At 40.9% G+C, this 279,514-nt stretch overlaps 34 protein-coding genes across 54 annotated transcripts in view; 21 read left to right on the top strand and 13 right to left on the bottom strand.

The window, feature by feature from the left end:
* Positions 1-30,854, top strand: part of LOC128253271 (inactive dipeptidyl peptidase 10) — a 39,258-nt gene extending 8,404 nt beyond the window's left edge. Inside the window, exons 2-16 of one of the 7 annotated variants that reach the window (XM_052981545.1) lie at positions 10,676-11,321; positions 17,633-17,728; positions 18,667-18,781; positions 18,878-18,972; positions 20,019-20,146; positions 20,210-20,421; positions 21,869-22,124; positions 22,589-22,702; positions 22,992-23,115; positions 23,185-23,299; positions 23,392-23,506; positions 25,092-26,149; positions 26,866-27,170; positions 27,380-27,486; positions 28,825-30,854. In XM_052981545.1, the coding sequence (XP_052837505.1) occupies positions 11,292-11,321; positions 17,633-17,728; positions 18,667-18,781; positions 18,878-18,972; positions 20,019-20,146; positions 20,210-20,421; positions 21,869-22,124; positions 22,589-22,702; positions 22,992-23,115; positions 23,185-23,299; positions 23,392-23,506; positions 25,092-26,149; positions 26,866-27,170; positions 27,380-27,451 (2,835 nt within the window). In that variant the 5' untranslated portion in view covers positions 10,676-11,291 and the 3' untranslated portion in view covers positions 27,452-27,486; positions 28,825-30,854. The other 6 variants (XM_052981546.1, XM_052981547.1, XM_052981551.1 and 3 more) reach the window with 6 other exon arrangements.
* A 6,019-nt stretch (positions 30,855-36,873) lies between these two features.
* LOC128253288 (uncharacterized) lies at positions 36,874-38,727 on the top strand. Its single transcript, XM_052981574.1, has one exon. It carries the CDS (start codon positions 36,933-36,935, stop codon positions 37,887-37,889), a length of 957 nt encoding a protein of 318 aa, XP_052837534.1. The 5' UTR covers positions 36,874-36,932; the 3' UTR covers positions 37,890-38,727.
* Positions 38,728-39,286: 559 nt separating this feature from the next.
* LOC128253281 (equilibrative nucleoside transporter 1) lies at positions 39,287-41,260 on the bottom strand. Its single transcript, XM_052981566.1, has one exon. It carries the CDS (start codon positions 40,858-40,860, stop codon positions 39,484-39,486), a length of 1,377 nt encoding a protein of 458 aa, XP_052837526.1. The 5' UTR covers positions 40,861-41,260; the 3' UTR covers positions 39,287-39,483.
* A 663-nt stretch (positions 41,261-41,923) lies between these two features.
* LOC128253283 (tRNA (adenine(58)-N(1))-methyltransferase non-catalytic subunit TRM6) lies at positions 41,924-43,999 on the top strand. Its single transcript, XM_052981569.1, has 2 exons — positions 41,924-43,045; positions 43,612-43,999. The coding sequence occupies exons 1-2, from the start codon at positions 42,055-42,057 to the stop codon at positions 43,953-43,955; spliced, it is 1,335 nt and encodes a 444-aa protein (XP_052837529.1). The 5' UTR covers positions 41,924-42,054; the 3' UTR covers positions 43,956-43,999.
* LOC128253292 (cytochrome c oxidase subunit 5B, mitochondrial) lies at positions 43,919-44,747 on the bottom strand. The gene is made up of 2 exons (XM_052981577.1): positions 44,419-44,747; positions 43,919-44,362 (listed from the first exon to the last, which is right to left on the bottom strand). The coding sequence occupies exons 1-2, from the start codon at positions 44,600-44,602 to the stop codon at positions 44,079-44,081; spliced, it is 468 nt and encodes a 155-aa protein (XP_052837537.1). The 5' UTR covers positions 44,603-44,747; the 3' UTR covers positions 43,919-44,078.
* An 84-nt stretch (positions 44,748-44,831) lies between these two features.
* On the bottom strand, positions 44,832-46,506 carry LOC128253293 (cytochrome c oxidase subunit 5B, mitochondrial). The gene is made up of 3 exons (XM_052981579.1): positions 46,314-46,506; positions 45,704-45,877; positions 44,832-45,184 (listed from the first exon to the last, which is right to left on the bottom strand). Exons 1-3 carry the CDS (start codon positions 46,393-46,395, stop codon positions 45,078-45,080), a joined length of 363 nt encoding a protein of 120 aa, XP_052837539.1. The 5' UTR covers positions 46,396-46,506; the 3' UTR covers positions 44,832-45,077.
* A 6-nt stretch (positions 46,507-46,512) lies between these two features.
* LOC128253284 (intraflagellar transport protein 52 homolog) lies at positions 46,513-49,325 on the top strand. Its single transcript, XM_052981570.1, has 3 exons — positions 46,513-46,761; positions 47,053-47,698; positions 48,654-49,325. Exons 1-3 carry the CDS (start codon positions 46,649-46,651, stop codon positions 49,197-49,199), a joined length of 1,305 nt encoding a protein of 434 aa, XP_052837530.1. The 5' UTR covers positions 46,513-46,648; the 3' UTR covers positions 49,200-49,325.
* A 12,201-nt stretch (positions 49,326-61,526) lies between these two features.
* Positions 61,527-85,641, top strand: LOC128253273 (developmental protein eyes absent). Of its 2 annotated transcripts, none has more exons than XM_052981553.1 (5): positions 61,527-62,049; positions 78,663-78,709; positions 82,105-83,838; positions 84,440-84,684; positions 84,753-85,641. In XM_052981553.1, the coding sequence occupies exons 1-5, from the start codon at positions 61,996-61,998 to the stop codon at positions 84,932-84,934; spliced, it is 2,262 nt and encodes a 753-aa protein (XP_052837513.1). In that variant the 5' UTR covers positions 61,527-61,995; the 3' UTR covers positions 84,935-85,641. The 2 variants fall into 2 exon arrangements, with proteins under 2 accessions (XP_052837513.1, XP_052837512.1); XM_052981552.1 differs by lacking the exon at positions 61,527-62,049 and adding an exon at positions 75,111-75,397.
* A 2,403-nt stretch (positions 85,642-88,044) lies between these two features.
* LOC128253275 (carbohydrate sulfotransferase 4) lies at positions 88,045-121,714 on the bottom strand. Of its 2 annotated transcripts, XM_052981558.1 has the most exons (4): positions 120,486-121,704; positions 89,500-89,682; positions 89,238-89,439; positions 88,045-89,170 (listed from the first exon to the last, which is right to left on the bottom strand). In XM_052981558.1, the coding sequence occupies exons 1-4, from the start codon at positions 121,439-121,441 to the stop codon at positions 89,039-89,041; spliced, it is 1,473 nt and encodes a 490-aa protein (XP_052837518.1). In that variant the 5' UTR covers positions 121,442-121,704; the 3' UTR covers positions 88,045-89,038. The 2 variants fall into 2 exon arrangements, with proteins under 2 accessions (XP_052837518.1, XP_052837519.1); XM_052981559.1 differs by lacking the exons at positions 88,045-89,170; positions 89,238-89,439; positions 89,500-89,682 and adding an exon at positions 99,249-99,288 and having other exon boundaries at positions 120,486-121,714.
* Positions 121,715-122,584: 870 nt separating this feature from the next.
* On the bottom strand, positions 122,585-124,674 carry LOC128253286 (carbohydrate sulfotransferase 5). The gene is made up of 3 exons (XM_052981572.1): positions 123,956-124,674; positions 123,415-123,591; positions 122,585-123,050 (listed from the first exon to the last, which is right to left on the bottom strand). The coding sequence occupies exons 1-3, from the start codon at positions 124,543-124,545 to the stop codon at positions 122,720-122,722; spliced, it is 1,098 nt and encodes a 365-aa protein (XP_052837532.1). The 5' UTR covers positions 124,546-124,674; the 3' UTR covers positions 122,585-122,719.
* Positions 124,675-125,303: 629 nt separating this feature from the next.
* LOC128253274 (coiled-coil domain-containing protein 102A) lies at positions 125,304-131,666 on the bottom strand. Of its 5 annotated transcripts, none has more exons than XM_052981554.1 (9): positions 131,367-131,666; positions 131,234-131,304; positions 131,132-131,171; positions 130,537-131,057; positions 130,273-130,476; positions 129,880-130,216; positions 126,665-126,831; positions 125,896-126,520; positions 125,304-125,647 (listed from the first exon to the last, which is right to left on the bottom strand). In XM_052981554.1, the coding sequence occupies exons 1-9, from the start codon at positions 131,481-131,483 to the stop codon at positions 125,639-125,641; spliced, it is 2,091 nt and encodes a 696-aa protein (XP_052837514.1). In that variant the 5' UTR covers positions 131,484-131,666; the 3' UTR covers positions 125,304-125,638. The 5 variants fall into 5 exon arrangements, 3 of the variants coding, with proteins under 3 accessions (XP_052837514.1, XP_052837516.1, XP_052837517.1); XM_052981556.1 differs by having other exon boundaries at positions 131,234-131,298; positions 131,363-131,439; XR_008267422.1 differs by lacking the exon at positions 125,896-126,520 and having other exon boundaries at positions 126,665-126,825; positions 129,876-130,216; positions 131,367-131,665.
* On the top strand, positions 128,129-129,759 carry LOC128253285 (glutaryl-CoA dehydrogenase, mitochondrial). Its single transcript, XM_052981571.1, has 2 exons — positions 128,129-128,694; positions 128,876-129,759. Exons 1-2 carry the CDS (start codon positions 128,229-128,231, stop codon positions 129,667-129,669), a joined length of 1,260 nt encoding a protein of 419 aa, XP_052837531.1. The 5' UTR covers positions 128,129-128,228; the 3' UTR covers positions 129,670-129,759.
* Positions 131,667-131,879: 213 nt separating the features above from the next.
* On the top strand, positions 131,880-132,739 carry LOC128253294 (PHD finger-like domain-containing protein 5A). Its single transcript, XM_052981580.1, has 4 exons — positions 131,880-132,040; positions 132,124-132,314; positions 132,380-132,465; positions 132,654-132,739. The coding sequence occupies exons 1-4, from the start codon at positions 131,989-131,991 to the stop codon at positions 132,658-132,660; spliced, it is 336 nt and encodes a 111-aa protein (XP_052837540.1). The 5' UTR covers positions 131,880-131,988; the 3' UTR covers positions 132,661-132,739.
* LOC128253290 (coatomer subunit epsilon) lies at positions 132,680-133,789 on the bottom strand. The gene has a single exon (XM_052981575.1). It carries the CDS (start codon positions 133,680-133,682, stop codon positions 132,762-132,764), a length of 921 nt encoding a protein of 306 aa, XP_052837535.1. The 5' UTR covers positions 133,683-133,789; the 3' UTR covers positions 132,680-132,761.
* Positions 133,790-134,486: 697 nt separating this feature from the next.
* LOC128253291 (kynurenine formamidase) lies at positions 134,487-135,808 on the top strand. The gene is made up of 2 exons (XM_052981576.1): positions 134,487-134,820; positions 134,872-135,808. The coding sequence occupies exons 1-2, from the start codon at positions 134,694-134,696 to the stop codon at positions 135,645-135,647; spliced, it is 903 nt and encodes a 300-aa protein (XP_052837536.1). The 5' UTR covers positions 134,487-134,693; the 3' UTR covers positions 135,648-135,808.
* Positions 135,809-135,937: 129 nt separating this feature from the next.
* Positions 135,938-142,485, bottom strand: LOC128253270 (daxx-like protein). The gene is made up of 4 exons (XM_052981544.1): positions 142,208-142,485; positions 137,645-141,113; positions 137,397-137,577; positions 135,938-137,033 (listed from the first exon to the last, which is right to left on the bottom strand). Exons 1-4 carry the CDS (start codon positions 142,256-142,258, stop codon positions 136,433-136,435), a joined length of 4,302 nt encoding a protein of 1,433 aa, XP_052837504.1. The 5' UTR covers positions 142,259-142,485; the 3' UTR covers positions 135,938-136,432.
* A 1,130-nt stretch (positions 142,486-143,615) lies between these two features.
* On the top strand, positions 143,616-147,323 carry LOC128253278 (protein transport protein Sec61 subunit alpha). The gene is made up of 4 exons (XM_052981564.1): positions 143,616-143,788; positions 144,013-144,080; positions 145,359-146,450; positions 146,604-147,323. The coding sequence occupies exons 1-4, from the start codon at positions 143,782-143,784 to the stop codon at positions 146,865-146,867; spliced, it is 1,431 nt and encodes a 476-aa protein (XP_052837524.1). The 5' UTR covers positions 143,616-143,781; the 3' UTR covers positions 146,868-147,323.
* Positions 147,324-147,777: 454 nt separating this feature from the next.
* On the top strand, positions 147,778-150,390 carry LOC128253282 (transmembrane protein 115). 2 transcript variants are annotated; one of them, XR_008267424.1, is made up of 4 exons: positions 147,778-148,539; positions 148,959-149,315; positions 149,532-150,112; positions 150,170-150,390. XR_008267424.1 is itself a non-coding variant. In XM_052981567.1 (3 exons), exons 1-3 carry the CDS (start codon positions 148,016-148,018, stop codon positions 150,019-150,021), a joined length of 1,371 nt encoding a protein of 456 aa, XP_052837527.1. In that variant the 5' UTR covers positions 147,778-148,015; the 3' UTR covers positions 150,022-150,390. The 2 variants fall into 2 exon arrangements, 1 of the variants encoding a protein (XP_052837527.1); XM_052981567.1 differs by having other exon boundaries at positions 149,532-150,390.
* Positions 150,391-153,715: 3,325 nt separating this feature from the next.
* LOC128253277 (UDP-N-acetylhexosamine pyrophosphorylase) lies at positions 153,716-160,909 on the top strand. 2 transcript variants are annotated; one of them, XM_052981563.1, is made up of 3 exons: positions 153,716-153,885; positions 156,963-157,349; positions 159,485-160,909. In XM_052981563.1, the coding sequence occupies exons 2-3, from the start codon at positions 157,013-157,015 to the stop codon at positions 160,597-160,599; spliced, it is 1,452 nt and encodes a 483-aa protein (XP_052837523.1). In that variant the 5' UTR covers positions 153,716-153,885; positions 156,963-157,012; the 3' UTR covers positions 160,600-160,909. The 2 variants fall into 2 exon arrangements, with proteins under 2 accessions (XP_052837523.1, XP_052837522.1); XM_052981562.1 differs by lacking the exon at positions 153,716-153,885 and adding an exon at positions 156,585-156,744.
* A 1,608-nt stretch (positions 160,910-162,517) lies between these two features.
* LOC128253287 (MTRF1L release factor glutamine methyltransferase) lies at positions 162,518-163,909 on the top strand. The gene is made up of 3 exons (XM_052981573.1): positions 162,518-162,834; positions 162,894-163,414; positions 163,472-163,909. Exons 1-3 carry the CDS (start codon positions 162,622-162,624, stop codon positions 163,710-163,712), a joined length of 975 nt encoding a protein of 324 aa, XP_052837533.1. The 5' UTR covers positions 162,518-162,621; the 3' UTR covers positions 163,713-163,909.
* A 1,448-nt stretch (positions 163,910-165,357) lies between these two features.
* On the top strand, positions 165,358-175,674 carry LOC128253280 (RING finger and CHY zinc finger domain-containing protein 1). The gene is made up of 6 exons (XM_052981565.1): positions 165,358-165,499; positions 166,931-167,924; positions 171,561-171,722; positions 173,184-173,342; positions 173,736-174,014; positions 175,012-175,674. Exons 2-6 carry the CDS (start codon positions 167,265-167,267, stop codon positions 175,129-175,131), a joined length of 1,380 nt encoding a protein of 459 aa, XP_052837525.1. The 5' UTR covers positions 165,358-165,499; positions 166,931-167,264; the 3' UTR covers positions 175,132-175,674.
* Positions 175,675-175,764: 90 nt separating this feature from the next.
* LOC128253276 (lysophospholipid acyltransferase 7) lies at positions 175,765-178,289 on the bottom strand. Its single transcript, XM_052981561.1, has 6 exons — positions 177,969-178,289; positions 177,786-177,906; positions 177,528-177,720; positions 177,201-177,352; positions 176,768-177,144; positions 175,765-176,485 (listed from the first exon to the last, which is right to left on the bottom strand). Exons 1-6 carry the CDS (start codon positions 178,178-178,180, stop codon positions 176,071-176,073), a joined length of 1,470 nt encoding a protein of 489 aa, XP_052837521.1. The 5' UTR covers positions 178,181-178,289; the 3' UTR covers positions 175,765-176,070.
* A 2,138-nt stretch (positions 178,290-180,427) lies between these two features.
* Positions 180,428-182,645, top strand: LOC128253333 (phospholipase A1). The gene is made up of 2 exons (XM_052981653.1): positions 180,428-180,852; positions 180,915-182,645. The coding sequence occupies exons 1-2, from the start codon at positions 180,807-180,809 to the stop codon at positions 182,051-182,053; spliced, it is 1,185 nt and encodes a 394-aa protein (XP_052837613.1). The 5' UTR covers positions 180,428-180,806; the 3' UTR covers positions 182,054-182,645.
* Positions 182,646-182,959: 314 nt separating this feature from the next.
* Positions 182,960-183,424, top strand: LOC128253367 (dynein light chain roadblock-type 2). The gene has a single exon (XM_052981715.1). The coding sequence runs from the start codon at positions 183,048-183,050 to the stop codon at positions 183,339-183,341; it is 294 nt and encodes a 97-aa protein (XP_052837675.1). The 5' UTR covers positions 182,960-183,047; the 3' UTR covers positions 183,342-183,424.
* Positions 183,425-184,643: 1,219 nt separating this feature from the next.
* Positions 184,644-185,328, top strand: LOC128253368 (shematrin-like protein 2). Its single transcript, XM_052981716.1, has 3 exons — positions 184,644-184,811; positions 184,869-185,050; positions 185,115-185,328. The coding sequence occupies exons 1-3, from the start codon at positions 184,761-184,763 to the stop codon at positions 185,233-185,235; spliced, it is 354 nt and encodes a 117-aa protein (XP_052837676.1). The 5' UTR covers positions 184,644-184,760; the 3' UTR covers positions 185,236-185,328.
* A 522-nt stretch (positions 185,329-185,850) lies between these two features.
* Positions 185,851-186,546, top strand: LOC128253383 (uncharacterized). Of its 4 annotated transcripts, none has more exons than XM_052981731.1 (3): positions 185,851-186,067; positions 186,149-186,364; positions 186,424-186,532. In XM_052981731.1, exons 1-3 carry the CDS (start codon positions 185,962-185,964, stop codon positions 186,480-186,482), a joined length of 381 nt encoding a protein of 126 aa, XP_052837691.1. In that variant the 5' UTR covers positions 185,851-185,961; the 3' UTR covers positions 186,483-186,532. The 4 variants fall into 4 exon arrangements, 3 of the variants coding, with proteins under 3 accessions (XP_052837691.1, XP_052837692.1, XP_052837693.1); XM_052981732.1 differs by having other exon boundaries at positions 185,852-186,067; positions 186,149-186,360; positions 186,424-186,546; XM_052981733.1 differs by having other exon boundaries at positions 185,855-186,039; positions 186,149-186,360; positions 186,424-186,546.
* A 15,696-nt stretch (positions 186,547-202,242) lies between these two features.
* Positions 202,243-203,478, bottom strand: LOC128253336 (mitochondrial import inner membrane translocase subunit TIM50-A). Its single transcript, XM_052981655.1, has one exon. The coding sequence runs from the start codon at positions 203,440-203,442 to the stop codon at positions 202,414-202,416; it is 1,029 nt and encodes a 342-aa protein (XP_052837615.1). The 5' UTR covers positions 203,443-203,478; the 3' UTR covers positions 202,243-202,413.
* Positions 203,479-215,576: 12,098 nt separating this feature from the next.
* On the top strand, positions 215,577-216,362 carry LOC128253366 (uncharacterized). Of its 2 annotated transcripts, none has more exons than XM_052981713.1 (2): positions 215,577-215,679; positions 215,731-216,360. In XM_052981713.1, exon 2 carries the CDS (start codon positions 215,733-215,735, stop codon positions 216,213-216,215), a length of 483 nt encoding a protein of 160 aa, XP_052837673.1. In that variant the 5' UTR covers positions 215,577-215,679; positions 215,731-215,732; the 3' UTR covers positions 216,216-216,360. The 2 variants fall into 2 exon arrangements, with proteins under 2 accessions (XP_052837673.1, XP_052837674.1); XM_052981714.1 differs by having other exon boundaries at positions 215,578-215,679; positions 215,728-216,362.
* Positions 216,363-226,095: 9,733 nt separating this feature from the next.
* Positions 226,096-226,533, top strand: LOC128253385 (uncharacterized). Of its 2 annotated transcripts, none has more exons than XM_052981736.1 (2): positions 226,096-226,223; positions 226,274-226,533. In XM_052981736.1, exon 2 carries the CDS (start codon positions 226,282-226,284, stop codon positions 226,417-226,419), a length of 138 nt encoding a protein of 45 aa, XP_052837696.1. In that variant the 5' UTR covers positions 226,096-226,223; positions 226,274-226,281; the 3' UTR covers positions 226,420-226,533. The 2 variants fall into 2 exon arrangements, with proteins under 2 accessions (XP_052837696.1, XP_052837695.1); XM_052981735.1 differs by having other exon boundaries at positions 226,097-226,229.
* Positions 226,534-231,419: 4,886 nt separating this feature from the next.
* On the top strand, positions 231,420-234,829 carry LOC128253327 (serine-rich adhesin for platelets). Its single transcript, XM_052981642.1, is given in 8 exon segments — positions 231,420-231,545; positions 231,606-231,797; positions 231,866-231,967; positions 232,045-232,090; positions 232,153-232,244; positions 232,298-233,449; positions 233,699-234,642; positions 234,644-234,829. Coding segments are annotated over 7 exon segments (2,598 nt in total). The 5' UTR covers positions 231,420-231,545; positions 231,606-231,643; the 3' UTR covers positions 234,752-234,829.
* Positions 234,830-236,151: 1,322 nt separating this feature from the next.
* On the bottom strand, positions 236,152-237,738 carry LOC128253380 (uncharacterized). Its single transcript, XM_052981725.1, has 3 exons — positions 236,767-237,738; positions 236,547-236,708; positions 236,152-236,496 (listed from the first exon to the last, which is right to left on the bottom strand). Exons 1-3 carry the CDS (start codon positions 237,709-237,711, stop codon positions 236,389-236,391), a joined length of 1,215 nt encoding a protein of 404 aa, XP_052837685.1. The 5' UTR covers positions 237,712-237,738; the 3' UTR covers positions 236,152-236,388.
* A 4,868-nt stretch (positions 237,739-242,606) lies between these two features.
* Positions 242,607-244,652, top strand: LOC128253323 (RNA polymerase-associated protein RTF1 homolog). 2 transcript variants are annotated; one of them, XM_052981633.1, is made up of 4 exons: positions 242,607-242,722; positions 242,800-243,672; positions 243,858-244,443; positions 244,495-244,652. In XM_052981633.1, the coding sequence occupies exons 2-4, from the start codon at positions 242,803-242,805 to the stop codon at positions 244,563-244,565; spliced, it is 1,527 nt and encodes a 508-aa protein (XP_052837593.1). In that variant the 5' UTR covers positions 242,607-242,722; positions 242,800-242,802; the 3' UTR covers positions 244,566-244,652. The 2 variants fall into 2 exon arrangements, with proteins under 2 accessions (XP_052837593.1, XP_052837592.1); XM_052981632.1 differs by having other exon boundaries at positions 242,620-242,722; positions 242,781-243,672.
* Positions 244,653-256,759: 12,107 nt separating this feature from the next.
* On the bottom strand, positions 256,760-264,201 carry LOC128253384 (protein tiptop). The gene is made up of 3 exons (XM_052981734.1): positions 263,249-264,201; positions 259,655-262,170; positions 256,760-259,109 (listed from the first exon to the last, which is right to left on the bottom strand). Exons 1-3 carry the CDS (start codon positions 263,302-263,304, stop codon positions 258,556-258,558), a joined length of 3,126 nt encoding a protein of 1,041 aa, XP_052837694.1. The 5' UTR covers positions 263,305-264,201; the 3' UTR covers positions 256,760-258,555.
* Positions 264,202-266,368: 2,167 nt separating this feature from the next.
* On the bottom strand, positions 266,369-268,918 carry LOC128253413 (P protein). The gene has a single exon (XM_052981781.1). The coding sequence runs from the start codon at positions 268,894-268,896 to the stop codon at positions 266,770-266,772; it is 2,127 nt and encodes a 708-aa protein (XP_052837741.1). The 5' UTR covers positions 268,897-268,918; the 3' UTR covers positions 266,369-266,769.
* Positions 268,919-279,514: the final 10,596 nt, after the last annotated feature.

Genomic DNA, 279,514 nt, shown 5'->3' with positions numbered 1-279,514 from the left:
GGGCTCTCTCCATCCTTTGGTGCAGCACATCCACTTTCATTATTTGCGTTTAGCTCAGGCACACGCACACTTACACCCACACCCACACTCACACCCACCCATACGCACACTTATACACAATAGCACAAAGCACTTTTCATTGTCATTTGCGCCTCAACGTATGCCATGCCTTCTGTCGCTGACTCATGTCCATGCAGTAAAAATTCCATTTCAGCAGCAATTTCATCTCTCCTCATACCCTTTAAATGGCTCATAGAGCATATTTTCTCTTTTTGGCGGGGAAGGGATTTCTTTTGAGCGATGTTTTAGTGTAGATTCAACTACAATTTAGTTTATTTAGGTCTATATCTATTAGTATCTAGTCATGGGATAAATTCAAATTGGTAAAATTAAAATTGGAATAAAATTAAAAATGTAAGAAAACAGAAAACCACTGCCCTTACATAGTAGTAGAAGTAAATTTGATCAAACATTTAAAATCACACGTTAAATGTCAAGATATAAAAGAGACTACTTACACACACATCGAAAACTGATGAAAAACGTATTTTGTTCTACTAAACACTACATACATGCCCATAATTAAAAAAATATCCAAAAACTACCCAATGGCTAAAGAAATATAAATTTAAAAAAACAAAATACAAAATAATTTAACATAAGTGCACATGAGCTTCTACTACTGTGTCCAAGACATTTAGACTATTGTTTCCTCCATCAGCCCAACAGCATTTTGTGCTTACTTTCTGGACAGTTACCCATCCCTCAACCCTCGTCTAGAAACTTATGCAGCAAGTTTTTGCCATTTCATTTTTGTTGAGCTTGTATTTGACACTTGTTTTTGTTTTGTGTTCTAAGGGCGCGGGCGGGCAATGGGCAATGGGCAATGGTCTGAGGGCTGAAGGCATGGGAACATACAGTTTTTGTCATGTTTGTTGATTGTGAAAGTTGGTGAAGCGCTTTTTAACAGTTTTCGTGACACTATTCCGAACTGTGTGCCATGGCCGGCCATGGCATGTATATTTTATGTTTCGTTGCCGCTGGCCAACGGCAGGCAGGACACAGCTGACATGGCCCCGGTGACCTTAATGCACCAATGACATGTTCGAGTGGAAGGTATCCGAGTTGCCTGTCATTTCTACCTTTCCCCGCCGCCGGCATGTCTATAATGCAATTTTCCGGTCATTTTAAGCCAACTCGGAATGAAATCTATGAATAATTCATAAGAAACGAGCAACAGAAATTGGAAAAAAGATTATCAATCAATTGGTATTGCAATTGAAAATTATGGCTGCCGTGCGGGGAATGTGTGGTTGCACTGCGGCTCGGTTACGGTGCCATTTTAAACCAGCTCCTGCTGCTATGCATCGCATGCGGCTGGGACATTGGCAAGAGTTCCATACCTCTCATTCCATTTCCAAAGAGCCTTTCAAATAGCTTTCGTTGCCGATTTTACCTCCGCTTTTTTCCAATTCCATTGAATTGTTGAACGTAATGAGTTTTTGTGGCTGGCTTATTTAGTCGCATTCAGTAGTTCGCTTAAAATGAGAAAATTTCGATAAATATTTATTTGTGGTATCAAGGTATCAACTGCAATCAAAGGGAGGATACAACTTCATATTTAAGACGCAGACGCTTTGAAAGGTCAAAGAATGAAGCGTAAGAATCTGGCATTTAAATAGTCGAATTTGCTTTTGAACATTTGTTTCTTTCAAATTTGATTGAATTAATAGCTTATTCATAATAAAATAATTTTCAATACACTCATAAGAAAAATTTCCTGATTTTAAAAACAAAACAAACCATTAAATAACTAAAAATGCATATGATAAAATATCATATGGCTCCATTGGAAATTTATAAAAAATGTACTCTTTTTTGAATTATTTTAAACATAGTAATGGTTTGATAATTCCCAAGTTCGCTTCTAAGTGTAATAAAATCAGAAAACGATATCATATATCTGCCATAGATTGATCGAATAAAGTTTTTTGTTGTGTTCTCTTTTAAACATTCTTCACTCACTTTGAATTTAGACATTTATTTGCAACCATTACTCACTCGCCTGCATTCTATTTCACTCACCTTCTCCAGATTTTCGATATATATATATATATATAAGATTCTTCCGAGCGGCCAGAACAAATTACGCTCCATAAACATCAATCAGCGAGGCATCTTCGTTCATTTGAAATTGAATTGCTGAATAGCCAACTAATGGCGTATTTTCAATTCAATTCGAAATTATAGTTCCTATGTATATATGTTTATATATGAGTGCAAGGTTAATATATTATCAGCTATATCTGCCAGCAATTGAAAACCATTTATTTCTTTAATACAATTTGTTTATTTTATCGCGATGATAATCAGAAAAATATATAAACAGATCTTAAGTTTTAAATTTGCTTAGAAAACCGGTAATTTTAATTTACGCGTTTTTCAATATAATTATACTTTTGTTAGCTATTCTATAAAAAAGTTCTCTCTGCGATTTAATTAATGGCCTCACAGCCAGAGTTCCCTATGAATAAATAATGTTATTCAATCGACTTTGTTATTGTTGGGCTACGATGGGAAAGTGTAAAATTTGAAATTCATTAACTGCAGACGAGTCTTGTCCATAATACTACCACACAGTCTGGATACTCAATATCGCCTATATCTGTCAATCTGTCAAGGCAAAAGAAACGCCTTTTGGCTGACCTCAGAAATAGATGCTGAAATCATTTCCATCATCGTCTGACACACCAAGAGAGTTAAGCGACAAGGGAATTTTCGCATTTGCCTTCATCTTCAGTCTCACAGTTCTGCGGCTTTGTTTGTTGGCTTAATGTAAAATATTGTGTACACGCCAGGTTGTACAATAAAAGCTTTTTGCCGCAATAATCAAAACATTTCCTTCTTATTTATAGTATATTTTCCTACGTGATGTGTGGTAGGGGTAATGCTTTGCGATTCTTATATATCGCCTGACGTATAGTTATATTAAGGTGAATATGTTTACAAGTGGAATATTTTATCTTCTGAAAGGACAACAAATCAAAACAACCATCGAAAAGTGAAAATATTTAAACTTTTTAAATGTATATAAAAATTGCGGAAATTAAGCTAAATATATCTCCGTATTAATTAATGTTGTTTTTTGTATATTTCCTGTTCACAAACAACTTTTACTGAGTAAAAAGAATTTAAACAGATTCATTCTTGATTAGTTGCAAATCTTTATTTGTAAGAACACAATCAAACTATAGATGTATATGAAAACGAATAGATTTTTTAACAAGTCGACTGAGCGTTTATTAAGTTATAAAAATCTCAATTAAAGATACGAAATTTCGGAACAATAGGAACATAAGCATAGAGTCTATTTCGCGACCTTTCGTTCCTTTATCCCCAATAGGTCATCAGCACTTCGATGGGCAACCGAAGCGTTTCCACTTAAATTGGTTGAGTAAAATGTTTTCGGCTGTTTCGTTATCTGGAATCGAACAAATGCACTTTGTTTATTGATGTTGATGAACTTTTGTTTTCGGGTTCGTCTCATCCTACCTTTGTATATTTGGACTATTCTCCCAATGTCTCTTATTCTCTCAGAGCTGTTTAAACATTTTTGGGACTGTTTATTATTGTAAAATATATTCATGCCGATTTTTACAATTTGGAGGCGGTCGTGTTTGTTTTGAAAATTTTTTGGATGCGCTCGCTGAATATTTGTTATTCTTTTCACAAGTTCTATGTAATTTGGTTTTTTCGCGGTCTCGACTTTTACAAGGTGAAAAATGTTCTTTGGAAATGTGGCCCATAAATTTGCCCAGAAATGGCCTTAAAGAAGAAAAATCCAAATAAAGCGAGAACGGAGCCAAACGGGGAGACAGTGACATGGACATGAACTTGTCTCTTATTCCTTGTCAGTTGTCGACGTCGCCGTCGTCTTTATTTGTTTATTTACTTTGGCTGACTTGCCTTCTAATTTGGCTTTATGGCCCGCTTTACAATTCGGCAATCTTTCGTTGTTGCTACTTCTGTCCAAGTTAACTAGTCTCGTTTTTGGGGGTTGCCTTCAGTCTTCGGCCAAATTTATTCCTGTTCTCGCTCTGTGATTCAGCAACTGCCTGGGCAAACAACATTTTCGAACATTTTGCTCGCTTCAATGAGCCACCGACTAGCTGCCTGTTTATGGGCTGTAAGCCGAAGCGTCCTTTGGTGGTCATAAAGTTTTGGCGCCATTCGGCGGAAATGAACAGAGATGCTATACAAATAAGCTGAAACACTCACATAATTCGATGCTTTTGACGCAGCTATGAAATAATTTTTTTTCGTTAAACAATTTATTTTTAAAAATTCGTTTTTTAAAGAATTTAATTTTGATGATCTGAACTAAAGCAGATATTACGATCATAATGGTTTGAAAGTAGTATAATAGAGGGTTATATGGAAACAGAGATAATTTTGTTGGGAAACAAGTTTTCACACAAGAAATTAAAAAAAAATTTTTTCGGAATTTTTCCTTGGCTTTATCTCAAACGAAACTAAACTGGTCTGATTCTTGGCCGCATCACTGCCAAAAAAACACTTTAATCTCGAGACAAATCAACTGTTGTTAGCTAGAGACAGACATCTAATTTTGGCACTCAGTTTTGTTGCTTTCGATGTGCGGTACAATTTTAAATGGCAGCTGAGCTGGCTGTCGAGATGGAAGTCCCAGTCCCGTCGAGGCCAAAAGGCTCAGGCCGTGCCATGAGAGACAATTTATTTGGTCCCCTTTAAGCCCGAGGACAAACGCATTCATTATTTTTCTTAATTAAATCTTAATTTTTCTTCCGCGTGCGTGTGCGTCGCTTAAAATGAATGAACGACTGATGATTCCGGCGACCGCTGGGCTTAATGCTGATACAGGAGCGGAGTTAAAAGCTCACTGCACATCCTGCAACATCCTGCAGCGGACGACAATAATAAAACTGCATACCGAACGACAGGCAGTTGGGGCCAGACAGGCAGTCAGTCTGCAGTCTACAGTCAGCACGCCACCCCAACCCTTGACCTCTGCCGCTACATTGAAACTCATTTAAGTTGGGCACGGTGGGGGCTGCGAATGCCACTAATTAAGCCTAATGGCGCATGAAACATGCATTAAAACTAATGTGCAAGCCCCGTCGCCATAGTCAACAAAGGGAGGGAAGAGATGGCGATGGCCTTGCCGTTTGTGTCGCACTGGTGGGTGGGCCAGAAGGCAAGAGTTGCTTCCTTTCTCTGCCCCGTTTAATGGTGCCAGCCTAATTTTATGGTACGCAATATTTTGTTGCTGAAGTGCTGCTGAAATGGGAGGTAGTGCAGCTCTGTTAAAGGGTTGGGCGAAAGGGTACTTTTAAGATCAAACATAGGTTAAAGTTTGACGCTGTAAAATATTCTCAACGAGCTTTGGACTAACGATTTTATTTACGGTATTATAAGCTAAGTAGTTTTAAAAACTAAATAGCTCTAATTACGGGACATACCTTTTTATTATTAAAACTTTGTTTCTTAAAGTTAAAATTTCATATTTCACAATTCAAAATCAATGTTCCATTATTTTTATGCCCTTGCAGAGGGTATTATAATTTCAGTCAGAAGTTTGCAACGCAGTAATGGAGACATCTCCGACCCTATAAAGTATATATATTTTTGATCAGCATCACTAGGAGAGTCGACGTCCGTCCGTCTGTCCGTCCGTTTGACTGAAACTTTCCCAAAAGTTGTCTTTCTATTGCAGGTTGTAAATAAGTCGGAACGAGCCGGATCGGCCGACTATAGCATATAGCTTCCATAGGAACAATCGGAAAAATAAAAAAATAAAAATTAGAGCTTTGCTGTTTTTTAATTTTTTTTAGTTCTTCGACATATAGTAATGGTTAAGTATTTCAGAATTACGGTTTACATTTCATCAAAATCAGACCACTATATCATATAGCTCCCATAGCAACAATCGGAAAAATAAAAAAAAAAATGTATAACTATGCTGATTTTAAATTTTTTTTTAGATCTTCGACATATAGAAATGTTTAAATATTTCAGAATTACGGTTTAAATTTCATCAAAATCGGACTATATCATATAGCTATATCATATAGCTCCCATAGAAATAATAAAAATATATAAAATAACTATGTAATAATTGAGCTGCAAATCATCCCAGCTTCAATGCATGTAAACATATACGTAAGTAAATTATAATTTTATTGTTTAAAAGAATTTTTAGTTTTTGCAATAGCTGCAAGGGTTAATGAAGTTCGGCTTGGCGAAGTTTGCTTCCTTTCTTGTCCAAAGTGAATTTAATTAAACACTTGACTTAATGCAGGGGTTTGCGCACTCAGAGTTCAATTGAAGGACCATTCAAAATGCAGTTGCAGCTTTAAGAAGGCACATTATTGGGCCCCTGGAAGTGCCTTCTAGATATTCGCTGTCAAGGAGAACTGGGCCGACCACTAACGAAACATTATGGCTGTCGTAACCCAGCCGCCCAGTCAGACAGCCATGCCGCAAAGCACCTAAAAACGTTTACGGCTTACGTGCAACATGGGCCGGGTTTAGCCGACTTGCCACTTGCACGTAGCAGCGACGGCAAAAGCCACAAGAGTGTCCCTCAAATTGCCCGCCTGCAAAACGTTTCCAGCAGATGCAATTGATTTTCCTCGGCAGCCGTATGTGGGCATCAGTCCTACATTGTGAGCTGGGATTTCTTTGAAAATAATAAACAATTCATATTATTGATTTGTTGATGTAGATTTGGCTGTATGATGTATGTTTTGCCGCTTCATTGAAGCAATAAATTTAAAATTTTTGCAAAGTGCCATGAGGATGATACGAGTGAAATATGTTCAAGTGTGCCGGCACCCCTACGAGTCCATGAGTGTGGGTGTAGCACTTTTTGAAACGGACACTCGGCCTTCAACCGGAAGCGACTTACGCACGGCTGCATCACGCCGGAAGTCGTGCGAAGAACGGGATAGAAACAATGGCAGTAGGATGGAGAGCTGAGTTCCAACACGAATGAGTGTCAACACGTTGATAACAAAATACATGCAACCAAGTTGCAGAGAAAGCTAAAAAAACTTTTAGCAAAATGACAAAATGAAAAACACAAACCGTTAGGAAGAGGAAGGGAATTTTCCACACACAGAACTTGCCACAAAAGTTTGCATAATAAGATAAGTTCTAACATTGAGTCCTATTTTAAAAGTAGGATGAAGATATTTGAAGTTAAATTCTTCTGCTAATATTTTCATATCCCTGCCGAGGGTATTATAATTTCGGTCAAAAGGTTGCTTAGCAATGAAGGGAATATTTCCGACCTGATAATGTATGTATATATATTCAGGCCCAGCATCACCAGACGATTCGATTTAGCCGTGTCTGTCTGTCCGTCCATCTGTCCGATTTTCTGTCCGTCCGTTTCTACGCAACCTAGAAATTGTTTTTCTGTTGCAGGTATTATAAAAGTCGGAACAAGTCAAAACGGACGACTAGATTATATAATAATATAGTTCACTTGTATAAAAACACAGTGATACAGACTTCTTTTTCTAAATTACAATTTGTTTAGATTTCATTTTTAAATTTATAAGAGAAAGTAAATAAGTTAATTTTTGGGAGCTTTTTGTTGATTTTATGCAGTGCGGGAGTTGATTTCAGAGACGAGCAGAACTAATGAAAATGTGGATAAAGGCTTAACTCAGAACACAGATACTTAGGTACCCTAGTGCGGCTAATTTTGCGAATAGTTGTCAAAGTTATTCAATCGATTACAGTCTTAAAATCCGAATAATAGCAGTTTTTTGCGTATTAAGGAATACGGTCACTAGGCATCATCTTAAGCTTCACAGCTTCAAAAAACTTATTTGCCATGCAGTAGAGGTCAGTCGGGTTGGTTTTGGCAAGTATTATAATCTGACTTCGAGATGAAGATATTGCTGACTAAAGATGAGAAGTCTAAAAAGTCCGTACGTTTTCCTTACTGCTCCGCTTTTGTGGACCATCCCGGTTAATGTGTTGTTAAATGTGAACCCAAGGTTAATTGCGTGGTCAACGTAAGATAGTGTCATTTGATCAATTAGAACAGGTTGTACATTTTCAGTACTGGGTTTCTTCTTGTAAGTCACCATACATTTAAGGATTTAAGGATAGACCATTTGCAGATGCAAATTGATTAATATATTGAACAAACACAGACATTAATACGAACTAGAGAACCACTATGGACTTGGCTATTTGACAATACAATGAAAGCAATATTGGCCCCAAAACAGAACCTTGCTAAAGATCCCGCGTAGTCCGAAAATGATTTACTGTATCTAACTCTTTTCTAAAATCAAGAAGTGTTTCCCGTTTTACTTGGCTGTTATCGACTTATATTCCGATATCCTCAGATCTCTTTATTTATTTATTTATTCTATTATTTATTATTTATTTATTACAGATTCTGAAGGGACAAACCCAAGATTGGAAATTAAACATTGAATTGTTTTGTGGGACAAATCATTTCCTCTGGCCGTTATTTGCCTAAGAGCTTTTGAGAGATAGGGAAGCATCGCTATAGGCTTTTTCCCTTGGGTATTGGTGCTATGTTTGTAATGTTTCACCATCCAGGGCAGGTAGGAAAGGTAAGGGCAGAGTTAAGGATATGCGTTGTCCTTTTGGCAGTAGAATTAATCGATTTTTGAAAAGTCCTTAAAAGGAATTTTGAACAAATCAACATTGTTTTCAATCTTATGGTTTGAATTGACGCCTCAATGCTTCATGGGTATAGTATGCAACCAAATGTTCAATTTAGTGAAAAACACCTTCTAGCAAGGTACGATTAATGAAACTTGTTTTTATTTTTCACTCTGCAAGGGAGTTAAAATATGTAGCTGCAGTGGACTACATGGAAAATGGTTAGAAAATGTATTTGCTTGTTCCAACGTATATCTTTTTTTTAATTATACAAATTTATTTTAAAAATGTTGTGTGTTACAGCTTTTTCACCTTAAAAGAGATGTTTTTGGTTTTACTTATTGTTGTTCGTAACAAGACTCCCATAGTCAGCAGTCGGTACTCTTTAGCAGTACAATTGCAAACATGCAATTCGTGTTGTTTTATTTTGCTGTGAGGAATTTTTCATTGCTACATTGTTCGGCATAAAAATGAAAACCATTTTATGAAAACAATAAAATTTGCGTTTGGCTGCGGAAGCAAGCCAGAATAAAAACAGAACAATACAAAACAGAACACAACAAAAAACTCCAAACAATTTGGTTAGGTAAAAATTAATGAAATTTATGTTAGCAGCTATATCAAACATTTCCATGTTCCCACAAGAAACTTTTAAAGCGAGTCCTGTGTTTCTTTTATACATTTTATGTTAATTTATAGTTGCGGCCGTCGGTTTAGGTAAAAGTCGAGCAGAAACCGGACAACGACCAAAAGTTTATGCATTGTAATGTGTTCCAAGGAAGAGTGCACAGTGATTGCTCCCAAAAGATGACTCAGCCGAATGATAAACACTCTTTCCTTTCCCCGCCTTTTCTCACGGAGCTATTGAAGATTATTTGTGTGTCATTGGCTATTTAAGCTAAAGCTCCCCTTGCGGCGAGGAGCAAATTCTATCGTTTTGCGAGGGAAGGCAGCCAGTATTGGGGTGTGGTGTCATTTGTCTTCCTCAGGCCATGGGGCTATAGAGCTGACATTCAGGGTAATTAAAGTTTATGTGTAGAAAACAGCTTTGCTAGGCTTTGGATTATGAGTATAACATCCTTGGGGTTCTACAAGTCATCGAATCATTGGTAGAGGTGAATTAAATTTCAATAATTTTCACTTATATATCTTCTTGAATTGTAAATAGCTGACAAAATATTGCATATTTTTTTGAATTTAATTTTTTTAACGCCACAAATCATCGACCACAATATAACTTCTATCGGACTGTGAATATCTCTCTACATGCCCTTAAGCTATCGTTCGCTGTACGTGCATTTTGCATAATAAGCTGCTTATAAGGCGTACCAAGAAAAAAAAAACTAGAAAAGAAAAAAGAAAACCTTGTCATAACTTATATCGAAAATGTAATGCTATTAACACTCCCCTATACTCAGCCACTGCACCCGCCACCCCATTGAGCAATTTGCATATAACAACCCAGTCATGTTTAAAGAGTTGTATCCGCTCCCCCCTTTACACCGCATGCAACATTTTGCATATTAAATATATTGGTATTTTGGGTTACCTGCATGTTTTCCCCTCACAACTACAAGAATGGAAACTAAGTCGCTGCAATGTTGCCGTACATGTAATTAGAAACTTACATTGCCTGCTTTTGGCAGTGGCCTTTGTTTATGCAAATATTTAAACACTAGACTACTTAACCCACATTCAAATGCCAGAGAGGCCTAGCACATAAGCACACAAGCTGCCCGAAAGTATGCAGCAGCCCCGAACATGTGTCATATTATATAAGCACTAACACACACACTCATGCAAGCGCTTACAAGGCTAAAAGCACAACACACCAAATTGGCACTAACAACAACAACACAACAACACACAAAGAAGATGAACAACACCCACCACAGCAACAACGAAATGTTTTAGCAAGAACTGCATTTTAAAATATTGTGTGTGTTTTTTCTTCCCGTTCCAACCCCACTCTATTCCAATTTAGCGCTTGGCCTAAAAGTATGCTGCATCATTAGTGTCAGAGCGGAGGACTCATCACACCAACACCAACGACTACACCAACGAGACACAGGAAAACTTGGCTGGCTGCAGCTGCAAAAATTGAAAATGTACGCTCATTAGTAACGGCAGACGCGGCAAGCGGGAAAAACTAACAGCAAAAGCGCATTGCAAGGACCAAAACGACAAGTTCCTAAGTCAAACGCCAACCCCAAAAACAACGACCATTCATAATTAGCAGCAACAACAGCAAAAACGACAGAAAAAGGTGGCAGATGGGCAGCAAGAGAGGACAGCTGCCAAAAGTCAAGGACGAGCTTTAAAATAATTCGCGAAAGCATGGCCAACGGAAGTGACTCCAGTTATATCGAGCTCCACAAGATGCCAGCAGCCTCAGCGAGCTGATTTTGAGAACAAGACAAATTAGAATAGCTAGCAAAATATCGCCGGCGGAATTTATTCGATTATCAATATAAAAAGCATACAGCCAGCGAGGAAGCGCCGACAGCGACAACAGCCGGCGGAACTTTAATTTGTCAAGCATCCACCACCCCATCGGACTTCCGCAAAATCCAGCGCCTTAAGCCGACAAACATCAAGTCATGCCTGAGCAGGATAATTACGATGATGAGGTAATTTTTTGTTTGCTCACAAAGCCAACAACCGGCGGAAAACAGAACGCAGGGGCTGAGCAAAAAATGAATATGTTTTGAGCCCAAATATAATTAGGCATAATTAATTTTAAAAACAAATATCCGTGTGTGCGCGTGCCGGGTTACCGAGTTCCGTTTCTTTTTCTTTGAGTAACAGAGATTAGTCGAGCGTATTGAAATTCAGGGAAACCTAAGCTTAGTGCTTGGATTATAATTTCAAATTGCCTAATGACTGAGAAAATTGGAAAGCGGAAGGAGAATACTTTAAGAAATGTTGGTATTCAAAAGTGGGCCAGCTGACGTAAGCAGAATGTAGAGGTTATTGTTCTGCAACGTAATTAACTTTTTAATAAGCTAAATCTTTTCGTAGAAATTCTGTTATTATTATTTCTTTAAAGTAGAGTACTATTACCTGGATACCAATAATCAAAAGTCAGTTATTCCAGCCATAAATGCGTCCGCGTAATTTTAAATGTAGACTTTTTACAATACGAGTAATGAAAATAAAAGTCTTAAGTCTGTGCTTAACTAATATTGTTGAAACGGGTTTCATAAAAATTAAATTTAAATTACCCGAACTTTTAAATTACACATGAGAATGACCGCTAGCTACGCTAGCACGCCCAAGGTTTTAAACTGATGACAGCGATGATCCTTTAGAGCTTCATCAGTATTTGTTTTGTAATAATTGTAACTCACCTTAATTAAAACGATAGGAATTAAAACAAGCGACCACACAATTTTAGGGTTTGGATTACCTTTCTTAATTTATTGAAACTAAGCGCATTGATTTCTAAATGGTTAGTCGAAAGGATCTTTTCACGGCCTTGAATAAATTTCCATTTCATCAATTGAGTTGCAGATAGAATATTAAGAACGAAAGGCTGCTTTCCGGTGGCACTTCGGGAAAGCCCTGATTGCTTTGCCCAGAGATTATCTTCGCGATTGGACTTATTATTAGGTCCACTTGGCCGACAAGCCGACTAAACTCTTACATCGCCACTTCAGTCGCGACTTACTCTGAATCCAACTTGGAGAAGTACTTCGTGGAGGCGGAAAAGTTCAATCCACGACTCGTAGCCGGGGAAGTTGAGCTTCCTCCCAGCACTTTCATCATTCTCTTCCGTTTTTCCGCTGACTTTGATGGTCAGCCATTCCCGCTTCGCTGCATTCCTTGCGGCGCTGCGGAATCAACTGTGCGGCTGCGATGCTAATTGAAATTAATTCCGCATGTTATTCAAATGCAGAGCGCCGACAGTGCTGGCTACAACTGCGAAATTGAATTAGCCATGCACCGCATCTCTGCGACTGTGTGTGCTTTGCATACTAAGTTGTCTGAAAGGAGGCCTTTCATTTTCATCCCGTCGCGATTTTGTGGCGATTTGGAGTGTCAAAAGTCTGCAAAGATAAACAGACAGTCGAAATGACCATCGACCATTTGAGCGGAAGTCAATTAGCCGTTATTTCCACTCCGATTTTTGACCGACTGAAGTGTTTGCCATCCACAATGGGATAGTGCGTTCCATCTATATAAATTGTTTTAACCATGATAATGCTGGCTGACAGGTGTATTTTTGCAAGAGAGTGTGCGTTAAATAGTTAAGAGGGATCTAAAGAGCAATAGGCAATATTTAGAGATAATTTTTTTCGAGTGTTGCAATAGCAGGAAATTAGGTATCACTCAAGTTTACAGGTCCAAATAATTATTAAGGTTTCGGTGTTAAGTATACAAATCAATGAATGTTTAGTGAGATAATAGTAAAATTCTAAAGTTCGTGAAAATTAGTATTGACCACATGTTCTCGCCGGACTGTGGTCTCAATTCACGAAAAATCTTGAAAAACCAAGAAACCAAGAATTAGGAGATAAAAACTAGAAAATTAGTGAAAATTGTTTTGATGGCAAAATTTGCATCAAATGTCCTAAGACTTGCAAATAAAATTGATATGTTTGTTATTCATGTCGCAGGATCGTTATTTCCTCATCTTTCAATTAATATTTCTTTGGTCCAAAATAAATCAAGTTTATCCAACCATAAAATCGTAAAAGTACAACTCCGGGGGGATATGATATGTTTTAAAATAATCACTCTTGCTTGAACTACCGCGACCCCAAGTCAGTGACTGCACATCGCATTCAATTGTGTCGGCGCTGGCATATTACATTTTATTTTGACAAATTCAGGTAACCTAACGACCGCCGACAGGCTCGACACCTGCAGCAGCAGGTTGGAAAAGGAGAAAACAGAAAAATAAGCAATCATGGCCGTGTAATGGAAGCTCAAGTGTGTGTTGACGCAGAGGAGAGCGTTCTCCCACCCAGGTCGCCGAGTACGGGCGACACCCACCCACGTGACAGTTAAAGCAAATGCTACGCCGTAATGGCCTTGAGGTAAACTGCTGTTTACAGCAGCACCCAATGCCGGGGAGAGGTGGGCGGACGCGCAGGTAGACAATGGGGCCGGCATGCCGGAAAGCCAGACCCAGACGGGCACACACACCCACACCCACATTCACTCCAACAAAAACACACCCGCAAGGAGCGTGCAAGGATGCACTGAGCTGCATCCCTTTCACAATTGCCCGCCACAGCCAAAGACTGTTTATGGATTCCACGTTTGGCAGGAAGGCAGCCGGCCGTAAAGATTGCCTACTAATTTCGCCCCCAATGCGAAGGGCAATATGCCTGTGTGGAATGCTACCTTGGGTGCAGGTCCTCCAAGGTTTCCAATACTCACGAGCGAGGAAACAAAAAGAATCAACGAAAATGCAGTAAGTCAGCTTTCGTTGGCTCCGAAGGATTTCATTGCCTTTATTGCCTTTGAGTGCAAAGCAAACATTACTAGACAAACTTCGACAAATTTTATTCGAAAGTTTCAAGCGTGTCAAAGGGCGGAGGTCAACTCAATTTTGAGTACAAGCTATTGCAAATTTGGTGACGGTGGGAGTATCAGCCCAATAAACTGTTTTAACTGAAATTTACTTTTTAATTGGTAAATTCAAATTTATATTACTTATTAAAATCTTTAGAAATCAACTAAGCATTGCTAAAATTTGGCATACGAATTAAAGAGGCACATCAATTAATGCAAACATTAAGTAAGTCCCAAAAAATTGTAAATTTATTATCTTTTATATTTAATATTTGAAATTTAATTTTAAGCCCGAATCAAAAGCCAGTCCAAGTCCAAAATCATCCGTGAATATAGTATAATTTTTTATAAAAGATTAAGAAAGTTACCATCTATTATAATTAATTTTTGAAATTTAATTTCAAGATGGAAGTTTCTAATCCCCATTAACAAAGACCCGTTCATAGCTGACTTCCTTTTTGTGACCCAACAGATGGCTTTTAATGCTGAGCCAACTAGCAAGTTAATTGAAAACGACACTTTCACTTTCTCCGTGTCCAAACTCATTTCCCCTTTCGTTCGACAAATACTATACCTGGCAACCATTTTAATGCGCTTAAAAGTATGCTGCATAGAATTTTAACGCTCAGAGCTTAATAACTATGACAACTTATGCAAATAACTGGAGGCTCTCCACCCTGGCGCTCCACCCGCCACCCGACCGCGGTTCTCCAACCTCCAAACCACCAACAGCTGGCTCTTTCAACTTTCTGCACTCGAGGAGCAAGCAAAGTTTGCCTAGCTCAGCTCGACGAGCTCAACCGCAAAAGGCAGCTAATGCCCTACTTGGGATTGTAGGTGTATGTGGGTGCCATGAGTTTCCCATTCGCATTATCTCTGCCCCCTGGCCAGCTCAGAGAAAGCGAAAGTGAAAGTATTCGGGGGTTAGAGAGAGAGAGAGAGAGAGAGAGAGAGCAGGACATAATTTGGCTATTCTCTGCTTTTAAGCTTGGTCGGGGTAAAGTGTCCAGCACCCCGCATTGGCTTAAATTAAAACTCTGAACGATGAACGATAAAAACGAATACTTTAGCAGTTCGGGTTTGCTGTGGATTAAATCTCAGGTAACCAAGAATCTAATCAAGTCCTACTTCTGTGCCTTTTTCCCATGGGAAAAAATTCTTTCCCCTTTTGCGGACACAAAGAGAATGAAATGATAACAATGTTAATCCGCAATCCCAAGATAATCAAAAGTCAGCAAGAATAAGAACAAACAAAAATTCGAAAAAGTCCATAAAACGAGGACATGGCATCCGCTTTTTTCCTTTCTTGTGCACTTAAATCGCTATCCTTTTTCAATACCATTTCCTTTGGTGCACTTCATTTTCATAAGTCGAGTGACGCATTGTGAGCAATTTTGGTTACCATTGTTTCCGATTCGAGCCACAAGGTTCACGATGCCAGAAAGTTGACGCTTGCTAACAGCGGCCTTCGCTTTTATTTTCTGTTGCTCGGTGAAACCGATATCGCTGGGCATCTAAAAGCTTTTGTTCGGCTAAATTAATTTATTTATGGCCTATTTATAATTGTTGTAACATTGTGATCGATTTATTAACATACAAATGGCAATGTTATTGTAGTCATAGTTACATGTCATAATGTCTTTTGTGACTGATTTATAATCTGCCTCAATAGACCAAGTTGTTTAAAACTTCATGGTGTTTTGAAAGATAAAAGCTTTTGGCTACTATTTCGAACCACATATAAGAGTCAAAAGCATTTTTTTCACAAACAACTTAACTTGCCCAGATAATATTGACTGAAAAATATATATTTGGCCACGACCTGGGCTAATAGCAAGGCATCAACATTAATTAAAATTAATAAGAGAAACTGCTCATGTGCTCCGAATCCTCCATCAACTCAAACGTCAGAAGTAAACTCATTGAATTCTGCGGCAGCGGACGGGCTTTGCTAAAATTGATGACTGTCATCATTTTTAATTCCTCCAGCGTTAACAGCAACTCATCAAGTTGAGTGTTTAAATTTCGTTTATAGCCGTATCTTTGCATATTTACTTGAGCTTGTGTGTAAGTATTTTCCTCCCCGGCAATCAAGCTGAGTGTTTTTTGCTCTCCTGTTCTTATGCTAGAGTCCTGAGGACTTGACCCTCCTGACGAGTATAAATTCAATTCAATTAAGACAAATGAAGTGTACGCCACGCCGCGTGTGCCCCCAAGAAATCATTTTTATTATGATTGTTTCCACGAAAATATTTTCGAGCAGTAGATCGGCAAAATTAAGTTGCCCGAAAGTTACCCAAGCTGGTGGGCTCTATTGTTGTTTGATAGTTTGGTTTACGTTGTTTTCACTTTGTTTGCGGTGCGAGCGCTGTGTTGGTAATAAATACAGGTGCTGGTTGCGCTCTCCGAACTAAAGACACATGTATGTATATATGAAGGGAGTGTTGGGAGCCATTATAAATAGTCATGCAGGTACACGTGTTCCCTCGCAATTTGTCCCGCATTTCTATGTGAGCCGAGTTATTAATTAAGGCTAGCCCTTACCTGCCCGCACTAATGGCCAAAAGGGACGCTTGCGGGTTGGACATGTGTATGCGAATTTAATTGAGCGTTTTCTCTCTTTCTAGCGGCTTCTATGAGTTTAGCGAGTCATGCTTTGTGGCAAAATCGATAGGCAATTTAGTTTAAATAGATCGTTATAAAAGCTTAATCATTTAAATTCAAAATTTGTTCCTATATATAGCTCAAAGGATAATACAAATTTTATTTCCTGTCCCCGAAATTAATTTGATAAGCCTTAGCGTTCTGGCACGCAACTCTTGATTAATACATTGCCATCTTTTCATGATCCAGCAGAGGAGCATAGTTTTATGGGGCCCTAATTAATTATTCGGCTAAGCGGCGTTGTGTGTATGTGTGCACATGACGGACTGACTGGGACGAAATCAGGCAGAGCGCAGACAAAAGCCTGTCCTCCTCGTAAAAATCGGTATCAACTTGTACGGGCTGCGTGAGTTTAGTTCTTGTCGTGTTTAATTTGGGCTTCTGTTCTCCTTTGTTGCTTGACAACATTAAATATGCATTAAGCGTTGATTTGCAAGGGGTTTTGGCAGGGCCTGCCTATTCTATATGCTCACAATATAAGGACTGTGTGTTGGCTTAAGGGTAGACATAATTTCGAAGGCAACCCGCTCATGGGAAGGGGAAAACTGAATCATCAGTGAATCATAATTGCATCTTGGCCAACCAATTATTTGCGGTTTTGGCCGACTTTTTGTGGCATGGCCAGCCTTCATAACTTTGAGGTAATGAGTCGCACGTGCTCTTTATGGACCGCATTAGCATTCTATCGTTTTCCAATTAATTTTCTTAATGTTTAACTGTTCTCACTGACTATTTTTCTTGTGATTTTGCACAGTTGGTCTCCAGCAATCCCAACCAGAGGAATTGGCGCGGCATCCTCATCGCGCTGTTGGTCATCATCATTGTCCTGGCCCTGATTGTAACTTCGGTGGTAAGTCTTAGCCAACACTTGGCGCAAAAGCCAACCCAGAACAGTACAGCATGATGTTTATTGTCCTTTGTGGTACAGTCAGGCAACCAACTGGATTGCCTAATTGTGGAAATCGGTGTCACAAATCAATTTATGGGCAATAAAGAAAGATTAAAGTTCTATGTGTCTCGCCCCATTGACAATCATCAATGATTGGCGACCAGACCCAAAATTTATTCTACAAACGCACTTTGCAATTAGGGAAAACAAACCCGAATCAATAATTACCAAAACACTGTCAATTCAATAGTACAATTGTTTCACGCACACCAAAAGCACCAAAAAACGATACAAATAGAAACTCAAAATAATGTAATCCGAATTAAACGAAAACTACTTTTGCAAAACAGTAAATTGCCATTAGTGTGAAAACAGTTCTGCCTGAAAGTAGGCTGTTACTTTTTCCACTTTAAAATCACCACATACAAAACAAGTGCCCGCGCGTAATTGGGTGGTAAAAGTTTTCTTTTTTAATTGGCGAAACTCTGCCGTTTGTCAAAAAAGTTGCGAGGCCTGCTTTTGGGCTGTTTCTGTAAATATTTTAGCAACAAATGGTAGCAACGAAAAAGAAATCTCGAACACCCATTCATGTTTATGTGTATATTTATATGTATGTACCTATATATATGAAACAATTGTGATAAATTTTGTGTAAATACGTTACGCTCATTTTTGTCTTTTGTCTGTTTGTTTACTTTTTTGCGATTTTGTGGCTGCCTGATAAATTTACCCACCCCACACCACCGACCATTTTTCTATCTATTCGTTGTTGCTGTTGCTGTTGATGTTGATGTTGTGTGTGTGTTGTTCACGTGTGTCTGCCTGCCTGTCTGTCTGTCTGCCTGTCTGTGTGAGTGTGCAGAAGACAACATATAAAATTTCTACATTTATCAAAAAAGGTGCTGCTCACACCCCCCGATGAGGGCCCGCGGGTCAAGGGGCAGCGCATCAAGCTGCAGGACATCGTCGACGGGGTCTTCCTGCCGCAGCACTCGAACGGCAGCTGGATCGATGGTGAGTCCTGAATGGGTGCTGTTCGTTCGGTCGCCATTCTATCTGGCAAATCGCTTTTAATTTCCGCCCTGCCATCGTTTCGTTCGTTTTTTGCAGGCGAGGAGTTTCTGTACCAGGACCATTTGGGTCGCATCTGTCTGCTGAGTGCAGCCAATCGCTCGGAACGTGTCCTCATGTCCAATGTGACATTTGTAAGTACATTTTGCCAATCCCCCTCGCGTCCGCCCACCAGTGCGCTGCTTGTTTGCTTATTGCTTATCTCTCTGAGCAGAATAAATATTTGCCCCATCTTATTTACGAGTCGGGGAGTTGTAGGAGTCCTAGATGCGGTGGGCGGTGGACGGTGGGTGGGCCTGCCGCTAGGCAGATATCTCAAGTGCACACACTCGACTTGGCAATGTTAACTGATATTATGGCGGGCACAACAGCGAGCTGAGCGAAACAAATGGGCCAAGTTATCGTTAACTGAGTGCGGCGATAGCGATAAAAGGCAAAAGATTTCTATGTCAATGACTGGGTAAACACATGTGGTGGAGGGGCACAGGGTGAAAGGCTTTCAAATGAATAATGCGCGAATGGAATTGGAAGAGAATTAAATAAGGGAAACCGAAGGCAAAGAAAACGAATCAACTGCTGCCAGACGAGACAAGACTGAGAGGTAAGGGCGGGACAAAGAAGCGTTTTCTTGCCAACTTGGCAAGCGTGCATTTTGAGTGCCTCGAGGGGCCAAAATATGCAGACAAGGAGTGCAACAAGTGCAGCCAGCAAAAGTCAACAGTTGCCAGTTGAGTGCGAAATAATTAATGTGCAGCCGAATCCAAAGAAACACGAGTGAGCAGTCGAGCTCAGGATCTGGCATGATGTTACTTTGCCTACAAACTCAAACAGTAAATGAGCTATGAATAGCTTAAAGCTTAGCTCCACTCCTCATTTGGTTGGTCTAGGGGGAATCATTTTCAGATTGTTTTTCCAACCAAATTAAGGCAGCAACTCTTTGACAGCACTTCCGTTACTCAGCCCCGTAAACAATGCCGCAAATTTCGAAAATTTCCGACGAGCCACCAACAAAACTTCCGCAATTTTGCGTGCAAATCAGAAAAGACCATTAAAATTTTAATTAAAATTACGTATACGCAACGTGTTGGCATTGTTACTGCCGCATTGGCGGTGGCAGGCTCCCCTCCCCGGTTTTCCGCATAATTTGCAGCAAACATTTAATACCACTCCGCTCCAACAGAAAACCCTGGCACCCTTCACCTTCACCATTTCGGCGGACAAGCGTTATCTGCTCCTGGCCCAGAATGTTGTGAAATTGTTCCGGCACTCGTACTTGGCCCAGTACACCCTCTACGACATCCAGACCAGGTGAGTTTGAGTCCAGAGCCGCGCCCGTCCGCATTCAAGCCCTTTTCCCGTAATCCCCGCCAGCGAGAGCATCAAGCTGCGCCACAGTCCGCACCTGGACGATTGGCCCTACCTGCACTACGCCCGGTTCACCCCCGCCGGGAACGCCCTGGTCTGGGTGCAGAACTACGACATCTACTTCAGGGAGGAGGTGCGCAGCCCGGCCGTGCACCGGATCACTCACGACGCAGTGCCCGGAGTGGTGTACAATGGCATACCGGATTGGCTGTACGAAGGTGAGAGGAATTTCGGTTTCATTATAACTCTAAGATATATAGACAATTCTAAGAAATATTGCCAAAGAATCTAAGTCTATAAAGTAACGTTTGACGATCCGCATTGGCAAATGAAAGGAAAGTCAAACGTGATTTTAGACCCATTATATCAATTGCAGTATTGCTTGAAATTGTCTATATATTTGTTCACCCACACGATTAAGGTTTTTTAAGTATTAATGAAAACGACCAATACCAAAAGTTTCTACGAAATTTTTCACAAAAAACAAAATTTTCCTACCGCAATGAGAAGGTTCAAATGTGATTTTAGACGTAGCTTTTTAGACAATGTGACTTAACGTTGCGCATTTTTTGCATTCATTCAGAAATTTGCAGTCCTCATTATTAAAAAATTACAAATTACTAAATACAAATCAATTAGATCATATGACAAAAGCATTGTTGAGCTCTAATTTCCGTTCTATTTTTTCAAATTAATTTTTATACAACCTTTTTTAAAACGTTAAAAAACCTTATATCTTGAATTTTGCGATATCCACACTTACAACAAAATGGATAAGTAAAAATATATATCTAGATATTAAATCTAAAATTTTGTATTTCACAATTAAATTATTTAAATTAATTAATTAAATTAATTAAAATATTAATTTCAAAAAGAGATCCTGTTTTTTTTCAAATGCATTATATTTAAGATTAATAAGGGTTACATTTAACTGAAGTTTTTAGATATTAAAATCAATTCCAAAAATAGTCAAATGCCATATAAAAAAAAACGTAAATATAAAATATAAAATACCTAAAAACCGTAATGGATGAAAACCAAATCAAACCATATTTAAATTGAGTAGAAATCACTTGGACTTACATCGATTTTTTACCATTATTTAATCTTTTAAAATATAGTCCGAAAATATATTTTTTAATATCTTCAGATAGTTTGTTTTTAATGCTTGTTCATTTACATTGTTAAAGGTTTAAAATCTTAGAAACCCAAGTTCCCTAGAAGTAAATCTAAGATAATCATCTTTAACCCCCTTTTAAATATACACTATGAGTAATTTAAACATTTTTGAAATTCAGACCGCCATAGTGCGTTGTTCGCAAACTGCGCTAGTAGAAATCACTTGGACTTACATCGATTTTTTTACCATTATTTAATCTTTTAAAATATAGTCCGAAAATATATTTTTTAATATCTTCAGATAGTTTGTTTTTAATGCTTGTTCATTTACATTGTTAAAGGTTTAAAATCTTAGAAACCCAAGTTCCCTAGAAGTAAATCTAAGATAATCATCTTTAACCCCCTTTTAAATATACACTATGAGTAATTTAAACATTTTTGAAATTCAGACCGCCATAGTGCGTTGTTCGCAAACTGCGCTTGTTGTCCGATATTATACTCAACTGTTTTTATTTCCATTTTCCATTGCTTCGCATTTCGCAGAGGAGATCCTTCATGCAAATAATGCGATTTGGATGTCGGACAATGGCCAACTGATGCTGTACGCCACCTTCAACGACACGCACGTCCAGGAGCAGCACTTCGCCTGGTACGGAACGACGGGTCCCTCTGGCGGAGCGGCGGCAGCTGCAGCTGCGACAGCCGGCGGAGGCGCCGGATCTGGGGGCGGGGGAGCGGGCGCCTCGTCGAGCGGCAGCCATCCGCATGCCAGCCTGTACCCGGAAATCAGGTCCTTACGGTAAGTCGTGACCCCATTAGGTAGGGAGCTTTGGCTATATCACTTTTCGATTATGTGCTAATGCCTCATCTCTCTCGTGCCGTCGCAACGTCTAATGGCCTACTAGCATCACGCTTAAAATTCATGAAGTGACAGTGGCGAAACCTTTTCACAGGTGGACTCATCCTTATCCGGGGGGCTGTCCTTTTGCCACCTCCCGATTGGGGTGTGCCGACAGTTGGGGCATGGGAATTAGTTTCTGAGCACAAGACAAAACAACACTTTGGGCACCTAAGCAAGTGTGACGTACTTGGGTTGATCCCCTGTCAATTGTGTATGATAAATTGCTGGAACGGACTTCGAAAGGTCATCGTCCCATTTAGGACGGCTTGAGCCATCCGGCAGACTGAAAATAATGAATGGGAATATAGGTTGATTAAGGTTTTTATTCCCTATTCATACTGTTTTTGTTCATTTTTTGATAGCTACCCCAAACCTGGCACTCAGAATCCGACAGTAACTCTTCGGGTGGCCGACTTAAAGGATCCACAGAATGTTCGCACCACCGACCTGCACCCGCCACAAATTTTGGCTCATGAGTAAGTTTTCGTTCCCTTGTCTGTCTAGCTAAAGTCAGTGTAAAGTCGAGAAAAGACAAAAACAAATTGCATTTCGACTAGCGCTGAAAAAGAAAACTCAATGTATTTGTTGTTAACATACACAAAAAAGCTTACCTGTGAGACGGCTCTTACCTTTCCCTACACTGTGTGCAATTACAAAAACAAATGCTTCACGTGCACAGGCGTGAGCACCCCCATCTAATAGTGTTGAAATTAACTAATTACATTACATTTACATTTTTCCGAACCATTTAATTTGTTGCCTCAGGGATCACTACTTCAGCAGCGCCAGTTGGGTGAGTCACTCCAAGATCGCGGTGGTGTGGCTCAATCGTCCGCAGAACATCTCCGTGGTCAGTGTGTGCAAGGCCCCGTCGTTCGAGTGCATTGAGGTGAGTCCAATTGGGCGCTTCCGATCCACCGAGCCACCAATCTCCTAATGAACCCCATCCGCATTGCAGACCCACCGGGTGAGCGGGGACGGACGTGGCTGGGTGGACACTGTCGCAGTGCCGCTGTTTGCCGCCAACGCCAGCATCTACGTGGCCATCTCCCCGCTGCGGGACGGCCTGTTTGGTAAGTCACTGGGATGTCAAATTGGCCTTTGTTTCCCGAGTGACAAAGCCTGCTTTCCCTTCTCTTCTGCAACCAATACCTCTTAATCACAGGCTATTTCCGGCACATCGTGCACGTGGACATCGACAAGAACCGGGTGCTGCCCCTCACCCACGGGCCGTACGAAGTGAATCGATTGCTGCACTGGGACCAGCTGGATAATTGGATGTAAGTGATTGCGCACATGCGAAACCGTTTTGCTTCCGTGCATTAAGTGGATAGTTATGGGCATAATAACATATTCGTTTTTAATATGTGAATGCTGAAAGCGGTTACGTTGCCTCCATACGAGTATATGCAACTAAAATGTTCTCAGCATTTGTGCGTTCAAGAGTGGAATATGCTTCCTTTACTTGGAACCCTTCAGGTGTTGTTCATATCAATCAAATTGAGAGGCTGTAGAAAAAATACCTTAAATTTGCACTTCAGCCGTTACACTTTTCGGAACCTTTGCCAGCTTACTCTAGCCAATGTTGCCTACTGCATACCTGCAGTCTAGTAGATCGGCGTTCAAATGCGAGCTTGCTCTTTATCAACGATGTTATAATTGGTAATATAGATAGTTCATTCATATTAAGCTCAATAAAATTCAATATCCCAGCCATTTTTCGGAAGTGCTGCGAGGACTAACTATGCGCGGAATGAGCCAATCATTAGAATTTTTAGACTTTTTAACTCTTTGCCACTATGATCCAAGAAGGATGTGCTTAGGCAATTGCTTAGGGAATATTTTTTTAATTAATATTAATTAAGTTAAGTTAGCTGATAGCCAGATAAGGATTTATCCATCCATTGGCGAATAAATAAATAAATAAAATATAATTTTACCATATTTATTCAAGTACTAAAATTTTTTAGAACTATAGAGATTGTAGTTTTAAATGCTAAAAAGTAATTTAGAACTGTCCACTTTTTCAAAATACATTAAGTGAGTACTGTGGTCTAGAAGCCTGAATTTTGGGCATCTTTTTCAAGTAAGATATTCCTTTTTGTTTAGGTTTTATTTTTACTTTTTGAGAAAATAGAAAAAAAATTACAAGAAAAAATAACCAAAATTCGCCGCGATACAGGCCGGTGGAGTGGGGACTTCAAAAAAATCGATTAGTCCTGGCTGACATGATTTCAAACCATTGTAGAAATCAAACCAGTTCTTCATTTATAAAGAAGCCGCTATCGGGTTGACCACTTTCAAAAAAATATCAATAACAAAATGGCATCGACTTGTAAACAAAAAAAGTTCTTTACATGATTTTTTTACCTCTTCAAATATTTTAAAAATTCTTATAACAAAAATTGTTTCAATCCCAAGCAGACGCGATAGACAGTTATATAAACTATATATATACCAAATTTCAAAGGAATCGGTTTATTAAAACTTGAAATATCATGTCAACCATCTCAAAAAAGGTAGTTTCAGGAAAAACGCGTTTAAAGTTTAGGAAACATTTATAATGGCTCGGCTGTATCTCCAAAACTAATTTGAATTTTGTAAGATCTTTAAAGGAACATATATTTTAAAGTCTAAGCTTTCATGCAAAAAAAATCGATTTTGTTTAATTTCTAAACCAGAATACCCCTTTAACATACTTTTACAAAAAACATTTTAGATCTTATCTGATGGCAATAACTAGGAGAAAGTCATTTTATCCATACGTTTTGTAAGGTTAATTTTTTAACTTTTATATTTGAAATCTACAGACATTTTTGAAACAAAGGTAGTTTTAAGTATTACAATTTGTATCTTACCTTGCAGCTACTTCCTGGGCACTCCGGAGCGCCTTCCCTCGCAGCAGCATCTGTATCGCGTATCCGCCCAGCCGGCACGCCAAGGTCAGGCCCTGCACTCCCCCGACTGCCTCACGTGTCCGGCGGTGACGCAGTGGGCCGAGGGCTACGACGAGGGCCACACCAAGTCGCCGCCCAAGCTGGTGACCGCCTGGGACGACGACTGGGAGGATTCCGAGGAAGCTGAGGCGCAGCCGCCGCAGCCAGCACTGCCGGTGGAGCAACAGCAACCGGGCAGGGGTCAGAGTGTTCCCCTGCCACCACCTCCCAGTGACTGCCTGTTCCATGAGGCACAGTTCCCGCTCTCCAGGCAGGCAAAGTACGTCCTGGTCGACTGCCTGGGTCCAGTGGTACCCACCTCGATTATCTACGGCCTGAAATCCACCGCCCCAGAAGGGGCCAAGGTAAGGCGGAGGAGTACTCAGCAGGAGCAACCACCCACGGAGGGGGGTGAGGAGAAAGGGCCGGAGGAGCCGAAGTCACAGTTTCTGGAACTGCTGGTCACCGTGCAGAACAACACCCGGCTGAAGGAGAAGATGGCCAAGACAGCCATGCCTCAGATTAAGACTTTCCCCGTAATGATCTCCGGCGGGTACCATGCCCAGGTGCGGCTCTTCCTTCCGCCCGTTCTGCGCGAGGACGAGATTACACGCTATCCCACCATCCTGCACGTGTACTCTGGTCCGGGCAGTCAGCTGGTCACCGACCGCTGGCACGTCGATTGGAACACCTATCTGGCCGGCAGCAAGGACTACATTGTCGTTGAGATCGACGGCCGGGGATCCGCGGGCCAGGGCTACCAGCTGCTCCACGAGGTCTACAAGCGTCTGGGCAGCGTCGAGGTCTCCGACCAACTGGAGGTCAGTGAGTACCTTAGGGACAACCTGCACTTCATCGACTCACGACGGATGGGAGTCTGGGGCTGGAGCTACGGCGGATATACTGCCGCATTAGCACTGGCCGGACAGCAGTCGATTTTCCAATGCGGAATCAGTGTATCGCCGGTCACCAACTGGAAGTTGTACGGTGAGTTTAAATAATATCCTGCCCCGATAAAAAAATGGAACAGTAGAAATAAGTATCTGACGATTGAAATCAAAATTTTATACTTAATATACTTAAATGCGTATTAAATTGCATGATTTAATATTAAAATATTTATATTGTTGAAAATTCTGTTTAAAATACTTCCTATTTGATAAATATGCATTTAATTTAATCTAAAAATGGTAAAATATAAATAGAATTCAAATTTTGAAATATTAAAATCAATTCTAAAAATTGTCAAATGATCATCTTAAAAAAATGTAAACACTCTCATACTTAAAATAACACCCCTTAAAATCTATTGGCGTTTCGAAAATAGTTTTGTAACATATTTATAAGTGATTTCAAAACACAAGTGATTTCTGTGGCACACCCTATAAAATGTCTAGTCTAGGCAGAATTCTCATTTTAAAATTGACAGCTTAAGAAAATTTTTTAATTGTAATTAAACAAATAAATAAATTGCAACAAAATGTTTCAATATTCGGCTATAAAATTCTAAAATAAGACCTATTTTTGTCTTGTATTTAAATAATATTTAATCGGGGATTTTTTTTTTTAAATTAAGCAATAGTCATTCACTGTCTTTTCTTATAACTTGAATTTTCGTATTTCGTTTACCAGTAGTAACTTAGTTGAAGTTTGTACCATTCCACTTTTATTTAACTCATGCAAAACATAATTTTTCCTTTTAGACTCTACGTATGCCGAACGCTATCTTAGTTTTCCAAACGTGACGGATAACTACAAGGGCTACGAGGAAAGTGATCTGTCGAAGTACGTGGACAATCTGCGGGATCGCCAGTTCCTGTTGATCCATGGAACCGCAGACGACAATGTGCACGTGCAGCAATCGATGGTGCTGGCCAGATCGCTTACCAGCAAAGGGGTGCTTTACAAGCAACAGATATATCCGGACGAGGGCCACAGCTTGTCGGGGGTCAAACGGCATTTGTACCGCTCGATGACCGCCTTCTTTGAGGATTGCTTCAAGAAGCTGGTAAGTGGAACCTCCAATCCTACCAAAAATTATGTATTATATTCCACTCTCCTACCACAATTATATATATATATATAACTCTCTCTATTTCTCCTGCTCTCCATATAAATACAAACCCAATAACTCACCTCCAAAATAATACCACAACCCCTGCCATTTCCTTTCTGTTACGTTTTCGGTTTGGTTCTCGACCTCCCCCCACCGCGTAGATTGATCAGCAACAACAAAATCAATCAGATTCCATGGATTTTCTGGACTTCCATAGTTTTTATGGGCGCTAAGTTTGATTCCATATCCCACATCCTTCAGATAATAGGTACAGTCGCCGTTGACAGTTTTCTTTCATCATATTCGTCGTCGGTTTCTCATTGTTTACAATTAATTCTTTATATCCTTATTATTGTCGATGTTGTCATTAGTCGGAGGTTCACTCACTCTGTAACCAAGTATTCGCTGTTTCAATGTCTTATTGGGAATTTCGGTTGGGGCCATAATATAATTACTTGCTTACTTATCTTTAAAGTGTTAAGATACCCGTCAATGTTTGATGTTTAAAGTACTTTTAAGCCTCTTACCCTCATTAGTTTTATTTTTTATTGTTAAACGTTGATGCACTATAAGCAGTACAAATAACTAATATTTTATAATAAAACAGAGACGATTCCGATTTTCGAGACAATTTTATCCAATCGTCTTTGCTTGTAAACAAATTTATTTAAATAAAGTTAAACCAATAATAAAACTATTTTTTAATAATTGCAAAATATTTCATATAAAAATAAGCAAATTCTTGACTTAAACCATAAAGTTTCTGGTTAAAAAGTACCTTCCTACCCAAATGTTTCCTTTTGCATCCTATCTGTATAAGCTTTGTGTTATAAGTGTCTAGTCTTCCCAAAAACTTTCCCATTTCGTTTTGTTTTTTAATTTAATATTAAACGCGTTGAGTCTTAATTACACTTGTTACACTTTAGACTTAAAATGGCTTACCAGCCAAACTTCATTTTCGGTCCCTGTCCCAGTCATAATCGTATGTGTTTGCCGTTGGTTTGTTGCCCGTTTTCTGGGGCCGTTGAGATGGGCGGAATTTTGCGGCTCTCAGTTGAATTAAGTTGTGTTTATATTAGTTTTTGGTTGGTCTTTCATTTGGATTATTTTTGGCTCTTGCCTGCTGCAAGTTTTTCTTATAGGTTGTACTATTCTCCTCCGTTTGCCAGTTTCTTTTCCATTACTATTCCGAAAGTTTCGCCTTGAATTTGTTTTTGCGTTTGCCCTGAGTTCACGTTGATCCTCTGTTTGATTCAAACAAATTGTTTTGGATGTCCCACATATGTATGTATCCTTTGGCGTTCGTTTGCGAGTGGGCTTGCGTGCATTTCGTTGGGACTTGTTGTTGCTCGATGTGTTTTCCTTTACGCAGGCTATATACACACCCCAGACACGTTATACACACACCTAAACTTGCTAATTTACCTAAATGTTTGCTTATGCCTTGATTGTGCTTAACTATTCCACCTAAACCTAGACCCACTGTCCGTCTAACAAATTCCTATTCCACTTTCATTCTATCTATGCTGTCTGTCGATTAATGTAGACAAAATAACCCTATTCAATGTGGTGGACTAACGGAACACTCTCTACTTTCCAACAACAGGTGCCGCCGGAATCGAAGGCTGGTCTGGGCAATGGCGGCGATATGCAACAGTAATAAACATGAATTATGGAATCAGCAACACCCAGAATAAAATATAAGCAACGTAATTCTGATAACAAAAGTATGGAACATAACAAACTTCAACCGGAACGTGCGAACGAAATGCTTTTGCAAATTGCATTAAATGTGATTTATCATAAACACACCCACAGAACACAGACACACACTCACACACACATAGCTGTTAAATGGCAACTCAAATTGCCGACCAGCACCAACACCAGCAAGGACAACTAAGTTAAATGGCATTTTGTGTAAAATTAATAAGGAAAACAGCAGCAGCGAAAGCGAAATGCCGAGTAAGTGTGCACAAAAAGAAGCACAAACAACAAACAAACCAATGTATGTATATGCATGCAGACAAAGCGAACAAAATCAACACGGTTGTGAAAACATAACTCACACAGGCACAGACTCCGACACACATACACAGAAAGAGAAAGCGAATCACATACACGGAAACACAAGCACAATCGCAGAGAGAGCACGCACAAAAGTAGGCAATGAAAATTTACACATGCCGCTTTTCTCCGGTGACAGGTGTGACATTTCAATGCCCTGACAGCACCCAAACATTCAGTACTTTAGCGTTTTCTTATTTTATCAATATTTTTTATTTTTTAATATTAATTATAAATGAATTTCATTTATAGTTAGAATGAGCAAAAAGTATTTTACTACAATTTCCTTTTCTTTTTATGAACTTAAGACTTAAATTAAGAGAATAACAGAAAAATCAAAACGGTTTTGAAACGGTTTGCAATGAAAAATAGGTAATAGATCTATCGGATTTCCTGATTAAAAATTTGTAATGTATTGCTCTCACTCCGATCCTTTTGTTTTTATTTTTTAAGTACTGGAATAATTTATTATTATAACTGCGCACGACTATTTGGATAGTCGTCTTGTAAAGGATACACTTACTTTTTGGTTATTCATTATTTGCATAAATTTTCAATGAAGCAAACCGAAATAAAATTGAAAAACTAATTTATTGAAAACGCTACACGTGAAACAGCTGAGGTTCAAACTGCTCTGCTTGAACGGAAACAACCAGCATAAATCAAAGCTGACAGCGTTCTACATGACATTTTCTGATAGTCAAACGGTTTTATCATTTGCCAAGGGAAAGTTTTCCAAAATTTATATTGGCTTACAGGGGGGCGGAAACTGGCCCATAAATTGCGACTAAATTTATGGACTTCGCTCATAATTGAGTCTGGATTTGCAAACTGTTGAAAGACCGGATGATTGAATTGAACATTTGTGTACTAAACTCATTCCAAAATTAAATATGCATTCAATTTAAATAAATTGAAGTCCCTGTTTGAATAGATTAAATTACGATTTAAATTTGATTTTCGTTACTCGTAAATTTCATCACAAAAGTTACTGCCCGAAAAGAACAGAATAAAACTCAACACTGTCTGAAAGAAGGGCCAAGCCTCAAAGGAAGTAAAAGAATTCGTTTGCAGTAATGTTTAATTAAATCAAACGATATAAAAACCATGCAATGAAAACAACATAAATATTTGAAGTGCATTTCAGACAGCCTTCGACACAAACAGTTGTTTCAAAATACTTTCAAGTATATGTATACTAATATACATAGTTTCTTTTTCAGAAAAAAAAAAAATATTATGAAATGGCCAAAGTAAAGTTAAAGGGAGGATTATATGTGAAAATGAAAACTCCACAAAAATTTTAAATCAAACAACCAATTAAATAGTATTAATGCATGTAAGTAGCGCAATAATATTTAATAGAGTTATTTTCGAATTTTTGTTCGTTTTGTTTGCCATTAATTTGCATAAAGAAAAACCAAAGAGTAGTGGCAATATAGTAGCGTTAGTGGAAATTTAAACTAAAACCGAACATAAATAGTTGATAAAGCGAATGTGAATTAAAATAACAAACAAAAATGAGAAAAAGGTCAAAAATAGCTGCGATACACACTAAACATAAAATGGGATAAAAGCAATGCTCAAAGAGGTATAAAACATAAAAGAGGGAGCTGAGGAAAAGCAGATAACACCGCATCGCACATTTCGAGAAAATCTCATTTTGAACCCCTTTCCTTTCGTTCATGTCAATCCCAGAAAATGGCAGTGCAAGGATTTACTTTAATTAGATATTTGGCACACTTTTTGAAAACCGTCGCCAAAGTCAGGCTCAGTTGCGACTCATAATTATGTTGGCTGAGCAAGATATTTTTCCAAGAGATGTGGACTTGCATCATGTTGTACTATGTTTTAAATGAACCTGGCTCTGGCAATTATATATGTGTTTTATTGATGGGTGCAATAAATCAATACAAACGTATGTCACATTGGCTTGGCCGATTAGAGCGAGTAGAAGAATACTCGAGTACTTAACTAGAATTTGAACAACAACGGTCTAACGGTGCACACTTATGTTTAAAATTCTCATTTGAAGATTTAACTTTCAGTATACAAGCTCCTTCAGAACTGTTTTTTATATGACAGCTAATTGGCACACAAGCGTATTACTTTATTTTGCCATATAAGCCATACAATCTGTTCAAGATCCCAATGCACATCACTGCTTTATTTCCCACTAAATTTCTATAAATATGTGTATATCCGTTTACGTTTTCTGCTGCGCGGTATAGCAATCCCAGCGGTCTAGAGTTTCCCCCAACTTTCAGGGCAATTTTAATAATAAAGCCGCGTTGGCCCTAGTGTGGCTCCACAAAATATTAACTCGTCCTTACACCGGAACCCCTTTCCATTCCACAGCCTCAGGTAGGCAGTGATGTGTGCTGGTGTCGGGAAATTGCAAGCCAACATAAATTTATGTCTGCCTGACACTTTTATGTGCTGCGCTGGCGGTTTCAGCTTTTTACGTCGCGTTTTTAGACGCTACCAGAACGCCTGCCAATGTTTGGCTAAGCCGCAGGTTTTCCTGTCCACAATTAACTCGCACAGGTGCCACCATATCCACACCTGCCCAGTGGGTGTGGATGTGGGTGTGTTGGGGGCGTGCGACTGTGCGAACGCGCCTATTTTTAGCCGAAAAGGTCGTCTGTAAGAGGGGCTGTAAAAGGCCAGCTGCTGTTCCTGGTCCCGCCCTGTTGAAACACAAATAAAAAAGTATAAAGGTGTTTGCTTTAAATGGGCCTAGCCCCATTTAACCCCACTCTCAGAGATGAAGCTGTAAGTGCGATGCTGTGTCGAAGCTAGGCAAATTGAAACGGCTCGAAAGCAAAGGAAATACTGAAAACAAAAACATTTAAATGCTTTCAATGTAGTGTACTAAGGACCAATTACCAATGAGACGTGCGGGAATAATTTAATAAACATATATACAAAATACGAAATGTAGCAACGCGCTGTAGAGGATTAACGAAATTTGCAATATATAAATAAACACACATACGACATAGTGAATATTGACTCAAATACCATATAGTAATTATACAAGCTAATATATACCTAATTATATACACAACAACTTAAATAAATATGTATACACATGCGGATATGGTAGTTTAGTTCGTTTAGAGGATCGAGCGTTTGCATTATTCGAGTTAAAACCTATAAAACCATGTAAAAGCAAAAAAAACCAAAAAAACAACACTCTGTATTGTTTAAATACTGTAAGCTCAAATAAAGCTCGACTCCTGAGCGAGCGACTCTGTAAAAATGGTAAACTGTAATATACGCCTATGCATAACTAAATAACTATACTTTGATATATGATAAATATATTTTATAAACAACTTTTACTCTTAAACAACAAACAATTTTAATACTCTATCTTCAGCCTTACCGTAAACTAAATGAAAGAATATTAAAACTAATCTAGAAACTCCTTATGAAGAGCTCCGAAGGCTAATGTGCAAAGATGGAAATCTAGCCTAACCTAAGCCTAAAACCAACGAAATCGATTAAAAGTTGTTAGTTTTGTTGTTTGATGTAAATAAGCTTTAAAAAGGTTAGCTCAATACGAATACTTTGTTTGCTCCTTTCGTTAAAGAGCGTTTGAAAAAAATCTTAAGCCAATAGCGAAAACAAACCTTTGTGATCCAAAAAGTTTCTTCTCTTCCATGAAGCAAAAACCAAACTATCCAATATAATAATATGAATTTAAAATTAATATGTAATAACATTGACTTAATTAGCTGAGACGTTCAATAATTTCGAAAAGCATTTAGTAAAGGAAATTGTGAAAACGAAAACAACCAAAATAAATGAAGTCATAAAAAGCCAAAAAAAGGAAACTAACACAACATTGTGTTTTTTCCCATTTATTATAATATTTTGATTACTTTTATAATGTTTTTGTTCAAAGAAAGCACGTCACAATGAGGTAAGAAAGTTCTTCATATTACACCTTTAACAATAATGAATGATTATACTTTTATCGGCCTGAAGCAAAATGTTTTTTTGCTCTTACCTATTTTAAGCATGTTTTAAATTTATTTATTGAATAGTAATTTTAATTTCACTTTAAATGATTTCATTATAAATTGTAAGTACTTTACCTACTTTTCTTAAGTTGTGTGTGTCTATCCTAAAGTTGTTGCGCAAGCTTGCGTCTCATTTTTAAAGTTATCTGAATACAGATTTCAAAATTAAACTCGAACTGGATATATTTTGAATATAACATTGAATATATACCGATTGTCGAAGAAAGAGAATGGAAATAGATAGAGCTTTCCATGACCGTGATTTTTTTGCCTAAATAATAATAAATAATGATTTTTTTCGGTCCCTGATAAAAATCAAACGACTATATCACACAAACACAGTGGCCATAGTTTAAAGGAAAAACCAAATGATTTAAACTTTATCCAAAGGCCCTAAATTTTAAAAATAAGGACCTAAAAAGGGTAATACTTTGCCCAAATGTGCCTAGATAGGTATTTGCCTTAAGATAATCCGGCTAGCATAAATCAAACCTTTCTAGTAATCCCACATTATACAATTCCATACTTCCCCACATCCAACACTGTTTAAAATTTCGATCAATTTCCTCCTGTCTATTGGGCAACTAAATCAAATCCTCACCTCTAGAGTCCAAACAAACACTGAAAAAATGCACTCAGGTCCCCAAAGAAAATAGTCGGAAAATGTGTAAGTGTGCGCCGTAGAAAAGTCCGGCTTGGCCACCTGCATAAGCCCAGCCACGACTTGCAGCAACCCGCCCCCAAACCTTCTTCCCACGCCCCTTTGTTGGATACGGGCCACGGGCTAATAGGCGGCACGCAAATGGCCGGAATATGTACGCTTGGCATGCAATGGCCATCAGTTGGGGCCAATGGACGAGGGCCAAAAGGGGGCTGGAGAAGAGGGGTTCTGGGCTGATGCCTTCCCACTTAGGGCAGGCAAACTTTCGACTTAATTGGCCAATTGTTTGCCAAGGCGCTGAACAAGAAAAAGTGTTGCATATTTGATGCCGCTTTACACATTTATTTTTCTTTCTGCTTGCCTTTGCCGTCCAATGATCCGAAGCCAAAAAGGTGGCAAGTTTTAAAGACCTCGTTTTGGCAGCTAATAATTTATCGGAGCGATTTCAGCAACCACCTAATTACCTGGCCCTCGGTTACCGGGAGTAAATATGAAAATATGGTGTGTATTGCAAGGATGGCATGGCCGCCATCTCTAATCACCCTTATAATTGAGCCGGAACAATGGAAATGTCCGGCACAAAGTGCCACCCACTTAAATCGGGAAACCCAAAACGGTCGAGAAGGACATCGGTGGGGGTATGGGACCACCCACTCCGAGTTCGGAATCACGTGTGTCAGGACACGTCATTATATAATTTATGCAGTGATTTCTGATACTGAATAGTTAAAATATGAATTGTGCCTTGTGAAAACACCCCAATTTTATACATTTTAATTTTAATTTTGTTGTAAAATGTAAGAACAATCTCGTATGTAATCAAAAAAGGTGTCGGCTGACAGCTTACATACATGATGTAGGTTCAATGACCTAATTTCTGCATCGTTTCCAATTTACGGCATATACCATAGCTGGAATGTAAGTTTTAAGTGTTTGCTTTAGTTTTTTGTGCCGATTCGTTATTCTGGGCACACCATCTATTCCGCTACTGCCTCCCGCCCGTCTGCCGCTAATGCCAATCATTTGCTGTCCCATTTCCTGACATGGGTCTCTCCAACAGTTTGCTATTTTTGCGCTGTTGTGGACCGAAACGTAGAAATCGACTCCGACTCTGCCTGCCGCCTATCCAAGAATAACAGACCTCGATACTGGTTCAGGATAATGCCTTCTATTCGGACGTACGGTACATAAATAATTTACATTTCGCATGGTCACGCGCAAATCATGTGAGCCCCATACTAAGGCAAACGGAAACAGTCAGGCGGAGAAATTGGAATTGGGTTTGGGAGCTTTCGATTTAGTGAGGGCAGTTCTGGGGGCTGGAGATGCCGCATGAAGCGCATAAAAGTGACAGCTCAACATGGAAACCCACTCAAAATGTTAATTGATACGTATGCAAGGCGGTTTGGGCCACAGGCCATATGGAAAGTTTTCCGTTTGCTGCCAGAGCGAAAGCAGAAACTTTCAACAGAATTGTTTTCAGAGGAGATAAATGCGGATCTGTAGTACAAAAATAAAATCAAACCATTTAAGGTATTATATTTCAATTTATTTATACAAATGACATACATAGAGAGGTTGGGGCTTACGTTAAAGAAAGGTGCAGGGTCAACACTAAGAACGAGCAGCGCCCCGTACTTTCAATTGCCCAAATAACTTATCACTAAGGACGACAGTTTATGATATGCAAAGACGATGGGCACCAAGATAATGTGCATTGGAGACTACTATTATACCCGTAGAATTGAAAATCTGCTGTGATGGTCCGATCGTAACGATAATACACCAATCGAAAGGTATCGCTAAATGATTAAGGATTGCATACCAGGACTTAAGGAAAATTAATTTGTTCAAGAGAAAGGGTGGTAAAAGGGACATAACAATTTTTAAGTGGTGTACTTGAGCTTGGGTTGGTAAAATATTATTCTTTTTAACAGTTTAAATTTTTTTCAAAATACGCGTCGAATGAAAACAAATTGGATCCGATGCTCCGTTCAAAAGCTATTCATTAACATTTTTTTTCGTATATTTAATAAACACAAAATTTGTCCGTGTCGTTTGTCAGTTTCAAAAAATGTTAAGGACTTGTTTCAGATCAAAACAAAAAATAAAGCTATAGTCGACTGTAGTCCCTGACTCTAAGATACCCGGTACTCAGCTAACAAAATTTCAAACTACTATTGTACACAATTCTCCAAGTACTTTGCTATGGTATAGCTATAGCTATGTAACTAACTAGGTAAACTAAAAAGAAATACAAAATGGTATACGTAGTACTAAGGTACGTAGCTAAGTAGAATCCAAAGTGTCTAGAAACTGTACAACAGTGCTGCCCAATAGTGTTGGGTAAACTCGCTCACTTTGGTGAACAAGTTGCTGCTCACTTTTTATTGAGTGAACAAACTCACTCACTTTGTTCACTTGTTCAGTTGTTCAGTTCCTCAATGCTCATTTGCTCAGTTATATAGTTGTTCAGTTGACCAAGTTTGCTCACATGTTTCACTTGCTGACAATTTTGTTTGTTTTTATACTGTCTTAATTGAAATCATATACATATTTATTTAAAAAATATAAGGAAAGAACAAGTCAGCAAATACGACAATTGAGCGAATAACTTTCTTTAAGCAAATGCTTAACTCGGTAACTGAGCAACTGAAAAAGTGAGCAAAAAGATTAATTAAGTGAACAACTCTTTATTGTTCACTCACACCCAACTCTACTACCGAATATATCAGATGTTAAGTTGAACACTACAATTAAAGTTTAATTGTTAGGAATTTGTTGGTTCAAGATTGTATTTTCAAATAGATTTTAATTGGCGCCAAATTTAATGTTTATTTTGATTTTTCCAGTATATTTTTTTTAGCCGGTATTTTCAGGTACTAGACGGCTGGTCACATTGTTCTTCAGTAAAATATTTACATCTTTTTACTACAATATTTTAGCAAAGTATTTATGATGGAGAGGCTTAACGATGACTGCGTGTGCAACATATTAGAGTTCCTGCCCCTAGTGGAGCAGATAAAGATGGCACGACTGGCACCGCGATTCCAGGAGCTCCTCTGCCTGATTGTGTGGCGCAAGCCGCGCTACCGGAAGGTTTCCGTATCCGATTCCATGCTGGAGCCGCTCTGCAAGGAGGACTATGTATACTTCTTCGAGCTTACAAGCCCGGCGATGGAGGAGCTGTACATATGGAACGTGCACAAGAAGGCCTTCGACTCGTACTTGGGTCGCCACCTGATGAGACCTGAACTGGCGTTCTACCTGCGCAGGGACTACAGCAATCTCCGCGAGCTCTGCATCGCGGACGAGAGCATGAACAACAGCATGATCAACACGATCGCCAAAAGCTGTCGCCGGCTGCGCAGCCTGAGCGTTTCCAGCGCCTACGTCACGGGGAAGCATATCGCTGGTCTGGCGAACCTGGAATCCCTGGTGGCGCCCGAGTGCTCCGTGGAACGCGTATACCTGGCTGAGCTGCTGGAACAGCTGCCTCTGAAGCACTTGGACCTCACCTCGAACCGACATCCGGTGGAGGCGACTATTCTGCAGGCCGAGGGCAGCAAACGACTGCAGCGCCTCGGCCTGTCGGATGCCCAGGACTATGGGTTCCCCCTGGCCGACAGCCTGCCTCAACTGACCCAGCTTGTGGTCAGCTACCACAAAATCAGCCCCCAGAATCAGCTGGCCATGCTGGACACGACGCGAAAGCGTGTGGCGGAATCCGTGGGTAAGTTTCCCAAGCGCCTGCAATCTATATTGTGCAACGTGGTGGATGTGGAGGTGGCCCTCGAGCAGATTGCAGGCCTTGAGAAGCGCCACCCAAGGGACACACCAAAGTTCAACGAGCTGCTAAAGATCATGTACTTCTTGTCGAATCCGCAGGGCGGAGATAAGAAATCACCTTGAGATTGCAGGGGATCTTCGTCAAATCTTGACCCCCATGTTTGCCCCTGTATATAATTAAATAGGTACTAGACGTCATCCAAGTGACAAATGGAACTGATATGTTTATCTGTTACCAGCTGCTCCTTGGGGTAATTATGTGTCTTCGCAGATAAGGCTTGTTATTTTTGTTTACCAATAAGTTTTCGGCGCCACGTTCAAACAATCAGATCAGTTTTTGAAAGCTACACCAAATAATTGTTTACTTTACTCTTGCAAAGAGTATTAAACTTTTCCGCAGATACCATACCAAGTATTTCAAATATAAAATATTATAGTCGTTTTGTGTTATTCGTTTTTAATGTGTCCGTAATTTTTTTAAGTTTTTCCGGTAGCCCTTAATAAAACGATAACGGAAACATACTTTGGAAAGCCGAAGCTTAGTACCCTTTCGTACCGAAAATCGACTAGGGAGTTTGGCTAATATAGGATTTTCAATCTGCGATCACGAAATAGCCGGTATACGTTATAACATCATGTAAGGCAGAAAACATAGAGATATGCATAATTTTATTCGAATGCAAAATTTATCTAATTTTCCATAACCGTTCTTGCTGCTTTATGATAAAGTAGCCCGATCGGCAAGATTTTGTAGCTTAATGGTTTTTTGTTGATAGCTTTTACAGTTCGCGATTAATCTGTATATGACTGTGTTAAATAAAATTATTGTTTGATAAAAATAAACATGTTTTAAAAAATGTATCCTATCTTTCCTTTGTCACTTTTTTACTTCCACATATAAAAAGACTGCTCCAAAAGTTCATAAGTTTTGAAAAACCAGTTCTAAAATCACAAGTATATTAAGTAAAATTTAATTTATTTATTTTAGTTTGCTAAGTCGTAAATGTCTGTATGTGTAAATGTTTGTTTTAATGGATCTCTGCTATAACAGTTTTTTTTTTTATTACATAAAGTTATAGCTGTCAATTTGTAGAGTATATATATATAAGGAATGGCAGTGGTAATTATTTTTTTTTTATTATTGATATTATTTTTAGCAACTTTCCTTTCTTAAGGGTATTAAGGATTTCTGTTTGCCCTACTATTATTTTTCGATGCGTTCGGTGTGCTCTTTAAAGACTGCACTAAATAAATGTTTATTATGATTGGGTGTACACTGTACATATATTTGTGTCAGTACGAAATAAAGTTTATTATTTCAGTCAGCCGGATGAAGCTGTGATAAAAACGAACCAAATATTCCATTGACTTGTTAGACCCCTGTCTAATTGATACATATACATCAATTAGGACCCAATTGTCAGACTCTTTGAGTTCTTTTCTGTTGTCGGCACAATTTTCCCATGGGCAAAAGGTAATTTGTTGATTAAATTTGTACCATTATATTTGTAAAAATCATATTTAAAATAGAAATTGAAAAACTTTATTAAATAAAAAGTGTATAAATGATTGGTTAAAACGAAACCAACTGGCCAGGTCCCAGAACTGGTCTTGAGCGCAAAACTAAATTCAATATAATGGGTCAAATACGTGTTAATCAATGAACAATGAAGTGAATTGTTAGTAAGTGTCATACGAACAAAGTCTGTATGTAAGACTAAATGACAAAATATGGGCCCAGATACGAGAACAGCACTCCGGAAAAGATGCCCGTGATCAGCATGGCAGCTGCGTACATTCCGGCCGTAGTCTGGTACTTGGCGTGCACCGTCTGCGGGGCGTACATCATGCCCAGCGAGCTGAGATACCCGGAACTGTAGGCCATTACGATCGCGATGCCCCAGTAGACCCAATCGTTGTCGATGAAGACGGTCAGGGCACGCACTTTGTCCGGCGGGGCATAGTTGCACATGACAAACAGGGGTATGAACACCAGGCGCAACACGACCGGCACCCACAGGAACCTTGGACCCGGCCACTGGGCCCAGGACGTCGTCAAACTTCCCAGCATTGCGAACACGTTGAAGGTCATAAAGCAGGTGAAGAGGGTAAAGTAATTTGGGCCCACAATGAAGTCCGGGTCCGAGCGGTGGATGTTTGACTGGATTGCCGGGAACACGGAGAGCGTCACAAAGAACGTAAGGAAGATGTTGAGGAGCTGCGGCGAGGCCTTCTTGAAGATCTGCCAGTAGGGCACGTTCAGCTGTTGCTTGGAGTCCGACTTCTTCTCGCTGCTCCGGCTGATGGTCTCGTAGTGCCGGAAGAACTTGTTCAGGGGCAGGGCAAAGTAGGTGTCGAAGCAGAGCAATAGCACCAGAATGGCCGTGACGAAGTAGTAGATGGCCGAGGTCCTCTTCGAGTCGAAAATCTCGCCGCAAAGCAGGGCCATGGCCGTGGTGAAGCAGCCGCTGATGTTGGAGCCCAGCACCACGGCACCCGTATACTTGATGGGCAGCGAGGCCACAATCCCGTAGATGGTGTTCTGGTAGATGCCGTTGCACACGTTCAGGAGCACAATGCACACCATAGTGGTCCAGAAGAAGGCGCCCGGCCACTGGGACGAGTCCAGCATGGCCAACACAATGGTCACTAGCAGGATGACCATCTCGAAGATGATGCTGTACACGATCCGACTGGTCAGGTCGCCGCCGAAGTTGACGAAGATGTTCAGCCAGTTGAAGACCAGGTTGGGAATCTGCGAGGCGAAGCCCATGTTCTGCATGAAGTGCGTTCGGTAGCTCACGTCGGTGGCCACCGTGTTGTTGGGCCCAAACTTGAAGTCCTCGAAGTAGGACTTGGCGGTGATGAACATGTTCCACGGCATCAGCGTTCCCACGCCGTGTAGCAGGAATATGAAGAACACGATGAGGTACTTGTCCTTGGGCGCCGGGAGGCCCAGCTTCCCCAGCACCGACTGGGATCCCTGGCCGTTGGAGTCGTGAGGCGGCAGCTTGGATTCCCAGGAAGGATTCAGCGTCACCGCCGCCTGCTGCCGGCCAATAAAAGGCGACTTCTCCGATTTACCCTCCGCCATGTCTGCGCGACCACTGTTCTGATCTGGTTCGGATTCAGGTTTCTAAATATGCGGGCGACAGCAGTTATTGGGGCGTATGCAAGAACCGAAAACTTGCGCGGTCAGTTTTCTGGGCCGTAAAACCGGTAGGTGGGCGGGAAGGTTTGATTTCAGCCTTCGTAAGAGGCCACTCCAATTTCGGGTCTCTGTCTCGGGTTTATCCTCCTTGCGGGTGGTACGCCTGGATTAGTGGTCACGTGGAGCCCTTAGCTGCAGTGCCCGGAGAACTGACTGCGCGGGCTGTGATTACAGAATAGATCGCATCAAATCAAAGGTTATAGTTATACACATAAGGCACGCGTTCTTGTACTGTTATCGCACTCGAAGATTATCGCCGAGACGTATCAGCTGTACTCGATCGGGCGGCGGGCGTTGCCACACCGCTGACAATTATAATTTATGGGCGTAGATATGCGAGGTTTCAGAGGGTGACCACATACATGGGCTCGGTCTGTTCATTTCGTAATCGTTAATGGGGGCCGGGAGTTCATCAAACACTTGAATATACATATTAACTAAGCCTTTCTCAGTTAATTTTATTCTTCATTCCCCGGACATAACATAAAAATGCTTAAGAACTAAATTGGCAGTTGGGGCGGTCGTGGTTTTGTGTCCCTTTTGTCCACGGCCATGTTCGTTTATAGCTGTCTTAGCAACTAAATAAAACAATTAAACAAACCTTATCACAAATGAAAGTAATTTATTTATTGTTACTTATTTTTCAGTCGGAAATTCTTCAATGTATTCAAAAGATTACAACTGCCATTTTGCCGTCAGATCAAATTTGTGAAAAACCGAGTTGCTTCCACAATTACAACAAATAATTTATATTTTGTACAGTTAAAAGATTTTCCGTTGATCCATAGCAAGTTTTTTTTTAATAAATATAATTTGCTGAGCTGCCACATGAATAAGCTTATCTCCAGACTTAGCTAAGTAAACAATTACCATTATTTTGTAAATTGGCCAGTCACTTACAATTTCTAAATTTATTCATAAAATAACTCTCAGTATCTGCAACAGGTGGCAAGGTTGCCGAACTACCGTTTTCCAGCACTATACTTTTCTTCTTCTTACCCGCCTTCCTTCAGCGGTTTTTCGTTTGTTTTAAGCTAAACACGTTGCTTATAGGAATTATAATATAGAATAGCGACCATGGCCACAGAGGAGGCCACCCCCAGAATCCAACTGGGCGACTATATCGTCATTCAGCGTCAGAAGTACACGAAGCTGCAGAAATTCGGCAGTCTGGACGCCACAGCCACTTTGGGCAAGGAGACCCTGGAGCTGAAATCGCTGTTGGGCCAGCCCTACGGTTCCACGTTCAAGATGTGCGTCAAGGAGACGAAGCCTGGCAAGCGGGGAGCCCAGAGGCAGCACACGCTGGAGCTCTGCAGCGAGACTGAGCTGAGGAGCACGCGGGAAGTCCTCGGAATCTCCAGCAGTGGGGCGGATAATCGCGACATCCGCGATGACGGAGAAGCGCAGACCCTTAAACCGGAGGACATTGCTCAGCTGCGCGAGGAGTGCAATGACTCCAGCAAGATCATCGAAAAGCTGGTGGAGAACTCAAAGACCTTCCACAACCGCACCGAGTACTCACAGGAAAAGTACCTGCTGAAGAAGGAGAAGAAGTACTTTGAGTTCGTCCAGATCCGGCGGCCGACAATCCGACTGATGCTGGACATATTCTACCGCCAGGATTCGGAGAAGGTGATGGGTATTCGCGTGGACACCCTGTCGCAGATCATTTCCTACTCGGGCGTATGCGGTTTCGGCAACTACCTGCTCTACGAAAGTGGCACCAATGGTCTCTTGCCGGCGGCCATGCTCAATTCCATAGGAGCGGGCACGGAAGGCACCCTGGTGCACATGCACCCGGGAAATGTGCCCCAGAAGCAGTCTCTGCTGGCTCTGAAACTGCCACTGGAACAGCAACAGCGCTGTGTATCCGTTAATCTGTACTCCGTTTTGAGGGAGTTCTACCAAGGAGGAGAGGCGTTGGCCACTGGTCTTCCGCCCGTGGATCCCAGTGGAGAAGAAGCACTGGAACTTCTGCCGGAGGCGCCAACGGAAGAACAGCCGGATGCGATCGAACCGATCACCAAGAAGCCCAAGCTGGAGGAGTCTAAAAGTGGGAGAGAAGGTAATAATTTCACTTGGAACCTAATGAATATGTTTTAGCATATGTACAAAGTTAGCATCTGGATAAACAGTGTCGGGGAAAGATAAACTCAAGATATTCATAAGGAAGCCAATGTGAATAATAACATTTATTTAGAGCCTTTGAATTTATAATTATAAATCTTTAATACAAAAAACTAATGCATAAATTAGTTGTTAAAAAATTTTTAGATTTAGATTTACCACAATCATTAATTTAAAACAGACCACTGTAGTCAAATTGAAGTAGTTGCGAAAAAAACATGTTTCACAGTTTATATTTTAAATGAGAATAACAGGCTCAATTTGAAGAGTACTCGAAAACCGACATTTTGAGTAGTAAAACCTAAATAACAACTTTTTAAATTTTTTTTAAGACTTAGCTATTGTCGAAAGATATTTTTTAAGTCATACAATAATTAGTTCAGTTGCCAATTAAGGAAATACAAAATAAAACGGTTAAAATTAATTTATTTGAATGATTTCAATTTAAATATATTTAAGCACCTTTTGATCAACGTAGTTTTACAATCCTCCCATTCTTTATAGGAACCAAAGGACCTCCCCGCTGGCATTTGGAGAACAAGCGGGCCACGGCATTAATGAACACCGGATTTGACAGCCTGGTGTTGGCCGCGAAGGAGCACCCGTCTAGCATCCTCCAGGCCCTGCTGCCCCTCGTCAAGCCCTCAAGACCCGTTGTGTTGTTCAGCACCTGCAAGGAGCTGCTGCAAGAGACGTACATGGAACTGAAGACTTCAGGCAAGGTCACGGGTCTGCACCTGACCTCCAACTGGCTACGTTCCTACCAGATCCTGCCCAACCGTACCCATCCGGAAGTGAACATGAGCGGAAATAGTGGATACCTTCTGACGGGCTATACGCTAAGATAGTTGTTGTGCGACCGCGAAATACATGTAAGCCTTTGTTTTGATAATATCATGCAGTGTTTAATGCCCGGCAAGGATCATGTCTAGTGTGTCTGTGGTGTGCGTGTACAGCGCTCTGTAGTCGATCTAGACGGGTGGCACGTTCTTCAGCACGAAAAAGTGGCCGCACTCGCACCGCTTCGGTCCCTCGTCCTTCTCGATCCACATCCACTTGGGCATGCGGTCGTCTAGGCACAAGCAGCCCACAAGGCGGGCATCGAATGCTGATGGCACGACTGTGGGGTCGTTCTCCCTCCCCGTGCCACGCCTAATGATCTTGGTAAATCCCCAGGGATCTTCGCAGCCCTGTTTGGCCAACAGCATCTCGCGCTTCTGAATGCCGGTGGCCAGTTCTTCGTCCTCAATCAGCGCTGATGGGATAAATGAGCTAGTTTAGGATTTTTAGATGGCCCTATCCGCCGCTTACCAGACTTTTGCACCTGTGTTGTGGATATGGGACGCGGTCCGGGGGCAGCTGTAACTCCGCCCTGGCGCTGCAATCCTAGGCGACGCAGTAAGGAGTTAAGCTTCCCCTCGCGGTGGATCAAGTTCGAGATGAGGCGCTTAGAGGTGGACGGCGCCTTAAGTATGCGCGAAATGTACGACGACATTGTATTGCAGTTTATCTGAAAACTCAATTGATTTCTTACCTCCAGGTAAGAGGATAGAAATAAAACTAAAGCGAGATAGCTCGAAAATGATTGATTCTATTTTGAGACGCCTACTGCTTGCAGTAAAACAAGGAAAAATATTCGAATCGCGTTTGAGCTTTTTTAAGTGTTAATTAAAACTATCTAAATATATGGCATCCAATGTTTCTGGTAAATGAAATACTTCAACTTTCGCACGAAATCATTTTGATGCCTTTATTCTTAGCGATTGTGTATACTTAAGCACATCGTCTCGGTTGCAATCGAAACTAAGATGACAGAACTAAAAATGGAAGCTGCGCCGCCCGTTTTTTTTCTAGGATCTCGGTTTTTTGGGTTGATGTTTGTTTATTTGGACAGCTAAATGGTTGACTTTAGCTTAGTAGTTGTTGTGTTTTTGTTATTAATTGGTTTATTGAATTAATTAATAATAACTTTAAACAGCTGCCTTCTCCACCAGCTTGAACCAGTGGCCGCACTCACAACGCTTCTGGTTGCCCTTTTGCAGCCACATCCATTGCACGTAGGTCTGATCCTCTTCGCCTAGGGTGAATAAAGGGAGTTAGAAAGTACTAAAAGAAAGTTTGCGGCAGGATAATAGCACTGAGTATTCGATTAAGAAATTTGTTTGGCCTTAAATTCAAAATTTTTACGGACAAAAGTAATTTTTTTAAGTTGAATTTTCGCATTTAAGTAATACGTTTAAATTTTATTTGGAAAACAACTTGCAATAACATTGGACGAATAGCAAAAGAACAAAAATAAATAAATAGTTTAGCAAAATGAAATCTATTTAATAAATACGACTGACAATAGGACTGATCTGGTTTCTTGTGCACAAATTTAAAAGTAAAGTTCGTTTAAATGACGTTTTCTTTTTTATTAATAAGTGAATATTTATAATTTTCCAATTTTCGCAAAGAAAAATCCAAAACTAAGTGAATGTGATTAAGTTGAATTAGAAGCACTTGCCGTTAGAGTCAAACAACTAGGCGGATGAAAAGGACCTATACAGTACCAAAATCTGAATATCTACTGTGCTATAATCCTATGACAACTCACAGATGCAGCCCACGATGCGGGCATCGAAGGCCGATGGAATCAGGTTGGGGTTCTCCTTGGTGCCGGCGCCCCGCTTGAAGACCTTCATGTCGAAGGGATTATCGTTGCCGGCGGCCTTGAGCAGCAGCTCGCGCTTCTCGATACCAGTGGCGTGCTCCATGGGATCGTTCATCACTGCAAGGCGGAGAAAGGAGAGTGTAGGAAATTAGCCGTAAATTGATAAGCGATTAGTCCGTCAGCTGGGCGGCTGGTTACATAAACAGTAGACGCCCCAGAGCCAGCAGCGGCGTTACTAGTGGCAAGCAGGAAAGCCGATCCCGGCCAGCTTCCGTGGAGTGGCTGACTCCGCACTGCCTTTCCGCTTCCCCCTCTCCGGCCATAAGTCACACATTTCCCTGCGCATAGTTATTACATAACCTCGCACTTTCGAGTGGCACTTTTCTCGGGACCCAAAACTGCAGCTTTCCGGGCAACAGGGTGCAACGCCGTGGTGTTTTACCCACCAGCGCTCCATAGTTATGCAATTCCAGCCCAGAATGTCCGCCAATTTGGCGAACGTGACCGAAAAGCAGCTGTCCGTGGGATTTCCTTCTAGGTTTGCTCCACTTACTTTTGCAGAAGCGCACGGGCGTGTAGGCAACATTCTGGCGTGCGGCGGTACGAAGCGCCATGCGTCCACAGATCGATGCCATTGTTCGTTTTGCGAAAATTTCGGTCGGTCTTTAAGCGTGAACACCAAAAATTCTTTCGTAATTTTTCACACAGGGAGACTTAAGGACAGTGTGCGACAATCTTCCAAAGTTAGGTGTTGCAAAACGCCGCATTTAGTTTTATTGACATCGCGGCGTTGCCATCCGGTCCGCTAGGGGGCGACACCGCGTTGCCGGGCAACCAACGGTAAAAACAAAACAAGTAATTATAAACTTTTCTTAAACTGCAAGGAAAATGTCCAACAAGCCGGTTATCTGCTTTGATACATCCAAAAATGAACGCTTTCAAGTATCGGACAACTACAAAATGCTGCATCGCAAGCTGAAGGTCAATTGGAACGTTGAACAGTCAGTGTCGCAGAAAACTACGTCATATATACTACCGTTCTTTGTCACCTACCAAGTTTAACGTTAAAATCAATTAATTCCAAAAGAACACTATTAAAGAGAAGGAATTTTAACAACTGTGGTGCTTTCAATCCTTCGTATTGCACGACACACATTTAAGAATTTTAATAGAAATAAATATATTGGCCCCTTACATGTACATTAATGAAATTGTTGTTGGCCTTTTTTTAAATGTTTTGAAATAAACAAAATTAAGAACTTAAGTTTTAATGAAGCACATCCCATCCGCAGAAACGATGCGGAGCTAAGAAAGGATCGCCTTGCCCGGGTAAAAGTTTTTGTGCTCGCCGGACCCCAGGACCGATTCACCGAGGACGAATTCGAGGTGCTGAAACACTTCGTGGAGGTGCAGGGAGGCAGTCTGCTGGTGCTCCTGGGCGAAGGCGGGGAGCCGGAGTTCAATACCAACGTGAACTTCTTCCTGGAGCAGTACGGGATCTACATCAACGGGGACAACGTGGTGCGACCGCATTACTACAGGAACTTCCATCCCAAGGAGTGCATCGTGGGGGGCGGTGTTGTCTGTGAGTCCATGTGGCGGCACCTCCTTAAGGTGGACATCGAGAAGGTGGACTACGATTTCAGTGACGAAAAGTACAAGATACACTTTCAATATCCGTATGGGGCCACTTTGAACGTATCCGAGCCTGCGAATGTCCTGCTGACCACGGGTCCAGTAGTGTATCCCTTCAATCGCCCCTTAGCAGGCTACTTTACAAATGGGAAAGGTGGAAAGATCCTAGCTTTGGGCTCGGGCTACATTTGGCATGACAAGTATTTACAGGACAAGACCAACGATGCGATATTTGAGTACTTGCTAAAGCTGCTTGGAGGAGACGAGATCAGCTACAGCCATTTGGATTTCAATGACGTGGAGGTCAGTAAAACAACAAACAAGAACTTATTGTTTTATATTTTCCAACTTAGTTTAAAAATTAAAGGATTTCAATCCATTTTCAATGCAATTTATATAAGGTTTCGTTTGGATTTCATATAGAATTTGTCATAAGTTTGCAAACTATATGTATTCTTGATCAGCACCGTCTGTCCGTTTCTACGCAAACTTTTGTTTTTTGCTTTAAAGCTAACTGTATGAAACTTTCCCAAAAGATGACTTCCTGTTGCAGGTAGTATATAAGTCGGAACGAGACGAATCGGACGACTATATTAGCTCCAAAGGAACAATCGGGGAAAAAAAAGAAATAAAATTATAGCTTTGCCTTTTTTTTAATTTTTTATTTCTTCGAGATACAGTAATGGTTTATAATATCAAAATTACTCTTTAAATTTGACTAAAGTCGGACAACCATATTATATAGGTGGAAACCATTGGAATTTTATAAAAGAAATAGTTTTTAAAGTTTTGTATTTCTTTTGCATATAGCAATGGTTTATTATTTCAGAATTACGTTTTTAATTTTATTTAAATCGGAAAACGATGTCATATAGGTGCCACAGCAACAAACGAATACTTGAGCTGAAAATAATCATAGCTTTAATGTTTTTAAGCATTTACGCTTACAAGTCGAAACTAAGATGTTTTAAAGAATATTTTGTTTTTGCAATAGCTACACGGGTACATAAACTTCAGCTAATTTTATTTTATTTTTTTTATTAAATAAAGCATTGATATTTTGCATCTCAAAATAAAGTTTTTATCAATTCTACTTATGGTGTTAATATTATCTTAAATTTGTTTGGTATTTTCTTTTTTTTAGTTATGCTCATACAAAATTCTTGTTTTTAATACTTCTATGCAGTTTAAGGAAACATTTGTTATTATAAATTTTCAAATATCCTCCCAGTTCTAAACCTGTCAATATCTGTCTCAGCTCAGCGACAACAAACACTTCACCGACCTGGCGTTCCTGGCCGACATGCCCAGAGCCTGCCTCATTGACTCGATCGGAACGGAGATGCCCACAGACTTCAAGCAGATGTTCGACATGAAGCTGTGTGCGCTGAGCAACCACCTGCTCAAGGAGGTCATCGATGCGTACGAGCAACTGCACGTTAAGTACGAGCCGCTGAGGATAATCAAGCCTCAGTTCGAGATCCCGCTGCCCAGCCTCCAGTTGGCCACGTTTCCGCCCATCTTCAGCGAGCCGCCCGCTCCGCCGCTGGAGCTGTACGATCTCGACGAGACCTTCAGCGGAGCTCGATCCCAACTGGCGCACATGACCGGCCAGTGCCTGCAGGCACTGCAGTCAAAGGAACCCCAGAGGAGGTCCCTCAACCCGCGGGAACTGGAGAACTATGTGAAGGAGTGCGCCAGAATCACCGCCATCGTGGACGAGCGCCAAGATATGGCCGCTCGAGAGATACTCAACATCGTGGCGCGCCAGATTGTCAGTTACAGGCCATATGCGGAGGATTAGGACGCTCCGATTACCCGCACGGCGGCACATTCCGCGCAGCCATTTTCGGGCCAATCAGCAGAACCAGAATTATGTGAATATAAAATATAAAATATAAAATTGAAAACCTGGTCTGTTTTATGTAAACATGTTGGCGACTCGTATTCAAACATGGCCGGCAAGCCAGCGAACCAGCGCTGCTCCGTTCTCCGCAGAGCTCCCGAGTTAAATTACACCGAAGGCAATTTTGTGAGTGCGGGAAACACAAAACCTGTGGGAAGTAAAGCTATATAGCTGCTCTTACCAGAGGTTCTCCCATCGTTTAGTACGAAAATTGTTTACTTAACACAATTAATTATTTGTATTAATATTTCCCCAATCGCCCAGGGGCTCCCCCTGTTCCACTGCTCTCCCAAAAAGTACCCCGAGGAGATGTTCTGTTTTTAGGTGCTAACAATTTGTTTCCGCTTTTCCAGAGGGGAAGTCTCGTCCCATGCTGCTAATTGGGATATGGGGCAGGGGACGGGGAGGCTTAAGTGTGTGAAACCACTAGTTAATGTTTGTCACAACAAATCGTGTCATTAATCTGAGGTCCCCAGGGGACGACAATGCCAGGGAGAGGAGTCCTGTAAAAAACTATTGCACAACTGACGGTTGTAAATTTTTTTTGATTTTCTTTTAAAGTAGAATAGAATTCTCTGGAGCTTATGGACATGCAGGATTCGTGAAGGAAAGGAAAGCAGTTGTTGATATTTAATGATTTATTTATCGATTTGCTGAATTCTACTTATATCCCTAAAGTTATATAAAGAATATAGTTAAAAAGAACAACGACAAAAATGATTAAAGAACTGATAAATTTATTATATTGGTAAAAATAAAATTGGTGTTTTTACTTTACTTTGACCAATTGATTTTTTGTATGCAAACTTCTGGCTGAAATTATAAAACCCTCTGCAAGGATATAAAAGCATTATATTAAAACCACAAAAGAATCAAAATAAATCTTATGTGGTTTAAAAACTAAGGCCTAAGACTACAGTTTTAGACTGTTTCATATAGAAATGAAACAAAACAAGAAAGAAAGCAAAGTATTGAGTATTGAATTAATACCTAAACTTTTTGTAGTTTATTTTCCAGACACACTTTTAAAACTGTTTGAGTGGAGCTATTACGATTTAAATTAAATATCAAACATTTGTCTGGGAAACTGGTTCCTTTAATGGCGATTGTTTAAGAATTTAAAGAACATTTTCTAAAATCAGAAGCAATTTTTATAGGTGTCTTTCTCTCAGTTTCCTTGAATTCGAGTTCGAACTTTAAATATATTAAACTTTTAGAAATGAGCTTTTGCTTTTATTTGGGCTAACTACTAAACTTTCTCCAACGTATTTTGAAATAGATCATGTTTTCGTATTTCGCGGAAGTCCTGAAAGCTACTATTTTAAACATAGTTATTTTGGAACGCTATTTACTTCAAATTCTCTACATGCTCATTTTTTGAAGGCAGCTGCTCCCCTCTTCTGACCAGAGTGGTGACCCCGACAACGGCTGTTCAATCAATCAATATTGAAGGTTCCCACACCGCAGGCGGGTAACCCCACGGGTCCCCCGATCCCTCCCTTGTGCGTTCGCCATTTTGTTTGCTATTTCTGTTTGGTTTTTTCTTGGACTGACCGCTAAATATAACGTTGGACGGCTAAGCCGAGAAGGTGGAAAGGCGGTTCGGGGAGCAATAATCTGTCAGGGGAAAAGAGGTTGGTCTGAAATCGGATACGAGCCAAGTAGGAAGTTACCTTGAGTGCATTTCTATATATTGACAGTGACAATGCCCGCCCAAGTCCAAGTTGCAGTTCATTCATGGTTTCAGTCGGTTTTTCATTTTTTTTTTCTTTTTAATGCAAACAGGTTCACAGGCTCACGGCACAGAAGCCGCACAAGTTTTTCCCGGCTGCTCGTCCTCCTTCTCATTCACCTTCCACTTTTCCCCAGCCATCTGGCCACCAAAAGCAGTTTTATTAACTGAAGGGAAAAACGATTTAATTTTGATTTTGTTTGCGAAACAAATCCAGCTGTATTTGCCGCACTTCCGTTCTCCCAAAACCAAGCGCAAATATTCGTAAAAGTCCTGACTTCTCAAGTGGTTTATTTGACTTTTCATAGGCATCCCTTTTCTCAGCTGGGATTTTCTTGGATCCGACTTTGGAAATTAGTTTCTTACCAAAACTGTCCAGCATTTGTCACCTGTATAGACCTTGTATGGGTGACGGGGAAATTCCGGGAAAACCCTCATGGAGCATGCCGTGATGCGGGTCGTCGCGACATCATTTTAATTAAATTACAGCCACCAAAACGTGCGACACTATAATAATTTTTATTCATTGTCAAAAATGGGCAATCATAAAAACAACACGTCTGCATCGCAGCTGGCAAAGGTGGAGGTGTGGGTTAATCTGGGGGAAGGCAGACACATCCAAACATTCAAAACATCCACAGACATAAACAGACGCCCGCTCACATAAAGGGAATGTAACAATCAATTAACGGGCCAGATAGGTTCAGATCGGAGATTGCGATTAACCCTTGGTGAGACCAATGTTTCTTGGCTGAGCTTATTAAAAACAAGAAAGGAAGAAAACTTATATACCCTTGCAGCTAGTGCAGAAATTAAATATTCTTCAAAACACTTAAACATGGCAGCTATTTGATATCATTTTCCGATTTGAATTAAATTAAAATCGTTATTACTTATTCCATAAGATTATTTTTTTTAAAATTAATAAATAAAGAAGTTACATTTTTTTAATTTATTTTTTTTAATATTCCGATTTTTCCCATGGGAGCTATATATAAAATAACTCCCATTTGAATGATCGGAACCATATATGATAAAAATTATAACTTCGCTGTTTTTCAATTAATTTTCATATTCCTTTATACATAGTAATGGTTTTTTTATTCCAGAACTACGTTTAAAATGTTATTAAAGTCGATGTCGTATTAGCCTCCATAGGAAAGATCGAATAATTTGGGGTAAATTAATCATAGTTTCAATTAAAAAGAATATGACATTTTTGGTATAGCTGCATATATATAACTTCAGCTTGCCGAAATTTTTTGCTTTCTTGGTTTTATTATTAGAAGAACAATAACTTATAAACTCATCAATAGACTAATAGAAAAAGTTTGTTGGTAATGATACTTTAGTAACTAGTTAGCTAAGATGGACCTACATTAGTTTATTTATTCCTTACCGCAAATTTTATTCTAGCTTACTTAAGTTTAATTGTTCTTAATTGTTTTAATTGACAATTCTTAGCTCTACTAAAAGTTATACTGTTAAATATAATATGCTATAATATGCAGCTACAAACCAAAACTGCAGTTTTGAATTAATTAGACTTTTATCTCCTCGGCCTCTGAGATCGTTTCTCCGAAAATTCAGTGCAGTGTTCTAGACCCTCCTCACCCACGACAGGGTTAAGGCGTTGACCCGGGCTTGGCTTGGCACGCTTCTTGGTCCGACTGGCCCTTTGTCTTTGTCGCCCTGTGGTGGTTATTCCACTGGCCAGGCTGCGTTGTTGTGCTGTCGCTGTGGGGCCGAATGTCAATGTCTATATGGCGGGGCCTTCGTGGCCATCAGCGGAATAGAAAGCTTGTCTTTTATGTTCTGGCATTGTTATTAATTTATCATTAAGTCGCCGTTGTACAACAAGCTCTAATGATGCGTGTAAATGCTAAACAAATCACACACTAAACCCTCCCCTCCCCACGGAACCCAGAAAATACCGAATCAAATTCGAATATCTCACACCAAGCCAGAGGAAATGCTCGAAGCGCGTGTACAATTTAAAATGAAATAAAATCAGACTGCGCAGCTTTCGAAATTTTATGAGCTTGTTGTGCTTATTAGTCGCCCCACGAGAAATGGCGACAGGCCACAACACCACCAAACAGCGCAACAACTTCAACAAAGACAACCAGAACAGCAACAACAACAACAACAGCCACAACATGCATTTCCACGGCTAATTTTTCACGCGCACTCCGTCTCCATTCCCAATCCCATTCCCACTCCCATTCCCGTTGCCAAAGTCGGCAACCGACAGCGACAGCTCCTGACCAGGCTATCACTGGCCACAGTTCCAGTTCCACCAAGGGTATCACTGTTGTTCTGTGGCCTTTGCTGCTGCTTCATGGCAGCTTTAGTCTTTTGGAAATATCCCAACTTATGCAGTTTGGTTCGATGGTATTCATAGAGTTTCTCAAAGGGATACGCAAGTACAAAGATTAAATGATTTGATCACACATTTTTACGGATTGATTATGTGCATGCCAGAAAGCAATTATGTAACGTTAGGAAAGAGTACGTTTTATCTAAGCTAATAACTTGATATGTTAAATAAATTAGCTTTAAAAAATATTTTTCCGTTTTAAGTTTGTTAAAAAGTTTAGTTAAAGGAAAATGAATTACGTGTGTAATATCATTAAAATCATAGAAAATTATATTAAAATATTAAAGTTATTGAAAAGTAACAAATTCCAGTAGTTCTGGTAGTTTTCTAAAAAGTTTTTCTTGTATCACACAGTGTTACCCCGAAATAGTTCACCCAGCATTCGTGGATCTTTTCTTGCTGCTGTGGGTTCCTTGTGCTTTATTTTTACATTTTTTGGCACGCCAGACACGCACGAGAAATTCCAAGAGATAAGGATCGTGTACGACAAGGTGTATTATGGACCCCCGAACCCAATCCCGGGTTCCCCCCACTTGGGCCCCCCGATCAGCAGCCGAGGGCCCACTGTCGTCCCGTCGAAGCTGTGCCGTCGAGTGCCATGCTGTTGACTCTGTTAAATTGCCAATATTTATGGTTCTGCCCGCACGGGCTGACTTGTTAAATGGGTGTTCCTTGCAGCAGGCTTTCATGCCAGGAGGATGCCAGCCGGAGCTCCGAGGTCTCTGGTCCCAGGCTCGGACCCCTCGAGAGTTGGTAGCTGCAAAACGTTTAGGGACAAAACTCGTTGGCCCGATAAGACAGCTGGCCGTGGCGAAGGGCCTGGCCATCAATTTGGACGTATGCCCGTCAAAGTTACACGGGGCAGCACGCCATTTTGAAGGGTCCCGCAGATCGACGAGATCCAGTATCTTTTTACGCCCCGGTTTCTATGTGCAGCTAAGCAGAAATGCGCAATGTCGTCGCTGAAGCTATAAAAATGTAAAACATACAACAAATAACGACGAATTATAAAGAAATCTAGCGAGAGCAAAAATCACAAAAAATGAGCAACGTCCGTCCGTCATCACGCCCTTCAGTTTGTGGAGCACTTGTTCTCTACAAAATGCTAAGGTTGCTTGAGTTAAGGTTTTTTATTGTAATTGGATAATAAGCTTGGAGTGATGATTGTGGAACTTTGCAAATTGTTTAATTTTTTAAGTTCCTGAGAAAGTTTAATAAAACGATAATACATTGAGGTAATTTAACCTTAAATCGATTTAACGGAGGATGATTGGTATTAAAAGCTTGTTGGCTTGGTTGAAATTCAATCTTCGTGTACAACGTTCAATTTATAGTGGCGGATCTATGTTTTGACTATCTTTTTCACATTTTGTTGAGCTTTAGCAAATTTATTATTAAACCAATCTTTTTCTTGTAAAATGAGCACTCGATGATTGAAATTGGGTAACCAAAACACCAAATAATAAATATAACATTCATGAAAACAAGAGATAAACTACATAAACAAATTTTAAGTGTCATTTTCGGAATCAGGAAGATCCCTTTTATACCCTTGCACAGGATAATTTCAGTCAGAAGTTTGCAACGCAAAGGAGCTCACTAGGAGATGTCCGTCTCTCCGACTGTTTGACCGTTTTTTATGGCTTAAATTTGATTGAAATCGGGCGACTATATCATGTAGCTCCCATGGAAACAATCGGAATATTACAAAAAATAAATGAAAAACAAATTTTAGCTTCTATTTTTTCACATTTTATGTCTTTTGGATATAGTAATGGTTTAATATTTCAGAATTACGCTTTTTAATCGAAAAACGATATTATATAGCTGCCATAGGAACGAACAAATAATACATAGCTTCAATGTATTTTAACCTGTATGCATATAAATCGAAATTTAGATGTTTTAAAGCATGTTTAGTTTTTGCACTAGTTTCAGGGATGTACATATAAACTTCGGCTTGCCGAAATTTGCCTTCTCTCTTGTTATCATATACTTAAATGATTTTAGGGCATTTTTAATTCCACGTACCCCTTATCTCACAAGACGATTAGTGGACAAAAAATGAATTTTGCCTTTTTTCCACTGGCTTGTTTCCAGGTTGATACGCCGCTGATCTTGCGGTTTTGATGGTTTTATATCGCATTAATGCCATTTTCCATGGTGGTTTTACTTTTATTTTGGCGAGGAGCCGCACGCGAATCTGCCATGATGCTGACATTTCGAAATCACCCGAATCCCTTCTGAAACCGTAGATGTGTGAGAGAGGAAAGCTTGGGTGCTATCTCGATCTGAACGATCGTCACCTAAAATGTTATAAGTCACACCTAGCCATTTGTCAGATTTCTAGCCGCCCACGGGGGCGAGGCGGCGGGCATCGAGACTTGTTCCATAAATCAGATCGGTGCACGTTACATTGGAGTTTGAGGCCCATAAAAATGCAAATTGTATGCATAAAGTATAATTTTTATAACTTAATTAACTGAGCTTTTCGGGAAGGGGGCCGGGGACCTGCTGTGCTTGTTGCCTTTTCCTCATTAGGCTGGCGCCAAGTTTGAAATTGATTTTGGCCGCATTTGCATGACAAAGCTGGTAGGAGGCTGCGATTTGTCTGTGATAAGCTTATCAAATGACCACTGGGCACGCTGCAGTGGTAGCTGCAGCTCCTTCAAAGTCAGCTAAATCCGACCTAACCGAATTCTCGGAAAGCCGCAGATAAGGCGAGTGCCAGAGTGCCAGAGTGCCAGAGTGCCAGACGAACATTAAATAATCTCCCTCTAATTTGGGTGTCGTTTACACGTGCCAAGATCCCTTGACTCCACTCTTGACTCTCTGTCACTGATGAGGCCCATCAAGATGACGACGGGCCGAGTGTTGGGTCCCGGCAGGGCCATCAAACACTTGGCCTTATCGCTCCATCTCGGAATGTGCGAGAAATGCGTTTTCGGGGGTGGCGTTGCCGACTGGCGGATTGTCAACATTTTACATATTTGATTGGGTTTATTGGAAAGGGTAAGGCACGGTCACTTGTGGTTAATTTCCTAGGAATGTTTATAAAGCCAATCTAAAACGAAACAAAATGATCACCTAAAACCAATTAGAGCCACTAAAACGGGTCTGAATTACTAAAATTCAGCGGAAGTATTCTGAACATTTTCACCAGGCACTGGGTTGCTGAACTGCTAAAATTTCAGTTTGTTTTTAGTATGTTTGTGCTGAATATTCAGCAATTCAGGATTAAGTGGTTTTGGGAATACCCAAATTTTACACCAAAAAATTAATGTAATTTGTGATTTGAAAGGTCTACTCTTCTGTTAAACTTGAATCTGGACATGAAAAAGTTCCTGCGTTTTAAGAAAGTGACATCAGGGTTGGAAATTTGGTCAAATTTAAATAATATGACCAAAAGTTGCCAAGTTTTGGTCTTTAAATTGTCTTGCTAAATAGTTCGAAGATTTTTTAAACATATTTCAAATGAAACCTTTTTTTTGCGTTGAGGATATGCAAACTCTAATAATGTTTCAAATGATGTATTCAACACTGAACCGTTTCTAAAAAGGGTGTTGATATTTTCTCTCTAGTCGTTTATGATTTATTTATTTATATTGTGTAATTTGCTGATTTTCTTCTGGCCCTGCTGCTCTACTGGATGACACTTGACCCTTTCAGAAAATAACCAGTTATGAGTATGAGTTTGCGATGGGGTGAATATTGGTGACTGTCTCGAAATCGAAATCTGGCGCCGTTTACATTGCCCGCGGCTAAACAAAAAAGAAACATCAGCCAAATCCACAAACGAGAATGTCTATACAAAAGTCAATAAACTTCAACGTGATAGGTATGTGGACGACAGCAACAATCACAAGGGCAGCAAAATCAAGAACAATAATAATAACAACTACGGGGGGCGAGTAGACCTTAAGGGATAAACAAAGGGGTTTCCTTTCGAGGTAGCTGCACATGTGGGTGAATATAATCAAATAGTCAACAGGTGCATAATTTTGTTCCTTAGATAATCTTCTAATAAAATTAACCATTTTGTCGTAATTTTGCAAAAAAAATTTTTAAATATTTGTTCGGAGGATATTACAATTTCAGACAAATGTTTGCAACACAGTGAACGAGAAATCAAAGTACAAAGTACATACATTCTAGCCATGTAGAATGTCCGTTTCTTCGCAAACTAGTCAGCTTTGAAGCTATCTGCATGAATCTTTTGCAAAAGTATTTAAGACGGAAAAAGCCGGACGACTATATCATATAGCTTCCAAGATATAGCCGGAAAAATATGAACAAAATTATAACTTTGCTGTTATATATAGTAATGTAGTAATTGATAAATACTTCAGAACTACGGCAAAAAATCATCATTGCTTCTCTGTTTTTTAAATATATGCGCATAAGAATTGTAATATTGTTGTTTTAAAGAATATTTAATTTTTGCAATAGCTGCTTGGCTTCCTTTCTTGTTACATTTCAAAATCCATACATTTTCATTTTATGATGTGTAAAATTATTTAATAGAAGAAAAATAACTTAAATTTACAATTTTACATCATCATGTAACTTATTTTGGCAATTTTTATTGTAATGTAGGAATAGAATAAAGAGTATTTTGACAGAATTTTATCAAAATTTGTAGTAAAAGAAAGTAAGGTTAAACAAGAGTTAGCAAATGTTTATTTAGTTAATGCTATACTATTTGAATTTTTTTTCAGAGAGTTCTGTGCATTTCATATATAGACTATAAATATTGAGTTCCGTCTATATTGTTATCACATTATAACGTTTAATCCAATCTTAATAGCTTGATGTCGAATTTCATTAGTCATTACTACGAGTTGGGCACATTCAGCTATTTCCGTGAGACAAAGCAATCCACTTTAGGTTGCTTGGATCAACTAGTTTGCTCCCTCCGATGGGTGGGCCATGGAAACCCACCACTTTTCAGCGCTGACTCATCCGGGCAGCTGGCAGTGGGCTCTTCCCGCTGGTGACTTACTGTCAACTGGCGCTTGGACCGAACCCGTTGGCCATAAATTACACGTCAGAGAAGTAGGATGGGGAGGGGGAGGACCCGGACCCTACACTTTTGTGTCCCAATTGGGGACCGGGTCCGGACCCTGGGTCTCCTCCTCACTGTCGCCAGCCCCGATGCCAAGTGATTTTTTCTTAGCGCGCCCAGCGGGTGCTCATTGTCCGGCCAGTTAAAGAAGACGCTTTTCAGCTCGTAAAACAAGCCACAAGAGGGATCCAACTGGCCGGCCCTCCTCCTACCGGGTGTTTGTTTTTGTATAATAAAGTTATTGATTTGTGCTTAAGTGCCGTGGGTGAACGTGAACCCCAGGAACGATCGAGGTCCGAGGAGAAAGCCTTTCCCCTGGAAATTAATGCGTCGCATTCGGGGCGACAATCGTTGGCATTTATCAGTTGATTTGCTTTATTAAATGCTGAGCTGTTTAAGGCCCAAAGCTGACGCCTGTCAATTACGACATGAGCAAGACTCTCACACACCCCTTGAGTCCACTCCTGTCCAGACCAGTCCAGTTCACTCCAGTCCAGTTTCGATCTGCGAGCTGTGGGCGGCGCACTTAAGTAGCTTAAACAGACGCGGTGGTCCAAGACATAACTTTGTCTAATGACTCGGAAATCCGTCACTAATAATAAGAGCCAGGGCAATAAAGAGGCAGCGAGCATTTGAGACCCGACGTTCAGCATTTGCTGATGCATTTCTGCACTTAACTCGAGCTCGAACTGGCCAACCGAGCTCCCATCTGAAGCTGGAGCTTCGGATTCGGATTCGGAGACGGAAGGAGATGGAGATGGAGTTGGAGCTGGAGCTGGACATGAAGTCTGAGCTGGGGCCCTGACTCGACTTTGAGCACGTGTGAGCTGCCGGCATAATCCTATTACCCAGCAGACGTCGCTCGAATTTTATGAATGAAAACATTCCTTCAACCACAAGACGAAAACAAATGGCTGTTGAAAAAGCAAGAGTAAATCCAATTGAAGTCAATTAAGGGAGTGGATATTGGGCTGAACTCACAAGTTGATAGACAAATCGTCTGCGGGTGGTAGATGACAGATTAGCCCCAGTTTCTAAATTTACCTAGACAAAGAGTTTTTGGTTAGTTGAATTCGTTTTTAAAAATTCAATGACTACATCAGGGCCAACAAGTAAATGTTTAAAAGTCTTAACAAACTGTATAAAGAGATCTTTTAAAAAATAGTTTTGACTTATACAGGTGAGAAAAAGCTTATTTATAATACAGCTTTTTAACTTTTTATTAAGTTCATTCTTTTCAGTTGGAGCATTGCCTATTTTGGAAGCATATTTAAGCTTACATGGCGAATCCGCTGCCAGAATGTATTTAATTATCATCTTAGACCACTTATTACATTTCAATTAAGGCAACTTTGTAATTAATCATCGGACCTACGTATATATTAATACACTCGCTTATTACTAAAGGTTTCGCTTCGCTTTAATTTGCAAATCGTGCCGAGCCCATCCTATCCAATTCATTAGGGGAAGTTGCTTCGCTCCGCCGGCAGGGACCAATTTAAAGCCAAACTGTAGTTTGCAGCTTAAAGTCGGTTGGAATCAGAAACACGCCTTGCTGACGCCCTTATGGCACCCACAACGCACCCACAACACACCCACAACGCACCACTTTGAGTGCTTTTCCGCGCGCATGCGTCCGAAAATCCTCGCCAGCCGACGGGGGAGGATTCCTCGGAGGAGCAGGACAATTCAAAATGGCTGCACAAATATTTGGAAAGGGAGTGCCCAGGGGAGGGAAGGCAGCGGCTGTTGTGTTGTGTTGTGCTGTGTTGTTAAGCCTAACTGTTACTGTCGCAATTCATTGAATTTGCAGGGCTAATTAAACACGTTAACAACTGTCGCGATGCGCTGAGCCGTGCAGGGATAACTTGCTCCAAGATCGTTGTCGTCGTCGTCCAGACGCCAGCACGACAAAAACCCACTGCCAGTGAGGGAGGAGGGAAACAGGAGAGGAGACGAAGCGACCGCATGTCTCCTAGTCTGAGCCGTGATTTTTGGCTAAAGACCAGCGGCTTGGAGCTGTCCGAAGAATCCCGAAATTGGTCGGACTAATGCAAGTCGACATTTCGCCTGGCGCCCAATCAAGTGTTGCCAAATTGGGTTAGCTAGGGCCCACAAAAAAGGAGACCGAGAGGCTGAACCGTTCGTGGAAGGGTCCCCAAAAAGGCTTCCAGGAAGCCCTGGCACCAAACTCGCAGCGCTGCCAACTTTCTTTGGAACCACAATTTTAGGTACCTGTACCTTCGTATAATTCTGTTTATGTAATAAAAGCATACAGCTGCACATACGTTTTTTCATACGGTATTGAAAGCTTACAGATCTGTCAAGAAATTTATTTGATGTGGGGTTCCTAAAAATGTACGAATAGCATTTTTCATACAGATCTGTCAAGAAAATTTATTTTACACACACCCTCTTGGAATCAATTTCGCAATACAGTTGGTGAACTGAACTCTTCCTTAACTTGAATATTTTGTAAATTAGTCTAAAAAAAAAACGTTTCCGTTGTTGATTGGGATTTGGAAACACGGACAGCCTATATAAATATTTAATATTTGAAGTCGAGTAATATTTAAAGTCCGAGTATTGGGTATAAACACCTCTTGAGAAAGAAAACACTATCTTAAGCCCCAGAGCTGCCAACTTTCTTGTGGAATCTGGTAAGTGACCTCGTATCTCTAACTGGAGGTGGTTCCAACTCTAAATTAAATTTAAATTTAAATAAATATTACAGAGGTGCCAACCTGTTTTCGGAAACAATGGATGTACTTACATCTGAGTCCCTGCTGCTCTCATCCCTTCTGAAATGTTCCGTTACGGGTTGGAGTGAAAAGCAAATCCTGGCGCACCGCCCTCACAGTGAGAACTCACTCAAAGCAGCCGCAACCGGTCGAGCGTGCGAGCGGGAGAGCAGCAATGGTGGGATTGTGATTGGCCGTTCCGGCAGAGAAAACTCACTCAAAACCCGCATGGCGACGACGTCGACAGCTTTGCGATCGGGAACGGCGATGAGCGCTTTTCGAAGTCGACGAAGTCGAATCAGTTGACACGCAGCTTTATGTGACATTCGTGGCGATACCGGACCACAATTAACCACGAAGGGCACTCAATCCGGAGCTTTTCGCCGTCGGCCCAGCGCTAAAACACCAAACTCTTAAAAAACAATTCACATCGTTAACATTTATTTGGCACAAATTAATTTGCGAAACGGAACTGCTCACTTAACGCAATTGAATGTTCATCCATCGCTTATTCGTTTGTGTCGCGCGTCTCGTGCAATGAAACTGAATTGGCTTAATTAATCAGAAATCAGCAACCGGCATTTCGACATTTCCCCAAACGATCTGTGTGTGCAATTCGAACGTAAACATTTAATCATGCCCACGAGATACCGAACACGTCTACCATGGAATTAAAAACATTCCCGTTGGCAGTCTGACATTCCCACTGGGCCAGGATCCCCCGTTCCATCGAGAGCCACAGGAGCAGCGACAACAACAGCCACAACACTTGGAATATGTTGTATAATGTACCGTGCTATCAAAACTTCTCAACGCTGGATTACTACAAAGTGAGTAGAGCTGTAGAAACAAACGTTTTAAAATATCTAGAAACACTTTTCGGAAACTTTAAAATGAAAAAAATAGTGTTCGGAGGATTTGTAGTTAACCGATTCCCTCTCGATTCTACACTTTCTGCAGATACTCAATGCCTTAATATCGAAATATGTCACTTGGCTGTTTAAATGGTATTTGGAACAATTGTATATTGATTTGCCAGATCTTTATATTTCTGGGTGGCTATTGAGACTGTTTGGTCCTTTTGATCCTGAAAATCCCAAAGCGCAAAAAATTTCTAGCGGTAATTAAATCAAAATTTATATAATTCTGCGCACTTCACCGCATAACTTTATATATCGAATTTATAATTTTAAGGCCACACACAGATTGCATAACCAGCTTGTTGTTTCAAAGGTAAATCCAAATCCTAGTCAACTCTTAGGGCCCTTCAGACCTGACTTCGAGTGCTCCCGATCATTTTTCCGCATCAAGTATTCATAATTACGATCCTCTAATGCGTTCCCCCTGCTCCGAGTGGGTAAAATGGTAGCAGTTGATTTGAAGAGATAAGCTCACTGTACAGTGAGCCGTAAGAAATCAAAGATGCTACTGCGCATTTGGCCAGCGCTGATCCTTTAAACGCAGGACACAATGCAGACAGTAGTCAAAAGGGAATTTTCAGCTTAAGTGCGCACAAAGGCCTCAGAGAGATATCCTGTCGATCGAGAGGGAATCATTTGACCAGAAATAAAACCGCAAAAAGGATCGGCTCGAAAAGGCACTAGGTCAAGGGCTGGCACTCAAAGGAGCTCTCCCTGATCTGCAGATCGGAATTTCCGCCGAATTCCGCTTTGATTGACAGTCGTACCCTGGATTCCTTGGCTTCTAAGTGCGTTCCTTTCCGTTTAGCTCCCGCGTTGCCTAGACAGCTCCCCCGCAACTCCGTCCTGCGTAATTTGAGCAAAGTTCTCGCAAAGCAATTTGCGATGTTGTTGTCTCGTTGCCAGGGCAAACACAACTTCTCCTGCCATCGGCCATCCAAAATGGCCGCCGTCGATGGGTGGATGGCGGGAAGGAAGGCAGAAAGCCAAAAACGTCAGCTCAAAAGCGTCAACTGCCGCCATTTTCCCGTTCGGGTATCTATTTGACAGCATCGGAGACAACACGAAAATCTCATAAATGTGAATGCAAAAAAGGACGAGCCATTAGCAAATAATTTCGGCGAAAAACATTTATTCGGCATTGTTGAGCAGGAGCAGGAGCAGGCAGGAGGGAGCGAGAGTGAGCGAGAGTGAGCGAGAGGGCCAGACAAATGCCGTGATGATAATTTCATTGAAATTTGAGTAGTGGCAGAAAGGAGCAGCAGCGAAATGTACAAAAGGACGACGCCGTGCAGATGCCTTGCGCTTTTCGTTCGCCATTATAGCAACAAACAATGCAGGCAGGAGTGGGACCGGAGCAGGAGCAGGGGTTCCAGTTGGGGGTCCTGGTCCCTCAGCGCCTTACCAACGATTTGTTTGCGCTGCCCGCAGGACTCTTGGCTCTGCGGGTTTCCAGCGAACCATTTTAATTCGTTGCCCGTTTATGGCTGCTCGTGGCTGCTCCATTTCAGCCACGCCCTGGGAATGTCCCGAAAATTAAAATTAAATGCAAGGGGGTGACATGTATATTCACTTGAAGCTCGTTCCTCTGGCTCAAATGCATGGCGACATTTTTACAACATAATCTGTGAGCCCAAGCAGCCCATCTTCCTGCGTTAATCCGCTTTGTCCTCCGGCTTAAGCGGCTAATGTTTGTCTGGGGCGTGGCACAGGAAGTGCATCTTCATCTGTGTGAAGGGGATATGCTATACATGTACACCTACCTGTTCCCGTCTGCGATTAGGGCATTTGTCGGGCATTCTGCCGCTCCGGAAAATAAACTTGTTTGTTTGTTTACTCGAACGCTTTGCCAGCGCTGAGTTGAGCGCGATTTCAGTAGCCATGGTCGAGACAAAGTCAATAAACAAACTTGCAGCTCGATTTGAAAGCCTTTCCTGAAGACTGGCACGAGTTTTCAATTCGATGCTGATCACTTCGACTTGCTGTCGATGTCGTTTTGGAAAAAGCTTCTGTGTAGTTTGATTAATAATAAAAAACTTGTTATACACTTCGGAAACTGTGTATTCGATTTCTATTTAACACTACTTGCATTAACTTTCTTACACAATTATATTATTATTAGCCTTATGTAAAAAACACAACAAAAATAAGTTCATTTTTCATTAATGACGAATCATTACTGTTCCAGCGGCAGGTATTCAAACTAAATCAGAATAAAAATTTATGTGGAAGCATTTTGGCCAGGGTCTGCAAATAATAATTATTCATGTGTCAAAAATCAATCAAAATCAGATTTTTAGATTTTTTATTAAATAATTTGAGAAAAATATTCATTATATTTTATCAACAAAAATAAAATTCTAAAATAATGATTATTGATGATATTTTTTTTGTTCATATTAAAATTCATTTCGAAACTACGGAATTGTCTCCTTCTGTACCTTACAAATATCTGACCAACATTTAAATGTCCTCTGCAGGGATACGACTGTAATAAATAATTTATTTATTGCTTATGTGGTTCCCTTAACTTTACGTCAAAAATCTTCAGTCAGAAACCTCAGTTAAAAAAACTTATAATGATTACGGTGCTTATTTTAGCAGGTTAGATGATCCCACAGACTGGTCTGATAATGCTCAACTAGTAAATAAATACATTATTTTATAGGCTAAAAGGACCCTTTTTTAGGCGGGCCAATGCAGGCCTATGATCAACAGAAGTTGATTTCATCGTTCTTTTTACGTATTTATTTAAGAAATACAAAATTAATGCTAGCTTAAATATTTTACTTAACCAAAATCAGAGGGGAACATTAAGTTTAAAATTTTTAGCTGATTAGCTGAGTAACGGATATCTAATAGTCGCTCTATTTTGTTTTAATTTGAAACACTGTCGCATCATTATCTTACGAGTTGTTTGTTCAAAATCACTTTGAGTATTATTTCATTAATGATTCTTTTCTTCTAAATACGAAAGCTACATTACCGAATATCCTTAAATGAATCCATGGCCAACACTTACCCGTTCTTTCCAAAGCTCATAATGTTTGTTAAGCTTATCGTTTGCTTTTCGCCTGACATAATTCTGTTGAGTCCTGAGTATGACGTCATATCCGAAGGCTAAACCACAAAATGTATGGCATAAATTTGCATGAATCATGCTTGAATTACAGCGACGTAAAAGGGCCAGGACAGGAGGGAGTAGAAGGTTTATCCCTTAGGCCCTCTTTGGACCTGCTTTGTTGCACTTTTGCTAGAGGCTCTCATAATCCGCTCAAATGGCGACGCTGCCTAGTCCCTTTTTTATCCTGTTTTATGTCGCCTGTCAGCAGATGAAGATGCGGCACTGAAAACTAGAGCAACCTGATGGATGAATGCGTTTCCCTTGCTTTCCGCTGGATTCCGATCTCTAATGCTCTCTAATGATGGCAAATATTTGTACCTTGTTTTGGCCATTGAAAGAGGGATTTGCTTTGTCTGCCCTCCTGCCTCATGACTCATTGTTGTCTCCTGGTCTAAATTTGAATGGTGACAGATCCCGAAATAACCCAGTCAAATACAAAAGGTCTGCACGCAATCAATTGTCACTTTCGACAGCATATTTTGAGCTACCGGGGGTCTATAGATAGCCAAAACTAAACTAAAAATAGTACACAACTCTTTCCTGGGCAGCTTTCGGTGAATAATTATTCGGAATGGATAAGTAGTTCAATGTATATCGAATTAAGATGAAAATGTTTGCTAAATTTGATAGATATTGAATTTTTAAACGATGTGATAAAACTGTTTTTAGATTAGATAAAACAAATAATAAATCTTAAATTAGATTTTTATAAACATTCACTGAATTTTTCGTTCGTTCCTACGGCAGCCATATAATAAAAACGTCTAATTTTTATAAAATGAATACCGTAATTCCCAACTTTTGGGAAAGTTTTATACAGATTGCATTTAAACAGAGAGACTAGTTTGCATTTGAAGAGACAGACGGAACGAGGGATAGACAGATCAACTCTCCTAGTGATGCTGATCAAGAATATATATATTTTATATGGTTGGAAATGTATCCTTCCCTATAGACTACCTTTTGATTAAAATATTATACCCTCTGCAAAAGTATAAAAACATATGATTATATATGATTTCCGCAAATCCTAGCATACTTTTAAGAAGCGCCATAAATACGACATAGACGAATCGAACGGTCTTTCTGCTAGAACATATATATAGAAACCGCAAATTGATGGAGCAATACACCTCAAAAGCGACACGGACACGCATCTGTCACATCAAAAGCCCCAGAGCATCTTACAACGCTCCGGTAATTGGTGCGGGCCGGGTCCGGGTCTGAGTTTTTTCCCGGGCCCGCCTTTGCTTACAGGAATTCTTGTTAAAGTGGGGAAAAATAGATGCCAACGCACACTCGAACGAGAGCCAAACAAATGAGCGAAAGTGCGACGAAATGAACTTGTCATAATTATTTGACAGTTGGGGTAAGTGTGACGCTCCTCTGGCACCGGCACATTAACCAAGAATTGATGTAAAACATTTCGCTGGAGGGAAAGGGGTATCCGATTCCGATTCCGATTCCGTTTCGGTTCACTTTGATTCTCCCTTACAGTGTCACTGCCAGCGGGCTGCGGGGTCAAGTGGTCGCAGCCTGTGAAAACAAAACTTGCGCCTCATTTCCGGTTCAATCAAGTGGCAGGCAGCTTGGAGCATGATCAGACTCCTGTTCACTTAGGTGTGGCTGTTGTCAGTCAAAGGCGCAGACAGGCAGCTGCCCTCCTTGCAACCCCATTTGCTTGCTCAAATCCCATCCCATCCCATCCCAGCCAAAACCAAAAACTAAAAACCCAATATCCAATACCCCTACCACAGCCCCTACCAATTAAGCGGTTTTTTCTGAGACAAATTTGTGCGACCTTTGACTCGGCAGGGCGAACGGGGATAGCATTACTCGTTAGCAGTCGTGACAGTTTTTCTTAGATTTTTTCATAATTTTACCACGAATTTTTTTTTGGCCTGGCCTCGTCTCGTCCCTAGCAATTTTCCAGGCTGCCTCACAAAAAATATCAGATTTCCGCGCTGCACATTTTTCCATCCATTCTTCGGGGCTTGGGAAAGTGCAGCAGCAGTAGCAGTAGTAGCAGTGGCAGCAGCAGCAGCAGCAGCAGCCTCCGGACAATTGGCAGCCAAAATGCCAACAAACAAATCATTCACATTTCGTCCATTGATTGGCGAGGCGGTAAAGCGAAATTCGATATGCGGCATCTTTTCTGGCCCGAAGGGAGGAGAGATGTGAAAGTGCTGAGCGGGGTTCTGAGTGCAGGGGCTTAGGTCCCGGTCCGAACACCATCCTCCGATTTCGATAAGGCTGGCGATTCCGGTTCGATCCCAGAGCACACCTGTTCCCGACCTCGAAAGTTGTCCCATCAACAGTTGGTCTCGACTCAGCTTTTCCTCGCCCATCCCAACTGGTAACCTTATACGCACTTCCCTCTTTCGGTTCGGCCTTGCCGTTCATTTTTTGCCGTAATTAAGTTTAACGGAAATAATCATTTATTTGCCATTTTTATACCCATACCCACTTTATTGTTACATTTTCCGCTGCTATTTTTCCACAGTTGCTGAGCGGCAGTGCAAAAGTTAAATGTGGCCAAGGTCTGAGCGATGAAACCGATCCACAGCAACTTTAGGGCTGCCACATATGGTGTAAGTGTAACCGATAGGCCAGCAGGGTATTCGGTTGCCGTTGCCATTTACCATTTACCATTTACCAGTTGCCCAAGTCGTTGTGTTGCATGGTTGGCACAGTTTGTGGTTGTCCATCCGCCGCAGAATGATGGAATCACATTTTTTTAGCGGAGTGGACTCACCGTGATTTATTTTTCCAGAAAATTGTTTATGAATAACACGGGTCATATACGTTATAAGTTAATATATAGGTTGAAAACCGTTATTAAACAAGTCAAATTATTACATTGGATAAATAATAAATAAATTCAAGAATATTATAAAAATCTATATAGTTTTTACAGAAAGGATCAAAAATGTTATTGGTATGGACATTTTATGCGCTTACAACTCGATATATAATCGTTTTAAAAAGTATTTCACATTTCGATTTTCAATGTACAACCGAAGTTGATTTTTTTAAAAAGGAAATGTGTTTATTAATATTTTGTAAAACTTCTGATTCCTTACGACATCGTTAACTTTTGCATAGTTTCCATCCCATTTTTAAAGATTACAATCATGTCTTTCCTGCAAACTTAATAATTACGAAGGAAGGGTTGAAGCCTAGGGTTGAGACATACTGATGCCAAACATGAAGGGTTAACAAGCTACATCTTTCTGAGATTAACTCAAAGGGTTAGAAGACAGAAATTCTTTGAGGGTTGTTACGGCCGGCAATCAAAGTTTTTAATTACCAAACAAAGAAACCGATTTTCCGTAAAAATTGTGCAGATAATTTGCAATGGTTTTTTAGCCAAAAAATTTTTCGTTGAACCCGATCCGTGACATCTTGAGTATAGGTCAACATTGTTGTTTAATTAGAAGACAATAGCTGTCAATAGCTTACCCCTCGGTCGGATCCCAGTGAACCGTGAAAGAAGTTGGGCCTGGGCCCAAGTCAAAGGTTGTTGGCTAATTGCGAGGCGGGGTTTTGACAAGGGGAGGGAAGTCGATGTCCCCCGGCAGGACTGCCAGCTGTGAAAAAATCTTATCCACACTCAATCTTAATGACTACTTAAACAGCGACAAAGCCAACCCCAACCTGATTGCAACCCCCTTTCCGCCGGACCGAGATCAGCTCAAGTGCGGCACTTGAGGCAGCTGTTTGCCATTCGGGATGACTTTAATTTAAGCCCTGGGGTGCCATATATATGGAAACCTCAACATTAATAAGTGTTAATAATTGTGCGTATGCGTGTGTTTTTTCCGACTAGGTTGACACGCCCCCCACCGCCCCGAAAACGGGTCTACAGTTTCACATCACTTTCGCAACTGCTGGTGGGGGAGGGCGTTCAGAGTGGGCGGAAGGGAGGCGAGGGCCGCCGAACCGAGACCGAGTTAGAAAGTCCGTCCAGAGGAGCGTAACATGGATAGGGTATAAGTATAGGATTACCAGCGTCCCATTGGCATTCGCATCCACCTCGGTCGTTGCCTTCCTTCGGACCGATATGGCAACGGCATCACCATCACCATCAGCATCAGCTTCACCATCAGCCACTGAAACAGCATCCCTGGGGGTCTCCAATGATTTGTTGTTGCTGGCGGACAAATTTACAAATTCAATTTGTCAGCGATGCCTCAAAGTTGTTGTCCTGGCAGGCAGAGTGGTTGGAAACACAATTTCAGAGGCCTGGCAACGGTTAACCCAAAAAACAACGGAACTGAATTGGCGTAACACGTGGCAGGGATGGACTAACGGATACCCAGTAAACTTAAGACTTCCTCTCTGCTGAAGCATAAAATACAGGAACATATAAAAGAGCTTTTTTATAAAAAAAATGCATATACTCTTAAATCTATATACAAAATCGAATATTCAAAAGAACGACTATATATTGATCCGTATGCGTATATATTTTAAAACAATGAAGTTGTGAAGATTATTAATAGATTTTTCTTTATAACAGCAACAATACATTAAACAAAAACACGGCTTGACGAGGTAAAATTAAAGTAACGCTCTCATTTTCTACTTTAAAAACTTTTGATAACTTTATTTGTATTTAAATAGTATTGTAATCGTCACGCTGCTTTGAAATGGCTTTTTTATTTTGCAGCTTTGTGCCGATTACGAAACTAATTGAATACAAATAATGTTTTTTTTTTTTTGGTAAAATATTTTTTTTTTATAATGTCAGACTTTTTGCTCCATCAGCTCCAATATAGGAAACAAATTTTTGTTCGCTCTTTCACCCCCCTTTTCATCGGAACCAAATGAATTTCCATAACTCTTGGTATGCACAAACTCTTATAAAAGCGATTGTTTTTGAGTGCTATATGTATCATTTATTAAGATCGGATTATTCTTTGTTGATTGCGAACATTGCGGCTATCTATAGTAGTCTCCTAGAGGATGCTTACCGGTACTCATCGTCACTACGTGGACGGCCGTCCACACTGATAGTTGCTTGACTTTTTAAAAAAGGTTATAGCGGTTTTCCTATTTTTACGCTAATTCTTTTAACTGAGATTAAAACAATATTTACCGAAATTTAGAGTATTTTGTATTTTAAACTAAAAGCATTTCACATTTTTTAGGCATGTGTGTAAAAAACTTTTGTTAAAGACTTCAAAAAAAAGTGCAAGCCAATAACAAACCAATAGGTGCAGTAACTAAATTACTGTGCTGGATTAAAATTACTGTGCTGGATGCATAGTCGAAAACACCCTGCTTGCCAGAAAATACCACCGAGTACAAGCATATGTTGCCATTGCATACTTGAGGGCGCGTTTGATTAGAGCCCACCGAGGCGTGAGTATTTAATTTTGTTGTTCGGTCGTTGCGCGTTTTGACACGCGCTAGTCGAGAGCACGTAATTAAATTAATTAGAGAGTCGTTCCCACAGGTAAGCCCCCTCCCCCCAGTTCGCTCCGGTCCAATCCAATCCAATCCAATCCGTTCTGCTGCCGGAGTTTTGATGCTCATTCGCAGTGACAGGCGACACACTTCGCTCGGTGGGTGGCCAGCAGGTTGATGGCTGGGGGTGGGGGTGGGTGGTTGCTGTTTGCTGGTTGCCAGAGGAACACACACAAAGTGCCTTGGCTTTGGGCCTTACCTTTTAATGAAATTCCTGACCAATGTTTGTTTTGCGTAGGTCACCATGGCGATTCTCCTCAACCCTCCACCCCCAACCCCCAACCCCCAAGCCGACCTCCAGCTGTATATATCAGTCGCCGATCGGCACGTGCCTGGAACTCGAACACAGGTTCCGCATAATTTTTCCCAAGAATGAAAGCATAAACGAAGCGGTTCTCGCCCACCCTGGTGGCCATCATAATCGGCTTAATCGCAATGAAGTGCAGCGTCATTATGGTGCAAGTGCACTTCTGACTCGGTTTATTTTCGTTTTTGTTTTTTTTTTTTGTCGGGGGAATCAAGAATAAACGCCCACATAGACCACTGACCAAGTCTTTGTTTGGCTTTGTTTTCCGATCTCTACTCGAGCACTCATGAATGCTCCCCCTGGCCTTGTCGATTCATAAAACGCAAGTTTATGTCCATATTTTTATGGAACCAGCACGGTAGTTGGCTGTGCGCACTTTAATGATCGCCGGACCATAAAATGGCCCTCTCAAAAATATATATTTGGCTAATGCGATCGGGGCTCAGCTGGATGGAAAACACAATTTTTGTGTGATTTACGATCGATTCGATGCGATTGATATGTGATCCCTGGAACAGCTGATTGTCTGGGGTTACCCTATAAATATTTACACAAGTGGAAAATATGTTTTCCATGGGATATGCAATACCTTGAAAGTTGTTGTTGATTTTTCCATTTATTTTGCAAGTTTCTAGGGAATTAAATGAGTGGAAATCGGACTGAGGAAAGTTAGGTTTGCTTTTGTCTATGAAGCATTTTTATTACCAAGCCGTTTCATTCAAGATTTTCGCTAGTTCCCCTCACGCCCGTCAAGAATCCAACTGCAAAACGGACAAACCCCAGCCCAGAAATCTGCATAACAAATTCTTGCAGTCGAAATATGAATATTTTCTTCGCTCCTTGCACTGCGCTATTTATCCAACGTTTTGTTCGCTGTTTTATAAATGTGGTCAGATCTCCATGGGTCAGCAACATTTTTTGTCGAGGGGAAGAATGCCTCAGACTATTGGCATGTGCTGACAAATGCGAAACTTCCCTCTAATCAGCGTTGCAGCGAAAAACTGACCCAATTCGCGGGCTGGCCAGTCGAGTGACGCATTCCTCGACGACTCTTGAACCGGGGAACTTGAGCTGCAGGGGCTGGGAATGCAGCAGAATGCAGCAGAATGACAACAAACAGGCGATTCAATGTTCCGGCGTCCGTGGCCAGAACCCAATCCTTATCTAGATGTCCAGCGACCAGGCGCAGGCCCAGATCAAGTTGTAAGAATGCGAACATGGCAACAAATGTGCTCGACTCAGGTGTTAAAACTTTTGCATTAAAATGGCGCCCGGGCAACAGGGCCTGATCCCTACTAGCTGCCCCTGCCTCTGCCCCTGCCTCTGCCTCTGACTCGATTCCCCACTTCCCGGGGGCCGTGTAAAATTAATACAACACTCGGGGAGGTCCGCTCCGATCAAAACTGAACGTAAATCTTAAACACTTTCGGGCTGCCTCAGCCTCACCATTGTGTGCAACAGTGCAGCAGTCGCACGATCAGCACGTTCGGATGGCAATGGAAATGGGAATGGAAATGGGAATGGGATTGGGAATGGGAGGGACCTCGGGGAGACCGACCAGGATGGAGATGGTGGTCGATCGGCAACCGGTCCACGACAAATGTGCCAGTCTCAGCACCACAGAAATATCTGCAAATGCAGCGAATTGCGCGCAGATTTGTTTACAGAAGAGTCTCCAAGTCCGAGGAGGACGAGGAGGACGAGGAGGACGACGACCAAGGGGCGCGTTGATCATCGTAGATATAATTGACGACATGTTGTCTCACGATCGTGCTAAAGCGATTAAAGCAAATTTAATGCCCGACTCAGCGAATCATTTCCTTAAAAACACTCGAGAGGTCGTCGGGGTCCACCCCCCGCTTTAGGGTTTTGCTCAATTTTCAGCCTGAAGAGCCTACCCGAAATGCCATCATCAAATTACTGGCTTCACTTTTGATTTTACTTGTTGCTTGATTTGTTGTGGGCTCGTGTAAGTTTATTGCCAGAATTCCGTTGCATATGAGTCGGATATTTACTTAACTGCACTTGTTTCTATTTACTTGTAATTCCATACAGGCTTTTACCTCAGTCTTTGTTTACACATTCGAGCAAAAAATTATGGGTAAAATCAATATAAATTGTTTACTGAACCCATTGTTTGCCCTCGATGGAGACAGCTTTCCTTTATAAATAAATATGAAAATGTTAATCATTTTTTAGGACAAACAAAGTTTTTAGTCAAGAATGAGCTTTAAAAAGTTGTTCAAGTTGTTCATTAAAGTTAATATCGATTTCCTTGGCTTTTGTCGTCCACTTGCATTTGTTTAATATGATTTGAAACGAATAATTGGCTGTTTTTTTTTTTTTTTCTCAAAAAACACGTTTTGGTGTAACCACTTTGTGTTTGAACTGGATCCTCCGAAATTAAAAAACCAAATAAATTTCCTTAAATCTAGTACCTCATCGAAAAAATAACAAAAACAAAATTTTATAACAAAAGTTAGGACGTAAATTTTTTATAAATAAAATATTTGTCGGTAAGAAAGAATCTTCAAGTATTAACTAAAGAATAAATTTAAGTAGCTTACGTTGAAATTTGAGACGATTCGTTTAAGCCGTTTTGAGATAGACGCGTTTAAATTTTGAACTTGCATTTTACAGCATTATGAAACGCCTTTCAAAATTAGCGTGTAACTTCGAAAATATTCACCGGAGCGGTATGAAATTTTCTGTGTGTAAAAAAATCGATTTTTTGAAATACTAAGTGTATATAATCTAAGCCTTTACTTAGGCACCATGGGTTGCACAAGCTATAAAAAAGTTTTCATAAACGAAATCGATGTTGATTGATGACACACAGAAACACCTCTTAACGACGATGAAATTAGCGATGATCGCACCTAAGCATTCACAATGAGATTACATATTTTGGGATGAAATTTGATTATATTAAAATAAACATAATTTTGTATTTTTTTTTTTTTTAAGCGAAACAATTGAACTCAGTATTAAATGTAAAACAATTTGTGATAAGTTATTAAATTGTTTCAGAAAAGTATAATGTACATTTAAATTATTTAATTCTGATGGATTTGATGAGAAATTATTTCAATATCTGTACACTTTTAGCTCACAATATGCGCTTTAAATCAGTTTGGAAAATTATTTCCCAGGCAGTTTGATTGAGCACTTCCCATTTCTAAGTTGAGCTCATTAGTGGCTCTCCACCATCGTGTTTATGGTACCCAATTACCATCGAAAGCTATTCACATCTGCACACAATGATTTTGATTAGATGCCAATTTGTTTATGGCACTCGCTGGTTTGTCCAGAGATCAGATATCCGTATCCCATATCGCGTATCGCTGGTTAGACTATGCCCAGCACACTTCGGCTCGTCTTACATAAGCATTTCGATTTTGGGAGCTCCTGCTCTAATACGTTACGATCCACATTGAACACCAAAACCCCACAAGTTTAAGGCGTCTTGAATTACCCGTGATTTTCATTTTCGTTTCGGTTTTTACGACTGCCATAAAATTGCTGGCGGTTTCTATTGAACGCTCTGTGAAACTCCATCTGATTAGTTTATTAATTTGTGTAATGTGCTCGAATGGTGGCGAAGTTGCTGGGATTAGTTTATTAATTTATGCGCATAGAGAACTCACTATTCGAATGGCGTTTGCCCAGCGGCATTGTTCGCCCGCATCCGAGAGATACGAAAACTTTGGGCCATGTAGCGCTAGCGCTGTGAAAAAGTGGTTTCCTACCCACCCCTGTTCATCATCATGGCCCTTCCACTGGGGGAGTGGAATGGGAATGGTTATGGGTATGGGTATGGGAATGGGAATGGCAAGGAAATGGGAATGGGCGGAGTCTAGGAGCAGTTTGTGGCCAGAGGTGGGAGAGAGCGAGAGCGAGAGCGAGAGCGCGAGTGTGTTTCGCTCGCACGAACTCGTTTTGAGTGCCGTCGCCGTCGTCCAATGCAGGGATTTCCACTCAAGCAGCGCTGCCGCGGCTCTGCCGGCGTCGAGATGAGCCACATTCGGGTGGTTTGGTGGTTCGGCGGTTCAGTCGATTCGAGTCACTTAAAGCGAGAGTTACGGAAACGGTCGACGTCGATCCGCCCGACTCTCCTCACTCCTCACTCCTCACTGCTCTCCGTTCTGGAACGCCAGTCAACTGAAGCGGCATTCGATTTCAAAACATCGTCGAAACAAAACTAATCAAACCAAATCCACCGAATCGGTTCAGTCCACTCCTCGCGTGTGTGCTCCTAGTGAAAGTTTGCTCCATCTCACAGGATGGTCACCCTCATGCCGTACAACTACGCTGCCCCGCGCTGCGGATTAATTGACAAAATGATCGAGCCAAAGGTAATCAAATCGCCGTAGAGCCCCGCCCGAGCCCATTGGTGGGATTTTCGCTCTTGGCGAAGCTTTAAAAGTGATGTGGTTGAGCCGTCGGCTATGGTTATTGTTATTGTTATTGCTAGTGTTATGATTATGATTATGGTTATAGATGTCGTCGGTGGTTGCTTTGTGGGGCTTCCCCTAACTGCGACAACTAGCCAAAAAGTGAAACTTTACAGCCAGATACTCGTCTTTAGCTATATTTATTGGGCCTGAACTCTAATATATGTATAGCCATCAGTTTAGGTTGGATTTAGGTGATCTATTAGGCGGCGTGATATCATAGCACACTTCATATATAAATCTGGTCCAGGTTGACAGCTAAGATGTGTTAAGATGTCAGTTGATTTCATAAAATTAAATAATATAAATCCGGCAAATACACTCAGGAAAAATGAACTGCTCTTAAGATCTTAAAAAGGTCTCCTTCAGTACATAATTATGGAATGTCCCTCATTCACAGAGGATTACAATTTTTATAGACCCAGCCTGAACAATACGACAATAAGACCCCAAAGATAGTTCTTTGTTGTACAATACAAATCGTTAATGGGGATAAAGATTATGGGCACCTGACCACAATTTTATTACATCGCATTAATCGGCTTAACTTGGCAGTGGGTAATGAAGCAGACGAGTCAAGTCGCAAAGGCATTTAAAAACATCTAATAGCCCTGTGAAATGTTGCCAACTTTTGATGGCCGTGAGCTGCACACCTTTCGATGCGGATAGTATGCATTTCTCCAAGCAATTAATGACCCCTTTCATTCACTCGAATTCCGATGTGGAGCTTGGCCCAAATCGGCGCAAAGTTTGTTTCCCGGTGATTTAATGGAACAGCATACCAAAGCCCAACGACCGAGCTTAATGGGTCCCTGAACTTAGACTAAGACAAAGTCGAAGCAAGTCGAAGCGTTGGAAACGTGACGAACGTCGGGCGGAGAGTAGGTCGTAAGGAAGGCTGTACGATGGATCTGGATGGCTAAGGCGAAATATTAATAGAGCATAAATTACAGCTCTAGCAGGTCTGCGTGCCGGCTTTATGGGAATTTAAAGAGCCTGGCCCACAAAAGCCAGAGCTGGGCTTCGGCCGGCCAGCGGCATTAATCACATTTTAATTAAGTTTAAGCCGTAATCGTAAAAATTAACACGCCATAATTCAACTGCGACAATACGCGCTGCATGTAATTTATGACAAAGAGAACTCACATACGAGGGGAGGGGGGGTTGCGGGGAGATGGGGTGATGGGGGGATGGGCGGTTGGGGGAGGGGTCGAAATATTGATTATGGCCACTGCGATTGACACTTGGCGATTGCTGATTATACTACCACGATTGCGGCCCAAACGTAATTAACGTGCCAAAGTGTTAAAGGTGCATGGGATAGGTCCAATCCAATCCAAACCCATCCCAGCCACGAGGAGAAACAAATTTTCCTCTTGTTTATATTGATGTTTATCGTGGGGTCGGGGATCGGAGATCGGGGATCGGGGATCGGGGTTCGGGGATCGAGGGTTGGATGGTTGGATGGTTGGAGGGTCTTAGGGCCGGGTTAATAAAAAATTTGTCGCCGTCTTCTTGTCTTGCTGCCTTGTCTTTTGTTTGCCTGCTTTGTGGCCCAGAGTGTGTGTATGTGTGTGTTTTAATCTTCTTCTAAAGCAGCAGAAGAGACAAAGAGATTACGATCACAGGAATTTCGTTAAAGATGCTCAGAAACAGGTCTTAATACTCCAGCCTCCCTTCTCGACTCTTGTCTGTGTTAATGTTTACGTTGTCAGCTTGTGCCATAAATTAGTTTAGTAAAAGGTTGCATTTGGATCTTTTCTCCCGGCCCCTCACTATCTCATTTTTGCATACACCCGGACTCGAATTCGGTTGCTCGTGCAGCACGCAACGCCAGATTCGCGGCTCGAAGTCGAAGTTGAAGTCGACTCCATGCGCATCGCGTCGAAACGCTACCGTTCGGCAATCTGTCCACTGTCCGCTGTCCGCTTGTCCGCTGCGCATGCGCGTGTTCCTCTGGTCCGTCGACAAATTCGAGCACTCCGCATCCTGCCCCTCGAGATCGCCGGATGATGGACAGTGCGTGCGTGTGGTCATCTCGCCGGACGGCAGAAGCTGTCAACCGAAGCCGCTCAACTTTTTGTCCCTCCCCAACTTTTTTGTTCGCTTTTTCAGGGTGGAGGTGGTCACGAATTCCAGCACCTGGGCTTGTCTCTCCCGGCTGTCCCGCCTTCGATTTATCTGGCTTCCGTTCGATTTGCATAACGCCCTTTCTCGGGCTTCCTTTAGCTTTTTTGGCATTTGTCAAACTAACATGTCCAGTTAGTGCGCGCTGTTTGGGGGTTGAAATTCAGCTGTATACCTTTGCAAAGGGACCTCTTAAGTCGGTTCTCTAAATAATTTGTTTAATATTTTAATCTTATAAACATATCTGCGGATTAAACATATTAACTGAAAGCTATTTTACATAACAGAGTCTATGACAACTGCTTACTCTGATCTTTCTTAACTTTGTATTCTTGTTTTTTTTCTGTCAAGATTGTTGTTAAATTAAGCATCTGCTTATAGTTCTGTCCAACTAAATTGGGGAGTCAAGGCCGCCCAAACTTAAATGATCTTTGTTTAACATTTTTACTACATCCGAAGCAAATGGCTTTGAACCTTCTGCTGCATTCTTAGTATATCCGTTTATTATCTCAGGGTCTTAGTATATTCTTCAAATTCTTCAACTTACCTCTCCTAGCCGTGTCACATCCTTATCGAAATCTGCCGCCACCTGCTGATTGGGTCTTGGCCGACTTCCCCTTGATTCGACTTCCCCTCAAATGGCGCCGAACATCCGAAACATTTCGGGCAGCGGCGTCCCAGCAAAACTTTTTCCCACGCACAAGCTCGAGCTGCGAAATTCGCTTGGCACAGCAGCAAGTGGCGAATTATGTAAAATTGGCTTTTTTCTTTCGCCACTCGCACTGGATAACCCAAATAGAGTTTCAGGCGGTGGAAGTGCCGAGCTCAGCAGGGCGATTCCAGACGCTGAGGTGTGAGCGGGTGAACGGGGAGCGGGCTATCGGGTGCGGAGGGGAGGGGAGTTGTTTATAAACAAATTCCTTCGGGGGACTCAGAATATCGGCCTGCCAGACTTTACATAATTCGTGCTAAGCCAACAAAACAAACATTCTTATATTTCGATTTATATTTTAATGTGTTTTTCTTGGCATATTTTCAGGTTAAACGTCCCAAGACAGAGCACACCGATACACATGAACGCAACCGGTATGTCAAAAATAATAGTAACACATATTAAACATTTATACCAAACTTATGTCTAAATCAGAGTCCAATAGTTGAAAATTTTTGAGAACAAAGTTAATATTGTATTGTATTGGTTACTACTTTTTACTATCATCCTTTTTCGGTAACCGATAATGCTATTGATAGCCAATTTGAAAGGACATTTTAGAGACTATTTCGTACGTTTTCCTCCTAAGCTGCTCTAAAAGATCTTCAAAAGGATTTCATCTGCGAGCGTAGACAATTTGTAACAGAATGGAAAGGACAGTCCATACACTTGACAAGGGGCGCACCATCTTCAATTGGTTTCAATTGAAAAGAGGCTAGGGTCGTAGTCGTTGGTGGAATGAAAGTGTTTTGCATGTGGCCCTCACAACCTGACACATGCCCCGGCAGAAATTCAAAGAATTCTTTGCACGCCTCAGCTGTGACACATAAGAGATCCCGAAAACTGAAAAGGAAAAAAAAAGACGAGCCGAGCCGAAAAGTGTCAGAGCACTTAGCACTTTCCAAGGGGCAGGAAAAGAGCGGAGGGATTCGAGGGAGGAGGTTTAGGCCTAACTACTTAAAAAGGGCTTAAAGGCGGCTCAGCCTCATATGGTTATTTCTCTCCTCCGTCAGCCTCCTGAATAATTCCCATTATGATTTGCGTAAGTCTCCCATTGGCCACCACGCAGATCCCCAAGCAAAAGTTTTGGTTGGCTTTCCCCTTCGTCAGCGCACGCGTCGTTCTGCGCCGGGAAAACGCTTTTCCCCCTTTCGGCAGCTGCTCCCCTCTCCATTTTCCTCTTGTTGTGGCTGCCAGCAAGATAAATGTCCCCCTTCTCCGGCAGAGAAAATAAACTCAAGGTGTCAGATTCCTCTGGAAATTGGGCACTTAATTTACCTTCCTATTAAAATTATGAAAAATTGTTAAATATTTCCCAATCCGGGTTGTGGAAGTTGGAGTTCAAAACGGGGAAAATATGGAAAAAGAAAAGAAAGAGACTGAGACTAAGAATGGGAACATTTAAAACAGGCTTCATTTGTAGGCTGCAAAAAAATAAAAATAAAACATTTGGAATACTACATTTAATAATGAGAGCTAAATATACTTGTAAAATCTCACTCAAACGTAAGGTTTGTAAGTGTGTATTCTAAGCAGCCAGCTGGTTTTTCAACGGCCTTTTTTGGGGAGCTATGGAAACTCCGCTTAATTGCTTCGAAAAGGATTGAATTACTCCCCCATTCTGATGCCCTTCTCCCTTGAAATAATCTACGTCCCCAAACACTTTTCATTGCTGTGATTTTCTAGTTGCGGTGGTTTATTTGATTTCCATTGTGCTCAGTATTATTTGATTATTATTGAGCCCTTTAGGATTTTCAAATTTGTCCACTTAATCTGGACCTACTTGAAAAGTAATAACACCAGAAGAACAGAAAGAATCGTCAAAACACAAGTCGTAAAACATAAAAAAATATTTGTCGCCGCTCTCTGGGAATTCAACATTTGCCGAACACATGGCCAGCAAAGGGTCGGGGGAAGGAGGTCTCCGGAGGAGGCAGCGGACTTGTCCGGGACAGTCCGCACATGCCACCAAAATGCAAACCCGACGAGCCCCTCAAGTGTCCCGAAAAGATTTCAAATGATTTCCTCGTCTCTCCCATCTCGGCGATTCTCAAACCCAGTAAACAACCCAAAAAAAGGCCAGCGACAGGAAGAGCGGGACGGCGGGATCGTAGAAAAATATTTATAACACTTGACAAGATTTGGAAGACCTCTTCGGGCGGGACCTGGACTGGGAAACACTTGACTCGGGCTCTGGGGAAAAAAACGGGGAAATGAACTCGACGAACAAGGGTCGGTAACGTGCCGTTAATTTAATGATTGTTTAAAGATTATTGGAAATTATTTTATGGGTGCCTTAACGAGCCCTGTTTCTGTTTCTGTTCTCTACCACACAATGGGCAGTCCTCGTGTGTATTTACAATCCATATATGAAATCCTAATTCCGTTTCTTTTGTTTTGAGTTTTAAACTTAATATATGTATCAAAAGTTGTAATTTTTTTGAATTAATACTGGGGCCTTCAAAAGCCTAATTTATATTTTTAAAAAATATCTTTCATTGCTAAAAAAAAGTCTATATCTCACTTTGACAGAAAACCAATTGATACTACAACCTATTAAATTTAATAACCGGTTTTAATAAAACCATCCCTTCGAAATTGCAGTACTTTTGTTTTACTTAAAAATGATTTTTCAATATTTAAACGACTTTAGACTCTATCACGCTATAAATATACTTCGTTAAAAATTATTCCGAAAATAAATACTTTGATAAAGCCGCAACCTTATTTTGACAGGGTTTGTCATTGAAATTTAACAAACGAGTTTCGATGTAAACACTCAGATTAAGCGACAGAATTCTTAATACGCAGTCTCAATTAGTTAGTTATTAGTCATTATACCCGTTTCTTGTTCAGCAAAATATGAAGTCGTGAAAAAATATGTAATTGGTTCGATAAAGTGATTCCAAACCTACTGAGTATGTATTTTGCAAGCAGCTTAAAGCTTGAAGACGACTTAAAATAGCCATATTCATCTAACACTATGAACGTCAATCACTTGAAACTGAGTGTAAGTGTAAACATTTTGAAAAAAAAAATGTATTTTGTATGGTATTGGTAACTATAGCTAGCTATGATGTGAGCGCTCTGCAAAGTTTCTTTTTAGTATCATCCTTTTTCAGTAAACCAAAATATTATTGATAGCCAATTTGATAGAACATTTTAGAGACTATTTCCTTTTTCGCTTTACAAGATCTTCAATTAAAAAATTTGGCTTTGACTTGAAAAGAGTATGATTTATTTAAGGTTTTGCGAAGCAATTAAAATGTTCACCTAGACCAAAAAATTGTCATAGAACCCAATCAATTGTTACATAAATTCTAAACTATTGGGTATAAACAATTTCCCAATAAGATCAGAAAGCATCAAAATAAAACTAATGGTGCTTAAAAGTAAGGCCTTAGGCTACAGTTTTAGACTCTTCGGTTTAGAAATTAAACTAAAAAGTATAGGGGTTATATTATATAGCGTTGAATTAAAACGTATACTTTCATAGTATATGTAGTTTATTTTCAGGACACACTTATTAAAACTAACCTTGAATTTTTTTTTTTGTGTAGATATATTAGGGAATCGAAAATATATAAGTATAAGCATAAATGGTTGAGCGTATTAGCCTTTTTTGTAGCAAGACAGTTAGCAACTCTTAGTAGCAGCACTCGAGATTATCTTACTTAATTGTTGTACCTTTTAATATTGCCACGCACTTCACCACAGCCCTTCGGTTACCGCCCCCACTTATGACCCCTCCTGTCTTATCTTCTTGCAGCCTCTGCAATCTGTCACAGCAGCAGCAACAGCAACCCCAGCAGCAACAGACGCACCAGCAGCAGCAACAGCAACAGCAACAGCAGCAGCAGCAGCAGCAGCAATCGCATCCCAGCACCGTGTTGGCCAGCAATGGACCCAGTAGCGCCGGTGCCGGTTCCGGCATGGGTGTCGGTGTGGGCGGGGGCGTGGTCGGGCAGTGCAGTCCGCTGGGACTGCCGCCGCAGAGCCAGCCGCTGCAGCCGACCATTGGGTCGCTGGCCTCGCTGAGCGGCCACTACTCGAACGGGAACGGCAATCCGAACGTGAATCCTAGCAGCTGCAGCCTGGCAGCCGCCTCCGGCTTCTCGCAGTCGGCGGGCAGCAGCTTCTCCACATATCAGCAGGCGGGGGCCTCCTCCGGAGCCGGTGTGCACGGCGAGGACGGCGTGGTGGGCGGGGCCACTGCGATGTCGCACTGGACGCACGACGGCTCCGGCTCCGGCTCCGGATCGAGTGCGGCGGTCAAGTCAGAGTCCCGCAGCCCGGGACAGGGGCATGCCACACTGGACAACGGCTCGGTGGTCAGTGCGAATCTGTACGGCTGCAGCTCGGCCAGCAATCCCCTCGACGGCGGAGCAGCGGTGGTCAACTCCTCGGCAGTGGCAGCCGCTGCAGCGGCAGTCTACGATGGGAAGCACGACTACTACTACTACAACAGCATGCAGCAGTACACTCCGCCGCCGTTCTACTCCGGCTATGGGACGCCATACGCCGCGGCCACGGCCGCCCGCCAGGCCAAGATGGAGCCCGGAGCGGCGGCCGCGGCGGCGGCCTACCTAACGCCCAGCTACGCCAGCGGAGGCAACAACAACTCGCAGCTGTACAGCAGTCCCTACGCCGGCTACAACAACTTCGGGCAGCAGGACTACGGCGGGTACTACAACGAGCAGTACGGCAACTACTACAGCCCGGCCAACTACTCGCCCTACGCGGTCAGCTCGCCCAGCTCGAGTGCGAGCCACGGGCACGGCTTCCACGTGGCGGCCTCCTCCAACCTCTCGGAGAGTCCCACGGACACCCACTCGACGACGCCGGTGCACCAGACCACCCACTCGCCGCACTCCCCGCTGCCGATCTCGCCCAGCGCCGGCATCGGACCCCTGGCCGTACCCGCCGCCGCCCTCAACTCCAGCGGAGGCAGCAGCGTGGGCACGGCGGGATCGGGGGGCGTGGCGGCCAGCAAGACCACGCCCACGGGCAAGACGGGGCGGGCCCGGGGACGGCGCCACCAGCAGCCCAGTCCCACCAGGAGCACCGCCTCCGACACCGGCAACAGCGAGGCCGTCAAGCCGCCCGAGAGGGTCTTCGTGTGGGACCTGGACGAGACGCTCATCATCTTCCACACGCTGCTCTCGGGCAGCTACGCCAACCGATACACCAAAGACCACAGCTCTCTGATGACCATCGCCTTCCGCATGGAGGAGATGGTCTTCAACATGGCCGACACGCACTTCTTCTTCAACGAGATCGAGGAGTGCGACCAGGTGCACATCGACGACGTCAGCTCCGACGACAACGGCCAGGACCTGAGCGCCTACAACTTCGCCACGGACGGCTTCCACACGAACACTCCGCCCGGAGCCCCGCCCAACCTCTGCCTGCCCACCGGGGTGCGGGGCGGGGTCGACTGGATGCGCAAGCTGGCCTTCCGCTACCGCAAGATCAAGGACATCTACAACAGCTACCGGGGAAAGTGAGTACACAGCTTAGTGCTTTGGGTTTCCATCTGCTTGGAAGACAAATAGGGGCAGTCATGGGTCACTTACAAACTGCAGTGAGGTTCGCTAAAAGTCACAATTTTCATTCATTTTCATGCATTACCAGCCCCGAAAATTATAGTTTTCGCATGCCTACCAGTTAATCCACACCTTCAATGTGCACATATTTTTTTATTAATTGTATAATACTTTTTATACTTTAAAAAAAGAACGCGAAAATTCTGAGTAGAGTAAGAAAAAGTAAGGTCACCTCATTTTCCAAACGCTTCTTTAAACAACATTGAGGTATCGTATTAATTTGTAATTGTAATTGCTTGGAAAGAATTATTTAAAAGTCATAGAGTTTTACTTGGTCATGTTGTTAATCCGTTAGTCTGTTATTGAGGTCAAAGATCAAAGCCGCCTTTCCAGGTCAATTTCATTTAAAACTTACTTAGTGAAACACTCTTGTGTCCAGAATCTGTGCACCGAAATGTGTCAATTCAAATTCAGCAACTGGATTCAAACCAAGGAATATACTTGTACTTGTGCATTGTCCACCCCACTGACCAAAAACCCTATTCCATTATTTTCCAGTGTGGGCACCCTGCTGGGACCCGGAAAACGCGAGGCCTGGCTGCAGATCCGCTCGGAAATCGAGGTGGCCACCGACAACTGGGCCACGCTGGCGCTCAAGTGTCTGAGCATGATCTCCCAGCGGGAAAACTGCGTCAACGTATTGGTCACCTCCACGCAACTGGCCCCGGCGCTGGCCAAGGTCCTGCTGTTCGGGCTGGGCGGCATCTTCAACATCGAGAACATCTACAGTGCGCACAAAATCGGTGAGTGGAGATCGATGTGTATTGGTATCGGTCCGGGCACTAACCAGTTTTCCCCCATTTTTTCGCAGGCCATGAAACCTGCTACGAGCGAATTGTGACGCGCTTCGGGCGCAAGAGCACCTACGTGGTGATTGGGGATGGCAACGAGGAGGAGACCGCCGCCAAGGCCATGAACTTCCCCTTCTGGCGCATCTCCGCCCACAGCGACATTCGCGCCCTCTACACTGCCCTCGACATGGGCTTCTTATGAAAGGCCAAACTGTAAGGGGTTCGCCCGACTCGCGATACTAAGGCCTCATCGGGATTTGGGATCGTTGTCGCCGGCTCGAAGCAGTTTTGAGTACAAACAGCAAAATGTTTAACTTATTTATTTAATATGTGTGCGTGTGTGTGTGTGTGTGTGTGAGACATCCTGCAAACGGAAACTGTAAACCAGCGCAAAATAATTTAATTATTTTGTTTAAACAATTTATACTTTAACGCCAAGACTTTTTGTATTATATAGTTTTTTAACACCTAATCGACATAACGGTCATAACAATTCTCGCACGAAGTTGTTTCAAGTGTGTAATTAATGAACTAATGAATTAACAATATACGTATTTAGCACCCTAGAGTAGCCAACAACAATAGACCGATGCGCATCCTGGCAAAAGAATCGGAGTCACTGATGGATCGGAGCAAACACTACAAAAATTAGTTTAAAGTTCTTAGTTTAAAAGCAGAAGCCTAATTATAATAATTATAAATAATTCGACAAAGCCGTAGTATTCAAATTTTAAATAACTATTATATAGCTGCATATATTAAACTATATTTAAAATATAAATCCAAGTAATAAAAGAGCAAATCCAACAGCAACGCACTCTCTTGGGGTTTCATCGAAAATCATTTTTGTTAAGAAAAATACTGTGCAGGGAAAGCAAACTACTATAGTAACTTAAGTTGAGAAAGAGTAAAAAACTAGGTGACAAACCTAAAAACGCCCATTCTGTTTTGGCCAAAGGTTAGTCTCCTTCGTAAAAAGGATCCTCAAGTCATGGTACTTTCTTTTATGTAAATAGTAATAGAGCTTTAAGAAGCAAAAAGGAAATGACCAATTTACTATTTACATTCGGAAATGCAATTATCCGGTACAAGATTTTTAAGGGCTTTTCTGAAGTTTATATAAATTCAACCTTAGAAAAAACAGGAAAAGAAGCTATCTTTGGAAAGCCGAAGTTTATATACCCTTGCAGCAGGTCCAGTTTCATTAAGAGCACCCCTATCACAACCTACACCTTATTCTATTGAAATAACATTTTTTAACATAACTAAAAACTATATAGTGAGTAAGAGAGTCATCTCCAGTAGTGATGGTATTAACCAAATATATCCGTTTCAAACAGTTCGGGAAGAAGTGGCCAGGACAGGTGGGAGCGGGCGAATCGGGGCGTGGCAGCTTGCGAACCATATCCACGGTGTTTCCAAACTTTGGGGATGCCCAACAAGGAGAAAGTTCAATGGGAGAGCAAAGCTTATCAAATGTGTTTGTTATACTATTTTTCCTCTGGGAGAGAGGTTTTCTATAAATACTACAAACATATCAGCATCAAACACAAGTGATGGAGAATAATATTTTATTGGAAAAAAATTTATATCACTTTTAGGAAGACCTGACTTGTTAAATTTCAAGTAACTATTTGAAAATAAGAGCAACGCTTTGATCATTTGGATTCCAAATTTTGGAATATAAAAAAAATTTTGTAATATAAAATTGTACACTTGCATGTCAGAATGATATGAGATAAGATCTAAGAGAAAGTTGTTGATGATCAAAATTTAATAAAAAAAATGATTCTTTCAATATTTTCGAACTTGTCAAAGGAAAGGAATTGCCCCAGGACGTTTTTTTTTTATTAGAAAAACCGTTTGTCGTTCAGTGAATTTTTTCTTTACTTGGTAAATTTTTTTACTTTCCATAATATTTCTCACGTTCTCATTTTACTTCAGAACTTACACCATTTCTACATGTTTCCTTTACATCTGAAGGCACAGTATAGCTAACAGCTTCCAAATTTCGCCACAGAGGGTCGCGCCTCTTGTCTACACTGTAGAAATCAATGTAGGAATCATTTTACATTTAAGTTACACCGATGAGATTGGCTTTTTTTATTTTTTTTTGGCATCTCCAAACTTTAAAAAAAATCTATAAACTCGATTACGATCTTTCCTATCTTACTTCGTGGAGGCAGTGTGACAAATAACAAATGGTTTTTTTCTAAATAAATAAAAAACTAAACCGTAGCTAAAAATATTAATAAAATGCTTTCTCAAAACAGAAAACTGCTGAGTTCGAGCCGAAAAATGTACGGGTATAAGAAATAATTTTAAGCATTTAAAGGTTAAAACTGCGAGCATTCAAACATAAGAATAAGAATGAAGACATTTAAACAAAAATGTTGAGTTTAGCGTTTAACAGCTTAAAGTTAAGTGATTACCATAAAAATCCCCAGCAATATCCATAAAGTTGTTTTTTTCTGCGCTTCAATGAATCCGTCAAGTAATGAGGATCGTGCATGAATACGAGCCACTGAATAAGTGCCTTATATATATATAACTAGAATCTGTGAATCTGCAAAATCACGACGTTAATAGGAACAGATATAACGGATAACGGCTAGATCGACTCAGCTATTGATCCTGATCAAGAATATATACTTTATATGAAATATATATATATATATATATAGATATATATTTCAAAATGGGGCCACGTCAACTCTAACACCCACAAATCGCGAAAGTCTTTCACGGCACTCTTGTACATGGTAGAGGTAAGTAATTAAGCTGTATACCGTTGTTAGTTATTTTCAGGGCCTAACTTATTATTTTGAAATTTGTAAGCTGAGTAACGGGAAAATAATATTTGGGTCACTTGACTAAAGCGTTTCTGCTTGTTTATACTATGTACTTTCTTTTCGTACCACATGTCTAACACCCAAAACATATACAAAAAGAGAGACGCCAGATATAAATCTTTTCAATAGCAAGTTTCACAGATTTTCAAAAGGATATCCATGTATCTTTAGAAAGCCAGGATTAAGGATTGTCTAGAATTTTAAAACAAACCAAAACAAAATGTTTTTGTCTTAAGGGTTTTAGGGTCTAGAAATAATAGAAATACATCATCGGCCATGGACCTATTAGAAAAAGATGCGTCTTCGGAGTCCATCTTAAAATTAATTCACACGAAAAATGTTGTACCTAAATGTACCTAAATTCATAAACATGCCCATTTTATTGCGCTCTAGAGCAAGATTTTAAATTAATACTTTTCACGCTAGTTTTAAGAAAAAAGACATCGGATGTGACCAAAAGTTATTTTCATAATTCAGTGTTTATTCAGTTGGTATCTTGCTTAATAAGTGTAATTATGCAAATATTGCTGGATTTTTCAGTTTATTAAACAATCCAAATACTCTTTTAACATATTTTGTTGCTAATTTGATCGATTTACTGGACATCGTTTTGGAAAGATTAACGAATATAACTCAGTTATATATTAATAAGGACATAAAGTATAGTACAATTTAATTACAATTACAACTAAATAACCATACAAATAATTTATGCCTAAGGAAACTTATGAGTAGGAATTGAGTGCCCATTGCTCTTCTTAATACATTTTTATAATTTTCATTAGAAAATTCGTGTCTAAATTGATTCTAGCGTGATTTAATAGTTCTTTTCCGAATTGATAATATTGCACGGTTTTTGGTTTGCCAAATATGGTTGTATAATTGCATCTCGATTAATTTCAAACTTTTTTTTCTTTCTGATACGTTTTGGTTGATTTAGATGCTACATCACTGGATTTCATTGCACTTGTTAAGCTGAATTACAAAAGTTGTTTGCCTAAATAATTTACATCAAAAAGCCAAGTAAACAATCCACTATACGCAGCCCTATTTAGACTAAGTTTTCAGTTATTGTTTGCTTAAATTCTAGGCCTAAATGTAAATCTGATATTCGACTGGTTTTCGTACCGCTTTACTCTCTACACAAAATTCGCCAATTACTAAAATTATGCATTTCATATTGTATATTCAGTTTATATATATTAATAACTATTGCTCAGTTAAGTGTGTTTGCGTGTTTAGCAAAAATGTGCCAGCTATGAATGAGTTTTCACATTGCACCCCCTTCTCCATTCTCCATCCAATCGCTCCATCTCTCGCTGCTTCCGGTTCCCGTTCTTTTCCTATTTCTTTTTGCTCGCTCAACACGACGATATCACAACAAAATGTACCAAGTAGAAGAATTAGTTATCATTATCAGTTATCGTTAACGATCAGCTAACTCTAGGACCGCTTCACGTGAACGGTGGCGGCATCACCATGGGATCGAAGGTCTGCTGCGTGGTGGAGAAGTTGCTGAAGCTCTCAATGCGACGATAGCCCCACAAGTCCATAGCATCGACACAGACATCCTGGATTTGTTTGATCTGAAACGGAATAATACCGAAGTTAGCTCACTTCACTATTAAACACATGGCATTTTTAAGACCCGACCTCCTCTGGCTTTAGATCCTGCATCCAATGGAATGGTGCTGATCTGGAATCGCGATATGTGGAGCTGACACCTCCGATGTTCACCTTGGTGTGCGTGTCCAGGAACTCCTCCACGGCTGGATCAAACGGCAAGCCATAGAACTGTAAAATGTCCTGGGTCATCTCACTGGGGCTCAGAGATAGGTCCTCATAACGTACAGTCCTGGGAGAAAAAATGTTTGTTATGTCTAAGAGGGGGATTACTTTGAATGAGAAAACTCACCTAAAACGAGATGGATACTTTTGCAGCAGCAGCTCAGCAGTTTTGTAGTCATCTTGCAGGTCCTGGCACACCAGGCGAGGATCCTCGCAGTCCTCGTTACCTCCGCACCACACTCGATGTCGCCGCGATTGCATGGTTCCTCGTGGATCCCGCACCAGCAGCACGATCCGCACGCTGGAGAGACTGCGGGTGGGGATGGAGACTTGTTAGAATACTCATATAGATAGTCATATGTATCGTATGCGATGAATGATGTATAATTGCTGGCGTAATAGTTAGGCACCGAGCCGTGAAGTTCACTTTGGCATAACAATGGGGGGAGGGAGCCCGCCTGGAATTGGCTTTCAATTAAATCGGATTAAAACTTCTATAATGAAGCGTAATTAGCATTTTCATGGAGCTCAGCACGAGTTAGTTTCGAGCCGAACTCTAATGGCAATACATGGTTCAACTGAAAATTGTTTTTAATTACAACACTTATATGTATATAAGTTTCAGCACCGGCGCCCTCTGCTCTACACACATTGCATTTGTAAATAAATTTCATGAAAAAGTTTTGCCTTAGCGAAAAAAAAAAACAAAACGTTGATAAATTGGCAAAAACGGAAATCGGGAACTTGACTTGATAATGGGGTCGTTTGGGATATAAAAGGGAGGTTACAGGACAGAGTATTTTTTTCTGGGAAGATACACCAACTAGTAAATGTTGAATTTATAGTTCAAATTACAATTCTTATAGTTCATTTTGTTTATGCACCATATTAAACAAATAAGTGCTAGTTAGATTGTTCCAACTTAAAACCTTGTTTCCGATTTGAATTTTCTACATCAACGAAATTTAGCATCGGAACCAAATAAACCATCCAAATAATTTTTAGCACTTAGTAATTCGCAACTATTGCCAGGCCATACGTCAGCATCATCAGATCTCACATAACCACATACACTGGCATCACCAAAGCGACATACACCCACTTAACCACAATGCTAATGAGTTTGTGGCGAATTGAAACAATGTAAACATCTGTAGCTGCATCTGTATGCAAATTGTAACATACGTATTATATACAGCTTATTCATATGTTTAGTTGTCGTCAGCACAAAATGTGATAGACTGAAAAGAATGTGGAGAGATACTTCCCACTTAAGTTTTAAATAATATTGAGGAAAATCAAATTAAACAGAAAGATTGTGAGCAATGGTTAACTCTCCATAAATCATGCAAATTGACAAAATCTGCCATCGCTGATGATATTTGATATATATTAAATAATATTCTTCACTTATAAACAAGTTTTTACTGTGTATATATATATATATATATATATATATATATATATATATATATATATATATATATATATATATATATATCTATACTGGATCTATATGTTTACTGAAAACTTTTCCAAAAGCAAAAAAAACGAGGAAAATATAAATTCCGCAACATTACTTTTATGCAAAGTACCCAAGAAGGGCAAGTGACGGGGTATGAAATACTTATTTGAATGATGCACAATGAAATAATAATTCCACTAGATTACAAAGTGTATCATACCAAAGCAAAATAACAAATATTTATTTTGAAGTAATTTATTCTTGTATTTAGTTCTTTTAAGACGGTATCTTTCTTTTATTGTTAAATTCAATGTTTTTCTTCGATTGCCTTGTAAATAAGAAAACCAATTTGTTTTGTTAAATTTGGTTGTTTCAACTGTTAATGTACAATTGATATTTCAATATCAACAACAATTATGTAAACTTATATTTAAAATTGGATGAAAAAATCTGTCAACACCAACTATTCAATTTCATTACTTTTTAAGTTAAATAATTTATGATGAAGTGCACTTGTGTATGGACCCAAAACACAACACAATACTGATGAAGGCCGGCATGAATTTCACTTTCGTTTTAGCTGAGTAATTTAAGATGTTTTCTTTCATTTGTATTTTGTAATTGTGCGAACAAGAGGCACTTGGCTAAAAATATTCATCGAGTTTTTGCATAAGCAGCAACAAAAAATGTTGAACCAAATGGCCTGTCAAAGAATTCTCAAGTGGGATCTGCACACAATCTGGCATTGGGAGCAGCAGTCAGATTGCCAGCGTAAATTAAAAACAAGCTAAATTTAAATTGAATAAAACAATAGTTTGGTTTAAAAGTATTTTTAAACATGCTTTGGGCAGCTGTTAATTGGTTGTTAACTATGTCGACTCTTGGCACATCTGTACGCTTTTGCCAGTCTTTTATTGGATTTATGCAGCATTTGTTGGCCATAATTCAAGTCGGCTTTTAATTTAATTTTAATGGCCACATGGCAATGCAGGCGATAAGTGCTTGTTAAAAATACGTAGCCCTGAAAAAAATCGTTGAAACATATAAAATAATTGGAAAAACAGCATTGCGGACATGTTAAGTTGGAACAGCAGAAGCTACCTCGATTCGCATGTCACTGAGCCCCACTTTGACCCACTAACAGTGGCTTTTGGCAACTCGTTGGCCCCAAAAACAAAAAGCTTCTAAGCATCTTCACTATTTCTGACTCACTAGCTGGCTATTTTTATTTATACATTTGCGTTTTGTGTTTACGGTGGCGTTGTGCGGCATTCTGACACAGTTCCAAAGATCAAAGCCGAAAATTTGCACAAAATATACGCAAAATTGTTTGGTAGAAGCCCAATCAATACCCGGAGCCACCAATAGAAATGGTCTGGTATGTGGCACACATGATGGATAGATGCGTTCACAGTTAGCCGTCCGGCGAGCTGACAACGCTCTTTTGTTGACCGATTCGGGGTCAAGCTTGGAACAAGAGGAGAACCTCAAACGATTAATCAATATAATGGGTCGCTCCGTGCTCCCCACCGTCTATAAGTATAACCGATTCGACTGACCCCCAGCCCGATACACAACTATTTACATAACTTTTCCCGGACGGAGGCGAACAAAAGTAAAAGTTGCTCACGTGTTGCTCGAGGCCTTGAACCCGAACGCCGGCCAGGTGAACTTTTCGAAACGACTTGCATCATTAGTCAGACAGCAAAGGCAGCAAAGATATACATTTTCATACACCCAGGCCGTATCGCTCCCCAGTGGCTGACCCATTAAGCGATTTACCCACAGCTCTGGCGGAGGCTCTACTCTCTTCGAATTTTATCCCGGCATTTCGGTGTGTCTGTCCCACTTCTGGCATGCCCAAGTACCATTTGGGTGGCTTAGCGGTTGGGTTCTCATGCGTGTGCAGATGTCTCGCCTTATAAAATCATACCCGCACTAAGTACTGGGTAATTATTTTCAGAAGTTTGCGAGCTTAGGCCTGACATAAGCTGATAATGTTGATTAATGGCAGCTGGGAAAGCCAAATGCTGCGAGAGTGGAAAATTGGAAATGGCTTTCCACTACGATAGGCTAAGACTTCTTTCGGTGATCAAGACCAAACGATCTCTCTTGCCAACAGCTTTCCCTACGGCTTGTTTCCACACATACATCTAAAAAAGATATATACCATTTTTAGTAAGTACCATCACGCCCCCATTCTACACCATAAATTCATGACTTTTTGCAATCAATTAGGCACCTTCAAAATTTTTTTTTTGCTTCTGTTTTGTATGATGCAAAAGTGGTTTTCATAAATTTGTTCACATTTATGTTTGCCATCGCGGCACGATGGGTTGAATTTTCCGCCGTGACCGCTTTGGTAGCGCTGAAAAAAATATTACGCATACGCTCCGATGGCCAAAGGCTTGTAAATATAAGCACGTGTGCGTGTGTACGTTCGTGTATGCGAGTTTATTTATAAAAATGTGCATAATTGCTGCGTGTGAGTTAAAAAACGACGGAGAGAGACGGAAACGAAAGTAGCGTTGAAAAAATGAAAAAAAATATAAATAAAATTAAAACAAAGAAAAACAAGAGCTCAGAACTTTATTCAGTTCTGAGGGCTAAATAAAAATTCCCCAAATATTAAATAGTCAATTTGACAAGCAAGTTGTAAACAATTTTAGGACCAAGGCATGAGCATGAAAATCAGTAATGTAATTATGTAAGCTCCACTTTAATCCTTGAAACAGCTAAAAAGATTCCCTACAACAGCACACTGAGCCAAATAAATCCTGCAATGCTCGACATTAATACCACCAACGCATCGAAAATGTAGTCGCCACAACACCGGAAGCAACAAGAAGCAAAACAAAAATAGCTCTACAGTGTAAGCCGTTTTTGGCCAAAACGCAAACACAAAACTGAAGTAAAAAGAAAATTTATCGATTTAACAATTGCCAAACAAAAACAAAATGCAGGCACTTAAATGTGAGTAGTAAAACTTCCACTCATTCTCTTTCAGTTTTACTTGGCCCATATATCAAAGCCAGTAGAAGCTAGTAGCTTCAGCCATAGCCCAGTCAAAAATATGCTCGAATACTACCCCCAGTCCCGCCCAATTCTTGTGTTGCAACCGAAAACACAAACACAAAACTCTGAAAACATGCAAAGTGCTTAAAACGATGATTCCGTACTAGTCAACTTGGAAACTGCGTTCCTAAAATTATTCCATTGAAGGGGGAAAAACAAGAAAGCAAACTGAACTGATTTTAGAAAGTACATAAGTGCATAGCCTTTTACCCCCTCTTTGGATTGTAATAATTTTAATTACTCGTGACATGCAGAGGGACTGAAACCTCCTAACAGGCAATTTGGTCATGTTGGGGCTACTTTACCTCGTATAATGCATTATTTTAATGTATATTGGACATCTCTAGCATGGATGAAATCGGGTCAGGGGGTTGCTGGATTTGGGGCAGAGGAAAGTTGGACAAACTATAAGCTTTTAATGCTCTCGGACAGCAGGGAAACTTGGGAAAGCAATTCAAGATAGAAAGTGACATTTTTTTGAGACTATAATAAAGAATGAAAAGTTGCAACTTTAAAAAGGGAGCATAGTTTTATAATTCTTTGCGCTGGACTTAATGAGTAATATTTACTATTTATCGTCTTGGCAAGTAGCACAAAATCGCATTGTGTCCTAACTAGCCATATGCCTACTATTCAGAACCCTAAACAAAGTTGTCAGTGCACAGTGGTTCCGCCCAAAGGCCAAAAATTAATAAACACGATCATCAAAATATTTGATTCCATTTACACAAGCGGATCCACTGTGCAGTGGTTCAAAGCCAAATTGCGTGACTGACGAATCGAATCAAGCGAATCCTAAGGATAATGCGATACTATCCGCAACTGGGTCAATTCCAAAGGAGAATGGATCAATTTTCAATGGCAACAGCATTTGCAAAAACCAGCCAATGGGCCACCCAAAATGCGACATGAAATCATGGTGAAGTAGCAGCAGAAAAGGCTGAAATTGTTCCGGCAATGCAAACAACAGCAAATGTCAATCAAAGTCAACCGGGATGCGGCCAAGTCGAGTGGCAAAAGAGAAAGGCCCAGAGTCGCAGATGGCGGCAAACAGGGTTGGCAGTTAGGAGGTTTGGATGTTGGCAAAAAGAGAATCACTTCGGAGGTTTGCCCATGGAGGCAGTGCTGGGGTATATTTGAAGAGTAACTATCTAAAGCTCTCATTGCTTTATTTTTTGTGAAACCCTCCCCTCAGCAACTGCCAAAGTTGAAGGAGCCTTTAGGAAACTTCATTAACAACAAACTAATGAAAGCCTCTAATGGATATGCCATGGATATATGCACCTAAGTACCTCACCTATCCACCTATAAGACAGGAGATAGTCAAAGGGTCTCGGCAAAATGGCTTGATTGCACAGTGTAATAACCAAAAAGGAATAGAGCAACCGTTCCAAAAGCACAAATTATAGCAGGTTACAAAATCGTAATTAAATAAATTTTTGACCTAAATTGTAATACGCTCTGTGAGGATTGACAATATTAAAAAATACAAATAAAAAAATAAATAAGAAAAATGTAGGCTATTAAAAAATTGTTCGACTTACAAAAAAAAATATTAGTTTTATTTTAACTTATTTACAATCTGAAATCCTACAACAAAAACTATAAATAAATCACTAATTTCCATTTAATTGTTATGTTAATGCGTTTAAAGCTTTTTATCGACATGGTTACTAACTATTAATCATTAAATATTATTTTTACTGAATAACAAAATCCCGTTTCTAAAAAATATCGCCAAAGACTACATTTACCTTCTCATTTTAGTACCTTAATACATTTTAAGCTCAATATTTTGGCACTCTACTATGGATACTATACTACACTATTTTGTAGTCCTCAACAAAAAGAGCCCTTAAATACTGTTTAATTTAATCAATTGCTAAAAAAGTTTCCAGACACTGTACCTTAACCTAACCTCGAGCTCCCATTGTCAGGTTTGGTTTTTGTGCTGCCAAAAGAATGAAATTTATTGGGCTCGTGCATTTGACATGAAGCCTTAGGCGATGTTTTTGATAGGCAACCACAGAAATTCACAAACCCGTGTGTGCTGATAACGATGATGATGATGATAATGATGATGATGACGACGGCAGTGATGAAGGGCGAAGGACGAAAGTGAGAAAAGGACAAACGCCAGGCAATTTGTTTGAACTGTGTTAAGACAATAGAAAACCTAAAATATGAGGGATATACGGCTTTAATAACCTTTTTAATCAGCTGCAACTGATCAGTCCGCAGGTATTTTAGCCGATTATCAAACTAATTGTGCAATTACATCATTATTATTTACAAATTCCAAATGCATACGAAACGCCCTTTGATGTGATTTTGACCACCCCCTTGCAGTTGATTGACTTTCGATCTAATTGAATTTCGCACGCCTGGAAACTTTTCCTGGACAAAGTAAAATCAATGGGGGTCACTAAATCTTGATTGAAATTTATGTGAGTCGCTTGAAACTTTTAATGAAAATGGTGGGCAAGGAAACTTAAAGGAAATAAAGTGAAGTGAAATAATTTATACATGGCAAACTCAGAGAGGCTAGTTTCTGGAAATCCATAGAATATCTTTGGTTTCTCATTAAGAATTAAGAAGAAATAAAAATGCACTCGCCATTATATTGAGACAGAGTTTTTAACTGACATGTCGATTGGAAAATGTGAATCTTAAACCTAAAGAGATTTAAGAGCTTGTAAACAGCTTTGTTATGTTTTTAACTTTCATTGCTTGCTCACAAGGTGTCTTGAGAATGTATTTACACAATTTTGCCTATATACAACTGAAACTTCAGTTTCAATTAACTAGAAATCGCTCTATGTTTTTATTGGTTTCTTAAAATTTCTTTCAGTCTTTTTGGCAACTTCCCCTCTACCCTAGTTAAGAATGCATTCACCCTGCGGCACTTGCGCTACCCGTTTCTTGCGAAAACAGAACGCTTGAATAATATGAATAGACCGTAGCCGCCCCCAATCCCACCCCTCAGACACCCTCTACCCAAGATCCATTGACTTTGCGCTGCCTCCTAACGCGTTGAATGTTGTATGTTGAGCGTGGAGCGCTGAGCTACTTAATGACTTATCGCCGTCATTATGCCTCGCTGGCTGTGCGATTCAAAGTGAATTTTGCGCTGCAGCTAAGAAAGCGTAAAGTGAAAGAAGCTTGAGCGGTACCGGGATGCCAGCAGAGTGCGGCCAAGTGCCAACTTACTGAAACCCCGACTCATATTCGCAGATGATTCCGCCGAAAGAAAGAGTTCGAAGTGGGCGGTGGAATGGGGCACATGGGGCAGCGTTTTCAACAACTATACGTACGACACCCACATAAATTCAGCTGCCAAGACCTTCCTTTCACTTTGCCTACGGCCTGAATGATATTAACTTGGGTCCCGGAATACTCAAACCTAGAGGATTATAACATAAAAACAAGAAAGAAAGCATACTTCGGCAAGCTGAAGTTCATATACCCTTGCAGCTATTGCAAGAATTAAATACTTTTGAAAACATTAAAATTATGATTTACTTGCGAATATGTTGAAAAACATTGAAGCTATGATGATTTGCAGCTCAATTATTAGATAGATTTTATATATTTTTATTATTTCTTTGGGAGCTATATGATATAGACGTCCGACTTTAATGAAATTAAAACCGTAATTCTAAGATATTTAACCATTACTATATATCGAAGAACTAAAAAAAAAATTTAAAAAACAAGCAAAGTTATAATTTAAAAAAAAAATTTTTTTCGATTGTTCCTATGGAAGCTATATGCTATAGTCGTCCGATTTTTTGTAATTTTTTTATCGAGCTGTAGTCGTCCGATCCTGCTCGTTCCGACTTATATACTACCTGCAATACAAACACAACTTTTTGGGAAGTTTCATGCAGATAGCTTTAAAACTGAGACTAATTTGCGTAGAAACGGACGGACAGACGGACATGGCTAGATCGACTCGCCTAGTGATGCTGATCAAGAATATATATACTTTATAGGGTCGGAAATGTTTCCTTCATTGCATTGCAAACTTCTGACTGAAAGCATAATACCCTCTGCAAGGGTATTATAATCGAATCTTGAAACCTCAAACAATCTGGAGTGCAGTTTTTATTCTCCTTTATATTTACCATGGATTGGCATAAAAATTAAATCTAATAATCTAATCTTATACGTTTATTTTAATTATTGTTGTTTTAACTAATACTATCATTGTGTTACAAAAGTTAAGTTTTTAGCTGTCTGGCAAGGGTATACTGATTTAAGCTTGACAAAGCTCACTCCCTTTCTCTTTTTGATAACATGTGCTTAATGTTGGACAATATCCTATAGCTGACACATGACAATTCAAGTATATAAGTTTAGTTTGTTACCATTGGTAGAGATGACTAAGAGCTACCAAAACAAAAATTATAAAAGAAAATAACGCACTTTCTCACATTTATTTTGAATGTGAAAGTTGTCAGAATGTCGCGGGCGAAGTCCTGGAATTGCCCATATTTTTGTCATATTGGACATTCGGTTATAGCCAGTTTATTCGGACAGTTTATCACCCTTTGATTCCCTTTTAGACGTCAAAAGTAGTTTGTTAAGAAGGCAGACCTTTTATGTAAGCTGTCAGCCACTCATTTAATTTATTTTTTTTGTTATTTCACCATTCGTAGCCATTTAAACAAAAAGGATGCAAGCCATTTCTGTGGCTTGAGCCATTTAATCCCTCGAGGTTTCTTTGTGCAGATTCACCGGACATATAGCGGTCACCTGGCTGACAATGAAGTGTTCGTTGCATACGGAAATATCACACAATCCGACTTACCGCAAGGGAATTCCAGTAACAATACCTACATCGTCCTGCTCTGAACTTTGTGAGGTCTTTTTTCGCTGCAATTGCCGCCCCTTTTGATTGTCATGTAAATTGACAATTTTTCCTCTCATGACTCTTAAATAAATTGCTCCACTTGCGACCAGGAAAGGGCGGTGCTCGAGATGGGCGTGGCCGTTGGAGGGCGTTACCGCTTCTAACTTCTTGACACTTAATTTCATTTCAGTTAAAATTTCTCCAGCTATTTCACCCTATCTTTTGCTTGTAAGTGTGTGGGGTTTGGGTGTTAGCCCCGACCTGCCACGCCCCTATTTAGCTGTAGTCTCTTGTGATTTATAAATGAACTTAACGTGTAAATTGCAGTATTCTTGAGGTTTTCCTTTTGTCAAGAACTCGAGACTGCATAACAAACGGAAATGTATCTTGCAGATAAGAGATATCTTGTGAAACAGAACCAGCGTTTACTTATCTTTCGTTAGTACTTACGAAAACTATAGTTAGTTCACTACTTGCTTAACCACTTTTCTTGTATTTACATGTTCATCTTGTTGTCATACCTGCAAGCAGAACGAAATGGAAAAATAATGTTAATAAAGTCGGATTCAATTTCGAGACTTAAAGTAAAAGGCAATTACAAGTTGCATACAATGAACCGCCCACGGAAACGAATTAAGGCAATCATAAATAAACGAGCCAAGGTCTGGCTGAAATTTCCAAAATCAATGCCGCGCACGTTGGGCCAACTGCTGTGGTCCAAGGAGCCAGCTTGCAGCTCCCAGCTCCAGATTCCAGAATCCAGCTTTTGCTGCCCACACAGAGACACCCATCTGCATCTGGCACAAAACCAGAGTTTCCAGAAGGGTAAGCTTACTGAGATTGTGGGACGGGAGGTGCAACGCCACGGTTGGTTATGGAGCACGAAAGGGTAACCCGTGTGGACGTTGCCATTATCCGGAGCAAGCGCGAGCGATAAATTGCAGCAGATCTGTGACAAATAGCACCGGCCACGTGAAAGGCGAAAAAGCACAAGAAACCAGCAAAATGGGCAACCAAAAGGAAAGGGAACTGCAAGAGAGAAATGCAGCTGCAGTTGCCTTTTGAGAAATAACTGCAATAACAATAAAAGCGAAAATTATTCATTTGAGTCGAACAATTTTAAATTGAAATTAAAAATGATTTTAACAAAAAAGAAAGAAACCAAGGGCAAGCCGAAGTTTATATAATAATAGAAGTTTGTAGTTTATAATAAAATATTCTAAAATCTGTATCGAAAATCCGATGAATTTTGTTGGCACTTTTTATACGAAACTATACGTAATTCTGAAACGTAAGTAACAGATTAGAAACCTATCCTTGCGTTAAAAACTGTTAACCGAAATTATAATACCCTCCGAACAGTATAGGAAACAAAAAAAAACCATAACAATATTAAATCTAGTACTCATAATAATAGTATTGAATTAACACAAAGTTCCAAGCTGTGACCAATTTACAGAAGACCAAATTATCTTCTAGAAATTGCAATATTATGGGGCGGACTAAGCGAATCAAATCTTCACATAATAAAATCAATTTGGACTACATTACTGTCGAATCGAAGAGGGGGAAAATACTGGTGTGGAGCGGAGAGATCTGAAATTAATTTCGCGTTTATAACAGCGCGCGAAATGTGCACAAATTGCATGGATACACGTTCATAGGCACAGTCATGGCGCAGAATAGATTAGAGCGCACACTCTTTGCAGCTACAGATTCAAAACGTACTGGCGAATGCAATTGTCCGCGGAAAGGGGGCTCACGGGAGGGGAGGGGAGGGGAGCGGAGAGGTGTCGGCTGGGAAGCGTGGCCAACAATACAACGGAGACGGCCAAGAGAAGAATGTGACTGCGGCATCCACGGCGACGCCACACAAAAGGTGCCACGTAGAAAATTGCACAAGAATAGAACTAATTTAAACAACTTGCAGATATGGGGACCAAGGTTGCACCGACCCGTTCCTGAAAAAACCCCCTCATTCCCCCCTGAAAAGGTAATAAAAATTATACAATGAAAGGTACTCCGGCCCCGCCTCGAAATATCAATATAGGAGATGCCTGTCTGTCGGCTCTTTTCAATTGCATTGTGCTCGTGTTCGACGCGATAGATTGTATCTGATAGCTGGTCTTCCCTGCAGTCACAGTCTCTTTGTTTTCTTTCCATTTGATGAACGTAGGCGATATAACTGAACTCTCAGGTTGATAGAAGTAAGCAAACGTTACTTCAACAGCAGCGAAAAGAAAGCCGGAAGCTTCTTCAAGTTGTTCGCTAAGCGTCAACACTGAGTGAAATGCATTCTTCTGTCTGATGTGAGCAGAAATTGACAGTCTTATTGTAGCCAGAAAAAATACACTTACTCTTTAATCAGTAGCCATACAAAATGGCAGCTTATATTTAATAATATTTTCTGGAATCGAATCAGCCAAGAGAAACTGGCAATAAACAGGCTTTTAATCCGTTCAGTTCACTTTCTGCCTGCTCGTTTCGGGTTCTTCAGTCTCGTTGTTCATGCATGCAAATCTTGACTTTGTGCCTTAATTAAACAACAAGGAGCAATCGGAACAACCACTTGGTGACACACTCAGCCGCAGCTGACACGCCCCAGTCCTCACCTCGCCCCTTCTTGCAAACATATGCGAACAGATTAGCCACAAAACGGGAAAAGAAAAGTGAACTGAGTAACTTTTTATGCGACCACAGTGCCAGTAACACCTGGCCCCTCCACCTGCTGGGTTTTGTTCGAATGCGTTGACACTGTTATGTGTCTTTGTTGCTTTTCGCCGGTGCGAGGACTGGGGACAGCAGAATCGTCATCTCGCTGAGCGTCTCCACACAGGTTGTTAAGCTAAAGTCACGTTGGGCGCCAGCCAACCTCAAGGTTAAGAGGCAAAAAGCCTCAACAACAAACAAACAAGCAAGTCCAAGTTGGAGACGATAAGCCCAGAGCAGCAGAGGCAACAAAAATTATATATAAATAAGTATATATGTTTATATAAACAAAACCCCAGGCATCTGTTTACCACAAAGATGAGACTTATTTTTCTGAAACGAACGAGACTAACAATAACCTCGAAATGTAAATTTTTATAGCTATTCTCCAGTGATTAGGTAATGTCAAGTCTCGTATGGAGTAGGGACATTTACAAAAAGTGTAAAATGTTATTAAATGAACATAAAACAACCAAAGGAAGTTATTAAGACTCATGTATACTATTGTATCTTTATTTTCACAAAGATTTTTTATATAACATATATCCTGCAGAGATGGAAGTAAATAAAAAAAAAAGGAAAACGTTTATGCTCTCTTAACCTCTTCAAACCTCGAATAAAACTAGGAGGAGAATTTTTGTATGCACATAATTAATTAATAGTTTTTGCTACATCCGCTAGAGTCTCCGCGAAAAGAAGTCAAGCCCGTAACTAAGCCATATCCGTCGCCATTTAAGTATCTTCCTCCACATGCTGCCGGCTCATTTTATATTTTAATTGTCTTTACCTATTAAAAACCCTTCTACAAAACGCCCCACGATGCCAGAGATCCGACAGCTCCTGCCACCGTCCAGCCCAAGATTGTTCTAGATTTTCCTCAATTACCTCTCTTTTTTTTCCGCTGCCGCTTTTCACGCTGCGCCTGCCGATTGCCGCAGAGCACTCTTCCCATGATTTGTGGCCGGGCTCGCTTTTAATTATTGCGATTATTGTGGCAACAATTTACAGTTTTCGAATGTTACTGCCGCGGCCGGCAAACAGACTGCGGAGGACGGAGAGTTGCAGAAATAATTTAGAGCAGAATGAATTGTCTGGAGAGCGGCAGCTCGAAATTGCAACTTGATAATTATAATGAGTCAATAATGACGTCGAGAGGCGATGGAGTTGAACAGCGGACCCAGTGACATGACAACCTTGTTCTCCGCTATCCATTTAAACTAGATGAAATTCGATACGGGAAGCGAAGTGTGGATTGCGGCAAAGTGAAGCTACGATCAGAGATCTATAACAATTGAACGAGGCCACACGTCTCTGATTAGCTTTTATAAAAAGGCTGTTCAAAAAATACAAATGTGAAATACTATCTTAAACTTGTTGTTCTCTGTACTATAAGACCAATGAGGGTATACAGAGGTGTTACAGATATCAGTTCAGCTTTAATTCCCCTGAAATTCCACAAGTTTCTTTTGATGATTTACAAATCATCTGGACAGAAAGGCACTCATCTGTATTTTATTATATTAAACTGAAAGCCCAATTTGCAGATACATTCATTTAACAAAATATAATACAATTTTAATTTTATTCTAATTTATAAACATTTTAAATTGCGGTTTTAGGCAGCTTATATAGTAACATGCAGAAAGTCACAGTTACACATCCTCAATGCTGAAGTAGTGCTTCTTAGTAGAGTATTTCTTGTCAGTTAATTAACATTCGTCTTAAATATTAAATTGCATATACCATCATTTGAAATTATACTTATGTATTCGACTTTCCTTTAAACTGGTTCGCCAAGTATTCTTCGGTTATATTCTTTGATTTGAAGACTCTTGTTTTCGAGCAATCTTTCCTGGCTTTTGGGTCAGCACGTGCACTAAAAGCGGCAGTCGGACACTTGAGCGGAAGATGTCGGAGTAAATTGCAACACGGACTTTTCCTAATAGAATTTGAGCTCAATGTGTCAGTTGTTAGTTTCGTCTGGCAGCAATCAAGGAAGGAATGACAGCAAAATGTTGGCAAAACTAAATTAAATTGAAAATTGTTCAGGTCGGCAACACTTGCCATAAAAAAATTGCACAGCAAACAAATTACCGCATTTGCCACCTCTTTGTCGCAGTCCATAAAAGTTTACAATGTCCCGCCCTAAGTTTCTTGCAATCACTCTTTATATTAATTTTTTACAATCAAAGAACAGTCAAAAAACAAAATGATTTTAAAAGTTTTAGAGAAATTGTCCTAAATTAATACAAGAACAAGTCGGTATGCTGGTTCTCTGAGTATGTAAATGGTATGAAAAGACGGATAAAAATTCAGTTATGAATATATATAGTGGTAAAAGCAACGCAAATTTCAAGAAAAACATTTGAAGGATTTCGGCTATACTGCAAAGTAAAATTTATTTAACATTTTCTCGGTAGCGTTACAATTCTCTTATTGTTCACAACTAAATTTGTGGTCAAGGTAGAAATCAAAAGTTTCTCGAGTGTTGAAATGTAAATATGATTTTATAATTCGCTATCGCAAGAGCGTGTTTTTCTAAAATAACAAAATTATACCCGGGAAACAAAAGAAAACTAAAAAGCGTAAGACAAGTAACCTCTCCGGCTGCATTCCACCAATTGCTGCAGTGGCAAAGATTTTGGTTTGCACAAAGAGACGTGACTAAGGGAGAACACAGGGGTCCGCAGCGGGGGCAGCTTTTCCGAAATTGGGGAAAAGGAGGTGACTGGTAGGGAGCCGGGCAGAGGTGGGGCCTACGCCACTGACACGTACTAACGAGCGAAGCCTGACAGCTCGCAGAGAGCGTCATCGTCCCGCTCGACGATGCTTAAAACTTAATTTGAAGCAACAAAGGCAGAGGTCCCCGAGTTTCGGGTGGCGAAGTGGGGAAACTGGGACTGCGTCATTATGCAATGCCATGTGGAGGGCTTATATAATGAGTGCGGTACAGCGTATATGAAAAATAGCCGGGGAATCTCCTTGTCAGAGCTTGTCAGCAGAAGATTACTGAGCGAAATAAGTGAGAGACATAAGACGTATGTATATGAGCCCCGCGAAAAGAAACCTCTTACTGACCCATTTACTGCAAAGTTCCACAAGTATTTATGCACTTCGCTCACTACTCGTAGCCAGATCAACAGCCATCCAATAACCACAGCTGCAGAAAAACCACAGAAAATGAAAATAGATTGTAGTGAGTTTCATGGGAAAGGTCTATTAATAACTAACCCACTATCTTCTAATAAAGAAGAAAATAAATACCTCAGGGGTGCAAGGTCAGATAACTGAAAATTAATTAAATGATTATTTTCAAGTTATTTGAACGGTTTATAAAAATAATTACATACACAAAACAGAGTACGAGTTTTTTGTTAATCAGATTAAAGCCTTTGGTGTACATTTATAAGGTAAATAAAGCAAACAGTGTTACTTTAGTTCTGTAAAATCTTTTGAATAATTCTAGCGCTCACAATTATCCACATCTAAATTAGAAATCATTGTGATTTTAGAATTATTTGGTAATATGTAAATTGCTTTTACACTATCCACTCTACATCAGTGTTTTTTTTTTTTTTTATATAAAATAGAGGTTTTAGTTTGTATTTTCCAGCTACCAAAAAGCACAGGTGAATCCTCATTCAACTGAATTAATTTACAAACGGGTTGGCTAATAATTCAGTTACTCGTGAGGAAAGGACCTCTGACCTTGGGGTCAGGTCAGCACACACGTGCGATCGACAGATGTACCTTAGCTGTGTACACATATGCCAACTTATGGTTGTGGGAATTGGTTGTTGGAGTAGGCATCAACTCCCAAACCCCGGATCTTCCTGCTTTGCGTGTTGCCAGAAAAGAAGAAAGGGAAAAATGGGAAAACTGAAACGCAAACGAAATAAAAAATGTATGTGGTACGTTTCGAGCATGGAATTTAGGCATTTCAAGTGGGTAACGGGTAAAGCAAATGAAAGTCCTTGTTGGCCGCAGTCACACGCTGGCATAAAAGGAAACCCGGAAAAACGGAAAAGCTAAGCCTCGAGGACGTGCGGTGAAGGCAAGCAACCGTTTTTTTTTGGCCAAGAGCCAAAGAGCCAGGCGAAAATAAAGGCCAAGACATCGTGCCACCATAAGGTGGACACACAGACACCAAGCGGCGACTAAATGCTGGAGCCTGGCGTATGTGATTCTCTATAAAAATATATCACACGCCGTTAGCGTTGACAGATCAAATACTGAGCAAAGTCAAGCCGAGGATGTTATGCTTTTGATTCTCGCAGGAGGAGCAGAACGCAAAAAGCAGGGCAGGTAAGCAAGTCACGGGCGGAGGTTAAATGCTGACAATCTGTTCAAAAAATCCGCCAACAAAACGGAAAAGCCTGTAAGGTGCGACGTAAAAATCAATTTATCGCTAAAGTTTTTTTCTGCTCAAGGTCAAGGACTGTGCAAACCCTTTCTGAAATTTAGAAAAAGGTAATGTTTTTCAATGGTGGGGCAGATGAAATTGAAAACAACACGTTTTACGGATAGGTTCGAGGGCTCACTTTTAAATAAAATAACCCATATTCGCTTTAAAATTTCTAAAAAGTAGGTACTACAAATTATTTAAGACTTGTGTATTTGCTAATTAATGTCTATTAACGAGATTACGAAAAAGCATTCAAAATGTTTAAAGCCCGGAAGAGCAAAAGAATTTTAAACTTGGGGCAACGAACATAAAAAGCATTCTCAGTGCCAGAAGTTATTTCACCTCACCTAATTCCCACTGACCCCCGCCCGTTTCCTGGAGCTCAGTTGCCATAGCATCGGGCTTTTTCCTCCACTTCTTTTGTCGTTTATTAATTTAACAAGTGCTGGCCATTTGCTTTTTAATGAACAGGGCGACACAGTTTTGTCTCTTTGTGTGTGTCAGCGAGTGACAAGAAGAAGAGCGAATACGAATAAAATACACTGAAGGAAAATCAAGAAATAACAATTTGTAGGAGTGTCACATTATACATCTTCCGATTAGAATTCTATGGCCCCTCTGTGGAATTGTATTTTTGTATTGTTGTAAGGAAATGTTTGAAATGTTTCTTTAAAGTAAAAAAATCAATTATTGTCTAAAAATTCTAGGTAAAAAAAATCTGACGTTTTGGGAAAGTGTCGACCAAAGTTACAGTTATTTATTATTAAAATTGTATATTTCTTACGTTGCTTGTACAATGTGCATGCATTTATAAATATGTATGCAAAAAGGCGGTAGGAAAAAAAATTAGCAACAACATAAAGAGGAATGGGCATAGAAGTATCTGGAGCCGTTACAACGGAAGTTTTCTAATGTATCTGCTGAGTTTTTGCTTTTGCAATCGCTTAGATGCTTTCGTTGCTGGAGTTGTTCTTGCTATTTGATGTAAGCGGATACACGACGGCTGCAAAAACACCAAGCAACAACAAAGGAAAATGAGCGCGGCATGACAATGTTAAAAGTCTGCTAGTAAACTTGACTACAATTGGAAAAAGCGGCCGAAACTAACCGGACCACACACACCAACACCACTCTGTACCGGCAAAATTAAAACAAAGACAGCGCAAAGACCTCCCATCACAATAACCCAGTTAAAGCGAGTTAAATTGTGATTAACTGCCAAAGACAAGGCACTCAGAAGTCGTCCAAAACGCAAACACCGCACAGCCCACAACAGCGGTGTGAAGGAAATTTAATGAGCCCGGCCAAAAGAGAAAGTCTCTCTACTCCAACTGGCCAAGGGAACTGCATCGAAGGTACGGCAGCGGGTAACTGAAATGCGTGCCATGACTAGAAACAATTTATAATGCGGCCTGCAGTTGCTCGGCTCCGAATCGAAACTGGGCCTCTGTCCCCTCCCTCCCTCCCTCTCTACCTCGCCGACTCGGACCCTAACTCTACTCAATCATTAACAGTCATGGACGCAAATTGCTCAGCCATTCAAGCTTAGATCCCCTGCCCTCCCGGTGGACAGAAAACTTTCGCGCATAAATTAGGCTAATATATCTCTGCCCAAAAGGTAGAGCGGCAAAAATAGTGCAGCCCGGAGATTACTGTGTTTAACAGCGAGGGAGGTCAGGATCTGTACCTCGTGCTAATGATAGCCACAAAGCTGTCGGCCCAGGTGGACTGGGTTTTGCGGTAATTTAGATTGGTGGCTCAATGCAATGGTGGCCTCCAGGGGCCGCTGCTGGAACACTTTGCTGGGCTCTTAATGTGTCTTCAAAACCGAACGAACTCCGCCAAAATAAAGAGTTATCGAGGTTACTGGTAAGTGTATTAACACAGCGCAATATGTACTGGCAAAATTTTTAAAGAGCCAACAAAGATTAAATGCTACTCATATTTCTTTTAATATTAGCCAACTAAAACATTATTCCTTGATTAAGAACAATTTATTTCACATGTTTCCGAAAACATTAGACAATAAAAACCAGCTTAAATCGTCAAGGTAACAAGGTAAAATTAAAAATGTTGGCTAGTGTTGTCTATTATTACACACTAAATTTAAATACATTTTTGTAGGCACTAAATATTGGTAACTATAATTATTTTATAAAACGTTTTAGAAAAGTACGACCGAATTGAATTCAGAGAGAATCAAGAGATGTCGGACACCAAGATTTGTGGAAAAAAAAAAAAACAACAAATTACAAAGAAAATAATACCTTAAACATGACTGCCCTAGATATATACGGGCATATATAAACATTTTTTGATAAATAAAGAAGTTAGATAATAATTCCGTAAATTATTTGTGAACATAAAAAATAAATATTTTGGAGAAGAAAAAAAATTTTAAGGAAAACTCAATGCCTTAAGCCGACTTAAGATATTAAATAGTTATAGAATACTATACCAACAATCAAGGGATAAAATTAAAGCCAAATCTGTGTTTCATTCAAAATTCTTAACAACATCAAGTTATTAACTAGCTGAGAGCACGAAGCTTTTTAAACCCCGAACATATTTTATTACTTTTACAAAACCTGTAAAGAAGTTGCCCGACACCTTTTGTTCTTGGCTGCCCTGGCACTTTGCTTATCCATAATCTAGGACCCTCGGAGCCCCTGCAGTGCACACACATATTCTTCAATTATTCCGTTTCGTTTACGCCCAAGGTAAGTAGAATTTTGTCGAGCGACGCCAGTGGCCATAAATCGTTGAGCAACTTGCTCGACCTTCTCGACGTCGAAGGTTTGGTCCTTTGGCATGACTGGGAGGCGAAACAATTTCCCCGGGGGCAAACATAAACGTTCTTATGCAATCAGAACACTTCACTCCGCTTCACTTGGTTCGATGGTTCCTTGGTTCGTCTACGGATTCACTTATATAAACTGCAGTCCAGAAAAGACGCCCTCAAGTCGGACTAAATACAATGCCCCATAAGCCCCTGCACCCAACATTTTCATTCAGACAACGTCGATTGGAATTTTTTCGCTTTTCTCTGCAAGCATTATTTAAAAAGTAAAGTAAAAGAGGAAAAAACTTGAAACGGTCCAAACTGAGGAGAAAGGGTTATACTGCGGGTGGGAAATCCAACTGCAACGGATTTCCGATATGGGACCCACCTACAAAAACAACGGACTTCAGTTACAAGAACATACCCCTCTGCAGACGGGAAAAAACGAAACTGAAGACAGGAAATTTGTTCCGCGTTTGATACGTTCCTTAAAAAAAAGAAATAGAAAGCGTAAAACAAAAATGAGCTTTGCGAAAATGTTGCGGAAATATGAAAAAGATGGGGTGGGGAGATATGAAAAAGATTGCAAAAGGTTAGGGGCAAAACTTAAATCAAAAAGTTTTCGTTGAAAACGGAACCATATATTTGTTTACTTTTAGAGTAGAGAAAATATGTCAAGACTTTAACTTACAACATCGGAGAGGGAAACTCTAGAATACAGTAATTGTCTGCATTTAAATATCGGAATAAACACCTTTAAACGATCTAAAAACAATTTACCACTATTTCCTAGTTGTTTTACTTTCGAATTACCTTTAATTTACAACTAATTCGTTTTAATTTTAAACGGACACACAACAAATGCTCAAACGATAGCTTTATAATCTCAACTTGAATGTTTTTGTGGGTCCATAAAATCTTACCTAACTGATGGCAATTAGAAAACTTTCCCACAGGCCACATTTAACGAACTCCAGAAAAGAGAATACAAACAATAAATTGCACAAAGAGAGAAAAATGATAAACGATGCAAGCCACTATTGAGAGAGTGAAAATTGTTCAAACAGCCACAGAAAAGTTCCGTCTGGGTTGTAGGCAAACAAAAACTTTACATTACAACTCTGTGAAATTCACATAATTATTAACAGAAAAGAGGTGGAAAAACAGCCAAACAAAGAGAAAAACACGTTCACAAATGGTAAGGTAAGGTTAGACACAATGACATTGACGACTGCATTTCCCCGCTAAAAGTTTTCAAAGAAAAGAAATTGAAGGCTTTCTACGACGACGACTTTTCATTCTATGGTTGCAATTAAAAGCGAGGATGGTAAGAGCAAGTGCAAAAACTACAACTTTTCCCGGTCATTAAGAGTAAAAAAAAATACTTTTACTACTTAAACAAGTGCATGCTACATAAAAATTCACGCTTTAGAATCAAAGTAAGCTATAACAAGAAGGAACTCCACAATCGTGTGCTCCGCCTATTAGATGCCCATTAGTCATATACCGCCAGCATATGGCGCATATGAAATTCCAATGGCGCTGCATATAATTAAAATTCGGCGCCACCTTATGAACAGTCAGGGTTATTGCCTAAGATTTCAGGCTATGTCCTTAAAAATTTTATATCGATAGAAGCAATATTATTAAAGTTGTTATCTTATTAATATCCTGTCCTTTAACTCTGTAACTCTTATATTATAATTCTTCTGAGCTATTTAGTTTCGTATAATTTCCAGCCGACTTATGGTGAACACCGCAAGATATTTTTTTCCAAGACGTTCTGGGGGAAGCTCTTTTACCGGTTTATGCTTCAATATTTCTGCATGAAAAAATTACCCTATATTGTCAAAAGTGTCATCAATAATGTGCAGAAGGTCCTAATAAAAATGCTCTATTCATACTCAAGAAATAAATTCGCAAAAATGTATTTTTTTTACCCTTGCAGAAGGTATTATAGTCAGAAGTTTGGAATTGCAGGAGATATTTCCGTCCCTACAAAGTATATAAATTCTTGATCAGCACCTCTAGGAAAGTCCAGCAAGTAATGTCCGTCTGCTCTTCTGTCCGTCCATTTGTCCGTCTGACTAGTCTCTCAGCTTGAATCTATTTGAATAAAGATAGTTGTCTTTCTGTTGCAGGTAATGTCGGATAAGTGGGATTGAGCCAGATTGGACGACTATAGCACATAGCTCCCATAGGAAGAATCGTGGAAAAAAGAAAAATAAAATTATAACTTTGGTACTTTTAAATTTAGTTGTAGTCCTTTAAGATGGTTTGTCATTTTAGAATCAGCTTTAATTTTGATCCGGTGACTACTGTTTAGAAAATCCTTAATGCCGCACAAGTAGTTCCAATCCTACACCAAATATTGTGATATTAGTAAGCATAATGTTGCGTTTGATAACAGTGGAAAAAAGACGGAACCGTTTGTACATGTTCGAGTGCAAGCCGATAGAGTTTCTAAAGGCGTTTCGTACCTCTTGACAAAACATGGATACATCACTGCACAGTAATTTTAAGCGGCATTACTGCCTTATAGAAACCGAAAACAGTTTCATCGGGAATTGCAAGAAATACTATGCTGATTTATTGCTGTCTTACCCTTTTTTCATTTTATGTTTATGACTTACTAAGGAGATATACCTAACAATATAAAACAATGAGCCGCAAAATGTGGCCAATGTGGCATTTTAATTTTAATTTACTTGTTTAAGACGAAGTACCTTTGAGCACTCAATGAATAACCTATTTCATTGTGATAAAAGTAGCTTCATCTTTAACTGTGGAACAAACTGGTCCACAAATTAAAACATTATGTATTGTACACTTTCTAAAACTATTTACCGGTCGTAGCTCATTTTTAACAAGTTACATTTTAAATTGTGTAACCCATTTATAACCAATTGACTAGTACCTTATTTCCTATTACATGAATACTTTTAAAAATTTAATAACTTAAAACACATATTTTAAACGCCTTTTTAAGCCACTATTCGTAAAAAAACGCTAGTTTTTTTTTGCTTAACCGCAAGCAAACTCATTAGGTAATGTGCCAACATTGTGGGCATTACCAAACACCATCTGCGCTTATTTGTTTATTTTTAAACGCTGACAGACAAACTAGCTAGCTAAACTGCCAAAAAAAGGGGACAAAAAGTACGAATGTCTGTGTTCTTTATTCATTTTGTCAGCTGTAAGAGGAACTCCAATCAGCAATACTCAGCCTTGAGGAAAGCTCTTTGGATTCTGGTTTTTCAGATTCCGTTTTCTGTTTTTTAGCTGCGCCATACAATTACCAGGCAGAATTTATGGCTGAACCGTCGCGTTGTAAATCTTTAAGTAGCCATAGACAAGGTTCGCATCTCCTAATGCGATTTGGTCCTCTTACCCCACTCAGCCCTCGTCCTCAACTAGACTACTGCAACTTTATGACATTAGTTTTGGTTGTGGTTTGGGCCAGTTGGAGGGGCAAAAACGGGGAAACGTGAACCGACGAAACCTTCCTCTGCCATGGTTCATCAATTTTCTGTGCGTTCCGGGGCAGCAGATGCTGCGGTCTTCGTTTGCGGCATCGTTAGCCGCATCGGACTGATCGATTCTATTGATCGATGAGCTGCTTCCAGCCACTAAATCATTGTAATTTTCACACGCTTTGCCGGCTCTGTCAAGAATATTGAATTGGGCCGCAGCCCCACGAAGGAAAAAAAAACAGTTTTTGTAAGAGAACATGTTTACCATCCCAGTTCGTATACAGCGAAATACATTTAAACATTATAATATTATTCAAATATTATGGAAAATATATTTTGCCACAAATTTAAGTTTTAAAAAATAAATCAGAGGGCGGAAATCATTACTGAAGCGGATGTTTTCAAAATTTTTTTAAGAACTTATGTCCATATAAATGTCGAGAACTGAAAAGCTGTAAGAATTAGGGGATACAAATTAATTGTAGTATACAGCGCAAGTAAAGTTAAAACAAGAAAGAAAGCAAACTTCGATAAGTCGAAGTTTATATGCTCTTGCAGCAATTCCAAATATTAAATATGCCTTTAAGCAACAATAGTCCCATTCTTATGCCTATACGTATATCAACAGCTACGACGATTTTCAAATCAATTCAAAACAAGAAAGGAAGCAACCTTCGACAAGCTTAAGTTTATATGAAGCTATGAGGATTTTCAGCTCAATTATTCGATCGTTCCTTTGGCGACTATATGATACCGTTTTCCGATTTGAATAAAATGAAAACCGTAACTCTGCATTATAAAACCAGAACTATTTTCAAAATAATTTAAAAAATAAAAGCAAAAAAAAGAAAAGTTTTCAAAAGATTTGTGTACCATCTTGTACCATAGCCGTTTTTTTTTTCAATTTTTAGTTCACTTATTTTTTTTTTTTCCTGGTTGATCCCATGCGATCAAATTTGAACCGTAACTCTAAAATAATAAACTATCACTAAATATCAAGGAAACATAAAAAAAGGCAAAGTTATATTTTTTTAAATTTTTTCCCCGATTTTTCCTATGAGAGTATGATATAGTCTTCCGATCCGGCTCGTTCCGACTTATATTCTACCTGCAATAGGTAGACAATTTTTGGGAAACTTTTATGCAAATAGCTTCAACACTGAGAGAATAGTTTGCGTAGAAACAGTCAGACGGACAGAAGAACGGACATGGCTAGATCGACTCTCCTAGTGATGCCGATCAAGAGTGTATATACTTTAAAGGGTCGAAAATGACTGAAAATTTAATACCCTACAAAAACCAAAATAACTCTACTGGGTCCTTACTTATTCTTGTACTATGAACACCATGTTTTCAATGCTTTTCATGTGACGTGCTTCAACTTGCTTAACTGGTTTCTGTCAAAAATTTCTATACTTATCATTATTTGCCATTATTATCATCAATCCAACGCCTCATCAAGTTCCCCGGAGAGGAAAAGTAAATAAGCTACAAACGAGCGAAATAACCAGTCAAACCCAGCACTACGATTTTAGAAATTATTGTACCCAAAACACCAAAAACATTTAAAAAAAAGCGAAACTTCCAGTGTTTGTTGCGGAGAAGTGGAGAAAAAAATCAATCACTTTCACTGCTGGCCAAGAGAGTTTGTCATAGTCAAGTTTCTGGCCGGGTCTCTCCCTCGTAGCTTCATGTTGCTGCCGACAATTTTTATTGCTGCTTTTCACCCATTTTCGCCAAGCCGATCTCTACACATACCAAAACAGCAATAGCAACCAGCAAAACGAAGAAAAAGGTTTAGCTTAGCCAACAACGAAACTCGTTTCGCTTTTTGCAAATGCAATAAGATACAAAGTTTCGAGCGCAAAAAAAAAAATATAGAGTAGCAGACTCAATGCTCTTTCAGTGACTGAGTCACTAGCTAAATTTCGGTCAAATACGATTTGATATCATTTTAACTTTAATAAAAAATAAAGGTTTTTAAAACAGCAGCTACAGCATTCAAAAATTTATATTTTTTCGTATCTTAGCAGTGCAAAAAGGCCACGATTTATATAGCTATTTATCACTCGTAAATTAACCTTCAAAAAGAACCCCAGTATCCTCGAAGTGAAGAAAAAGAGACACCCGCATGATGCATGAAAATTATTCTACTTGAACGTTCAGTGAACTCACGATCGCTCTCTTTCGCACCGCCTGCAAACGTTTCTTCTAATCTCTACCCAAATACTGGCATTTTGTCAAAAGTGTCAAGTCAATAGTTCAAAACGAGAAAAATGGTAAATGGCCCAGAACTAGGTCTATGGCGCAACGAGCTTCTGAGAACAGAGTTAATAGCAGCCCAAAACTGCGGGATCTTGACGTCTAGCGGCTTCTTCTTGCGTCCCGTTCTCATTGTTTGCCGCCTGTTTGTTTGGCCTGCTTTAAAACGCAGCTCACAAAAGTTTTCGAGTTAATGGCCACTTTGCTCATTATAAGCAAACTAAAGCTGGCTGGGCCCAAAGTCTTTGTGGTTTCTGCGGTTCTTTCGGTTCTTCGAGCAGATGTTGGATGCTACTCTCTCTGTAGGAGGAATTCCGTTTTCTTCCAACTGTGCAGCCTGCGGGTCGTCTCAATGCTCACAGATTTTAATCAACTTGATGCCAAAAGCCTCTCAAAGTGGCGGCCACAAAACCCAAGCGAGCCCGGAAAGTTAAATGAAAAAGTAACTGGAAAGGCCTTACTAACAGTTTGATGAAATTAAATAAAACCCGACTTTAAAGCGTACACTTATGTTAAGCTCTACACTATTTTTATTAATCTACACATGCATTACTTGCATGCATTATTTTGACATAAAACATTTTTATTTAAATTAAAAGTGAAATTTAAAATCATTATATGGGCAATTCTTATCTGTTGAATTTTGGTAAATGAATTTTAATCATTGTCGCATCGACCTTTTCCTTCCATTATATTTATATTTTGTTTTTGTAATTTTTGTGTAACTAGATGACATAAGAATTTAAAATATCGGGGTACACAACAAAATTTGGTTCGATAAATACACAAAATATCGGAGAAGCTTTTCAAGCTGTTGTGAGCAGCTGCCATCACAAAAATAAAAAATGTTCAAAAATGGCCATACATTTTCTTAATTTCAATAATAAAACAATCAAAAAAATCATTTATCAGCTTTTGACATGGCATGTTGCACGCTACAAACTTTAAAAAAAGTTTTGAAATCGAAACGCTGGTTATATTCAACCAATATTTTTATACCCTTGCAGAAGGTATTATAATTTCAGTCAGAAGTTTGCAATGCAGTGAAGGAGATATATCCGAACCTATAAAGTATATATTCTTGATCAGCATCACTAGGAGAGTCGATCTAGCCATGTAAGTAGGTCCGTCCGTCTGTCCGTCCTTCTCTACGCAAATAATTCTCCAAGTTTCAAAGCTATCTGCATAAAACTTTCCCAAACGCTATCTTCCTATTGCAGAAAGTATAACGGGCCGGACGACGGTAGCATATGGATCCCATAAGAACAATCGGAAAAATAAATGAAAAAATTATAACTTTTCTGTTTTTTAATTTTTGTTTTTTTTTTTTTCGAGATATTAGTATTTGTTTTTTGTTTCTGAATTTTGGTTTGAATTTTATTAAACTCGGTCGACTCTAAAAAAAAAAAAATACCAAAAAATTGGAACTTCTCTAATTTTTAAATTTGTTTTTAAATTCTTTTGGACATAGTAATGGTTTAATATTTCAGAGCTTCAATGTTTTTTTAACACATTCGCTTATAAAGCGATATTTAGATGTTTAGGGTATATAAGCTTCAGCTTGGCAAAGTTTGCTTCTTTTTTTAAATACTTTGATGTTAAAATATATGTTTGGACCCAACAAATATTGTTTATTGGACTAAAACCTTTGATGCACCAATAAACATATGCTGTTTTTTTATTGTCACACGCTACAGTGAGTAATAACGGATTTGCTGGTAATAAATTCGCCACAATTAGCAAAAGCATCGTTTCTTTTAAATTTTGTTTCATTTGTTCAAAATAGGCCGGATCTTAAAATGACACATAATATCTTTAGGAAAAACAATGCGTGCAACAGACATTTTTAAAACAGACATTTCGCATTTTTTTGCATTAAATTATTGCAAAATGTTTTATTAGTAAATGTAAAACTGGCTTATATAAGATAAATTTAATGATTACCTATAACAAATATGTAAAAAAAAAATTTGAACATTTTGGCTGAGTTTACCTTTCTGGAGAATTTCCGCTGTCTCGGTCTAACAGCCAATAATTATTTGATTCCTGCTGAACTCTTTTTTTCTCCTAAACCATATTATGTGTAAAACAACAAATTTAAAATAAACATATAGCAACATATAAAATGTCTTCTTTAGGGAATTATTAACAAGGGGTTAAAATAATTTCATCATCTATATAATTTTTGTTCAGATTTTAATAAACTTTAATATAAATATTTTGGATGTTATATTTTTTATTGAACAAAAAAAAAATTATTAGTTTTTCAGTTTTTTCCTGATTTACGAGTTGCTGGCGAACTACCAACATCCCCCACTTGGCATTTAATTTCGTTAACCACATTCCCTTCCTTAAGGCACTTTATTGGCGGGAAAGAGACCATGAAAAATCACATACAAATAATGTGTTATTTATAAAACAAATGGTCATTCAGCATTAAATTTAAGAGCCCGTCCACCGTGAGGCTTACGCGATATTGTGGTAAAGGTTCGGCTAGTTTCCCCCAAAATTCTGGGCACACCCAGCCAGTCCCGGGCAATCGACAATTAGAAGCCAAGTTAGCGCCCGCTTAGTGACTCACCAAACACGGCTCTTTGCCCCACAATGAGCGCACCGACCCAAATTGTGGCTAAGTGTGTGACAGGCGGTAGCTGGGAAGTTGTTGGCCCGCAAAATGCATAAATTCCAATGCTGGTCAACGTTTCCGGAATTTTGATGCATTTCACTGGGGCTAGCGGAACGGTAAAAGAGTGTGAACGAATTTTTACTGCAATCCGCGAAGAACCACACAAACAACTGAGTAGAAAACGAAACTTGAGTGCCCTTTGCAATACCATTTTTAATGATTCAAATGGAAAAAATGGAGCTTGAAATATATCGAAAAAAGAAAAATCTGGCAGTCGCGGCAGACCTCTATATATAAAGTAACCATCGATAGAATAGTCAGCGAGCTAGTTACTCCTGTATACTGGTATAATTTATAAAGTATATAAAATATACGATATGATATACATATAACATTAATAATAAAACAAAGTTAAGATAAAATCATATTCCCCACCATTTAAAGAAAAAGTTAGGGAGGAGAAAATAAAAATAGCAGGCCAAAAGAGAAAACCCGCAAGCTATTCTTGACGAGTTAGTTAATTTACTGGACAAACTTCCGGGAGTCGGTATACGACAGTCTAAATTTATGATTTAGTGGGCTAATTGTTTCCAGTCTATTTCAGCGAAACCTCAAGTGAAATTTGGGGAAGATGGCGTCCAGTCGATTGAGAGACATTGCATATTTCTTTTGACATTAATACGTCACATCGAGAATCATATAAATGACATTTTTCACTCAGCAATTTTATCTCTATCAATTCTGTTGTTTATTGACCCGAAATTTGTGCACAAATGTCAGTTTGATTGAAGTTGTTTTTGGGAAATCTTTTGCATAACATTGACACAACTGAGCCAACACAAAAGCCGTATCTAATACATATTCACAATGTCCTTGCAGAGAGGAGAGTTCGGAGGAGAAGCGGTTCCAAATGTAATCGAAACCACAAAAGCCAGTTGAGGAGGGTTGAGGGGGCCAAAGAACCAGAGCTCCACATCAATCAAATACATTTTCGTTTTCTGTTTACTTTTTGCTCGTTTGTTTAGCTAGGGATTTCTATACACTAATTTTATCGATTTCTGTTGTTGTTGGGCCGCCTTACATTTTAAATGGGAAATTATGTAAATAAAACTTTTGTTTGCGACATTTGGGAAATGCCTTTGATTTCGATTGAATTGGTAAAGGATTTGCTCAGATGAGAAAGAGTTTCCCACTCAATTAAAAGTAAAAACCTTAAAAAGGATACTTGATAATCTTAAAATTTACTCGATTAACGTTTCAGCTGTTCAAACTATTAAACATTCTCAAAAAATTGTAAAAGAATCTATGGCAAATTCTTTGATTTGGAGTAACAGATCTAATCAAAAAAAATGTATTTACAATGAAATAAAACTTAGCTTTGTGATGTAGAAGATAACAAACTAAATTATATTTAATTGTTGATAACTGATAACACAGCCAAAAAACTCCACGAGCCGTTTGTACTTTTCCATGACAAATTGGGTGCTCCTGAGCATAAGTTTCCATAGAAACTTATTTTCCATTAGCTAAGGGTTCCGCGGTTTTTTGCTTAGAGTACGAAAATCCGATAGTTGGCAACATTTTAAATTATGTAGCCCATATCACTGGGAATAAGCTATGTTTTGATATAAAAATTTGTACCGGCTTGAACCATTGACAATGTCTTTGAACTATGTCCCCAAAGCTAAATAGTAAGGAGCATCCCGTCTTTTGTATGCCATTGACTAAAAATTTTTAGTTTTAATTTTAAAAAAATGTTATATATAAGGTTTTGGCCGTTGAACGGAAAATCCCCCTTAAACCAAAGCTAATAAAATATAGGCAGTATGCTTGCCTTGACTGTGTTTAACCCAAAACAAGAAAAAAATATAGAAGTAGCAGGTATATCCATATATCTGTATAACCACGCTAAAAACAGAACTGATTCCCAATGGACGGACAAAAATAATTTAACTAAAATAAACCTGTTTTTGATTCGCAGGAAATGAGAATTCCCCTTAAGAGAACACTTAAATTAACTTTCTTATCGGAATGTTTAAAAGTTTAAAAGCAAAACAAATATAAAGTAAATTGTAAATGGAAGCAAAATCGACTGACCGTCAGCAGACACTCACATTTTTTTCGCAGTTCCGCTGATAACACAATTAACGTCATTAATGCGTACGAGTAGCTCTAACCAAAGCATTATGCTCTTCCCAATCCTCTATCGCCACACAAGTGTATATACAAATTTGATATCGTTATCTTGTTCAAAAAGTTTGGAAGTCCCAAATAGTGATTATGGTAATAAACCAGAACAAATGTTTAAGTGCCTGGTAAGTTAATTAGTTAAATGACAGGACCATTAAGCATCTATCAATTTAATTATTTAGAAATGAATTCATAAATTGAACCCAACTATAAAACTCCTTTAAAATTTATTTTCGGGCGGATTACTTTCGGCAAAATATTCATTTATAAAAAAGCGGATGAAAACACATTTATTTTAAATATATGTACACCAATTTGATATATACAAATAACACTGTTCAGCACGTTCCGCAGTTTTGATTTCGAACTCCGAAAGTATTCTAGGATTTCTCTGGCACAGTTCTCGTTGCTATTGCATCGTAGTAGGAACGCAATCTATCAAATAACTGTTTTTAAAATTTTTGGTTTCGCTATTTGACTCTAACAGTTTTCTAAAATATGTTTGTTTTTAAATTTTACTCTTTGTGTACATACCTAAAAAATTGTTGACGACATTTACGTGAAATTTTAATTGGCTTAAAATATAAATCCGTTTTTAAATATGTTATTGAAAATCGTCGCTATAATAATCAAAGGAGAGCCTTAGACAGGGAAAGCCCAAATGGGATTTATCTAGATTCGGTGAGTACTTTCAGAAATTGCGGTCCCATGCTGCGCTGTGTTATTTGATAAGCGCAAATATTTTTCCGGCCGAGGAAGTTAATGTGGCAAAACTAAGAAAATAATAGAGCATGTTATACATCAAAGCCAATCACAAAAGGGGGCCTTGGCCTGCTCTGAGATAAAAAGTGGATATAAAGAGTAACAATGAGAAGTTGCTGAGGCAATTGAACAACTGACGGACTGGCTCTGGGTGGAGAAACTCTAACGAGACGATTACGATTTGAATATTTGCGACAAGAAAATATGTTGTTTTACTTTTTTTCTTTTAAGAACTTGTAGATATTTAAAAAAAAAAACCTGACTTGATATCTCATTCCACATTTTTTAAAACTAATTTTTGTCAAAATAGCTACTGTTGAAATAAACAATTTCAACATATATATATTGACGTTTTAAATTGAGAGCAATATGTTAAGGAACTGTTCATACCCTTTTTACAGTAAGTTATTTGACGCATTACAGGAATTCGAAAATAAAATTTAAAACGAAATTAGAAATGCTTTCGTAATCCTTGTCGAAAATCCCGAACCCTGTCCTCCAACACTCACCTTTGGTCCTCCAACAGCTTCTCGGCCTGGGCGAGTCGCAGGCGGACGGTCTTCATGCTCTGGATGGGGAAGAGGCGGCAGAAGCGCGTGAGGAACACAGGGCGCCAGCAGAAGCGCGGGAACTCGCGGCAGACGTCCCACAGCCGGGTGTTGTGCTCGAACAGATAGGTGTGCGTCTTGCCGAAGTTCAGGTAGTCCAGCATGTCGGCGTAGTCGCAGTTGAGCAGGTTCTTCAGATTCTGCACGGCCAGCTCCTGGTCGTCGGGGTCGCGGATCTGCTTAATGCCAAAGTCGAGCAGCGGCTCGTAGTGGTAGAAGTTTCCCGGAATCGAGTTGAGGATGTCGCCCAGGAAGGTGGAGCCGGAGCGCCACGAGGTGACCACCACACTGCGGACCGGGGTGCCGTTCGTCTCCGGGGTCATGTCCGCCAGACGCTCGGCTCCACCTCGAGGATACTCAAAGTTCTCCATCTCCGCCAGGATGCGCGACCGTTGAGCCGACAGGACATCCACTAGAGTAGCTGTCAGGTTGTAGACGGCAGTCTGCGAGGGCTGCTGCTGCTGCTGCTGCTGCTGCTGCAACTGCTGCTGGAAGCGGTCGTAGAAGGCGCTGCGCGCCAGCGAGTTGGAAGGACCGCCATCCACGGACGCTCCCACTCCGGCCCCCGCCCCCTGATCCCGGCCAGCCGCCTGGTTAAACGGGGTGGTCAGCGGACGGTGCTGGGTGGTGGCGATCAGCAGCAGGATGCACAGGCTGCTCACGCCGCAGATGCCTATCAGATTGGCCCTGCGCGACATCCGGCTGCGTCGCCGCTTCCCGTTCAAGCTGAGGCGCTGCTTAGCGCGTGTCCTGCCGGGATCGACGTTCGGCGGGTCCTGCTGGTTGAGCAGGGAGCACGACTCTAGGTCCAGGTCCAGATCCAGATCCAGGTGCTCCTCCGTTTCCCCTGTGCTCATCGGTGGCTGGCTAATTGCTGGGCGCTGATTGCTGGTTGTCGCTTGCTCCGCGAAATCACTGGTCACTGGTGGGCTATGCTCGCACTCGCACCCACACGCACATAGTTGTCGCCGCGCCCTCAACTCGAACGCATACGCATTGCAGGTCGCTGCGGAAGTCGCGTCGTAGTTTTATCTTGTTTCCCGTAGTTTTATGTCGATTTTCCGCGACGCGAACCGAGCGAAACCATTCACAACAACAAAGTGACCGTAGCGCGAAAGTAGAAACATACAACGGGAATCGGAAAATAAAGATTAAAATATTCCTAAATATCCCATAAACATGTCGCCGCAGACGCAAACCAAGGTGGATAGCATTGATATGATCCTAGCACAGACTCAAACCACGTAAAACTGTTACTTTACATATTCGGAGTTTTTGTAATTCGACTAATTTAAAGGCCCTGGCGAAAACAATAAAAAAATGGCAGAGCTGTGAATTTCTTGAATTTTCGGACGGAAAAACTCAAGAAACTTCTTAACTTATTTTACAAGGCTTAAACAATTTTGTTTCTACACAACAGTGTTACTTGTTGTTTTTTGTTTCGAATAAAATCACAAAATACGCTACATTTGATTTATATACAAATATTATAAATATACAAATTTTCATATGCGCTCGGTTTTATATGATATATTACCAGAGTGACATATGAAAATTATAGATTTTAATTTGTCATCAAAATAAAAATGATTTAACTTAATATCCTTATTGTGTGAAATATATATGAATGTCGAAATAAAATGATATTTTAGAATGAAATTTGTAAACATAACTTATATTAAAGAAATATATATTATGAAATTCTTGTAACTGGCAACCGTGGCGGATTACGAAGCTAAACCAAAATAGCCGTATCCGTATCCAGATTATTTTCCTCCTTCCTAAATACAAATTATAACATATTTAAATATAAAGAAAAATACTCTGTAATACAACTTGTATTGCTAATTTCCATTTTAAAAATGTATATTTAATATGAATAAAAAATATTCCGGTTGATCCTGCCAGTAGTTAAATGCTTGTCTCTCTCACAAATAAACCGCAATTTTTTGAGGCTGTTCAATAAAATAAACTCCAAGTAAATTATTTTTGGACAGAACATAAAGATTTTTGTGATGGTGTCTTAGCACACCAGTTTTGATGGCACAGAAAGGTTTTTGATCTTAATACCCCCTTGAAAGCCACCCTATCACACTGCTTATGTATTTATTCCCATCAAAACTGCCCACAAAGTCTTAAGCCTTGCCCATGATCGGTTCAAATGTATCCGGAGAAAAGTGCTCAAAGTCCTGGATCAAGTGATAGCCCCATAAGTCCATGGCCTCGCCACATAGCACCTGAACCGCCTTTATATCATCCACCTTCATTTTACTCATCCACTCGTGGGCGGGCTGATTGGTATACTTCCAACGAAGGTCCCAGTCGAAGGGGTCCATGATTTGACCACTGCGCGGATGAGCTCCCCGATTCCTGATTTTGGGTGGCCTGAATGGCAGTCCATAGAAATTGAATACAAGCTTGGTACTTTCTTCGGGCTGCAATAGCAAATCCTCATAACGTATAACGCTGGGGGATGTACGTTAATGAGTAAACGGACAGCTCAATTCAGGGGCGAAACAACAAATAATGATTTTTAAATATTGAATAAAAGCCGTTATTAAATAAAATGCATAATTGCTGGAAAAATTTAAGAACAAGTGAATTTAAATATGCATAAATCCTATTACTAATAAAAATAATCCAGTTTCTGTAAGATTTGATACTCACAAAAAACGTTTTTTTTAAATGTATAACACATTCCTTGTTCCTAAAAAAAAAGTTCAATACCCAATATATTTAAGTTAAATATAGAGTGTTTTTATTATTTTTATTATACACAACTTGCCAAGTTCTAATCGAAATTATTAAATACAATAAAAAAAACACTCACCTAAAGCGCTGCGGATAAAATTTTGTGAGCGTCTCAACCATCTGATGATCGCTGACCATATCGTTGCAAAGGGTTTGCACTTCGCAATCCTTTGCTGTTGTACACCAGTTGTTATTTATTCGGGAATACATAGTGCCCCGGGGATCGCGAACAATCAGCAGGATTCGAAGATTAAGACTGTTAAAAAGGATTTTTCGTAAGACAAAAAAGTAGGGCAGACTTTGGAGAAAAGCTAAGAATATCCGATTAGGAAAGTTCGTCCTTTTTGTTCATGAACTTTTTAGACATGCTTGACAGTTACATAAAACATTTCTTCGATGTACCAAACTTTCAACAAACATTTCAAGTAGTAACAGCTAAGCTTTGTGTATGTCCTGATCAAGAAATGTACATATATGCTTAGTACTTTCCCACAAGAGTGTAACAATACTCTTAAGAACTTATTTTTATAAGAAAAACTAAAAATAAGTTTTTACATAAATTCCCAACAATTGTATCACATTGATTCGCTATCAAGAAATCCGAAAATCGCGCCACTCACCCTTCGCGATCCAAGAGCGAGGCCAGAATCCTTAGCCGCATGTTGTACACGGCCATGTTGATGAACGGATGGAGCCTGCAGATGGCGGCCATCGTCTGCGGATCCCAGCAGATCTCCGGGCTGTAGTTAAGGCAGGTTTTCGCCTGGACGCCGTAGAAGCGGCGGAAAACCGCCGAGCGCATTCCCCAGTGGAGCATCTCTGTGGACTGGTTGTAGTCGCAGTGGTACAGCGCCACAAGCTCATCCAAAGCCCGGCCGTGTACCTGCTCCGCATTTGAGCGGCTCTCGTAGGCGATCAGCGGAGCAAAGTGCTGGTAGCAACCAGGCTGGTGGGCCAAATTGTCCAGGAGAGTCAAAGCACCCGATCCCCGGAACGTGACCAGCATGGAGCGGATCGGCTGACCGCCTGCTTCCAGGGTGAAGTTGCTTAGGTCGCCCAGGTGGCGCGTCTTGTAGGCCACTACTGATCTCTGCATGGTCACTGGGTCCGGCATCAGAATGGGCAAAAGAAAGAATACGAAGAGGACATAGGTGGCATAGACGCCCACGCAGACGGCGGTGAATTTGATAGTACGCGAAACTTGCACCATGACTGAAATTTGAAATTTTTTCTTTACCTATTACTTACAATTTTTAAAAGACTCTTAACGATCGTATGATTGCCTTTGACAGGCAACGCTTTGGTACTTTAAAGGGTGAAGAAAAGGCAAACTCGATTCCCAAATAACTTTGTATAACTGAGTGTTTATCTTGCAACATGCTACCTTTATTGGCATCATTAATATTTAATATACTTTTAATAGTTGTTATCAAATAATAACTAGAATACTAATATTGCTATATTATGTATTACGTAAATGTTCCGAATTTCAGTTTGTTAATATATATTTTGTATAAGATCCACTATGCTGCTGAAATCGTTACACTTTTGAATAGGTATGTGAATAAGTTTCGGACTAGGCAGCCGCAGAAATCTTAAAAATTGTACTGAGAGTTGATTAAATTGTAAATTTTAAATTAATGCCGAATAAGGATTAGCAGCATATTTATCGTGATCTGTTAAATTTCATTAGGCTTCTGGCACTAAGTTTATGTAAATTTCGCCATCGATGAACTTGTATAATTCTTCAATACGTATCTTATGTCGGTATATCTATTACAAAGTCTGATCATTTATTAATCAAGGCAAGAGTTTATGATGAGGATGAAAGTGTTTGAACTGATTTATCTGCGAGTTAAGCTCATTGAGATACGACCAGCAAAAGCAGTCAAGAAGATAAACTTACAATGCGTGGAATATTCAATAATAATTGAACTGATGATTTGATAATGAAAATTAGTCGCACAATTAAACTTATCATATAACTATGTCATACTTATGTGATTAATTGTAAAAAGTATACATTATTTTAGAATCTCGAAATACGTATTATAATTCTGCGAAAGTTTATATTAACTTATGTAACAACTAAGGAACCAGTTGGTAACAGCCCCAAACAAAAGCTAGGAATGCGGATAATATCTGGGGCGGTTGCTCTACCAACATTACGCTACATACTTACGCATGCTTGAAAACTAATACTAATCGTTTAATACCATTACTGTCCCTCGAATGTCTTGGTTATATCTTAATCGCTGTTCCCCTCGGTCTCATCGTCCAGCAGCAAGCTTGTCGAACCGTAACTACGGAGTCTGAAATTTATAATAAATTTAAATAAATTAGTTATACGATTTTATACACCATTCTGATGTCAAACAGATTCGTTAGTGAAGAATTACTAAAAGATACAAAATTATAATAACTTATAAAACAGGATCACCTTAAGCAGAGTAAAATTATAACAGTTTTTTTGTAATACATTATTAAAATAAGTTACTTGATGGGTTTGTTTTGATTGTCTAAAACCAATCAAACGAGATTTGTGTAACACCAATCTCACCTCATCGTCGGACACTTTAAGACCGTCTAAATTAATGCTGTTCCTGGCATAGCCTGCACCTGCGGATTGCTCCTTCTCATACAGCTGCCGGTTGAGCTCATCTTTGCTGGAGACGGAGTTGCTTCCTAGGTTCGTCATGCCCTTCAACGGCAAGGCGAGGTTCGCCCGACTGGCATTGCTTCCCGCGCTTCCATATCGCCCGTTTCCGGACCGCTGTCTCTGGTGATGGTGGTGGTGCTGCCCATGCGGGTTATCGAACTTCTGCTTGGCCCGCTCGAACTCCAAGTTCCGGGACTTCGACTCAAATATATTCTCCTCGAGGTGTGTGGGTTTGGCATCGTAAAAGGCCGCTGCTGCCGCTGCCGCCGCCGCTGCAGATGCCGCCGCACTGCTCTGCTGCTGCTGGAGCAGCGTCCGCTCCGTGTGACTGGAGCGCTTGACAGAAGCCGCATGATGGGCAGCTGCGTCGCTGCCGTTGTGGGAGCTCCTCAAGCACGCCTGCGAGTCATCAAAAATCTGGCGCAGATCGTTGATGTTTGGCAGACAATCGTTGGGCAGCTCCACGGCAATCTTATTCCTCAGCTGGACCCCGCCCATTCCCCGCAGCTGGGGACTCGGAGCTCGTCTTGATTTAGTGGGTTAGGAGTGGGTTAGGAGTTAGGTCATTAGCCAAGCCAGCACCATTGAAACGTTAGTCGTTATTAGAGTTAGTCAAAATTAGTCAAAAGACTTATCGGTATGTAAATGTATATATTTTGGCAGCTCTTACCTATTCTGAAGGTGCTGTATCTGCACCTGTAGACCCTCGGTCTGACCAACAAGCTCATCGTTAGAGCGCTGCAAACGTCTCACTTGGTTCACTGCCGAATCCAGCTCATCCTCGGCGCCAGCTAATTCCCGCTTTAGCTCCTCCACACGCTGCCGAAGGCGCTTGACCTGCATGAAGGAAAAGTTGTCAAAATAATTAAAGAATAAGATTGTAATCCACAGAAATAATCTGTATTGCAAATTAACAGTGTTGGGGTGTACCTAGATAAGTACCTAGGTACATACCTAGGAGATTTTTAACTTACTAAAGAATGTGCTGTTAGAGTTTTAGGCACTAAAATACTTCTTTTATTTTTGTTTTCAAATTAGTTTGATACCTCTAAATTCAAGTTTATTATTTTCGCCAATTTCAATGCAATTTGAAGATATGTAAGTTAAGTTAACTTTCTTTTGGCATGTTTCTACAACCAGAATAATTTCCAAAGCTTTCTTACAAAATATCATAATTCAACTGCAACTTCGTAAAGAATATATTGACCGCAAAATAAATCAAATTTAAAAAATGTTTCTTAAAAAGTTGAAGTTTTTACTTGCACTAAATTGTTAATCAAAAAATTATGACAAAACAGATAAAATATATTCTGAAAAAACAATGGTACATTATAGTAATGGACAATGAACAAATATTTTGTTTAAAAATACGACTATGGTACCAATGATTTGGATAAAAAATTAATTACAATTTTTGGATAAAGAAAATACATTTTTGTGAGAATCCTTACACGTAAAAAACTTGTTTTTTGCATTAAATAAATTATTAAATATTTACAAATTTAAAAAAAACTCATTTAGCATAATATTCTGGAGTTCTTAAGCATTAATTTAATTTAATTTAATTTAAAAATATCGAAAAAAATTAAAAACCATTAAAAACAGTAAAAAAGAACAGTAAAAGAGAAAATGTAATTAAGAATTTTAAAAACAACATTTAAATAAAAATAATGTTTCAGTCATGTTACTTATTTAGGAGTTCCACTGCACCAAAAAACCTATGTTTTGTTGATAGACAACTTTTAACTTGTTAGCTCTGTAAACTAATTTTATTGCAAATAAACATCACTATTTTTCAAAAATAGTGCTCGACCTCTATCAATATTCTGTAGATACATATTCCACAACACAAGGGGCGTGTGTTGTAGTCCTCAATCCGACTGATAAGCAGACGACCCCCGCCAAGCCGCGATAACACTTGAAGTTGGAAAATTTCCTTGCATTCTCTTCACTTGTGGTTTCTATCGTCAAGTCAAAAATAAACGCGATAGGGCGAAAAATTTAGAGCCCGCAGATTAGAATCGGGCATAACAACAATAATATTTCGGAGTAAACAAATGAGGCGAGGCAGAGAGAAAAGAGAGAAGAGATGACACCGCGAGAAGAAAAGCTCTCGCTGTAGCTTGGGAGCTTGGAGCTTTCTTTATTCTCTCGCCGAACGTCGAATCGAGCAGCTGTTCTTTGAAGAACCGGCTGACTATTTCGCAGCCAACACACAAATCAAAACAAGAATTATGATTGCGCAAAGTGTAATCAGCTATCTGCGGCCCTGCGCCCGCCGTTTGGCCAGCACTAGCTCCAAGGCCGCAGCTCCCAAGTTCAACTGGCAGGATCCCCTGAATCTGGAGAGCCAGCTGACCGAGGAGGAGGTGGCCATTCGGGATGCGTTCCGCGGATACTGCCAGGCGGAACTGCTGCCGCGCGTCAAGATGGCCAACCGCCTGGAGACGTTCGACAAGAAGATCATGGAGGAGATCGGCGGCCTGGGAGTCCTGGGTTGCACCATCAAGGGATACGGCTGCGCCGGGGTCTCCAGCGTCGCCTACGGACTGCTGACCCGCGAGGTGGAGCGCGTGGACTCCGCCTATCGGTCCGCCGTAAGCGTCCAGAGTTCGCTGGCAATGGGCGCCATCTACGACTTCGGTTCAGAGGAGCAGAAGCAACGCTATCTGCCCAGTATGGCGGAGGGCAAGCTGATCGGTGAGTCTTGAATTGCGGTTTGGGACAACTATTTTTTCGGGGGATTATGTAAAGGCACTTCGAAATGCAGACAGCACTTGACCAAATAAACATCTCAAAAATAAAGAAAATATTTTTAAGACTTTAGATTCAAAGAAAACTAAAAGAAAGACAACCTGAACCTCTTCTCCTCTTTATCCAGGTGCTTTTGGACTGACTGAACCCAACCACGGCAGCGATCCCGCCGGCATGGAGACCAGAGCGAAGTACGACAGTAAGAGCAAGACATACGTTCTGAATGGAGCCAAGACCTGGATTACTAGTGCGCCCATTGCCGACGTCATTGTGGTATGGGCCAAATGCGAAGATGGCAAGGTTCGCGGCTTCCTGGTGGACCGGAAGGTATCCGGCCAAGGATTGGACACTCCCAAGATCGAGGGAAAGTTCTCGCTCCGCGCGTCGCCCACGGGTATGATCCTGATGGACGATGTCCGAGTGCCGGAGGAGCAGCTGCTGCCCAACGTGTCGGGCTTTAGTGGACCCTTCACATGCCTGAACAACGCCCGATACGGAATCGCCTGGGGCGCACTGGGAGCTGCAGAAACCTGTGTGGAGATTGCACGTCAGTATACCCTCGATCGCAAGCAGTTCGGCCGCCCTCTGGCTGCCAATCAATTGATTCAGAAGAAGCTGGCCGATGCCACCACGGAGATAGCTTTGGGCCTTCAGGCCTGTCTGCATGTGGGTCGCCTTAAGGATCAGAAGCTACATACGCCCGAGATGATCTCCCTCCTGAAGCGGAATAACACTGGGAAGTCCTTGAACATTGCCCGCGAAATGAGGGATGTGCTTGGTGGCAATGGCATCAGCGACGAGTACCATGTGATCAGGCATGTGATGAACTTGGAGTCGGTAAATACCTATGAAGGCACGCACGACATACACGCTTTGATCTTAGGTCGCGCCATCACAGGACTGCCGGCATTTGCTAACTAATTTACCTTTCTAAACCTTTTTTGTGGACTGCATTTACTAGTGAGTTAGCTGTGTACGTGTCGATGTGAATAAATATCAAGTAAATCAAAATTGCCGAAAAATTCAGCTATATCTTGAAGAACTGCTACAATTTTCCTTGGTCGATAAGCTGATACGCGTAATCTGCTCTATATATCACCCGATAAGATTTTTGGGTGTGGATTAACTCACCTCCGCTTCATACTGCTCCGCACGGCGTACGGCGTGACCCAGCTCGGTGTTTGTCTCTGCCAGCAGCTTCTTCAGCTTGGCGTGCGACATCTTCACCTCGCTGATCTCTTTGTTGCGCTCAGAAAGTTCCTGTTGCAACGCCCGCAGCTCCACGTCATTTGCCTGCATAGGTCGGCACTTGCGGTCGGACCGTTCCTGGTAGTCCCTGAGTTCTGCGCGCAGTTTCTTGTTATCCCGTTCCATGGCCAATTTCTCGGACTCCAAACGCTCGCGCTTGCCCCATTCGGAGGCGTTCTCCGCCTGAAGGTGCTCCAGCTCAGTGCGAAGTTCCGTGAGGCTAAAGGACCACCATAGTTAGACTCTGCGCAAAATAAATAGAGTATTCCTCCTTACCGACGCTCGAGATTCTCACGAGCGGCAATCTCCTCCTGCAGGGAGTTGTTAACGATACGCATCTCAGCGCGATGTTGCTCCTGAAGGGTAAGAAGCTCGCGTACTGCCTCCTGTTTGGCGGAGCGCATCTCCTCTTGACGTCCGCGCACGTCCTGGATCTCCAGCGTCAGCTTTTCAATGCTCTTGTGCAGCTCCAGCTTCTCACTACGAAAAATATCCCAAAATTTAGGTAACCTTTGCGTTAAAGAGATGGGGTTTACTCACTCTCTTTCCGCTTGAAGAGTTTTCTGTGCCTCGTCCAGGCGCAACTGCAGCATAGATATTTTCTGCAGCAAGTAGTCCTCGTCAAAGTCATCCTTGGACAACTGTTGAATCAGGCGCTTCTCCTCCGCAGCTGCCGCCTCGTCCAACTCGGTCAGATGCTTGGGCACGGCCCCTTTCATGGCGAACTCCTCGATGTCAAGATCTTTGACATCGTTGGGCAATTTGGTGACCAAACCATCCTCGCTATTCACATTTTTTAAGCCATCCGATGAGATGTCCGGCGAGCAGTTCGCGTCCCGTCCATTGGCCTCCGCATCCTCGCTGGTGTCGGCGCGATGAAATTGGCCGGCGTGCTTCATCATCAGCGAGTGCACCTTCTCCATCTCCTTCTTCAGCTGCGTGATCTGCAGCTCGAGATCGTTCTTCTCCCGCTTCAGGGAGTGGGCCTCCTTCATGGCGCCGTCCAGTTTGAGGCTTAGCTGCTTGGACTCCTCTCGGGCTTTATTCCGCTCGTTGCGGACCTGAAAAGTGAAAAGGTTGCTATTAGACACCGGCGATATCGAACCAACTTGGAAGCCATGGCAACCGTGATTACCTTACTCCACTTCTCCCGCCAGTTGGCAGTACAATCGGACCTGCAAGGTGTAGTGTTTTGATCAGCAGATGTTGGGGATTAAGCAGCAGCTTCTCCACTTACCACCACTTCATGGTCTTCTCCATTTGCGCCGCCCTGGCTCGTGCCTCGTGCAGTTCCCTTTGCCTCTGGGACTATGGGAGTAGAAGGCGGATAGTAAAAGTTTGGATTGGGAATATACATTATATATACACACCTCCCGCGCCTCCCATTCCGTCTCGCCGTATCGGGCCGACATGGTGGTCCCGATGACTTCGTTGGCCAGTGGGCGTCTGCTAGCCGCACTCTGCGTCGTGGATGCGGCCTGTGACATTTCGCCGGCGTCCTTGTTCAAGTCCTGGTTGGTGTCCGCTTTCCCCACAACTGCCTAGCTAAACTGTTGCATTGTGGGCGGGTTTCCTGCAGTTTTTATGGAACAAAGCTAAAACTGAATACAGAAAATAAATTGCAGTGCCATTCGCCTGCGCACGCCAACAGCTGTTGTTGTTTACTAGTCGCTGTGAACGGCCATATTGCAATTGTGCAGGGTTACCATTCTTATACACATAGTTGGAGCCATTATTGGTAATTCGAAATTTTTAGCATCAAGAGACTATCGCCACGTCATGCTTAATGAAAGTCGAAGCCAATATAAAATATGAACATAAAATACCAAAGTTAGTTCAGAACTCAGATATTAGTGAACACCCTATATATTAATATTGTGTGTCTGGAAACCCTGAAATTGAGAAAAAATAACGTGAACGGTCTCACTTAAAAAGCCGCTATTGTACCAAAAATTGTTTTTCTCTGACTGACTGTAAAAACACATTTGAAGCATGGCGAAACATCATCCGGATTTGATTTTCTGTCGCAAGCAACCGGGAGTTGGTAAGTTTTTAATTAAAAAGCGTTCTAATACCGGGTAGTTCAGTGATGCTTACCATTCCCTCCACCCCATCCACATGCGGCAGCCATTGGACGCCTGTGCGAGAAAGACGATGGAAAGTGCGTGATCTGCGACTCCTACGTACGGCCCTGCACCCTCGTCCGCATCTGCGACGAGTGCAACTACGGATCCTACCAGGGAAGGTGCGTCATCTGCGGCGGTCCCGGGGTTTCCGATGCCTACTACTGCAAGTCGTGCACGATTCAGGAAAAGGACGTGGGTTGCAAGTAAACCCAAGAAGGGGAATACGTGGTGTTAATGTGTATTTTCGTTCTTTTTAGCGCGATGGATGCCCCAAGATCGTAAATCTGGGCAGCTCCAAGACTGATCTGTTCTACGAACGCAAGAAATATGGCTTCAAACAGAAGTGAGTATCCGAAACAATATTGTAGAGACAAACGCTACTCTCCTCCTGTCAAAATTCACCAAATTGCCTCATAGTTTAAAACAAACTAGCGCAGCTAGTAAAAATATTACAAAAATGTATTTCGAACTGCAAATGCTAGTTATTGTTTTGTTATAACCCTCTAATAATAACCTCATTTCTCTTTACAGCTATTGATGCACTCTCCACTACCTCATACATTTCTAATAAATTTTTTATTGTAGTTTAATACATAAACAAGGTTTTGATAAATGAATGTTTGGAATTTCCTCTTATGTCTAGACGGCTAGCAGTTTCTCTCCGCCATCAAGGTCGTATTGCAGGCACAGACGGTCGAACTCCGCCGACTTTTTGTCCAGATCGGTGACAAAGTCGCTCTTGGGATAGAACTGCCGCAGCTGCTCTAGATTGCGTGTAATGGCCTCTGCCGGCTTGGCCGTGAGATGGGCCAGCACCATTAGGTTGATCAGGGTGTCGTAGTCGTTGTGCTTCTTCAGTAGCGATTCGCGCAGCACGGAGTCGGCCTCCTCGTACCGCTCCAGGCCCAGATGAACCACCGCCTGGCCGTTTAGCAGACTTGGAGTGGGCTTGAACTTCTCGCAAAACTCCTGATAGATGTGGAAGGCGTCCTGCATCTGCTCTGTGCCCTGGGCGAGGGCCACCCACGCTTGTGCCAGCTGAGTCAGTGTGGCGTCGTCGCTGATCTCCTGCATCTTGGCCACCAGCTGCTTGGCCAAATCCACGCGCTGCAGCCGCAGCAGGCACTGCACGGACAGAGCCATGGACTCCAGGTTGGTGGAGCCGTGCAGAATCTTCAGTGCGTTCTCGAACTGGCCATCGTGGCAGTAGACTATGGCGGTGGCGATGTGCCAGATGTTTGTCTCGTCCTCCTCCCCGGCCACCTTGTCCGTGAGCTTCTCCAGCAACTCCTCCGTCCGCGAGGGTTGTTCAAAGGCTTCATGTACAAGCCGCAGAGCCTGCAGTGGCGTGGCATTGCCCTCCTTGATATCCGAGGCCACTATACGCCCGGAATCGATGGCCAAGTAGGAGAGGTACATGTAGGACAGCAGCTCAGATCCTGCGGTTCCCTGCTCCGGCAGCACAAAGTTGATCGAGCCCATGAAGTTGCCGATGTAGTACTCGTTGCGGGCATCGAACAGCGCCGAGTTGGTGTCCTCCTCGTTCTGCTGACGGCTCATTTTGCTGATTATTTGTAATTTTTAACGAAAACACAAATTATTTTTGGATGAGTTGGCCGTCGAGTTGACAAAGTGTGACCGTTCCACACCAAGTTGAAAACACTAATTTAACTTACGTCGGGCATCGCCATTTGGTGTAGTTTGGTCATATTATTTTATTTTTCAAATATGAAATCAAAACTACATTGAAGAAATCACAAAAACTCATCAAATATACAGAAAACAATGTAAATTAAAAGCGACCATTTACAATCGAGGTTATCTATCACTTTTACTTTTTATTAAAAAGAAGGTTGCTGATTTCAGCCGTTGATGTAATTTACACATATATATTACATATTTTGTTTTAAAGTCTTCCCAAATTTTAATCTAAAATAACTAATAAATTAGTGCTTTGCTTACTTAGCAAATCGCAAACGCCTTTGTTTTGCGAACATTAATTTTGAAAAACGCTGGACAAATGATCTCAACATATGGTCAACTATTTACGTTTGTTCTTATTCTTAACAGTTTTTTATTTTTATGGATGCATTTCAGGTTTATTAAGACAAATTCTAGTAAATAAAAAGTTAAGTTACTAAAAAGCTTTAGATTTAAAACAACTATAAAAATCGAAAATTTTATTGTTTTTCAGTAATAAAACTATTGTTTCATCGATATAACTTTAATTATCTATTTTTTTACAAACTTCTTTTTTACATACCAAAGATCAAAATAACTTTTTTTTAAAAAAATATTAATTTTTTGAGGCAAAGAACAACCGTAATGCTTTAAATTCAGTGTTCTTAAACGCCAACCCCCAGATAGTCAGATATTAGTTTAAAAGCTTATTTATACGTTAAAAGTCAACGATCTATCAGTGGCAATCCGGTTTTACTTGTTGTTCTCAGAATAAAGCTCAGATATTGCATTACTTTTGACCGCAAAGCGTAGTACTATACGCCTCTAGCTGCAGATTGGGTTTGCTTTGCCTTTCTACTCTCCCAGTGTTTTTTCGATTTCTTATCAGGAATGTACAATCCGAAGAGCAAAGACCTTGACCGGGAGTATTTTCCCAGCTATCATACCACCAGGTTTCAGGATCAGCCGGAACCGAATATGGCCGTGCAGGAGCACTTCATACGGCTAACCCAGCAGCGTATGTAAATGGATCCTCCGCCTAGAGCCAGACTTAAACGTAACATTGCAGATGAAAGGGACTTGACCGAGAAGCAGGGCATCAGTGTGGACCACTTGCGCTACGGAGGAGGTCGTCGGTTGGTGGATGTGTTCTACAACGAAAGTACCCCCGATCACGCGCCACTCTTCGTGTTCGTTCATGGGGGCTACTGGCAGATGCTGGACAAGAGCAGCTCCTGCTCCTTGGTGGGTCCTCTGGTGCGGCGTGGGTACCGCGTAGCCGTCATGGACTACAACCTGTGCCCCGACGTCACCCTCGAGAAGCTGATGAAGGAGTTCTCCGGGTTCATCAGCTGGATCTTCGACTACGCCGAACTGACCAATGTGCTCGAGGTCACCTTCGCCGGACACTCGGCCGGCGCCCATTTGCTCGCCCAGATCCTACACTCCCAGGAGGCGATGAGCCCCCAGAGGAGCAAGAAGGTGTGGGCCTTGGTCTTCCTGTGCGGCGTTTACGATCTGCGGGAGCTGTACAATCTGGAATCGGTTAATCCCAAAAACATTCTGGGCCTCAGTCAGCAGAGTGCGGAGACCTTGTCGCCCATGCTGTGGGAATACACGGACGTAGCCATTTGGAGCTCCACCAAGCTCTACGTGGTGGCCGCGGAGCATGACAGCACCACCTTCATCGAGCAGAGTCGCCGTTTTGCCGAGCTGCTTAAGAAGACTGGATTCCGGGCCAGCTTCAAGGTCTTCTCGAAATACGACCACTTCGACATTATCGAAGAGACGGCCATTGACGAGTCGGAGGTGTCCAAGTTCCTGCGCAACATCCGGATGGACTAAACGAGGCGGACCCCTATTTTAGTTCTTGATTCTCACCGTTCTGTTTATTTAGTAAAACTAACTTAGCCTAGTAGTATTCCATATGTACACTAGCGTATTGTTGTGGCTTGTACTCGGGGTACGGACATTTTAATAAATTAGCGTGGCGACATTTTTACGGATTATTAAAGCATTAAAGATCTTTAAGAGCGACAGTATTGCTTGTACATAAAAACCAATTTTAAATCTAGGAAAGAGTTTAGAATTAATGTAGAAAAACAAAAAAAATATGTAAGTTTTGCATTAGTTCAACAATCTTCTTAAATAATTTCTAAAAATTGAACAACAATCGTCAAATTATTTAGAAAGTTTAATAGCTCAAAATTGTTGCATACTATTTCAAAATTTGGTATCAGATATTCACAAACTCTTCAAAAAGTGTTAGTTTTTTAGTTAACCGATTAAATTATGATTTTCAAAGTTTTTCTGCAAGACAAAGCTGTGAATCGGTGACAACAAATAATAATAACTTGCCAAAAAATTATCTCGTAGTTAAACAAGATTCCTTAACACTTTACTTAAATCCGCAACCAGTCTAATTATCAGTTGAATGTGCTCAAAAATTACTCTTCGCTGCAACGCATCTTTGTCATTAAACTGGATGATCTTACACTTTTGGTTACTTGACGTTTAAAAGAGAACCAAGGATTAAATATATATAATTGAAACTAATCAGGTATAAATTGAAAGAATTAAATAAATAAACTTAACTAGGTTTGCAGACGCGGCTGCGGCTACGACTCGTTCTATGACTCCTCATCCGAAATGATAATCTCGGCGGCAATAACAGGCTTAGCAGACTTCGGATCCTGCCCATGGACGAAGTTGGCGTTCAGACTAGAGACGGACATAATCTTCAGCTTGCCATTGGGCGGGACTACGTCATTCTTACTGTCGGTCTCGGTTCTTGTTATATCTATCACAACCTCCTCGGCGGGAGCCAGAGCAACTTTCCGTGGAGATGCTTCTGCTTCTGCTTCTGCCTCGGACTCGGCCTCACTCATTTCGCCGTTGGCCTTGAAGTTGTCCACGAAATCGTCCACATCGTCCTCCTCGTCCTCCGACTCCGACTCCTCCTCCGAGTCTGCTTCGTCATCTTCTTCTTTGGAAACCTTTGCATCGATGGACCCGTTTTCGCACTTCCTTTGAGCTGATGAGCTCTCCATTAAAGCGGCGAGGGCGGCCGCCTTTGCCGCTGCCTGCGCACTTGTGCAGGGCTTGTCGTCGTCCTCGGCGGCCAACGCAGCCAGTCTGGCGGCGTCGTCTGCTTGTTCCTGTTTCAGCCTTTTCTCCTTGAGACGCGCCTCTTGACGCTCCTCCGCATTGAGATCCTGCTCGCGGGCGTACCTAAATTATTCAAAATATTAGACTTGCAAATAAAATGTGAATTCAGAGCTGTTTCTGTTCTCGTTACTCAAATAAAGATTACATTTTGATATGGTGTAATCATACCCTATGTAGTCGTTGAAAGAATCAATATTAATTAATAAAATTCTTCAAGAAAAATGAACTGATAAATCATCTAATCTCCTTGAATCGTATATATACGTTTAGAAAATAAATACTTGGCAAGCTTTAGTTAATCGTTGCAATGAGAAATTTTTAAACTCTATAGCTCAGGAACTTCTACGACTAATTTCTTACAACGATCTTCGAAGAAGTCCAACCTTATGGAACAGAACAGATCTGAAATTCTTGGTTTGTGCTCACTTTTCTAAGACATCACTTATTTTGGTTTTTTTTTTGTTGTTCTCCTTTAGCTTGGCAAGTAGCTCGGGGTCGCTGGAAGCTGGATCCTTTCCATTCGCTGTGAAGTGCGTTACGGTTTCGTAGAGATCAGTCTTCCGCCGTGACTGCAGCAGTTCTCCGACTTTGCCAAAGGCATCATAGGCTGTAAAATTATACATTTGTGATTTAACTTCCGTTCTGATAGTTAAAACTTTAAAGCAATGCCTTACCAATTCTCTTCATCTCAAAGCTGGCTAGTCCGAGTGCTTTCTCCTTATTACAGTGCTCCAGCAGCCTGAGCACATCATGGTAGTCTGGGAACTCCCGCATCCGGTTGACAAAGGACGACAGGGTTTTATTAAACTCCGGATAGTCCGTATCCTTAAATTGAATCGGTTTTTTTAGCTGGCTACGGGCACTCTTGCTCTCGCCGGTTAGATCACAGATTTTCTCGTATATTTGACAGGCGCGCTTCTTGAAGCGCTCCACCTGCAGATAGCTGGAGTCGTCGTCGTTCCAGTCCACATCCGCCTCCTCCAACATCTTAATCCGCTTCGTCAGGGTGTACAAGGTGCGGTTCAGTTTCCGGATGCGCTCATCCATGCGTTTGTCGGTAGTGGGTGAAACGGGCTCCGGCTCCATCTCCATCTCCGCTTCCTCCTCCTCCTCCTCTTCCACCTGTTGCTCCTCCTGCTCTTTCATCTTCAGTGGACTCTGCATCCGCGCCCTAGCCTTCTCATCGGACTGCTGCTCCTTGGGTGTAGAGGCTTTTGGATATGGCGATTCCCTTGCTGGCCGCTTCGCCTTCTCGGGGAGAACTACTTTGGCCAGCCGCCGCGCCTTCAGTTCATCCACCACGCACTTGAGGTGCACGTACACCATTTCCGGATCATTCCTGATCCGCGTTGTGGCCAATTCGAGCATCTTGCGGAAGCCACGCGACACCACAAAGCTCTCATGCACACTGTAGTAGTACCTGGTCAGTTTTCCTTGGGCCAAGCGCGCCATGTCCTCCGATTTGTCCGTCTCGAGGCACAGCTTAAGGAGTGCAGAGTACTCGGGTATAAAAGGGGCTCTCTCTGGCGGCGATGATTCCTTAGGCTTTTTTATCGGTACCGAAATTTCTGGCTTTCGCTTCTCTGGCGGCGTCTCGGGCAGTTCATCTAGATCCACAATTTCTGTGACAGCATGGACAGCTGCTTTCGTGGGAGGAGTCACCATAACAGGGGTTCTCACTTTACTGGGTTGTTGTTGTTTAACTGTCTGAATAGAATTGATCGGCTCTGGTTTCTCCGCTGCTTTCGGCCTACGCTCCGTCTCCGGTTTCTCCGTGGGCGGCGTGGTGGGCGGAGACTCCACAAGGACAATCGTGGGCGTCGAAGTGGGATGCGATTGCTCGCGCTGCTTTTGCTGCTGCTGCTGCTGCTGCTGCTGGTGCTCGAGCAAGTGCCTCCGCCACTCCTCGTCGGATTTCTTGAGCACTGTGATGGGCTGAACGCGCTTGGCGACGCTAGCCGGAGCCCTGGCTACTGGCGATATGCTCGCCCCGGGTAAGGAGTTCAACTTAAAAGCAGCCGCCTTGGCCAGCTGTTGTTGCTGCACTGCAGCCGGAAACCCAGCTGGCGGCGGAGTGGTCGTGGGCGTCAGCTGCGGCGTAATGCTGGTGGTGGGCGGCAAGTTCAGCAGCAGCGGCTCGTTTAAGGCGGCCGCACAATGTGGCGGAGTGGCCAGCAAACGCTGCGGTGGCGTGGCACTCGTGGTGAATCCCTGGAGATTCGTTGAAGCCAGTGGGGGCGTGGCTGGCTTTTGGGATGAGCTTCTAAAGGGCAAAGTGCGGGCCGCACTAAGGATTGCGGCTGCAGGGTGGACAGCTGCAGGCACCTGTGGCTTCAGCGGCAAGCTGGTTCTGTTGTTTGGCGGCACAGGGGTGATCTTGGCTACCGACGTCGGCCTGACTATTGGTGGGCGGTAGGCGAAGGCAGGTGTTAGCACTGGCGCATGTGGCGGGGTCTGCTTTTGCACTAGGTGAGCGGGTGGTGGGGTCTGGTAGGGGAATACCTGCTTTGGAGGAACCTTCGTCACTGGGGGCGCTTTTTGCACCATGGGAAGTTTCTGTATGGTCATTGATTTGTGGGTGATTTGGTTGACGGCGGGCAGCGATGGTTTCGGAGCGAACTGCGGCTGCTCAACTGGACTCTGGGTGGCCATCACAGAACTAAGCAACTGCTGAGCCATCTGTGTCTTTGTCGACTGCTGTTGGACCACCGGCGACGGAGTTTGTTGGAATGGTTGCTGCCGCAGTAGACCCATTGGTGCCTTCGGAAGCTGCGGTATACCCATAAAGGCCTTCTGTTGCTGCAGCATTTGTCCTAAGATCATCTTCTGTGACAAATGCTGCTGTTGGTGTTGGGTTATATTGACTTTCTGCTGCTGCTGCTGCTGCTGCTGGAGCTGTCCTACAGATACTCTTTGCTGTTGCTGTTGAACTTGCCCCAGAGAGGCCCTTTGCTGTTGCTGTTGCCGCTGCTGTTGCTGCTGCTGTTGCTGCTGTTGCTGCTGCTGCTGCTGCTTTTGCTGCTGTTGCTGCTGCTTTTGCTGCTGCGGCTGCTGCTGAAGTTGTGCCTGGGAAATCTTCTGCTGCTGTTGTCCCACAAATACTTTTTGTTGCTGCTGAATCTGTGCTCCGACCGTAGTTTTCTGATGAACTGGCTGTTGGTGCGCTGCTGCCAACGGATTTTGATGCAGTTGCACTAGGGCGCCCAACGATTTCGGTTGCTGTGGCAGCTGGGGGGCAACCAATTTCGGTTGCTGTGGCAGCTGGGCGCCAACCAATTTCTGTTGCTGTGGCAGCTGGGCGCCCAGCGATCCTTGATGCTGTGGCAGCTGGGCGCCCAGCGATCCTTGTTGCTGTGGAAGCTGAGCGCCCAGCGATCCTTGTTGCTGCTGCTGCAGTTGGCCTATAGAAGTCCTCTGCTGCTGCTGCTTTAAAAGAATCTTCTGTTGTCCTGTCAGCGCCTTGTGTTGCTGCTGTTGCTGCAGGATTTGGCCCATTGAAGCTTTCGGCTTCGGTTGACTTGGCGTTATGGCCTTATGCTGCTGAGGCTGTGGCTGTTGCTGGGGCTGTTGCTGGGGCTGTTGCTGGGGCTGTTGCTGGGGCTGACCTATCCCAACCAGAGGTTGAATCTTTGCAGGCGTCGTTTTCGGAGATACTGCCATGGTCGGCTGGATGACTTTGGTTCCGGCTGCTAACCGCACTTGGTTGCCGGTCGTCACCCTCACCTGGTGACTGGGTACGCTGGTTATCAAGGCATTCGGACTAGGCGCCTTGCTGCTCACCGACCAGGCCACATTCTGGGCGGAACCGAACTTCACCTGCTTGGCGCTTACATTGTTATTGTAGCTGTTGGGGTTGTTGTTGTTGCTCTCGGCCAGGGAAATGGTCAGGTTTCCGTTTGTGGTCAGGATGTTCTTCTGGTGCTTGGTGACAGTGATGCCGCTGGGGATGTGCATGGATCGGAGGGGATCCGCTGGGAGCGGAGATGCCCTGGCTGGCACTGGTCCAACACCAGAAACCCTGACCACGGATCCCAGGGAGGCCTTTGGTATGTTCACGAGTTTAACTGGCAAACCTTGTCTGCCGGATGGCACCAGTTTTCGCAGGGGATCCTCCAGGCGTCGGCGCTTCGGTCCAGGGGGCGACTGTGAGAATAAGTTGACGCTTTAATAAATTTGCACCTCAGAGATTAATAACTTAAGTGAATTGTATAAAGTAATGCCTTTGCATAAACATACTTATATTAAACATATGTATATTTTTAAAAGCCCTCCTTACTATCCACAATGAAATTTTAAGAAAAAGTTAAATTAATTTGTAAAATGCATCAAACAAACAATAAAAAAAACTATTTCAAAAGTTTAAAGTATTGGTGTGTAGTTTTAAATATTTACTTTTAAAAAATCCTGATAAAAAAATTATATTTAAAAATATATTATATTAAAAAAAACGCCACACAAACCCTCAAAACAAATTTGAATTAAAAACAAATCTTACTTTCTTCAAGATTTTAAGCATAATATTAAAAATTCTTTACTTGTTTTGCATTATACAAAAATGTTAATCAAAAATATTTCTTTCAATTAAACTCAATGATTTTATGAAGTTGTAACAAAAAAAGGTATTTATACTTAATGGGATTTTAGTGGTTTAGAATTCCCGATATTTGTTTTAATACAAAACTGCAAGCGACCTGTTGGTTCTGATGCATTTTAAATTTCATTGAAAATATCAACAAACGAAAACAGCAACCGCCCGCCACTGTGTGTGTGTGTGTGTGCGTGTGGTCGTCGGCAAGCGTTTTGGAGAGTTCAGAGCGCGCGCTTTGGAGAGCCTTTTTGATTTTGAACCATATCAGCGTAGACGTTGGCCAGCTTTTTTACTTGGCGAATTGCGTCTTAAACCCATTCTCTCCAGTAGGAGAACGTCACAGCAACTCTCTCACACACACACTCTCACTTTGCCATGCCTAACGCAATTAAATTCCCATATTTGCCACTGCAATTGCAATAGTCGCCAAGTCTCCATTCACGCTGTCTGGCAACACCGAGCCAATTTTGCAGCTGTGTAGGTGTCCCCTCATGTTCGTGTCTGCTCGCTCTCAATAAAAGCAGCGCGAAAAAAATTAATTCCACACTATGTTAAGCACGCACACACACTCAGCGAGCGAGCCTATTTAAATCCAACTGTACTTTTTCACACACACATCGGCGGTTGCGCTGGGAAATTGGGATATTACCTCTTCCTCGGACTCGGAGCTCAGGTCTACACAAATAACCGAAGTAGACATTATTCGCCCGAAAATGTCCCGCAACGAATTTATTCACTTTTCTCGCAGCGCTCGAAATACTGGCTTTTCTTCGCATTCCTGTTGTTGCCAGCTAGTTTTTCACGCATATGTGCACGAATAATAGTACTATATTTATACGCCCGCCCACTAATTGCACTGCGTGTGTTTGTTTGTTGTTAAGTTGGAGAGTTCTAGAGCTGTCATAACAGCCGATATACGAATTAAGGGATTTCTGCTCTTGGCGTTTTTGGTATTTTTTTGGAAGTCACATAAGACTTTGATGTAAATCTTAGATTAATAGCATCTACACACAGCCGCTTAAAAGAGTTGTAGCGAAAAAGTTTAAGCGACCCATTCACACTGTCACCCGCTGATGGAAAAACAGCTGATCGGCCTACTCAAAGGGAACAAACCTAAAAATAACAGAACTCAAAATTTAATTTTCCCTTCAAAAAAATAAATATTAAAGCCAAGTGAGAGAGAGGAAGAGGCAAATAACCTGACAGTGCCTTTCTGCACGTCGTTACTCAGATCGAAGGAAAAATACTAGAAATGTGCAGAGCGTTGCCAGACTTTTGGAATGAACTCTCGAATGAACGTTTGTTAGGCTTTGGCAAAAAGAATAAAAAATTTAATCTTTGGTGTTGTTGGATTTAAGCTTACAAGCGAAATGAAAGAAAAAACGACAAAAACACAAAAAATCCGCGTTTCTGCCACCATTCTAATACCAAATTTAACTCTGTCGTCGTTTGATTCAAAGTCTTTGAGTTTGATTTCTTTAATTAATTTGTTTTTCAGCAAAGCCCAGCTAATTGACAGTATGACCAAAGCACAAGAACTCGGGTGAACTCTAAAAAATTTCGGTCTAACTAGAAAGAATAAAGTTTATTCGCTAGCGAAACTGTTCGTCGATTTGAGTACTAGGCGAAGGTGAAAAACCGCCTGTCTGAATAGAATATCAAAAGTACAAATTCATTCATTCGTTGGAGCTGCCGACAAAACGGAATGAAAGACCGAAAACAATTTAATGCTTTTTAAAACTTTTTTCAACAAAAATAAGGTAGAGAAAAAACAAAAACAAATATATTTATATTGACCAGTGATCATGTTGCTCTGCTGAATACAGCCAATGCTTTCTAAAAAACTAAAAAATTTGTTAGCATTTAAACGTTGCAAACTTTTAAACGTCAAAATCAGCGAGATAAAAAAACAAAGCATAAAAACTTAAGCATATATATTTGTCTCTTTCTAAGCTTTCTTAGTGAAATCGTCAAGTGAGTGTGACCGATCGTGTGTCCCGCTGAAATCCCCGCTAACTGCCGACTTATCGCTGACAGGGTGGAATATTCTGACATTCCAGCCGCGGTCACACTGAGTTTGGACACGTCGACGTCGTCGCTCGTTTCTTTCATTCGGTTTTTGAAATTTGAAGCGTTTGCTGTTGAAAGTGAGACTTTCTAGTTTTTGTATAGAAAGTGCAATTGCCAAGCTCTCCACTCGAGTGCTAACACAAGTCCAGCAAAATGGGAAGTAAGTAAAGCGCAGCCAAGTCGAAAATCCCGGGAGTGCAGCGGTTTTTCTGTGAAAGTGCCGCCCTGCGATGCCGATTCCGATTCCGTTCGCACCCCCGTCGCTCATTGCTTACGTATACAAAAAAGATTCGGCATGCGCCGCTGACTGTGCCTGAAAAACTGCAACTAAATGAAAAGTTCGAAAACACGTCTAATGCAGTGCTTTTCATTCACTATTTACAGTCAAGTTTCTGGAAGTTATCAAACCCTTCTGCAGTATACTGCCGGAAATCGCAAAACCAGAGCGCAAGGTGTGTATAAATCTGTAATTTAATATGCCAAAGGTCTTGGAAGTTTCCCAACAGTGCTGTGTGTCTTGTAATTAAAATTTGGCTTACAATTAGCGGCTTTTCTCCGTGTTTAACGTGTGTGTTTTTTCTGAGGTAATCTCCCCCTACTTTTGCCAGTGTTGCCAGCGCACGCGTTTTGTGGTTGCTTTCACTTGTCAAAAACTGAACATCGCCACGCAAACAGTTTGCTCTTCATTTAGTAGGAGGCAAAGCAACAACAAAGTTTCTCGAAACTCAATTTGGTGAACCTGGAATGTGAATGCACTAAGTTTTCAACGTTTCATCCATTTTATCCATTTATGTATCATATTTTAAGGACAAAATGTCATCCCGGCTGAAGTATTGTGATTTCCTTTACCCCCAAAAGACTTCAGAACCGTACCTTTTCATGTTTTTTAATGTGTTTCTTGGACGTTTTCATTCATGAATCGCCTAATTTCCACCTCATTGAATCTACTACTTTTCTTATCACCTGGCTACTTGTTGCCCATACTCCTCTTTACCCACACAGCGTCAAACAAACGCTACGTGGAAATGTCAAACTTCGGCTCACCCGAAGTCAAAATCCGAAGCGCTGTCGACGTCAGCTTCGGCTCGTTTGTTTTTGTTGCTCGCGAATGACACGCGATGACGACGACGACGACAAACTTCCCATAAGTTAACTTGATTTTGTTTAAACAATACACACACGTACCCACATGGAAAAGCGGACATGTAGGTCAACATAGCGGCAGTTCTATTTGCCGAGCAAATTTTCGGCAAAATAAAAACTTGAGACTAAACTATAAATTTCTAATAACATTTAAGCATGTAAATTCCAGCTATGTTTATGTGGTTTATTTTATTAAATAGTTTATTTTGACAGCTATAGATTTTATGTAGCATTTTTCAAAACTAATCGAATAAAATAATTTTAAAAAATAAATTTTTAAGATATTTTTATCTAATAATCTGTTAATCTGTGTTTCTTTTTTTCTCCTTATTGAATAATGACCATAGCTGTTTTAATTGCACTACACTAAACATTTTTATGATTTTATTCAAATTGTAAAATTGCTTACTTTTACTTTATCTTATAACTATTCTAAAAAAATGTATTTTAGTTTGCCTGAAAATGCCGATATTTGGTTAGCCCTAAAAAACTGTATATATACAGCTAACAATGCATGGCATTTCTACGAAGAGAAAGGTTTTCTGAAATATGACACATTCTAAATTGTATACCTTTTTTGATTCCAGATCCAATTCAGGGAGAAAGTGCTATGGACTGCAATCACGCTGTTCATTTTCCTGGTCTGTTGCCAGATCCCGCTCTTCGGCATCATGAGCTCCGACTCTGCGGATCCCTTCTACTGGATTCGTGTGATCCTGGCCTCCAACCGTGGAACCCTCATGGAGCTGGGCATCTCGCCCATCGTGACCTCGGGCCTGATCATGCAGCTGCTGGCCGGAGCGAAGATCATTGAGGTCGGTGACACGCCCAAGGACCGTGCTCTGTTCAACGGCGCCCAGAAGCTCTTTGGCATGGTGATCACCATCGGACAGGCCATCGTCTATGTGATGACCGGCATGTACGGCGATCCGTCGGAGATTGGAGCCGGTGTCTGCCTGCTGATCATCATCCAGCTGTTCGCAGCTGGCCTAATTGTGCTGCTGCTGGACGAACTCCTGCAGAAGGGCTACGGTCTGGGATCGGGTATTTCCCTCTTTATTGCGACCAACATTTGCGAAACGATTGTGTGGAAGGCATTCAGCCCCACCACTGTGACGACGGGACGCGGCACCGAGTTCGAGGGCGCCGTGATTGCTCTGTTCCACCTGATGGCCACCAGGAACGACAAGGTGCGCGCCCTGCGCGAGGCCTTCTACCGCCAGAACTTGCCCAACCTGATGAACCTGCTGGCCACCGTGCTGGTGTTCGCTGTGGTCATATACTTCCAAGGCTTCCGCGTGGACCTACCCATCAAGAGCGCCCGCTACCGCGGCCAGTACAGCAGCTACCCGATCAAGCTGTTCTACACCTCCAACATCCCCATCATCCTGCAGTCCGCGCTCGTGTCCAACTTGTACGTCATCTCCCAGATGCTGGCCGTCAAGTTCCAGGGCAACTTCTTCATCAACCTTCTGGGTGTGTGGGCCGATGTTGGAGGCGGCGGCCCGGCCCGCTCCTATCCCATCGGCGGTCTGTGCTACTACCTTTCGCCCCCGGAGAGCGTGGGTCACATCCTCACCGACCCCATCCACGCCTTGCTCTACATTGTCTTCATGTTGGGCTCCTGCGCGTTCTTCTCCAAGACCTGGATCGATGTGTCCGGCAGCTCAGCCAAGGATGTAAGTAGATTGTTTGAACCCTGCGTTGAGTCATACGTCTGAACCAAAATTTGAAGCATTTTCTTTCTTTGAATTCTTATAACAAATAATTCTTAAATTGGCATTTAAATCATTCAATTCATGATTAATGACATATTTATTGTCTCCTTGCAGGTTGCCAAGCAGCTGAAGGAGCAGCACATGGTGATGCGTGGCCATCGCGAGAACTCTATGATCCACGAGCTGAATCGCTACATCCCGACGGCGGCTGCTTTCGGCGGTCTCTGCATCGGAGCTCTGTCAGTGATGGCCGACTTCCTGGGCGCCATCGGCTCCGGAACGGGTATCCTGCTGGCGGTGACCATCATCTACCAGTACTTTGAGATTTTCGTTAAGGAGCAGTCGGAGATGGGCGGCATGGGCACGCTGCTGTTCTAAGCAGCCGAGAAGATCACCCGCGATCCAATCAACAATAACAAATACTTCATCATACTTCCCACACGCTCGCTCCCATTAGAAAACAAACTAAATACGTGCTTCGTTTTCTTTGTCCTCTGTCCAAACACCCACAACCAGCGTAAATTGTAAGGCCTTTGGCTGCTATATTCATCTTCCCAATCAACAAAAGCGTACATAGGGCATGAGAAAACCTTTATTTTGAATAGTTTTTAGTTGTATTCAAATGTGAGACTACGTTGCTTAAGTTCAATATTTCTGCGAATTGATTGAATTTCAATGCAATTACTTGTTTTAATATTAAATCAATTGAAGTATACTTTAAAAACAAACGTGAATGAAGACATTGAAATTATTAAAACGATGATGTACATCAAACGAACACATGCATACAAATTGTCATAATAAAACGTAAATTAGATAACTTTTTTAAATGAATTAATTGTTTTATTGCATTTTTTTGGTGTTCTTGAGGGAAGAAAATATTAACAGCTGTCATTATTGAGGGTGTCACAGAAATAACTTTCCAAAAACTAAATTCGGTGAAATTTGTGAATACATCACATACGTTGATGTATACAATACAATCATAGTTTGAGGGTATGTACTTTCAACCGAATTACTGTGACACCCCATGATTGATTTACTTTATTATGGATACTTAAGGCGAACTTAAAAGACAAAAACCAAGTTCAGACTCTCAATATATTGGTGCAACCCTTTTCAATGCAACTATAAATTTAAGAAGAAATAAGTTTGTTTAAAAGTCGTACAGAAATTGGGGCAAATCAATTGGATGCCTGAACCTTGTCTACAAAATGGCGCTCAAGGTTTAAAGGCGTTTCCGTCGATTATCCAGCCTATCGACCTGCCAGTGTGGCCATGTCAACCTGATTCACAGTATTTTATCTGGAGCGTCGACTGGTCATGCTGGGGCAACAAAATGAGAAATATTGAAGCAAAATCGTAAATATTAGCAAATGAGCAATTTTGAGGCTCCTCGAACGTGTTGAGTTGCGAGGCCCACAAACATCGAAGCGCATTTAAGCCCCGCCGGACCGAGGCCACCGCCCAGGAGCTCCGAGGAGCGCAGAAAACCCGTGCGAACTACAGGAAAAGCGATCGGTGCCATGTCAGCTCCCCTGGCCAGAAACTGGCCCTACATCTGGCAGCAGCTGAACGCCCTGGTGCACAACACCTCGCCGGTGATCACCTTGATCTGTGTGGTGACCACCTTCGGCTACCTGCTTTCCTTCTCGGAGACCGCCATCCTGCTGCTCAGCGTCACGCCCGGCTACATCCTGCCCAACGGCAAGTTCTGGATATGGACCGCCTTCACCTTCTGCTTCATCGAGCTGCACTGGTGGGAGGTGGCGGTCGACGTGGTCACCGTGGGCCTCTGCGGCAAGATGCTGGAGCCCCTCTGGGGCCAGCTGGAAATGTTCAAGTTCTTCGCGCTGAGCAACTTCGGCGTTTCGCTGCTCACCACCGTTTACTACCTGTTCTACTACATGGTGACCAAGAACCCGACCATCCTCTTCGAAGTCCACATCCACGGCCTGGCCGGCTACGTGGCCGGCATTTGTGTGGCGGTGCGCCAGATAATGCCCGATCACCTGATCTTCAAGACGCGCTACGGACGTCTGACCAATAGGTGAGTCAGTTGGTGGTGCAGATTGCCGTTGCACTTGGAGAGGAACAAGTACCCACACGGAAATAAGAAACAACTCCCCGTTTAGTCAGCCAAGAGGCACATAGTACCCACACTTGAAACCTTTATGAATGTGGACAAACAATAACTAGGCTTCCAAATGGAATGTGGTCAAAATAGCCTTCATTATCCAGTTTCTTTGCAAAAATTACTTGAAATTAAAGCATTTAAAAGGCATAAATGATTAGGATAAACTTATGATGTAAACATAAGTAAAACTAGCTTCAAACTTCTAATCATTAATATGGAATTGTGTGCCATTTTAACCAAATAACCGGAATAAGTTTAAAATTAATTATATTGAAAATAATCTTTTTAAAATTAGAACACATCTAATAATAAATGCCTTAATTTCTACGTAGGAACGTTCCCCTCACCGTGCTCATCATGGCTATTATAGTCTGGGCCATTGGGCTGCTGGATGGCACATATCCGGCCATGTTCGCCTCCGGATCGCTGGTCTCCTGGATCTACCTACGCTTCTACCAACACCATCCCAATGGTCGTGGCGACAGCTCGGAGAGCTTCACGTTCGTCAGCTTCTTCCCGAGCGTATCGCAGCCGTTTATCAGCGTTTTGGTTAATCCCATTTACAACTGCTGTTTGCGGGCGGGCGTGGTCAAGACGCCAACGCCCCTGCGGACGATATCTACGGCCAGCCTGACGTCGATATCGGTGCAAATGCCGGGCGTGGATCCGCACGATATTGAGCGAAGGCGGTAAGTCCAGTGGCCTTAGTTAAATGTTATGTTTTATCAGCTCCTTAACTGATTTGAGTTAATTGCCTCGATATCATTATGGGAACTTACCTACATGATTTTTAAATGTTGTTTAATCACAGCAATTGAAATTGTGTTCTCTAGATAAGTGCGCAACTAGTGTGCGAATAGAACTAATCTGACAACATCTTAATGTCCACCATGACTCTGTTTCAGACAAATCGCATTGAAGGCCCTGAGCGAGCGCCTAAAGGCCACGGACTCCACTCGTCACTCCCAGCTGCCCAAGTCGTTCCCGCAGCAGCAGCAGCTGCAGCATCATCACCAGCATGCGCCCCACCAGCAGCAAAAGCATCACAGTCACGGAGGCGGGCACAGTCACAGCCATGGATCGTCGGGTCATAGTCACAGCCACGGGGCGGGGCATAGTCAAGGCCATGGTCACAGTCATGGTCCCGGTCCGGGTCCCGCTCAGATGCCGCAGCCCGACTTCCTTAAGCCCACCGGCAGCTCGAGCCAGCTGCCCATCACAACGTCGCGGGCGGAGCCCCGCATGATCAGCACAATGAGTCCGATCGCAATACCCATGCCGGCGCCACCGCCCAAGGATGCGGGTGTTCCGGGCCAAGGTACTGAAGCCTCAACCGGAGGCGGGGCTATGCTTATCAACCTGGACGACGTACCATCCACGTCTTCGACGGCTTAGACAGTGATTGTATGCGAACATAAATGAATTTTTGATATTTAAACAAATGATCTAATGATTTACGCCCATGTTTTGTATGATTCTGCATCAAGTACGTACCCGCCCCCATCCGTGTTCCCCTTTTGTAATTACCGTTGGTGTTTCGTAGAGTCCTGTAGATTAACGCTTGCTTGCTGCGCACACCGCCGGCCGTGCTCCTAGGAACAGTGAAGTATAATGATAAAGCAAATAACAAATACCTTCCAGGCGTTATGAGAATAACTAGAGCCTTTACATAGATGCATACTTTCTGTTGTAGTCTTTACATGTAATTGAAAATGATGCTTTATTTAGTTAATAACTGTAAATATATTTAAAAAACAAAAACAATTGTTTTCTTTTGTTTGACTTAAATAGTTTGCTTATTACTAACGAAACTCATGGGTCCTAGACATACAATTTGGATAAATACAGATAATAATATTATGTAAATAGAAACGCCCCTTTTCTAGTTGTATAACTATTTTTCAGAGGGTTTTATTATTTTAATCAGTCTGCAGTCTACAGCAGGGAAAGCTATGTGTGTAACTGTCTAATTTTTTATAAAACTGGAATTATTTTTCATATCTTTCCACAAATTGATTCATTTTAAGAAACAAACAAGTCAGGCTTACATTTTAGACAATATACTCTTTGGAAGTCGAACCCATCAGAAAGTTCAAGGATGAGGGAATTTTTTTCTTAAAAGTTAAGTAAATTTAATTAACGTCGTTTCACATAACTTATAGAACACAAGCAGAAAAGCTTGTTTCTAAAAGCCAAAGTTTTAATACTCTTGCTGATTTTTTGATAATATATAAAATCGTTAAGCTTAAGATGCAGACAAATTTGGTGGACTGTTCAAAATTTGTATGAAGCTTTTATAAATAATTAATAAACATGTATAATATACGATAGTTAATATTTGACTTAACATAAATACATTATTGGCTGTTTTTTCGACCTTTTAAGTGTGCACATTAAATTGGAGTTCGAGGTAATTTTAAGCGTTGGTTATAATTACAACACAACGTCTTTAACCATTTTTTAATATTTCCCTAGGAAGAGAACCCCGACTATGATAGTACTAACTTAAGTTTCGTTTGCCGTCACTCAAACTCACCAGCTATCGTTTGGATACAGAAACTGCCAAAAAAAATGTACTATATATATAGTTAAATACAATTTTTGGTTTTAACTTTGATGCTGGAAAAGTCACGATGTAACCAAAATATGTAAAAATTTTGTTTAATCTCTTCTAAACATTGGCGTTGGCACCATAAGTTGTCAATTAAACATTATACTTTATTAAGTATTAAAATATAATAATTCTGTTTTCTTGATTTTTTTCTAAAAATATAAAATGAGAAAATGACTTTGGGGCTTGGATTAACTAAAACATATAGATCTAAAAATTAAATAAATAAATAAAACAAATCAAAATGTCTGATCCAGTTCTCGAGAACTAAATTAGATATAAAAATATTCCTCTATGCACCCAAACAAATATTTAAATTTGCAATACGTTTTTAACTCTATTTTTTATTAACTGTTATCATGATATTCCTACCTCAATACTTAAACAACATACAAATATGCCAAATCCGAGGTCTACTCATAGCCGAATAAAAATATATGTGTACTAACCGAAACAACCGTAACACAAATTGAATTATTCATTTATATTTATAATTTAATGATTTTTAATTAGTAAAGTAAGGACAAACACCGATGTTCTTAAATGTTTTTTTGTATAAAGATAAATATAAAAAAAACTTATCCATTGAATGCACTTTTAAATACTTGAAAATGGTTTTAGCTACGGATTGAACACTGTTTAATAAGTTTTTAACATACAAATCAATTACAATGCACAGTAGAAAAGGATTTATATGAATTAAGATTCACTTAGTAGAACTCCTGATATTAACTGGAATTGGCCGGACAATTTTCTTAAATAGTACAGTTTTTAAATTAACGGGCTTTTTAGTATCAAAAGAGCAATTTCGAAAGCAAAAATGAAAACTTCGAAAGAAAACTAAATAAATCTTGTTCGAAATTGCAAACGTTAATTTTGTATGGTTTATAAATGGTTTTATACTAAAAAAAACGATTTTAAAAATATAAGATTAATTAGTAAGTCTTGTTTGTAAATAATTATATTGTAGTAATTACATTATTTCGAGTATTATAAATAGAGTATTGATAGGATATATATGAAATAGAAAGAACACACATTAATTTAATTTGGAATACTACCAAAATTAATATATATATTAGTTTTAAATAACAAAACAAGAATACTGATTATTATTATTTTAAAGGTAATCTTTAAATGTTTGCATTTCTTATATTTCTTGTCCATCTTTGATTATTTGGTTGGAAAATTTATTAGATTAGAATAGTTGAAAGCAAAAGAAATCCATACCCTTTTTAAAGTTTATTTAGTCTTTATCTGAAATTAGGACTTACTTGTGGTCAAAATAATAGTAGTGAAGCCAATTAATTGAACAAAATTAAAATAACGGACAAGTCGGGGTTCGACTGAACTGAGGCGGCAGACCAGCTCCGACTTTAGGTCCCGCTACTTAGCACCGTCAACTTCACGCCTGCCACATACTCCTCCACCGTGATGTTGTTGTCTTTCGTAATTCAGCCAAAGTGTCTGCGTGTACAGGACCTTCAGCTGCAGGGATTGATAGCTTAGGGGATTGGGATTCTCCACCAGACGTGCCTAAATGAGCTGATGGATGTTGTTCACCTGCAGGGGATGCACCACAGATTTGCCATCTAAAGAAGTGGGAGGAAAGTTAGTGAAGGTTAATATCTACTTACCCCCTGTCTCATTGTCCTCCGCGAGCACTTTGATGTCTAGAAGTCGCCAGGGAACCGTGTGGTTATCCCCCATAACGGTCAGGGCCACGCTAAACTCAAGTTTCACCTCGAAGGTGACTCGTCCGTTTCAATTGCGGAATTCTCGCATCCCAGTAACCAGGCGGTGCTGTATGACCTGGTTTAAGCAGAGCAGAGTCCGTCTCTTCTCCGCCGGCGTAATGGCATCGGCGGGCACAATCCGCTCCCGGATGCAAGTAGGCAGTCGGTTGTAGGTGCCCGTGGTCAGGACTTCCACCGCGGCGGGTATGTGGAGGTTGGGAAATCTAGCCTGAACCAGAGTTTCTCGAGACATTTAGTCTATAGCTTTCATTCCTGCGCGCTCCAAATTAGTGTGTCCTTAAATAAACATGTGTTTTAAATATTTCATATTTTTTATATTAATATCAGCTAACTTCTAAATATACATATTTGATATTATTATTATCTACATTCTTCTACTACTTCTAAATCTAAAAATAAATCTGAATTAATATTATTAAAAGCAGGAGCTGCAGCTCTACTGTATTATTAATATTATTTACATCTTATTACTACTTACTTTTTTACAATTACTTAAGATAATAATATTAAAGATGATATAACATTTTAAGTTCAATAGTAAGATGTACATTTTAACACTCAATTTTTTGTATCAGTGAACTGAAATTTGTTCGAAGGTGTAGTTAGTAGAAGGTGTCTTATAGTCGAAACTTTTTTATTTGTGTTTGTCTTTAAAGAGAGTCTCTCTTTTCTTTCCTCTCTTAAGGCCGCTATTCATCCACTTTTAAGTGGCGCAGTGCCAGTCGCTCACCATCCACGGAACGGAACGGAACCCCGCGTGAAGACATAGTGCAAAACATTCTAAACGCGGCTGTGGATATACATACTGTGGGCATACTTTATTTATTCTAATACAGAATCAGACGGAATGCCACGTGGATCAGACGTAGCCGACTCATGTTAGGCGCAATGGTTAGTAGGAAAACCCCACTTTAAGCACTGAACACTAATAATGATAAAAACACAGCCAAGTACTGTATTTTCAAAAAGCGGAAAGGCATGGCCAGAGAAGCACACAATCTCACAGCAGCGCATGTAAACAATTTATTCGCTATCGCCGTTCGTTCCGTTTTTTGGGGGCCTGTGTGTGTGCGAGTGTTTTGTTTTTGTTGCTGCAGCTTTTGCTGTTTTCATGCCTGTGTGTGTGGCTTCGTGGCAAAAACAACAAGAAAGATCGAAAGATCGATAGTCGACCGTCCGCTTCCCACTACTCACTGCCCAGTTCGAATTTTGCATACCCTATGGAGCGGCAACAATACAATAAGATTATAGATTTATTGGTCACAAAAAACAGACAAAACAATACAAATGCGAGTCCCACGGGATTTCGTTATTTTCTAATTAAATTAGAATTTCCTAGGTCTTGTATTACCCGAGTCCTTGGTGGCAAGCTTCTTTGACACGTAAAAATGTAGTTTTCCATCTTTCGGTGAAAAATTAATTTTAAAAATTTCAATAAGCATCAAAAAAACTTTAAAAACAAGAATGGAATCAAACATCGGCAAGCCGTATTTCATATACCCTTGCAGCTATTGCAAAAATTAAACATTCTTGAAAACATTAAAATTATAATTTACTTGCGTTTGAAAACATTAAAGCTATGATGATTTGCATAGTTCTTATGGCAGCTATATGATATCGTTTTCCGATTTTCATAAAATTAAAAGCGTAATTCTGAAATGTCAAATTACTAAAAAGTCAAAAAGAATTTAAAAAAAATTCAAAATAGCAAAGTTGCATTTAAAAAAAAAATTTTTTAATTTATTTGTTGTTTACATGTGAGTGTTATTTTATAGTCGACCGATTTTTATGAAATTTAAAACGTAATTATAAAATGTTTAACCATTACTATATGTCAAAAAAAAACAGCAGACTTATAATTTTTTTTTCATTTATTTTTTCGATTGTTACTATGGGAGCTATATGCTATTTTCGTCCGATCCGGCTCGTTCCGACTTATGTACTACCTGCATTTAGCCGATCGGTCAATTTATTGCAACGTTATGATGTCGGCAATTTTAAAACAATTTTAATTTGGAAAAAAAAGCGTTTAAAGTTTCTGATTTTCAGATCAGATTTTCAGAACGCTGCCATTGACAAACTATTTAAGATACGATCTTCACAGGATATCTTTGAGAGTGTAAACTACCAAATATATGTACATATGTACAAAAAACGTTTAATTCTTTGCGTTAGAATCCGTGTTGTTAAAATTGGCAGAGTCTAATAATACATGTAAATGAGTAGTTGCAAAACGAAATTGATGCGCCAGCTTCATTTGGAAAAACTGTTCAAAATAAGTCCGAGTATTTTGATCTTAATAACGCCTCTTGATCCGATCCACACAATAGGCAATATACCCGTCAACTCCACATTTAATGGGTACAAAAACCACATAAACCGGCCGAGCACGGTGGTTATACATATTCAAGACTTTGTTTTGCCATATTTTCATCAGTTCTTGACTCACTTTAATGCCATATCCATTCCAGCAAGTCCCGATAACCCACTCAACTAGTTTTTAAGCTAGCGGGGTAACTAGTTAATCAGGAACTGAACTACATAGTAGGTTCCGCCCTTAAGTCTCTTGGTCTTCGGGGCACCTATTACTTTCACTAAAAATACAGCCTGTGTTCAGGGCCGTTTGGTTTCGATTTTGACTTCGGTCTCTGATTTTTCGCTTTGCATTTGCAACACGCCGCTTGGCAAATATGCCCCGCAGCAGAATTGCGATTGGGATTGCTGCAGTAGCCAAATCGCCCAAAACAATGCAGTGTAATCAAGCGAGACACTAGCCAGATCGAATAAATGATACCCAGTTAAATAATTCGGCGTAGAAGCAATAAAATCCCATATGCTTATAATTTAAAATTTATTAAAAATTTGTTTTTTTGATGTATTAGTTTTCAACTCCATCCACGTAGTGACAGTGGGCAAGGAGAATACTATATGTATACAGCCAAGAATAGTCCGATCTTAAAAAATGATATAGCAATAAAAGGTATATGTTTTTTAAGGTTATTGTGCATACTAAGGAAGAGAAATGGGGGTGAAATTGTTGGGCTAATTTTGTTGCATTCTGGCTTTAAACGACACATAAATCTTCCAATTGTGTAAAAAAACAAATTGTTCTGGTATCGTTTCGAACCTATAAATTATATATAGTCTCGATCAGGACTAACAGCCTATTCTTTTAAGCCGTGACAGACAGTTCCTAGCTATTTTAGAATCAATGTTTGGTCAGCTGGAGAAATACATGGTCAACAAGACTATACTAATTGTTGGTTCTTAAAGTTGGCCTTCTTCAGTTATCGTGCATATATGTTTCCTACATCTGCCATTTTCAAGAAATTTGCCCTTTGAACTGTTAATTCATGAATGCTAAAACAAAATCTCCACCGGCACAGTAAATTTTTACAGGGTATATCCGCGCAACTGGCGTGGCCATGTTAATATGTGGCTGCAAATACGCTAAGAGACACACTCTCGCACACAGTCGCGCCCAAATACCAATATAACCTGCGCACGAGCAACTGCCATTCAGATATTAAGACAGTCGTACAGACAGCGGCAGATGGAGGCGGAGGCGAAGGCGAAGGCGAACGCAGTGACAGCTCCACTTCGAGCAAGAAAAACCACTGAGGGCGATCGCTTGGCGCTCAGTTGCGCTTTGGTTACCACGTATAACGGTTCGCAATAAGCCCGGACAACGTGGACACTGTCTTTTTATCTTGTAGCACTCGCAAAATAATCAGTCGGCGGGAGAGAAAAGTAAATACACACCTTTCCAAATGCCTGCTCCATTAGCTAAATCAACTTGCAGATATAAAAACTTTGATATTATCGAGGATCTTTTGTGATCTTAATTGATTTGGAAATATATTCTTAAAAATATATTATTTGTGTATTCATATCCTACTTGATGCTGTAAAAACGCTTTGAACATATTTCAACATCTTACAATCTAATATGTTTTGCGACTTTTGCAGCTGGCTGTGCCACAGCAATATCAGCAAAAGCAGCCAAACCTTCGCCAGCAATGACGGACTACCTGTCCCTGCACTCGAGACTCGCCCAGGTGGGCCAGGAGCACCTGCTCAAGTTCTGGCCGGAGCTCTCGAATGACGAACGCGTCGAATTGGTGCGGGACATAGAGGAGCTGAACTTGGACGAGATCAAGCTGTACTTCGATCGGGCCACGGTGTCGATGAACGAGAATGGCATTAAGCTGGACGACCGACTGCAGCCGCTGCCGGAGGGCAAGCTGATCTCCATCTCGAGGGCGCCGGTGGAGAAGGTGGCCGCCTACCGGGATGAGGGTCTCCGGCAGATCAGCAACGGACATGTCGCTGTGCTGCTAATGGCGGGCGGACAAGGTAAGCTACCGTTCCCCTCTATCATAATGGGAATTATTTAGATCAGTCAAACGCTAGGGCCTAAAACACACTTGTGTTTAATTAGTTAAAAATACAAGTCGAAGGTGTTTCTGGGGCTATTTGGTTAAAAGATGGATGGAATAATAGGGGTCTGCAAGGCAGCTGGTAATCTTAAAATACGTTTTATATAAGATAATCAGGTGCTTGACTATTTAAACATTGATAGCAAAAGTCAGTTAGTTATGATTCAATGCTATATCAGATTCAAGGAAGTTAGATTCAATTTTCTTATATTTTGCGTGTGTTTATTTTGTTTAAAATATGTATATTTTTTGACCCAATATATTTACTTTATATTTACTTTTTTTGAAACTTGATTTTTTATATATTCATCACCAGTTTTTAAAAACTTAACCTTAACTTTTGTGTACCAAGTATTTTTGGGTCGCTTATATATGTTTTCATATCTTCATGTTTTTATCAAAGCGCTGCGTTGGGGTACAGTAAACATAATGAAAACTGAAATCAAGCAATAACTTCAACATTAGCAGACCAGCAAGAGCAACAGTATGTGTGTATTTATAAAAGCTAATTAACTTGATATAAAAGTGCTCCATCGAGCTCACAAATACACGCAACCTCAATCAGCTGCCTACTCATGCAGCTGCATTGTAATTGTAATTGTAATTCCGTTGGCAAGACAAAAAATCAAATAAAATAAAAAACACATGCCATGCCAGCAACAATTTTAGCGATTCTTATGGCCAGGCTTGCCTTTCTTTTTTTTAATGTTGCTCGGGCCAGTGCTCTTTTGAGTCGGAGGCTTAAAAATGTGGGCGGCATTTGACATTTCCCGTTCCACGATCAAAAGATGGAGTGCAGTCCAATCACGTAATTGCCTTTTGAGGAAAAATTTAAAAACAAAGTCTTGTGAAGTTGGCTCAGGGCAATGGTTGCTCACTACTAGCATTGTGGCGGATCATAAATTGTAGACCTAGATATCAGTGTGATTCCGAGAACTTTCGGTCAGGAGTGGAAGTTTCGTTTGCCCAGCAGATAAGCAATATGCTGAATATAGCCATAGCCGATAATTTAAAACCGGTAGTGGAACTGACCTTAGCAAGTCGCTTATAATTGTTATAATGCAGACAAAAGACACTATAAAGAGCGAAACGCTGATCGAAAAAAAAACTTGTTTTTAAGGCCAACGGGCTGGGAAATCACAAAAGCTGCAGTTCTTGTTGTTAGTGAGTAATTAATTGATTTAGGGAAGGGTTAATATATTTTACAATAATTTATTCAGCATAACAGCCTAAAATGTGTTTTTTTTTATTTGAACCCACGTCACCCTATATACAGTTGCGGTCAAAATAATAGTTTATTTAGCTATATATATATATATATATATTATAACTTTCGAAAACTAGTTGTATATTTTCGTGAAGCTAATAGTTTTTAAACTAAGTGGGGAAAGTGTAAAAATCTACCGTTTTATATAGGTATATTTTTAAAAACTTTTAAAAAGATTGATATAAATTTTTTTTTTCCATTTCAAAAACGGGTCAAATATTAAAAACTTTGCATTCCAATTCAAAGTGCAGATAACGACCATTTATGGTTATTTCCTTAAATTTCTAAAAAATCGTTTACAACAGTTTTCCAAAAAGTAAATTTTAGGGAATTATTAACAGTTTTCGATTTCCTTGAAAAACTAAAACAATATCAAAGGGTTTCTATTTCTGATTAAGTTTATTGATTAGTAAGCATTATAGTAATTTAAAAGAAAAGTTGTGCTATGCCTTGAAGATATTTTTTAAGCACTTTACATTTTCCCACTACTATTATTTTCACCGCAGCTGTAGATAGTATCCAAATCAATAAAAAGGTGACTGGGAATTAAGTTTTTAAACCCTTTCAAATGTTGAAATGCGGCATAATTAAAGTAATTATTTTAAATAATTAATAGTGTATTAATCCAAATGAATTGCATACATAATAAAGCGAATTTTTTATTGTTGATTAGTTCCAAAATTTGTTCGATATAAAGCGCTAAATGGAACATAATAAACAATTTTAATTTTGTATGAAATTTGTTCTTCTCTTATTTCAACTTTTAATTTCCATCCTCTTTGCAGGCACACGACTAGGATTTGATCACCCCAAGGGGATGTACGACGTGGGACTGCAGTCACGGAAGACTCTGTTCCGCATTCAGGCCGAGCGGATTCTGAAGCTGGAGGAGCTCGCCCAGGAGGCAAATGGCAGACGTGGTCACATCACCTGGTACATAATGACGTCGGAGCACACGGTGCAACCTACTTACGACTACTTTGTGGCCAACCACTTCTTCGGCCTGAAGGCGGAGAACGTGCTGCTGTTCGAGCAGGGATCGCTGCCGTGTTTCGAATACGACGGACGTATCATTCTGGACGAGAAGCACCGGGTGGCGCGAGCGCCGGACGGAAATGGAGGCATCTACCGGGCGATGAAGCGGCAAGGGATACTGGACGACATGCAGAAGCGGGGAGTGCTGTATCTGCACGCCCACAGCGTGGACAACATCCTGATCAAGGTGGCCGACCCCGTCTTCATCGGCTACTGCGTCCAGGAGAAGGCCGAATGCGCGGCCAAGGTGGTGGAGAAGGCGGCGCCCAATGAGGCGGTGGGCGTGGTGGCCATCGTCGATGACAAATACCAGGTGGTGGAGTACAGCGAGATCTCGGCCAAAACAGCTGAAATGCGCAACTCGGACGGCAGGCTGACCTTCAGTGCTGGAAACATCTGCAACCATTTTTTCAGCTCACACTTTCTGCAGAAGATCGGCAGCACGTTTGAGCAGGAGCTGAAGCTGCACGTCGCCAAAAAGAAGATCCCCTTTGTGGACAACGCGGGCAAGCGGTTGACCCCCGACAAGCCGAACGGCATCAAGATTGAGAAGTTCGTTTTCGACGTGTTCGAGTTCGCCCAGAAGTTCGTGGCCATGGAAGTGCCGCGCGACGAGGAGTTCAGCGCCCTGAAGAACTCCGATGCGGCCGGCAAGGATTGCCCCAGCACTGCCCGATCGGACCTTCATCGGCTGCACAAGAAGTATATCGAAAGCGCCGGCGGCATCGTGCACGGCGACGTCTGCGAGATCTCGCCGTTTGTCACCTACGCCGGGGAGAATCTCGCCTCGCTGGTGGAGGGCAAGTCGTTCACCAGTCCCGTCTACCTCCGGGACACCCGCGATCCTCTGCACGGGCACCTTTAATCAGGGGCAGCATCGACGTTCGACGCATAGACTGATGGACGGACGGATGGGAGTTGTTTCAGTTATTTGTACATTTTTTGATTACCGTTTTTAAACGTTATGATTCCCAAACTATAGTTAGTGCACGGAAATTCCATTGATTTCAGTACTTAAAGGAGACTTGTAAAAATTGTTATTATTTTACCTATTGTGTCCGTTGTTTTTTCGTTTTGAAAATAATTGTGCAATCGTAATGTGAATATATACAATATATAAAACTTGTAATGATATGAATATTTTAATATGTTGAAAAATACAAAAATTATAAGTACGGGTAACCGAGTTTACTTTGGGCGTCCCATACGTAGCTAGTAAACTCCAGACCGATCATATGTGTGTACAAGAGACACTCTCTATTTACAAGGCTGTTAAACTGATATCAGATGTATCAGGTATATTTGAACAAAAGGTAGACAATGCTATCTTACAACAGCTGGTAAATATCTGCGTTAAAAGGAGTTCTGCTGTGTTGTACCAAGCAAATAAAAGTATCGTTATATTTACACCGACTATTAGATACGCGACACTCGTCTGACAAACTCCAAACTAAATGTTCCCCCACAAAACAATCGGGGTCTAGGTGGCGCCCTCTGTTGGACTACATTGCCAACACTAGAGGCTAAGAGCGTTCAGCACCCTCACCCCCCGCTAAAATGGGTGATTAAACAATGGATTTAGAAACTCAATAACTTCGGAAACAATTGCTTGATTTTGAAAAATTTATTTCTATCGATAGATATGACCGAAACACACACACACAGTACAATATCTCAGAAGGACGTGACAGACTTTCCCGATTTTTTAGCGTTTTGTAGGCGTGGCTCCGCTTTGAAATAAACTTGCGCTGTGTAAGAATTACTACAATCTGCATGCCAAATCACTCTAGCTTTTATAGTTTCCGAGATCTCGACGTTTATACGGATGGATAGACAGACGGTCATGGCTAGATCGACTCGGCTATTAATCATGATCAAAAATATCATGTACTTTATAGGGTCGGAAACGCTTTCTTCTACCTGTTATATATTTTTCAACGAATGCAATATACAATTTTACTCTATTACAAAATGTTGGATGTCTGAAAAAGAAATTGTTTTGCAACCCGTTGTTTATAACTTGTAACATTATTCATTTCGCCAAGTCCTTGTCTCAGGCCCAGTATAAATTATCCAAACACCTTTTAATTTTATTTTTGATTTTTTTTTTTTAATTTTTTAGATTGGCACCTAGCCATTGAGGAAGACTATTATTACCATCCTGAAATGAATTCTAAACAAGGCCGAAATTAACAAATTAATTTGCAAGTTTCTTCCTGACGATAAAATAAGATAGCTTCTTAAAATTGTATCCATAGATACCATTTTACTAGCGCACACTTAAACAGATTGTATTCAAATATGAGATATTTTTAGTGTTACTCTTAGATTTGGATTCAAATTTGCAAGGCTTAAGTACTTTAAATTTAAATTTAAATTTTGAAAGCTGAAAAATGATTTCATATCCTTTGCGATAGATTTTATAACGCAGAAATCCATTTATCTACATGTATGCATTAACTCCATTTCACTAGGCTTCCAGTTTCCGAGGTCGTAACGAGAATTGTCCCAATTTAATTTTGGATGCATAATTATAGTGCTCTGCGCTTATTTGACCAAACCACAGAATCAGATTGTGACTTCATATTTAGTGAACCTTTTTCCGCAACAATTAACAATAAGGGTCGGCATCAATCAGGGCATGAACAATTGTCAGACGCAGTTCCAATGGAACATAATAGTTTGGAAGCTAAAAAGCTTTCCGCAAAAGCACCCAAAAACGCAGTCACACTTTTCTGCCAAACGGTAACACTTGAAGCATGAACACTTGGGCATTTTTTCAAATGCCCTGGTATTTTTGAACGGTCCTGCAACGGTCACGCTGGAACGAGCAGCAGGCGGTCAAAATTTGTTGTTAATCAATAGCAATTAGATAATAAGCGAAGTTATGCTCAGACAATTGTCACGTTCACTGCGGCTGACCTCGCGGCTACGCATGTGGGTCAACTACGCCAGCGATGCCCCGACCGGCCAGTCCCCAATTCCCGTAACCAGGGCCTTGGAAAACGGGCGGTGGGTGGAAAAGCTGAAGGCCGCCGGCGTCGAGGACACGGACTTCAACCTGAAGTGCATCGTGTCGCACGTTCTGAAGCAAAAGTTCGTAAGTATCGGTCAGAAGCGGGAGTCTCCAGCTCGACTAACCTCACTTCTCGCCCGCAGAACTCCGTGCCGGACTCCTTGGCCCAGCTGCAGTTCAATCCCGGCCAGCTGGCGGACTTCGAGCGCTTCCTGGAGGCGCGCTGTGCCCGGATGCCGCTGCAGCACATAATCGGGGAGTGGGACTTCATGGACATCACCCTGAAGACGTCGCCCTCGGTCTTTATTCCGCGCCCCGAAACAGAGGAGTTCATGCGCCTGGTGATCGAGGACCACAAGGACGCGAAGCGAGTCGACCTGCTAGAGGTGGGCTGCGGCTCGGGGGCCATGTCCTTGTCCATGCTGCACAGCCTGCCGCAGGTGGAGGCCACCGCCATCGAGCGGAGCAAGGCGGCCACCGTGCTGGCGGCCGAGAATGCCCAGATGCTGGGCCTGTCGGACCGGTTCAGGGTGCACAACCACACCATGGAGGAGGACAAGTACCTGCCCGAGGAGCTGAAGGAGCGAAAGTACGACTTGATCATCTCCAATCCGCCCTATGTGAAGACGGACGAGTTCCAGTTCCTCCACCCCGAGGTGGTTGTGTGAGTGGAGCTGCCCATTCCAGATGAACCAGTCCATTGACCATCTTGTACCCCTAGTTACGAGAACCTGAATGCCCTGGACGGTGGTTCCGATGGCTTGAGGGTGGCCCGCCTCGTGTTTGACCTGGCCTGCCGGCACCTGCGTCCCGGTGGCAAGCTCTGGCTGGAGCTGGGAAACGACCACCCGCCGATGGTCAAGACCATCATGAATCTGAAGTATGAGGGCCGGCTCAAGTTCATTGCCAGCTACAGCGACCAGTATAAGCGCGAGCGATTCGTCCAGATAGAGAAGGTCTAGGCCGGATTACCTCATGGACAAGCTGATATGACTTAGATACTGCACTTAGCTATTACGATGCCCATGCATTTAGCTGTGATTTGATTTATGACCACAAAACCTGCACGCTGCCCAGAGGCTCACTCGTTTGTATATTAAATATATAGCGCTATTTATCCATAAGTATTAAAATCTTGTAACATCGCTGCCGCCTCAAATTCGTTGTCAGCTTTAGTTCGACCTAGAACAGATCAAGGGAGTCTTGAAGCGATTCATTCCTTGATGTTCCTTTTTATCCCATGTAAGTGCATAGATTGTGTCATTCTTATGGCTATAAGTATGCTTAAGGAGTAATATCGCTCTAGTGTATAAAGAAAGTATGAAAATGCGCTTCGAATTTCTGTTTAATGAACTTTTTAAACTTTTGATTGAGTATAACTTTTTTTTTAGATATAAAATGCCGTAATACTGTCTTTTTTTTTAGTAGCAAACAAAAACCAAAGATATTTAATTTACATACTATTGCCTATAGAATGTAGCCAAGTTTGAAAGAAAAGGTTTTGAGGTAAACACTTTTAATACTTTTCGAGCATTGGAACCGTGGATTGAGTCGTTTCTGCAAATTAAGTATTTGAATATTTTCTATATTATCTGACACTACAGCAGGAAGTGCATATTATGTCTTTAGCCCCAAAGTATTGTAAGGGCAAATACAAAAAATTAGTTTTTTCTAACATTTTTGAGTGGTGGTATCACTTAAAAAACTGAACCTTTTCTACGTTTTTTTTCACTACAGAAGCAAGTTCATATTAAATATAAAAACTATTTTTTCCAACATTTAGCGAGGTGTTAGCCCTTTATGGTGCTATTTTGTTCTAGAAATTTTAGAAAAATTTTTTGCTTGCATAATTTGAAAGTTTAGACTTTCAAAAACTTTAAGGTAGTTGACATAATATTTAAAGTTCTACCGAACCGATTCCTTTGAAATTTCATATATATCTTGTTTATCCAACTTTTCACCTTGGATTTAAAAAAATTTGGTTTTAAGTATTTTTAAAAAAATCGAAAAGGTCGAACAAGTTGTATAAACAATTTTTTTTTCGTTTTTGATATATATATTATTTTAACCCGGTAGCGACATCTTTATTTATGAAGAATTTATTTAATTTTGAGATCCCTACAAGGTTTGAAATCATGTAAACTAGGACGCACCGTTTTTTTTTAAGATCTATCTCCCCCGCCTTTATCTCGGCGAATTTTGTTTTTTTCTTGTTTTTCTTTTTTTTATTCTCAAAGCGTCAATAAAAAACATATACAAAAATGTATGTTAAAAATGTATATCCTACTTGAAAAGATCCCCAAATTCAGGCCTTTATACCAGAATACCCCCTCAAGAACTGAATCATGAAGTACAGTGAAGCTGTCGTTTATTACCAGCTACAGTGACCAGATCGCACAGATATACGTTTTAAGGGGAATTACTGTATGGATATTAGCCATTATTATACTATATAAGGGTCAGAGCATATAACTGAATCCTTAAGTACTTGGTGCTTGGAGTAGCAGCACCGCTGGATCGCTGGCCGGGAAGCTTTAAGCTGCAGAGCGGAGGAAAGCTTCGGCAGACTGGCTGGCATCAGCAAGTGGAACAGCCCCACTCCGCTCAGTTGGAAATCCAATCTCGCCGCACGAGCACGCGGATTCCGAGTCCGAGAGTTGAAAGCGGACTTGATTGGTCGCCGTTGTCGTGGCGCTTTAATCCACTTGACGATTTCGAGCTCCGAGCTGCGAGCTCCTCCGTGCCGCTGGTGTGTGTTGTTTCACTTTCAAGTATTCGTTTCGTTGCTAATAAATTATAATTAACGAATGGGTAAAATTATAATTAAAGGCTACATTTAAGCGAAAATCGCAATGAGCAGATAATAGAGGCCAAGAAGATGGGAGCCATACGCGAAGCAAGCAAAAAATAAAACGAACTCAAAAAGTGCCGAAACCAAACAAATCAAAAACACGTTAAACAAGAAATCGGTTTGAAAAACCTATATAAATTTGAGTATATATGGAATGAATGTCGGTGCGTGCGAGTGAACGAATTATGTGTATCTGTACGATGCAGCCAAACTTCAAGTCGAAGGCGGCTCGGATTTGGATTGGAAACTTTTAGCAACCGATTACGCAGATCGTGACACTATTTAATGCACTTATGCATCTGTCCGCCCGATCGCCTGCAATTCGCATCTGTGTGAGTGAGTGCGTGCGTGCGTGCGTAAACATCAATGTTTTTTTAAACTGAACTCAGAATCAAGTTTTAACGCGGCTGCGTTCCTTTCGGCGACTGGTTTTCCGCAGCGCTGCTTTTATTGCCTTAAGTTTGTAATTTTAGCACACTTTCAATATTTATTGTCGGTGCCGCTCTGCTCTCCTTTTGATAATTGCGAAAAACAAACTGAATAAACAAGATTCAGCAACGATTTTTCTGCGCGCCGCGCTATGCAAATAAGAGTAGCCACGAAACGATAATGACGAGACCGAGCCAAGAAAACGAAAGCTCATCAGCTGTAGCCATTGTATTGCTATTGCTGGCAGTTCCTTCTTCGGCAGCATCTGCAACAGCAACATTGCTGCCCAGCAGCAACCCGCAACACCAGCCTGCAATTCCAGCAACAGCGGCAACAGCAGCAGCAGCAGCAGCAGTAGCAACCTCGTAGCGAAAGTTTTGCCAAATCGCTCGCCGGTTATGTTAACAAGTGTGGGTTGTTGTTTTCCCCCACTTGTTCATTCATCATCCGCCCTGTGTGCCAAGGCACTGCCAAGCGGTTTAAATGCTGCCGCTAGCATAGCACAAGGTCCCTTCGAAACAGCTGCGTCCAAAATAATAGCTCAACATATGCCAAGACAGTTGACTTTTCCTATGCTCAAATAATGTCGAGTTCGAAATCCCACATTAGCTTTGGCTTCTTCTAGTTCACTTGTGGTATTTCAGTAATAAATGTTTACTCATCAGTGTCCCGACTAAAAATCAAGATACACAGCTGTTATCTTATTTAGATGGCCTTTCACAGTCGGGGACTGGGAAACATTGAAATGCAAATACGCCGCTGCCTTGGTAGTTTTGCTGTGTCAAACGTTCCGGGGGACAGCCCAGTCTACTGGCTTAGGTCTAAACTGATCAATCAGTGTGTGAACAGCGGCCTGTAACAACTACTTACCACATTCCCACACTTTTTAATCGCTTCCAGCCCAGTGTCACACCCGTGCGAGCTTGGGCAACCGAAAATTTGACAACGACTGCCTATGAGCACTTGAGGAAATGTTGCATAAACGAAAGTTGGTCCCGACCGCGTGAAAAGGGGAAAAGGGAGGGGTCGAGCTGGGCAAGCCGGGTACTCAGATTTAAGGCTGCTCACGTCGACGGGGCGGATACAAAGTCTACATGTGTCACAACAGCAACATCGGCAAATAATTTAAACGCTCCGCGGCGGCAATTGAAGAGGCATCAATTAACAAAGACCACTGCAACTTAGAGGAATAGTGGAAATCACTTATATATAGACATTTAGCTTCTGCAGCAAAATGAAGAATCGTCAGCGGCCGCGCCGAATATCGCTAAATGAAAACCACAACAGATACTTGGGGAGCAGCAACATCGATGTACAAATATTTACCAATACAAAAGAACCCAATCAAGTCAATTTAAATTCATCGTCAAAGCCGCTGACAACTACAGTAACGACGACCTCAGCGGAGGCTTCGGCTGTGTACGCCGCTCTTCCCGCTTCGCTTTCAGTCGCTCAGATAGCCCAGCAGCAACAGCAACAGCAACAGCAACAGCAACAGCAACATATACATGCACGGCAGCAACATCTACGCCTTGAGCAGCAACAGCAGCTGATTATGCCGCCCACAGTGATGACAGGCAAATACTGTCCGCCGCACGCCAAGCTGCGAAAATCGAAATCCACCCCGAGTCTCAACTTCGATGGCAGCCAGCCCATGGAGGAGGACGCCCGCTGTCACTCCATTTCCCCATTTTCCCGTGGAAACCCCGCCTCGGAGGCTAAGCAAACGCAGCAACATGAACAATTTTCACGCATCACCAGCACCGACAGCGGCTGCACCAGCAACAGCAACATCAACATCGGCAGCAACAAGTGCAACAGCAATGCGACGCCGACAACACCGGAGTCATTGCGCTTTGGATGCGCCCATTATAAGCGACGCGCCATGTTTGTGGTAAGTGCAATGAGTAGTCAATAGGCATCCATATCAGCAATAGGTTCTGCGGCAGTTAGCGAATCTTTTTCTGCACAATAAGTGAAAGCAAAAGTGCAATTCAATGTCAAAAGAGGCTAGCAGGTTAGATAATTAAAATAAATATAAATTGTTCTTTTGCACACTCCATTAATATTAGTTGCAATTTGGGCCAAGTATTAATTTATTAAGTTAGAAAATTTGAATAAAACCCTTTTAGAAACCATATACATTTTTACAAATTTGAATAAAGCCCATTTTTTATAATTATCTTGAGTTTTTTGAGCCTCCTTCGGTCTAACAAAATTATAATTTAAAATTCTATAATGCTAAGATCTTAATAGAAGTATTTACAGAATAAAATCTGAGTAATATAATATAGATGTTTTCCATAGCAGTTACTAACAACTCATTGCCTTTGAAAGGGCTGTGTATATGTTTTTATCTTTTCAATTGTTGTAATTTAAAGAACATGTCAAAAAGCGTCTGATCGTGGCAATTTCTCGATTAATATTTTATTTACCAACCAATAAAGATATTTACCCTACACATTAATTAAAATTATGCGGGTCGAAAGCAATATCTGGAGGAGCAGAATAATAATTTACCAAGAGTTTCGAATTAATTTCTTATTGATGTGGGAACCCTTATGTTTAATAAAGAGGAATATCCATCAATTCCCATTAAAACATTTTCATGACAATCTCGCTGATTTGAAGTGTGACGAGCGTAGAGCATTTGATACTTGCCATACTATGTTTATATTGAAAGGCAATTCCTTAAGACCCCAGTTATTTTGTTTAATAAGATTATGAGAAAACATTTATAAATTCTTAAAAATTGCATGATTGTATGATTAAGTAACATTGAAAAGAAGAGGGTCAAATGAGTTAAGGATAATTGTAGACTAATTGACAAATAAAAACTTGTCAACTTCATTAACTTTTTAATTTCATCAAAGTTTTTGTATCATAAAAAACAAGTTATTGATTATGTTAATGCTAACTTATATTAAAGGAATTATCTGAATTTCATATTTTTTTTGCAATTCATATTTTTGTGGCTATTAAATTTTGCACATATTTGAGGATTTTAGAATTTTCGAGAAAGTAATTATGGCGCCTTCGGAAGGCATCTGTGCTTTCTGCTACCTTCTGGAATGGCCATTTAACCTTTATTTATTCGATTCTAAACAAACAGCCCAAGTAAAGTGGCTGAAGTCTAAACAGACACCTTTGGCAATGATTCTTTTGTGCCCGGTGTAATTTGAATTCAATTCGAGGGAATTACTGTTTGCACGGCGAATGTTCATGATTCCGGGTTCCGGAGAGGAACGATTGCGGGCACGGGTCTGGCAGCAAATTAAACCGACCCGTCTGCTCCGGTTCCGATTCACAGCGACTCACTACCCCGGAGGCGAGTGGCCATTTAACACCTCCATTCTCCATTCATCTGGGCAAACAATGCGTTTATCTCCATCGGTCGGGCTTGGATAAGAAATTATGAGGAAACGTGAAATTGTGTGTGCATATAAAGCAATCGTTCCCCAGCTATATTCAGGCATTTACTTTACCAATTAGGGGCCAGCAGACATAATTATCGAGAGGTGATAAGTACGGGATACGATAGTACCAGTGAATAATATTAAGGTGAGAAAACTGACTCAATGCAGGGGAAAGTAAAAGAAGAGTATTGGGCTGAGTTGGTATGATTTCGAAAAGCGACGTCGAATACATCTAGAACCGATAAACTTGCATGGTACAACGGTCATAGGCTATAATATGGCAAAACACTAACAGTGATATTAACTGGTCTTAATGGATAACATATTCTAATTTTGATCCCTTAAATTTGGTCATTTGGGTGGGTGATGTTTAGGACTGGGAGATACTAGCAATTCTAATAGCAAATATGATCATCTTTCCAGTTATATAAAAAGACTAACCGTTCAGATTTTAAATGCCTCTGTGGAAAGCATCTCTTACACGATAGGATTTAAACATCGCCATGTTAAGCTTTATATACCCTTGCACGTATATAAAAGAATGTATTCCTTAATCGTTTCTTAATTTGTTTTATGGATGGCATAAATATTATTTTAGGATATAAATAAAACTGAGTAGCCAAATCATTAAGTAAATAATATAAAACCAAAACTGAAAGCAAAGTAAATCCGTTAAAGGAACTGTAAAACTGAAGCATTCACATTTCACGGTATGAATTAATCATGTCGTACCACTTTACAAAGCTTTCAAAAAATGTCACGTAAGTCCGTACACGCCCCAATCTGTCCCACATTTTCTATAATCCGAAGGGTCTTTCGATGTTTTCGCTTGTGTACACACGTTTCACACCGAGAGAAATTGGGAGAAGCAAAGGTTCAACTTATTTGCATTAACGAGGGTCACATTAGCTGTTGAATCAGGTGGAGTACTTTATTCTCAAATATTTATATTCGCGTTAATGTACATACAATGCATGAAATTAATTTATACATTCCTGTGGACTTAAGCTCAATGCTAAAAGCGATGTGTGCAATCGCAGTCCCCAGTGGAGCAATGCCCGCAATTAATGTCCCCCTAATATCGTGTGTTCCAACAGATCTTGAATCAATTTGTCATAGAGCCTCGTATTTGTCTCGTTTCTTTGTTTCGGGGAATAAATAAATTTGATGTCTGATGTCTGGAGTTAGCCATTTGCAGGAACAAAAGCGTTATAATATGATCATTAGTGCAGCGCAGCAATAAAACGAGGGGAAACACAAAGAAACCGGATTCGAAGACTCTACTCCGTTTTGTTCTTCAAGTGTTATCATCGCAGCAGAGTTGAAATAAGTGCTTACTATATACGAAAAGTGTTGTCGAGCTATAAATAATCCTCAAAGATAGTAGAGACGTTTAGCGAGGGAGCGAGCGAGGTTGGGTGATATAAATACACCCACCCCAGCGAGGCCTGGACTTTGTTACATAAGTTACAGAAGGCAAACAAACAAGATACAGAAATTTGTAAGCCAACCGATTTTTAATCTCTCTGCACACAGCAACGAGTTCCGAATTCTAAAATCAACGGAATCAAGAAACCGGATCGATCTGATGCCGATGCGGTCGGTCTTTATCATAACCAAATGTTGATGATTCCCTCTGTCGACTGGAGAACTAATTAGCAGCAATCTAATGAACAGACACGAGTGGCTTTTGGCATCTTTACAAGCGAATTAAGTTTCCCCCATGACTTGATTAGGAGTTCGATCGATCGATCGAATTCAAAGTGCAATCTTTATGACAATGCTAAGTTTGGCCAGCAGATCTGACGCCAAACGAAATTGCCTTCGGGGGACGTCAGTCGTCAATTTCACCTACCATTTGTTTTATGCCGGCTTCCAGGCAGATTTCGTGAATTAGCAACTCAATTTGGGAATTAGGGTCCGCGTCACCGTTGGCTGCTAATGAATTATGTTGCTCGATAATAAGTTCGGTAGTCCTTGACTGGAGGAGGGTCCCATCAGAAGTGGAGTGGAAACTTAGCCCCATTTTAAGTGGAAATTTTCGTGCTCCGTTGTTTTTCCAGTACTAATTTCTCCTGGTGTTGTTTGCTATTTCCCATCCATACATGTTTCAGACTCCCTGCTGCAACAAGTTCTACAAGTGCCGATTTTGCCATGACGAGAACGAGACTCACCACTTCGATCGCAAGACCCTCACCGAGCTGATCTGCTCCGAATGCAACAGGCGGCAAACGGTTCGGGAGCAGTGCGAAAATTGCGGAGTCCGATTTGGAAAGGTAAGTACTCGCAGTGTTGGGTATCCAGATACCTGTACCTAGACACCTACACCTAGTTCACAAAACTTGGTACTTATTTCGTTACTTAGGTATTGATTTTCATTAAATTACTTTTACATATTTTATTATTTGCGTAGACAAAACACAACAACTTAAAAAAGCCAAAAATTATTTAAAAATGTGTACGTATTTTGAGGTATGATCATATATATATATATATATATAAAAAATGGTGTACCTTTTGCTTTGCCTAGGTATATAATTTTGCATATAATTACCATGTATCTTTCCCAACGCTGAGTACGTGCAGTACTCTGAAATATCCCTTTATCAAGGATGTTACTCCTAATCTCATCTAACTATTGTTATTGCATATCTAGGGCCCTTTTTCTACAAAAAATTGTTTCTTTATAGAAATTAAACTTAGTAAATTAACAAAATGTTTTGATATATTAATTGGGAAACGCTGAAAGACAAATTTGTAATTTAGTCCGTAAACCCTTTGATTTTTAGACCTATAGAAGTCTTCAAATGTGTTCTTTCATGAATTGGGAGTTACCCGAGAGGAAGGAGACATTTTTAAAAGCTGATCCTAGTTCCTTCAGGCGTGCTACTAGGAATTATTTATCTCCCTTTGGTCTTGACAAAGTCGCGCAGATGACTTTGAGTTATGCCTGCAATATTGCGATATGTTCCGCAGTTCAGATTTACAAACGGATCTTAATGTCTTTCAAACATGGTATTGTGAAAATCTATTGGACCTTAATAGCGTTAAATGCAAAGTAATGACATTCTATCGGGCCAACCCACAATATGCCACGCTTACTCTCTGTGGTTGTGAGTAGACTAGAATTAGACAAATTGATAACCTTGGCATCAATCTTACATTTTCTGACCATATTACTTTCATGGTGAATAAAGCCAGGAGAGTGCTTGGATTTTTAAAAAGGTGGTCAAGTGAATTCGATGATCCGTATGTCACAAAGACCTTATTTATTTCATTAGTGCGTCCAATCCTGGATTACGGCTCACCATTTTGGAGTCCCCAAAATGGTGTGAATATAGACTGTTTAAATTTGCTCTACGGGGGCTTAACTGGGATTAATTAAATTTACTTGTTAATTAACCATCTTTATCCAACCGTAGAACGATGATTGGTTTTACTTATTCACGGGGATGTGGAGAGTACCGAGCTAATGGATTGTCTACATTTCTGAATAGGAACTATATTCCTATTATTTTGAAACATTGTAGATCTGACTACGATATGCAAAATCCATTTAGAGTACCATTTAATGGCTATAACAAACTCTATCATATCATTTATACTACTGACTCTTTAGCAATTTTAAAAGCTTTAATCTTATCTTACTTAGCACGCAATTATTGTAGTATTAATTGGTTAATTAGTTTGGTATATATACGTTGAAGTATCCTTTTGATTTGCATAATTTGTTGCAGTACACCTGTCTGATCTGCAACCTCTTCGACGATGCGGACAAGCAGCAGTACCATTGTCACGGCTGTGGAATCTGTCGGATTGGCGGGGCAGAAAACTTCTTCCATTGCGAGGTCTGCAACATGTGCCTTCCCATCCAGCTGAAGATCGATGGCCACAGGGTGAGTTTTTGACATCATTTTGCACTCCATTAGGTTCCGTGATTGTCCACTTGGAAGGCATTTGGCTTGTAAGTGCCGAGTGTGACCTCCGCGATTCGAAAGCAAGTCGAAGAAATAGCCAGCCAGCTCGCCTATTAATTTGGTGTCAATTCGTTGCCGAAACCGATTGCCTAATTGCTTTTCGTAGCGATCCGCGATCCGTGATCGGTGATCTGCGATCTGCGATCCAGTTGAGTGGATATGAATGTCAAAACGGTTCGAGGGATTGCCCAATCAATTGGGCAGCGTATGGAGAGTGCTGTGCATACGCGTATCAGGCACCGAAGATCTGATGGCGGTCAGCATGACTAGGCAAACCCTACTAACCGACGGTCTACTCCTACTCCCTCGCAGTGCGTGGAGAACATCTCGCGGTCCCACTGTCCGGTTTGTCTGGGCGACATCCACACCTCGCGCATTCCCTGCCACATTCCCGACTGCGGCCACCTGCTGCACAAGATGTGCTTCGACCAGCTCCTCGCCTCCGGCCACTACACCTGTCCCACCTGCCAGACCTCGCTGATCGACATGACGGCGCTGTGGGAGTACCTCGACGACCAGGCCAAGCGTATGCCGGTGCCCCTGAAGTACGAGAACCAGCGGGTTCACATATTCTGCAACGATTGTCACAAGGTAAGATGTCCAATTCTGCGGTTGTATTTAGCCATTTAAGCTTAATGGGTTACACCACTCTCGGAACGAATCGAAATTTTTTTTAGAAAGTTCTATAACTTGGGTCAGGCGAGTCGAATTAGACATGTGCCAAACTTATGTAGTTCAAAAGCTACACAGAAGTTGGATAGTTTCGTTGTATTTTGATGATCATTTGTAAATATTCGTTTTATTTTTATTTTATGGTCGTTTTATTTTATTTACACTTAACACATTGGGTAACACAAATGTTTCACTCAAATTTTAAAAATCGAAAAATGTAGCAACAATTTAATTTTACGGCTTGTTTTAACAAATAATAAAATAGTTTTATAAAATATGTATTATATATAATATATATACAACATATCGTGTTTTATACATGAATTTTTTATAATCCCACTGAGGTATTTTTACACCAGTTACTGTTAGATTAAAAGCATATACATATCGTACTCCTTGAAAAGTATATAACACGTAAAATGAAGCGTTTTTGACAAAAAAATAATATTTGACAAACTCACTCATTAAATTAAATAAAATACAATTTAGAGGGTTTTATAATTTATGTCAGATGTTTATTTCTTAAAGAGCAAATCTAGGCGAGTCGTTATAGACATATCCTTTTGTTTTTTTGCTATCAAAATTAAACTTTCCGATCAAGGTCGGCGATTGGACAAACATATCCCAAAGCTGGCATTAGAATAGTTATTCTCAAATTTTTTCGCAAACCAAATCTGTCAGTCAATTCGGCTGTACAAATGAAAAATCCTAAATCCTAAATATCCGTGTTCCATATATGGAATTGTTTGTTATTTCTCCTTTAAAGTAATGCATTGTGTTACTCCAAAATATTTTGTCTTTAACCTGCATGAAGTGTAAAAGCCTACTTTTAAATCAAGGTCCGACAATAATAACAACGTTAAGAAAGTAAAACATGTGGAACACTAAAAAGCACCCTGACCCTTTTACATTGCAGACTTCCAAAACCAAATTCCATTTCATAGGACTTAAGTGCGTGCATTGCGGCGCCTACAACACAACGCAGGATGTGAAACGCCGCCTGTCCCTAGTTGCCGATGAGCCATCTTCAGCATGATGTCCACCGATCCACACCAGATCAGCATCAGCATCCACATCCGCATTCGCAACAGTAAACCTCTTGCCATGCTATCCATATTTGAAGAAACTTATTTGTTACCTAAACGCAACACAACTGAAATCGAAACGCATTGAATTTAGAATAAATTCGAGCTGGTATCGAATATAAACCACACAAAAACACAAACGAAAGGCTCCCTAAATCATTCGGGTGTTCTCTCGAAACTCCTGGAGATTTAAAAATATTAATTAGGTTTAATTGAAATATATAGTTTCAATATTGTGATAAACCTATAACAAAAACTTAATCCAAATTGTTCTTTTAAATCTCTAGGTGATTTCAAACCCCCAATTTAGTATACACTACACATTGGTCAATACAAAGTTTCACTCGAATTTTAAAGTATTACATTTGCAAAATTCATTTTGTGTAAACCTCGAATTTCTCCGCAAAAATTTAATTTTAGAAAAAAAACTCTGTAAATTCTTAAAATTCCGTTACGCATTAATTCTGAATAAAATAGATAACTTACAACAAGAATTATCTTGTGTTTTTCATTAGGAAATAAACGAACATAGTATGGTTTTATTTTTAAAGCCATTTTATTCCATTTTATTTGCTTTGGTTAAAGTATATATAGTTATATACTTTTTAGATGTCTTAACTTATTTACAATTCATAGTGTATGAATTTCCTCGAAGAATATGGATGGTAACGGACTTTTGTACATAATTAAAAAGCTGATTTTTAAAGAGAACTACATCTATAAGAGTAAATATCGTTTGATCATCCCGATTAACAATAAAGTAACACTAGAACTGAAAAATATTTCGATTTCCTCCGACAGACTTTAAAATACCAATTGGAAAACTTTTGGGAAGTTGTCCATGAATTGAACTACCAGTTAGAGATATTGATGGCTACCGATTGGGCACACTACTGCGCCTTCTCCTTCTGTACTGCGGCAGCGGTTACGTCTCCGCCAGCTGCCTTCTCCACCTCACGATTCTTTTTACGTTCGGCCTTCTTCTTCTGACTGGTCAGGTATAGTCCCAGCGCAATCATTGCCGCCCAGCTTACGTATCCAATGTGATAAACGGAGCTATAGAACCGCCAAATGTTGCCGAAGGATGAGAGCAGGAAGGCCTCGCCCAAGTAACTGAAGGCGAACCACTTGAAGATCCAGAAGAGAACATCGATCACCCTGCGCCTGGTGCCAATTTCATGTTTGCGCACCAGCTTATCCCACATGTCCTCCAGGGCAACGTAGAAGGGAGCGCCCATGATGCAGAAGTAGTGTCCCGGTCGGAATCCGTGCCAGTAGGCGGAGCACAGCAAAGTAGCGCCAGTTCTAAGAGGGTGCCAAAGGCAAGTTAGTAAGGGAAACACTCAATAGCTCATAATATATGTAACTAACTACTAGGAATACCTGCCAACCCTGCGATCAGTAGCAAAGGGAAAGAACAACAACAACGGAAGTAATAAGAAAAGCAAGCGAAAATACGACAAAAGCTACGATTCTATGGATCGAGTTAAAGTAAGAACTTGAACTAATAGTTTTGTACCAATAGAATGTCATAGCATCACAGTTACTTGCTAAATACTTAGAGAGTCTCCCTAGCAGCAAACACACCTGTATCTCTTGCTGGGGAACAGTTTGTAAACGTTGACAGCCAGCCAATACTGGACGCAGACGTTCCAGTGCTTCATGCCCTCGCGGAAGGTCCAGCATCGCTCCACCTCGAGTACTCTTGTGTTCACAATCGTTGTGAAGTTGTAGAGGTGCTTGTCTGCATCGCGTTTCAGGTGCTGGTAGCGTTTCCGTGGTCCCTCTCCGTTGTTCGGATCCGACTCATCCGGATACGCTCCGAAGCCAGCCATTGTGCAGACACATTCGCTCAGGGTCAGTCCGGTGTAAATGCGAGCACGGAATGTCCAGAACGTGGGCCACACGTACAGCAAGCGGTAGACAAAGGAGCGGTCGTTGAAGAACTCATCACTCAAAGCATACTGAAATAAACAACAAAGTAAGTACTCTTCGGAGGCATGTTTAATTCTCTACTCACATCTAGGGGCCAGAAATAGTTGGTGGCCAGATAAAGAGCGCAGTAGAATACTGCATTTTTTAGCTTTTCCAGAGTGGCTTCAACGCAGGGTGCGTGGGTCTTAAAGGGCATCTCAAAATAGTCCCTGTACGTGCGATACCGATAGTAGGGACCTGTAAGTTGATAAACATAAGTGGTTGCGCCTTATAGAAATCGATTTTGAGCTTGTATTAGTTGAAATACTATCAGCATTTGGATTGGACTTTGGTATCTACATGTTCGGAACACAGACAGACGTTCTGCGTGCATGTGAATCGTTAATTCGCTTGATCCCAGCCTGCTCTTCACCTGTTAGAACTCCGATATAGTTAAAGCTGTAGTGCAGGATCTCGACGGCAGTCAGGGTCTGCAGCTCCTCGTCGTAGTCGGTAATCTCGACAAGACTCTCCTGGTTTACATCCCGCTGGTCGTTCTTCTTCTGCTCGTCGCGAGCCTGCAGTCGTTTCCAGGCGGCTGTCTTCTCGAAGGCAATGCCCGACACCTGCCGTGGGAAGGATTAGCAATCGAGTAGTTGTAACGACAGATGGTTATGCAACTGCAACACACCTTCAGGGTCAGTATCATTTGTATCATGTTGGTGTGGCCGGGAATGCCCAGGTGGAAGTCGAACAGGCGGAAGACCACCAGGTAGCCAAACATGACCGCGAAGGTGACGAGGTGGCCTTTGCTGGAGGAGGGAGCAGAATGATAATTAGCCGGTTACAAGGGCGGGATGAGCTCCCCACTCACCTCGGATGCACGAGGAGCACGGTGGCGGTGCCCAGGGCCAGGGAGGCGAAACAAAACAGGCTGTGGAGCCCCGACACAATAACAACCACAGTCACGCCCAGCGCAGTGGACACCAGCTTGCGCTGGCTCTCGTCCGCGATCTTCCTCACATAGCTCCCGGCTCCGATGCAACCCAGAAGGCAGATCACGTAGATCACGTCGTCGATACTCATGCCACTAGTGCTTTGGTGCTCCTTCTGCTATTGATTTTTGGTTTGCCTTTGTGTGTTTTGGAGGCGCAGAAACATCGAATGCCAATCAAAACAAAACAATAACATATCGAGTGGGAAGACCGGTTTCTCAACCGATTTACCAAAAGACTATCGAATGACACAACCGACTAAAATTTCACCAACAGAAAGTTTAAAATAATAGGAAACTGCTTTTTTACCGTAGGGCAGTGCTGAGCATAGAGAAAAAATTTGCAGTTCCGGTAAAATTGCAGTTCCTTAATCTAAGTTTTTTTTTAGTTTTGGTTACGGTTTCATTGGAATTGGGATATTTTCGTGCTAAAGATTTTTAAAAGTTACAAGTTTAATAATTTGTTTTAATTAGGCGAAAGTCAATTCTCTATTACAAAATTTATTTCGAGTAAATAAATTGGATAAATTGTCTTCTGATCAATTTTCAATTAGTTTATGTTTCGGAGTTTTCCTGTCTTGAATGTGTCTCCGCTAAATTCGGAGTTAGCATTAGAGTATCCCACTACCAACCGGAAACCTCGCATGCTATTGCACAAAAGCTGGCTGACATGAAACAGTGAAGCACCTCCGCTACTTATTCATTCATGCTATCGAATTTAGCCTTGTAATTCTGTGCAAAAGAGAAAATAATGATTTTTGTTGAATTTGCTTCATTTTAATTTAAGAAGGGGAATTATAAACGTTTCTTTGACAGGAATTAAATATGATCGTCGTTACTGCTTTGGATTCATCATTAAATTTAAATGTTCTAAAATTTTATAAAGAAACTATAACCAAATTGCATGCAATTATATTGACAAGCAAACGTTTTAACTAATTATAAGCTTACTTCTTTGTTGTTTATTTTTGTTGTGCATGAAACAAACTTTTTGTTTTCCGACAATGTTAGTGCTCATCCAAACCGTAAGAACAGTTTTTTTTTTTCAAAATACAGTAAGGGCGATATTATTATTTTATATGAACAATAAATAAGAAACAAAATTTAAAAAATATGGACAAAGACTCTTGACTTCCAGCTCATCCTCTTTTAGTTTGTGCGTAACCTTACGGATGATATTTTATGTTCAGTTAAAAGTTTGCAACTCAGTGAAGGAAAAATATTCGACCCTTTAAGGTATGTATGTATATATTGTTGATCAGCATCTGGCACCAGGCGAGTCGATCAACCCACTTCCGGCCGTCTCTTTGCTTAAATTCTTAATAATTATTAATAAAATAACACATTACTACATCCCGTAGTATAAATTAAATTAATTATAATTTCGTTGTTTTTAAACTTGTAGGCACATAATTCTTCAATATAGTTCTAAAAATAATATTTAATTTTGTAACACATTTCAAAATTGTATGGAAAAAGATGAATGATTAGAAGAATTCCCTAGAGTTTCCCACAATACTCATTGTTTCCATGCAACTCATATAAGTGGCTGTACAATACGCTCAATTCATTTTTAAATCAAGCAATGACTTCCTCAAAAAACTCCAAGTTCGTCGTTTGCGGCATTTATTAAATATCAAACCATTCAGCCTTTGCAAATGATATTTCCCAACGCAAGCCTCAAAAATCAATTAGCTGAACGTTCAATTGACTCTAAGCCGAGTCGTTGACATGGGCCTGATAATGAGATTCTATAATCGGTTGTAAACGCCCAGCTGATAATTGTGATCAAGTTTAGCTAAAGCGGTTGCCCACTTTTTGCGAGAATTTCCCATGCCCACACTGTCTGTTCTCGTGCTACGTCATCAAGTGCCCATAGAACCGGTAATCCGAACTCAGCTCGCTTCAGTGGGAAGAAACGCGTGCCTCCATGGAAAAAAGCGGGCAATGCCTCATATCAACTGGGCAGATTGTGACCAGGGGCTTGCAATAAGGGGGCTCCAATCCTCCAACTTTAATCAGGGAAAATTCTCAGATTTTTTATGGGTGGAAACATTAGGAAATATATTTTTTGATACATATAAGTAAGTTTTATGCCTCCGGTAGTCAGTAGCTTGTTACCATACTATTTATAACTCTACAAAATAAATAAATTTATGTAAAAATAGTAGAATTGTAATAAGGATATCTAAAGCTAAGGACATTATTTATAACATTCTGAAACAAATAAAGTAATATTATATTTACAAGTAGAAGTGTATGTATAAATTGAGTTGCACTGTAATTTTCGAAATGTTCTATCGACTAAAAACGAAGTTTACTTTAATTGGATAGAGGCTAAGATGTATGTATGTTGTTTTTAGAATTAGCCATTTTAGTATTTTAAATTAATTGACTAGAAGTATGTATGTGATTCTCAGTGGATTTCCCTTGACTGCTTTCCCCTTCGAGCTCCGCCTCTGTTTTGAGCGGGCTGCCACTCGCAATCGCTTGATCAGTGCGACTTATTGGCGTGCTAATGCCAGGTACGAGTCATGACGTGTTGCTGCCTTTGGCGCGTTGATCTACCAAAGCCCAGAATGCATGGCACTATTTATAGGAGCGCTCAGGCGGCAGCATATAAAACCAGCTAGCCCGATCGAGGAGATCAACAGAGTGCAATAGCCAGTGGAATCGATAGCTCCTCTAGCCGCAGCTGATCCAATAAACAGACCTAGAATGTGGATTCAACTATTTGCAGTTTTGCTGTTAGTGGCAGCACCAGGTGAGTTAGAATGAATTGGTTTGAAGCCTCATAATAACGCATGCATAATTACCTGCAATTAGCTCAAGGCAAGCCCAGTGCAAATGGAGTCGAGGACGACGGCGACTACGAGGCCGAGATGAGCGATTTTATGGGCGCTCTGCCGGACCTCGACGACACACCCGCTGGCATAGGCCAGCGATCGGACATCTCGACGGAGCCGGAGGCGGACGACATTCTGGCCAACCTGGACGACGAGTACGAGGGCGCCAAGCACCACGAGTGGAACAGGTGCGACAAGGATCTCAGCGAGTCGCGGGGCATCGGCAAGTTTCTGGACCTGCCCTTCATCAGGAAGATAGCCAGCAACCTGAACCCGTTCGCCAGCCAGAAGCTGCGCATGCAGTTCTTCCTCTTCAAGCGGGAGTTCCCCGAGTGCGGCAGGGAACTGGATTTCTCGAGCGAGCGCCAGTGGAGGCACTCCGGCTTCAACGCCTCCCTGCCCACCAGGCTGATGATCCACGGTTGGATGAGTCAGTCGCGCGGCTCCTTCAACCGGGATGTGAAGAACGCCTATCTGAGGAGGGGCGAGTACAACGTGATCGTGGCCGACTGGAGTGCCAGCTCGGCCAACATCAACTACTTCTCGGTGGTGAAGCTAATTGAGACCTTCGGAGCCCAGTTGGCCCAGTTCGCCAGGAACCTCAACCGGCAGTTTGGCGCCGACTTCGACAGCATGTACCTCATCGGGCACTCGTTGGGGGCCCAGATAGCTGGTTCGGCGGGAAAGCGACTGAAGCCGGACCAGGTGAACACCATCTTCGCCCTGGATCCCGCGGGTCCCAAGTTTCGCCACCGCAGCACCGAGTTCCGGATCGATCCCACCGACGCCAAGTTCGTGGAGTCCATGCACACCAGTGCCAACTTCGGGTTCCGCCGGCCCACGGGCAGTGCCACCTTCTACCCGAACTATGGAGCCTACCAGCGCAGCTGCTACTATCTGGGCTGCTCCCACATCCGCTCCTACCAGATGTTCGCGGAGTCCATCAACTCGCCCCTGGGCTTCTGGGGCACTCCGTGCACCCGGGACAACGGGCGGTGGCAGTGCGACCAGAGCCAGCGGCAGACCATCCAGATGGCGGGCGAGCCGTCGGTCCACAAGGAGGGCGTGTTCTACGTGAAGACCTCCTCCAGCGACCCCTTCGCCCTCGGCAGGCAGTAGAGCTGGAGTAGATAAAATACATAAGCTATCACAATATAAGTAGTTGTAAGCGCCATTGAATGTGATCAACTTTACCAAATACATGTACAACATTTAAAATCTTAAGCTTCATACTTGAAATGCTTCTTGAACAATGTACCTAAAATAAGAATCCAAAACGACTTTCAGTTACTGTTTTCGAAGTTGAACCAATTTTAAAAATCCTTTTTTTATGAGTTCCAAAAAGTTTTTTAATGATAATGCTGAGTTTTTGACAATCCTAAGAAATTGAAAGCTTTTGAAGTGTTAAAAACCAGAGGCATCGAAGCTCTGACTTTTACAGTTGAATTGAGTTTTTGGAATATTTTTATCGGTAGACACAAAATTTTCTAAAATCGAGCTAAAATGTAGAATTTATAGGGTTATGAAGTCCTCTGCTGCCGCTCTGCCGCTGCTCTAAGCTTCTAGTGCTGGCTATGCAGTTCGACAGATGGCGCCACCTCAACCCCGATTGTTTTATAGGAGTAATACTAAGGTATCTAAGGTATTAAAGGTTGAATCAAGTTTCAAAATCATTTAATGGGTTCCGAAAACAGTTTGGAGAAATTTTTAGCTTTTGAATTGTTGAAAATCAGAGGCATCGAAGCTATGCATTCTACATATATGTACGTACTTTAAAATCCATTAAAAGAATTACTTCTTTAAAGATAATTTCCCTTAAGTTTTAAACAGTTACTAAAGGCCTCTTACTTTGATTTATCAGTTAAGTTTTTGGTATTTTTTGTAATTATTAACTTTAAGATTGCGACAGAAAATAAATGGTATGATATGTAAATTTTATATATTTTATATTTGTATTTAAATTGTAAATTTAGCATTTGTGTGTAAATATAAAAAATGGAACCATAGTGTGCGTCTGATCAAATTTCACATCTCTAGAATCAAACAGATTACAACAATCTAATCAACAGGGAAGTTTAAATCAACCATAAAAGTACTAATTTTGTTCCACATCATGTCTGCCGAAATTGAGGAGCTACTGAAACGCTACCAGAACTATCCGAATGTGGTTGGCGTTATTATTTTGGACCCATTCGCCATCCCCATCAAGACGACCTTGGAGTACACTCTGACCGTGCACTACGCTGCCCTGATCAGCACCTTGACCTACAAGGCGGCCAAAATGGTCTCCAACTTGGACGCGAGCAACGAGCTGATGAACATACGCCTGCGCACCAAGGTGCACGAGGTGATCGTGGTGCCCTCCGAGAACTACATCATCATCGTGGTGCAGAACCCGGGCACCTGATTCACCCAGTTCCAGTTCCAGTTGCAGTTCCAGTTCCATATTCATCCAATAAACCACTCTTCTGTGTTGTTGCCCGATTGCAATTGGCTTTATCTAGTTTTAATTAAAGTTGGAAAGTGTCTGGGCCAATGGCGCATCTTCGGCGGCGTGAAATATGCGACTTGGCGCTGGCTTGGCGTTAATTGCTGCAGATAAATACACGCCGCGTCGCCATAATTACGACAGACAGATTACGGGCCGCACTTAATTGTCCGCCGTAAAGTGTTTGCCGGTATCTCTAATCCGGCCACCGAAGAAGCCACTCCCACCGCCTTAAAAAGCGGCTCCTGCCCGATTTTAATTATTCGGCGACGTTCTGACTCTCAGCCGTTTGCATATTCATTGGTTCTTTTTGCGGAGGCTGGGAAATATTGCATCGCTTTGATTTCCATTATGGCGATTTCACAGATTTTTCGCCCTCCGCCGCAGAAACTTTGGCTGCAATGTGCTCGGCCGAGGCCAGATAAGCTATCCGAGCCGGTTATAAAAGCGGTCCAGCCGAGGAAAAAGATCCAAAGTGAATTTAATCCCATTTCTCTGGAGAAGGTGTTCTGCATTTTTTATTGGCTGATCAAGGGTAGACATCATTTTTGCAACAGGTAAATGGTCTGTTTTCCGTGCGTTTAATAATATTAAATAACAATTTATATGTCAATAATTATTATTTATTATATTAATAAATATTCGTTAAGGAGCAGGGATATAAATAAATATATAATATTATTTTTAGAAAATTATTTTTTTAAATATGCCTGTTAATCTCTTAATCTTTTTAATAGTAAATGTTTATATTTTTCATATGTATTAATATACATATTATATTATTTTATATTTAACTTTTTTTTTGGGGGTTAAAAAAAATCTAACTCTTAAGCCACTTGTTTAATACGGAAACAAAATATTACATTTTATAAAAAAAACAAAAGTTTACAACAGTTTGTAAAAAGTTCTGTTTACCGAATGCACAATTTCTTCTACACTCGAAATTAAGGGAAAAAATAAAAAAAAACTGATTATACTTTAGATATGCTTTAATATTAAGTGCTCCTCACAAAAGCAGATTTCTTACTTTTTTGACTTTTAATTAAAGAAAAGTGTGTTTATTTTAAATTTTTTGGTTGAAAATCACAGATGTGTGAGTGTACATTTTTTGCGATCAAATTTACAAATACTATTATATATACCCTAAATTTTATAATCACCCTATCCATGCAAAAATTTGACATTAGATTTTGGAGGCCTCTAGCATTCTGGGAACATATATTTTATTTCTATTTCAGGTTTCGGACTGTAAAGAACTCTAAAAAACCAAAAAAAAAAATAGCAAAATTTCATATTTAAATTTCCAAAATTGTTCAAGTCGAATTTTTCCTTTAAAAAATGGAGTACGGAAACGGTATGCAATATGAAGGTTACGGACAGGGTGGCGAAGTAAGTGTAACTTTATTTCATTCTTGTCCACCTTAATATTTTTTTCTGAATATACAGGGTTATGAAATGAACTATGACCAGATGGGTCGTGGCCAGGGATATGGCCAGGAGCAGAGTGGCTACGGGCAGGAGTCTAGAAGCTTCCAAAGCGGATCCGCTGCCCTTGGAGGCCCTGGGTATCGCAGTCCCCTGCGGTACAACAAAATGCTCCGCGAGATGAACTCCCGCAACGGACTTTAGTAAGCAGATCCGATGGCATTTCTTTTGGAAATTGTCCCCTCTAATGATCCATTTCTTCCCCAGTTCGCCCATGGAGCAGCAGCGGGGCGGTGGACAGGGAGACTACTATAACACTTTGCCCGGCCTAGGCGGCGCTGAAGGTCAATCGTACCAGTCCCGTAACAACGGAAACTCTTACTTCTAAAAATTGTTGTGATCATTCAGCGTGTGGAAATAATGGCTTAAAAATTTAACGTGTCGCTCACAAAATAAATTTTAACGTGATTAAAACTGAGAACTCTAGCATTTATATTAGCGGATCAATTCTTATAAAATGTATGCGACACTTAAAGAACGCTCTATTTCTAGTAAGCTATTCAAGAACCAAGTTAAGCTGAAATAAAAATTAAATTACTTTAAAATCAAAGTAATGGCTTAAAAGTTTTACGCATATAATTCGAAATGCAAATGTTTTAAAGAATATTTAATTTTTTTAATAGCTGGCAGATCTGAATTTTGTGGCCTTGATTGATTATTTTGTAATCTTGTTTACTTGGGAGTAACAGAATGAATATTTATTTTTCTCAGCGAGATTAAGCGGGATGTTACATTTTTTTTGCATTCTGGCTGGTTAGGATCGCGTTGCTATATATGTTACGGCAAGCATATTTTTCAGTCCTATTTGCTAATAACGTTCTAATAAGTAATAATTTTTTGATTTATGTTACTGCGGCCAATAATTACAGGATAAGGGCTTAGACTTCAACCAAATCCCTTCAGTTTATAAAATTCCAAATAAATAGGCTTTATGTAATCTAGTGTTGTTTTAATTTTTTGTGTCAAATTCTAACAATTTTTTTAACGAAAACAATCAGAAAAAATTTTTGAAATTATAGCAAAATTTTTGTTGTAAAAACTTTGTTTAGCAAAAATGGACCTTGATTATTCTACGTATGCTCAGGTTTTAGGCTTCTCCAATATGCCAACTCCCGAAGAATACTATCCGGAGGTAAGCGTTATAAAGTGTTCGGGATCAGGTACTATAACATGGTTTTAATGCTTAGATGAGGTGTGGCATGCAGCAACAGCAACAGTAGTAATACAATTACTTTGACCAGGGACCCAGCCAGATGTCCACTCATCAGCCCCATTCAGCTCCTATCCGAAGCAGGTACCATCAGAGCCATCAGGGGGCTATGGAGGTGTCCGATGGCTTCCAGGCCAACTCCTATTCACCAGTTCGCTATCAATCTACCAGTGCAGCCGCATATCGCGGCATGGTGCAAGAACAAAGGCGAGCCAAGGAAATGATGTCCCGCAATGGGTTGTAGTACGTAAGGCACTTACATACCTTTAACTCTGAATAACCCAATCTAATTTGATTTATATTCAGATCACCCAATGAAGTCTCCGAGACCTGCTACATTTCTTTGTGGTGAAAATTTGTATTAGTTTAATATATTTCCTTTATACATATATTAAAGTGTAAATATGGTCTTTTTTGCGTAGTTTTGTGAAGCCACTTATCTTTTTTTCTGTTAAACTTAACAACTGAAATTTATTTAAAAAAACACAGGATTCATCTATACTTTCCGTTCATATTTAAAAACTGCTCTACACTTTAGACAAAGCATATAAGCAAAACAGTTGACACTGCTTGAGGGTAATTAACGTGTGTTTTATGGCCATTTGCCACTGCATGGAACCACACGCAACCGTCAACCCATCCCGATCCACCCACCACATCACACAGTGTACTTGGACCCACCCAGGAATCGGGGGAGGACAGAAGTGGTTGGCTCAAGTCGCCCAAACCAAACAGAATGCAATGAAGGATTAAAATAAGAAAGATGTGCAAATAAAATATTTTACAAAGCGGACAACGAGGACAACTTTTTGTCCTTTGGAGGTGGCAAGTGGGCGTGGGCGTGGGCGTGGGTGTGGGTGTGGGTGGGTGAGGGTCCGAAATGTGAACGGAACATGTCGATGTGGAGTGGGGACGGCACTGAAACACAGACAGCGGCGGACTGGGCAGGGGACCTCGACCAACAATGGCAATCCGACTGAAGCTTCAACCAGAAGTTGCACCACTCGGGGATCGTGTAGATGTGGATGTGAGCGTGGATGTGGACGTGGATGGCGTTCCGGAGAGGGGTCGGGATTGCATGGTAGCATTGTCAAAATAAATCAATCGGTTTTATGTTGTTTTCTGGAATTTCGGTTTTGTTGCTTTGCTATTTTGTTGCCCGCCGCCGTCGACATCAGGATGCCCCGGTGTGGAACAGTTGCAGGAGCTGCAGGACCAAGAACAACAGCTCCAGCTTGCGGTGGCATAAATCAGTTGGCCGTTGGACCCATTTATGAAAGGATAAACCCAGCAAACACACACCCTGGGGAGCCCCGAGGTGAGATGGGGGGTGGCAGCTCATAAAAATGCATAAGTTACAAAAATTGTGTAGGTATGTTAAATAAAAACACAAATTTTTAACTGGCGCCCAGTCCGGCTGGAAATTTCTGATTTATCTCGAAAGGAATTAAGATGTCTCAAAAGTTCCAGCGGGCCACATTAAAACATCATCCAAGGAGAGACGCCACACTAAAGTGGGAAGGGCAAACAAACCCTCGCCGCTCGAATTCCTCCTATCAGCTCCTCATAATCGTTCACACTTCCTCTGCCGGCAACTTTGGCTTTGTGGCTGGAGTTCGGGGTTCGGGGCCAGATGGTTTAACGAAACTTTACTGCATCTCTTTGGACGCGTCTAAAGTGATTTCCTTTTAGGATTTTCAAAAACTTTCACCAAAGGTAAGTAAACATCGCCCGCCCCACCACACATGAATCGCAGTCCGAGTCCTTGGCCATGTGGGCGGTGGGCGGTGAGCGTTGGGCGTTGGGCGGTCCTGCTCTAATGAAGCACATTTCGCCGGCGCATTTGCCTCGACTCTTTAATCCCTAATAACTTTTAAGCAAGTGACTTTACTACGCACACAAAATGTCCAAATTCATCATCTTTGTGTTGGCATTGAATGTGGGGACAGGACGGAGTTGTTTGCTGCTGGGTCCTGTGAGCAAGCCCAAGGATTTAGCCTTAATTCTGAGTCCTTGGTCTTACGAAATGTCAGTTCATTAGCAAATTAAAATTTCGGAACAACAAAAACCCATAGATCTTTTTAGTTTACTGTACGCGTTTACATTAATTGTAACGCATTTTTTGGCGAATAAAAATAAAAATCAAACTACAAACCATCCAATGATTATCCAGATATTTTCATTAATTGCACCAATAGAAATAGTCTACGAGATTAAAATTTTAACTGCGTCACTTAGGTCGTTATTCTTAGTGTTATTTTATTTCCAACAACTTTTTCCCCCCAGAGAAATGAATGTTTATGCGTTAAATTAAAATTGCGTGAAAAATGTGACCCGAAGATGGTCGAAAAAGGCAACGAAAGTTACGAAATTGTTTTTAAATTAAGATGGCAATATTCCCAAGTCCAAGGAAACTCCTCGACTAAAAAGAACCAACAAATTGGGGGAAAGAGGGCTAAACTTATGTTTCTTGCCTGTCGGCCGAGCGAAATTTGATTATGTTCGCGGTTACACTTCATTCGTCGTGATGTCTTCCAACCACCAACCACCATTCACCGCCCACCACCCACCTGCATCCCCCCCAGAAGTTGACATAAATTGTTAAAAGTCTCCCTCCCGAGGCTCAATTTGTTGTTTCCCCAGCAAGGAATTTATGCGATCAATTAAATTTTTTAAATGACCGAAGAAGAAAAGTTCTTTTCGTTTTTTTAATTTTCATAAATTTAACTTAAAACTTGCGCGCTCACTTCCCTAGTAAATGCGTTCTTATGGCTGCTTAATGTGTCAAGTTTGTTGTGTACGTTGTCTTCGAGAGTTATGAAAATGATAATCAGATTTTATGATGATTAGAAATTAGAAATTTAGAGCCGGCGATGAGAATTTATTGTAAATGAGCATAAACCTGCAGGGGAGTGGCCGAGTGGAGGGGAAAAATGTGTCCAGCGAAAGTAAATCAAATGTAAATCATCGACAGCCAAAAGAAGCACCGGACAAACTTTCATCTTTGGCGGAGCCAAAAATGAAATACAACACATTCTGGGGGAAACCTTTACAACTAAATGTGGATAATCTGTAAGTTTGCCTTTATCCCAAATTTATGGGAAACTGGGTGGAGTTTTCTCTCATATTGTTGTTGTGCTTTTTCTTGGGTGCTGCTCCCTCTGTATAGTTTTTCCCTCTGGCGCTTTTCCTTCCCCGCACACACCCCACCACACTCCCTTGACCACCTCTCGTTTCTCCTCCGTCTATCTTTGCCAGCAAGTGAAAAACGCAGCCCGCAACTAAAACATGCGCATTCAATGGGTGAAGCCGCTCTTCCCACCCACTTTTCCACTTTTCCACCCCGGCAACCCTTCTTCAGCCCGACTCTGTGCTGCTGCAATTCATTTCCAGCAGGCGTGTGTGTGTGTGTGCGGAGATTTACCGTTTTATACTTGACATTTCCAAAAGTTTAAGTTTTAATTTATGACACCGCCGCTTTCTATACGAGGCGACAAGCTAAATATGAGCGAATGGGGCGTCCTTAAACAGGATATCTAGCCATTGTCGCTGCCTTCCGACTCCAAGAGCTCAAGAAACGTTTTCAATGGCTAAAGGATCTTTACAAAGCCGTTGTCCGGTTCTTTGGTGTCCTTTTACTTGCCAAGAATTAGCTGCTAAAGATACAAAACTCTAAGGTAGTCGGCGGAGATGCTCAAATTTTTTCTTCTCTTGCCCAAATCAAGAAAGGAACAAACACTGGAAAGCCGAAGCTTATTCACCCTTTCGGCTATTACAATTATGCTATTTCGATTCTGTACGATGATGCTATATGTCCGATTAATACAAAAAACCGTTGTTCTAATAAACCATATATCTAAGTATATTCAAATACTTGTTCATGTATATTTCGGATTAGTTCTATTCCATATTCTAGGGGATACCTTTACCGGCTCGATCCGACTTATACACTTCCTGCAATTGAAATAAAACTATTGGGAAAGTTTCATTTGCATATAAAACTGAGAGGACAAACATACACAAGTAGATCGACTCTTCCAGTGATACCGATAAAGATTGTATAAACTTTATATATCAGTTATATTTCTTGTCTTAAGAAATATTTTTCTTGCTTACATAATATTTCTTTTGTATTAGGAATAAAAATTTGTGTTTTGAAGAAATTATATTTCCTAGGTCTTTTCCATTTTTAAGAATGAAATCACCATTAATTTACGAAACATTTTTTCTTCAAATAAAGCTGAAAAGTCATCCAAAATTCAAATGCGATTTTTCGTGACTTTAGGGTGAAAACTTGAATGAGTGTATGGTTGAAAACGTCTCCTTTACTGCGTTTCAGACTATAAACTGAAAATATAGTGCCTTCTGCAGGGCTATAAATAAAGAACGCAGTTTTTGTAATGAATTCATTGTGATTTGCTAATAAAAGCTCTTCATCAGGATTTTAAGATCTTAGGTTATACTTACAATTCGAAAATGTTTATATATAGGTAAAGGAGACGATCATTGGGATTCAAGAGACGCATGAGACTACGAGGCTCAAAAGGTTTAGGAGATGTAATGGAAATGTAGAACCCTATGCATTATTTTTAAGTTTCAAGGTTTTAAGGCTTTGGAACTTCAATATTGGAACAAAAAACCAAAAGCCGAATACACAAGCCGAATACATTTTATAAGTGTCTTACTTTTCAAAAACCTTCATTTAGATATTATAATACTGCTGATTGGCGACCCAACTATGTTTACCGTATAAGCTGCGATAAAATTATTTACATTTTTTACTTCCGGTTAGGAAATATTTTCCATCAGTTTGAAATCACCGCATTGTGGCTCGGACTTTTCTCATCAAGGAACATGTAATTTGCATTTGCGAGTCCGAAATGAACTAATAAACACGGCGGAACCCGAGTCAACAAATTGTCGACTTGTGCACCGACCCCCCGACGGAGGTCAGAGTTCCAATTCCATTCCAAAGTGGGGGCGAAGTGTCCGCTGGCACACGGTTAATAGGCACGGCCGCGAGTTCTTGGCTCAAATTGGAAGTTATTCAAGGCGAAAGGTCGGAGACGAGAGCCACTGGGGCCAACCCATCGCTTCGAGGATGGCCAGAGCTGTGGCTGGCCTATGAGCCTGGTGGCGGAAATTGTTACACGATGCCAGAGCCGGGAAAGCCAACCACAACAGCAGCAGTTATTGCCGTCGTGGCTATGGCTGCTTTTTTTCTGCAAATAAGATTCGAAAAGTTTATGCCGCGGACTGTCACGAGGCTGTGGAAAATGAAGCCGAAAGGGGAGTGCCCCCAGCGACCTGCGTGTGATTCGCTTAGGAAAAACTGCCTCCCCTCCGTGAATATTTAACAAGCGGCAGGAAGCGGAAACCGAAAAAGCGCCAGTGTTGCTCAGTTTAATCTATTTCCTGCCCGGTCCAGGCCCGATCCCTGCAATCTTTAAAAACACGAATTTACAAGCAAACTTAACTTAGTTACAGGGAGACAAGAAATTGCCTCTGGAGTAAATTCATTCTAAACATTTGTTTCGCACTACTTGCGGCTGCTTTTATGCGCCGCAATGGAACTTCATTTCGGGCTGGCGCAAGATGGCCCATGAAAATGCGCGGTTAATATTGTCCACGAAACATTATGCAGAAGCGGAAGCTAGTTTTGCATTGATATGATTACTTCTTCAACTGATGCTTAGAGGGACTGGGCAGAATATATTGTGCAAAGTGGTTTGGTTCTTCGGTATAAGAGGGGGTTCAAAGAAAGTTAGAAGCTGAGCAGCTGCTTCTGCTAAAATCCTTCCGGTTAGAAGTAATAGAAAATGTGCACAGAGAATATTAATAAAGTACATAACACTCAATCTGAGAATATCTAGATGTAAGAACAAAAGACGCAGAACTATCTTCTTTAAAAAGGCCAATTCGTATTTTAAGCAAGTATTTGCGGTTATTTTTAGAAATGATTAACAGCTACATAAATAAGCAATAATAAAATAAAAACAAAAACAAACGGAAAACAAAAAAAAAATCACCCAACTCGAAGTGAACTGGGAACCTCAAAACCTTGGGTGTTGACTTCCGGGTCCGGACATCTCAGTCCGCTAGACTACTGATGTTTAATTCACTTTGGCTGATTTTTATTCAGAACATATCCTCAATTTAAGTATTTTTTCTTTAAATTTGAGTTCTTGGGCAAAGTCAGTACTCAAAATAAGTATATCCTCAAGTTGAGAATTCAAATTCTCAATTTCTGAACGTCAGAATTTTCTCTCTGTGGTGTTTAAAAAGTATGATTTTTTATAGCTTTTACTTATTTCACAGAGTCGTAATTAGCAGCGATCAATTTAATATTAATTTCAATATTTGGTTTAACATTAAATATTCAATATGATTAAAGTATAACAAGAAGTTTAATTTATGAACCACAATGGATCATAAATAAAAGGTAACATTTTACTAAACCTTAAAATCGCCATCGAATATTTCGTAATTGTACAAACGTTTAAATATATATGTACAAATGAAAAAATATTTTTTTTTTCACAAAAATTGAAAGTCTAAAATCTTAAAAATGTATTAAATCAAACAAGGGGTCTAAAAAGACTTTTAAGTGGTTTCTCTTTGAATTAAATCGATACAGATTAACAGATATTTTCCAATAAGACTTATGTTTTAGCCGACACTTGCTGACGTGCTTACTCTTATTCTGTCAGATAAATGCAAATCGAAGCCTTCCCAGTGAAAGAATCTTTACCTATTGTTCGCCAAATCTCACCGTCTATTATACTCTGCTCGCTCCACAAATCTCGTTCGAAAAACAGCACACCCACAAACTATTTTATTTGTTTTGCGAATTTTGCGAACGAGTGCGCATTTCTGGTGGATGAGAAGTACACGGGGATGCCCAAACTCCAAACTCCAAGCTTCGGAGAAGAAGACAAACGCCAAGTGCAAGGCAGGAGCAGCAGCACGAACCGAAGATGAAGTTTATTTTATGACCCTGGCACCCGAGCCAAGAAGGATCTGGAGTCCTTTTGCCAGCCAGACATTGCATCAGCCAAGTGGGCACATAAGTGGGCTGCCTGGGTGGAGCTCCGTTCCACACGTGTGTGTAATCAAATAATTTACCAAAAATCGAGAAATTATTACGAGCGAATTTTTACAAATTCATTTTCCACTTTTGCCAGACCGCCAGCGGAATCGCCCCACAAACACAAAGGCATTTGGAAAGTTGCTCGCACTGAATGCAAAGTGGCTGCTACACCCAGAAAAACGTAGCAGAATTATTAAAAACAGTAAACTCTATAAAAAACTATTTATTTAAGAAAAAAACGTACTAATTAAAAACGAGATAATTCCGTTCTTAAAATTAGTGGACTAGGAGTAAGTATCTTGAAACACCAATCACTGGGTATGTCATTCAGATCCCGGGTTCAAAACCCAGACAAATTAATAAATTTAATATTTTTTTAATTTTTTTTTTTGCTAACGTCTTGCTTTTATTTACATTTTTTATCTAGTTGGCCTCAAAAGAATAGCTAATGAAAGCTATTTGATTGCAAACATATTACTTTGAATTCTCCTACGTGAACAAAATAAGTATGCGTTTCTGCTTTCTAATTTCATATGGAATCAAAGTAAAAGGGAAAAAAAGAGAAAGAGACAAAACAATATTTTTTTTTGTAAATTCTTGCAAAAATGTTCTATGTACTTCAGTTGTTCACTTTCACAACATAAATTAAGAAACTTTCATACGTGAATAAAGAATTTTTGGTACTCCAACCAATATTATTCGTTCTTCCTTCTAGTATTTTTGAGTACTTGAACTGAGAACGTTCATTCTCAAATTCTGAATTTTGAGATTGAATAGTTCGTAGTGGAATATTTTTTTCGTATTTGAATCAAAGCTCGAATTTACCCTACTTTTGAAACCGTTCGTACTTTACTTGTCACCGAAATACTGCATTGTTTTCTTTGAGTGTACTCCTTAAACATTCCCATTCCCATTTCCAATCCCGATCCCCTCCAGCCTGGAGGATGTGTGGATATTCCGGCATTTTGGCGGCATGCCCCTTTTGTTTATTTCTTTGAGATGCGGCAACGAACAAACGGGCTACTCATACCGCCGGGGTCTCCAGTTTTGACTGTGCAAACTACTCGACTCCATTCTGCAGTTGCATTCCAAGCAAATCGCCTGGGATGCGGGGCTATGGACACTGGGATTGGTTTCCAGTGGGGCGGTAGGTGCGGCTGTTTGAACACGTGTGGGAGCCTGGATCGTATCAATTGTGTGTGATGGTCAAAAGTCATTTCAACAGCACTAAATTATTATTATCTTCAAGAAGTTTCACATGCTCGACAATCATCCAAAATACTCGGTCAACATTGCGGTGCGGAGCGGAGCGGGAAAGGGCACCAATGAGCACCAGCACCCATGGCCACTGCAGTACAGGAAGCTTTCATAAGGGATACTTTGGATTTGTGTAATGGCATGGAATGTTTTGATGCTTGCCCAAAACTTTGTTTGGAAAAGCGTCGTGGGAAGGGTGTATCCCGTTTAATGTCTATTGTAGAGAATAAGGAAATAAGTATTCTTTGGTACAGTATTTTGAACCGAATGTTTAATTCATTTAGTTATTATCATAAGAACGACTTTTTAATATGGTATTGCATGAAAAACCAAATCAAATTTCGGTGTTGGTTACTGATACGGTTACAGCCAATATAACTATTTAGACAACATTTTTTGTTTCGCTTGCGGTTACGGTACCGCAACCAAAAAAAATTGAGGTTAACGGTATTGTACCGGTTTAAATAAAGTTAATTGTTACATTTGTTTTTTGTTTCTGTTTTTATAACTTTCTATTAGTGCAAGGAATTAATGATAGAGGAATACGGTTTCTGCACGTAAAATGGGTGAAGTTTTAAGAAGCAAGGAGTTTAATTACTTGTAAATTCAGTATTTTTATTTTATTTTATTTCGTTTTTGGTTTCAATGCCGGTTTAGATTAGGTAATGCCGGTTTAGAATAACGGTAACGAAACCGGTTGGATACCCTGTTGAACTGTATAGATTTTTGTAAAATTTGTGCTTAAAACTGATTATATATAGTTCCGAATATTTTTAACACATGCCCCCTGAGCTATTTAGTTTTATATAGTTTCATGCTAAACACACCTAATCCCAAGTCTGTTTATAGCTACACAATGCTGAAATAACAATAATTTAAATGGCAATTACTAGAGAATTCCACGAAGTTGTTTAGCCCGAAACGACTTCCCCCCACTTTTCAATTGCATATTTTCAATTTCCATTAAATCCAAAAGAAAAGTGTAGCAATTAGTAAATGCAAAAAAAATCATAAAGCCAAATGGCGTCAAAAAACGATTCGAAACCAGAAATGTAAAATCTAATAGAAAATGCATCTCGAATACAACAACAGACGCAATTTGCAAATGGAAATTGTTTTTGTCTAGTGTGCCGAAAAAACACCAGTGAAAAGTATCTTCTTCAGCTGTGGTTTTTGCCATTCAATTTCTTGACTCTTTCACTCCAGCTAATTTCATCTCTAATGTCATCTAGTTGTTATTAGATATTTTTTGGGTTTCCTTTTTTGTTGCGTTATGGCAGCTGACGCTAAGTGCCGCTAATTGAAATTTCGTTTACAGTTTTAATTGGCCTTGCTTGGTTTTGGGAAATGGCTGAAAAGGAGACTCTTCTCTTTTACCCTTTTTTTAAATTAGCTTATTAATATTTTTGGTGCACGGCAATTAGAAGCAACTGGCTGGGATTGCAATGCAATGCTGCTAATACAGGAAGGGGCTTAGAGCTGTGAAGATTTGAGTTTCCCACAACCTATAATGGTGCTTTGAATCTAAATCTGATCAAAATGAAATCGGATTATGCTTAAAACAACAATATTGATTAAAAACAAGTTGGTTTTATTTTAAATATTGAGAATGAACTTCTCTATAATTGCAGATTAGATTCTCCAGTTAGTTCTACGAAGAATTTGTAAGCAAAAGATTTAGACAGTTTTTAAGTATGAAAAAAAAGGCGAGATCAAAACAAAATGCAGAAGTATGTTGCATTGTATTATATTATTGAAGCAAAAACTAATCAAATATTTTCTATAGATTGACATCTCTCAAAAAAAACTTTTTGAACATATTGCATACAAAATTTTGTTATAAAAATGTATATAGTTATGGTATTGGTTGATAATTTGACTTGTATTTTTAACATATTAAAAATATATGAATTTTGACAAAAAAATTTTCTTTATATATATGTCTAAATAAACATATAACATTTGGTCGTGACTGGCTCTTACTAATTTTTGTAGCATCATATTGTTGAAAATACGAAAATAATCATTTGTAATTTAAAACTGACTAGTAACTTTAAATATAATTTTAACAAAAATCTTAACAGCAAAACGGGTATCTTGAAATTTGACTCGCTTCTTCCGCCGCATGTGCCCGACTAATGAATAAATGAGGACAGCAAACAAATGTTACCTGCTAGGTTAACCAACTTCTAGCCACCGGAAGCCGCACATACACATCAACCTCTACCTTCTCCAAATCCTCTACCCGCAGCAGTATCCTTTGTCAATATTCATTATACGAGTGCATACTTTCGGGCGCTTGACAAGCGTGGCCCTAGTCATAAAGTTGTCGAGAGAACGTCTCATAAAACGTGACGATAATCATAATTGATGCTCAGGCATGGGGAGGGGTTTGTTGGTCCAACCAAATTGTAATTTAGTTTGTTAGCCTAACCCACCAGCCTTCCTGCTGACTTCACCTGATTTTTGCGTTGCTTTTGTCCAAATTAGGGGTAAAATTGTTAATTGAAACTTGTGGGACAATGGGAGAGTGGTCGGAGAACGACCAACCCTCGGCTCATCAAGGTTGTCCTGATGTCTTGGGCTAAGTGTGCCCGTGCCCAGGCCTGGTAGCAGCTGTAGAAGATTTCCGACTCCGACTGCCAATGATAAATCAGTGCAACATATGGTTATGTTGCAGCAACCTCTGCCACGAGAGTTGTAAATTTAAAATCAATGCTGCATTCAGGGGAAAGGCCAGCTTTTTTCCCTGTTCCCTGTAGCTTCTAGATTATCCTTGCGGCTTTTTCCTGGCCGTAAATCGTCGGTGGCCTTCGTCTTCGGCTCCAGGGGGAGCGGCACTGGTACTGGCCAAAGTCTCCGCACGCAATCCATTATTGTATTAATTAACAGGAACAGGATCACCAATCAGGCGCTTGATTAATGATGTCACTCGGCATCGTAAATCTCGATTTGAACATGTGCAAATTTTGCGATGCAAATAAATGGGGCGGCGGTGCAACGCCTCGTTGGCCAATCCCAGGATCTCAGATCTCCTCCTCCCTTCACCTTCATCTCCAACTGCCGTTGTCCTTGTCGCCTTGGCGTATGCTTTGTGTTTCGAACATAATCGTACATTAGGCCGAAAAGGGGCCAGGTTGGGGGACTGGGCGTAGGCCTGGGCCTGCCACACATCCGGCTAGTCGGCCATCCTTCCTCGGTGGCTACATTTTGGGGCAGAGCCGGGCGGCGGAGGAGGAGGCGAACTGCATTGGCGGATGCATTAGGATGTGATTGTGCTGCTTGTCCAACCGCCTGTTGATTCATAAGGCGGCCATTTAAATGGAATTAATGTTTAGCTTGAGCAATTGCCATAAATTTCAAGCCAAATTTAGTTGCCTTCCGGATTAAATGTAATGCAGCTGTGAGCTTTCTCAGGTCATGTGTAGATTAATCTGGCTTGCTTGGAAGATCCTTATACTTTAAGTATGCCAAAATGGCTTACATTTTAAGATAGTTCATACGGCGTAAACATTTTATCCACAAATATCTTCCTACTATTTCCTATAATGTTATCTTCACTCAAGAAACAAGGAAGGAAGCGCAATATTAAACAATTACTATATCTTAAAGTATACTCAAATAAAAGGAAAAACAGAGAAGCTATAATAATTTTTTAATTTATTTTTCCGATTGTTCCTATGGGGAGCTATATGAAATAAATTTAAGGTTATGTAATCAAGACGAATCAAAAAAACCAAATTTCAAATTATACATTTACAAAAAAAAATTTTTAAATAAACATTTTTGTTTCGCAATATGTTCTTCTTGATTTTCTTTATAAGGATAACAATCTTTTCGAAAAATGCTGCACAAAAAAAGATATCCGAATTTGAGCTAAATATTGTGATCGGAAAAATATCGTTTTATTTAATATAATAATATAACATTTATTGTTAATTTAAATAATTTGTCATTATCTATAATTATAATTACTCAAAATAGTATTGTATCACTTATAATAATTATTGTCTTTGATCGTAAGAATTAATACTACAGTTTTAATAATAGCTAATACACTATTTTTAAGTAACAGACACAATTTTAACATCCCGTAAAGTACCAGAAAATTGATGTTTAAAGCTACATTTTGAAAATAAGTTGATCATAAATTAGCGTTAATTGCCAACAGACACATTCATACGAAATTGTAGAATTTTGATTTGAAAATACACTTTGCCAGCATTTTGACTAATAAAGCAAAATGGTTTCAGCCCAAAGTGGGCGTGGCTTGGTTACTGGGAGGAGAGGCGCAGACACCGCAGGTACTTCTAATCTCGTGTAGTCGCGATTATAAATTGTTGCGTACTTCATTTCGGCCAAAATAATAACATGAGTAATTAATTTAATGTGCCAGCCGCAAACCCACAAACAACGTGGCTGGTTTGGTGGGGCCAAAGGGATGAATTTCGGTGGGTGCTTGGGTGCAGTACATTGCGTAACAAATGAACTAATGTTTATTGCAATTGTCGCGTAAATTACAATGCATTGGCAATGCCAAAATCTATGCAGGGCCAGCTGCATTTAAAATCTGGCAAATGGCTGAAATTATTTTGGTCGCGGTCCGCCCACCGCCCCCCTTGTACCCCTTGTACCCCTTGTGCCCCCCTTCCCACAAAGTGAACCAATTTGAAATGGAATGTAGATTTAATTCGCAAACCGTTCTGGTACCTGTTTGAACGGGAACCTCTCCTCGAATCGGAATAAAGTCGATCTCACTTGTTGGCTGCCGTTGCCATTTTGTGCCCCCATTAATTTTATTATTTTTATTATTGCACGTTCGAATGTCCCTTGAAATAAATTTGTCCCTAGTTTATGGTGCGTGAATAAATGGATGAGTGCAGCAAAACATTCGTTTCATTATTTGAATGCCGCATCCGGCGAGGGCGACAGAAAGGTGAGGGGAAAATCGGGGGCACTTGCAGCCTGGCTAATAAATCGGTTTTGCACAGAGTAGAAGTAACTTTTATTTATTTTATGACACTGCACTATTGCATAATTGAATTGATAAGGAAGCGCTAAATACTGCAATGACATTGAACGCTCCAAATCCAATTACAAAACCGCTTTCTTCTGGGTTTGTTGAACAGGTTAAGTAAGTGTTTAGGTGCTTTTACTAAACAGCCTTAAAGAAGTTTAAATATTCTAGCTAATAATGCCAATAGTGAATCAAATAAACGCAGAAATGCATTTCCTTCGACATAATCATTAGCTACATTCACCAACATTTCTTAGGGAGATCTAAATTGACTTTAAGTGAGTTGTAATTTTCACCAACAGTTGACACTTTCTTATGTTTAGAGCTCCCTTACCCGTTTGGGGTCCGTCTGGAGTTTTGTTTATACTGCCGTTTAATGACTCTTTGGACCTCTTTTGTCGTAACAAATTGCGTCTGCAAGTGCCGTCATACACCCGTACCCCAATAAAACACACACTCTCTCCGAGAAATTTGTCCGAGAACCTTTCCATCGTGTCCCCACTTTGACTTCGTTCAGTTCACGGCATTTTCCGTTTGCCACCCGACCCGAACTCGAGCCTCTTCCTGATTCTCGTCCTTGCTCGTTTACCGCATCGTAATGTCACTCCAACAAATCACACCAACTTCGACCATAAATTGTTTTTGTTAATTCCAATTAGGCATTGTCGTCTGAATGCCTGTGTGGATGTGCTGCGGGCATTTTTTGCCGCTCTACGGCTTGAAAATTGAAAATAGGTTCTTACGCCAAAGTTAAGGAAGCCACTTTGGGTCTAAGCCACAACAAAGTTGTATTTTGCACAATAAAGCAGAGTTCATTTTTAGAGGTGTAACTGTATGCATACAACAAAAAAAAAAACAATATTTTTCTAAAATACAAGAAAAATGAATTTATGTGCAGTTTTCTAAAAAACAAAACTTGACTTGATATAATTTTTTGAAATTACTTTTTAGTTTGAACTAATTTATTTTTTTCTAGTTATAAGATATTTTATTCCAAACTGTTTTTCTAAAATTTTTGGGCTTAGAAAAAAAATACAGGCTTTCTAAAAAATAAAGAAAACTGACCTTTAAATTAAAAAATCTTTTACATTTAGAAAAATAAATAGTAATAATTAATAATAATAATAACTAATAAAAGTCTTTTCTATTCTTTATAGTTTATTGTGTTTCCTTTCATTATTTTTACAGAGAGCTTTACAAGCCCGTTAGTATTTTGTTGCTGACTATTCCGATAACCCCTTTCGAGGACGAAAAATAAAATAGGTAACCATCAAACTTAATGTGTTTTTAAGGTAAGGTTCTTAAAAACGTTTTTTTAATTGTTTTCTTCGGGTCTTCCTTTTTTTGTTTTTAATGTTTTACCATTAGTTGAAAAGAAGAAAAAAAAACGTCACGTTTCTGCAAGTTCTTATTAACATTTTTATGCTACTTCATCCATTCTCTCTTTTCGTTCTGATCCAATCGGCAAATTATTACGAAGATCCCTAAGGTTTTCCTAGTTCAACATCCAAGATTTAGCCTGTTAGCGTTTCCTCTCTACCCGTTCTGAACTATTCGGCGAGCTTAAATAAGTTGCAGCCTCTGCATACAGTGTGTATTCAATAAAATGATTTGTGTGATACATAAAAAAGTGCGCATACCGAAATGGCGTGGCTATTTATGCCCCAGCACATTGCAGCTGGTCTGCTCGAGGGCTACTATCCCCTTTCCCCACTCAGTGCCCTTTTCGGGTCCTCCGGGAAGTGGGAAATGGGGAATGGCGGATGTACTGTACTGCAAGGGAGCGGGTCGCACCGACACTCGCCAACACTTTAGGGCGAGAATTTATGACTGCTTTTTTCAGCTGCAGGTATGCGCTTTTCCGGCCAAGCACTTAATTGATGTTGTGTCGCGTAAATTATAAACAAAACAAAAATTAAAGTGGACTCCATGCTGCTCCTTGGCTTTGGCTTTGGCTCTGCCGCTGGGGCCTCGGAAGCCCCGCTGCCGGATGCGGAAATGCTTTCATTGCAAGTGGCGATGCGATGGCGGTGGCGGAGATCCCATGAAAAAGCAACGCACCGTCATTGGCCACCACACACGCTGCCCGCGGCGGATACCAGCCCACAGCCACATCCAGGCCAAGTTAGCGGTGGTCAAGAGGCTAAGCAGGCCGCTGTGAGTGAGGTCAAGCTCGAAAGTGGTGCTCCACCCCCGCCGGATGTCCATCTAACTCCTACAACCCTCTTCCCTCTGCTCCTCGTCTTCCAACTGCACATCCTCGCGTTATCCACCAAGTTCGCTGCGCATAAATTTTCGCCTTTTTGCATCGCAAAGTGTCCTCGGAAGTGGTGGTATGGGCAGCTGCTGTGCGATCTTGTGGCCATCCGTGTGTGCCATCGTTGTCTAATATGGTTTCCTCCATCGGTGGCCTGCTTCATAAAAACGCTGGGTAAATGACGGCCCCACCTTTCGATAGTAATTAGTTTATCGGGTTTTGTAGTCTTTCATTATATGCACTTTACATGTGTTTATTCCTCTGTCACTTAAAGAAAAAGTGTTCAATGAATTTAATTAATAAAACAGAAGCTTATCGACTTTCAAACTTTCGTTGTTATACATAATTTGCGTTTGCTTGGCTTTTATCGTAAAAACTCGTAACTTTGAATATGAAGTATACAGTAGCCCAAATAAATATATATGACAATAACTTATTTTCTTTAGCATTAAAACTATAATTTATGAAAAACAAATATAGCATACTTCTTAGGTGCGCATCCTTTGCAGCAACTAAAAAAAATGTTGTTACCAAATGGTGTTACCATATTATTGTAAGAAATTCCTGAAATTAACACAAAATTAATAATTTTTGCATACATATTGAAATTTGAATTTGGTTTTTAGTTTAGTAATTATTTTACTATGCCCTTTCAAGATATTTGTTGGCTGTATGCTATGAGCCCCGCAAGGAGCGCCCCATTAATGTGAGGTTCCACTGACGTTCACCGGTGGCGGAGACCTGGGTGTTCTCCTGGTTCTGCTCCTGCAGCAGGCGCTGGTTGTCCTTGAACTGCTCGATGGGGTCCTCGAACTGGCGGTAGTAGCGCAGGACCTCCCTCACATCGGACACCTGGTGCTCGGCGACCAACTGCAGGAAGGCAGTGAGGTCGAAGAGCTGGACGTCGTCATCGTTGCCCAGCCACTTGGTCATCACTAAGCTGTTTTCCGGATGCAGGGGCGTGGAGTTCGGGTCGCAGTCCACCACAATGACCCGGCTTAGATCCCGGTTGAGGTAGTCCAGGTTCTTGATGTGCTGCCCCTCCACCAACTCGGTGGCTCCCCTCACCAGCCGATAGCTAATGTAGCCGTAGGGATCGAGGGCATCGAGGAGCGGAAAGGCAGTCATGCCCTGCTCCGAGGTGTAGATCACGATCTCGAAGTTCCGACTGCACTGCTGCAGGAAGTAGTCCACGCCGGGCCGCTTCTTGAACCGCCACCCCGTCTGATACGTCCAATCCGGGTGCACCAGGATGTCTTTGATCTCCAGGACCAGTGAATATGGAGGTTGTATGTAGGGAGGGGGCAGAACGTCGGGCAGCAACTTCACCATCTGCGGCTCCTCCATCATTTTCTGGTAGTACTGCAGCGAGTGCCACATCCTCATCAGGTACTGACGGAACCAGGGCAGCTGGCTGAACTCATCCTCGATGGGACCTCGATGGTCCACCTCGGGCTTTCCCAGCTCGAAAACAGCCCACAGAACGGTGCTGACGAGGCTGCCCAGCACAATGCTATATCCGTAGAACTTCTTGCCCCTCCTCAATTTGGGGAGTGGGGGTGGAGAGTCCTTGCCAGGCTTCTGCACCCTGTGCCTAGCTGCATTCATCGAGATCCTGTCACCTGGCCTCAAAAGAGATGCCTCCTTTTTGCCGCCCAAGCCAAGCGATTTATTCAGGTTTCCTAGCCATACAATTTTATTCATTTCTAGCCCGACTATTTTTTTGATTAAACACACCAGGCCCGGATAAAAGTTTTACTAATAACTAGCTTGATTTGTACAACTTTTTATATTTTTCTGCAATACTGATTAGTTAACACAAAAGAAACCATTGTTTATTCGTCTGTCCTTTTAATTGGATAAACCTTACTGGCCACCTTCTTCTCTATTCGGCTTAAGTACTTGCGGTTAATATTTTTAAAACCAAATAAGAACGTAATACAATAATCCAGCGTTTGGAGAAAAAGTCCGGGAAAATTATCGGACATAATCTGTACCAAATGTAAGGATTCAACCATTTTAACCATTACCAATTTTATTTTCTAAAATCTGTAAAGCACTGAATTTAAATAAACCTTAAATTAATATCGATTTGGCTAAGTTAAAGATTCGAAATTTATTACTTTTCCATTAGAATATAAAATCAGTTTTTGTTGTGAAAAATAAATTACAAGAAAGGAAGCAAACTTCGGCAACCTTGCAGCTATTGCAAAAAATTAAGCATACAAATTTGGAATTATATACATATCATTAAAAACTATTGAGGTTATGATGATTTTCACTTCAATTATTCGATCGTTAAACCATTCCTACATCCAAAAGAATTACAAATAAAAATGTAAAAATTAGAAAGTTAAAATTTTTTTTATTTATTTTTTTTTATTCCGATTGTTTCTATGGAAGCTATATGATATAGGAGCCCAATTTTGATCATATTGAAACCGTAATTTCAAAATACTAAACCAATGAAAAAACAGCAATTCTATAATTTTTTTTAATATAATTTCTTTACAGCTTTAAAACTGACAGACTAGTTTGTGTAGAGACTGACGGACAGACGGACGGACAGATAGACGAACATGGCTAGATCAACTCTCATAGCGATGCTGATCAGGAATATATATACTTTATAGGGTCGAAAATGTCTCCTTCACTGCGTTGCAAACTTCTGACTGAAAATGTATAAATATGTCTGCAAGTGTATAAAAGCGAATAGAGATCAGAGATCTTTTGAGTACCCATTTATTTTATCGTGGGCGAAACAGAAATCTGTTCCATCTGAATTAGTAAAATATTGTTAAATTCACAATTTTAAATTGTGTTTATTTAGAAACAAACATTAAAAACGGAAACCACACAGCTACAAACATTCCTGGCTGTATAAATACCATGACTTAAACGCTCTGTGCAAATACTTGGGCTTAATTTCACCAATTGCATTGGCGTGGCTCCGTCAGCCAGCCAAATTGGGGGCGGTGAGTTTAAAGGTCCAGGACAGGACAGCTCAGGACAGGAGGGGAGAGAGGATGCCAGGTGGGAGGTGGTCATCATCATTTAAATGCCGCATTATCAGTGGCCAGCAGCGGACTGGCCAGTCAGCTCGTCGAATTGTCATAAACAATCAAAATCCATTTAAAATTGTGCATGCAATTTGGCCGGATTCGAGTTGGGAAGGAGGAGGAGGAGCGGAGGGAGTGGCAGAAGGACGAGCTGCCAGATGCCGACACCATCAACGCCTCGTCAAGTGTGTGGGCGGTGGGTGGTTGGGCTGGCGCAGTGGCTCAGAGGCTCAGTGGCTCGGCCCTTTTCCGCCCGCCACTTGTCAGCCAATGTGCCATGTCCTGGCTTGTCCTGCGTTTTCGAGTGCTTCAGTGTGTGTGGCCGGCCATTTCCCGAGTCCTGGGCCTGTGTATCGTTGATATGATAATTGGCATGAGGTAATAATCCACTTGGATACGTTGACAATCGTTTATATCGCAATCAGTGTCATGCCGTCTGCTTCTGCTCGGCTTCGTATCCTGCCATCCTGCCATCCTGCAATCCTGCAATCCTGCAATCCTGCAATCCAGTGTCCTGGCGGCATAAAGTATAATTTCCCAGCCATGTTCTCGTTGTCGTTTCGCCTCTTGGTGCTCCTTCCATCGACTGGGCGACATATTAAATAACAATGAACTGCAATTGCCCAACCAGTCTCGTAATTCGTGTGTAATGCGTACAGACGCACAGATTTTGAGTAGTCGCAGTCGGCAGCCGCATGTCCTTGCAGGACTTCAATTCCAGTTCCAGTTCCAATTCCACTTCCACATGCCCATTCTTTCCGCATCCTGTCGCTGGCATCGCCTTCTCCCCGCTTCTTTGTCACTGTTTTGTTTTATGTCCACCACTGGCAATTGTCCTTCGCACTGCATGTAATTCCTGATTTCCGAGTTTAACTCGTTGCCCAGTTAAATTTAATCACTTTTTGAAATCGGTTCGCTCTGATAGAGTATGTGTATGGAGTTCGAAGTTCGAATGGAGTGGAAAGCGAGACAAAGTCAATTTTGTGGAAATGACAAACCAACTCAGTAAACTCTAATAGAAAGGATTACGCTCAGCGAATGTTACGGTCGGTAAACTTTGAACAACTATGTCTGGTAGGGTGTTTGGAAAGCAATATAAGGATTGTTAATAACCATAAGACACTCGTTTAAATTACAATTAACGCGACAGACTTATAAATGTTTTACAATACATATTATTTAGTCGTCCAAAAGTATATAATAGGTAGAATACAAAGTTTCGGTCCTATAAATTAAATATTTTCAAGATCATATTCAACAGTCAAGTGGATACATCCATAGTCCGTCTTTCCGTATTAGCATTGTGACACTGAAAATAAAAAATGAAATTTACTTGTTGAGTAAAAAGGTATATTGTATTCGCTGGTGAAAGAAAGCGATTCCGACCCTATAAAGTATATGTATATTCTTTTTCCGTCTGTCCATCCGTATGACCGTCGAGATCTCGGGGTGTGGGTGCTGCTCCCTCTCTGCTTATAAGTTTCAGTGTACTGAAAGGTTCTGATCCTTAGATAAAAAAAAAATAAAAAATAAAAAATAAAAATCAAAGAATAACAGTTACTTCTAATTTTTATATAAAAATTAAAATTCACATTTTACTTCTAAAATGAAAATCGAGCATAACTTTTATGATGCAATTGGTATAAAAAATCATAAAACAATTCCTATTCATTATTAAAAATCAAAAAATAAGATTTGTTTAACAACTTTTATTCTAAAAATCAGTATTTAACTCATAAATCGTGATTTTCATTTTAAAAATCATATCTGCCACGGTCCCTGGTCTAAATATTACAAAAATCACACTTCTGGGTAGCTCTGCTGAAAAGAACCTTTTATGATGATATTATATTAACGAAAGCACAACAGACCTTTGTAATCTGAGAACATTCCTAGGTTGCTCAAAATACAACAAAATTGAAATGCATTGAATTGCCATTGCCTTTCCCCAGGCTGCAGATTCTGTCATCACATCATAGGATTTTCACAAGTGGTTTCTCCTCGATTCAAATGGTCACAGTCCAAGTCCAACTTGCCAGTCGGATGGTGAAAAACACTTTCTCCGCCTTTCTCTGCGAGGTCTCTTGGGCGTCGCATGCAAATCTACTTTACGGTGTTCGGTGTTTGGGGAGGTCAAAAGTTATGCAAGCGGTGTGGATTGCGTGTGCCCGACGCTTAAATCGCCGCGGAAAACCGCAAAAGCTGCGGAAATAGCTGGGGATGCTGCCCACGGTTTTCTTCACTGGGAGTGGGAGCATGTGCGATTTTAATTTTTAACAAGCCAGGTGGCTTGCGCCCGCTTAACATTCAGTCCTGACATCTTCCGACGTGTTGGCTTGATGGAATCGCGAGGTCGGCCTCAAGGAGCTCTCGGCTGTTGAAAAACTAATTTTGATTTTAATTAAATATTTATGACTCAAAGGGAGGACTTCGGCTATCAGGGCCTTTTGAAGAGAGTGGATATCCTCTAATAAAATAAGCAAATACCTGGCAAATAACTTCTGCTTATCAGTCAGATGGGCCGGGCAGCGGTAAGAAAATTAGAGACTTATCCCCAGAGACTCGCAGACTCAGGTTGCGTGCCCAATTCGAAAACGGAACCCTTCCTCCTTCCCACTTCCCACTTCCCCCTGAATCCACTATGACCCGAAAGGACGGGGAATGGGCGCCAGCTCGTTTATTCGATCAAAAGTTACGAGCTCATCTTAGATTGGACATTAAATGGACACTAAAATATTTTCCATCTGCACGCAGGGCTCGGAAAAGCCCGAAACAGGGATGGAACAGGCGAAATAAATGTCATGAAACAACTCATTGACAGGCGCATAAGGACACTGGTTTTATGGTCCACAGATATGACCAAAATATATGATTACCATGTGTCCGGCAGCATGCACGCTCGTAAATAGGCATTTTCCCTGCTTTAGTTCTCGTGGACACATCATGGCCCCTCCCCCCAACTACTTCCGACTATTTCCCCAGCTTTCCCCGGTCTCTGATTTCCACCCAGGGTTTTTGTTGCTCCGTCCGTTGGTTATTTAGCAAGTGATCCAGGTGGGACTGCTGCAGACTGTCACACTCCGTGGTGAAGTCGTAAAAATCAAAATAAAATGAAACTTATGCGTGATGTTTGGTCTCTGGTCTCTGGTCTCATTGGATTTTTGTTAGCCTTTCTCTGCGTTTTTTATGCTCGGGGTCACTTGCTCGCATTACTAATGACGGGTTTTACATTTAAATGGAATCCACTGAATGAGCCCATAGCCTTACGAAAGCAGGTTGACTTTTATGGCTGCTCTAATGCAGTTGGCATATTTATATTTACTATTCAAGATAATATTAATGATAGTCGGTTATTCCTTTGTTGCTGTTACTCTTAAAAACTATATGTACCTTTAGATTTGGGTATAGCCTATTTTTGGATCTTCTTCAAACAAATTTATAAATAAATAATCAGTCTTTAGTTTTACTAGTGCTCTAATAAAATTATTTATTTCCGAATTTAAAATTGTAAGGGAACTTAAATTAATCCTATAAAGAACAGTAATCGTTGTTAAAGTTCTAATGGTCCGATCCCTGACGAGACCACCTTTACTTTGGCTTTCTTTGTACAACAGAATGAGCTTCAATGTTCGATTTATGGAAACCAGATTTAGCCCGACATTTGCTTGCAAATTAACCGATGAAAACATTGCGATGCCGGCAAACGGGGGCTCTATCGCGTGTCAAAGATCTACAAAACAGCTCCGATGGCCAGGACATGGCCGTGAATGATGCCCCACAGCTGGTCCGATGGCTCGGGCCTCTTCATTTTCGTACAAATTCGACATTTATGCAGTCGCAGCCCTGAGTGTATGCTGATTTCATCTCATCTCGTTCGGGCGTTACGTGAGCTGATTACGTTAGTCACGCGCGATTGCCGAGGCTGTGGGTGTGGGTGTGGGTGTGGGAATGGGACTTAAAGGTGGGTGGCTATTTTGGTAGCAGTGACCAACAGTGTTGCCAGGTCAGCTGGTGGAAAGGCAGAGTTTTGGCTTTATGTGCTGGTTTTTGCGGTATATTATACTCTCATATTTCTACAAAACCGACTAGACACAAACTAGAAAATAAAATATTATTTATGTATGCCTATGGATTAGATCAGTAACTATGAAATTTAATTATTGATTTTAAGGCCCGTTTTCTCGTCCTGAAAAGTAGGTATGAAAGCAAAAATCCATGTGGAATTTGCAGTTTAATTGCTACCTTTGACCAACAGTAATTTTTGGCAGTATAAAGTCTATTCATGTAAGACTATAAATCTAAACTTTTAGACGTACAAAATATAAAATTATTAACTTTAAAAACTGTAAGAGCTAAAACTTAAAAAAAAAATTTTTTAAAATCAGGATTACCGAAAAAAATGTGTATGAAATATATTGCATCTAATTGCAGAAAAATGTTGTTTTTAAAAATGTTCTATTTTTGCTAACATCACACTTATTTTCTTTAAAAATGGCGACAGCACTGATGGCTAGGGCGCAGATCCTTTCTCGGCTCCGGCTCATTTTGGTCCGTATCCAGTTGCTCAGCGCAAAGTGAAATTGTGCCAACTTGCGAGTTGATGAGAATTTCATTCGGTGCGGGATTTTATGACTCCGACGGGGAACAGGAACAGCAAGGGGCTGCTAGAAGTGTTGGGTCTAGAAGTTCCACTAAATGATTTTGCATTATTTGTCGATTCCACTCCTTGTGGCTTCCACGCTTCGTTTTCGTCCTTTGGCTCGTTGGCTGCCATAAAAAGTCAATGCATGCGAAATGTTTGCGTGACACGCTCAAACTAGTCTCCGAAATTCAGGATTCGATTTCTTGGCCAGTTCCAGTTGGTTTATTTGTTTATTCATCGAATAGGGCGAATCGTAAAAATTATGTTGATGACTCATCAGTAAATGGCATTTATTTTATTGCCAGTCGAGCGCCCTTTGTCACCTTTGCGGTTGTGGGCTCATCTTCAATTATGACCCAGCCCCACACAGATGATTCCAATTCCACTTGATGCCCGGACTACGAATGAGTTTCTATTTGTATTATTAATGATTTAGCCGCTCATAAGTGAGGTTGGTACCGCTCAGTTGACCAATCATTGCCCTTAGTGCAGTGCTAGTGCACGGAGTTCGGGACAAGTGACATGTACACAGTTGATTAGATCAGAACTAAAAAAAAATATAGTGTTTATTTAAATATTCAAAAACGAATATTATAGATATTTTTCTTTTTTTTGTTCAATTGCCGAACAATAGTTATGCTTTCTGTAATGTTTCTGACCTGGGCTAGATTTCTCATTGTGATTTTAAGCAGTGACATTAAGTTAAATGGGTGCTTTAAAAAAGTTTTCTCTCTTTATATCAGATCAGAGTTTACTTGACTGAAAATTGGTAACTATCGGCAACGTGTGTATGTTTTAAGTTAACTTCAAGTACAATACATAGACAATATTTTTTAAATGATTGGTAAAAAAAATGCCTATGCAACCTACGTTTCAAAATGTGTCTCAAAAGACTGTCATGCCTCTCTAAGAGATGGTTAAGTAATTCAGTATTCGCTCAAAACCTATCGACTTAAACAAAATCTCCCAAACCCAACTATTATTTTAAAAGTTATAAGCAGAAAAGTACATATTTTTTAATTGGTTAGCTATGTAATGGGTACATTTATCGGATCAAACTGTTTTGATCATTGAAAATACTTTTATTATTTACAACTAAAATCATTTTCGAGTTTTCGAATTAAAATATACATTAACATGACCAGAAAAATCGATATGATCTAAGTCCAATAGACATTTCTAAAGTTGTAGCAAAGTTAGTCCATACAAGCCATAACTCATTTGCTGCTTAAGCTCATCCATATGTTCGTTTGTTTCAGTTTCAGTTTCAGCTTCAGTCCGAACTGCCATCAAAATGAGAGCCATAAGCCCGCACAAAATGAACGCTGCAACTCGAGGCGGAGGTGGCATATGGATGCCGGACTGGATGTCGAGCCGGAATCCGGGCAGGAACAGGAACAGGAGTAGAAACTGTGGCCGACCGCAATTCCACGTTTGCCTAGCCGTGAACACGTTCAACATGAACGGCGATTAGTTGCATTTGTTTACGAGTATGGATTTCGGATTTGTCTCCGGCTGTGCCAGGTCGCTCCGCCGGCCACCATTTGCCACGACGTCGTAATGGCCGAGGCAGGGGCAGCGGTAACTTATTGCATCGTGGCGTGCGAGTGGCCAGCGAGTGCTCCAAAGGGGGTGGCTGCCCATCCGCCCATCTAACCATCGGACAATTGGATGGTTCCAGTTAGAGATGTATCGTATGTCGCCGAGAAGACAGGAACAAAAATATCGCAATCTTATCGAGTTACAACTTGTGGCCAAACATACCATCAATAAAAAACTAATTTCAATACCTCTTCATTATAAGACTTGAGCTACACCGAATTTTTATTAGCAAGCTAGTAAAGGTAAAATAGATTTCGATGTCCTGAATTTAGCCCTGCACGTAGGCGTTTTGAAAAAATGGAAATTAAGTTGAAAAACGATTTTGATAAATTTTGAACCTCAATAACAGGGAAACAGATTCCTTCAAAAATATGGTCAAGTAAATCGCTATGCCTTTGGAATATATATTTTCAATTACGTATTACGATTTTTTTAGAGATGTTATTAGAAGAAAGAAGAAGAAAGAAAGAAAGAAATAAGTAAGAAGATGTAGACTCACTCTACATCTTTGCCATATATAATAATAATATAATATTTATATTCCGATTAAGGTAGACGTATTCTCTTGTTAATATTGGATGCATTACATACCTTAAAACGTTGAAGTGGTTGAAAATTATCGTGGCCAGATTTCAAGCTCACTGAAATATACAAAATTTTGATTAAATTGAAACAAGTTATAGACGAATTTTTATTGACCTCCCCGCAGATTGATTTGTACTCTCAAAGTAAGTTTAAAGTATTTTGATTATTTATGTAAAATAATGTTATCCGTTATATTAAAAAGAACATATCAGCAAATACTGTTTTTTGTGCTTATGTTGGTTTAACTTATTTAAAATTATATCCCTAAAAAGTGTGATTTTTAATTCTAATGTTTGCCATCTCTAGCTACAGTTTTAGTGGGGACCGCTGTGGCTCTCGATATGGATGTGATTTCGTTTTCTTTGCAAGTTTATCCACATTGTAAAGTAGACATTATGTTGATGTCCGCCTGAGATCCTGGTCAGCTCAGGTCCGTTGGGCTCGGCTCATATCGCACTTGGGACATCTGCCGACGGTGGCGATAATATCCCTGAAATTATTTTCAGTTGCTCGTACATTGGTTGGCCGTCCTGGTCTTGGCCTTTGTTTTATTGTTATTGTTTCGCTGCTTGGGCCACTGTCGTTGCCAACTCCGCTACTCCCCCTCTGTCGCAGACTGGCATCCAATCCCAGCCAGGACACATTAGTGGAAGATGGACACTTTGGAGCTGTGGGTCGCCAGCAGAAGTTATTACATGTTATATCTCGCTTTTTCCGAAAGCTGTGCCACTTGCAATTATACACTTACTCTGCAACATTGTTTTCGGTGGGGTTGAAAGCGGGCGTGTGTGTTTGTGATTTTCGCATATTGGCGCTGCAAACTAATGGCTTCACTAACGATTGTAACCGTTGTCCTTAATGGCATCCTTTTGGGCATCACGCGCATCCCGTTTTACCGATTTGTTTTGTCTGTCCCACATTCCCCCCTCTACGGTCCATTGGTCATGGGCTTCGTGTATCTATGATGGAATGAAGAGATAGCTTTACCGCCGCTCTTCCTTCGACTTTCCTTGGGTCAGTGCATTAAGGTAATTAGAGTGGTTTAAACGAAAGGTATACAATTTTTAAGTTAAATAATATGTACTTTACGGATAAATATCTTAAAACATATACTTTGAGTGCTAATCAAAATTATTTAGAAACCGTTAGCATGATAATTGACAAATAAAATAAACATTTTAATGATAAATTCTGATTTCATCGTTCAAAATATAATTATTATTTTTGTAGGCGGAAAAATATCTCCAAAAGAATGACTAATTTTTAAGAAATATTTTTTCTTTTTCAGATATCCAATCAATCAATTAAACAAAATATATATTTTTATGATTTTACTTTAATATACATATTTCTTCTTATTACATTTTTTTATAAAAATATATCTTCATCTGAAACATATTGCTATGTAAAATAATTAAGCAATATTTATCTCATAATCAAAATTTTAAATTTTGAAAGAACTTTCTCTAAATATTATTTTTATATTTCTATGTCAGGCAATTTTTTATAAAAGTTTGTATAAATTAACTAGTAGCTTATAATAAAAATAAAATATTTTTAACACAACAAATGCAAATATGGAAAATGGACGTCAATTCTTTTATCACGGTGCCGTTCCTTAAGGTTGTTACCCACACACATCTTTGTTCAAACGCTCTGTCCACACATTTTGACCAAGCTCGTTGCGGTCAAAATAAAAATCGTACAAATTTATTGTTAATAGAAAAAGGGATCGAGCGGATGAGGCACGCACATTAGCCCCTTCCCATCCGCACTCTACTGACAATTCCTGGGCTGCGGGCTGCGGGGTGGTGGCGATAGGGTTGACGATGCCTATCTGGTCATCGCTGGAGCCCCATGGCCACTGGTCACTCGTAAACATCTCGAATCATACGGTATCGAAAATAATCTTACAACGGAAATGGCATATTTAAAAGGCCAAAGGATTGCTGCGATTTAACTTATAAAATCGACGAGCGAATCCAATGCCGAATGCCCAGGGGGACTTCCCACCCGTGATAGTGCGGAAATCTCATCTCCTGTCTCCCTTTTCCCCCGTGTCCCCCGGCGACGGAGCACAGCACCTTCGGGCACTTTTTGGGGATTTTTAGTGTTTATTGCCGAAGATTAGTTTGTTTATTGTAATCCTTGTTATAAATTAAGCACAACTTGCGCTTAAAAACTCATTGCCAGCGGAGGCCAGCAAGGGTTGCCGTTGTCGTTGTCCCACCCTCATCGCCGGCAAGTGGGTTTCGAGGAAGAATGCAGCCGTCCCGGGCCATATTAATTTTCCGCATATTTCCCCAAAGGCGTCGGGCGAACTTAGGGCAGATAATTGCTGCAAATAGTTTACGACCGCAGCAGATAAATGCTGCAGTTGAACCCATTTTGGCACAATGAAATTTAATTTACTTATTGGCGTGGAAAAGGCACACCAATTCATGAATCGATGTTGGACTTGATAATCAGTTAACAAGATAAGGATCCTTATATTGTAGCCTATGTACTGTATTTAAACCTTAAAATACTTTTACAAATTTCATAAGCCTTTTTAAAGGTTTATCTTATTTTTACAATATTTTCAATAAACAGACAATGTAAAAAAAAGTAGGTGAATTCGCATAAGATTTTTTTAAATTGTGAACTAAATTGCTTAGTCTCGTAATTTTCCAAGTTTTTTGGCATAAACTACTTTGATTTTTTAATAAAAATATTGAAAAAGATAAAAGATACACATTTTCTTCGAAATACTATGCAAATCGGCTGGTAAAGCTTGTTCTGTCAGGACTAACAAAGCAACTTTATTAGAAATTGAAGGAAGTGCAGGTAAGTATCAAAATTACCGGATGTTCAACCGACTCATATTTTGTAATATTCCAAAGCTGCAGCTGTTGTGCTTGGCTCATCCAATTCGCCACAGATGAGTTTCCATATTGTTATCGGCGGTGGCGGCTGTTCAATAAGGAAAAAGAAAACCTAATAAGCTGGGTACTCCCACACAGGTGACTTGGGCTGCGAGGGGAGGTATCTGCACCCAAACATGAGCAAACAACTTCAGGTGATGCCATTTTATTTTGGTGAAATGACAAAACTCCATTAAGAATTACGTTACGATTACATTACATTTCCCCCCTTTTATTACATTTCCAATTCCTTTTTCGCTTGGTTTGGTATTCTGCTGGGCTTCCATTTCCATTCGAGGGAGTGAGAGTTAGCGCGCTTCTAATTGCATTTTAAAATTGCGACACCATAAAATGTGCTTACGGTATAAATAATTATAACGGCATTTGTCGCAACAAACAGCAGAGCCCAACTGGAACCACTGCTCCATGGCCCGAACCAGGATCCGTGTAAAAAGCCAAAGCCGGAGTGGCAATGATTTCGAGTGTCAGGGAGGGGCCCAAGGATGATATTGCGAATACGACGAGTGTGCCGAGGACACTGGCATGCAGTCAGTTGTTGTCGCATCTCCTGGATATTGCATGAGTTTCGTGACCCCCCACCCCATTTGAATTTCCATTTGCCAGCCAACCCCGTTTCCATGCGGCGACAATAACAACTACGACGACGACGTCATGCGATTAACGTGAGCTGCATATTTCCAGCTAATTTTCTAATTAAAATGGTATTTATGCATTTTTCAGCTGGCAGAATTAAACATTCAGTGCTAAGAAGGCAGAAACCAGACGAGTGCCAGAGTACACCTCGATTTGGTTGGTTTTTACAGACAAGTGGAACAATGAAGCAAGGATTTCGGTCTCCCCAAAAGATGTTGATATCAAATATTGCTGTATGTATGTTTCAGCATGTTTGGTTTTTTATTAAGCATTAGTTGCGGAACTCTTTTGTACTCTTAAACAAAAAATTAAAATTTTATTTAGCTATTGCTTGAATAGAAGCAAATCGAAGCAATGAAACGTATGTTTAGATTTCAAAATACTCTTCTGACTCAGTAAGCTTTTGAAATTCTAGCAAAATCTTTGTAGTAGTTTTTTAATAATTTAGACGTGTATACTTATTTTTATCTAAATTGTTTCCTTTTTCAATTTTTAGGTAAATTGTGTTAACGCTTTAAAGGACATTTCTATAGTACTCTCCCAGTAGATATGACTAGTCCTCTACCCATTTTACTGGCCTGCTTTGTCCACCTGATGATGAACACCACGCTCTTCATACAGATGGATCCGGATCATTTTGCGGATACCCCCATTGTGGGCAGCCAAATATTCTATCTTTCGTTGATGGTTCTGCTGGGCAACTGCGAAGTTACACCCGCGCGCTGGAAATACGTACCTCCATGGGGCAAGTTTATCCTGGAGACGATCGCCATCTTCCTCATAGGGGAAATTGCCATGGTCGGAATATGGCTCTCTATGGAAACACTTCTCGTCAAGCTCACCATCGACAGCCTCAATTGGACAGGACTTGCCTGCCCGAAAATGTTGATTCTGGAGATTGTCACTTTGGTGCTCGGCATTACCTTTGCGGTGATAGTGGCTGCGATCACAAATCGACCGGCCAAGGTGCAACAAATTGGACGCCAAATGTGGATCACTTTCAAGTCAGCCCTGTCAAGCAGTGTTTCCTGATTAGGAATGGTCTGTCCGCGATACACTTCTTTCCAAAAAAGGTGTAAGAGTACTTAAATTTTTTTTTGTATATTTCTAAACATTGCAGAAATTTGTATATCTTTATGTAAAAGAGCAATTACAGATTAAAATGAAATATGATCGTCAAATTTAATTTTCAAAGTGGATTTTGCAAATGCAAGACAATAAGCTACTGAATTTATTAGTTTTTGGTATAAATATATAATTTTTTTTTGTTTTTGCCTAATGAGAGTTTTCTGTTGCAAAAATCTTGAAATTACTAATTAAATGGATAACACTATCCCCTAGCTGAAATATATCAGGCACACTGACAATCCCGTTCTACACAGTTTTTTAATCAGCCAAATTTACTTTCGGTGTAACTACAAGGTTGTGTAGACTTTGGCTTGGCAAAGCAACTACCTCTCCCGTTCGCTGTAAAGTCAATTTTAGTTTCTGATCTCGTTGCACTTCCATATTTTGTGAAACTGAACCCTGCTCAGGGAGACTTTGATACGCTCCTTGAAAAGGCGAGCTTGTTACCCGCACTCTTGACAAGGATAATGCATTGGACAGCTGGCTGTCCTGGCTGCTAGGAGAGCAGTCAAACGCAGCTTGCACCGCATTTGGATGTCGCATAAATTTGTGCCCAGACCAGGACACATTGTACTGGGGCAAAGAAGACCAGTCGAGCGCTACTGTGGCTTATGTCCTGGCATCCTGCGAGTCCCCTCCATGTCTCTGAGCGTCCGCATCTCCCTCGACGGCGCCAGGTCAAATTTATTTACTGTGTTATTTATTCTGTCACTTTGCAATGATTTGAGCATTCGTGTTGTTGTGCCCCACAGAACTCTGATTGGCCAGTGAAATGGAGAAGGTTTTTGGTGGTGAAATGGCCAGCACTGCAGTTTTTTTTAAACACTTCATGCTTACAATTATTTAAGATAGTATAAAAAGTTATTTTATTTTTAGTATATGCATTCCAGTTTAAAAATGATACGGCTTGGGGTTATTCGGTTTCAATATCAGCAAAAGCCTTAGTCGAAAGTCGGTTACAGCTGTTGCCAAGTTAATAGGACTCCCACTGTCCCTTAAGTCATAGGGCACTTGTCAGGTCCGATAAACCTCTGCGGCACATGTGGGCTGAAAGATTTGTATGAACACGATCCTTCGACACAACCCACGCCCCATGAAAATGAAGCTTCCGATTCGCACAGCTCCTCCCATTTCGACTGCAGAGCCAACATGTAATTCTCGCATTTTAACGACCTTCAGCTGAGCAGAACGACGTGTGTCCTGTCGACGGCGACAGATTTTTCTAATGTCTCCATTCGAATCCTTTGGCCAAAGGCAATTAAATGTGCCACGGAGTGGGCGGAGGGGCTGGAGGACACATAATTGTTTTTTGCGTGCGTGAGTGGAAACGAAGCGAGTGCTGGATGCGGGTGAAGTGTCATAAATTCCATCGGAGAAACACGATTCCGTATGAATTATGTCTTATGGTTATTAGACAAAAGCACATCCCTGATCCCCAGCACAAACACATTCAAACGTGTCGAATCATTCGCTGCACTCGGGCGCTAGAAGGTGTAATTATTAACATTTGTGCTGGGCTAAACAATTAAAAGCGAAAGCAGCTCGAATCAAAGAAACAAGAAGGACTCTGACACACATAAAGGAGCAGGAGACGGGGTTTTTAGGTGTGAGCTGGAAGATTGTCAGTGTGAAGAACACATGTGCAATTGCCGCTTGCCTTAATGGGCCATAAATAACCAGGACAACAATGAGGCGGCTGCACTGCATCCACCTTGGCTTACTTCCCCCTCTCCACTTATTTTTTCTTTTATTTATACACTTTTTATACCCGATAATCGCAGAGAGCAGGGGTATGTTGTGTTAACGAAAAGACAAGAATAGTAATATATATTTAACATGGTATCTAAAGTCTCACTGTGTGTATGGAAATAACAAGAGGGCAAAACTTTTCCAACAACTCTTCACAAATATCTAAAAGCCAAACCAATAATTTTGATATTTATAATGATTATGCAGTTCTTCTCTTAACAGGAACATGACCCTACAGAAGAAGTTGTTTATGCATTAATAACCCTACATAAATGTATAACAGTATCGCAAAGTCGACTACGTCAAACCGTCCTTTTTCTCTTATTGTTGCTCGCCAGGACACATGAAATTATTGCACGTCGACGTGCAGCCAATCGGTGTGCGTGTCCTTGCTGCCATATACACAGACAGACACAGGCAAGCACACACGAACACACTGGCACTGCATGTGCATGTCCTTCGTCATTCATCAACGGTGTATGCGGTTGCGGCTTAGGGGTGGCACATGTAGCCTCGTCCTTGCCGCCCGCCTCCTTGCACTAGCGGGTATCTTCCCCAAAATAAAAGAACCCGAATCGGGGAAATGTGCAAAATGTTGAAATGCGTCGACCGCTTTTGATTTATCGTCAATTGAGATGAAACATAAAACGCTGCTGCCAATAAAAGTGTTCGGAGCCACAGCGTCGTCGTGTATCCTGCAAAAAGGATAATGCGCAGCGCCTGTTTTAATTGAAAATAAATCTTGTCAATTTACGTCGCGGCCAGACACATCCTGATCCTGCAATTTCTGTTTGCTTTTATGTCTGATTTTCATTTCTTCTACCAAATTGTAAATTACTTCCGCATCCCTTTTGTTGAATGTCCTTTTTTCTGGGTGTATTACTGAGTGTTTGTCCAGAACCAAAGGTGTTGCGTACTTGCTGCGCTGGCCGGCCTTTTTTTATGACACTAGAAAAAATATTCAGAGATCCGGCGACGCGCATCCGCAACCTTTTTGGCGAGGTCCTTCGGGGTCTTGTCCTTTTTGCAATAACAGAAAAAATCTACATATAAATAAACATTAAAATGCTTTTGCCGCTTCAAAAAAGTCGAAAGTATGCGAAACTTTGTTCGGTTTGTCGAAGAATTGATACCTAATAAATTACTTACGAGTTTCTGCTTATGTGTCTTTATTTTCAAAATCTTATGTATATTTTATAATGTTTCCAGTTTATCTTTTAAATAATATTTACATATTCAATTAATCCTCATAGTGAAATAAAGGGTATATTAAAGAAGTAAACATTTTTTTTTAATATTTGTTTACCCTACCATAGATACAGATTCAATTACTATGGTTCAAATAAAAGGCTTTAAAACAAACATTTTCACATTCGTATCATAATTGAATATAAATATTAAAGCTAAAATCTGCCGTTACTAGCGCACATATATAACTTCAGCTAGGTGCAACCTTCTAATATTTGTTGTCAGGTTCTTTCGTTCTTTTTTTAAATATCAGATTTCTGCAAGAGAAAGTATCCAATATTCGCTAAAAACCACTTATATTCTTCCATTCATGACGCAACGGAAGCTTAACCAAATTTGCCTTCCTCGCCTCTTCCAAAAAAAATATAAAAATATTTTTAATAGCGGAATAAGCTTTTGTGAACACTTGCATTTTAGTTTGTTTATAGAAATCTTATGAATGCTATCCGTAAAAATGGAAATCAGAATTCGCTGTTTTTTACTGCCTTTCTTCAATCTCATAAATTTCTTGTTGGACAATCTTTAGACACGTTAAACTGCTCGAAAAGCTACCATTAAAACATCGTTCCTCTTGTGTTCTCCACTTTGCCACAAATCAAGGCTAAAAATCATTTAAACGATTTTCCCGCACCCCAGGAAAATTGTCACTTTTGATTTGTTTGCCCTTGATGTGGGGGCGAACTTTGAATTTATTTCCCCTGGCGCTTCCTTTTTTTCGGATGATTCGCAGAGTCCCTGCAAGTATCCCATTTGGCGCCGCTTGCATTTCCTTTGGCATTCGGTTTTGTCCAGAATGATTTCATGTGAAGCGGTGATTATTTTCACCTAAAATGCGTTGCCCCGTTCCCCCAAGGATCTGCCGCCCGCCAGTTGCATTTCCTCCGCAAACACACACACACACTCGGCTAACTGGCAGGATATTTATGGGCTTTGAGCGTGTTCCGCCTTTGCCGTGGGCGGTGGTGCACTTTCGGTGTTTTTGCCAGTGTCTTTGGCCAGTCGATTCGTTGCCGCTGCCCTCCGCCTGCCACAGTGCCACTTGTATTTATGTCTTCGTCTATAAATCCATGTCTTCGGAGCACTCAAATACACACACAATCGCCCCGACACACACATGCGCGTCTTCATGTCAAATCGTAGATTTATAATTTTCGGCTGCGTCGCCAATGCAACTTGCAGGCAGGACATAAAAAATCGGAGGAAGTGAGAAGGATATCCTGTGCACCAGATTTGAGACTTCAAAATACCTAGTACATGCAGTAGGCTTCTCAAAAATGGTTCTTATTTGTGTGCAATTACTGGTAAACTAATAACTTATGTCATTATTTTGAAAACACAAATCTTATTCCGACTCTTTTTTTATTTTTAGGTTTACCTTTTATTGTCTACTCATTAAAAATACTAAAGTACTTACTTACAAATCTCACTTTTGAAAACCACAATCAGACAAAATGAATAATTAACTAGCTAATAAACACAAAAGCTAGTCACTATCTAAATTCAATAAATTAATATAAATATATTCGTTTCAGAATTTTTCAAGATTTTTTAATTTTTGTTTTGGAGTTTTTCAGATATGTTAGCTAGACATTGAGATTGCGTGAAATTATAATTTAATTTAAGTTTGGTTTGTTGCAAAACGGAAGCTTAAAATTTATGAAATATGCCTCTGTCTAGGCTTATAAAGTAGTGAATAAATCAAATCACATTACGAACTTAATAATAATAATAATGCCTTAAATGATGTTTCGAACCACATTTATAAGCGCAACAATTTTTAGCCCAGTATGATTGGGTAATGTACTTCTTACTATAATATACCCATTTAAGTTCCCTATTAGCGGGTATGATTAGGAAACAAACACTGGCTCACATCACCCGGGAGGACAGAAGGAGGATCGATTGTGCCTGTGCCCAAACCAAAACCAAAGCTGCATTTCGAACTTAGGGTTGGAGTCGCCTCGACTCGCCTCGGTTCTGGGCTGTCGAGTTCCATGAATTATGATTTTTGATTGAAGTTGAGTTATTGCAATTCAATTTATTATAAATGCGGTTGCCACGAGCCTTGCATTGCCCACCCTCCATCCCGCCACCCTTTTTCGCCTGGAAGGCAGCGCCTGCTCAGGACATTGAACTATGAGTTCTTGGCGTGGCCGAATTCCTGCCAGTTTTGACTCCCCCCTCCTCCCCTCGTCCCTTTCCACGGGTGTGTGTGTGCCGTTTTCGACACTTTTGCTAAATTTATTGCCGATTATTTTTACATTTCTTTTTCAATTTTTTCCTTTTTTGTAGCCACCCCTTGGGTTGGAGGGGTGTTCTGGGGCAAGGGCAGGAAAGTGTTCCTAGTGTCGCGGCAATTATTTTTAACATTTTTGTTGATTTTCCATTGATTATTCGGTGTTTCCTTTGTCGAGAACATTCCCGGCCAACTATGCAAACTTCAAGCCCTCTGAATTTGAAGACAATTGAAAGGAGGTTCAATGGAGCATGAAAACTGCCCAAGGATTGTAAAAATTCACCCAAATAAAACGGACTGACTTAAAATAGTCATTCATTAAGCCTTGCTTCTGGCCATTTTTAAGTGAAAATGTAACATTTAACTTAAAAAATATTCAAACCAACGCTAGCAATATAAACCGGAAGCAAATTGATATACCTTAGTCAGCTCTAATTAAAATCTATTTCTTAATGTTCTGAAATTATTATCAATTCTTAATGGCCCAGATAAAAGCAAACTATAGTAAAGTACGAATTTTCTGGAATATACGTGCTCGAAAAAATGCTGGTTTATCAAACAAGCTTCAATTCGCCAACAACATTAACGATTGTTTCTTTTCGATTCAATAAAGGCAACTAGATTTTCAACTCATTTTGAGAGTTCCCAGCCCCATTTGGCCATTTATTTAGCCCGACAATCCATTACGCCCTGCATATGCAGCCCATCAGCGATATTAGCTATTGGTGCGCGGCTATTTATATGGCGCATAAATCAGAAATGGGGGCCAAATGGCCCGGACACTTTGCGTACGCGCTAACCATGAGTTACTCGCAATTAAGAGAAATATATTAGTCTAGCAGCTGATTTAATTATTTAACGATGAAGTCCAAGTCGCGGCCGGCGAACGAGGTCCAGCTCCGAAAGTGGGGGCGGGCATTACCAGCACCGGGCCGTAAACAAGCCGAACAGCAGCCGGATCCGCCTCTTCTAAGCGCCGAGACGACCGCATCACAGTCAGACAAAGGCATCACAGTCCGGCCGGACTGTGGTACGGGTACGGGTAAGGATACGGGCATGGGCATGGGCATGGGCACGGGTTCAGGGGCAGGATTCTGTAATTGCACCAACGCGCATAATTCATATCAAATGACCATTTTAAAATCCTTTTATTTCGGTGCGTCGCCCTGTCTCTGTGTGCCATGGCTCCATCTCTCTGCTTATTTTACACTTGAAACATTTTTTGTCTTCTACAAATAAAATTAAAATTTAAGAAATATATACAAATTTATACAATTTTATTTTTATAGAAGTGTATTAGGGTACCTGTTATTCTAAAGAAAATAAAGATATTAAACAAATAAAGGGACGACGAACCTACTGAATTTGCATAAAATGTTAAGTGCATCATTATAAATTATAATCAAATTTTCTTGGAAATTTCAATTAAAACTAATATTGCATTTTGGTTCCATGGCCTTTAAATAAATGTCCTTTTTTATTTTATTAAAAAATGTTTTTTTATACTATATGTATATGTATTGGAGGTATATTATTGTTTTCTTACTATTTTGAAATAAATAAATACAACCTTAGTTGCATTTTGTTTAAGTGCACCCCACCCCCCAGAATATTTGAAATAATAATTCTTCGAGATAAATTACCCAAAAACAGGTGTGTCAGTGTGTGTGTGTGTGTGTGTGTGCTACTCTAAATTGCCCTGATGCTGATGCTGATGTTAGTCCTGCTCCTGATGCTCCTCCTCAGTGGACTCCACCCGCCTCCAGTCTCCACGCGAGACAATGACACAGAGCCACCACTACAACTGCAGCAGGATATCACTCTGCCCAGCCATCCTGCCATCATGCCATCCTGCTATCCTGCCATCCTGCCAACCTTCTGGACCGTTCCCATTCGGGCTGCTTCTGCTTCTGCTTCTGCTCGGAGGCCAATCCAACAACCAAAAACCAATCCTGGTTTGCAGCCTCGTGCGCTGCCAGTCGGTCAGTCGATGGCGGATGGGCTTAAGTGCTCGGCTGGCCCCTCTGGTTCGTCCTGTTCGTCCTGCTCGTCCTGCGTTTGGCATTTAGCATCAGGAAATTATGCTGACGCTGCCAACTGGCCACGGAATGGGACAGGCATGGGAATCGCACGGCCACTGAGATTGGACCCGGGCAATCAGCGACGTCTGCAGATGTGCATGCACATCCACGTCCATATCCACGTCCCTCCTATCTGTCCCAGCTCCAGCCCCTGCGCAGCGCCTGCGCCAGCTCCTCGCTCCGTGGTGTCCTCATTAAACTCGCACACACAGACCCACTCTAATGAGTTCCCGAGCTCCCCGCACGGGGCATATGCTGTCGTCCATTTCGGTGGCAGGGCACATGCACGTTCTAGCCGCGTTCCAGTTGATAGCCAGCCACCAGCCACCAGTAACTAGTCGCTTGTAGCCAGCACCAGGACCCACCCAGTGCAGTCGTCGCTCTCGCAGTGCTATGTCACACATCTGGGTGCAAATTATGGCACATTTCAAACAGCACCAAACGGCACTGGAAAAAGCGGATAGTTTTGTTTTTTTATACTCGTGGGGTATATTGTAGAAGAAAGCTTACCCCACCCTATAAAGTACATATACTCTTGATCTAGTCATGTCTAGAGAGTTGGGATTCAGCCTGCAGATGTAGTGATGGAAATGCAGCTAAATTTAATTTAAAAATCTTGGTAAAAAAAATAACCATTTCTAAAGGTTTTAAGAAACTAGACTTAACAATATCAACGATCAGATAAAAATACCTATACGGCTCAGCATCAGTAGAATCTAAAGAGGGGCACCTATTAGGGACACAATTTCATCCAAAACTCGACCAAAGCGGTCGTTCTTGTTTTAATTAAGAAGCTCTAAAATATAGTGAAAAGGTTAAACAAATTCTAGCCAAATCAAAGACTCGCTCGATATAATCTTAAAAACCCATTTTATTTTTAATTGGCTTTTGGTTTCTATACAAATCGATTTTATTCACTTTTTGATGATTACTGACACATTGTTTTTATTTAGAAAATAATGCAAATTTCGATATACGTATAGGTGTTGTACATAATTAGAAAGCAAACTTTTGAATCGCTTGATGTTTACAGCCCTCCTAATTTTATGCAATTTCCATGGCATAGTTATACTAAATTTTCCCGCAGTGCACTTTGCACATAGCCCAGCGACCTCAAATCGAGTGGCAGCCAGAAAGAGAGCGCGATAATCGCATAAAAGTTTACATTTATGATGCTCCAGCAGCCCGGGGCAATTCTAGGTCCGGATAGGTGCATGGTGCCACCTCGTGGCCCGAACCCGAACCCAATTGCAAACCCCCTGTACATGGGGCACTGATGCAGCTGGCGGAGACTCAGTCACAAACACCTCGGCAGTAAAACATTCGGCTGACGGCAGCACACAAAGTCTGATGCAGACCCACGGACGGACGGACAGCTGTTTGGGAGAAGCGACTACGAATACGGATACGGCAGTCCCTCGGTTCGGTTCGGGTCGGATCTGGCCGCCTGGAGGGGGTAAATGCCACTGCACCGGGTGCCCACCCCCAGCACCTCATCCTCACCCTTCGCACAACGAGAACAAAAAGGCGCGAAATCCATTCGCACATAAAATGCGCCACAGTGTGCATTATTTTAATGTCACTGATAAATCATTTTTATGTCGGTGCTAAATCAAAAGATGGACGAGCAAATGCCGTATTTCAAGCCAGGAGCGGGGGGAGCTGGCCCGGTGTCACACATGCACCCGGCAAAAGGTGTGCCACGGCTACGGGTTATGGGCTATGGGCTATGGGCTATGGGCTATGGGTTTCGGGTCCACTCCGCCGCTGCATTCGTCCATTAAAATGCGCTCCGGTGTGTCCAAAACACAAGCAGGGCTTCCACTCCGGACTCGGCCTGCAAGGCCCGTCCGTTTATTTATTATTAACACAAAAAAGACCCTGAGGACGAATTGCAGTGCTTCTCCGGCTCCCGTTCCTGTTCATGGTCCTGGCACTGTGTCTGAACGGAGACTTGGAATGCGCAAACTGCCCTGAGTGGCTGCCGCCTGCTCATAATTCGTTGTCCTCATCGGAGCGAGCTCGGCACTGCAGAAATTCATCTGTTTGCGGTTCAAACACGTGCCGTGGCCAGAAATAATGTGCACCGGAATCTGCCCGGACTAATGGCCGCACAGCACGGTATTTGACTTAGGCCCAGTCCAGCGACTTGGTTCGGTCCAATGCCAGCTCCCAAAAGAATGCTAGCTGCACTGGCATTATAGCTAAAAGGATCCGAATGAAATTCTATACGTTGTCTTAACTTTTTGCTCGTCCCATTAATGTAAATAAAATTACCGTCGAATAAACAAAAACTGATCAGTAATCAAAAACAGATAAATTAGTTACAAAATTTCTGACCAAAAATCAGTAACTTGTAATTGAAAGAATGTTGCATGTTATTAACTTGGTAATGATCTTTACTAAAAAGCAGTTTCATTTCTTATTGAATTTAGTATATGCATGATCCTATTCTATTCTATCATCCTATCCTTGATTTACCTTTCAAGGTTCTGTTGAGGGCTTGTCATTTCCTTGATTTTGATTCCCAAATCAATCAAGGCGAGTTGGCACAAGTTATTAAGCCAGAAAGAAAATCAGTTCCAAATTGATCCAGCTGTGTAAGTAATCCACGCAAAGAAAGATATCAACTAACAGACTGGGTGCAGTTGCAGTCATGTTTCCCACACTGCCTATTGAGCCTGCTAAAATAGAGGAGCGTTCTAAGGAGGAGGTTCGTGCCAATCTGGTGGTTTTCGCCATCACCTGTGCTCTAATCCGATTTATTCCGATGGCCATAAGGAAAATAGCTTAACGTACCCCTTGGATGGCTCTTTGGGGAATCGGTGTTTAAGGCATCACGTGCTACTAAGGTTATACTGATCATTAATACTGTTATGCGAAGTGAAAATAAATAAAATAACCAACATTTGTATAGGTTTTAGTGATAGATACGTAAAATCATATTTTGTAATTTATTACAAATCGTTTTAGTAGTAAACTGATAAAAAAAAAGCTGAGTAGTAAAAATAAATATCTGACTATTAAAAAATTAAAAATTTTATATTAAATATTAAATTAAATATTATTAAATCCATATATTAAATACAATGCATATTAAATTACATGATTTAATATTAGAAATCAAGACTAATGTAAAAAATATAAGATTTCAAATAGTTTCTATTTGATTTAAATGAAATTAATATAAGTCAAATATGGTTTTTTTAATACCGAAAATAGTCAAATGAAACAAGAAACAATTTTTTAAAATTTTCATATTTAAAACAACCTAAAACCGCAATGGATGAAAACCAAAGAAAAAATATTTAAATTAAATAAAAAATATTTGGATTTACTAAATGATTAAAGTATTTAAATAAACATAATCAGGTAAATATATAAATAGCTATAAGGCAAAATATTATTTGTTATTTATTATTTTTATGTTAAATCTAGTGCTGGTCCTATTTTAAGCATGATTTCATGTTATACCATTAATCAAATAAAAACTAGTGTGACTTGATAGTCCGACCCAGTTTTAGTTAACTCAACAGAGATCATTTACCGCTATCAATTCATTCAATTTTATACAATCAAGTTGCGAAAACCTCTCGGACAGGCGATTAACTTCCACTTGACTTTGATTTGAGTGAATCTCGTGAACCTCAGCTCACTGGTGGCCCAGCGGCTTCGACACCCTCTCTTCGCAGCCATGACAAGGGGAGTATAAATCAAATAAACAAACCTCATTAGCATATTATCAGCATCAAGTTGTGACGCTGCCCGTCATCTTAAGTTCAAGTGAGAAATCTGTCACGAGGCATTAAATCGTCTGCCGTGGCGGCCCCCAAAAGCCGCAAGGATAACACGACGTGGTTGGGAGTGGGAGTGGCGGCCCGCTGGAGGCGTAGGCGGGCTGAAGCGTTGCCCGGAATCCGGCTCACATAATTATGCGTGTAAACAAGCTGATGATAGTGCGCTGACGTGTGACGATGACGGTGACGCTGACTGCCGACGACGCATTGCCCAAAAGGGTTAAGTGCCGACCCACCTAGCAGCCACCCCTTTTCGCAACCGAACACTCCACTCAACTAGTGGAAAACAAATTGCCGAAATTCCTCAAGGCCTTCAGCTAGTTGTAGTTGCTGATTTATGCGCGTTGTGCTGGCAACAATTAGAAAAGTTACCGCAGGATGTGCGCGCACAACACCCGGGAAGATGTGTCTGCTCCTGTCAGGACTCAGTCTCCGTCTCCGTCTCCATCTCCATCTCCGACCAAGTAATCCCAGCTCACCGTTCTGGCCCGTTGGCGCTGTGCGTTTTAATTTGACGAAAGACTGATGACATCTCATTAATATTCATTGCCGCTGCTGCAAGGCGCTGCTGGGATTTTGCGGCCATATATCCTGTTTACGCCAGAGTTTATTCATTGCCTCCGTCCTGTTGTGTAGCTGTGAGGGCCCAGGACCCAGAGATGGATGCGTCGTCGCCGGCTTGTTGGATGGCTCGATGTCCTGATTCTAATGAGGCGTTAAATGTTCATTTTTTCTTTCCGCTCCGGAAGGGTGAATAAGTTATGTTGCTGACTGGGTAAGTTATTGTGAAGGAATCTCACCGAGAAGGTTGTTTTTTGGATGGCTAAGATTCCTTTAACGAAATTAAGCGGATGCTTACGGATAAGTGGGCGATCCTTAGCTTTGGCAAGACTAATCCAAAATCCTAATAAAATACATATTATTGATCCTCAAAACGGAAATGGTAGCTCTCGAAAAATAAAGCTTAATTTTTGTGAAATACTCTAATCCCTCTTATCCCTCCTCATGGTGAAAGTCCTCCTCCACATAACCACCACCACCTCTAAGTATAACCTCTTAACGACCCTGTCATACCCTGTATATAAAGTGTATTTAACATATTTAAATTGCAACCGTCGTTATCCACTTTTGTTTAGCAGTTTATGGTCCAGCCCCACACGACCATAAGTATTTCAAATTAATGGCGACACTTCAAAATAATTATGAAGCACATGGCACCCAGAATGGGAGGACTCCTCCACCGGAAAAGGAACCGGATGGTTTGTTTCAGTGTGTGTGTGTGTGTGTGTGCTTACCTCTGGCACTTTTAAGATGCTGCCGTGACATATTTATGAAGTTCAATTATCATAAAATGCAAATGAAATCGTCATGGCCCAGAAAACGTCAACCTAAGCGGCCTTAGGGGAGGCCCTCTGAAACGCCCTTTCCCCCACCACAGAGTCCTCACCTCCAATAAAACAAACCGAAGAGACACCGACGCCTAACCCCGGACCTCGAGACATGGCCAAAATTAAGCGATTTAGTTGCGATATCCGCCAGCAAAGAGGCCGCCCCTTTGACCCGCGATGGAGTTGGAAGTGGACGGAGTGTAGCTGGGCGCGAGAAGACAACAATGTCAGTGTCAGGACGGGACATCTTCCTGGGGCTCGGGGTTCTACTTCAGCGGAATTTTATCTTCGGCTGGCGCTATTAAAAGAAATTACGCTCAAAACTAAATTGCGGACCGGGGGCCGAAGTAAAGGTGAGCGGCGGACACCAGGAGGCATGAGTGCACTCAGGAAAATAGGTACTTCAAACTAAAAGTCCCCATTGGAATTTTAATTCTTTTTAAATATATTTTTGTTAAGGCAAAGCAAAATGTAGAATCTATGAATAAATTCCATATTACATTACTGCAAGAAATGATAATTTCGTTTTTTGGATAAACGATTTCTTGAATCTGGAAAGCAAATATATTCGCTTACTTTGCCTTTAAGTAAATGACTTAAAGAACCAATTATTGTAGGAGTGCGTTTACCTCAGCTTTGGAATTCATTTGGCTTTGATTTGCATTTTTCCCAGTGCATTTTGGGGCGGACGTTAGAGTCATCTGGGGGACAGCTCCTCCAGCATTGAAATGAGAAACGATTATGTTTGGGCCGCGACCCGGGCATAAAGAAATGCCAAAGAACAAGAGGAAAACTTTTTAACTTGTTTGCCATGTTGCTATTTACAAGTCCTGTGGGACATCCCATCCCCCCTCCATTTACCAGCCACCAGGTAACTCCATTGCCGCATTGCGCTGATGCTTGCGATTTTCGCGCTGTTTTCTTTGTCTGCGTCTCGTCTCTCACTTGTCGCCTTTTCCTTTGGTTTCTCGAGCTGCCCCAATATGTTTCCGTTAGTTTTGGGGGTTTTCCAGGGGGCTGAGCTACTCCTCCGTTATGGTAATTTAGTGGCGCAATTTTGTGGAAATTGATGCTGTTGCTCCAAGCGTTTGACCAGGGGCTGAGGGAATTGTCTCTGTATAATTTGTATACCGCCCAGCACGCATTTCAATACGCATTTAAATGTGCAAAAGGTGTTCCTTATCATTTCATTTTAGGCAATTTTTGATTTCATTTGTTTTCGATCAGGTTTTTTCTAAACATAATAAAATCTGACCTATACAGACGACTATATCTATACACCGGGTAAAACTTCGTTAAAGCAAAAGAATACGCACAGTATGTCCTTCTGTTTTCATCTATTATCCCTTGAGTTGACTAAATCATAGCTGGCACATTAAAAGCAATATATTCGCGCAGTGCACCCTGGTCGTGTTCTATAATCGTTGCCAGATCGACGGAATTTGTCGACACTGTCGGATTCGATCTACTCTAAAATTTACTTTTTTGACAAACTTGCAACTATTATCTAAGCATTGTTAATATTTTTAATATATATGCATTTTTAAATAAAGTTAATCTGTGAATTAAAATCTGTATATCCTAGCGCTCTTTTAACAAAAGTAGCATCAAAATTGAAGGCGATTTTTTGAGGTTTTTTTAAGTTTTCGTCCATATTTTGATCCTTGAACAAACTTCAACCTCAAAAGATGAAATTGTTTATTTCATTCGTCTGTGCCCGGCGTACGTTCACCCAGAGTTCATTTCAGATATCTGGCAACGCTTTGCTATTTCTGCTATTTTTTCGTCGATCTGAGTGCCGGTTTGAGACAAGACATCGAGAAAAGTGTCAGCCGGTTATTCGCCTCTCGCTCTTTCTCATAGCTGACGAACGGAGCTCGTCTATCTGAGTACTAGACTTAGCTTTGATGCTGAATCTGACCCTTGCAGCAGAGGGGCCCTGTCGCAAGAGTCCTAAGGTCCCTCTAATATCCCAATTCCACTGGCATATATATTATATAATTTTCCGTGACGGATAATGAAAGCTAATTTTTGTTTTAGTAGTTTGATAGTATTTAACCTTTGCTATTGACATTTTTTAAGTTTGGTATCAAATTCAAAGCAAACCCCTCCAATGTTGTGCCACTCACAAGAAGTTTTATGTACGTTAAAAATAAGTGCCACAGGGACACGAACATTCAAATAAATATATTGTTGATGTCGAATCGCTGAAAACCAGAGCATATATTTTTTCGTTTAAAAGGCAAATCAGCTCTAAAATTAACTTGTTCACGGCTATGAAATTAAGTTGGAGTATCTCATGGTTTTAAACAGTAATACAAAATTTTTAACAAATCGTTTAGGGAATATCGTAAGTATGTTTTTTTTGGCTTTGATGTATTTGTATGTTATGTAACGTATTAAATTGTGTAATATATTGTTAAATGTAGGAAAATGAATTAAAGATTGCATCTGTTTATATTATAATAACCAATTTTTCTTTGTCCCGAAGAACAAAATGTATTCTTAGACTGACCATACTACCTCCAATGTCACGCGCAAATAATTTTTAAAAGGGTGGCAACTCTAGTTGTGTTATCGAGCTTCGATGGCAAATAAAAAAAAGTGGCATTTATCTGCATATGTTATATGCGTTGCAAGTTCTTTGTAAAATTTAGTGTGTAAGAAACGGAGAAAATATGTAAAGTGGTACAAGAGCAGTCAATCAAATATTGGGAATGCCAAACAATTGAAATGTAAGTAATTTTATTTTGAAATGCTTCTCATAATCGTCTATGAATTGCATATTTTGTAAGATTTTTTTGCACGCCTTTCGAATATATTAGAGTTAACAATGTCAGAGCAGGATGGAAATGATAATTTGGTGCCACTCACACCCATCGAAAAATCGGAGGATTTGTGTCTTCACACTGGAAATTCACAAATTGAAGAAAATAAACCAGAAGCTCTCGATTATAGTCATATTGAATCAGAAGAATTCGGCTTGGGTGAGATATAATTAAGCTTACGTGAATCAAGTAAACAAGTTATCAATGGACTGTTTATTCCATCAAAGATGAGTTAAAGGATGCTACGAATGTTCCCTCAAAAAATATTACAATCAACACGATTGAAATATATTCATCGCCAATGGAAAAAGCTAACAAACGTCTTCTGGGTACGGAAAAATTAAGATTTGAAGAAAAAAAAGCAAGCTTGCATTGAATTTAAATATACACTACTTTTTAATTACAGATAATGCCAAATGCAGTGATTTTTCCAAAAGCGCAAACAATACAAGGTTTGTATATAATTTTATCTTTTCAAAACCTATTTATCACTAATCTTGTAATATTTATTTAGTATGCCAAACGAAATCTCAAAATCGTCTTTAGCCCAATCCAGTTTTGTATACAAACCGTTCGATAATACTCTGCATGGCATGACGGATTTCGGTAAGCTTGCGTTGTTCAAGTAAGAACATTTCTAACAATTAATCTTTTTTAAGAACATTCCATCGATTCTGAAAGAAACGAAAGCTCGGAAGCAACAGATCCTGCTCTGTCATTTGAGAAACAAAAAGACGCTGTTGAAGTTCCAACAAACAACAGTACAATCACTGCGATTAAAGGCCAATCGCTTAGCAATAAAAAATCGATCAAAGCCCTCGACTGTTCCCAACTTGATGACCAGGATGGTGCGCTAGGTGAAGAAGCCGATCCCATTGACATGTTTTGTTCCACAATGAGAAACCCAGAGGAATTGGTTTCCATGTTTGCAGCAGATGAGTCTGAAATAAGCACTCAGGATACCCTAGAAACAATTGGTTCCCAAGAAAAAGAAATTAATTATCAAGACAGTATGAAAAACGCTATAAGGAACCAGGAAGAATTTAAAAAATGCAATGCCAAGACAACAAATAAGGAAACACAGCTGGACAAAGATGACAGGCTGGGTGCTCAGCCCAATGAGTCCTCAGATTTAAAAAATGGCAAAGGTATTGATGATTCGCTGAAAATAGCGGACAATGTTCCGCCAATCCAAAATTCCAAAAATGATTTAGAAGAATCAGGGAAAGGCGTTGATACAGGGAAACATATTGACACATTGGTGAAAAACAAGACAAGCAGTCTTTTGGAGTCTAGTAAGTTATCTGACGACAAGGCCGCAGATGTGCAAGTTTTTAAGCACACATTTAATGATACATTGGAATCCGGGGAGATATTCGATGATGCCTCTTTGGAGGCGCAGCAAGATCATATTCGACATGAACACAGAGCCTCAGATCTGGAAGATGGCGAAGTAGCTGGCGATGATAATAGCCCAAGTGATTTGCCCGATTTTCTTAATAAGAAGAATCCTGAAGAACGTATGAAAGCCAATAAAAAGGACGAGATCAAGAGCAAGCTATTGGAGTCTGGTGAGTGGTCCGAAGAGAACACTTTGGAAGACGGCGAAATATCTGACAAAGATGACAATGACCCAAGAGATCTGCCTAAAAGTGAGGAGAGCGGGATGCCAATCTGCCGTTTTCATATCCGCAACGCCTGCTCTTGGGGTAATAAATGTCGCTTCCGCCATCCGGAGCAGAGCAACAAGGGTAACTATGTGATGTTTGAAAAGAAGTTGCTGCCAGTGGCCCCCGCTTCGAGTCTACCAGGTGAGTCTGCGTATTATCGGGTTTTGAAACAGAGCCATTTAAATTTCAAAAATCTAGTTATAAAGAAGACATAAAATTTAACTGCTTTAAGAACTCATAATGTCACAAAAGCTCTTAGTGCAATAAAGGCGCCTTTTTTGACTTAAATCGTTTGTGACATTATTTCACAAAAAAATAAGAGTTATATAAAATACAAAACCCTTAACAGCAAAATGATCCTCGATTAATTTGCTTTTAATCAAAATATAGCATGGCCTGCTCTTATCACGACCAGTGTTGACGCCCACCAAGGAACTAAGAATCGGAGTAGGCGACCTCGGAGCTCCGGGTTGAACGACATGGACACCGATCCCTACTACTCAAAAGATCAGCCGGAGGCCTCGGAGCGTCTTGCTTTGCTGCCCACGCCGACATTCGATGAGCTACTGATGTCGCAGAAGAACTACCAGAAACGGTCAGTTCGCAGCACTGCGAGGACCTCGAAGCTAAGACCGATAGCGTGGGAAAGTCGACTGAGCAGCAGTTCGCCCTCCACGACCTGGCGGGAATCGCACTCGGATAGCAGCTCTCCTGAGGGCTCGCCACCCCCCCGTGCCAGGCCCATTCGATCCACTATCCGGACAACGACGACGCCTTCGTTGCCCTGCAGGCACTCGCTCAAACGCCATCGAACTGCGAGCCTTTCTAGGTCCTCTGCCTGCAAAATTCGGGGGCCTCGCACACCGTCTCGCAGCCCGCCAAGGTGTTCCAGTATCGTTTTTCGTCCCGAACCGAAGCGACAACGGCCTAGCAAGAGCACTATAAGTTCAAGTGACTCCTCCGAGTCGTCTAGCTATGAGTCCACCACCGAAAGCTTCGACGAAGTAGCGTCTTCCTCAGAGTCCGATTCCAGAGGCACATGCTCTAGGCGAACGGGAATAACCAAACGAATTGCATTGAGAGCATCGGTTAAAAAGTCATCAAGAAATTCAGAAAAACACTCTTCGCGGGCACAAACATCTTCATCGAAAAATCTACTCCAAATATCTACTCCAAAACGACGATCACGGTCTTCAACATCTAAATCTCAAAAAGAATCGAACACACAAACTTATTCGAAATCTTCGACGAGCACTCCTGCTAGAAATCCGCTAAAAGTGGTTCCCAATGCTCCAAAAAAACACCACAGCGCAGTGGATAATTCCTACAGTGCAAAAAAAAAAACAATCTCGACAGGAATACTTACTCTTGCAACTTTTACGCGTGGAGGCGCAAATCGCCAAAAAGAAGAAGCAGCGCATGAAAGCTCTTAAGAGATCATAATCTTAATCCTGATTTCAATGTCAATATCCTACGTCATATTGTTAGCTGTAAGATATTTTTCCTACGTTATCTAATAAAAACAGAGTTCTTTTCTTAATGTGAACTAGACATTAACCAACTATTTAGGTTACAATTGAAGCATTAGATATAGAAAATGTCTGACTTATCTTATTGTTAGGTGTCATACTTTGGCCAAATCAAATCCGGAAAGGGTAAATGCCCAAAAGCCAAATGAGATTGATAAATTCCGGCCGTGTAAACACCCATGTACCTATCTTCTGCGCAGACACACAGCCAGGTGGCATAGGCGACATGTCCATAAACCACGACGACCAGGCCCATGGTGTGCACTTGGAGTTTGGGGTCCAACAGCAGCAACAACTTCGACTGGATGCAACGAGAGCGCATCTGTAGCTCCCCAAGTGGGTGAGTGTATGTGTGTAGTCCCTGCTAATATCCTTGTTAATATTATTAAACATTATTTATGGATTTGTTTAATTTGTATTTAGTAAGGCTTCGCCAGGCAACTCCGACTACGTGACTCCCAACTCCATCCTCCGTCCTCCAGGGGAAAACTTAAGATCTGCGGTCGTCTGGCCTGCCTTCGCCGCCTGCTCCGCCAGCTGGGCCAAATGTCCGCCACATCCCAGCGCCCCCCCAGCCTCTTTTTGACCCGGCATCGTCGTCGCCCTGGTGGAACAATTACATGGGTTTGCCTAATGAATTTATCTGCTCATCAGCATCTCCACAGACTTGCATGCATGGCCATGGCCTGTGCACCGCCCAGGATGTGAGGATGTGAGTGGGTGTTGGATGGGTGGTTGCGGGTGCGGGTGCTGGCGTCTCAGTAAATATTATGTAGATTTCCTAACACGAATTATGTTCATTTGCCGCCATTCTGCGTGTTGTTATCCCACAGTGGAAGATTTTGCTTGGGCAAAAAGTTTATGAAAAACCAGTAGACAAAATGGTCTCACAGTCTGGCAGTCTCTTTTAGAAAATATTGGAGATGAGTACGAGAATTATAAAAGAAATATATATTAATGGCATAGCAGAAGTGTATGAGTTTGGCTGTTTGACCAACTATAAATTGACATAATTTTTGGAACTTCACATTAATTATCTTATGAATACGCAAAGTACCTAAAAGGTACAAAAATATATTTATTTTTAAACGTGTTGCTAACCTCTTTGTTTAGCATTTTGACCTCAACTAGATACCTAAGTACTTATTTTCGCAAATACCTTGTACCTTACCTAGATACAAAAAACTAATATCCCAATCCTGCCCATTACATAGAAATGTTAAAGCAAGTGTTCCTAAACTTATTTAGTAAACAAGATCTACCAGGAGCTGGTTCATCTCTAACTACAACGCAGACATTGTACTTTGATTGGGGAACCATTTTATTACCATCTTAATCGTGATTTGTTGCTTTGTCTGTTTGGCTCTGGCAAACGTATTAATTTATGGATTAAGTTTGCATATGATGGTAATTAATATGAACTTCTTACCGGAGTGGCAGAGTGGCTTATGAGAAAAAGCGGTAAATATATAGAGCACATCATTGATTGCAAGACAATATAAAATTTAGACCACAAATGATTTCTTTGAATTTAGTAAATATTATCTTAAGTTACTCATCGTCCTTGCTGCTTAGTTCTTCTCTTAGTAACAGAATTTCATCATTTAGGTAATGGAACATCACAATCAAAGTAATGGTCAGCAATTGCACGAGTGTCATCTGTAATATAAACTTTAAGATATGTATACTTGATCAAAAGGAAAACATACCATGGTGACGTAACTAAGATCAAAACGAATGAGCGAGTTAAATTTGAGATCGAAAGTTTTGCGAAGAACGCCCTTTATATCTTTGGCGACATGTCTCATTCTTTTCGATAGAGAAGTCCGCTGAGCCAGGAAGAAATCTAGACACGCAATAAAGCTTAGACGCTGAAAAATGTGTATATTTAGGCAATATTTTGAAATAATATAGTACTTTTATATTTACCTCTTTCGCCATCAGGAACATAACAATCATTAAGGAGATGTAATCACTAGCAATACAGGCGTATATGGATGCATTTGCCGCGTAGAAGATTCTTCGCTTGCGATCCTCGAAGATAACGTGCCAAGTATTCCAGTAGTAGGTTAGGGAATAAATCCCAACAAGGAGGCAGTTTCCGTTCATGGCAAAAAGGAACATCAAGGAGTGCTCAAGTGACTGAAAAAAGTCACGAAAACTGGTTCCCAGAATCTCCAACTTTCTTTTCAGACCATCCAAGTTTTCCAAACTTGAGTTTTTCGGGGAAACAGTGAAAGAAGTGGAAGCGGTATCCCGCTCGCCTTCTAATAAATTTGCTCTAAACTCCTCCTCCACACTCTTCTCAAGCTGTTTCAATTGGCAGCGACTTAAGAATGCCAAAACCATATATAATTTGACCGATCCAGCTAAAATCAGGTGAGGAAGAAATAGAGCCATTCCTATCATCGCATCTTGCAACGGAGGCAGCTCGAACTTCATTTCATATGCTATGTAGAGCCCGAAGCAGAAGAGAATGCCAAAGGTTGAACCTAGTAGTACGTAGGCCATGGCCTCGTTTTTTCCAAATCCGCGATCTCTGGTTGGAAGGGATTCCACCAGGGTGTTAACTGCACCCACAGATTTCACACTAGAATATACGGCATAGGCGAACGCTTTTGCTCCCAGCAACAGTTGCATCCTGGCCAGTCCAAAAAGAAATGGTGACACGTCGTTCAGAACATTCAGTAGAGATGATGCGGGATCAAAGTGCCGGGAAAAGCATGCGGCATAGATGCAACCGAGCACAAGGACATAGACTACTCCGGGCAGGGACAACCGGAACCTTTGCGACTTCTTATCGAACCAGTGCATCTGATAAGCCGTGAGAAAAAGCACCACATTTGTAGTCCTCAAAATGCGGGAGTAACCCATTTTGTATTTCTTTGTAGTGAAGCTACCGTTTTGACTACCGAACTGACACTGATGATTCTGGCCATGGCCAACAGAGCTCAGCGACTCATCGATTTTGGCATTTTATCTGGCCATCGAGTTGTGACGAACTGTGTGAATTAGCGCAGAGCCGTTTGAAGTTAAAAAAAAAAAATAAATTACACTTCGGTTGAAATTGTTTGTTTAAAGGTTAGCATTTCAGCCAGCTTAAAAAGTTGTAACATTAAAGTTAATGACCTAAACGTGACGCCAGTTATAAGTACTGGTGCTAGAGATGATGCAATAATAATGCCACACCCTCTAGATTTTAAACAATCATTAAAACCATTCATAAAAGTTTTCAAGGTTAAGCAAAACTATATATGTACATTATTTTTTTAATTAATAGTTGTGAGAAATATAAATTTTTTATAACGAATAATAAAGGCATGCATGAGATCAAGAAAACCTATTTAGTCAGCTCAAAGTAGATCACAAACAGTAGAACAACACCCCGCATTTATAAATATCAAAAGTTAATTATAGGGAAATCCTAATACAAACTATTCTTCACCCTCCGAAATTCCTAAAACAAACTTCGCAGCGCAGTCAGTTGAAACCTTTTAATGTATATTTATAACTGGCGGCGTCTTTTAATCTCCCAGTTTTTACTCCCATATTCTTGGTTAATTAGAATGTGGATCTCCGCTCACAAATATGAAGCGTTTTCAGCACCCAAAGTCCACAATATGAAATGATTTCGGTAAACTGGAACGAATCTCCATAGGTGGGTCTGTGTCAACAAATGATAGCGTTGGATGTCGGCAGCCTAGAAACGACTTCCTACGACAGATGTCTTGGGTGAGGACCACCTCCAACACCGCCGTGTCAACACTAGAAATTAGAAACAATTAAAAAGACGGCGCCGCCGTTTGCCAGACTTAAATATTTGCCAATTGTGTAAAATCTCAAGAATCCAGCTGCTGTTCTTTCATCTGCTCGCCTTGTTGATTTTCCAAGACTGAAAAGACAACAACACGTGGACCAAATAGGGATCCGCAGGGGACATCGTTATGATCTGATTTTAAAAGAAGGGGATTCAAAAATATATATAAATTTATAAATATATACATTTTACGGCACAGCAACCAAAACAAGTATCGGCTACCGATGTTGTACTGGTTTAAATACAACTTTTTATATATTTTATTTTTATACCCTTGCAGAATGTATTATAATTTTAGTCAAAGTTTGCAACGCAGTGAAGGAGACATTTTCGACCCTATATATATACATATATAGTATATATTCTTGATCAGCATCACTAGGAGAGTGGATCTAGCCGGATCGGACGACTTATAGCATATAGCTCCCATAGAAACAATCGGGGGAAAAAAAGTATAACTTAGCTGTTTTTAAATTTTTTAAACTAACTAAAGCTTTTCGATATTTAGTGATGGTTTCTTTTTTAAGATTAACTGCTTAAATTTGATTTAAATCGGACGACTATGCCAAAAAGCTCCCATGAAATAAACCGGAAAATTAAACATATTTATTTGAACAATATTCTGACATCTATTTGTCGTATCCTTTTTAAAAGATTGGAAAGCTTATTCGCTATCGACAGATGTTAAAACGAATAAATATATACCAACCAAAAATTTGTTTCTATTCTTATATTTCGTTCAACTTTACTTATTTACTTTGTCGAATGTGCAAAATTTTTGGTGGTCGCAGAATTTTTGTATGAGTTAACGTTAACGTTGTTTTATAATAACAATTTCTTCAAAGGAATTGATCAAAAACCAGAAAGTTCTCCGTCACTTTTCGCCGGTTTCCATTTACAGTCCTTGCATTTTACCTTTTTGGCGGGCTTAAGAGTCATAATTCAATACATAAATGCAAGGATGACAAGTGGACAGGCCGCCAACGTATCGCATCGAATGCACTCAGAATTGTGCACAGGTTCGCTGTCCGTTCCATGTTTCCTTTGTGGGAGTTAGGAGGAGTGTCTGCATGAATGAAGTAAAATTTACGGCCGCTTTTTGTGCAAGTAAAAGAACACCGAAGGGCCAACGCCGAAATGACCGAGTATCCTGTGATTATATGCAATCGGCTTGGGCGATTTGGGGAGAGGTCCAGGTGCGGAGGCCTGCAAATCTATTAACGCATTGCGGTGGACGGTGCGGGGAGTTCCCCTGCAGGCTGCACACCCCATCAGAATCCCCATTCCCGATTGGTCACGCCGTTGATTTTGATGGGCCCTTTTCGGATTCAGTGCAGCCAGCGACAGGACTTATAAAGCAGCGCGTGGGGGCTTGTTGCTCGTAAATGATGCCCGGCAGGGTTACACAAGGCTTTTTGTTCTATAATTCACCCTGGCGAACTGTATTATAACTTTGTGGAACCAAAATTTACATCCAATATAGATTGGATATTCATATTATATTCATATTTTTCTAATAAAATAAAAGGATAAATTCTTGACCACGGACATATTCCTAGCCCGGTCCGTCCGTCTCTCAGTTTTAAAGATTAAACTTTCGCAAAAAACAGACAGAAAACTGATTTAAACAAAATTAAAACATCATTGTTTTAGACAATTTAAAATATTTAGAAAAAGGCTTTTGATTTTATAACAATCGAATGACTTTATTATTTAGCTGCCATACGAAAGATCTGAAAATGTATAGAAAAGTACTCAATATATCCAAGAAGGATATAGTAATTGAAATCAATTTTAACTTTACTTAAAGACTAAAAAAAAAATTAATATGACATACAGTTGCCTCTGAAACTCAAATTCAATTTTCAATACATTAGTGTACGAATATATGGGAAAATTTCTAAGCTTCTGGCCGAGTACCCCTACTGGATATTCTGCACAGCTCAGAATTTGGTTCGGCTGACACGCCCCCTTTTTCGGGCGTTCACTATGGCTTTGCTGGTCATTTGGATGCTACCTATGCACAATGATGTTGCTGCCGATGGTGATCCAGTTCCAGTTGCACGAGTGTCCAGGAAATTATGATGCATTTTTATGGGTTTTCAGTGTTTTTGCTTTGGTGCAGTTTTTCGACAAGGATTACGTTTCGTCACTGGGCTGCCCCGAAGAAGTGATCTGCTTGGGATGGGGCTACAGTTTTTTCAGAAGCTTCCGGAGCTACGCGTGTTGGTAAATATTTTTTTTTTGCCGCCCTCGGCCGCTACCTCCAAACTGATTTATGCCTTTTGATGGACGACAGGATTGGGCAATGGGCGCTGGGCGATGGGCAAGGATGCAACGAGTGCAACGTACATAAGGAAAAAAACGGCATCGAAATTGAGGGCGAATAAAAATTTATGCATTTTCATTGATATGCAAAGCGCTGTTGCAGGCCGAAGATGAAGAAGAGAGAAGAGAAGAACTTGTGTGCGCGTTTCCGTTTCCGCTGCACTGCCACGGGGTCGAGTGGGTGGATGGGTGGATGGGTGTGGGGTGGTCGGATGACTGTGCGTAGGTCGACATGTTTGGCGTATTGTCGAATTGCATAATATGCACTTTTTCATCGGCCATCCGCCAAAAATTTACAGCGCTACACACATCGATTTATTGCCTGACAATTGTCCCGAATCCTCCAGCGCCACAACAATGGGAATGCCAGCGTCGATGCCCATCGTCCAATGGATTTGTGTCCATGTCCGTGTCCGTGTCCGTGTCCCTGGCTCGGTTATGTCCTGGCGCCGCACCAGGCTGAGTTATGAGTGGTGCTGCTGGCGACCGATTGAATGCGATTTTCCATTGCAATTTGAGTGCTTTTCTCGCACTTTTGCGCCTTTTTTGGGCTGGATTCCATCAGCGAATTTCAATAAAATTTCGGAGACACATCCTTCGTCCGTCGAACGGGGATCGCGATATGTGCGTATCCATCCATTGACGCCAATTCGTGTGAAAAATAATGTTTTTAATATTGACAAACATGAAAAATGTGAAAACAATAATCGTAAATTTTTATTAACAGGGAAGTGCAAAAACAAGGGAAACCACAACAGGAGCAATGCTGCAATTGCCAAAAAATGCCACTGCAAAAAGTAATCACAATTATGAGAGTTTTAGTTATATTTTGTCGATTGCAAGTTGAATCAATTACCATGCAAAATATTATGAAAAAATGTTGAACAAATTTGCGATTATGTGTTTGCTGAGGAAGTGATTTTTTTAAACAAATACATTTATAATAATATTTGAATTTTTTTTTGTGAATGAACAATAAACTAAAAAATTCATCGCAAGAATGTGTTACGCATTCCGATGAAAAATAAAACCTTAATTATTATTATGACATTGTAACTGCTATTTATTTTAGATGCAAATTGCTTTAACTTACCCACAGGATAATTAATGTGAATAATTTAATCACAAAAGTAAAACCACAATCATTTGTTTAAAAGGCCATGTGTTCGAATCCACCTCGAATCAAGATTTGTTCTGTTTTTTATTTACATTTTATCAAAATTCCAATCCGCTTGTCGCGGGTTAATATAGTTGAATTATCATGTTCAGTCATTTATGTTATAATTAAATTCTGAATGTGTGGCTGTAATTTCTAGTAGGTATGATTAACCAAATCCTTCTTGAGAAAGCCAAAAAACCAAACAACATACAACGAATATTCTTTAAAACTATGGACCAATAGCCTTTGGGTCCGTTCTTATGTAGATTTCTGTAGTTTAACGATTTTTTAGCCATAATACTATTAAGGGATAGAACTATTTACAATTACCCTTTTATGTGGGTCTCAAAAAACTTAGATAAATGGATTGAAAAGAAAAATTTATATTTATCTATTGAGTTTTTAAGTTAGGTTTTTGCTCTCTACAAAGTCTTCCCAAAACTCCACTCTAGTAAATTTTATAAAAGAGTGTGCCTTGAAAAAAATGACATGCCCCGAAAATAAAATTTAACCAACCTGGTTGACATGTATTAACCATAGGCTTATTCACAATCCAGCTGCGCTACAGGACACAACTTCTGGTAAGTCTCCCAAAAATTGTTTTCCCTAAGAATTTTAATACATTTTTGGTATATATAGTAATTTTACCCGGTTTTAGAAAATGGCTGATAGCTATAGGCAATTAAGGAAACGGGTTGTGTCACCCGCCGATGATTTGGCAGACGGTGAAATTTTTGAGGCCCTTGGAACGGAGCCAGAAGCCGAGCAGTTCGATGATGGCTACGATGAATACCTGATGGGCGATGCCGAGGATAGGGCACGATTGCAAAGCCTCACTGAATTCAAGCGCGAGCAGATTATCTCCGAGCGGTTTGCCAGGCGGGAGGACCTGCGGCGCAGGCTTAACATCCGAAAACAGCTGGCCAGGAGTCGGTTGGCATCCCAGCAGCAGGAGGCCTCCGGACAAAAGGAGCGTTCGCAGACCAGGCAGCAGATCTTGGATGACCAGCGGGCTGGAGACAAGAAGGCCTTTGCCTTCGGACGCTTGAAGGTCCTGCGGAGCCAGAAGCTGGCCAAGGACAAGAGTCCGAAGGCCGCGGACATATACTCCGATGACTCCTCGAGCAGCAGTGGGGAAGAGAGCGTTTCCCAGGCCGTTCCGCAGCCGGTACGCACGGATCAGCCACAAGTGACCACCAGGGAACAGTTGAGCCAGGCGATGCTGGCTCGACACCAATTGGAGAGCTTTCTGGACAAGCCCGTCTTCGAGCAGACTGTGGTGGGATGCTTTGTGCGGGTAAATGTGGGCCTGGGATCCGCGAACTGTGTGTACCAGGTTGTGGGCCTGTACCGGGACAGTGAGGACTACCTGCTGGGCAGCAAGCGGACCAACCTCGTCCTGAGCCTGAAGCATGGCGCTCAGAAGCGCTATTCCCGGATGGACGTGGTCTCCAACCAGCCGGTTACCCACGAGGAGTTCTGTCGGTGGAATGCAGCCTTCTACAGAGATGATATCGACTGCATAGAATGGGTAAGCCGCTTAACTTTAAGTGTGCCTTTCAGATTAACCATCTACCATATTCTAAACTTTCCAAGATGTACCTCAAATTTTGGCCTGCACGAACCCTTGCGAGTTCTATGTAATAACTATAACAATCTATATAATCAAACTCGTACTTCAACCTCTATCACAACTCAACAATCTACTATCTACAGGCCAAGCCAACACTTCTCGACATCGCCAGGAAGCAGTTGGAAATCCAAAGGGCCGCCGAATATTCGTTCACCGAGGATGATGTAGACAAGTTGGTACAAACTAAGAGGACAGGTGGTCAGAGGCAGAGGGCTGCACACCAAAAGATCTACTTGCTTATGGAAACTACAAAGGCCGCGACCCTGGAAGATCCCGAAAAAGTTAAAAGGCTAGAGAGAAAAATCCAGCAGATAGACGAGCAGCAGGTCGAAGCATCCCGCGACCACCGCGTCCAGGTCCCCAGTTCCCTTGTGCCCAGTATTTGCCGACCCGATCTGAACGCCTCTTCCGGGACCAAGCGATCCCTTGCTGATAGGAAGCCCACTTCGGAGGAGTTCGAACTGGAGCAGTGTATGCGACGCAAATACAAGAAGAGTGCTGTGGTCAGTCGCAGTCGAGGACAAGCCGAAACTGCAGATTTAGAAGAGGTTGCGAAGATCCCCGAGACCCCATTGGTTCCCAGCGAAAGTTGCGAGGTGTCGGAGGTGCCGCAACTGGATTTGTATTCGTTGCACAACTTCAAAGCTGTCATCAATACCTCAGGATTACGTAAGTACCGTTCAGAACATATAAATTTTAACTAACATTGCGGTTTTATAGTTCCCTTCAACTCAATCTTCCCAAATGTCAAGTTCAACAGCGATTGGAAAACATTAAAAAAAGGATTTTGAATTACAATTGTATTCATTCATTTTATTTATACATTATATAGCATTAGAATTAATTAACTAATAGATCAGATTAAACTAACTACCAAAAGAACATTAACAAATTAATTAATTAACATTTTCGTACATAATTGCCTCTTTTTTTATTGACTGCAAGATCAACCAGTGGTGTGTTCGAACTTGATTTTGATAAATAGCTGGGTCACTTTAATTGGTAAGCAAAGACTTGTTCCTTTTTAAAATATATTAAATTCCTTTTTAAGTTCTACAATATCACTACAAACATCTTTTTAAAATCTTTAATATTGTGACAAAAAATAAAAATGTAAAATATTTTGCTGTATTTCGCTACTTAAATATTCTGGTGTTTAAAAATTGTTCTTATTTTAACGAGGAATCACTAAGCTCACCCTGCACCATCTAAAGTAATTCCAAAACTTTATTTCAAAAACTGATTTTGAAGATACATATAATATAATAAAAATTACAAACCTAAATGAAATGTGTAAAAAACCGTCGTTTGTCGAATTACCTGACAATCTTACGCACATTATAGTTTCTAGTCAACGATTTACTTAAATTTATAACGTTATTAAAGTTCTCTTTTTCAGTTAAGTATTTTTGCAATTACTAAAAAAAAAAGTGCTGCAAGAGCTCCAGTGTTCGAAATCCAAACAAGCAAATGCATTCCAAAGGTTCAGCTGGCGGAATTCCTTGTGCCCAAATATGTAAAGCTGCCACGGCCAGGGCTGGCGAAACGGAGGATCCCGGGGGGCGGGACATCTTGCAGCTTGTGTTGTGTAGTGCGGAGTCCTTCGGTGGAGATGCGCGCGCGTTCCAGGACACATCATCATCGTAAATCATGGTGGGCTTTCTGCTTTCTCTGGTCGTCTCGTTGGGCGATGGCTCGGACATTTTCGGTTTTCTCGGACGCTGGTCGAGTCTAAACATAAAAATAAATAAAACGCCTGGCTGACAGCGGCTTCGCGCAGGACCTCGCACTTGGAAAAGGACTCGAATCTCCTTCTCGAATCGTACTATTTTTTCCTCCTGCCTTTTGAGTGCTGCACACAAAAATTCGCATCGAATTGGTGGAGAATTTCTGTTGCAGTCAGGAGTTGTTGTTTGGACACATCGCAGGGATGTGCTGGGGAGGCTGCGCCTCCAAAAGGATTTCATAAAAATTGCGCAATTTAAAATGTCACAACATAAATTCTGTTTGCGTTTCTTTATGCAGGCAGGCAACAAAGCGAGCGCCGGCGAAGCACAATAAGTATTAAATTTTGTTAGAAGGACCTCTCGCACACAGGGCCTGCGAAATGTCCTTCGACGCAGGCCAAACAACAACAGAGCTGGAGAAGGAGCACGAGCAGCGAAGTCTTGGCGCTGACGCCGCTGACTGGCTGTCGAGCGAGTGAACGAAATGGCAGCCGGGAAACAAAGGGAATCCAAGTGCACACACAGATGCACCCAGACGGGACACTCGGTGGCGGGCGAAAGGTGGAGGAGGAAGCTCCTCCTGCGAGGAGGTGGCTGCGCTTAGGTGGCCTCCTCCGTCCACTCCTCCAGCTCGTCAGTGGCATCATCGCAGGTCCTCCCTGCGCGTCCTCGTCGTCCTCGTCGTCCTTGCTGCTCTGTCGCTCCCGTTGGCCGCCAGACAGCGAGTTGAACTCTCGATGTTGTCGTTGTTGTCGGCGCTGTCGTCATCGTAACTTTTCGTTTGTCTTCTGGTTTGCTGTTAGATTTTGTTCACAAAAAAATATATATATTTATGCCCTGGAAAAACTCAAAACGATAGGACAACCCTAATCGTTATGCATCAAAGTGTTGTAATATGAAAAGAATACAAGCCCGTTTTAACAGTGTTTCTCGCAGTGGACCTACTGCGCAGTGTTCGTCAGTGACATAAATCAAAGAGCAGTGTTGGTGAATGTGAATGTCCCCTTTTGAGTGTGAGTGTGAGTGTGAGTGTGTTTGTTCGAGTGTGCAGGAGACTTGAAGCAACGCCCATTGTGCAACACTTTCGTTTTTTTGCAGCTTCCTCTCAGGACTCTTTTTTTGTGTTGGGGTCCTTTCTATTTTCCCCACTTGCCATTTGTCGTCCTCCTGTGTTTTGTTTGTTTTTAATTTTTTGGCCCTGTGTGAGTGCAGCTCCCTCAACGACTTGTGTGTCCGTGGGAAGGATTCCCTCGCTGTGTGCGAGTGTCCTGCTTTTCTGGCGTCAACTTCACATTCGGAGCCGGAGTTGTCCTTCTGGTGGTCGTAACTATTTTTGCTCCTGGTTGGACATAATCGCGTCTGCATTATTGGTTGATGTTTGTTGCCTGCACTTTGCATACGGCGACGAAAAAAACACACCAGGATCTCTGCCACGCCCATCCGCCCATCCACTCCTTAGCCCCGCATCCTTTATCGCCCGGCAGCGTGTTGCCAGTTAGGTGGGTTGGAGACATAAATATTTTGTTTGTTCATCCTTCCCTAGTTCTCTGGCACTTTTCTTTTTTCCCATCCAGTTCAGCCCCTCTCGGTTGTTTTCCTTTTTGCAGATTATGTGTGTTTTGTTGCCTGACAGGGATCAGCATAAAATGTTGCAAGCTGAGCTTTTTTTAGAATTCCCGGGTAATTGCAGGGTGTAAATGGTATACAGGGATATGGATTTAAAAATAAATAATATTTTTTCTTAATTCATGAGAGCGTTTCATTGTTGTTTCCGCTTTTCCATTGTATTTATATAACTGGGAAAGTCTTTACAACTTAAAATATTACTAATCTTGATGGCATTTGTCTACAAGAAATGATTTAGTAAATTGTTTATTAGAAAAGATTTGTCTTGTATGTAAATAATTATAATTTGCTTGTATACATGATCTGCATCCTTTCCATGATTGTAAGAAAAAAGTATTTGCTCACCAAAAATAACTTGGTTTTTTTACTGCTAATATCCTAGTCGAGCAACGCTCGTGGCACTTTTTTCCACAATTTTCCCCTTAACCTCTATGTTTGCTTTCGTCCGAAAGGTGTGTTTTAGTATGGAAATTATCCTCGTACGGCTGGGTATGTGTGTGTCCGAAAAAACGGGTTAAATGTTGTGGCGAATTTGTAATTAGAAATTGTCGCTTGGCGCATTTCATTCTGTTTGCTTGTTCCGCTCCTTGTTTGTTTGTTTACTAGCTGGTTTAGAAGATTCCCATACTTTTGCATAGGGCAGACATTAAATATTTTATTCAAGTTGATTGCTCCTTTGTTGTAATTGAAAAACGAATTGGTTGCTCCGGCATAACTTTAATATTTCTCATATATGTTTTGTTCTGTTATTGACTGAACAAGAGAAAATGGGTCCAAAAGAGTACATTTTGTTCAACAATACAGCCGAAGAAGAAAATATCTATCGATTTAACAGCTACTGTAATTAATCGAATGATTTACAACGACCACCCACCACTCCTTAAATCATTTTTGTAATTCACTTGCACTGTGTTTCCTCAGCGACCTCAATACTTTCATTAAATCGTTTATTTTAACAACGGACAGCAAAATGCAAGATGGAACAACCCTTTATGAATGATTATTGGGGCTGCAGATGCCAATTCCTGGCTTCCCGTAATGTTAAGGATGCGATAAGGGGACTCGAATCGAAACGGCTTCTCTCGGCTTGAATGAATTTATAGCGGCGACGCATTTACTGCTTTTGTTCATCTTCATGCCTGGTATATTATGCTATTTCGTTACTTTCAACTTTACGATCATAAATGTCCCAAAGGGTTTGATTTATAGCACAAACTTTTGCGCTGAACTCCAACAAATGTTCGACGCTATATAAATATGGTTCACCTTTTTTTTTAACTCAAGGTTAGAGTATGAATGAGTACAATAGAAGAATGAAGCATATTTAAATCCTTGCACAGAATATTTTAATGTGTTCTTACTCGACTTTAAAAAGTCCTTGTTATACCCTTGCATAATATATTATAATTTCAGTCAGAAGTTTGCACCGCAGTAAAGGAGACATTTTCGACCCTATAAAGTATATATATTCTTGATCAGCATCACTAGGAGAGTCGATCTAGCCATGTCTGTCTGTCCGTCCGTCCGTCCTTCCATTTCTACGCAAACTAGTCTCTCAGTTTTAAAGATATCTGCATGAAACTTTCCCAAAAGTTGTTTTGTCTGCAGGTAGTAGATTAGGAACAATCGGAAAAAAAATTTTAACTTTGCTGTTTTTTAATTCTTTTTAAAATTCTTCGCTATATGGTTAAATATTTCAAAATTACAGTTTAAATTTCATCAAAATCAGACGACTATAGCAACAATCGGAATAATAAATTAAAAACAATTTTAACTTTGCTGTTTTTTTTTATTTTGTTTTTAGTTCTTCGACCTATAGTAGTGCTTAAATATTTCAGAATAACGGTTTAAATTTCATCAAAATCGGACGACTATATCATATAGCTCCCATGGAAACAATACAAATATATAAATTTTTTTTTTTAAATGTAACTATTCTATTTTGTAACTAATTTTTTTAAAATTTTTTTTTGTGTTGACAGTTCAGAATTACGCTTTTAATTTTATTAAAATCGGAAAACGATATCATATAGCTGCCGTTTTTAAACATATACGCAAGTAAATGATAATTTTAATGTTTTCAAGAATATTTCATTTTTAACATAAGCTGCAAGGGTATATATATTTCATCATAATCGGACGACTATAACATTAAGCTCCAATGGAAACAAGAAAAATATTAAAAAAAATGTAACTTATCTATTTTGTAATTTTTTTAAATTCTTTTTGACATAATAATTTCACAGTTCAGAATTACGTTTTTAGTTATAATAAAATCAAAAAACGATATTATATAGCAATATAAACAATCGAATAATTGACCTGCAAATCATCATAGTTTCAATGTTTTTAAACATATACGCAAGTATATCATAATTTTAATGTTTGCAGGAACGTTTAATTTTTGCAATAGCTGCAAGGGTATATAAACTTCGGCTTGCCGAAGTTTGCTTCCTCTCTTGTTTTTAATGCTTAATTCAATTTCAAAGTAGTCATCGTATTAATAATTAAATTATTGGCCATAAATTCCAGATCACATTTTACATTATTGAATATATTTTGTAATGCCCAAATGATATTTTATACGAATCATTTGTACTTGTACATCATAATTGCCTGCTTATGAGTAAAAGTCCCATTCAAACTTATGTTCCATCAGCTAAAGGTTTAGCGGTATAGCTAAAAAATTGTGTAAAATCAGAGATTTAAGCTTCGACTTCATATTCCAAAGACATGGATAATGGTTCAAGCCGGGGAATTTTATTTTAAAATACGGATAAGTATTAAGAGTGTTTGTCAGCAAAATATGTGCTACAAAATTGTAGCTTCCAGGGCCTGCGGCAAGTAGTGCGTGCGTCCTGCACCCACAGTTCAAGTGGTCAGCTTACATTGACGGGAGCTGCTGTTCATGGGCGTGGCAGGACCGCTTCAAGATGCCCGTTCGCTTAACACAACATTCCAGGTGTAATATATTGCCCGACCACCCGGACTGGGTCTGCATCTCAGGGGCATCTCCGAGTGGTGGTGGGACTGCATCTTGAGGCGTCCTTGCGGCGACATCCTCATCATGCCCAGCATCATCGGCATCGGCAACGCCATCGCCATCGTCATCATCTGGGCGCAGACATCCTGGGAGTGGGCTCTGATCTATGGACTGTGGCGGTGGCAATGCCTTCGTGTTCGACTTGCCGGCTGACTGTCGGTCGCTTCCGCTTTTGCGACACCTCTCTCCGGCGAGTTTTCCTCTTGGAAGGGAAAGGAAAGGAAAGGAAAGCGCTCCTACGGCTTGGAATTTATGTGCATCCCACATGGAGCCTGGAAGCCGGGCTTTTGGGGCTGTTTCTCGGTCTCGGTCTCGCGTCTCTGAGTTTTTCTATTTCCCTTTTTTTGTTGCCCTGGCTTTTGCTTTGTTTTTGTATTTATGGATTTTCATTGGCGCAGCTCGAGGATGCTCGAGGGTGGGTGTGGGGTGTGGGGTGTGGGGTGTGGGGTGAGGGGTGAGGGGGGGCGACGTGTCAAAACGCAAATGATTTATTGAACTGACAGCCAGCAGTGAATTTTGTCGAGTCAAGTCGCAGGACAACGATGCGGCATCGTCGTTTGCTGAATGCGACACCGTTGAGGAGAAGGACGAGGCATCCTTTGAGCATCCTGCTGCACCAGCCTCACCCCCTGCATATTTCTCTGCACTGAGAAATATTCCGTTTGGGCCTTGAAATAAACATGGATTTATTTAATTGTTTTGGGCTGTCAAACACCACTTATAATATCTATTTGAACTATTTTCATTTAAATTGAATTTCGTGCATGCCTAGTTAAATGTTTCATAAAGAGTTTTAAGTCTTCCACACGTCAAACCTTTTTTCAGTGTAACATTTTCCGCCCCCCGACATCGCTTGGCTACATTTTCTAGTTTTGCCGCCATTTCTTGTTTCGATGTTGTGCACTTTTCTCGTCTCGCTTTTTGTTGCACGAGGGTGGAGTTTTCGCTCAACTCAACTGAAAACTGAAAACTGAACTGAACTCAACTGAGGCCCTGGCGCAAGAAATGGCACCGATGTGAAATGAAGTTTTGATTTAGTTCAAAATTTTTATCAAAAGAAACGCGTTACTGCTGCTGCTGTTGTGGCTCTTGCTACGGCTCCGACTCCGGCTCTGGCTCTAGCTGCTGCTCCTGTTTTCCTTTCACCCCCCTCTTTTGGGGTTTTCCCTTGCAGTTTTTCTAATAAATCACGGCATGGGTTGTCTCCTGATATGGGCGGACCTTTCGGGCGTAATGGTATTTTGATTTATGTCTCCACCAACCATAATGCAAAAGTTCTCAAATACACACTACCACGCATCCGTGAGGACACACCTATAAAATAACACAAAATAACCTAAACGTTCTCAAAATGTTTGCAAATATTTCAATATGTTAAATGCTTGACCAACAGTGCGTATGCGTGATGCCAATGTCACTTTGGTGCCTGATGAAAAGTACGCTTTTGTTCAGCTCAATTCAATACACAGATGAATAAACATGAAGCTATTAAAATATAACTATTAAATGATAATTTACATAAGTTTAACTTTCTGTGATTGTACCTACACTCCAAAAATTTGTTTTTCTAAAACATAAAAATTCGCCTTTGATTTTAAAAATAGCCTACGATTTGGATTTATATTCTATATTACAGAAAGAAGGTTTTTAAAATGTAGGGCCACATATTTCTAAAACATTAAAACTATTTTTTATGTTTAAAAAAAGGAGTTTGTAAAAATTCCCTTAGCCCTGGGAGGGGAACGGGCTGGTATCTTTTTTATATCTGTTATTTAATATTATATTAATTTTTGTAAATATGTGCCCACCCCCTCTTGAACCCGCTCTCTTTAATTAAAAAAAGAAAGGAAATACGATTAATTATAGTGTTATGAAAGGAGAGGGAACAACAAACTCACTTCTTCTCAATCTGGATTTGAACCGAGGATCTTTGGATTCGTAGACGCGTTAGAAGAAGAAGCGGCTGCTTAGCAAAAACCACTTTAAATTAAGGAAATTGCAAAAAATTCCTGTAGCTTAAAAAATATTTTATTAAAATTCTTTGCTTAAAAACATTTTTAAAACTCAGAATTTATTTTCCATATTTTAAAATTTTGTTTTAAATGTAGGAAAAAATTTGTTTTCTTTATTTAAGAATAATAATTTTTTGAGTGTATGCGTGTTGGCTTATAAATAAAAAAAATTGCTTGGGTTGTTCTGCGAACTAAAGAAAATGTTCATTTTTCTTGTGATAATTTCGAGCTTACATAAATCTTTCTGAAAACAATACCTTCAGTATTTTGTGAAAAATATTAAAATCAGATAGAAACGTCAACTTCAAAATAAATATATATTTATTAAAAATTTGCAGTTTTATACTTAAGTAACTCAGCTGCAGCAGACACATAACATATTTTTACTCCGTACCATTAATTTGGCTCTACATTACTATTCAATATCCCGACCACCGTAGATCATCGTGGCGTAATGCGGGAAATCATCAACCCATTCTCAAGAAAAATAATTACAAAATGGCAATTACAGAAACAGACTTTCTCTGTCCCTCTCTGTCCTACAAATCCGAAGGTTTTTCAGTTTTTCAGTTTTTCTTGGCAGAAAAAGCCAGGGCAGACAGCTCCGAGGAACGCCCACCCACCACCAGATCCCGAATCGGATTCAGATGCGACGCACACTGTGATGGCGATGAAGGAGCCGGGAACAGAAGCCAGAGCCCGGCGAGGACTAATGAGACTGCCAGAGGACGCAGGACGAGCGCCTGCAGTGCAAAAGTTTAGCAAAAGTGTCAGAAAATGTGAATGCGATTGTATGGGTTGTGGGTGGTGGATGGTGGGTGGTGGGTGGGAGTGGGTAATGTGCCGAGGTAAACGGCAGCAAACGAGATGAATGATATCTAGACGAGTGATGCATGAGTCGCCCTGGGGGCGGGTGGCGTCGGGTGGGTGGTGAGTTCCGACGCCTCATTCGCCAGGATGTGTGTGCCCCGAAAAAAGGGGGTGGCGGTGGGCGGTGGGCGATGGGCGATGGGCGGAAGACGCCGCCTTGTAAGCGAGACGCAGGCGTGGAAGCAGCAGCGAATGAGCATGCGAAATGCACACAAACATCCTGGCTTATATACACACTCACGTGGGCGAGGAGGGGGAAACATATCCGACTCGAATCTTGTCTACAATAAATCAAATTTTATTACACTTTTCTTTATGCATGCCACAGGATATATGGCAAGCGTATGGCTCACTGATGAGCACACCAACACCCAGGAGTCACACACACACACACACACACACACACAGTGTCGCACAGAGAACTGAGATTTTCACAAGCTCATTTAGTGGGCGGATTGGGGGCGTTGGGTGGAATTTTCACACGGATTGACATTGTTGCCATCATTGCAAAAGTGAACAGCACACAAGGACACCAATTATTTATTTACCTTTTCTTTTAAATACAAAATTAAATATGTAATAATTAGTTTAAGCTGCTTAAGCTTAATAAGCTCTGTTTCTATTTTAATTTTTAAAACAAATTGATAAGACAAAACCTATTTCAAATAAAATCATTAATTTTTTATTTTTTATTTCACTTTAGCTTTGTGAACAGTAACGAATACAATCTATGAAGATTTTCCCTACTAAAATAGCTTTCTCTTGCCATTCTTTATACAATTAAATAACTTTATCGCTATTCGCTAATAATCCATCTTGTAAAGCAATTTAAGAAACATATTTTTTTTTACTATTATAATTCTACTGTTCTTTTTAAATAGTTACTACAGAAAACATATCGAATCAAATTAAAATCTATATATGTCGATAGCATATTCTTACTCCTTGTTTTACTTCCCAACTATCCGTAATTTTTATTTCCTTCCATGTTTAAATTCCTCTTGCGATCTTGACATTATGCCCATATAAATATGATTTCCTTGCTTTTGCCTCAGGACTCACGAGTTAACTTTGCCCACAGATTCGGGCTCTCCCACTCTCCTCCCACTTTCACCCACTTTCTCCCACTTTCTTCCACCACCGCCCCGCATAGACATAGAGACAGTGTCAGTGTCGGCAGTTTTGTTGGCTTATCAAAGAGCAAAAAAGTAAAGCGTTATGTGCGATGCATGACACTTTTCAGAATTTATGTGTTTGTATCTCATTAAGCGGAGCAGCGGCAAGGGGCGGGGCGGGGCAGGGGTTATTTGGGGGGTGGGAGGTCAACCCAAAGGTGTCCCGTGTGCAACTTTCGGAGGCAAGAAAACCGCGCCACCGCCCCAAAAACCAAGCCATCAATGAAGCCGAACTGAAAACTGAGGCGGGCCAGAAAAGTTGTTTCGAACATTTTCCAAAAATTATCTCTTAACACAAATGTGACACCCAGCACATGTCCCCCCACACTCCCACTCCCACTCCCACTCCCCCGGGGCACATCATATATGTACATTTTACACAGACAAAAAATAAAATAATTTAACTTTATTGTTACAGCTTAAATTCAACACAAAATAACTAGCAGTGTGCTATCGTATTGGAAAGAAATCTTTGCTGGCACAAGAAAAAAAACAATGTTTTTATTTTTGTTTTCTTAATAAGAAAAAGCACACACAACTTTCCATTTACCACCTAAATAACACATAATAGTTTTTTTTCTGTGCACTTAAGAGCCAGCCCCCAACGCACACACATCATAAATTTTAAGTGAAAATGAATCCTTTGGCAATTGAAGTTTTCGAGGAGATTTTTGTTGGCGTCGGATCGTCATCAACGTCGCCCGAAAGAGAGGGCGATAGGCGCGCAGAAAGAGACAGGGATAGGGCGATATGCGTATGAAGTTGCCATCGGTATCTGGATGTCGTTGTCTTAATCCTTTGTTGCCCATAAATCAGCGAATCCGCGCATGTTTCTGTTCCTGCATCGTCCTTTCCCTCCCACCCCAAATACCACCCCACGGAGTTAACACAACCATGTGCCCATAATTCAGGTTTAATTAACTCTGCGTGTTTATTAGCAAATATTAGTTTACAATTTGATGTGCCATGTTTCGGGCACCATCGTTTCACAATTAACTGGGCTTTTGGCCGGCCCCAAAATTTGGCCAATTGGGGAGCAATTGAAAGGCCCGGCTAATTGCTGATTAGGCCACTGCCCAAGGCTGGCTAAAATACAAACATGATTAGCTAATTGAGCGACTACTGGGAGATGGCATATCAAAACTGTTCCTACATGTGTATATGAAGAAAAATTTAGGATTTAAGCTTGTTGATTCAGCCATTGTCGCAGATCTTGTCTCTTGTTGTTTGTATGATTATTTAAAGGTCATTAAAATTGTCTAACATTAAATTTAATTTAAATCCCTACAGGACTAGAACTTTTTACTCAGCTTTTACTTTCAATAATCTGTTATACACCTAGTTTTAAAGAAAGCTAAGGTTGCCGCTTTCAATTTTTTCTGTTTTTCTTTACCACTTAAGTCGAAATTTAAGTTGCATCTTAAAAACAAAAAGACCTAATAATATTTAGAAAACATGTCCTCAAAAAGGCTTTGTAAAGAAAAAATGAATAAAAATAGGTATAAATAAATTCAAAAATCGCAAAAAGGATTAAATACACGGTAATCTTTAATTGATCCAAAAAATTAATCATCACTTACTCCTTTAATTTTTAAAAAGTTAGAATTTATCATGTTGGGATATATTTAAGTACGACCGAGATAGGTAAAGGTTCTATATTCGAGCTTATTTGGATTCTACACGAGCACGGCACTGATTATTTCAATATCAAAATCCCAAAAAGATGAAGTTGATCATTGTACAGGTACAAGGGCATATTGTAATCTTTAAAAAGTATGCAACAGATAGAAGGAAGCCATTCCGATCATATTAGGTATATATATTCTTGATCAGGACCAATACTTTAGTTGATCCAAAAATGACGTCACCAAAAAATAAAAATCACGTTTGATCTCTGGATTTGTCGATATAACTTTTTAAACCAGTTTAATATAACTTAAAAAGGATGTTTGGTTCCCTAACAAATTTTAGATAACATAAATGACTCACCTAAGTAATCCTCCTTAAATAAAAGTATATTTACCTGTTACGTCCTACAGAAGTAATATAAACAAAAAAATTAAAAATTATTCCTAAAACAAATAAAAATTTTTTAAATTGAATAACACAGTAAATTCTTAGCTGCAATATCTTAAAAAATGGTTTGGGGTGTCTCAGAAATAAATTAAGGATTTTAAAAACTTGGAAATAATGTATAATAATTAATAAACCCTTACTTAGTATTGAATAAACATCTATACTTTAATGCAAGGCATTTGAGGTGGTGTATGTATTTTGATTTGAGCCATCACCATTCTGCCTCACATTTATTTTTTAGAATTTGTTTCGATTGAAAAAAATTTTATGATTTTGTTATGTGATCATGTACTGAAATCCAACGAAGTTCAAATAATGATATCCACAAATACCCAAAAAATAAATGGAGATAATCAAAAGCCTCTTTTAATCGTAAACATACAACTTTTTATTGAACTCTTCATCCGCCTCCAAAACTTGGTAATTTCTTTTGGATTGCAAATTGCGCACCAATCAAAGATTTCAATTAGATCAAGTCCAGATTCGATTTGGTTTTGCTTGTTCGTAGAGAGAAAGTCAAGTAATTTGTATTTTGAATGCTGCGCCTTTATTGCGGTAATATAACTTAACTTACGATCTAGGGGCGGGTGGGAGGTGTTGCAGGATATAGGGTGTGGGTGGGGGGGCGTGGCGAAAAGGAAGCGAACGGATTCGTTTTAAAAATAATATCACAAAAACCCAAATACAAGTCGTATACATAGTTGCCATATATCATAGATATAGATTTAAATTATTGCCGACGAGAGATGACGTCCATAATGATTGTTGTTGATGATAATGAAATGTTTTACATTCTGCAAATTCCCACTCCTCTTAGGCTTAACTCCTAGGTTAGATATTCAAGGTTCTTAGTTATTGTTGAGATTGGAGTGGTTGGTATATGGTAGTGTACATATAGTTCGTGTACATATAGTTCGTGGTGTATATATAATTTTTAAAATTGTTTCCGTATACATGCGTTGCTGTGGCTACATTTTGATTTCGACTTTCTATACCTTTATGTAAATATTGATAATCTTTAGACATATGGAAGGAAAGTGCTATTCGCTAGATATTTACATTTAATCAATGCATTATTTGGTATGAGGCTATATATGCATCATTAAAAGTTTCCTTCAACCATAAAATGAGGTTAACTTTTGAAGTGTTAAGATTTTACGTATACTGCGTTGCGTTTGTTTGTAATTGCTTAGGTGTACTGATTTAATTGTTTTAGTTTAGCTTATCAAATTTAAGTAATTCGAATTTTTTTGGCACGCTTTTAATCTTTTTTTTTTGGCCAGGAACTGCGGCATTTTAAATAAATAACGTTTGACTCGTTTGCTCTGAGTGCACGTGCACTCTAATCCGATTTGCACTCAAAATCCCACTTGCCACTCAATTGGGCCACTCACCCACTCTTTCGCTCTCTCCCCACCCACCGGGGCTGTTGCTGTCCCTCTCGCCCCCATCCGAACGTAGTTTGACGAACTCGTGTCGTCGCATTTCGTCATTCCGTCACTATGGCCGTCTCTGTCCGACGCGCCTTGATGGACAGCAGTTCGTCAAAGTGGTGGTAATTGAATTTCCAGCTGGCTAGCCCCCTCTCGCTCGCACGTCCGACTGCGACTGTCCGATTGGGAAACAATAAAAAGCGGACCAGCATTGCTGTGACGTCACTGACAAGGGGAAACCCCAAGTGGAGAACTGTGAGACTGGGGAAATGCGAATTCAGCAAAAGTAGGGGAAATCCCTGTGAGTGTGAGAGTGTTTGGTGTGCAGCGCCCGAAAGAGAGAAACAAAAAGAGAGAGAGAGAGAGAGAGCGTCTGCAAGAGCACAGATCAGAAATCAATGCAGAGAAGAGAGCTTTCGGAATCTCGGTTTTGAGTTTGGAATTTCGAGATTTTAAATCTTCGGTTTTCGAAATCAAGTTTTGTGATTGCAAGTGTATACCTCTTTTAGCGAACAGATCTCTTTCCGGGTATTTTAAAATGTAATTCTGACAGTTCATTTGCGTTTGCAAGATTTTAAAGGAGTGTAAGTATTTCATCTCACTAGATTGCTTATAATTTTTGAACAAAACTTGTATCTTTACTTTAGGCAAGAATTATAAGTACATTCTGTTAGTTTTGAAATGAGATCATATTACGTAGCTGTCTTCTTTTCCCATAGTCTACAGTCTGTTCGCTAATAGGCACTATTATTTGCATAAGCACCTAACATTCCGGCATCTTTTGAGTGCTCCAACTTCACTACCGAACCCGTCGCATCCTTAGGCGTTCTTCGAGGACAACTGCTTGGCCAGCTCCGTGTACTTGAGGAACTTGGACTGGGGACTCTCGTCGTAGGGATTGATGGTGGGCGACGGGGGCGGGGGCGGCTGCTGAGGTCCCGTCGCCGGACTCCTGGAGGCCGACCGCTTGGGCGAGGCCATGGGCAAGGACTTGGGGCTCTGGGCGGCCGGAGACTTGAGCCGCGGCGACTCCTCGCCGGCGTCCTTGACGAAGTGCACCTTGGACAGGTGGTGGCGGTAGGCGCCCTTCGACCCGAACGGCGTATCACAGAAGGAGCACTTGATGATGGCCGCATCGCCGCCGGAGCCGCCGCTGCTGGCACTCAGGACCGCCTCGTTGCAGGCCCAGCTGAAGGCCACCAGGTCGCTCCCGTGGGCGGAGGACGCGGGCGGGGGTCCGGAGGCGGATCCGCTCCGCGGTTGCGGGGCAGGTGGATCCGCGGTCTCGCACAGCTTCTGCAGCGCAGCCAGGGGATGGGCCTTGGGCTTCTTGCTGGGGATGTTGCTCCCCGTGTTGCTGTTGTAGCAGTGTCCTGGAAGAAGGATCAAGAGATGGCATTAGGACTATGCAGTAGGCAATCGGAGAATGGTCAGTGAAGATCTGCGGCTTCTAACTTTTCTAAGCAGTGCAAAAAGTAACAACATATTTTATTTTTGTATTCTTCAAATATGAAAAACCGATTTGGAAATGGACGTTTAGGTTTTAATAGCTCAAACATTATTCAACTTAAAGTGTTTATAAATTAAAGAGTTTTTAAAGGCAATTGAAACCAAAAACTAGGCTCACGTCAATTTAATAACTCAAAGTCCAGTTAAAAGTTTCTTTTTTAAGTTGGTGGCTGCAACTGTCATTAACATCAATTAAGTGTATTAATTGCCAGATTTAAATATTAACATCTTATTGGGTCAATTTTGTCAATATTTCTTTTTGAATTTATGGCTCAATTTTATATCAGTTGTATTTTCAAAACAAACATTTTTTCACTGCTTTTGTCGGAGCATAACATTTAGTTTCACTGTACCTAGTGCATGTCATTCTCCACTAACATCAGCATTCCCTCAAATAATTTACACCTACCCGAGTTGTTGTTGTTGTTGTTGTTGTGCTCCACGCCACTCAGCTGATCGAACATGGAGTTGAGGGCCAGCAAGCTGCCACTATCTGGAGCAGATCCTGCGGTCGGCGGGGCAGGAGACTCGCTGGCCGAGCGGGGACTCCGCCGACTCGCCTCCATGCTGAACTCCTTCTTCACGTGGATCTGCTGCTGCCGCGGACTGCAGCCCTCGCGATCGCCACCCGACGAGGCTTCCGCCTCCGGCGGCTCCGCCTTGATGGTGGGCGGCGGCGGCGGAAGGGGCGGCCCAGGGGCAGGGCCAGGGGCAGGGGCAGGGGCAGGAGTGTCCGGCGTGCGGCGTGGCGTGGCCTGCTGTCGGTCCGGCGTGTAGGAGGACTCCACCCGGCTGGCCGAGCTCGACTCGCTGGCACTGCGGTCCCGGGAGGCGTAGGAGGAGCGCAGCAGGTGCATGGCCTGGGCGTCCATCAGCGGCTTCGTGTAGTCGCTGCTGTCGTCGATGCCCAGCCGCTTGAGGATGCTGGCGCCCAGCGGAGTGCCGGCCTCGGAGTAGCCGCCCGGGGTCATGGCCCTGCCCGCCCGCGACTCGAAGCTCTTCTCGATCAGCTGCTCCAGGGCATTGAGCACCGATGGGGGCTTCTCGCCGGGGCTGGGCAGTCGCTCCGCGCCCTGGGCGGACCGCCTGGGCGGGATCGGAATGCTCTCGCCCAGGCACTTCCGGATGTGCTCCACGAAGAGGGCGGTCTCTATCTTGCTGCCGCACTTCTCGCAGGTGATCTTGGTGGCGGCGGCGAAGTCCCTCAGCGGCTTCAGTGCCGAGTCCAGGCTGGAGCCCGAACCGGAGCCGGAGCGCTCCAGCTCCAGCAGCTTCCTCACCGGCAGCGACTTCTTGCGCTTCTCGTTGCGGTTCTGTCTGCCCCTCTTGGAGTTGCCACCGCCACCGCCACCGCCACCGGGAGCTGGTGGCGAGGCGGATGCGGTCGGCGACTCCTTGTAGTGCGACTGCTGGGCCATGTGGCTGCTCAGCTCCTTGAGGGTGCCAAAGGCCTGGTCGCAGACCTTGCAGGTGAGCACGGCGCTAACGGAGGGAGCAGTGCCCCCAGTCGGAGCAGGAGGGGCTGCAGTGGAGGTGGCGGCAAGCGGGGCGCCGCCGTTCGAAAGCCGCTCCCGCTCGTCGCCCGACTTCCAGGATATGATCTGCTCCTGCGAGATGATGTTCGTGTAGTGCTGCGTCTCCTGCATGTGGCTGGTCATCTCGGCCAGCGAGCGGAAGCTCTGGCCGCACCACATGCACTTCAGTATCTGGCGCGTCTGCTCCGCGCCCTTGCCCAGCCAGACGTCCTGGCCGCGCACCAGCTTCCTGGGCAGCGGCATGGTCTCCTTGATCAGCATGTTCAGCTCCGACTTCGAGGAGTTCGACGAGCTGGACGTGGTGCTGCTGCTGCTGGAGCAGGCGGAGTTGGAGGCGGAGGCGGAGGTGGGCAGCCTGGAGGGAGGAGGGGCAGCGGGAGCCCCTGCTCCGCCGGCGGACGAGGGCGAGGGTATTTGCACGCCGCAGTGCTGCGTCTCCTTCATGTGCGTGGTGAGGCTGGCCAGCGTGGAGAAGCTCTGCTTGCACCACACGCACTTGAACACGTCCTTGGCCGCATCGGCGCCCTTGTTCAGCCAGTGGGACTGCCAGGCACTGTGGCGACCACCGGAGCCAGCCCCTGCGCCCCCCGACACTGCCGATCCCAGCGAGGCTGGCCCGCCAGAGGAGTTCCTTGCCACTGGCGGCGGCGTCTCCCGGCGGCTCATCTCACTCATCTTCTCCAGCGCCTTGCTGGCCTCGCTGGGAGCCATCTTGGAGCTGGAGCCCAGTCCTCCGGTTTTGGCCGCCACGGCCGCCAAGTAGGGATTGATGGGGGGCATCCAGCTGCCAGGTGGCAGAGGTGACTTGTAGTCCGCGCATATACTTCTGGCCATCTTCCTGGCTGGCGGCGAGTCCTGCCCCTGCCTCTTTCTCGTGCTGACAGAGAGATCCAGTGGTCCAGTGTCGCCCTGGACATCCTGCTCGGACTCCTCTTCCGGCTCCGGCTCCTCCTCCTCCTCCTCCTCCTCTGCGTCGCTCGTGGGACGCTTCCTGCTGAAGTCCAGGGCCGGCGGCTCACCCTCCCCCTCCCCATCCCCCTGCACCTGCCCCTCCTCCACCGCCTGCTGGACCAGGGAAGCCGCTGCCGCCAGGGGATTCGTCAGCAGCAGGTGATTCTGCTGGGCGGCGGCCAGGTAAGCGGCCATGGCGGCGGATTGGGGCGGCAGCAGGGCAGCCGCAGCCGCGGGGGGAAGTGTCGCCGCCAGGGGCAGACCCACCGAGTGCGGCGAGAGGGGCGTGGCCGTGGGCGTGGGCGTGGCAGCCGGAGTCAGGCGATCGTTGGCCGAGCAGTGCGACTCGTTCGATGGACATCGCACGTCGCCGGACCCTGTTCCCGCTCCAGCCGAGGTGTTGGACTCCCGGGACTGGCAGCGCGGACTGGCCAACTCACTGGAATGGGAAGAGGGAAGGGCTTGGATTAGGAAAAGGCGACTGTACCATGAATAATGAATTAATGCAAAAAGTTCTTAATGAGCGTATTTGTAATCAGCAGGAGCCAAACATTTTGTTGCTTTACTACATTCAGAAGGACAAATGTCCAAAGTCAGTTAAATTGAGCGGTCGAAATTGTAAACAGTAGAATGACCATTTATCTGTTAAAGGATAAACAAAGCCAACAGTAGGTCAGCAGTCAAAGAAAATTTCTTACACAAAAAAAAAGAACAGATGTACTCTAAATACTCTTCCTTTAAGACGTAAATAAAAGACAAAAGCTTATGAAATGGCTTCATTACGTCGCCTCAATTTTAGAACATCCATACAATATTTAATTAATCTTTCAGGACTGATGAGTCCTTTTTCTAAATAAAGATTCCAAATCTGCTTTATATATTTGGTAATTAATAAAGTTGCAAGAGCGCCTGAAAGTTTGTCCCACATGATAATGTACACCAAAAAATAAACATTTTAAGTAGCTTTAACATAAACAAAACCAAAAGCACTGAAGCACTATAAATCACATTCGTAACCTATGTATTTCTATATTTGTATTTTATTCCAGCTATATTCTTATGTTATACAAAATCGAGCTATTTATTCTTATGACTGCTTAGCTTTACCACTTCACCTTGGATTTGTAATTAAAATCAAATATAGCTAGTGTCAAACATATAAGCAATTGCTTCAAATAAGCATTCTGTTAGCAAGCATTAAATATATATTGTTTGGAACCCTTGGGATCACAAGTGCCAAACGTGTTACATTGTTGATAAAAAAAAAACACAAATTTAAACACTTCAAACATTTTTATTCCGACTATACATATTCAGAATTTGACATTGTCCAAAGCAGATACATTTGACTTCCAAACAGAATATCATTACGTATTTAATTACAATTTGCATCCACTGTTCTCGCGACACTTTTCCACTTGGGAAACTCCTTGTGGAGGCCAAAATGGAACGTAGCAAAATAACAATCATAGGGAAAGGGGGAAAGTCGGGAAAGTCGGAAAAGTCGAACCGCTCACCTTGCACTCAACGCCTGGCGATAGATTTCCAGCATGACAGCCTCGTGAAGCATCATTTTTTGAGATTATTGTGGGCCCGAAATCTCCGAAGGTTAGATTACTTTTGGCTGTTTGGCAATTAATTCCGTCTGCTCATTGATAGCGATGGATTTGTGTTTTGGTTTTTGGCTTTTGTTTTTTGTATATTTTGTTGGCTCCCTTCTGTTGTCGCACTTCACTTCGATTCGAACATGCGCGAAAAACCAGTGATTTTATTTTCGTTCACTAAATAAATTCTTGGGTTCTGGTTCAGTATGTGTGTGTCAGTTTCGTGTTGAGCTTCTATCAAAAACACACACGTCAAATAAATCAAATGTCACAATGCTCGTGGGGGAGGGGGCGGCGTAGGGGTAGGCGGAGGCGGAGACGGAGACGGAGGCGGAGGACCACGGCTGATGACGAACGCGTGTGCGAGAGTGTGGGTGTGTGCGTGCGGTTGTGTGTTGCAGGCGTATTTGTTATTTGTTATTTGTTATTGTTGTTGCGGTCAAACTGCCGCCAATTTCACTTCCTGCTGCTTCCTCTTCTCCGTAGTGTGTTTGTGTGTGTGTTGGCGGGGCTATTAAGTTGATGATTTATTGACGACTTGCCACAAGACTTATGTATGTTTATTTATTTCGACGCGTTGAACTTTCGGACTTTCGGTTTTGGCAAACCACTTTCTGGACTTGCAAACACTGCGGAGGTCGAGCGATGTACCGATACTGCACCACCCACCGTTCAAAAGTCTGGCGAAAACCTCAGGAAAAAATGCGACATGATTGCGTTCAGCTCAGCCGTTTCGTTCGACTAAAACATCTTTTGACAATTGAATCGTTCAGAGCTGACAGCGAGCAGCGGCAGAGAGAAAGCAGAGAGAAAGCAAAGAGAAAGCAGCAGAAAAGCAGCAGGGCAGAGCAGAGAGCAATCAAAATGAGTTGTTCGAGAGCGTGAGAGCGACTGCCGACGTTTCCCCATTAAATTGATATATTGTCTGAAAAGAGAGCTGCGAGAGCGACCTTCTTGCTCTCTCAGCGACGCCTGCGCTCTCCAACTGTGCAACTTTTTCTCATTTTTACTGCACTGAGAGCAAGGACTGCAGATTGGCAAGCAAGAGACGAGAGAGTGAGCCAGAGAGAGCGAGAGAGGGCCGTGTGTGACAGGTGTTTGTATGGGGGCGGGTGGCCGGTCTGTCCCGTGTGTGTGTGACTGGGGTCTGGGGGTGGTACTTGTGTTTGTATTGCAGCTGGTCAAATGGCGACTGCGCTGCCGGCGTCGACGACGCTGCCGCTTAAATCAAGGTTATTTATTGAAATTGAAAATGAAGCAATGTGCAGGAGGTGGGAGAGAGAGAAAGAGAGCGGGAGAGGGAGAGGGAGAGAGGACTGTTAAAGCACTTCAAGAGCATTAATTTCTGCGCTGCTTTTTTCCTAAAATGTTATTGTTGCCTCTCCACGACCCCCCATAAGGCCATCCCTTTCTGGCATGCGTGACCAGGGAACAATTGTTGCATGCACCGCAAAAGGATAAAGGGAAATTCACCGACTGCGAGGAGGGAACGGGAGCGCAGATTTGGAAAAATGCAAGTAAAGGATGGGCGATTTAAAAATCACATTAAATTAGTTTAAGGGACTGATTTCTTTTCGATCTCTTCAGCCCTTCTTTTTCAGACGCTTATCGCTTTCCCCGTCGTAATTATTTTCCAATATTTGTGCGCAGACAGCCATTACGCATCTTTATTAGTTTTGTGTTTCGTCTTCAGCGTTTCAAACTTGTCAAAGAAAAAATACAGAACGCGACAAAAGTATACAAAGTATACAAAAGTAAACTTGCCGGAACCAAAGGTTATTTTTATAAAACTAATGAAGCATTTTTGTACCATAGGTTTTTTAATTCGGAAAAACACAATGAGAAACGTTTTTTTTTAATAATTATTAAAATAAAATTTGCTCTATTGGCACTATTTCCATAGATGCACAAATTACCACCAATCAAATTGTTGACCAACACAAATGAAAGATGCATAATTTTTACCAGTTAACTATTTTTAAAATTTAAAAATCTAAAGAAAACTTCAATATACATACATATATTGATTTTTCGATTTGAACGGACTCAAAAAGTAAATAAGTTTTTCTGGAGTTTTAAAGCTTTAAAACTGATTTAAGCATGAATGGGGAATTTTAGTACCCGATTTTAGGTTTTCGAATATTTTGACTGCTTTAATACCCAATCCAATTTCATCCCGCTATGGAAATTCACGGCGCATTGTCAATGGAAAGGTGGAAAAGTCTGACACAGAAAATTGTTTTTTATTTTTATTTAATATATTTCCTGTTGCCACGCTCTTATGTGCGTCTTATTTTTGTTGTTTTTTATATTACAAAAAGGACAAAGGCATTTAGGCAATGTTCGATACAAACAGTAAGGCAACCACGATACAATGACAGTTGCATTTCAAACTAAATTACAGTTTACATTGTAAATAAACTATAATCCATAATTTAATGTCTTCGAACGTATACTAATCAACATTTTACATCTTACTATGTATTTACCTTTCAACATGCCGAAGTTCTATTTTAAGACAACAAAGATAAGCAATCATTGAACAAACAATATCAAATAGTATAATATTACATTTGATTACATTTTCGTCTAAGGGCTGACCTTATTATTCAGCAAATCCGAAGGAACAAATGTGAATCATTATAACATTATTACCTTATTTCCGCATAAAGTCATTTAATCAAAATTTTATAATTTAAACAATAATGTGATAATTTTTTTTAAAAAATCGTACTTCTATTGTGAACATAATATTTTACTCGAAACAACGATAGAGTTTTAAAAAGAGTTTTATTTATTATAATACATATTTTTCAAATGCATTACATTTATAGTACTACATAGGTTGCTAGTTAGCTTTGTAATGGTGTCAAATAAAGCCACCACACCTTGTGTGCTAATTATCTGCCCATGGTAGGTAATTAGTTTTTCTGCGTGCAATCGTATTTTTTTAAGGAAAATCGTATTCAATTAAATTTGTTCATATAATAGTTATTTGTGGTCCCTGGTTAAACTCTACGATTCTCAATAGTAAAAATAATAATTTTTTTGGTATCTTTTACCACTGTACTAGATGAAAATCCTTGAATTTTTATGCATTTTTGTGGAATTATTCCGCGACCTTTTTATTTTTCGGTTCTTGTCAAATCAATGACTGAATATATCGCTATAATAATAATTGCTGTCCAATGGAGTGACATTAAATAATTTTGGCAGGCCCAAATTCCACAAAATTGATATCAGCTCGCTATACTACCAACTGCTACTTTAATCGCAATACCAATTTAATTAGATATGCATTATATAAATACTTATATATGCAAAGCGCTACTTTTGATAATACATTTTTAAAACGATGAAGGGAAGAAATAATTTTCGTAGTGCTCAAGGCTTTAGCATACAAAAAGCTCTGGGTTTGGGTCTTTAAGCAAGTGTTAGTTCCAATTTAGGGCTGCGTGTGAAATTAGGAGATAGGCCGAACCGATAACCATGGTGACCAGCATCAGCGGAAACCCGATAATGAAGAAGTGGCAAAAGGATATCCTGTAGCCATGCTGGAGGGCGATCTGGACGATGATCTCGTTGGACACGGCCCCAAACAGGGAACCGTTTCCCCCAAAACAGGCCCCGAACGTGAGGGCCCAGATCATGGGCGGAAGGGGAACGTCATCATTGCTGGCCATCTGGAAGCTGAACTTGAGCATGAAGATTGTAACGGCGGCGTTGTCAATGAGGATCGTGAGTAGGGCGGTCGTCCAAAGCAGCCCCACAATGGTCACCGCCGTCTGGTGCTGCGGCTTCAGGCTCCTCAGGAGCACCACTGTGTGGTCGCCGAGCCACTGGAAGAACCCCAACTGGTCCACGGCCTCCGACAGCACGAAGAGCGCGGCGACGAACAGCAGGATGTTCCACTGGATTATGCCCAGAGTGGCGTTCAGGTCGTTCTTGTCGTCCAGGATGATCAGCAGGAAGGCGGCCAGCAGGGTCACCCAGCCCAAGCTGGCGCCGGCCGCCACATGGGGTATTGAGTGCAGGACCATGCAGATGAGGGCGAAGGTCAGGGCGAGGCAGCCCTTGATCAGCAGCGGCTTGTTCCGGATCCGGCTGCTCGCCTCCAGAGCGGCCAAGGTTTCGGCGTAGTTCTCCACGGGCCTCAGCCAATACCTGCTTGGCCCCACTTCCTTGAGCTCAGCTATGCGCTCCAGGGTGGCCTGGGAGGGCGGCTCCTTTGGCCCGGCCCTCTTCTCCACCAGATCCAACTGGTGTTGGTCCACCTCAAAGATGCTCGTTCTGTGGGTGACGTACACGATGGCAAAGACCACGAGCATGGCCGCCAGCACGCCCGGCAGCATGTGGGCCACAAAGGTGACGAAGTCCACGCCTTCTGCCACCACCGCCGGGTTGGTGGTCACGATCGCGTTGGGCGGATTCCCCATGGGCGTCAGGGCGCCACCCATGTCCGCGAATATGGCCACTACGACCAGCACGTAGGTGGTCCGCAAGGACATCACCTCACACAGGCGAATGGTCACTGGGGTCAGGGCCTGGGCCATGATGTCGCTGTTCAGAAGGGCGGACAGCAAGGCGGTCAGCATGCCCAGGAGAAATATCAGGGGCCAAGGTCGGCCCCTGGCCAGTCGGTACGTGCCAACAAGCAGGTAATCGAAGACGCCAGTGGTCGCCATGATGTCCACAATGGTCATTAGGCCGAAGAGCAGCATCAGGGGCTCGAAGTTGACGAAGGATATGATCGAGGGCAAGTTGGGCCGATGGTCCAGGATGGTGAGAACTGCAATGGCCGTGGTGGCTATAATCAGAGCGGCAAAGGTGTGATCTATCACATCGAAGATGATCAGCATGTAGAGCCCAACGATCAGGAGGCCGGCATAGAGGACGCCCATGTCCGTGATCGGGGGACCGGTGTCCAGTGTCATGTGCAGCGACACCGGGGAATCAAGCCTGCTCTCCAGGGAGATCACCGCCTGCGCATCCTCGCCGCCCGATCGTGGAACAACAAACTTCTTCGACACTTCCTCGTACTTCGTGGCGTCGCTGTCCATGACAATCTTCCACATGTCCGTCCGGCGATGTGTCACATTCAAGTCGGGGTTGCGCCACTCCACCCGCAAACCAGCGTCATACCCTCCGCTGTGCTCGTCCGGAAACCTCATGAGATGGCCATCCACGGGACCTTGCAGAGTGACTCGGACTCCATTGCCGGGCAGCTCCACCTTCCTCAAAGCAGTTTCGTTGGGCATCACGGTGACCATCGTGGACCGCGGGTTCTGCTCGACGGCATATGCGAACACGATGAATGTGCAGCCGAACCAGAGGAGCAGCAGAATGCACATCTTGACGAGGTGGATGATAAACGTGTCGCGGGCAGACGGCCTCTGCTGCCCATCATCATCCTCCTGCAGATTTGATACCCTAGAAATCTGGGCCGTGTACGACCTGGTTCGGCGCAAGGTCGGCCATGCCTGCGAACCCCGTTCGCCCAGACGTCTTGCGTTGAAAGCCAGAAAGGGATTACTTAGAATTTTCATTTGATTGGTGTACATAGGTGTATTATGTATGTGTAAGTCAAACACGACTGAGTTTTGCAGTCAAACAGGTGCTTTTAAGACAAATACATTAACCGATTTTGCGAAAATTATTGGATGTCAGTTCCAACAAAACCCCTTTGGCTAAGAGCCGCCGTTTTGGCAATTTTATACCCTTGCTGAGGGTTCTATAGCTTCAGGTAAAAGTTTGTAACGCAGTAAAGCAGACTTTTCCGACCATAAAGCTATTTGGATGAAAATTCTAAAGGTGCTGTCCATATATGTATGTCAGTGAAATTATTATCTTTGATTATAAGGGGGAGAAGGTCTCGAACGACTTTTTTGAATTGTTACAAAACAATTGTATAGTTTTTTTTTTTAAACAATGTTGTTGAGTTAATACAACACAACAAACGAAATGTTCCATCAAGTACGCCACTATTATTGTGAATATTAATACATTAATTTATTTAATTATTTAATTTATTAATGCCCTTCTGTTAACCTTTAACTTTATTGTTAAGAAACTAAATATTTTTATAAAAATTAAACCAAACAAGAAAGAACGCTATAGTCGAGTTTCCCGATTATTAGAAACGCTTTACTTAGTCAACAAATTTCAAACTAAGTATTCCCCTAAAAAACAATCAAATTCAGCTAACAGTTCTTTCGTTTTGTCTCTCTACTGCAGCAATTACCGGCAGAGCACCGGCAGAGCGACGCCAAAGCGGCGGCATATTAATTCTAAGATAAAAGCTCGACTTTGAAAATCGGAAAAATTGTGATGACGTAATATATGGACAGCCTCAAAATGTTGTTATAACTTGTTCCTCCGTTATTTCTTTTGGCTGATCTTCTCCGTTCTTAAAGTCATTCTTTTTCGAATTCTCCCTTTTGTTAAACCTTATGGTTTTTTTTTGAATTCACCACAGTACAAGGCAATCACAATCACCTCGAAAAGCTTACCCCATTCCTCAACAAATGGCTGCCCGTCAGTCAGGTTTCTGCAATTGCATCCAGCAGGCAGCCTGTGGAAGCTGCCAATTCGCTGCCACAAATGTCATGTAACGCGTCCGTTTTTCTATTGCAACAGAAACATTTTTCAGGCCTGCAAAAACGGCTGGCTTTGTTGTTGTTGTTTAGGCAGCGGTTAACGTCACAAATCGAATTGACACACGATTTTTATCACAACTTGCAACTTCCGCGCGACTCTGCGGAATTATTTTCAGACCCCACACATCTCCTGTCCATCTGTCAAAAAATGCAGAATGCAAAAAAAAGAAAAAAACGCGACACCTTTTTCCGCGGTGACGGACGAGTCCAGACGACAACCACAGCAGCGACGGCGACGTAGCCAGAATGCCATAAAATGCAGGCGCCAGTTTCTTCCCCCTCCCGTCCCATATGGTCACCCCCTTCTCAAGCCCATGGAAAATTGCACTCTCTTTAAATTTAGACACAATTACAGATACGTTTTGTTGAGCACCCAGATACAATGGCAGCAAAATGTAAAGCCAAAAGCTCAATTGGCTTGAATGGCAGCTACCTGGGAACTCTGTCCCCCCAATCGAGGTGGAGTCAAAAGTTAAATGGAATCTATCTAACGATTTGCGCACACAACAAATTATGGTTTTGGCAAATGTTTACGAGTTGTGGGTTCAAAGTACCTGTCAGAATTTTTGGGAAAATTTTCGGAATATTTTTGCACAGCCGCGGGTGATTTTTTCCACATTTTTCTAGAGATTTAATTTATTTTGCCTTGAACAAGGAGCTTACCATGGTGAAGGAGGTGTAGTTATTTAAAAGCTTCAAAGACAGAACTTGTCACTCTTCAATTGTTTTTCACTTTGCAGGGGCTAATTTTTAGTTTCAAGAAAATTTTCATATAACTCACTAAGGTTTTAGAACTAGGGATTTAAAATGTATCAACAGGACAACATAAGCATGTATTTAATCTGGCTGGAGGAGACATTAAAAGCGATTTCGTATCTTAGAATAAGTATACAACGAAGACTAAGAATATCTTAAAAATAATAATAATATTGTGTTTAACCTTTTTTAGCGATTTTATTTCAACTCAAAGTAAAGACTTTTTAGCCTTTAGCATAAAACATGAAAACACTTTTACATAAACAATATTTTTTTTAAGTTATAAAATATTAACATGTTTATGTTTATATAATGTATTTAGAAAAAAAAAGGGATTTATATTTTTACCAATTGATTTTCTTCAGTAGTTTAATTATAAATAAAACATAAAAACACAAACATATTATTTTTTGGCTTGGGTTCCAATTTACAACTTACAGCAACATTATGGTAAGCTCAGCAAACATGTGCCACCATTCACCATTCATCAAGCGATGAAGGACTCAGAGTCCTTTTCGGATGAGCCATCTCTTTCTTCCGATTCGTCTCTCCCGCTCCAACTGTCTAGCAGCATCAAGCCAGACAAAAACACAACTCAAAATACAATTCATCTGCATAAACATTTGTGGAGCAATTGAAAAACAAACAGAACCCACCCGAGCAACAACAATAAGACAAATAACACACAAAAACCACGAGCTGGGTTCCAAAATGCATGTGAGTGATGCAGATAGATGAATTGCCACTTTTCCTCACACTGCTCCATTTGAATTTTCCGAAATCCCACTTTTGGATACCGTCTATAGGCGAACAAATTAACAGGGGCACAAGGAATCAACGGCCACATGATGTCCGCAAAAGAGTACAGAAAAAGATTGGGTCACTCATTCAGTCAAGACAGTAATGCGAATAATTTGAGTAAAATTATTGGACAAATACCTCTTATTAAAATAACTATTTTTTTTCAATTTTTGACGAATGTTAATGACTAATGTATTTGCATTTGATCTTCTGTTGCAATTAAAGGCAATATTTTAATCTCAGCTATACTAGCTGTTACTCACTGGCACCCCTGATTTTTTTGAGTGCAATGCTAAGGTTTGTTGTGTGACCGTTAACTACGCAATTGCCATTGCCAAAAAAACAATGATGAGTGGGGGGTGGGGGGAGGGGGAGAAAGTTTATGTTCGCATTGCTGCCGCAGAATGTGATGAAATTCAAATGGCGGCAGGGAGGAGAGCGGTGGGAATTAGGTGGGAGTGGGAGTGGGAGTGGCACATAACGAGCCCAAAACACTAAACTCCGAAACTGAATGAATGAGTGTCAAGTGTGATATATCACCGCAAAAACAAGACCATAAGCATGAGTGATAAACGCTGTTGAGCTTGGTTAGCGCATTGCAACGCACAAGCACACACCCCCCGCACACACACTGTCACACACAGTGTGTCAGCGGCACACACACACATATGCATGCAGTCATAGTCATAGACATGTCAACATGTTGATGATGGTAACTAACTGGAGCAAGAGCCACCATGAGACTTCAGGCCAGAAGGGGGAGTCGGGAGGACATGGTAGATAGAGCCGGGACTCGGAATCGCATTCGTATTCGGATTGGCAGTGGGAACGGGAGTGGGAATGGGCATGGTTATGGCACTGAAACTGGCGCTCCAGGCCGGAGTTGCGTCTAGGCGCGATAAAGCGATGAGGACAACAGCCACTAGCGGCGGGGAACAGGAGCGAGTGCTCTAAAAACATCCTAACTGCCGCACACTGCAACCAGAAGTCTTGCAAAGCATTTGAAATTTATCAGTGTTTGATAACCTTCTTTTAAGAAAAAAAAATCCTTTTTTGCTGACAAAAATATATACAAACACACCAAACTATTTAGAAACATGCAAGAGGCCAGATACTGAGCGTATATGTTGAATCGGTCTATATCTACCGACACTCTTAATGTGTTCCAAATCGAATATTTAATTCAGGAATTCAAGAATTTAAATCCAAGCACAATCAGTGATTAACTAATTGGAAATTACGAATGTTTTCTTCAACAGAGGGCGCTTTTGACTTACCAACTTGCGCGATTAAAGTTGATGGCGCCATCTACCGGAGGCATATTTTTTGAAATTGGCTTAGAGACTCAAGGCAACTGTAGTGATATATTCTATTATATTTCAGATACATCTAAGCAATACAGAATACACAAATTGAAGGCATTTATTCTTTGGTGGGGCTTTTGCTGCCTCCAGAGCACTGTGCCCATTGAATGTTTTGTGCAACATACTGCGGCAATCACATGTGATGAACTGCAAAGTGTCACAGGGCCAGGGAGCGGAGTGGAGATCGGACCGGGGACGGGGACGGGGAGATGGATTTCAGAACGGAGGAACGGAGGAGCTCGCTGTGGCCGCTGTGTGATGATGTCCTCTGCCCCCGATGCTGTTGGCCTTGTTGCTCGGTGGCTGATGTTGATGTTACTGCTGGTGTTTTGGCAAAAAGGCGTCAAGGCGTTTAAGCCGAAAACAAAAACTGGCAACTAGGAATTCATTGGCCAAAAACAATGCAATTAATTTCACTTACCCGTCACCGTTATGCTGCCGGTCCGTCCGTGAGTGATGATGATGCTGCTGCTGTGTCGTCTGTCTAGAGTTGAGTGTTGCTGCCGTGCTTGTTGCTGCTGCTGCAGCTGCTACTGCTGCTGCCGTCCGATCCAAATCCAGTCCAGACTTTATACACTCGTCCAAACTCCAAAGCGAGGCGGAAGTGTCAACGAGGCGAGCCTTTCCACCGAGCGGTGATGAATTTCATAGTTGTTGATTTTATGATTGCCGTTGGTTGTTGCTGGTTTTTTGACGTTTGCAGTTGTTGCCAGTGATGTTAGGTTGGGGTTGGTTTAAAGGTACAAGATGTTTAGATGCTTTGCATTTTATTTGTACCACTTATCAAATACCTATTCCATTATGATCTTGGCTAAAAAAAGTAAGCTCCGAATTCAATGCTTATTTAGGCTTAACCTGGCATTGAAAAATCCTTTAGGATGTACATAAAACAAAATAATTTTTTTTAAGCCAAATTTTTTTTTGTTTTGATCACAAAGTTTTATAAAGAAGTACTCATGAAAATAACAACTTCCCATCACTGCTGGTAGGTATCATTTCGAGGCCGTCTCTCACATGTTCCCTGACTCTTTACAATTGTCAACTTCAAGTTTATTGCTGCATGTTGCTGTCGTTTCTATCCTTGTTGCCGTCAGCAACAGTTTTAGTTTTCTTTTTTTTTTCGTTATGTTTGTTTGCCGTTTAGCTGGAGAGCCGCATTATGGCCGCATGTCAGGCGTTGGTACATTGTCACATCGTGAATCCTTCAACGCCACCAGTTGACACCCATCTGGCCGTCTGGTCAGGTGTCCTGTCCCCCGATTTGTGGTCCGAAGGCAAATCTAAGCCATTTGCATTGTGCCATCCGATTCTGGCCGTGTTGGGCGACCACAATGAGCGCCTGATTGTTGCCGCTGATGCTTGTGTCATCACCACTCCAAATCAACGTCCATTGCCGGTTACGGTTTTTGCGGATGGCGTTTGATTTGTCAAGCGTGAACGATTGCTTGACATTTTCAGCAAACATTAAATAAAATATTTATGTTTAGACTGGCCTTAACACTGGAAAAGAGTTTAAATATCTTTGATGGTGGGCTTACTTCTATTAACTTGCAATATTAGTCTTACTCACAAATAAATATGTTTGATTTAGACTAAATTAAATACATACCGCTCTCTAGATGTCTACGCTTACTTGCTAATCCTGGAGTATTTTTTGTATAGATATAAGACATAAAATCGTTGGCAACCAGACCAATTTCGTTGTAAGTTAAAAAAAAAACATTTAAAATGTGTTATTAAAGAGATTATATGTTGCAAAGCTATTTGGGATTAACTTAAATTTCTGTTTTAATTTCTATGATTAACTTCGACGTTAAACGTTTCTTTAAAATAGTTTAAGAATGTATCCCAAATTCGTCAGTTTAGTAATTGTCTTTTTTATTAAATTGCGAATGACCGCGACCAGAAGTAATCAAAGAATTCTTGATTCACCGCGATTTCTCTAAAATATTCATAATCGGAAAAATTTGCTATATTTGTATTGTTAGGGAAGATCAGTGATTAAACGAAAATTCTCCCGTAATGTTTGCTGGATAAAATATATTTTAGATAAGTTGTTCATAATCGAGAAAAGTGACCTTGTTTTTATTTGTTTGTCTGTCTTTTTGAGTGTTTTGAGCTAAGCTATTTTAAATGAGCTTTTGAGATCATATCCCAAGTCAGGGTGGTATGATAATTACATGATTGCAAGAAAATCTCTTGGGGCTGCTACTAGACCCTGCTACTTCTTGACAGATTTTGAGTGGAAACTTAAAAAAAAATCTAACGCACAATGTGAAACCCCTTCTTAACTGGTGCAATAATAAATAAACATATTTATATATCTGATTAACTGCGTTTCTTTACTTCTATTTGTTGCCTTATAAAAAATATTCCCCTCCTTGGTTTTTTGAAGCAATCGAATTTTATTTTAAAGCTTTTACCACTTATGCATCACAACAATGCATCTTGTGCGTTCTTGGTGACGTGCAATTTGTACGTAAAATTTTGTAGCCAACCAACGCTTCGCCCAAAACAAGCTTCTGTGGTATTCATTTCAATCACAAGATCACCGCTAAAGTGGAGGAAAAGGGCAAAAGAAAACCACTTCGGGCCAAGCCGAGGCAACACAAAAAGGTGACAAACGACATGGTCGACTCAAAGTAATTTCTTTCAATTAGGCCGCTGCGCAGGCGCAACTGCATGGCTTCTTCTTGGGCCGCCTACTGTCCACTTTTGTCCGCCGCTGACATTGACATAGCACGTGGACATGAGCGGTACAGTGGGTCCTGCTCAGTCCGCCACAGCCCACTCTGGCACGAATCAAATCAAGCCTCCGGTGGCAGTTATTAATGCGGCGCATTTTGGGCCTTAATGGCTAATTCAAAAGTTGACAGATGTGCGTAATTTATTCGCACCTCTCGGCCATCTCTTTCCCCTGCGCAGCATTGATCCTTTGGGCCAAACTCGTTTCTGGCTTCATGGCTGCTTGATAAACAGAAACGATCTTTGCATTGTGGTGTTGAAAAATGTTGCAGGGAAAATAAGCTAAAGGAAAATATGATGAGGCCATCGCGATGCCAGCTAAAGATAAACCAGGAGACATGACCACAAATGAAGAAGGATCTTTGCGCCTGATGATTTTAACAGGAATGGATCTCCTCAAGGGCTTTTTTAAATTAAACATTTTCTCTCATTTTACTGGCATTACAAAGTACACACCTTCCATACCTTCAATCCCATTTTACTCACTTAAAAATAGATGCAAATGTCTCCTCCCTGTGAATTGCTGGAATATACAATGATTCTACATTTTGTGGTGAGGGGGAACGAGCTGTGGAAATGCTAATGATACTATCAGGGCCAGTTAAGGGTCCAGCCACTCACAATACACTCCAAATCAAAACCAGAGCATACAACTTAAATTAAGACACTCAAAAATGATTAAGAAACGCGCAAAAGGAAGAACAGAACGAAAACCAGGAAGATGCCGCCACTAAAGGGGAAGTGGGCATAAAAATGTGGGGCGAAAACCAAATGAAATGGGAAGTTAGCGCCAGGACAGGACCCAGAACTAAGGCCAAAACCAAGAGTCCAAGTCAGTGATGGAGCAGATGATATGCCCGCGGGAATTGCTGCTGCTCAGGCCAAGAAAGGAGCCTTAGAAGCTGGAAAAATGCAAAAGGCAAATGGAAAGCCAGAGCGGATAGGGCCCAAACCAATGGCAAATGAGCCAGGCAAGAGGAAAACATTTTGTAATAATTTCATTTTGCAAATGACGTGCGAGTAACGAAACAAAAGAAATTAAATTTAACATACAAAGGAACTTCTCGAACGGGAATGAGATGCCTTGAGATGAAAACGGCAATGGGAAAGGGAATGGGAATCGAAATGGGAACTGGTAGTGCCACAGGCTGGCGCCTTATGCATTATGAATCGGATATCTTGGGAGGCAATGTGGGGGGAAAACTATTTCCGCAGATGAAGTGCCGAACGCGAATTGCTTTTTTAATGTCAACCCGAGTGCAGGGAGACATTGAGAATTATATTATGAATGAAATAGAAGCGGGGCAACAGAAACAGATCCAGAGGTGCAATAAAATTTTGCTCACTAATGTGCCCAGGACTCTCCTCTGACCCCACCAGATGCCACTGGCGATTGCCGGCAGACAGACGTTGATAAAAACTCATTTCAACTGATGGCCCAGGTCCCAGGCCGAGTGCCCTCTCCCAGCTGCAACATTTTTTCTAACCAGGCACCGTGGGTCCAATACAACTGGCCCTAAAATGTTTGCAATTATTTTCATAGTTTTTAAGGCGAATCGATCCAGCCACAACTCAAGTGTTTGTTGTTAAAAATTAAAACAACATTTTTATAATTTTTCGATTTATTTCGGCTGAGGTTCGGTGTCTTATTTTTACATGCCTGCACCGCCTGGGACGTGTAGATTAATATTTAATTAACAGATAGATGAATTAATATAAATGAACAGATAGAAAAGTAAGTAATGCAAAGCGCTACACAAAACTAAAAACTGTTAATATTAAAAAATACGTTTTACAAGTCTGTCAAAAAGTAATTACTAATATTTTTGTTTACATATGGTAGTAGCGTTAAATAATATAAGATCGCGCAAATAAATTTGCCTGGTAAAAGGACAAGTATACGATTTTTGGGCTTGTTGGAGAAAATGCTTGGACTTTTTTAGCTTGAAGACGACAAAAGCCGAATAACAAGGAGAAGAGAATATGAAGAACAAGTTTGAATTCAAAAATCCAACCCAAATATTACAAATTGCAATGTTGGTTCTTAATTTCAATTTATGACTTTCCCAAAATAAGGGAAAAGCGAAAACAAAATAAATGAGACCTAAAATTAAATTAAACAAAAACATGACGATTGCACCGTTGGATATACTTATAAATAAATACGTTTTGTATCATTTTCTTATTCAGAAAGCTGAAAGAGGTAGTTTTTTTTCCGTTCCTAAAAAAGAATATTACATAAATTATTGTACAGCAAATATAGCGAAAACTAGATTATTTTAATGCAGTAATTAGTTTCCATTTGCTGGTGAACCACTGTGCGGAGTCCGCCGATGGAGCGTGGACTCCTTTCGCTTGACGTACGAATGCTGGCGAGCACTTTGACGACTCCTGACATGACGAGTGTGAATGCCCAGAGCCAGACGCCTCCTTGGCCATCACCCGAGCCCCAAAGCCCGGAGTGCCCCCGCTTTCTCTGGCTTTCCCTGGGCTGCTGACGCTGGGTCTCGTCCTTGTTTCTGGTGGTCGTCGTCGTCGTCGTCGCCATCGTTGCGTTATATTTTAATATATTTGATACAGACCATTACTTTTAACGATTATTTTCTAAAGTAATTACGTTTCAAGTACGAAATATGAAGAAGCGAAGCGGGCAATGGGTCGAGCGCTCACATGGCTAGTCGTGGCATTAAAATGAAATGCTCACACAGTGCAGGCAAGTCCACGTTTGGAGGGCTCAACGCGATAGCTCTGCTAACGACAACATTACGAGGCCCAACCTTACTCCCACTGCCACTCCCTTTCCATCCCACCACCCCCATTATCCTGCCTCAAACCCCTTTGACGAACAATGAATTTAATTCGTGGCTCAGTCAGAGAATCTGAAAAGAAACAAAAAGCGGAGAAGAACTTCTCATCAAGTTGTTCTCTTTTTATGGTCATTTTTAATGAATATTGCTTTCGGCTTTTAATATTTGTTGGCAATGTTAAAAGGTCCTCAAATGAGGTGAGATCGGGCAGTAAGCCGATGCCAATGCTTGGGCACTGCATAAACCTTTGATATCTTAGGCTCTCAAAACTAAGCTGCAATGCTCAGAGCGTGGAGCCATTAAGTCGTCACGAGAATAATAACTAGGAATTTGGGTGCGTCTTAGCTAGCTTGTTATTTCATTTTTGGGATAGTAAGAGGCTTGAGTAAGGATCATGGCTGAGAATGTATGCAAATGAGAGGTTCTCATTGCATTTAATTATCCATTTAATTAACAACCCATTAAAATAAACTGTGTGCAAATCGAAGCTAAACAAAAAATTGTATATATTTGAATGGGTTGTCTACTTTTTAAAAATAAATATTTTTAACAATCGAGTAATTTGTTCTTTTATTTAAATGTACAAATCAGTAGACAAATTTGTATACATTTTTATTTGAAACTAGTTCCTTTAAATTTTGTGTTAATAAGTCACTATTTTTGCCCTTATAATTTCAGTCGCAAGTCCTGATCATTGTCGATCAGGCTAGTCGATTACGCCATGTCTGTCAGACTGTACGGCGTCCGTCTCTACGCAAACTAGTCTCTTACATTTTTATTATTATCATTATTATTACTACTAATACTATTGAATACACCTCTTCCAAGGGCTATTTCCTATTGGATAGGACGACTATTTTATATAGCTCCCATAGGAACAGCCGGAAAAAGAAATGAAAAAATTGTAGCTTTTTAAATTATACCATATTCTCCAAGATATATTTATTTTTTTAAGAATTCGAAAATCAGACAACGATATCATAGAGGTGTTTGTATAAAGTCGTTATATACAATTCTGGCACCAAGGGTATATATACTTCGTCTTGCCGT

The sequence above is a fragment of the Drosophila gunungcola genome, assembly GCF_025200985.1.
Source record: "Drosophila gunungcola strain Sukarami chromosome 2L unlocalized genomic scaffold, Dgunungcola_SK_2 000008F, whole genome shotgun sequence".
NCBI lineage: Eukaryota > Metazoa > Arthropoda > Insecta > Diptera > Drosophilidae > Drosophila > Drosophila gunungcola.
Note: the sequence above shows the minus strand (reverse complement) of the source record. Positions and strands in the feature narration are given on the sequence as shown.

Bases quoted from the DNA above. Each gene is read 5' to 3' on its own strand.
- LOC128253294 (XM_052981580.1), top strand. From the start codon at position 131,989: ATGGCGAAACATCATCCGGATTTGATTTTCTGTCGCAAGCAACCGGGA. The intron at 132,041-132,123 runs GTAAGTTTTTAA...CACATGCGGCAG, and splicing joins TCGCAAGCAACCGGGAGTTG to CCATTGGACGCCTGTGCGAG. The intron at 132,315-132,379 runs GTGGGTTGCAAG...CGTTCTTTTTAG, and splicing joins GCACGATTCAGGAAAAGGAC to CGCGATGGATGCCCCAAGAT.
- LOC128253273 (XM_052981552.1), top strand. From the start codon at position 75,326: ATGGTCACCCTCATGCCGTACAACTACGCTGCCCCGCGCTGCGGATTA. The intron at 75,398-78,662 runs GTAATCAAATCG...GCATATTTTCAG, and splicing joins ACAAAATGATCGAGCCAAAG to GTTAAACGTCCCAAGACAGA. The intron at 83,839-84,439 runs GTGAGTACACAG...ATTATTTTCCAG, and splicing joins TACAACAGCTACCGGGGAAA to TGTGGGCACCCTGCTGGGAC.
- LOC128253292 (XM_052981577.1), bottom strand. From the start codon at position 44,602: ATGTCGTCGTACATTTCGCGCATACTTAAGGCGCCGTCCACCTCTAAG. The intron at 44,363-44,418 runs GTAAGCGGCGGA...TTATCCCATCAG, and splicing joins AACACAGGTGCAAAAGTCTG to CGCTGATTGAGGACGAAGAA.
- LOC128253368 (XM_052981716.1), top strand. From the start codon at position 184,761: ATGGAGTACGGAAACGGTATGCAATATGAAGGTTACGGACAGGGTGGC. The intron at 184,812-184,868 runs GTAAGTGTAACT...CTGAATATACAG, and splicing joins GTTACGGACAGGGTGGCGAA to GGTTATGAAATGAACTATGA. The intron at 185,051-185,114 runs GTAAGCAGATCC...TTTCTTCCCCAG, and splicing joins AACTCCCGCAACGGACTTTA to TTCGCCCATGGAGCAGCAGC.
- LOC128253283 (XM_052981569.1), top strand. From the start codon at position 42,055: ATGGCCACAGAGGAGGCCACCCCCAGAATCCAACTGGGCGACTATATC. The intron at 43,046-43,611 runs GTAATAATTTCA...CATTCTTTATAG, and splicing joins GTCTAAAAGTGGGAGAGAAG to GAACCAAAGGACCTCCCCGC.
- LOC128253286 (XM_052981572.1), bottom strand. From the start codon at position 124,545: ATGGTGCAAGTTTCGCGTACTATCAAATTCACCGCCGTCTGCGTGGGC. The intron at 123,592-123,955 runs GTGAGTGGCGCG...CCTTTTTAACAG, and splicing joins TCGCTCTTGGATCGCGAAGG to TCTTAATCTTCGAATCCTGC. The intron at 123,051-123,414 runs GTGAGTGTTTTT...TACATCCCCCAG, and splicing joins TTTTATCCGCAGCGCTTTAG to CGTTATACGTTATGAGGATT.
- LOC128253285 (XM_052981571.1), top strand. From the start codon at position 128,229: ATGATTGCGCAAAGTGTAATCAGCTATCTGCGGCCCTGCGCCCGCCGT. The intron at 128,695-128,875 runs GTGAGTCTTGAA...CTCTTTATCCAG, and splicing joins GGCGGAGGGCAAGCTGATCG to GTGCTTTTGGACTGACTGAA.
- LOC128253276 (XM_052981561.1), bottom strand. From the start codon at position 178,180: ATGAGTATCGACGACGTGATCTACGTGATCTGCCTTCTGGGTTGCATC. The intron at 177,721-177,785 runs GTGTGTTGCAGT...TTCCCACGGCAG, and splicing joins AAATGATACTGACCCTGAAG to GTGTCGGGCATTGCCTTCGA. The intron at 177,353-177,527 runs GTGAAGAGCAGG...ATCAACTTACAG, and splicing joins CTATATCGGAGTTCTAACAG to GTCCCTACTATCGGTATCGC.
- LOC128253413 (XM_052981781.1), bottom strand. From the start codon at position 268,896: ATGTACACCAATCAAATGAAAATTCTAAGTAATCCCTTTCTGGCTTTC.
- LOC128253336 (XM_052981655.1), bottom strand. From the start codon at position 203,442: ATGAATAAAATTGTATGGCTAGGAAACCTGAATAAATCGCTTGGCTTG.
- LOC128253275 (XM_052981558.1), bottom strand. From the start codon at position 121,441: ATGAGCACAGGGGAAACGGAGGAGCACCTGGATCTGGATCTGGACCTG. The intron at 89,440-89,499 runs GTGAGTTTTCTC...TTTTTCTCCCAG, and splicing joins AAGTATCCATCTCGTTTTAG to GACTGTACGTTATGAGGACC. The intron at 89,171-89,237 runs GTCGGGTCTTAA...ATTCCGTTTCAG, and splicing joins AGGATCTAAAGCCAGAGGAG to ATCAAACAAATCCAGGATGT.
- LOC128253270 (XM_052981544.1), bottom strand. From the start codon at position 142,258: ATGTCTACTTCGGTTATTTGTGTAGACCTGAGCTCCGAGTCCGAGGAA. The intron at 141,114-142,207 runs GTAATATCCCAA...TTATTCTCACAG, and splicing joins GCTCCGAGTCCGAGGAAGAG to TCGCCCCCTGGACCGAAGCG. The intron at 137,034-137,396 runs GTGAGCACAAAC...TGAATAATTTAG, and splicing joins ATAAGTGATGTCTTAGAAAA to GTACGCCCGCGAGCAGGATC.
- LOC128253291 (XM_052981576.1), top strand. From the start codon at position 134,694: ATGTACAATCCGAAGAGCAAAGACCTTGACCGGGAGTATTTTCCCAGC. The intron at 134,821-134,871 runs GTATGTAAATGG...GTAACATTGCAG, and splicing joins CATACGGCTAACCCAGCAGC to ATGAAAGGGACTTGACCGAG.
- LOC128253287 (XM_052981573.1), top strand. From the start codon at position 162,622: ATGCTCAGACAATTGTCACGTTCACTGCGGCTGACCTCGCGGCTACGC. The intron at 162,835-162,893 runs GTAAGTATCGGT...TCTCGCCCGCAG, and splicing joins ACGTTCTGAAGCAAAAGTTC to AACTCCGTGCCGGACTCCTT. The intron at 163,415-163,471 runs GTGAGTGGAGCT...TTGTACCCCTAG, and splicing joins CTCCACCCCGAGGTGGTTGT to TTACGAGAACCTGAATGCCC.
- LOC128253284 (XM_052981570.1), top strand. From the start codon at position 46,649: ATGTCCAACAAGCCGGTTATCTGCTTTGATACATCCAAAAATGAACGC. The intron at 46,762-47,052 runs GTCAGTGTCGCA...TCCCATCCGCAG, and splicing joins GTCAATTGGAACGTTGAACA to AAACGATGCGGAGCTAAGAA. The intron at 47,699-48,653 runs GTCAGTAAAACA...TATCTGTCTCAG, and splicing joins TGGATTTCAATGACGTGGAG to CTCAGCGACAACAAACACTT.
- LOC128253288 (XM_052981574.1), top strand. From the start codon at position 36,933: ATGATGGAGAGGCTTAACGATGACTGCGTGTGCAACATATTAGAGTTC.
- LOC128253281 (XM_052981566.1), bottom strand. From the start codon at position 40,860: ATGGCGGAGGGTAAATCGGAGAAGTCGCCTTTTATTGGCCGGCAGCAG.
- LOC128253290 (XM_052981575.1), bottom strand. From the start codon at position 133,682: ATGAGCCGTCAGCAGAACGAGGAGGACACCAACTCGGCGCTGTTCGAT.
- LOC128253367 (XM_052981715.1), top strand. From the start codon at position 183,048: ATGTCTGCCGAAATTGAGGAGCTACTGAAACGCTACCAGAACTATCCG.
- LOC128253383 (XM_052981731.1), top strand. From the start codon at position 185,962: ATGGACCTTGATTATTCTACGTATGCTCAGGTTTTAGGCTTCTCCAAT. The intron at 186,068-186,148 runs GTACTATAACAT...TACTTTGACCAG, and splicing joins TATAAAGTGTTCGGGATCAG to GGACCCAGCCAGATGTCCAC. The intron at 186,365-186,423 runs GTAAGGCACTTA...ATTTATATTCAG, and splicing joins CCCGCAATGGGTTGTAGTAC to ATCACCCAATGAAGTCTCCG.
- LOC128253380 (XM_052981725.1), bottom strand. From the start codon at position 237,711: ATGGGTTACTCCCGCATTTTGAGGACTACAAATGTGGTGCTTTTTCTC. The intron at 236,709-236,766 runs GTAAATATAAAA...CACATTTTTCAG, and splicing joins TGTTCCTGATGGCGAAAGAG to CGTCTAAGCTTTATTGCGTG. The intron at 236,497-236,546 runs GTATGTTTTCCT...TTTATATTACAG, and splicing joins ATCTTAGTTACGTCACCATG to ATGACACTCGTGCAATTGCT.
- LOC128253282 (XM_052981567.1), top strand. From the start codon at position 148,016: ATGTCAGCTCCCCTGGCCAGAAACTGGCCCTACATCTGGCAGCAGCTG. The intron at 148,540-148,958 runs GTGAGTCAGTTG...ATTTCTACGTAG, and splicing joins TACGGACGTCTGACCAATAG to GAACGTTCCCCTCACCGTGC. The intron at 149,316-149,531 runs GTAAGTCCAGTG...ACTCTGTTTCAG, and splicing joins CACGATATTGAGCGAAGGCG to ACAAATCGCATTGAAGGCCC.
- LOC128253385 (XM_052981736.1), top strand. From the start codon at position 226,282: ATGTTTCCCACACTGCCTATTGAGCCTGCTAAAATAGAGGAGCGTTCT.
- LOC128253293 (XM_052981579.1), bottom strand. From the start codon at position 46,395: ATGGCATCGATCTGTGGACGCATGGCGCTTCGTACCGCCGCACGCCAG. The intron at 45,878-46,313 runs GTAAGTGGAGCA...TCCGCCTTGCAG, and splicing joins GCCCGTGCGCTTCTGCAAAA to TGATGAACGATCCCATGGAG. The intron at 45,185-45,703 runs GTGAGTTGTCAT...TATTCACCCTAG, and splicing joins CCGCATCGTGGGCTGCATCT to GCGAAGAGGATCAGACCTAC.
- LOC128253333 (XM_052981653.1), top strand. From the start codon at position 180,807: ATGTGGATTCAACTATTTGCAGTTTTGCTGTTAGTGGCAGCACCAG. The intron at 180,853-180,914 runs GTGAGTTAGAAT...ACCTGCAATTAG, and splicing joins GCTGTTAGTGGCAGCACCAG to CTCAAGGCAAGCCCAGTGCA.
- LOC128253366 (XM_052981714.1), top strand. From the start codon at position 215,733: ATGACTAGTCCTCTACCCATTTTACTGGCCTGCTTTGTCCACCTGATG.
- LOC128253384 (XM_052981734.1), bottom strand. From the start codon at position 263,304: ATGATGCTTCACGAGGCTGTCATGCTGGAAATCTATCGCCAGGCGTTG. The intron at 262,171-263,248 runs GTGAGCGGTTCG...TTCCCATTCCAG, and splicing joins CGCCAGGCGTTGAGTGCAAG to TGAGTTGGCCAGTCCGCGCT. The intron at 259,110-259,654 runs GTAGGTGTAAAT...TCCTTCTTCCAG, and splicing joins CAACAACAACAACAACTCGG to GACACTGCTACAACAGCAAC.
- LOC128253280 (XM_052981565.1), top strand. From the start codon at position 167,265: ATGAAGAATCGTCAGCGGCCGCGCCGAATATCGCTAAATGAAAACCAC. The intron at 167,925-171,560 runs GTAAGTGCAATG...TACATGTTTCAG, and splicing joins AGCGACGCGCCATGTTTGTG to ACTCCCTGCTGCAACAAGTT. The intron at 171,723-173,183 runs GTAAGTACTCGC...AATTTGTTGCAG, and splicing joins GCGGAGTCCGATTTGGAAAG to TACACCTGTCTGATCTGCAA.
- LOC128253278 (XM_052981564.1), top strand. The intron at 144,081-145,358 runs GTGTGTATAAAT...TTTTGATTCCAG, and splicing joins TCGCAAAACCAGAGCGCAAG to ATCCAATTCAGGGAGAAAGT. The intron at 146,451-146,603 runs GTAAGTAGATTG...GTCTCCTTGCAG, and splicing joins CCGGCAGCTCAGCCAAGGAT to GTTGCCAAGCAGCTGAAGGA.
- LOC128253274 (XM_052981554.1), bottom strand. From the start codon at position 131,483: ATGTCACAGGCCGCATCCACGACGCAGAGTGCGGCTAGCAGACGCCCA. The intron at 131,305-131,366 runs GTGTGTATATAT...CTACTCCCATAG, and splicing joins CGGAATGGGAGGCGCGGGAG to TCCCAGAGGCAAAGGGAACT. The intron at 131,172-131,233 runs GTAAGTGGAGAA...TACACCTTGCAG, and splicing joins GAGAAGACCATGAAGTGGTG to GTCCGATTGTACTGCCAACT.
- LOC128253277 (XM_052981563.1), top strand. From the start codon at position 157,013: ATGACGGACTACCTGTCCCTGCACTCGAGACTCGCCCAGGTGGGCCAG. The intron at 157,350-159,484 runs GTAAGCTACCGT...TCCTCTTTGCAG, and splicing joins GCTAATGGCGGGCGGACAAG to GCACACGACTAGGATTTGAT.
- LOC128253323 (XM_052981633.1), top strand. From the start codon at position 242,803: ATGGCTGATAGCTATAGGCAATTAAGGAAACGGGTTGTGTCACCCGCC. The intron at 243,673-243,857 runs GTAAGCCGCTTA...TACTATCTACAG, and splicing joins ATATCGACTGCATAGAATGG to GCCAAGCCAACACTTCTCGA. The intron at 244,444-244,494 runs GTAAGTACCGTT...GCGGTTTTATAG, and splicing joins CATCAATACCTCAGGATTAC to TTCCCTTCAACTCAATCTTC.